The following is a 288,358-nucleotide window of genomic DNA, read 5'->3' on the forward strand; positions in this document are numbered from 1 at the left end:
TTTTAAATTTAATTAATTAATTTATTTTTGGCTGCTTGGGTCTTCGTTTCTGTGCGAGAGCTTTTCTCTAGTTGCGGCAAGCGGGGGCCACTCTTCATCGCGGTGCTCGGGCCTCTCACTGTCGCGGCCTCTCTTGTTGCGGGGCACAAGCTCCAGACGCGGAGGCTCAGTAGTTGTGGCGCATGGGCTTAGTTGCTCCACGGCATGTGGGATCTTCCCAGACCAGGGCTCGAACCCGTGTCCCCTGCATTAGCAGGCGGACTCTCAACCACTGCACCACCAGGGAAGCCCCAGGACTCCCTGTTTTATACTATCTCCAACCCAAACCTCTCCCCTGAATCCAGACCATGTACTCAACCGCCTATTTGACAACCTCCACTTGAATATTTAATATTTATTTATTTATTTATTTTTGCGGTACGCGGGCCTCTCACTGTTGTGGCCTCTCCCGTTGCGGAGCACAGGCTCCAGACGTGCAGGCTCAGCGGCGGCCATGGCTCACGGGCCCAGCCGCTCCGCGGCACGTGGGATCCTCCCGGACCGGGGCACGAACCCGTGTCCTCTGAATTGGCAGGCGGACTCTCAACCACTGCGCCACCAGGGAAGCCCCGAATATTTAATAGGATCTTAGCCTCAACCTTCTGAAACTGAGCTCCTGATACTTATCCCTCCCTCTATGACGTCTCAATTAATCGCAGCTACATTCCTCCAGTTGCTCAGGTCAAAATCTTGAAGTCATTCTTGAGTCTTCTGTTAGTCTCATGCCAGCATATCCTGTCTCATCTAACAGCATCTATCTACCTATCTACCTCTCTATCTGTCTATCTATTCATCTATCTATCTGTCTATTATCATCTCTCCATCTCTCTATGACTACTTGTCATTATTTCTCCTCCTGGATTCTTGTTATAAACATCTAACTAATCTCACTGTTTCTACCCTTGACTCCTTTCAGTTTATTCATTTATTCAGAGCACATACCTGCTCTCCTTAAAATCCTTCAACGGCTTCCTACCTTGCTTAGAGTAAAAGCCAATGTTCTTCTATAACCCAAAGATTTTACATGATTAGTTTTCCCCATTAATGCTCTGACCTCATTTCCTATTACTCTCCTCTATCCTTTTCACTCCAGTCACACAGGGCTCGTTGCTGTTTCTCAAACATGCCGGGCAAACTTGCACCTCAGGACCTTTGCACTTGCTTTTCTGCCTGGATGCATTTTCTTGGGTATCTCCTGGCTAGCCTCTTCACTTGCTCTAGGTCTTTATTCAAATTCACCCCTAGGTAAGCCCTCCTTTGGCTACCCTATCTACAATTGCAGCCTTCCCTCCAAACTCATTCTTCACATTATATTTATTTGTCTTTCTTCAGCATTTATCAGACTAGCATGCTATGTATTTTTCGTCAATTATGTTAATTTTGTCTCCTTTGGTAGGAAGTAAGCTCTATGAGAGCAGGAAGTTTGCCTATTCACAGTGTATCCCAGCATTAGGATGTGCCTGACACATACCAAGTACTTGATATCTGTAGAATGAATGAATCATAACAGTGATGAACATGATGAAAATATACAGCCTGACAAGACATACACAATGTTGCTTACTTTTATACAAATTGTTGATAACTATTGTTAAAAAATAGTTATTTGGGGGCTTCCCTGGTGGCACAGTGGTTGGGAGTCCGCCTGCCGATGCAGGGGACACGGGTTCGTGTGCCGGTCCGGGAGGATCCCACGTGCAGTGGAGTGGCTGGGCCCGTGGGCCATGGCCGCTGAGCCTGCGCGTCCGGAGCCTCTGCTCCGCAACGGGAGAGGCCACAACAGTGAGAGGTCCGCGTACCGCAAAAAAAAAAAAAAAAAAAAATTTTATTCTCAATATTCCCACATCATCAAAGGTAGCGTTCTGTACTCAGACAACAGTTAAAACTCTAGAATTGTGAACTGCTACAAAAATGTGTGATTTTTTTTAACTTTAGGAAACTCCCACTGTGATTTTTTAAAAATTATGGTATAAAGTATTATCACTCATGATATACTGAGTACATGATAATTATCACAAAATAAAGCATAAGATAGGTTTATTGATTTCTAGGTCATTGAATTTCAACTGATGACCAGCAGAGGGAACTGCTGATCCACATTTTTTACCCCTATGTATTAAAAAGTGCTAAACTAAGGGGCAGGTTTCAATGATGTAAATGATATTATCTTACAAATCTACATAACATGGTAATGAATCAGCCACCAAAATAGAATGACTTGAGTTTTAAAAATCTATTATTTTTTCTCTTTTTTATTCATTTATTTAAACTGATGATCTTGTACATGAATACAGTACAAAAAATATAAAGAAATAATTAAATTTCTTCTCTACCCGTTTCTTAGCCCCCCAGATTATCATTTTTCTCTAGTTTTTTCTGTAACTATGTGTACCTATGTTTTGCTTTGGTTTGTACTGTATGTATATTTTAAAATCAGAAACTGAATAAACACTGTTCTTCACATTAGGGTTGATTTATAACTTGAGCACATAATTTTGGGATTCCATATCAGTCCTTAGAGAACCTCTTTCTTTTAAACAGTTGTATTTTATTGTAAGGTGTGAATAAATTCTAATTTATATAACTAGTCCTTATTGAAGGATGCAAAGGTTGTTTTCAATATGTTGTCATTTCAAACAAACTATAATAAATACATTTTAACATTTATCTTTGTAAATATGTGCAAGTATATCTCTAGTATAACCTCCTAGAAAAACCTGGTAGTCGTCTGAAAAATAATGAAGGTGGAGTCCTATCTCCCTATATACCAAGATAAAGTCTAAATGTATTGACTCATGAAAGTACTAGAAAAGAACATGGGAGAATGATTTATGATTTTGGAGTCAGGAAGGACTTTCTAAGTCTAACAAAAACTCAGAAGGGGGCTTCCCTGGTGGCGCAGTGGTTGGGAGTCCGCCTGCCGATGCAGAGAACACGGGTTCGTGCCCCGGTCGGGGAGGATCCCGCATGCCGTGGAGCGGCTGGGCCCGTGAGCCATGGCCGCTGAGCCTGTGCGTCCGGAGCCTGTGCTCCGCAACGGGAGAGGCCACAGCAGTGAGAGGCCCGCGTACCGCAAAAAAAAAAAAACAAAAAGAAAACTCAGAAGCCACACAGAAAAGATAGAAATCTGAGTTTATTTTTTTAAAATATGCGTGGCAAAAATACCATAAAAGTAAAAATGACAAATTGTACAAATGCATTCCTAACACATAAAATACAAAGAACTAAATTTCTTCATATGTAAAGAGCTTTTGTAAATTGGTAAAATCAAGCCCGTATTGAAAAATGACCAAAGAATACGAACAAATAGAACCTAGAAATGGAAACACAAATAGCTTTAAACACATGAAACCATATTCATAAGGAGAGAAATGCAAATTGAAATGAGGAGATGCCATGTTTCACTTATCAGGTTGGCAAAGATCAACACATTGCTTTGATGAGGGTGTGGGGAACCAAACAGGCTCACAGATTGTTGGTGACGTGATAAACTGATACAATTGCTATGGAAACCAGTGTAGCAACAGCTATCCAAATTTTCAAAAGAAAGTTTGTGGAGTGTTTTGTTTTTGTTTTGTTTTTTAAGTCAAATCTCTTTCTTTGAATTAGCTGCATGTACTTAACCAGGGGGAAAGGCTACCAGAGTTTAAAAATAAAAACAAAATATTTTAAGGGAGGTATTACGCCCTTTGTGTAATGTGGATGACAGCCATATTGGGCTATGGAAATTAACATGACAACAAAAAGAATCTCTGAGTGTATATCAGTCAGGGTCTCTTAGGAAACAGATGGCACAGTTTTTTAAAGGGGAGGCTGAAAAGAATTTTGATCATGATGGTGTGGGCAAGGTTAAGGGAAATAATAAGGAGTAGGGAGTGCCACGTGGTGCTGGGTCGTGGCTCTAGGGAGCCATCAGCATCCCAGCAAGGGCCAAGGGAGGGAAGATGTTCAGAACCAAGTGAGGGCTGTCACTTTAGGAGAGGGCTGCCTGACAGGAGCTGTGGAAAAGCATGGACCACTGTCAGACAGACCTGGCAGGGTGGGATCCAGGAGAAAAATGTCCCAAGCTCTTTCTGCTCATGCCCATCTATTTTCTGCTGGTGCCTTGTACTGGCCAAGTTCAACGGGAAATCAGAGGGCAGGGGAGCCAGACTGACGCTGTCCATAGAGGTCAGTCTGCTGGGAAACTGAATGAGGACGAGTAGGTCTTGCTTTATTTCAGGAGCGTGAATCTGGGAGGGCAACAGATGATTGTCATTCAGCTAATACACACCTTGTAATATCTTCAGGGCCTCACTCTATTTTAACCTCCTCCAAAAAGATATTGCCGAGTTTCTTCCAAAGTGTTCTCTTCTGGGCTCCTCCTTTTCGGAATGGAACCCATAAATCCCTAAAATTCCCAGTCCCTTTCTTTCTGGGATAGTATCTTGATGAAAATTGGCTACCTGAAGACACTGCCTTTGCTTATTAAGGTTTAATTAACAGAAAGCAGTTTAAAGACAATGATACCTAGAATCTAAGGGAGCTACTATAAGAAATAGTCATTAGAAAAAAAGGAAATAGTGAATTTTACATAGAGCAGGTTTTTTTTTTGTTTTTTTTGTTTTTTTTTTGCGGTACGCGGGCCTCTCACTGCCGTGGCCTCTCCCGTTGCGGAGCAGAGGCTCCGGACGCGCAGGCTCAGCGGCCATGGCTCACGGGCCCAGCCGCTCCGCGGCGTGTGGGATCTTCCCGGACCGGAGCACGAACCCGTGTCCCCTGCATCGGCAGGCGGACTCTCAACCACTGCACCACCAGGGAAGCCCTATAGAACAGGTTTTGAAAAATAAAATGTATGTATGTTTAGCCATGCCTCTCATGAAGGAGGATTCCGCTATCTGGCCAAGTTCAACAGGAAATCAGAGGGCAGGGGAGCCAGACTGATGCTGTCCATAGAGGTCAGTCTGCTGGGAAACTGAATGAGGACGAGTAGGTCTTGCTTTATTTCAGGAGCGTAAATCTTTCCTGAAATTCTCTTTCCTTCCTTCTCTTCTTCCAATAGTGCTTCTCTTCCCCTCCAATCCACTTTTGGTTAGATAAAATGAGTCCCTTAGATCAACCAGAGATTAATTCCAGAGATCCAGCTACTGGCTAATGTCTAACAACACTAAAGATTGCATTAGAGGGACTTCCCTGGAGGTCCAGTGGTTAAGACTCCATGCTTTCACTGCAGGGGGCATGGGTTTAATCCTTGGTCAGGGAACTAAGATCCCATGTGCTGAGCAGCACGCCAAAAAAAAAAAAGAAAATTCGTTAAATTTTTAAAAAGACTGCATTAGAGAGAAGGGGATGTATGTTATTTGAATAGTTTTTTTTTTTTTTTTACCTATTTACACAACAAGATTTAATTTCCTTGAAATGTAATTTTGAAGAGTTGGGGATGGCATTTCTTAAAGGTTCTCTAATTATAGCAAGACAGAGAGTTGTTTTCAGGTCTGGCAATACCAGGGGCCCTGTCTGGTCAACCTACCTTAAAGGGAAATGACTTGGCAAGGAAACATGTTATCCATCCTACGTGCAGTATATCCAAAAGCCAAAGCCCCATCTTGGCTCTTTTGGGGTAAAGTCTGCATTTTATCTCTTTGTACTCCCTCCCCTGTTAACAAAGCATGTTTTCGGGGCTGGAGAAGCTGTTTAGTTATATGCAAATACTATGTCACTTTACATAAGGAACTTGAGCATCCACAGATTTGGGTATCCAAGCGGGTCCTGGAACCAATCCCCCATGGATACCCAGAGGCGACTGTATTCTGTTAGAATCAGCCCAAGGCAAACAATAAAAAGTGATGAAATAAATAAGTGATAAATAATAAGTGATGAAATAACATGTTTATTCAATTCATTGCAGAGCCATTGGAATTTATTCAGATTATTCCTGAATAAATTCAGGTTACTCGTTTCACTGCTCTGAGAAACATCAGGTATGAAACATTCATTTGGAGGAGGAAGAAAGAGTAGAGTTTGCCAGACAGGTGATACAGTCTAGTGGATTCAGAATTTGAATATTATTTCTGGCTCTGCCACTGGCTTCCTTTATGACTAGGAGGAAAATCTCTCTGGGTGTTGCTAGTTTCGGTATCTGTGGATTGATAAGAAGATCACAAGCGTGGACGTTATAAGAGAGTTCATTTCATGGGAAATTAAACAGGGCAAGTCTAATGAGAGGAGTGGGTTAATTAGTTATTTCTGGCACTATTTTGTGCTTTAAGAGGACATTTAATATCCGAATAAATACACTGAGTTTCAGAAAGTGTATCATACATATGTTATCTCATTTAATCCTTGCAGTAAACTCAGGAGGTCATTCATAATATTGATGCAATTTTGCAGACGAAGAAACTGAGGCACAGAGAATTAAATATCAATACTTTGTCACAATGTATGGACACCAAGGGAGGACAGTGGAGGGGGCGTGGTGGGATGAATTGGGAGATTGGGATTGACATATATACATGAATATGTGTAAAACAGATAACTAATAAGAACCTGCTGTATAAAAAATAAATAAAATAAAATTCAAAAAAAATATAGAATTTTTCTTTATAATGTACTATCAGAGACCACTCTGGGTATTCAATGTTTTCCCTAGTGGGCAGAAGGGCTAGGATTTGGCCCAGGTTATTTGAAACTAGAGCCCCGGTTCTTAAGAACTACACTTCCTCTCCCTCTTGCCTGGTGACAGAAATGATGACGACCCACAAGCATAGGAGCATATATAAAAATCTTGATATTCCAAAAACAGATTTTCAGAGCAGCCTATGCAGAGTGGGGGAAGAGAGAAAAGAGGGGAGAAGTAGGAAATCACCGATGCCAAGGTCTGTGAAGCGTGTGATTAGGGACTGCAGAGGTCGGGCTGGGGAAGCACCACAGGTAGTAAGTAAACCTACCAGTTTGAGAACAAAATGTTCCAGTTATGATGCTTCGGGTTGTACATTTGGAACCCTGATTCTGGTTTGCTTTTCTGTTTGTTTGTTTTGTGGTGAGTTTGTTTTGTTCTGTTTTTAAGATGCTTGTCACAGCTGAATATCATTTCCTTGGATGGGAAATGGCGTTATATGAGGTTTCGTTTATTTCTGAATCTGCCTGTGTCCTCCCTACTTAAACTTGCATTTTTTGCACTATTCCACCCCTTCCCACCTATTTCACGGTTCCATCAGGCTGTTTACCCAGTGCTGCCAAAACAACAAGCTTAATCTCACCACTAGGCTTTACTCAGTCTCGCCCCACCTCACAGGTGTGTCCAAGCCCCTGTTATGCAAAATAATGTATTATTTAAAGCCCAGCTTATGTCCCACCTACAATACTTTATAATGGCTTCTCAACCCACATTGAACTCACCCTATCCTGACGTCCCTTGGAGCTTAATGTACCACTCATCTACTTCTTTGCTCATTTACTGCAGTTTGCATAATTTATATGCTGTGTCTTCCAAACCAGATAGGGTCCCGTAAAAGACGCAATGATTAATAGCATTAATCTTTGAGAAACCATACGGCATTTGGCCCAATAGAAACATATGAAATTTAATTTAAAAAGTGACTTTTCGGGCTTCCCTGGTGGCGCAGTGGTTGAGAGTCCGCCTGCCGATGCAGGGGGACGCAGGTTCATGCTCCGGTCCGGGAGGATCCCACATGCCACGGAGCGGCTGGGCCCGTGAGCCATGGCCGCTGAGCCTGCGCGTCCGGAGCCTGTGCTCCGCAACGCGAGAGGCCACAGCAGTGAGAGGCCCGCGTACCGAAAAAAAAAAAGACTTTTCATCCTGATTAGAGAGTATATTCTAGATGATCTTCATTTTGTGATAACGTTGTGATTACGGGGTGGCGAGCACACCAATACGGCGCCGATCCTCTGCAAGCTGTAGTTAGTCCCCAGCCTCCCCGTGCCTTTCCTCACGCCCATACGCCCGTGAGCCTCGCCGAACCCGAGAGACAGGTGTAGCTGGTGAGCGGCTTCCCTCTTCTCCAGCCTTTGTGCCTCACCTCGCTCCATACCACCTGGCAGACGTTAGCTCCACCCACATCATCTGATCCCGCGGGCCTCTCTCTCCATTTCCAGTTCTCAGAAGACGGTTCTTGGATGCTGGTGAAGGGAAGTGAAAATAAGGTGGTGAGTTTTCCCGGAGCAAATAATGAAACTTTGGCTGATGGTGGCTCTTAGTCATCAAAAGTCAAGAAAATCCTCCCCTAAACAGGGAAAAGCAACCCCAGATGTAGCTACTATGTTGTCTCCAGTTCAATATGTTTGTTGTGAATGAGACAAACCTCCAAACTTGATACACGGAGGTTCAACAGAGCTCACTGAAAATTTGAAACAACTGTAGGAAAAAAACCCAAAACACTGAAAACATTGGGAGAAAAGATGAGTAGCTGAAAGCGATAAAGCTAGCTTCCCCAAAAACGTTTTTTTGGAAACAAATCCCAGAATTGTTTTCAGAGGGTAAAGCACTGAGTTGTTGTCTCTAGCCTTGGTCATTTGGAATGTGTGTTAGTAGAAAGTGGTCATGTGGTTTTGTAGACTGTCAGAATGTGGGAACACCTGAGTTCTTGGAGTTAGAGATATATCATAGGTTTTTCCCTGGTCTCTGAGAAGAAAACCAGACTTCTTATAATAAGGACTGAAACAGAAGAACACAGTTTTCAGAAGCATAATCTGTGACTGTGCTATTTCAGGAATGGTTCCAATATGAGATGTTTATAAGCTTGGTATGACCCAGACAAGGAGCTTAGTATAACAAGGTTAAGTGAGTGGTGGGAGGAGATGCTTCCAGTCTCACCAGCTTGCAATTATTAGAAATGAAAAAGGTTTGTAGATGGCAGACTCACTGAGCATTTACTAAATCTGGGACTTGTGGTTTGCAAATCATTTTGATTAACAGCTGCTACCATCTATCTAGAGAGGGTGGGAAAAAGTGTTATTATTTTATCACATTATATACTAGTCACAAAGAGACTAAAAACAGTGTGATTTGGCAAATATAAAGTTTACTGGTTAAGTAGAAATCCATGCTCTGCTCTCCCACTGGTCTCCCTAAAGATGAGTTTCCTGGGAACATCTCAGTGAACAGATGTTTCTTCTTATGTGTCAATAAAGAGTTTACTGGCATCTAACTATGGAGAACAGTATGGAGGTTCCTTAAAAAACTAAAAATAGAACTACCATATGACCAAGCAATCCCACTACTGGGCATATACCCTGAGAAAACCCTAATTCAAAAAGAGTCATGTACCACAATGTTCACTGCAGCTCTATTTACAATAGCCAAGACATGGAAGCAACCTAAGTGTCCATCAACAGATGAATGGATAAAGAAGATGTGGCACATACATACAATGGAATATTACTCAGCCATAAAAAGAAACAAAATTGAGTTATTTATAGTGAGGTGGATGGACCTAGAGTCTGTCATACAGAGTGAAGTAAGTCAGATAGAGAAAAACAAATACCATATGCTAACACATATATATGGAATCTAAAAAAAAAATAATGGTTATGAAGAACCTAGGGGCAGGACAGGAATAAAGACGCAGACATAGAGAATGGACTTGAGGACACGGGGAGGGAGAAGGGTAAGCCAGGATGAAGTGAGAGAGTGGCATGGACATATATACACCACCAAATGTAAAATAGATAGCTAGTGGGAAGCAGCCACACAGCACAGGGAGATCAGCTCAGTGCTTTGTGACCACCTACAGGGGTGGGATAGGGAGGGTGGGAGGAAGACGCAAGAGGGAGGAGATATGGGGATATGTGTATACATATAGCTGATTCACTTTGTTATAAAGCAGAAACTAACACACCATTGTAAAGCAATTATACTCCAGTAAAGATGTTAAAAAAAAAAAAAAAGTTTACCGGCATCTAATTGTTAGTGAAGGACTCTTTTGGCAAAAGGAACCCCTTGTTTATCTCTCTACATAAACATATGTATTTACATTTTTTACATACATTAATTAAGGGTTTTGCCTTAATTAAACCACCAAGTGGAATTCACTTAGGTGAGTCATGAAAGATTTGCCTGGATTTCATAATTAATTAACAAGTGATTGTTAAAATAAGCCTACTTGATCTTAAGTTTGGAAGTTCAACATTCAAGCAATAACTATTAGTAAAGGGAGAAGAACTTTTTAAATGGTTGTTAAAGAAAAGATAATTACATTGTCAACATAATCTTTTTTGAGTCAGAGTTTGATTCAGAAATCTTTCTGAAAATCTTCTTCAAGGACGTTATTTTTGTATCTCTGTGTAAATCTTGTGTTTCTTTGCAAAGAAATCCAACTGTTTTCTTAGTGACTGAAGAATATGGATATTGAAAACACAAATTATGCTCTAATATTTTTTGTAAATTCCTAAGGCATATGAGATAGTGTCTATGTTATACATACATGGTGAATTTATTCTAATCTATTGAAGACTTCTTTAGGAACTCAGAACAAATGTAGAAAATTTTCTGTAAGTCTCAAAGAGTGCAAATGTCTTAGAGATTAATGTTGAACTCTAGTTACATTACTGGCGAAAATAATCTTCAGATAAGAAATAAATCACATTTGTTTTATAGATGTTGCCATGCATTAGAGGTTTTTAATTACTGCTTTATAGTTCTGGATCAGGGAGATGGTTGAAACGTGTTGATTCAAGAGCTTTACTACATACAACAAGGCAATTCAGGCAATAATAATAACGGGACTCATTCTAGAAATGAGAACAATGGGATATAGGTAAAACAAGAGGAGAAATAAAGAAATAAAATTAGTGAAATAACTTGTTTGGATAATCTCTAATATTATTTTATATTACATTTATCTAATGTGAATCCAAATAGACATTCCTACAGCAGATTTATGATTCCACTTAATTTTCTGTTTATACCCTTGGATTTAGCAAACAATCTGTATAACATTATGCACAGTGCATGACACATAATAGATGCTCCCAATTTCTCCCTGTCCTTACTCCCAAACTAGGATAACCCCTATTATATGCTCTCATAGCCCCTAGCACTTTTCTTTCCTAGTGTGTAATTATTTATTATCTCTAGGCTTTAGGGTTGTTAGATTTAGCTAGTTAGAAATGCAAGATGCCCAGAGAAATTTGAGTTGTAGATAACCAACAAATAATTTTTCAGTATAGATTTTTCCTGTGCAACTTTTTGATGCCTGCGACATACTTATACTAAAAAAATTAGCCATTGTTTATCTGAAATTCAAACTTCATTCAACATCCTGGATTTAATCTGGCAATTTTAGTATCTTACTTGTTTTTTTTTTTTTTTTGCGGTACGGGGGCCTCTCACTGCCGTGGCCTCCCCCGCTGCGGAGCACAGGCTCCGGACGCGCAGGCTCAGCGGCCATGGCTCATGGGCCCAGCCGCTCCGCGGCATGTGGGATCCTCCCGGACCGGGGCAGGAACCGGCGTCCTCCTGCATCGGCAGGCGGACTCCCAACCACTGAGCCACCAGGGAAGCCCAGTATCTTACTTGTTTTTATCTGTAGCTCTCACAGACCAAAAATTTTAGGAGAGCAGATATTCTGTTTTGCTCGTCATTGTGCCACCCATATCTGCACTGGGTTTAGCACATCTTAGGTACTTAATAGATATGGCTTGAATGTCTAAAGGAATGAATGGTATGGAGTACAACTGAGGTTCAGAGAATTTAAAAACAAAAGAAGCCATTGGGATTTCTACAAGTGTACCATCTTTACATAGTAAATATTCAATCACCTAAAACAGATAAATAAGGAGGAAATTCCTTGTAAAAGAGAGACTCCAAGCAACCGATTCTACTAGTACAATTAACCTTCAGTTTTTAATTTTCAGTTAGTACTCTTTCAATGACAGTTATTGCACAAAGCAAGTTAGGTTTGTATTTTTAAGTGTTTTGGCAGATTGCAGTAAATCTTTTCTACCAGGATCTAAAATTTAAAAAAAATGTTTGGACAGGACGGACAGGAGACCGTGGAGCAGGGCTCACTTAGGTGAGTCATGGACGTTTAGAAAACAGATGGTAGGAGGAGAAAAATGCCTCGGAAAAGCAGATAGAAATGTAGTGTCTAATATACTCGGAACATTCATCTGGATCAGTCACAAATGCCCACAGAGGGAGGCTTTTCAATGGGGCTCAAATAGCATCCCACATGGAGGTTCACAGATGTTCTTAGGCAGACAGATCTAGGAGCCTGAAGTTCAAGTTCTAGGGCTTCGGTTAGCCCCAAGCTCAAGCTGTCCCTCAGTTCACTGGCTCTAGAAGGGAAAAACAGTCACATCACATTGAGAACACTGACAGATACTTAGCCAGTCTTTAAGAGGGTCTTTACTTGATACGGGGAAGTCAGATGGCTCCTTCCGTGTCCCCACCCCAGCCAGCCGTAGATTTGGAATGCACTGTATTCTCAGGTGAATTCTCTTCTGTCATTACCACTACTTCACTGCCAACCTCCCACCTGAGCAATGAGAAGCTCCCATTTGGATAGGGGAAATTCTCCAGAAAGACTAGTAGCTACAAGTCGTTGAGAGTCAACACTCACTGCAGCTGGGGGACAAGTCCACAAGCCTTGTAATTATTTGTATTACATACAACTGTGGATTATCAGCGATGCCAACAATAACATATTGAGTATCTAAAAGAGAATCACATCATGGCTTTTGAATACAAGAAATTAAAAGTGTTATTGAGGAGACAATGTACATACACATTTGAAACAGTCCAAGACAAAATCTAATTAAATGACAGCATGTACAGTACAGTTATACATCCTAGGAGGGAACAGAAAGCTTGAGTTCGTTGAGTATACACTGATTCCAGGATTTTAATAGGGCAATGTGTTTCAGGCTTGGCATTGAAAGATAAGCCTTGAATAGACAGAGAGGAGGGTATTGTCAAGTGACAACATAAAGGTTCGAAGATGACCATTACCTTAAATAGAGAAGGATTCTGTTGATGGAAACTTCATTAGCTGTAGCTGGTGGCCAACATCTTGAGGTAAAATGAGCCAGATTGAGAAGATTTTGAGTATCTTCTTCTTCCCAGTCTTTCTAAATGCCCCTTTGTTTATTTTCTTTTAGGGGATTTTTAAAAAGAGCCCTGAACGGAAATTTTTGTTAAGGTTCTAAAAATCATAACTTTCAAACTCTTTGTAATTATTCAACTATTTGTTTATAACTATTCAAGGTATCGTAACTCTTTGCATAGATTAAATTTTACCAGTTTAGGCAAAATTTTGGATTTGTTTCCAAGTTCTTTAATTACTGTCTTATAAGAAGTGAGATCATGCTTTTTTTTTTAAAGGTCATATATGCTGCCATTAAATAAAATGATGCTGCAGTCAGACCATCTTTGGCACAAATCTTAGAGATGTGACCAATAGAAAATTACTTGACCTTTTTGAGACTTAGTTTTATTATCTGTGAAAAGGGGATATTTCTACATATCTGATGGGGTTTGTGTGAAGTTTAGACATAATACATGTAAAATGCTCAATAAAGGGGATATTTATTAAGTTCTCAATAGCTGAGAATCAGAATAGGTACTCAAATGGGAGCTTTCATATCGTCACCATCATCATATTTGACATATACGTGAAAAGCAATGTGGTTAGGGGTCCTCTGGAGCAGGAATGACTGGGTTCAAATCTGGACTCTGGCACTTATCTGAGGTGACTCTGGGTACGTCCCTATTCTCTCTGTGCCTGAAAATGGAGCGAATAGTAATGCTTGCCTCATAGAGTTGTTCTGAGGATGAATGAGTTGATACATATAAAGAACTTAGTACCACACCTGGCTCATGGGAAATACTTTATATATGTTAGTGGTTATTATTTTCTAGAAATTTGAGGGCCAAAGTTAGACATGCGGAAATTTATGTAATGCATTTGTTTAAACAACAAGGACTTACTGTATAGCACAGGGAACTATATTCAATATCTTGTAATAATCTATAATGGAAGAGAATCTGTATAACTGAATCACTCTGCTGTACACCTGAAACTAACACACCATTGTAAATCAACTAAAATATAAAAAAGCAATTGTTTAAAGATAGCTGTTTAAAGACATCTTGATCCCGCCAAAGTCGGTTTGGGAATAAATAGCTATTGCTACATTGTTGTTAGGACAATGCTAACTTTGAAAAACATGTCTACTTTTGCCAGTACTTTAGCCACTTCCTCTGTCTCACTGGAGGAAAGTCAACAATGGCCCCTGTCAAGAAAGCAACTGAGAAGCGGCATAACCCGGTGCAAAGCATCTGTAGAAAACTCCAAGCCATCCAAAAGAGAGAAGAGAGTACAAGTCCCATCCAACAGATTATCAGATACCAGTCTAGCAGGTTTGACAGTCCACAGACTAACCCCAAGAAAGACTTTGAAGAGGTACTGAAGAAAATGATGACTGCTGCCATTCCTCTGCCTGACCCTCGCTCCTCAAGCCCTGAGAAAGTTGGTGCCTTTACTTCACATCCTCAACGAGCGTCTCCAAGAACCCCATCCATCTCTCATCTCAGCTCTCCTGAGTATGCCACATATTCTCTTATCCTCACAAGCTCGGGAAACATCTCAAGGCCTAGATCACAGATCTCCCAGAATTACACATCTTTGATACCGCAGATCAGAAAAAGGGAACTCTTCTCTAACAAGGATTTGAAAAACTGTTGTAGTGAAAATGATTTTAGTGCCTTAACCCTCGACTTTGATTCCACCTCTAATCAGAGCTCTGAATTTTTTACTCCTCAGGATTCAGTGGTGAAAAAATTATCTCTGAATGAAGAGGGTAAATATTCATCTTTTAATATTTGTTCTTCTGATAAAGCCTTGAGCATATCACTATGAGAATACCTGAACTAAAATGAAATACCAGTGTACATTATCGAAACTTGGAGGGAAGCATCCATCTTTCCCTTAAAATTGTGTTTTCCTCTCTTAAAAAACTCTTAGATGTGAAATATAAGTATTTTCTATGCTTTCAATTTTAAACCTGATAGAAATTCTAGATTGTATTTACAGTCATAATCATTGGCATTTCTCTGCTGACCTGAAAACAAACTTTCTCCTGGGCAAATTAGAATGGCATGATGGGAAGACATAGATACAGGGGAGCTAAAGTTCATATAGTTCCAACATGCCTTGCTGAAAACTACCATTTTAGCATTTTTTGTGTTTGTGAGAGTAAAACATGTAAGAAAATGTAGAGCCAATAAAGTAGACCAGGGGAGAATGTAAATTTTGGAGGCCAATTTCAATGAAATTTTGGAATTCTATTTAGAGGATTGCTTACAGAGTCCCATATGTGATAGGCCCTGAAAAACAAAACAATGTAAAATGGCACATTTTCTGTAGAGCTAATCTTTACGTTCCCTCTATTTTTCCTTAAAATATTTCTATTTGTGCTACACTATTTGCTTTTTCACAGAGTGCTTCTAACGTTACAGGGCAGTAAAGCTCATTTCCCTCTTCGTCATCTCTCCTTTTATTCTACCTTTATAAAACTTATAAGGAAAGGAAAATGAATAATCAGAGACCCTTCAAGACCACTTTTTCTGCTTGATCTATTCAAGTTAAGTAACCAGTATTGTGGACTGCTCTTTATTTAAATATGTTTTCTTGTTAAAATTAAAACAAAAAAAATGAGCAATTAAGCATATTAGCACAGAAAAGCATCTGGATATGCAAACTTTTTCTTCTACTAGGGCGGAAACAAGGAACAGATGATGGCAAGGAAGATGTAACCTACAGCAATAACAGGACCTGTGAAGAGGAGTTGCTTACAAGTATTTTTAATGCATGTGACACCAAATGCAGAGGTCAGTCGAAAATTATCTGCTCAAATGTTCGGTGGTACTCATCACGTCATTGTACTTTCTATTGCAAGAGAAAGGGAAATGGCTTATGTGTGATGCTCTGTGCATCTGTGTCTACACACGTGGTGCGTACAACCTAATTTGGGAGGAAGGGTGGCCGTCTAGATGTTGGTTAATTTCTTTGTACCTGTTTTACATATTTTACCAGTGTCTTGAATGATTTTATTGAGCTTATCAACTGATTTACCAGCTGCAATCATTGACTGGAACTACTTACCTCTCATAGTTGTTGCCTCACAAGAAATATATACTTCATACGTATAAAACTGCTACACAAATTTAGCTCAAATTTTGGAGTTAATTTTAGATTTTCAGTTCTGTTTTTCTTAGAGATGTGTTCTTTTTAAAATTTCCGCAAGTAATTTTTAGCATGTAAATGGCTTGTGATCACTGTAATAAAATTAATAATATATAGAAAAGAAGGGAAAAAAACTCATCAGTAATCCTGTTTCCCTGAGTAAGCATTGTTAATGATTTGTTGTATAACCTTCCACAAATTCCTTGGTCAATATGGTTTTGTTTTACTTGGATTAAAACTTCTTTATTATAGAACATTACAAACATATACAGGAGAAAAGAGGTATAACCCTTATAATGTAAATAGTGTCGTAAGTAATGATGTCTCATTTCTAGCCCCACCCACTTTCCTCTCCTCCACTCTGGATTAGTTTGAGACAAATCCATGACATCATATTATTTCACCTGTAAATATTTCAGCACGTTCAAAAGATAAAGACTGACTTCAGACACAACTATACAATGTCATTTTTATGACTAAAAAGGTGACATACTTTCTTAATATCAAATATCTTATCAGGGGCTTCCCTGGTGGCGCAGTGGTTGAGAGTCCGCCTGCCGATGCAGGGGACACGGGTTCGTGCCCCGGTCCGGGAAGATCCCACATGCCGCGGAGCGGCTGGGCCCGTGAGCCATGGCCGCTGAGCCTGCGCGTCCGGAGCCTGTGCTCCGCAACGGGAGAGGCCACAACAGTGAGAGGCCCGCGTACCGCAAAAAAAAAAAAAAAAAAATCTTATCAGCATTTGTTTTCTCATTTGTGTGAGAAATTTATTTTTTGTTAAACGGTTTAATTGTTCCAATCAATATCCAAGAAAAGTTTCTTCATTGTTATTGGTCGTCTAGCTTATCTCTATGTTCCCTTCCTATTCTCTCTTTTTTGTATTTTAAGGTATTTGTTAATGAAACTGGTTCTTTTATCTCATAGTTTCCCCCAGTCTGAATTTTGGTGATTGTGTGGTCTTAGAAACACAACCTGTTTCTTTGTCCCCTGCATTTAGAGGTTTGATCAGATAAAAGTTTTGTATCTCCTTTTGGCAAGATTCCGCATAGACGGTGTATATATTTTTATCAGAAGACAAAACTATTTGAGGATGAAGGCCTAGATTTATTCTTTCATTAGGTGTTGTGAAAGGTGATAGTCTATTATTCCTTCCTATTTTATCAGCTGGAATATCTATAAAAAGAAACTCTACCCTGCCTAGCAACTATTTGGCTGTGGCTGTCTTGTTTCCCAAAGGAAAAGCAGGATAAAAGCTAGATTGTGCTTCTGATTGAGAGTGAATTGCAGGTATTGTGCCTTTTTACCCCTAAGTACATCAGTGTGTATTTCCTACAAAGGACATTTGCTTGCATGACCACAGAATGATTGTCAAAATTAGGATATTTAACCTTGATACAATATTATTATCTAATTTAAAACTCTATATTCAAATTTTGTCAATTTTTCCCAATAATATTCTTTATAGATTTTTTTGTTTCCATGTCCAGGATCGAATTCAGTTGTCACATCTCTTTAGTCTCCTTAAATCTGGAGGAGTTCCTCGATTCCTTGTCTTTTATGACCTTGAAATTTTTGAAGAGTATATGCCAGTTACTTTGTAGAAGATCTGATATGTCCTCTTTTTTTTTTGTTTTTTGGGGTTTTTTTGCAGTACGTGGGTCTCTCACTGCTGCGGCCTCTCCCGTTGCGGAGCACAGGCTCCGGACGCGCAGGCTCAGCGGCCATGGCTCACGGGCCCAGCCGCTCCGCGGCATGTGGGATCTTCCCGGACCGGGGCACGAACCCGCGTCCCCTGCATCGGCAGGCGGACTCTCAACCACTGCGGCACCAGGGAAGTCCATGATATTTCCTCTTGATTATTCAGGTTCTACATTTTTGCAGGCACACTACGGAAGTGATGTTATGTTCTTCTCCGTACAATATTTCAGGATTTTTAACTTTGATCACTTGATTAGTGTGGTGTCTGCCAAATATCCCTATTGTAAAGTTACTATTTTTCCTTTATAATGGCTATAAAAAATCAATCAGTCGATCTAAGAAAGAAATGGAAAATTTTATTCGAGGCAAATTGAGGATTATAACTCAGGAACAGCCTTTCCGAAAGCTCTGAGAACTGTTCTGCCTGTTAAAGATCAAAGCACATTTTGAGACAGAGGGCTGTACGTTCAACGACATATTACTGACAGTCTACACAATCCAGATCTAAGCATGCAAAGCGAGTAGTGGTTCGTGGGTCATCGTGGCTCCTTACAAGATTAAGAAGGAAGGTTATGTCCTACGGATCTGTCTTGCTGATGCTCAGAGAATGTTGCTCTTTATGGTTGAGCAGGTATTTCTGCGGATGGGGATGTTTGGGATGCATAATGTAGATACACAGTGCACAGTAGAGGGGAGAGAGGAGGCCAAAGAGCAGAGGAAATGTTTTATGTTTAAATTTTCCTTGACTTGCCTTAGAATATGAATTTTTATTTCATCAGTAATTAATAAATATGGGAAGATACTTTGAATCTATGTAAACATTCTGTTCGTCATCAAACTTTCACTCACTAGTTTTAGCATCTGTGATATTATGATTTATTATAAGTAGTATATATTTGGTCTTTGTCCCATTTGTGGCACAGAGCTCCTAAAACCATTAGAATTTCCTAAGTGATGAGAGCAATAAAGGTGCCTTTTTTATGTTAATGAAATGACTTTTGGACCCCACCTTAGGATGAGGGCTAGTTGCCAATGGAGCCAATCATGTGAGTAGGTGGTTGGAACTTTCGGTCCCACTCCCCAGACCTCCAGGGAGGGGAGAGGGGATGGAGATTGAGTTTCATCACCAATGGCCAATGATCTAATCAATCATGCTATGTAACGAAGCCACCATAAAAACCCAAAAGGAGAGGTTTGGAAAGCTTCCACGTGGAGATTTGGAAAGTGTGGCATGCTGGGCAGAGCACGGAAGCTCCATGCCCTTTCCGCATACCTTGCCCTGTACATCTCTTCCATCTGGCTGTTCCTGAGTTATATCCTTGTATAATAAACTGGTGATATAGTAAGTAAAAATTTTCTTTGAGTTCTGTGAGTTGCTCTAGCAAATTAATGGAACACAAAGAGGAGTCATAGGAACCTTCAATCTATAGCTGGGCCATCAGAAGCACAGGTGACAACCCGGCCTTGAATTGGTGTCTACAGGGGGTGGGGTCAGTTTTGTAAGACTGAGCCATTAACCCGTGGCTCTGACACTATCACCACATAGGTAGTGTCAGAATTGGGTTGAACTGTAGAACACCCAGTGTCTCGAGAATTGCTTGGATGTGTGTATGTTGTGGGGTGGGGTAGGAGGGAGGGGGAAGAACCCTACACATTGGAATTGGTGATCAGAAACATAGCATCTACTGATATTTCTTGCCTAAATCAATTCTTACCATGGTGTTGCCAAATAGAAAATTTTCAATTTCCAATATTCTTTCTATATTTTTTGCTTGTCAATCTATCATCAGGGTTTTACCATTTCTCTAATTAAATGAATTAATATCACTACGAATTTCTGGATTCTTCTTAATTCAATATATATAATCTGTTACTATCATTATTTATTTATTTTTTATTTTTTTATTTTTTTTGCGGTACGCAGGCCTCTCACTGTTGTGGCCTCTCCCGTTGTGGAGCACAGGCTCCAGACGCGCAGGCTCAGTGGCCATGGCTCACGGGGCCCAGCCGCTCCGCAGCATATGGAATCTTCTCGGACCGGGGCACGAACCCATGTCCCCTGCATTGGCAGGCGGACTGTCAACCACTGCGCCACCAGGGAAGCCCTATCATTATGTATTTTGATGCTCAAACTGTCCCAGAGTTGGCCGGCAAGATATCCTTTAAGCTGGCTCCTATGTCTGTTTGCATTGTCCTCATCTTTCTTTGAGCATCTCATTACTTCCTGGAGCAACCAGGTGTCCCAGGTACTAATAATTTTGAGACATCCCCATCCTTTTTAGTAGCTTCCTTGTTTTCCCTAGTATTATAAAAGTTTTTAGGCTTATCTCATATATTTCCTGTCCCAACCTTGGAATCAGTTATTTCTTCAAGGATCCATGGTTCCTTTTAATGGGAAATAATATATAGAGACCACAATCTGGGGGCAGGGGATGGTGGTTGTTTCTAGGCATTTTCAGTGGGCAGACCTAAGAAGTACTTGAAAATTTTGAAGATATATTGCATTATGAGTTCATAGTCTTCCTTATAAAGCAAATTCAGGACTACAGGGTTTTTACTCATCTCATGTTCTGTATGCCCTTTTTCAACCACAGAAAATCTTGGTTCTCAATGACACCAGTATAAATGTTCCTTTGCTTTCTTCTACAATACATACACAATGGTTTCAGATGAGCAGTACCCAAACTACTTATGTTGTTTCCTGTTGCTGAATTACGACAAACTTGGTGGCTTGAAACCACACACATTTACTACCTCACAATTTCTGTGAATCGGGAATCACTCACAAGGCTGCAATCAAGGTGTTGGCCAGGGCAGCTGTCTCATCTGTGGCTCGACTGGGGAATGACCTGCTTTAGGTGGCAGAATTTAGTTTCTTGCAGTTGTAGTACTGAGGGCTTCAGAGTCTTGTTGCTGTCAGCTGGACAGTTTCTTACTAGTTGGACCTCTAAACATAGGTAGTCCATAATATGGCAGTTTGCCTCTTCAAAGCCAGCAAGGGAATGACTCCAGCAAGATAGGCACTGTGATCTTATGTAACTTAATCATGCAATTAGATACATGTAATCCTGTCTCCTTTGCCATATTCTACTGTTCAGAAGCAAGTCCCAGGTCATGCCCACAATCAAGGGAGGAGACTACACAGGGGTGTAAACATTAGGAGGCAGGGATCATAAAGGGGCACCCTGAAGTCTGTCCACCTCACCACCACAATGGTTTAAGGCTTGTTTTTGGTCATTCTTTCTCCTTAAGCTATATACAACAAGTTCCCTAAGTATGTATGGGAATGTTCCCAGACTTGCTTTATAATCTGCTTTTGCTCACTTAATAATTTTGAGTACTTGTCTGGGTCAACAAATTTGCTTTATATACTGTACTTTTGCGGGATGTAACATAATATATTTAAACAATATGTCTCAATTGGATTTTTTTTCTCTATTATAAACATCACCATAATGATCCATAATGAACATTCTCGTAGCAAAACATTTGCCTATACTCTTAATTATATTGGTAGGATGAATGGGACTTACTTATTGCCCCAAAGCCTCTCTGTTTGGACAGAATTTAAGGAAATATTTCCCTGAAGAAAATAAGGAAGTTCCACTGAAGGGAGATGGGAGATGTGTTAGAAACAGAACCAATGGGTGTGTGTGTGCGTGTGTGTGCGTGTGTAATGTACATAAAGAGATTTATTGTAAAGAATTGACTCACATGATTATGGAAGCAGACAAGTTCTAAGATCCGCAGGGTGAGTGAGCAAGCTGAAATCCTGGAGAGCTGGTGATGGTTTAGTCCCAGTCAGCGTCCAAAGACCCGAGAACCAGAAGGGAACCCGTCCAAAGGTCGACAGGCTGAAAACTGAGAAGGAGCTGATGTTTTTGTTTGAGTCCAAAGTCAGGAAAAAAGACAAGTCCGGGTTCAAAGGCAGTCATGCAGGAAGAACTCTCTCTCACTTGGGGAAGGGTCTGCCTTTTTGTTCTAACCAGGCCCACACACATTAGGGAGGGCAGTCCGTGTTAATTTAGTCTACCAGTTTAAATGTTAATCTCATTCAAAAACACCCTGACAGACACAACCAGAATAATGTTTGATCAAATATCTGGGCACTCCATGGCCCCGTTAAGCTGACACATTGCAAAACCATCACAGAAGACCTTTCGAGTTTTGAGGTATATATGTTACAGGTTCCAGAGTTTTAGTGGAGGAAAATGAGATATAGGTATTTTTTTGACTCTCCAACTGTACTGCAAACAGGAATAAAAATCATCTCTCTAAATAATTATTAATAATTTTACTTCCATTTCTTCCTGTCACAGCCAAATGACATTTTCCATTAAATTAATACTCTCTTTAAAGTTGTTCAGTCTCCTTTACACCTCTCCCCTCCTTCTAATTATATACTGGACTTATTCTGTATATATATCAGGGTCTCTGCTTACCTCCTGGGGGAAGAATCTTCACTTCTGCATCTACCCTATCAACCTTCTACTTCCTTTTCCTTCTCCCCTTCAAGCAGCTAGCCTAAGTCAGGACTTAGTTAAAAGACGTGTCTTATGCTTAAGGAAGATTGGTGTGTTAATAACTAACATAGTCTGTTTGACTTTAATTTTTGAATGTGATAGTAGGACTGACTGTGTCTAAGAATGACTTTTCTACCCCTCCCCCCAAATAAAAGTCAGACCACTTACTGGAGGCTGAAGTTTCATCTAGGGCAGAGGAAACCCTTCCTTCACCGAATGTTTTTTAAGAAAAGAATGGTAGACAAAAATAAAGTGGCATTTTGATCACTTCCCACAAGTGATTATTGAATACATATATCGTTCTTATTTAGATCTCACAGCAACTCTGTGTAGTAGCATCATCTCACAGACGAGTACACTGAGGCTCAAAGAGATTGAGTGATTGTCCCAGAGCCACACAGCTGATACAGTGCAGAGCCAAGATCTGACCCTAGTCTGTTAGACTCCAACCCAAGGCCAGTGCTCTTTTGACTCTGTGATACCAACTCAGCAGTACTGCGAGGGTTATAAGGCACGTTTAGGTTCCCAAGGGACCTAAAAGAGTTAAGTGCCTCATTTAAAAAAGATAATCTTTCCCCACCTTTTAAAACTAACTTGGCTTTCTTCTTCCTAAGGCTCAGTCAGAGTTACCAAAGTAATAGATTACCTGAGACAAACAACTAGTCAAGGTTCTGAAGATGGTAGCCTTGAGGAGCTGTGGAACAGGCTCGATCCTGAAAAGAGAGACATGCATGTGAATCTGGAAACCTTCCAGGCCATCATGAGAGAATGGATAGCTCACTGCGGAAACAAATGGTAATCATCGTCCCAGCAGGACGTGTTTTCAGGTTCTGTTTTAACAATTGCTTACAATGAATGCTAATCACTGTTTCCTGCGCTGATGGAAATACTGTAATCTGGTGCTTTTCACATTTGAGCGTGCACTGGAATCACCTAAATGGTATTCTACCTGATTGTTGGGTATCTCCACCATGATTGAGTAGGTCTGGGGTTAAGCCTGATAATTTGCATTTCTAGCATGTTTCCAGGTGACACTGATACTGATGGGGGGAGTTGGTGGGGGGTGATGGGCACACTTTGAGAACCTATTATGTTAATTATGATAACATTCATTTATTGTGATTAGGGGCAGCACATATTATTACGTTCTTCTGGCATAAGAGTCAAGCAAATTATTGGTACTGACCACCAAGTCACCAAATGAATCTAAATTCAGCATGAACTCCCTTTTAAGGTCAGTGGGGAGATGTAGTCAGTGAGTGTAATTTAGAAGCCTAGAATATAGGGAGGCTAAAAGGAAAAGGAAAGGATGGTGAAGCTGAGAAAAGGAGAAGGAGAATGGTACCCATGAGATGAGGTGCCCTGGGCGGATACTGGAGAAGCATCATCTTCTTTCACAGGAGCCTAACCCTTGGGCTTTTACTCAGCCACCAATCTCCAGCTACCAGCTGATATGTACTAGGGGTTTTCTTAAAGAACGCTTTAAGCCCAAACGGTGGCAAAACTTGCTAGATTTCATGCGGGGTTAGGATGTATATGTTGCAGGAAGGGGGACCCGTTCCGGGGCCTGAGAGTGGACCCTTGTCTAACACTCAGAAATGAATTGTCCAAGGAGACACATGTGCTGACAAAGCAAGAGACTTAATTGGGAAGCGGTGCCCAGGTGGAGAGCAGCAGGGTAAGGGAACCCAGGAGGACTGCTCTGCCACGTGGCTCGCAGTCTCGGGTTTTGCGGTAATGGGGATAGTTTCCGTGTTGTCTCTGACCCATCATTCTGACTGAGGATCCTCCCTGGTGGCGTGCGCATCCCTCTGCCAAGATGGATTCCAGCGTGCGGGTTTCTGGGAGGTTGGCAGGACATAGAGTCTCTTCCTTCCTCTTTTTGGCACCTCCCACATTCTCCTGGTTAGTTTTCTGCGGTAGCACTGTGTGGTGTTGTTGTTTGTTTTATTTTGGCTGTGTTGGGTTTTTCGTTGCTGCACACGGGCTTTCTCTAGTTGCGGCGAGCAGGGGCTACTCTTCGTTGCGGTGCGTGGGCTTCTCGCTGAGGTGGCTTCTCTTGTTGTGGCGCATGGGCTCTAGGCGCACGGGCTTCAGTAGTTGTGCCTCATGGGCTCTAGAGCGCAGGCTCAGTAGCTGTGGTGCACGGGCTTAGTTGCTCTGCGGCACGTGGGATCTTCCTGGATCAGGGCTCGAACCTGTGTCCCCTGAATTGGCAGGGGGATTCTTAACCGCTGCGCCCCCCAGGGAAGCCCAGTACTGTGTTCTTTATCGGGACCTCCTGTTGTGAGACAATTCATGCAAGTGGTTATCATCATGCCTGGCCAAGGCAGGCGGTTTTGGTCAATGGTTTCCTAATATATAATGACTTAAAAAATGTGACTGAGGGGCTTCCCTGGTGGTGCAGTGGTTGGGGGTCCGCCTGCCGGTGCGGGGGGGTGCGGGTTCGTGCCCTGGTCCGGGAGGGTCCCGCGTGCCGCGGAGCGGCTGGGCCCGTGGGCCGTGGCCGCTGGGCCTGCGCGTCTGGAGCCTGTGCTCCGCGACGGGAGAGGCCGCGTCGGTGGGAGGCCGGCGTACCGCAAAAAAAAAAAAAAAATGTGACTGAGATGTTGTTTGTTATACACGAGTTAATTGTGAAGGCAAGATAAATATATATAAAAATATCTAATCTTACTAGTAATCAAAGAAATGCAAATAAAGAGAACATATCATTTTTGCCCATCAGGTTAACAAAGATTTAGAAGAATGACTCTATCCCATGTCATCAGGGCAGGTGGAGAAATAGGCCCTCTCATACTTTGTTGGTAACGGTGTAAGTTGGCACAGTTTTTCACGGGCAATTTAGGAATGTGTATCAAACCCTTAAAAATATGTAATGTGGTCAAATAATGTAACTTCGGGAAAAATAACCAATCATATACTCTATATATGCAGAATGTTGTTTATGATAGTGATAAATATAACAAATATGGAAACATTTAAAAGCAGGTATTTGGACAAATGACTTACAATACTTCCATACACTAGAATCCTAATTAGCCACTCAAAATTATAATTAGATAAATATTTGACAAGAGAAATATTCATATGTATTTATTTCAAACAATCGGCCATAGATCTGTATATGTAGTACGATTCCTTATTTGTCAAGAAATAAAAATATGCACAGAAAAGTTGGGAGGAATATACTCCAAAATGATTATCTCTGCGTGATGACCTTAAGTTTGTGTCCTCTTTTCTTATGAATTTTCTATTCTTACTAAAATATTTAGGTTTGATTGTGTAATAAAAGTATCAATAATTCATTTATAAAGTGGAGTGAGGGCTAAAGAGAAAACTTATTTTTATAACAAATAGAAAGGAAAAGAAAAAACATGGGAGATATAAATACAAAATATCAGAACAGAAACTCAGAAATGGTGATGGATGTAGATCTAGGAATAGTAAGAGTGATGTCTGAGTTACTCTGCTCAGTCATCTTCTGACAGACATCTCACACTGAAATGCAACGGGATGTAAGTACAAATTTAGTGGCTTTTGTAGCTGCTCCAGAGAGGTAATCTAAGGGTTTGGCATTTAGAAAGATTAAGTGATAAAACTAAAATCATAGTATAAAGACTCTTGGAAAAGAAATGGTTGAAATTTTAATATGTTTATTTTGGGGGTTAGAGCTAGCATTGGTGTCCTGGATAGAAGCCTGTGAAGAGGGTTCCCCAAATTTCAGGTGTGAAATGTTCCAAAGTACAGTTAGTCTAGGTTCAACTTGGTTTTTCGTGAGAAAGAACACCATCAGTGTATCCCAAAGTATTAGTTGTTTGTGTCTTTTCCTTCCCAATTCTTTAAGGCCCAAGGTCTTGCTACCTCTACAAGTGTCCACTTATCCCTTTAAACTACATCAACTTCCTGACCCACTGAGACTTCCCATCCCCTAAGCACAACTGCTGTACATCGACACCTACCTACTTCTCTGCGCACATTCTCTTTTCATGTTAGATTAAAAGTTTATGGAAGGTGGAGGTACGCCTTATATTTCTTTTCTATGACCGTATTTAAGCACAGGGTTGGGTTCCAAGTAGTTGCTGAATGAGTAGATGGTTTTAAAATTCAGAAAGAAAGACCTGAATAAGAAAGTACAGAGCACAACTGAAAAGTTAGCTAAGCTTTGGTTTGACAAAGAATCCTAGCTCATTGGTTTTGTTTTTTGGTTACAGGGAAGGAGTGAATAATGGATCAAGCAGCAGAATGGGTAATTCTGCTTTGGAACAGGACAGCATAAAATCAGGTGGAGCAAGTATGAATGTGTGTCTCTGCCACTTTCTTGTGGTTTGGAGAAATGGATTTTTCATAAACCTCTCTTATATGTGTTTCAGTTAAGATGACCACAGATATAACAGAGTCTGTATCACGGAGCTTTGAGGCTTTGGGTGGAGACATGTTTAAAGGAGTCTTGTAAGCATTCTTACTTACAATGCTTTCTTAAGTGCCTCAAATTTTCTTATTTATTTCATAGATTTATGTATTTTATTTACAATAAAGTCACTTAGCTCTTCTTGTGTGTGTGTGTGGTAGGGCTAACATAATTTACTTTTAACTTTTACCTATTCTATCCCAATTGCATTAGAAGTAGTTTCACTAGGAACACAAATTATGGAAGATTAGTATGACATGAATTAACATTTTCTCACTCATGAAACACTTCTCCTTCTTTGACTTCGTGTGTTTTCCATGGAAAACAAATTCCATTTGAAGTAGAATTATGACGTTGACCTTAAGCTCTTTGGAGGGTTACTTTTTTTAAATTTTTTTTGCGTTACGCGGGCCTCTCACTGCTGTGGCCTCTCCCGTTGCGGAGCACAGGCTCTGGACACGCAGGCTCAGCGGCCATGGCTGACGGGCCCAGCCGCTCCACGGCATATGGGATCTTCCCGGACCGGGGCGTGAACCCGTGTCCCCTGCATCGGCAGGCGGACTCTCAACCACTGCGCCACCAGGGAAGCCCTGGGGAATTACTTTTAAAGCACTTCTTTAATAGATACTTTTAGATATGAATGAGAAAAGCTGTTTTCTGCTAAATGTGAGCTTTAGATATTAAGGGGAGGTGACTCTATCCTTCCTTAATATTATTTTTTTGCCACACACCACATGGCATGTGGCATGTGGGATCTTAGTTCCCAGACCAGGGATCGAACCCACGCGCGCTGCACGGGATGCACAGAGTCTTAACCACTGGACCTGTCCTTGCTTATTTTATCTTTGCCACTTCAGGTTTATCCATGCAAAAATGGTGGAGTAGGACCCATGTAGCCAATCTGTGCTAAACTCTAAGAAAATACGGCAAAGAGGAAGAGAAGGCCTGGGACTCCATGAAACACACAGTTCTGACTCTCACAGGGTTTATGATCACATGTCAGGGGCCAGAGTGACACCCACAAACATTAACAAGCTGTAGAAAATTATAGGAAAGATGAGTCCTAAATTGTGAGCTTCAGGCTACAATTATAAGACTCTAGGAATTGTTTCCTAGTTAAAGGCCTATTCAAACCTGCCAAGATTCCTGACTGAAAGAGTACAGTGTCAGTTTATTTCAGGACTTTCCATAACCCAGGCAGAAATAGGAACTCTTCAGTGTAGACGGCGGCAGGTGTTGGGAGCAAAGTGGAAAGGAGGAAATAAAAGCTGTAGAAGTCGACTTCACTAGTGGCAGGTGCTAAATATCTGGGAATTTTGGAAAAATCTTTGATGCTATTGTAATAAGTACTTGAATAAATACTGTGTAAATAAACTACACTTATGAGGATGAATGAAGACAAAGTAGAAAATCTCACAGGAATATTTAAGCCTGTTTGGGCTTAACCATTCGCCTTACTTTGATAGGAGGGGATTAGAGATGTTGAAGATTATTCTCATTCATTCTTTCACCTGCAGAGAGGTGCCTGATTTGATTACCTGTGTAGCAGACCTGCATTTCAACAAGCAGAAATTGGAGGAGGAAAATAATAAGCTTAAGTTGGCATTAGAAAGCTTGGAGGACGCTAACAGCCAGTTATCAGAGGACTGTACTGAATTGCGCCTTCAGATAAAAAGGTAAGCCGTGATGGGGTTACTGTGTGCTGGGAGCTTTTAGTTCTTTTTCCTTTTTTTTAAAAAATAAATCTGTTTCTTATTGAGATATAATTCACATAGCAGAAAATTCACCCTTTTAAGGTATACAATTAATTCAGTGGTTTTTAGTATGTTCACAAGGTTGTACAGCCATCACCATGATTTAACTCCAGAATATTTTCATCACTCTAAAAAAAAATCCCATACTGATTAGCAGTCACTCTCCATTTCCCCCTCGTCTCAGCATCTGGCAGCCACTAATCTACTTTCTATCTCTCTGGATTTGCCTGTTCTGGGCATTTTCCTATAAATGGAATCATACAGTATGTGACCTTTGTGTCTCGCTTCTTTCACTTAGCATCACATTTCCAAAGCTTATCCATGTTGTAGCATATATCACTGCTTCATTCCTTTTTATGGCTGAATAATATTCCATTGTATGGATATACCTCAGTTTGGACACTTGGTTTATTTCCACTTTTTGACTCTTATGAATAGTACTGCTATGAACATTTGTGTACAAGTTTTTATGTGGACATACGTTTTCAGTTCTCTTGGGTGTATACCTAGGAGTGGAATTGCTGGGTAGTAACCTATACTTAGCATTGTGAGGAGCTGCCAAACTGTCTTCCAAAGCAGCAGCACTATTTTACTTTCCCACCAGTAAGGTTTGTTAGTTCTTTTCTAGCGATGATGTTCTCTATGTCATTCAATCTCTGTGTAAGACCAGTATGCCTAAGGATCAAGCGTGAATCCATCCCAACAGCCTGTGGTTCGGTAGAACTCTTACTCTATGCAAAGTCCCATGCTAAGTATTATGAGAGATACATTGATGAGTCATGTTTAAAATGTACCCTCAGGGTACCTGTAGCCTAGAAGGATGATAAGAATTTCATGATCTTAGCTTAAGACAGAAGGGGATAACGGACCTTGGAGACATACCGGATAAAGTGTCAGATACTGGTAAAATAGGTTGCTGGGAGATGCTTGAGCATCAGGAAACAAGCAACATGGTTCTCACAAAGTATGTGTGTACAGATGTTGTAGGTCTAAAATTCTGAACAGAAAAGTTCTAAGTTAACTTGAAAAGACAGTAAAGCATTCTGACCATGAACTCTTACCCTCATAATTTTTGACCAGCATCCAAACCAATCTATAAAATTAAAAAAAATATATGCTAACCTTTGGCTTCCCTGGTGGTGCAGTGGTTGAGAGTCTGCCTGCCGATGCAGGGGACAGGGGTTCGTGCCTCAGTCCGGGAGGATCCCACATGCTGCGGAGCGGCTGGGTCCGTGAGCCATGGCCGCTGAGCCTGCGCGTCTGGAGCCTGTGCTCCGCAACGGGAGAGGCCACAGCAGTGAGAGGCCTGCATACCGCAAAAAAAAAAAAAAAAAAAATATATATATATATATGCTAACCTCAAGCTCTCTCCATTCCATAATTGGCTTATTTATTATTTATTTGAAATATAATAATTCAAAGTTTCTTTAAAAAAGCAAACAAAGTATGCTTTGGGTGAATGTGCCAGACAGGGCTTTTGGTTGCAAGCACTAGAAGCTGACTCTGGTTAAGTTAAGCAGTGAAGACATGTCTTGAAGGGAATTGGGTAACTTGCAGGATGGACAGAAAGGCTAGAGAATCTGGACGGACAGCGAGAATGCCAGTGTCTACAGAATTAAGCCTCCTCTTTTCTACCCCCACCCCCAATTCCCACCCCCACACACAATCCTTCAGGAAGAGCCTGTTTCCTGTCGGCACTTCCAGCCTATTTTTGATATTGGCTGTTGTCCCATCATGGTATAATTTGCCTTCTGTGTTAATGTGTCCTCGTTAATGGGAGGAACCGTGTCTTATTTATCCTGGTTGCCCCAGCGCTTAGTAGAATGTCTGCCATAGAAGAGCAGTCCCTTCCTTCCAGTTGCCTGCAAACCAGAAATCTGTCTCCTTTTACTTCCTCAGACTTCACTTCTACATCAAATAGCAAGTCCTGTTAATTTACCCACTTTATCTCTCGCAGATAGATTTACTTCCTTCCATTCCCATAGCTGCCACTTAGTTCAGGTCAGCATCACCTTTCACCTGGGTCACTGCAGCAGCCTCCTGGTTAAGTTCCCCGCCTTTTCCAAAGCTTGTGCCACCCCAGCAGGCAGGTTCCTCCTAACTGCCAGTCTGACCACATCATGCCCCTGCTTTAACCACTTCAATGCATTCCTTTCGCACTCAGGGTAAAATCCGAAGTCCTTCATCTGGTTTGCAAACCCCTTCACGATGGGGCCTCTGATGCCTTGTCTCTACCTCCCATTTTCCCCTCTATGCTCCGGCAATATCGGACTGCTTGCAGTCCCTCAATGAGCTTCTGTTCTGTCCCCTCTATCCCCCTCTGTCCCCCTCCCCTTCCTCCTCATTAGCTGAGCTATCTTCCTTTTATAGTGTCTACAGAACTTGGGTTCACTCCAGCCTTGGTTCTTATTATACTGTAATAGCAGTTATGATTGTCTGTTTACCTTACTAGACTATAAATTCCAGGAGGGCAGAGTTCTTATGATTGGGTTCATCTTTATCTTATTCAATGCCTATTAGAATGAATGGCATGGAGTCGGAGCTCAATAAATATTGGTTGAATGATCAATGTAATTTCTTAGTATGGAAAAAATTATACCTTCTTCAAGACCCTGCTCAGAAAACAGTCTATAATCTTTTGTGAGTACAAATAGGTAATTCCATGATATAGATTACCATAATACATTTAATAGGTTTTCCCTTGTTGGACATTTCGTTTCTTTCCAATGCTTTGTTATTGTAAACAATGTTGCAGTAAACCTTTTAAATAAAATATATCATATACAGACTATCTGTAACTACTTGTTTGTTTAGTTGTCATCTCCTTCACTAGTATGTAACCTCTCTGAGGTTACACCATGTCTCTTTTGTCCAACATCATGGGTCCTCTTGCAAGGTACAGCCCCTGATCATGATATTATTCAATAACTGTTTGTGGGATTGCATTAACTACTATTACATCTTATTAGTAGAAGGAAAGAACCGTGTGATTCAGCCAGCGATGGATTTCAAAGGGAGCCTCCAAATCTCTATCTTCAGGAATATGTTTGTTTCCTTCTATCCTTTTCCCCCCACCATGCTCCACCCAAATCCCTTCCTTTTCCAAGGACTGTGGAAGATCTTGTGTAAGTTTTTTTTGTTTGTTTTTGTTTTTTTTTTTTTTACTGTTGTTGGCATCTGGTTTGAGTTTTCAGTGGTTTTCAACTTGGGTTTAAAAATAGTCCGTGGCTTTACTTAGTATCTTTGACGGTTATATTTGAGGTTTTGCTCATTGCCTTCTCTCCCCACCCCACAGTGCCCACCAGGCTATTATGAGAACAAATCTGTTAAGAGAAGAACTGGAGGAACTGAAAATTAGTATGAACGCTTCAGAAGAGCAGAAGACCATGATTGTAGCCCAGAGCAAACAATTAGTAAGTCATCCAAGTACTTTGAAATGGAACTATATTAATAGTTTATATAACTAAAATCCAAGAGGGTTTATTTGGAAACAAAAATCAGAAATCAGTAGACTGATGAATGAATTGGTAACACCTTAGAAAAGTAAAGGCAGGTAAGATAAAAAACTGTGCTTTCCTTTTCAACCAGGATTAAAATTCTTTACAAATTAGTCATATTTGCAATGATTTGTGAAGATCTAGAATGCCTTCTGAAGTTAATAGGCCAATTCATAAATATCTGACACTAAAAACCACTTACATTTTCCAAAAAAATTTTCTCTCTCAAACTTTCACCTTTTTCTCAGGTTTTATTTTTGTTTTTTAAATCCATTTTCTCAGCGCGTACAGATTAGTAATTAGTTCCATTAATCAGTCCTTATGCTAAAGAAGCACAGGCTTGTAATTTTTAGAGCAAAACATTATTTAGACTAAACTTTAATTCAACTACCAGAGAAGTAATTCTTTTTATTGGGAATGTTAAACTATTATCTAGAGCTTTAGTAATAATCTTCAAAATCCTTCCATCAGTATTTGCACATTGCTAACCATGGTGGGGGGGGCAGCTGAAAGTCATTCAGACTAATTTATTTTTAGGTCTAAGTCATCAGAAGACTTGGATTCCAGGCCTGTGTCTTTCACTCGTGACTTCCTACAACCAATACAACTTGGCTTAGCTTTTGCCTCAACAGTAAAATTTGGGGACTGGACTCATTGAGTGTCAGGTGACTGCAAGTCTCTGTGAATGCATTACAGCAAAGACTCATTCTGGGACCACTGAGAAGCTTCTATGTGGAAGCCATGTAGAGCAATGATCAAGAGCCCACCCTTGGGTGTCAGGCAGTGGGCATCCAAGTCCCGACCCTGAGGGCTATCTAACTTTAGGCAAACCACATAACGTCTTTAAGCCTCAGAGTTCCCCTGTGCAAAGTGGACATGGCAATACTGCCTACTTTAAGGCTGAGAGGATTAAATGAGTTAATACATGTAAAGCAGTAATGTCCTCTTTCCTCCTGGGGCTAGATGTTAGCTGCTACTAAAGTGCAGAGTCCCAGATATACAGTCCTAATCCTTTGCACTTTTACAATTCAATGTTTTATAATTTCAAAAGAATTTTTAATGTTTCCTCTCATTGGTCCTCACAGAGATTCTGTGAGGTAGAAACAGAAGCTGCTATTCTTTTAATATATATAGTTTTTGCTATTCTTCATTTAAAAAAATTAATAGAGTTATAGCTAAAGTTTAGAAATGTTTTGATTATTCAAAGTCCATTGTCTAATGAATGGTAGAGTGAGAACTGAACTCAGGTCTTCTGATTCCAACTATGTTCCTATGTTCCTTCGTTCTTGTACCAATGACATCCTAGCCTGAGATGGCCTCCCTTTTATTTTTATGTTATAAAGGTAGTACCTGTTCACTCTGTAAAAATAAGAAAATATATATTAGCAAAGAAAAAATAAAATCCCACAAAATCTTTACCCTACCCTATCCACAAGATTTACTGTTAACATTTTGGTGTATATCCTGTCCTGGAATATGTTTTCTTCTGATGGTTCTGAATTTAGGGCTCCTAATTATAAAATGATTTTTGATGTTCCTATGTTCTGGTAATGTTGAATCTGAGAATAGCCACAGCTTCAAATAGAAAGCTAGTACTCTTTGATTTCAAGGTGCCGTTTAAATAGATGAGTTCACACTATGTGTCATAAGCAGATGGCGGTAAAGTAGCAGGGAAAAATACCACGCTGTTTTCTTTTGTTTTTCGTCTTTCCTTTCCTGTCATAGTTAGATTGAGTCAAGAAGAGTGACTTTTCACTGATCCCAAGAAACCGAAGCCAAAGGCTTAACCCCGTATTGAGAATATTTTAGGCTAGGATTATTTGTGATATGTCAATGTCATATTTAAGGTTGATAAAAAGAAAAAATGTTGATAGCCCTGGAAGTAAATATTTGGTATTTTCATAAACTTCTCAAATACTTTTAAATTATTTTTCTCTTAATAAATCAGGAGGCAGAAAACCGGGCTCTGATTCTTAAGATTCGGATTCTCCAAGAAGAGGTATGTTGAAATTGTTAAAAGGGCACAGATAAGCATATGGAAATCATACAATCATGGGTGCTGACCCTGGGTTAAATATAAATCATGTGAATTTCAGGCTCCTGTGGACCAAATACCAGGTTGCTTTGTCAAATGATAAGTGAGGAAGAGTAGACAGGGTTTTCCTGTCTGGGCAGAAGTATGTTATACCTTTGTAATCATCCATGGTAGAAATGGGATGTAAGAAATTCAGAGTTAAGATGAAATGAAATTAACTCATCTAAAAAATATACAAATCAAGAAGGAAAGTATAGACATTATCTAATAATTTTCTATTATTATTCCATGAAACTAGATGGGAAAGGTCTTTGAGTCTAAGACCCGGATCTTAAATTCACTGACAGTCTAACCTTGGAAAAGCCATTTACCTTTTGAGGGATTAATAATACCCATTCCCTACAGTTATTTTAAAGATTAAGATAATGCGTGTGAAACCATTTGGTTAACCGTAATATACCTCATATATATTAGGAAATACTAGTAAAATCGCTAAAAAAAAGAAAAATTCTATGCAATATATATTTTTAAGCAACAGAATTAAAACATTGAAAGAACAGGTAGCAAAGCTACCAGAAACTTACTATTTTGGAGGAAAATTCTCTATAGGTACCTTTTGAAAGTTAATCATTATGTACGGTTTTTTGTTTGGGTTTTATATAAGTTTATTAGATGTATTTATTAAGCTGTGGTGAACAGTCTGATGAGTTTTCCAATTTATGGCCCAAGTGGACATTAAAAAAATTCATAGGAAAGGAACAACTAAAGATTGGAAAGAAACTCTATGTTAGATTCAGACATGTTACAGCTACAAGACCAGGTTTCCATGAAACTAATGCTTTACAGTTAAGCTCCCAATGTAAGATATTTTTGTCCTCATATTTAAGATGATTGACTAGCATCAAAGAATTGTACTATACCAATTTAGAATTGAGATAGAAAGAAGGAGACTTAGAACCCTTCATCATGAGATAGCATTACAATTATTGATTTACATTAGAAAAGGCTTATAGATGTCACTAAGAATCCTTTAGGAAGTAAAAATCTGATGCAATGTGAAGAGTAATGGCACAATGGTTCGGGTAATTATTCACTTACATTTATTCGTTTGTTTATTATACACACATTCATCGGGAGATAGACTCTATTCTAGGTGTTAAGGATACAGACTTAAACAAAATAGCCCATGTGAAACTAGCATGTTAGATGGTGATTAGTGCCACAGAGAAAAGAAGAGCAGAAAACAGAGTTGTGGGGAGTGCAATTTAAACTAGGGTGGTTAGGAAAAGTAGAACTGTGAAGTGAATTATTTGGTTAAAAACTAGAGGTTAAAAACTAGGAGGTTCGGGCTTCCCTGGTGAAGCAGTGGTTGAGAGTCTGCCTGCCGATGCAGGGGACACGGGTTCGTGCCCCGGTCCGGGAAGATCCCACATGCCGCGGAGCGGCTGGGCGCGTGAGCCATGGCCGCTGAGCCTTGGCGTCCGGAGCCTGTGCTCCGCAACGGGAGAGGCCACAACAGCGAGAGGCCCGCGTACCGCAAAAAAAAAAAAAAAAAAAGAAAAAAGAAAATACTAAGAAGTAGGGGAGAGCCAAGGGAATTGGAGGGGTGTGGAAGAGAGAGATTGTAACGATTGACCATGGAAGAATTTAAGCTGAGTCAAGAGGGAATGGAGCTCATGGGAAGGTGGAAGGATAATGAGAACGTAGTAGGATCAATGGATTGTAGGCTCCAGTGGGGATTGAAGGTTTGCTGATGCACGAAGAAGTAACCTGGAAAGACAAGAAATGGTGGCTGAAGAGTGAGATGTTGCAATTAAGATAATGGAGGGATCCCAGTTGCTGGTAATGACAGCTTTGAAGGTGTGACTAGGGAGTGAGTGCTCGAGGTGAAATGGAAAATAAGAAGGGATTGCTGGGAGTATTCCTGGATGATCACGTTAAAAGGATTGTGTTATTTTTGGACAAAGTCTAAAGTTTTGTCCCTTAATTTAAAATGGATTACAATGTCAATGATGAAAATACTACTTCCTAAAAAACACTTTGTGATTTCCTTTTATTTTTTTGGTCTGAATCTAAGAATACTATCTTATTTTACATTAGAATGCTAAGAACATTATGGATATATATAAATTGGAAAAGAAGATTGAGGAATTGTCTAAAACTGAGAAACACCATCAAGTAAGCACTTCTCAAATACTGGTAAAATATTTTCTTTCATCAAACTAGTATTACTTTTTGAAGGTGTATATGACTCATTGACACAATAACCTTTCGTTATCAATTTTGAAATTTGTACTGCTCTAGATATGAGTTATATAAAAGGCAGTTTTTGTTTTCTCAATGTAGCAGCTTTACTGATATATAATACACATGCCATTAAATTCACCCACTTAAAGTATATGAGTCAGTGGTTTTTAGTATATTCAGAATTATGCAACCATCACCAAAACCAATTTTAAAATACTTTTATCATCCAAAAATAAATCCCTTTAGCAGTCATTCGCCATTCCTCCCCAACCCCAGACAACCACTAGTCTGCTTTCTATCTCCATGGATTTACCGATTCTGGACATTTCATATAAATGGAGTCGTATACATTAGATGGTCTTTTGTGATTGGCTTCTTTCACTGAACATAATGTTTTCAAAGTTCACTCATGTAGGAGCGTATATCATTACTTCATTTCCTTTTATGGCTGAATAATATTCCACTGTTTGGAAACAGCACATTTTGTTTATCCATTCATCGGTTGCTGGACATTTGGACTGTTCCTGCTTTTTTACTGTTATGAGTAATGCTGCTATGAATATTTGTGCACAAGTTTTTGTGTGGACATATATTTTAATTTCTCTTGAGTATATACCTAGGAGTGGAATTACTGTATCATATGATAACTCTATGTTTAACGTTTTGAGGAGCTGCCAGACTTTTCCCAAAATGACCGCGCTATTTTACATTTCCACCAGCTGTGTATGAGGGTTCAAATTTCTCCACATCCTTGCCACCCCTTGTTATTATTTATACTTTTTATTAGAGTGACAATCTCTAATTTAACAGTATCTGATTTTGCAAATCCCTAAGTTAGGGAAGATTTCAGCTATTGTACCTTCTTAATGCAGAAAATGAGGAGAGATGGGGGAAAAAATCTATCTTGATTTTTAAATTCAATTCTATTGCCTTAAGGAATGATATCTTACAAAAATGATTTTTATCTATATTACATCTAGAAAGTCTATATTTTGTGCATTTTTGTTTTATCTGCAATACATTATTATCAGGAAACAGAAGACAACTGTCATTAAATTCAAGAATTTGTGTCATGCTTATTCTCATCTCTAATGGCCTATTTGAACAATATTTTTGTTGTAGTATGTGTTTGAAATGATGATGTACTTAAATTTCATATCTATATGAGAAATTCTCAATTTTCTTAGCAGACACCCCAATTCCAGGTGGGTATGTACATATACATATATTATAGCAGTTATAATTTAGACATTAAAATTGATTTTATTCTAGGAATGACTGTTTTGGAAAACACAACTGTCATAAACTAGCGAAAAGAACCAGAAGACACGGATTCAAATCCTGTCTTCTCGACTTAAAAGCTTTGTAACCACAAGCAAGTAGTTAACTTCTCTAAATCTCAGTTTTCTCATCTATTAAATGGATACGATAGTTTCTACCTCATCCACAAGCTTGTTGGAACTCAGATGAGATGATTATGTGAAGATGCCTTTAGAACTATAAAGGGATATCAAATATATATAAGGATGATGATTCTACTTCGGACTATGCTGATTATTTTTCCAGGTTTTCCATTCAATCAATACACATTTTAATCAATTACATCCTATTTAGAAGCCTACGCCAACAAGCTTGCTTTTGGTTTGAATAAACTGATAGATCCTTAATATTCACTTTGCTACAAGAAATCTTGAACATTTTTAAACTATGTTTTTAAAAGAGGAAGAGCTTTCTATATGTCCATATGGACTCTGTTCGTGTCCTATCTAGATTTTTAATTTCATCAAGAAAATGAAGACTCTCTCTGTCCTCTTATTATATGAAGTGTGAAATAGTGGGAAGAGCCCTTGGCTGGAGTTGGTGACTCAGATTCTAGTCTCCATTCTGTCACTTACTGGGTGTGACTCTGGGCAAGTCTCTGGGTAGTGCTGAGGTTCGATTTCCTTCCTGGTAGAGCAAGGGCAATGACCCTGACCTCAAGGGTTGTTGTGAGGCTAACGTGAATGTTCTTTATAAAGTGAAAAACACATGCACGTTAAAGGTGCCAAAGAAACATGTCTCCCTATTGGATGATTTTGTGGCCCTGTCCTTTACCAAAGCAATGTCCCAATGGCCTTTCCTAAATGTGTTTCTTTTCAGATGCAGTTACACACATATGAGAACACTTTGCTTAATAAAGATGCAAGTTTGCAGAAGGTTGGTTCTGTCTCTTCACATGAGGGCCTGTGGGATTCATTAGCTCTCTCCAAGTCATAAAGGAAGGAGATGGTCATTTGTGTAACTTACCCCTGTTAACATATCTGATTCTAATATTCTGTCACAAGACATTTCTTTATTTGTAAGAACAAAAATATTCTTCTGAGTGAAGAATACTGACTTCTCCATCTGGGATGTTTTAACGTATCCTCTGTAAATTCTGGTGATGTTCATCCCTTTATTCAACAAATACTAGTGTGCCAATCTGCCAGTCATTGGCTAGATAGTGGTGATGCAATTTTAATTCATAACAACACAAATGAGTGTGCAGTCAGTCATTTTAGGGAAAAAGAAGAATATATCCTCAGTTATTTTCTACCTAGTTTGATTGATTGATTTGATAGATAGATATTATTCTATTTATCTTTGTGTCCTGTGATTATAGCCTATCTGGTAACTAAGTTTGCCGGCTACCAAGATGCTGGTTATGGTGGCTTTAAGAGACCCAGGAAGGATACACACTGAGTTAATAAACTTCCACATTCCAAGACAGGAGAGTGAAGAAAGAGCAGTATTTCACTTCTTTTCCTTCCCCTGCAGTTTATGGGGTTTCAAAGGAGTCATTCACAGCTTGTGGACATTGACCAGGATACTGAATATTGTACCAACGGTATCACCTCATCGTGGGTGCTCTCACTCCCCATGTAGTGCCGTGGGGTGGTGGTGGTTGCTCACTTCCTCTGTAACTCTGGTCTTTCCACCATTTTGCACTCCTGCCCAGCACTCATAATGCACTTTTCATGCTCCAGGCACCATGCTAGTCATGGGATAGAACTATAGGTCAGACACTGACTGTACCCTCTGGTCTTGCAGTACGAAACTGTGGTTTTAACAGAGATATGGTTTGAACTGGATAAAATTGGATGCCTTAATAATTCATTAGTCATTCTGCAGGTAAAAAACTGTTTTCTTTCTTAAATGTACCATAGTAATATAATTCTGACTTGGACTTAAGAATTACCTTGCAGGGTATGATTCCACTGGACAGGCAAAGACAGAACATAATTAACACCAGTCAGATACAGCTGCCTTGCTGTCCCATTCTCTTCTGCTTAGTTTTAATCACAAACACAGACTAGTTCAGTTTTCCAATCATGAGATTAGTAGACGGTCTCATCATCTTTGGGCATTTACAATTCTTCCGTGGCTCAGATTGACAGTCTAGTAAATACAATTTAGTGGACTCATACATTTATTTGCTATTAATTCTCTCTCCTACTTTTCAGAAGGATTTAAGTATAGAAGAACTTAAGTCAACCATCATAGAATACGAAAGCGTTATAGAGGTATACCATAATGATCTCACAGCTTGCAAGGTGGGGTTATTAAACGTAAATGTGAAGGTCCCACTAGAGTAACACGTGCGGCCTAATGTTGTATGTGATTCCAGAACTTACGAGGGGAGAAAAACAAACTGGCTCATGAGTTACAGCACTTGCAACAGGAACTCATCATGTAAGTACAGAGCACCCCTTCACCAGCCTTCTGTCATGTGCCCCCGCCCTACATTCTTCACCTACCGAGCTATGTGCAGTTCTTTGAATGTGCCACGTTCTTTTCTTCTGTACCTTTGTAAGTGATATTTTCTCTGCTTTTCTCCTAAGAGGACGAATTCCTTCACAAGTTTTGCATTACCCTGCCTTACCCTTCCTTGCTTTTCTGATACCTTGAGATTAAGTAATCCTTCTGAGTTCATGCATGGCACGTTGTTCTTACCTCTTTCCTAGCACCCACTACCTTATATTATAATCGTTTGTTTCTGATTATGTGTCACATGCTAGTCCAGGAGTCCATAGGTAACAAAAATGAGTACAGTCAGTGGGGTAAGTGCACATACTTACATTAGGGAAGTGACGATGAGGAAAGTGCATTATCCAGGTAAAGATGGGGGGTTATTCTGTTTAGCTCCAGATAATTGTTACATCAAGAATATATGGACCCAGTGTGGCCACATGTTCCCATTTTTTAAAGAAAAACCAGAAATCTAGATTTTTAGTGAAAATTTTAACAATTTTAACTATTGGCTCCAATTCTTAAGAAAAAGAAACTATAGCTTACCTGTTCGCAACCACCTGGAGTCACTAGTGTGTGCAGCTCCTGGAGGGCAGGGACTACCTCTTTCTATTTATTTATTTATTCATTCATTCATTCATTTATTTATTTATGGCTGTGTTGGGTCTTCATTGCTGCATGCAGGCTTTCTCTAGCTGCAGTGAGCAGGGGCTACTCTTTGTTGCCGTGCATGGGCTTCTCACTGCGATGGCTTCTCTTGTTGCGGAGCACGGGCTCTAGGTGCGCAGGCTTCAGTAGTTGTGACACGTGGGCTCAGTAGTTGTGGCTTGCAGGCTCTAGAACGCAGACTCAGTAGTTGTGGTGCACGGACTTAGTTGCTCTGCGCATGTGGGATCTTCCCAGACCAGGGCTCGAACCCGTGTCCCCTGCATTGGCAGACGGATTCTTAACCACTGTGCCACCAGGGAAGTCCCAGGGACTACCTCTTATTCCCCTCTGTATTCTTAGGTACCTTATACAATCCTTGGCACACATGGGTGCTTACTGATTGTTTGGTGATAAATAAACCTTATTGTGGTGACTTAAAACATAATATTGGAGGCATACCTAACCAGACGACTACGTTTTTTCTTTTTTTTCCCCAAGGAATGGAATCCAGTTGAATGTCAGTGGAGAGCATAAGACTGTCAACTCTGAAGGAGAAAACTCTCTACATTGTGAACTCTTTCTTGCTCAGTCTGCGGAGGTAGGTGATTGTCATCAAATGGAAGGCTTTAAAAAATAATCACCACATGGGATAGCTTGCTATTAAGTGAAGTTCTGTAGCTTGCTGCAAAGCACTCATGACATTTTGAGGGAATCTGTCGATAGTTTATAGAACCTAAGTCTAAAGTCTCTTAGCCTGGAAGAACAGATCTTTTTCAAGTTATGGCTGAAAACTATAGTGAGACTCCAGCATGGGGTTGTGGAAATGTGTGTTCAGTGAATCTGGACTTTAGAAATCTTTATATTCTTTATATTTTTCAGGACAAACTACCTGCAGTGATCCCCAGCCTGGGGTCTGAAAGATAGCGGTAGAGATCCATGAACTATTTTTAGTATTTCTCCAAACCCCCAAAGTAAATGTATCTACCAAAAATAAAGATGCTCAGAAACAAGATGAAATTTCTTTGCATTAAGATGTAATTGTACCAACCCAAATTAATGACACTGATTATTATGTTCTGAACATAAATTAGCATTTTTATATGTTTTGGGTTAATTTTAAAATGGCAAAATGAATTATTGCTTTAAAATCTCCAGTTTGGGGCTTCCCTGGTGGCGCAGTGGTTGAGAGACTGCCTGCCGATGCAGGGGACACGGGGTCGTGCCCCGGTCCAGGAGGATCCCGCATGCCGCGGAGCGGCTAGGCCCGTGAGCCATGGCCGCTGGGCCTGCGCGTCCGGAGTCTGTGCTCCGCAACGGGAGAGGCCACAGCGGTGAGAGGCCCGCGTAACGCAAAAAAAAAAAAAAGAAGAAAAAAAAAATCTCCAGTTTGTACGTAGACCCATTTCTTTACACTAGGGGAGGAAACAGTCGAAAGCTTTCTTGTGGATGAAATGTTGGGACCCACCTCCCTACTATATTTTTACTCCTTTGTACTTTCCAGTTTTGTGCTTGTTACGTTAGGAAATGTTTTATTAGCAAATTGCTTTGTTTCGCTACTTTGATGGTCTTTCCATGTTGGATAGATGATGGATATGCCCAGAATGTCCTCCTGTTGACAGCTGTGATATGACCTTGAAAGGAGAGAATGTCCTTGGGGCAAATGCTGTTTGAATTTCTCCTGCCAAGGATGCAGGGCCACATATGCTGCCTTCACCTAAGGCCGTCTCAGGCAGCCTCGAACATTCTGCTGAGGGCTGTGCTTTCCTGACATTCTGTTTCAAATACTCATCATTTTTACTGTGTTTTTTGATACCAAGCCAAACTGCCAGACTGAATGAAGTGGTGGCAAATCTGCCACGGCAATGTGTTTTTATCCCCGGTCCTCCGAGATAATAATGATGCCAAGATGCCATCCTGTAAAGCTTTAGAGTTCTGAACAGGGGTTAAACAGCTGGCAGTGTTTTGGCTCTGAAGTTTATCCCACTAATGGATTAGGGAGTCTTTGCCTTCTAATTGGAATCTGGAATAAGAGCCCTATGACCTTCTTCCAACAGATAGCAAGAAGAAAGTTAACTTTGTTGTCATATATCTAAAATATGACAGGACATAGAGGCTTTGAGAGACGTATAAGAAATTTGCTTTGTGAAATATCATCTGAGAATATCTTCTGTGAGTGGAGGACAGACAAAAGAAACCAGTCTGTTTTCAATGGGATTTATTGCGTGCCCCCCAGCAGTTTTTTTTTGTGTGTGTGAATTTCTTTCCCTTCCCCTCTTTTCATAAAATTAGAGCCATAAAATATCACCTACATGTAAATGTTATCTATTGGATACGTGAATTTTCCTTAAGAATGAGTACATGTTAAGTTAAAGCCATCTAAGAGAGAAAATGAAAACAATTTTGGGGGGGATATTAGGAGGATTTCATAAGACTATTTAGAACTATTTGATGGGGATAATTACATTGACCCATGGGCATCATTTTCATAAAATAAAAATAATGTTCTTTATTAAGATGACAGAGTTGTGGACATTTTGGTAGTTGTTTCAGAACGATGAAACCAAGTGGCAGTGCAATTTAATCAGCTTGTCATCTCTGGACACAATGATGGACCAAGAAATGCTGCTGTTACTGAGAGCACTTGAACAAAAGGGAGTGGAGTTCACAGCTATGCTTCAGAAGCTGGTACTGTATAACATCTGCATACTGTGCTGTTTCACTGGCCAGGAACGTCTGCAGATAATTGGCCTACAGTCTGTTTGCTGAGCACAAGCATATCTGTGTGTTGGGACCCAAATTTATCCCACTACGGAATGAGAAGATTTTTCTCAAACCTTCCTGATGTGGATCTTCTAGTTCTGGGTCAATCAGGACTAATGAGTTGACCATTAGATATGGATTGCTTAAGCTTGCTTTTCCTACAGGTTAATCTTTGGTATCAAAGGGCTGAAGATGCAGTATCTGTTGGACAGTTTCCTTCTGGCTAATGGCTAGTACCTCTTTCTCCATTTAGATTTTTGACTGGAAACTCTAGATGGTCAGAAAAGACAGAGAACAACATTTTCATGTTGGTATTTCCAGTCCCTTTCACAGTACCTAGCATATTCTAGGTAGTATTTAGTTTGATGAATGAAAAAAATCCATGAAAATGCTTGTTTCCTTCTATTTGAGAGGGGAATGAAAATGGGTAGGTTTTATTCTGGAAAACAGTTCTATCCAATATATTCAGCATGTATAGGGCACCTGACGAGAGTTAGCATCTACACATGGCAACATCCTGGGATAAAGGAAAGCCACTGGGTGGCCTTAGATGACAAGAAACTCTCTGGTGGCTTCCTAAATTACCTGTATAAAACCTTGTCTAAATTACTTCTTCTTATATAATTGCATATGGCTTTCACTGAATTCCTGGTTGAAGATGTGGAACTCTTTTTCAGCATGAAGATGTTCCTGAAGTTGAAACACTCATTGATAGTTCTCTACAGTGGGTAACTAGGGCAACGAATCCAGAAATTACTGTGAAAGAAAAGTGGGAGAACAAGCTTACTGTAAGTGTTCTATATTTTGTGATTTTCCTGGTTTTTCTTGTACTTTCTTAACCCAGGTAATGCTTATTATACACAGTATCATTTCTAAGACTTTATTGTAGTGTTCTGCCATCTCATTCTGGCGATGTGCGTGGAGTGTGCATATATGGGTGACAGTAAGAGTGTGATGGTTACGATAAGTGTGTGTGAGTGTGAGGGTGACAAAAGAGACAGTGAGTGTGAGGATATGGGATATGCCTTGGAGAGGCAAAAGTGAATAAGCTGATTTAATTAAAAGTGTATTTTATTTGAATCCTTGTGAGGACTGGCTGGTCTAAGCTTGAATTTTTCCCATCAAAATTCTCTAACTTTGATAGAATGACTATTGTGCAAAAGGATCTTATTCCTGAGACTCTGGCAGTTTTATTATACCAGAAGTTAGCAGAATATCAAAAATGGAAACTTCTGAGGTAGCTAGTTCCAGTTTTGTTAGAAAGGAAGCATATAAAAAGAAATCTCTTTAATTTATCCATCACTTATTATCTCTGCTTCTTGACTGCCAGACGACTTCCTAACATCTCTCAGCCCCCTGAGTTAAGCTAAAGCATGACGTAAACTCTGAAAACTCTGGAATATTAATTTCAGCCCTTGCCAAACTTACCTTTCTAAAAAGGTTTTTAATATGTGTTTGAATATGGTAATCAACAAATACTGATTTTATTGCATTTCCTAGTCCCATTATATTCTAAAGCAATTGTGATTATTGATGAAATGGTCACGTATCTTAAGAAAAAGAAAGCAAAGCTCAATTTTAGGCACACTATGGGTACCTAATATGTACTTGTTAAATTGAGATAATCAACCCACAGGGTAATCAATCTGTAGGCAACTGCGAATTGGTATCTGTTCAATTAGAATTTTAGAGTCCAGTAACCGTGAATGCTATTGAGGTGGGAATGGCCACAGCATGTTATATTGCCTCTTATTTCCTTATATTTAACATTGGAACAGTGGAGTTTGTTTTGTGACTCTTCTTATAGGAATTCACATATATCAAGGAAGAGAAGCTAAATCTTTGTATATTAATGCTGAACAGCTTGAGAAACCACAAAGAATCCCTTGAGAAAGAGTTTGCCGAATTGATAGAGATTTTGAAGAGATTCAGGCTGGAATATTTTTATTTCAGAAAAGAATTTCTTCCCAGGTGATGATCCCTTATATATAAGAAACCCATGTTTTATATACATAGCATGTTTGTAATTGTGCCATGGCATTCAGTTTACCTTTTTCAGGTTGTATACCTTGATTTCAGGTGACACTTTTTCAGGGAAGACGTTTTGTCTGGCAATTTTGGATTGTGAAAGAGTATGAAATTGACTTATATATTCAAAATTGCAAGTCGTAAACTTGAAATCTATGGAAATCCAGATATTGAGTTATTTTTCCCTAGAGAAGGAGTTTGGAATCAGACTATAGAATTCTTTTAACCAGAAGGGGCCTTACAGATTATTTAGTAAAACCTCATAATTTTACAGAGGACTGGGGCAAAAGGATGTAAAGTGAATTGATCAAGACCTGAGAGTTATTCATGGAAAATCTATGAATAGCTCTGTTAATGGAAGGACTTGATGCTGGGACTGTTGACTCCTCTCCCATTGGGCTTTATGTTCCATCTCAGGGTACAATGCATTACATTGGGCCCTAGTCAATTAAATTTCAAGTGAAAGAAGTCATAGGGAATAGAAGACTCTAAATATAAAGTGACTTAAAATCTTATCCTTCCTCTCACCTTAATTCTTTTTTTTTTTAAGTACCTGTGTTTTATGTATGTGTGTATGTGTGTATGTATGTATGTATTTATGGCTGCACTGCACGGCTTGTGGGATCTTAGTTCCTTGGGATCTTAGTTCCCTGACCAGGGATTGAACCCTCGCCCTCAGTGAAAGCACGGAGTCCTAACCACTGGACTGCCAGGGAATTCCCCTTAATTATTATGTTTTCTGGGGAAAACTCTCGAAATTTGTACACTGTGTAAACCACATACTAAACAAGGACAGGGGTTAGATCTTTTGTTAACCACTATTTATATAGCTGCTAATGCCTTACTTAGCATTCCCTTAAGAAATGCTTTTTGACTGACTGAATGAATGAATATGGGTGTATTTTTCATTTAAATAAAGTAAAAGAAAAAAATGTACTTAGAGACCAAGATTGCTGAAAGAAAATAGCAAGAAGAAACTATTTTATTCCCCCCAAATAAGGAAACTAGGTATCAGAGAGAGTTTAATAACAGAAGGAACTCTCAAGAAGATGCTCTGCTTTCCCTAAGAAACCGGGAGGGCTTCCCTGGTGACGCAGTGGTTGAGAGTCCGCCTGCCGATGCAGGGGACACGGGTTCGTGACCCCGGCCCGGGAAGATCCCACATGCCTCGGAGTGGCTGGGCCCGTGAGCCGTGGCCACTGAGCCTGCGCGTCCGGAGCCTGTGCTCCACAATGGGAGAGGCCACAACAGTGAGAGGCCCGCGTACCGCAAAAAAAAAAAAAAAAAGAAACCGGGAGCCCAGACTTCCCCATAGTGGTAAAGGAGGAATGGGTTAAGTAGATACGCAGCTTCCTTACACAGATACCATCTCCACAAAAGGGAGCATTGAAATTCTTCTGTTTAGCAACATAGAACTATTTGGAGAGAGGCCTGCCCTAGAGTCATCTAGGAGTAAGTGAATCTTCTGTATTATCCTATTAGACACACAAACGGCCCAGTTAAATAATAATAGGTACGATTCGTTGAGAGCTCATTGTGTTGCATATAGTGCTAAGAATTTGACACACATTTGTCTGCAGAGAGGTTACCCTGGTGGGGTTAAGTGAGAGCTGGGATCAGGCCTAGATATGGTCTACTTCAAAACATATATTCTTTCAACTATTAATCCCCCACCTTCTACTTGTTAAAATAGAATGTAATATTTATTAATAATATTCTAGGAACTTAGCATTGGGCAGAATAACACTCATCAGTGGAAGGATGGCTTAGCCCCTGCCTTCTAAACACAATTTAAAGGACACAAAGCCATATAGAGGCTATACACAAAATGATTTGGCTATAGGTATTAACTGTGAATAAGAACATGAGTGAAGTATTTTGTGATGGTGAGAGGGAATTCTATATTTAGATGAAGTAGGAAATATTTATTAAAATTAAACTTTCAGGAGTTAGCTGTTTGCTGAGGAGAAAGCTTCCGTTTTGGTGCAAGAGAAACAGCCTCCAGTGCTGAGGAATGGAAAGAATTGAGTGAGGCAACGAGAGGCAGTGAAAGAAAAAAAAAAAAAACGCTTTTGGAGGGCTTGGTGAGGAAAACATGTCATCATTTGTACATGCTTTTGTACATCCAAGTGCCACATCTTTGCCAGCCTTGTTTTCCCCCTAAATGCTAGGGAATTATAGCAAATAGGACAGAAATCTCTACCTCCATGACACTAACATCTATCAAGGGACACAGATAATGAATGAACATATAATTATATAATATAATCCCAGGGAGTAGTAAGTGATATGAAGAAAATTAAAGCAGGATAAGAAGACCAAGAATGACCAGGACCTAATTTTAGAAAGAATGGTCAGGAAGGGCCTGTTTGTGGGATGATAAATTGAGTAGATAAATGAAGTGAGAGAGTGAGCTATGTGATGATCTGGGGAGTGTTCTAGGCAGAGGAAATAGCAAGTGCACAGGCCCTGGGGTTGTAACGAGCTTGGTATGTTTGTGGAGCAGCAGGAGGACAGCATGACAGGGATGGAATGAGTGCTGGGCAGTGGTAAGAGATGAGGTCAGAAAGATAGGCAGGGGTCAAGTCCACAGCCTTGCAGTTCATGTTTAGGAATTGAGGTTTTATTCTGAGTAGATGGGAAGCAATTGGAGGATTACAAGCAGGGAAGTAATATAACTTGTGTTTTGAAAAATCATTCTGGCTGCCATGTAGAGAATTGTCTATAGAGGGCAAGAGGGAAAGCAGTGAGACCAGTGAGAAGAGGTATTTTTCAATAACAGATCACCAATTAGAGATCCTGAAATCAATTTACTGGATTATGACCCACTTAAAAAAATAAATATAAAAATACCGGAATACATTGTATATAGTAAGTGTAAGTAATATATCATAAAATTTTTGTTTCAGCTAGGTGTGTGTGTGTGTGTGTGTGTGTGCGCACGCGCGCTTAGTTAAAATATAAAATATTTACTGAGTCATGGTCAAGAAAGCCCCTGAGATAAGTGCTATTGTAATAGTCCAGGTGAGAAGTATAATGTGAGCCAGGGTGATAGTTATGAAGGTGATATGAAATGGTTGGATTCAAACTATATTTTGAGGATAGATCAGATCTGACTTACTAGTGAGTTAGATGTGGGAATGCAAGAAAGAGAATCATCCTTGACTTAGGTGGTTTTGGTCTGAAAACTAGGTAAATGGGGTGCTAGATGGCAAAGTCTGGGGGAGACTCAGACGTGGCAGGAGTAAAAAAATCAAGATTTAGCATTAGGACATGTTAGCAAGGCGAGTTGTTGAATTTAAACACACACGCACACCCAAAGCTAAAGCTACTATGCCTCTCAACATGATAACGAAAATCTCTATAGAAGAAAAATCTTTGAAGTTTCGACATTTGTTGAATATCTTTAATGAATGGTACTATCTAGTTTTTTAAAGCTTTTTCTAAGGCTGCTGTGCTTCATAAAGTAAATAAATGTTATTGTCTTATAGGTACAAATAGATATAAGTGATTAAAAGCCTTAGTATCATTAAATATGGGTTTCTATTGGGCCTTACAGTCCTTTGGCTTCCCCTTGAAAGATAATGGACACTCCTGATAGCTTAGACTATTCCCGGAAAAGATAAAAGTAGATAAAATTGATGTCTTAAAAAACAGAGGAGGTGATGTCAGCAAGAAGGTGGAATAGGAAGCACTGGACCCTCCTTCTCCCAATGGGGGCACTGACTCAACAGTAATACATGAGCAAATTCCTTTTGTGAGAAACCCAGAAACTAATACTTAAGAGGCTCCTTCACCTTGGGTAACCATGATGGGTAACCAACCACATCAAAGATGGTAGGAAAATTCTAGATACCCTTGCACCATAATTCCTTCTCCTGGCACAGTGTTATATGATCAGAAGGAACCCCCCAGCTCCTAGCTTTTTCCTGAATAGGGAAAGAGTTGGACTATTGTGCCCAACATTCCAACTTTGCTGAGGACTGCCCAAAATACCAGCTTCTGTCTCACCTGTCTCAGAATGAAGACAGAACTGGGTGTACTATAGACATCTGGGGGACACTGAGAACAAAGACAGTGGTTTGAATTGGCACACAAGCACTCATCATAGCCCCTCCCCCTAGCTTAGCACAGAGTAAGTGGATAAAAAATTCCAGATCACAGCTTCTCCCTAGGGAAGGAAAGAGTTGGATCACACATCCAACATTCCAGCTATTCTGGGGGGTTCCTAAGAGACTGGCTTCTGTCACACCCATCTTAGAGCGATGATGGGACCCTTATACCCTGGATGGCTAGGTTCCACTAAGAACAAAAATGGTGGGTTGAACCAACATAAAGATTTGAGAGGCTCCTAGAAACTCTGCTCAAAGTGACTGGTAAGGAATTTTTCCTGTATAAGTCCAGTCTGCTAATACTGGGAGAGGTGGATCTTTTTTCTGATGTGAAGATACCAATACAAAGAGTCAAGAAAAATGAAGACACAGGAAAATATGTCTCCAACAAAGGAACAAAATAAATCTCCAAAAACTTACCTAATAAGACAGAGGTAAATGATTTACCCCACAGAGAATTCAAACTAGCTGTCATAAAGTTGTTCAATGAGATTGGGAGAACAATGCATGAACAAAGTGAGACTGTCAACAAAGAGACAAAAAGTACCAAACAGAAATCTTGGAGCAGAAGAATCCTGAAAATTTTACCAGAAGAGTTCAATAGCAGATGCAGAAGAAAAGATCAGTGAACTTGAAGAGAGGTCATTGAAAATTATCCAGTCAGAGGAGTGAAAAAAAAAAAAAAAAGAGATTGAGATAGAGAATGAAAAAGAGTGAAGAAAACTTAAGGGGCTTAAGGGATATTATCAAGTAGACCAATATATGTATTCTGGGAGTCCCAGAAGGAGAAGAGAGAAAGAAAGGGACAGAAAGGTTATTCAAAGAAATAATGGCTGAAAACTTCCAAAATCTGGGGAAGGACACCCAGACCCAGGAGGACTAACAGATCTCAAATAAGATGAACCCAAAGAAATCCACACTGAGACACATTATAATCAAATTGTCAGAAGTCAAAGAGAGAATTTTGAAAGCAGCAAGCGAAGGGTTTTGTCAGGTACGGGGGAGATCTCATGACTATCAGTGGATTTCTCAGCAGAAACCTTGTAGACCAGAAGGGAGTGGGATGATATATTTGAAGTACTGAAAGTAAAGAACTATCAACCAAGAGCACCATAACCAGCAAAACTAACTGTCCCTCAAAAATGAAGGTGATATAAAGACTTTGCCTACAAACAAAAGCTGAGGGAGTTCATTACCACTAGGCCTGCCTCACAAGAAATGCTAAAAGGAGTTCTTCAAGTTGAAACAAAAGGACCTTAAACAGCAATATGAGAGCATATTAAAGTATAAGATTCACTGGTAAAGGTAGATATATAGGCAAACACAGTAAATCACTTTTAATTCTAGGATAAAAGTTTTAAAAAAGTATTATAAACAAAAGTATAAAAATTTGTTAATGGTATACTATATAAAAAGATATAAATTGTGACATCAAACATAAAATGGGGGGCAGAGAGGTAAAAGTGTAGGTTTATGGTATGTGATTGAAGGTGTTATCAGCTTAAAATAGGTTACTATAACTGTAAGATGTTTTATGTATGCCCCATGGTAACCATAAAGAAAATACCTATAAAAGATACACAAAAGAAAAAGAAAGTAATCAAAACATATCAATATTTAAAAAATCAATGAAACATAAAGGAAGACAGGAAAAGAGGAACAAAAGAACTACAAGACAGAAAACAATTAACCAAATGGCAATGGTAAGTCCCTCCCTATCAATAATTACTTTAAATGTAGATAGATCAAACTCCCAAAATAAAAGACAGAGCAGATTGAATGGATTAAAAAACAAGACCCAACTATATTCTGTCTATGAGACTCATTTTTTTAAAAAAAATTTATTTTATATTGGAGTATGGTTGATTTAAAGTGTTGTGTTAGTTTCATGTGTACAGCAAAGTGATTCAGTGATATATGTATAAACATATACATATATCCATTCTTTTTCAGATTCTTTTCCCATTTAGGTTATTACAGAATATTGAGTAGAGTTCCCTGTGCTATACAGTAGGTCTTTGTTGATCATCTATTTTATATATAGTAGTGTATATATGTTAATTCCAAACTCCTAATTTATGCCTTCCCCCCACCTTTCACCTTTGGTAACCATAAGTTTGTTTTCAAAGTCTTTGAGTCTGTTGCTGTTTTGTAAATAAGTTCATTTGTGACATTTTTAAAGATTCCACATATAAGTGATATCATATGATATTTGTCTTTCTCTGTCTGACTTACTTCACTTAGTATGATAATCTCCAGGTCCATCCATGTTGCTGCAAATGGCATTATTTCATTCATTTTAATGGCTGAGTAATATTCCATTGTATATGTATACCACATCTTCTTTATCCATTCATCTGTTGATGGACATTTAGGTTGCTTCCATGTCTTGGCTATTGTAAATAGTGTTGCAATGAACACTGGGGGACCTGTATCTTTTTGAATTATGGTTATCTCCAGATATATGCCCAGGAGTGGGATTGTTGGTTGAAATGGTAGCTCTATTTTAGTTTTTTAAGGCATCTCCCTACTGTTCTAAGAGACTCAGTTTAGATTTAAGAACACATATTGGCTGAAAGTGAAGGCATGGTAAAAGAGATTATGTGCAAATGCTAATCAAAAGAGAACAGGGATGACTATACTTATGCCCAAAAAAATAGACTGTAAGTCAAAATCTGTCATAAGAGACAAAGAATATTATAAAACGATGAGTCAATTCACCAGGAAGATACAATTATAAATATAATTGCACCCAATATCAGAGCACCTAAATATATAAAGCAAACATTGGCAGAATTAAAGGGAGAAATAGATAGCAATATAATGTCATTGTAGGAGACTTCAATACCCCACTTTCAATAATGGAAAGAACATTGAGACAGAAGATCAATAAGGAAACAGCACTCTTGAACAATACTATAGATACAATGGACCTAACAGACATATATAAAGGATTCCACCAAATAGCTACAGAATATATTGGGGCTTCCCTGGTGGCGCAGTGGTTGAGAGCCCGCCTGTCGATGCAGGTGACATGGGTTAGTGCCCCAGTCCGGGAGGATCCCACATGCCGTGGAGCGGCTAGGCCCGTGAGCCATGGCTGCTGGGCCTGCGCGTCCGGAGCCTGTGCTCCACAACGGGAGAGGCCACAACAGTGAGAGGCCCACATACAGCAAAAAAAAAAAAAAAAAAAAAAAGCAGTACTAAGAGGGATGTTAGTAATGATAAATACCTACATTAAAAAGAAGAAAGATCTTGGGAGTTCCCTGGTGACCTAGTGGTTAGGATCCTGGGCTTTCACTGCCATGGCCCAGGTTCAATCCCTGGTTGGGTAACTGAGATCTTGCAAGCTGCACAGCACAGCCAAAAAAAAAGAAAAGAAGAAGAAGAAAGATCTCAAACAACCTAACTTTACACCTCAAGGAACTATAAAAAGAAAAGAAAAAACTAAGTCCAAAGTAAGCACAAGGAAGGAAATAGTAAAGATTAGAGCAGAAATAAACAAAATAGATAATATAAAAACATTTTAAAAAAATCAATGAGACTTGATTTGTTTGTTTTTGAAAAGATAAACATAATTGAAAATCTTTTGCTAGGCTAAGGAAAAGAGAAAACTCAAATGAGAAGTGAAGGAAGAGACATTAAAATTGATGCCACCAGGGGGAAAATGGGACATAAGAGACTGCTGTGAACAATTATACAGCAATAAATTGGAAAACTTTGAAGAAATGGATAAATTCCTAGAAACGTACAACCTATCAAGACCGAACCAGGAAGAAACATAAAATCCGAACAGACTAATAACTAGTAAAGAGGTTGAAGCAGTATTCAAAAAACTCCCAACCAATAAAAAGCCAGGACCAGATGACTTTACTGGTGAATCACCAAACATTAAAAGAAAATTAATGTCAGTCCTTCTGAAAGAGTTTCAAAAAATTGAAGATGAGGGATCATTTCCTGGTTCATTTTATGAGGGCAGCATTATTCTGACACCAGAACCAAAGACATTACAAGAAAACTATTCATCCTTGATGAATATAGATACAAAATCCTCAGCAAAATACTAGTAAACCATTTTAAACAGCCCATTGAAAAGTTGATACTCCATGACCAAGTGAGATTTATCTCTGGGATGCAAGATGGTTCAACATATGAAAATCAATTAATATGATACACCACATTAACAAAATGATGGATAAATAGCACATTATCATCTAAATTGATGCAGAAAAGCTTTTGATAAGATTCAACACCTTTCATGATAAAAATATTCAAAAAACTAGAAATAGAAGGAAACTACCTCAACATAATAAAGGTCGTATGTGAAAAGCCCACAGCTAACATCATACTCAATGATGAAAGACCGAAAGCTTTTGCTCTAAGATCAGAAACAGCTCGAGCATGTTTGCTCTCACCACTTCTATGCAACGTAGTACTGAAAGTACTAACCTGAGCAATTAGGCAAGAAAAAGAAATAAAAGGCATCCACATTGGAAAGGAAGTAGTAAAATCATCTCTGTTTGGAGATGACGTGATCCGTATATAGAAAGACTCCACAAAAAGCAGTTAGAACTAATAAACAAATTCGGCAAAGTGGCAACATACAAAAATCAGTTGCATTTCTATACACTAATAATAAACTTCCTGAAAAGGAAACTGAGAAAACAATCCTATTTAAAATAGTATCCAAAGAATAAAATAAGAATAAACTTTAAGGAGATAATGACTTGCATACTTAAAACTATAAAACAACACTGAAATAAATTAAAGAAGATGCAAACTAATGGAAAGACATCTTGTGTTTATGGATTGGAAGATTTAATGTTGTTAACATGTCTGTACTACCCGAAACAATCTACAGATTCAATGCAATCTCTACCAAAATTCAAATGACATTTTTTTACAGTAATAGAAAAGAACAATCCTAATATTCATGTGGAACTACAAAGGACCAAAACAATCTTGAGAAAGAAGAACAAAGCTGGAGGTATCACACGTTTTGATTTCAAAATATATTACAAAGCTACAGACCAATGGAATAGAATAGAGTGTCCAGAAATAAACCCTCACATGTATGGTCAACTGATCTTCAAGTAGGGTGCCAAGAATACACAATGGAGAGTGGATAGTCTTTTCAACAAATGATACTGGGAAAACTGGATATCCACATGCAAAAGAATAAAGATGAACCCTATCATACACCATATACAAAAATCAACTCAAAATGGATTGAAGACTAAAACATAAGGTTTAAAACTATAAAACTCCTAGAAGAAAACTTAGGGGAAAAGCTTCATGACATTGGTCTTGGCAATATTTTCTTGGATATGAAACCAAAGGCACAAGCAACAGAAGAAAAAATATGCACGTAGTTCTACATCAGACTAAAAAGCACACAGCAAAAGATTTAACAGAGTGAAAAGGTAACCTATCGAATGGGGGAAAATATTTGCAAACCATATATCTGAAAAGAGGTTAATATTCAAAATATAGAAGGAACTTCTACAACTCAATACAAAAAGCCAATTTAAAAATGGGCAAAAGAATAGACATTTTTCCAAAGAAGATATAAAATTGGCCAACAAGTACGTGAAAAGATGTTCCACAGCACTAGTCATCAGGGAAGTGCAATTAAAAACCACAATGAGTCATTCACAATGATGAATGAATCACACCTGTTAGGAAGGCTATTATAAAAAAAAAAAAAAACCCAAAAGATACCAAGTGTTGGCAAGGGTGTAGAAAAATTGAAACCCTTGTATACTGTTGGTAGGAATGTAAAATGGTGCAACTGCTATGGAAAACAGTTTGGAGGTTCTCAAAAAATTAAAAATAGAACTACCATATGATCCAGCAATCCCACTTCTGGGTATATATCCAAAAGAATTCAAAGTAAAATCTCGAAAAGATATTTGCACACTCAGGTTCATTGCAGCATTAGTCATAATAGCCGAGATGTGGAAACAATCTAAATGTTCATTAAGGATGAATAAATAAAGAAAATATGGTATATACATACAATTAAATATTATTCAGCTTTTTTTTAAAAAAAAAAGTTTTTGAAAGCTTTTCGATAAAGAAGGAAATTTTGCCACATGTGATAACATGGATGAATCTTGAGGATATTATGATAAGTGAAATAAACCAGTCAGAGAAGGACAAATACTGCATGATTCCGATTACATGAGGTATTTAAAGGAGTCAAACTTACAGAAGCAGGGAGTGGAATGGTGGTTTCCAGGGGCTTGGGAAGGGCAAATGGATGGTTGTAATTCAACGGGTATAAAGTTTCAGTTACACAAGATGAATAAGCTCTAGAGATCTGCTGTACAACACTGAGCCTATAGTTAACAGTACTGTATGGTGCACTTTAAAGTGCTAAGAGGGTAGATCTCATGTTAAATGTTCTTAACCACAATTAAAAAAAAAGAAAAAACTGACTACATGCTGTTGGACAATGCTCAGTAGAATGTGTGTTTAGGTTGTTAGGTTGTTTTTATTTTTGGTTAGGGTTTTGTTTGTTGGCTTACCATAGTGGTGAAGCATTCTCTGAAACCATCTTTGTCTCTCATATGGTCCTTCTTGTAATCAGGGCTGGATTTATGTCAATGTACAATGGGATTCTGACTATGTATTAACATTTGAGAGGTATGCACAAGGCCTAAACCTGACAATGTCTTCCTCACTGCTTTGAAACTCCCAAAGGTTCTCATTCATTTGAGCTAAGGTCCTTATTCAGGTCACGTTGTTTCCACATAGCCATTGATATACTGATACATAGCATGGTTTAAATAATCTCATCAGCTAACAGATGCATTTTTATATATTTGGGGGATTAGGGTTGGCTCCAAAAGAGAAGTAACATAACAACACTAAGAGATTTGGGGTGAGGAAGAAAGGGAGGGGAAAGGCTTTAGAAAAGAGAGGACTGCAGTGGAAATACTAACAGCTAACTTCTGTCTGTTCTTGGGAGCAGCCCTTCCTGTGCTCATGGCACATAGTCACACCACGACTGACAATTCTTAAGGAGAAAGGCTAAGGTCATGAAACAAAGCACTTATTTCTTTTTTTCTCTCTTTTTTCTTTTCCCTTCTTCGCTTTTCCTTTCCTTTCTTTTTTTTTCTCTTTTTGAAAAAGCTAGCTGTGCTATGTAAATATGGCACCTGTCACAGTGACCTTATTGTAGTGCCAGCGTAGCTAAGTACTATTAATGTAGCTTGTGGGGAACTGAATATTCCAGTGTAGAATAGGAAACTAAATGTTCTTATCTGTAAAGTGAGGTTATCAGACTAAGTGATCAATACGATTGCTTTAATTAAAATTCTGTATTTGTGAAGCATTTATCTATATTGTAAATACTTTTACTTTTTCCTCTCATCTCTGAGGAAGTATATTAAGTTTGAATTTGTCATAACTTCCCAGGGGGTGACTCTTTGTTGAAATGTCACTGACAGCTTGTGGTTTGGACTTTTTTTTAACTAGGCAGAAACAACTAGAAGCCATCACACAACTGCAAGAGGATGCTGTCAACCAGGAAGCCATCCTCAGGAAGAAGGTCCAAGAAGCCAGCCAATGGTTGGAGGGGGCAGCGGAGCAGGTAGGGTGGCCTTTGACTACATTATATGCGCAGGAAGTCTCCTCAGATGTCCTTAAAACCCTGAAGTAAAAATGGAGGAGGAACCAAAAAAACAAAGAGGAACTGTGAAGTTCAGTCCCTCTCGACTAGCAGTGAGCGGAGGAAGTAAAGGGGGAGCTGTAAGAGGCGGTGTCAACAGCCTGCTGATGAAAGAGGCAACTTTGCAGAAAGAGGCGACTTGACATACCAAGACTTTTGCCGCTGTAGAAATAGCTCAGGCATACGAAGCCCATGCAAACACAGAATTGCAGAAGTTCAGTGGAGGCTTATCACTTCCCTGAGAAGAAAAGCACGTTTTCAGTTTCGTGTGCATAAGAGTGAGTGCTCAATTGCTTTCTTTCCCGGCCACCCTGCTAAAATCCAGCATTAACTGTCGGTATCCAGGTGGAGGATGGAGATCAGGCAGCCCACTCTGCCAGGGAAAAAGCTAAGCCTTTGCTGCGTAAATTAGAGGAAGCAATTTCGGATCAACGAAATCTCCAGACTATAAATACTGAGTTAGTGAACACTTGCCAGACACTTGAGCAGAAGACAAGAAAACCGAAAAGTGAGTAGCAAGTATTTGTTATGTCTGAATTCAGTCCACTCTGAGGTGGGGCAGAAGGACTACAGCCATTTTTCTAGATTCCAGCTGCTATCTTATTACTGAATTCATGATGATGAAATGGCTCCAGAAGCAGTGTTATGGGCTTCCAGAGAGATCTGCCTAGTGGCTAGGTGGATGGATTTAACCATTAACTTTCCCTTTTGGTTGTCTATTACAAGCTGGATTTTTCCATGACTGTTATTTCTTTAAAAATTAAACAAAACCTCTCAATATCTATAAAAGTAAACATGGAAAAACAATCTTGTATGCATGAGATAGTTGAACTTGCAAATTGTTTACATATTCTACTCTGACTTTATTAGCTGGTTTGTACCCATCATATGGTAGAAGAGGCCCTGCCTCTCTATTTTCTTTTAAGCAGTAATTTTAGAGTTGAGCAAAATACTTATGAATTCAATGTGTATCAAAATATTATACATGTGTGAAAATTCTTTTAAAATTTTGTGTTCTTCACCTATATATTTTACTTTAAAAACTAGAACATTTGCCATTTTACCTAAAAGTAGATAAGCCTTTACTGAGGACTGAGGTGAGAAGACAATTGTCAAATTACAGAGGTCAGATTATTTTTAAGCTTATTTTATTCTAGAAACATGGTTCAGCAAAAATGAAGCTTATGTATGTGACCATTTCTCAGACAACTGCTTTTGTCCAGCCAGCTTCTCGTTCTAGCAGTATAAAGGTTCTTTTTATAGAAAGTTATTGGTTTGGGTAATAACTAAATAGAAGCTTAAGGTAAGCTAGTGATGGAAAATTTCAGACTTGTGTTTGTTTTGGATTTATTGTACCCTTTCTACTGTTATCTGAGAAAGCTCTTTTAAGAGTTTAAAGGAATTGGCTAGTTCTAAGATAGCAGTGGTTATTCAACACTTTATTATTATTATTATTTCTAAGCCTTGTAGAACTTGATCATTTTCAATAACAGTAAGTGTCATTTTACCCTGCTTAACTCTGTCAGACAATGTAAAGCATGCTTTAAGTTACATAATCTTTATGTTATTTTTTTGTATTGCTCAGAGGGCATTGGAGAATGTCCCCTTGTGATTAGAGTTGTTAATTTTGAGCCATGAACATGCCTTCATTAAGGCATTCCAAATTTGGTTTATGGTGTGTTTGCTTTAGACACTGTGCTTAGAGGTCTAATCTTTTGATCCAGTTATTTTTATCCTTTGCTTAAATCAATATTATACCCCATAGTTTTATAAAACAAAGAATTTATCCCCTCCTCCAACCTACTATGGCTTGTAGTACCTTCTTGGAAAAGTCAGCTTTTGTAACTTATTCCAAAATATACGTTCTCAATATTATGAACTTGCTAGTGTCTTCCCAATCTATCCTCAGGGGATAACTGGTCCAAATATCATTTAAAATAGAATATGAAAGCTGCCCTATGTTGAATGCATGTATTTTTTTCTGGCTGGATAAAGTAGGGTGGATGCTTCCTTTCTGTCTTGAATTGCTCACAGTCTGCCAGGCTTTATTAGCTCCTTTACTTGTTAGTATCTTTTGCTGTCCAAAGAAGGCATACCTATCAACATTTTGCTCTTAAGACCCTTTGCTTACGAAGATCTTTCCAATAATGCCCTTAAAAATCAACCTTTAGGGCTTCCCTGGTGGCACAGTGGTTGAGAGTCCGCCTGCCGATGCAGAAGACGCGGGTTCGTGCCCCGGTCCGGGAAGATCCCACATGCCGCGGAGCGGCTGGGCCCATAAGCCATGGCCACTGAGCCTGCGCGTCCGGAGCCTGTGCTCCGCAACGGTAGAGGCCCATGTACTGCAAAAAAAAAAAGAAAAAAAAAAAAAATCAACCTTTATAAGAAGAGGGAAATTTGGGTAGCACATATTTTCAAAAAGTCTATAGAGCAGATTTTCCAGGTAGACTGTGAACGAACGTCAACAAGGTAGGACAGTTACAACACCAACACATCCTCACACATTCCACCATGACCACTGCCATCACATACTGTTTGAATTCTGAGTCAGACAGCAAAACTGTTTAAATCCATTTAGTTCTTGTGAAGCTTTCCGGTTAGCTTCATAAATTCATTAAGTGTATGGCAATTGCTTTCTGCTGCATCTAAGACAGGGTCATTAGCAAATTGTGTGAGGATGCGATTGCTGTGTCCAAATGTTTAGGTCAGTGACAATGTTCACAAGCTGGAAGTAGGAAGTCGCTTATGACATCTGATGAGATACCTGAATTTAATGTTGAATAAATAATATTGTTCAAGTTTTCAGTTGCCATCAGGACTGAACAGATTTATGAGGTAATTAGTATGCATGCTTGCCCCCCTGAAATGCACCATTAGAACTACTAAATTTCTTGAGTGGTAACATATATTTTCTTTCTTCTACTTCTTCATATGTATCTAAGTATCTTAACAAAGGCAACAGTGCATATGTAAATGAATGTTTGCTTTAAAAAGGAATAAAGCTTCTTAGATCTAGGGTATGCATGCAACATATTAGGGTGAATCCAATGTGCAGGAAACAGAGACTAAATGATCTAATCCAAGCTATCACCCCTTTAGTATTCATCCTTTTTTGCCCTTATCTACATAAAATCTTCATTCACTTGCTCATTCAACAGACAATGAGTGAAACCGTAAGTATTTCCTTTAGAAACCATAAATATTTCTTTGGGGAGAGAGCCTGAGAAGCTCCTGTATATTATAATTCCTTATTTGAACGTAGTATCTGATATGAACTTTATAGTTTAGAGGAGGCTTTCACCTAGATGAACTCACTGGAAACTCTCTTCTAGCTTGCTATTCTTAGCGTGGAGGGCATGATGTATGGGGCAGATAACAGCCTACGGCTTTGAGGATGAATGCAAGATGAGAGCCACATGTCCTGAGCAGTCAGTACACAAGACGGAAATGAGACAGGAAGGGGGATTCAGGTGATGGAGACACTTAAACACAGGTGTTGGGGTGAGCACCAAGGAGAGAACCAAAGTCGAATACAGCTTGCTGGACAGCTCTGATGGGATGGGGGCCTACATTTTCCCAAATGAAAGAGGCAGGTATGGATGAAATAATCTAGGAGAAAGCATTGCACAAAGATAAAGAGCATGGGATTTGAGGTTAAACAAACCTAGATTCTAAGTCTACAAAAGACTTTGATAAAGTTGGGCAAATCTCTTTCCCTCTCTGAGCCTCAGTATCTTCTTCCAGAAAATGCCAGAGTTGTTAATTTACAAATAACGTAACAAATGCAAATGGTGGCTAATGCTTGGCCATACTGGGTACAGTCTATTCTACTAGAGTATGTTTCTATCACGTAAACTGTCTCTTTCACGATTGACAAATGGGTGAAGACGTGTAAGGATAATATGGGCATTTCATTCACAATTTTCCTGGGTATAGGACCTGGATTGGTAGGAATACAACTATTACCTTCAGCAGGAGAAGAAAAAGCCCTCAGCTTGGCTGCTAATAGGCAGCAGGAGACTTTCACCTTTATTTTAAGAAAATTAAAAACAAGGGTCTGCACCTGGGCCTCCCTCCCAGAGACGTGCCATCCCAGCCCAGCAGAGCTCCGTTTTGCGGCAGGTTGTATTCCTGCCTGCGTTGCTGTAGCAGCCCCACTGCCTCAGAGTTCCACTTCCATCTGCATTTTCTCAGCACCCCACCAGCACTGTGCCATTTAAAGTGTCACCAGCATTTCCACTCCATTGTTTTTGTGCATTTCTAGGATCCTGGGAGTCAGCCTTTAGCCATTTTAAGTTGCATGTCTCAGTGATCCATGTTATCTTTTTAAGTACTACTACTAATTGTGCTTGTTAGCGCTCTGGTTACAATGTTGCATATACATTTTTAGTGGTCTCTTCCTAACCCTATTTATTTTATAAGCCCCATTGTTTTCGTTCTTGTTGTAGTTTTTTTTTTTCTTTTTTCGGTACGCGGGCCTCTCACTGTTGTGGCCTCTCCCGTTGCGGAGCACAGGCACCGGACGCGCAGACTCAGCGGCCATGGCTCACGGGCCCAGCCGCTCCGCGGCATGTGGGATCTTCCCGGACCGGGGCACGAACCCGTGTCCCCTGCATCGGCAGGCGGACTCTCAACCACTGCGCCACCAGGGAAGCCCTCTTGTTGTAGTTTTTTAATTCTTTGTTATTGATGAGTAATTAACATATCATACAACGTTCAGATCTTAAGTGTACTGTCGAACCGGTTTGACAAATGCACATCGAAACACGGAACTGCTATAACCCCAGAAAGTTCCCTGGCGCTACTTCCCAGCTCCTCCCCACTTCTACCTTCGCCACCACAAGGAGCAACCACTGATCTGATTTCTTTCACTGGTGGGTTAGTTTAGGCTGTTCTAGAATTGAGTTATACAGTATATACTTTTGTGTGTGTCTGTGTGTGTTTCCTTGAGCGTAGTACTTTATGCTGTATTTATCAATGGGATGCCCTTTTCATGGTTGAGTCACATTTTTTTGTAAGAACATTCCACAATTTGATTATCTTTTCTCCTATTATTGGACATCTAAATTATTGGGTTGGCCAAGATGATTTTCCATAATCTTATGGAAAAACCCGAACAAACTTTTTTGGCCAACCTAATATTTACAGTTTTGGGTTGTTAGGGAGAAAGCTGCTATGAACATCTGTGTATAGGTCTGTGTGTGGACCTGTGTTTTTGTTTAACCTAGGAAAAATATCTAGGAGCAGAGATATTAGATCATAGTAGAGCTGTAATTCTAACTTTTTAAGAAACTGCAAGCAGTTTTCCATAGAGTTTGTAGCATTTCACACTCCTAGCAGCAATGTGTGGGAGTTTCAGGTATCCACAACCCCAGCATTTGGTGATGTCAGTCTTTTTCATTTTCTCTACACGACGGAGTATCTCACTGTGATTTTAATTTGTTGGGCTGATTAGCCATTGTATATCTTCTTTGTGAAGTATCTAAGTCTTTTGCCCTTTTTCAAATTAGGTCACTTGTCCTTTTGTTACTGAGTTGTAGGATTTCTTTTCTTTATATATTTTGGATACAAGAACTTTGACAGATATGTGTGTTGTGAATTATTTTCTTCTAGTCTATGGATTTCAATGAACTTTAATATTTGTAATGCACAATTCTATAGAACATTGAGTAACACATTATATTACAGTGTTATGAAGTCCATAATCCATAAACGTCAACGCTTATTGATACCTAACATTACAGCTCAATATCATGGTTTTGATTTTCAGCAGCCAATTAATCGCAGGGCCTTTGCCTGAAAGCTTTAGTGCATAGTCATTTAGAAAGTTGTTTTATCTCAGCTTCCTTCAAAGAAAATGTATCCAAGACAACTGGTCTCATCTTACGTCACAGATGGCAACAGCAGGGGAAACAGTGGCCATTGTTTTAGTTGCTTCCATGTGAAACCTAAATGCCCTAGAGACGCGGCAGGTCCAACTCCAAACACATAAAGAAGAATGCAAAGGTACATGCAAATTAACGTCATAAGCCAGCTTGTTTCGCCTTATGAAACATATGAAAATAGTTGCTACCCATTGCACAAAACATCTGTTGAAATGAGGTTTACAACTTGGAACTTGTTTTGAGATGGACTATTTCTAAAAATCAAGATTGCCTGGTGGGAAAGCAGATGGGCAATTTAGACAGTCTTATACTAACTCATTATTTCTTCTGAACACAAGCTTAATTTGGAAATTCAAAGACAGTGTTTTGAGATACACAACTTCAGAAGCATAATGTTGGCCACTTCTGAAAACTTTGATTGCTGTTGCTCAGATATAGGTCAGGAGGAGGACAGAGCCTTACTTCTTAATACAGCTAACACAGAGAGTTTTTAAAAACTGAATCTTTACTGGAGTTCTAAGTATTAAGAGTTTAATTTTTCTTAACTTACTTACGTATGTTGGAAATAGTTTAAAAATATATTTTCCTCCTTGTGGGCCTCATAAACACTGTCAAGCTTAATTGGGAAATGTTATCTTTACAAAAAAATATTCTTACAAAATAAATTGTACATGGGTAATTTTCCACATAATTGAAGCTTTTCAAGCTCTTTATCCCTGAAAAATATTTATAATTAGATTCTGTAATTTCCACATGTATTAGCGTTATTTTCATGGCGCAGAATTTCTTCAGGCTACTGAGATATAAAACCGTTGGTCTTGAAAATAAGAAGCACCAGATTTCTGTGTGTTTTGGGCACCAGAGTATCTGCTGTTAGTGGGTTTTTTTTTTTAAGTGACACCTATTAATACACCTCCATCTAACAGAGCTTCGTGCCCTCATTTAATTTTTGTTTTTAATCATCTGTGGGCTGAGAAGACAGTCAAGCTTGTGAGAATTATGTATAAATTCAGAGCCCACCGTCTGAGTGAACTGTGAGGATCTGCCACATGAATAAAGGGCATGGATATCAACATCTATTTTGGTTGTTCCAAAGATTTCAGCCTATTTTCTGGTTCTTGGCTATCTCTCAAAGGGTACAGATTGTCAAATAAGTAATATGTTGCTATTTAACTTAAGAAGTTAAATGGGTATTTTTATCACTTTCATTATTCCAGAGAGGACAATTTGGAAGTTACTGGGAAGCAGATTTCAGTTAAGCAGAGAGACAAATATTTTTAATTTCACAAAAGAGTATAGTGAATGGAGCGTTGTCCTATGAGTCTGATCTCAGCTCCACGAATAACCATTTATCCACTTAAATCTTCTGGACATCAGTGTCTTCATGATCCCAGACCTACTTGTAGGAATCTGGGATTCTATGGCTCCATTTCCAGGGCTTCCATTGCTTGTAGCTCAAGCAGAGGCTTATTGAAGAGACGATTTCCCCATGGGTAGGAGGTTGGACTGAGTGACCTCTGAGGTGTATTCCCTTTTTAGCATGAATAATTCTGTGACTCACTTCTAGAAGATAATTCACTTGCATCTATCAAGGTTAATTTTAAATACTCAAGGGCAATAATGGTTTAGTTGCTCCTACCTGTTTTGTTTCTGCTTTCCCAGTTTCACGAGTTACGAGTTGAGAACGTCATTCTCAGAAGCTGTTGTTTTCTCTTTCCTTTCCTCAGGCCTCAAATTGAAAGCTGTTAAAAGTTTATGAAATGGGACTTCCCTGGCGGTCCAGTGGTTAAGACTTCATCTTCCAGTGCAGGGGGTTCGGGTTCGATCCCTGGTCGGGGAGCTAAGATCCCACGTGTCTCGGGGCCAAAAAACCAAAACAGAAGCAATATTGTAACAAATTCAATAAAGACTTTAAAAATGGTCCACATGAAAAAATCTTTCCACATCAAAAAATCTTTAGGAAAAAAAGTTTACAAAATGAACTAAGGGAAAAGGGGGTTACGAATTGTCATATTAAGCTGGTTATAAATTCTCTTTATAGCAACAATTGAGTCACTAAGAAAGAAGTTAATTAAAGGACAACTCCATGGCTTGCTGTTTCAGGTAAAAAGCAAACAAAAAGACCCAAACCTCTGTGATATGTGTTTACTGTGGGGAAGTTGTCCAGTTGGTGTTAAGATTTTGAAGCTAAGTTATAATATATAATAATTTTAGCCATAAAATTAAATAATCAAGTTAGAAAAGATGCTCTGGTAGACTTTGTTTTCTTAGGCACTGAAAGCATTTAGCAAAACAGGAGGGGAGAATGCACATGAGTGCGTGGCTCCTAATAACATCTTTCAGAGAGGAAGCATTTCAGACCTGTATCTGTTAGCAAAGGGCCAGTTTGCTAGTCTTAGGCACCTCCTTTCTGAGACTCTTGAGTGGGCTTTGATGGTTGCTGTCTCTTTTCTCTCCTATTTGAATTAAACTTTCAACTCCTCTCTGTCTGGATATCTCAAGATATCCATGGTACAGTTAAATGTATTTCTTTCCCTTTTGACACTTGGTGAATTTCTCCTTTCTGTTCATAAATAAAGAACATAAGGAACAGCAAGGTTGGCACTGGAGGGAAGGGGCTGGAGGAGGAAAGAGAGAAGGGTGATATTTGCATGTATCTGTTTCTAGGGCATAATGCAGGCACATCTGTTTAAGGAGAAAAAAAAAATTCATGTAGGAGATTAAGCTAGGCAGAGTGCCTAAAAATCCCCTTCAATAAGTTGAACTGGAAAAATCTCCATAATCATCTCAAGAACACCAATTTTCTATTATAATGTAACTGATAGACATGTATCTACCTCTTGGACAAAAGTCGCAATTTTATTGCTGTAGAAATTTCACAGACAGCATTTTCACTCTCTGAGTTATGTCTCCAACAAGCTTCTTTGGTCTCTGCTTGAAGATTTCAGTGACAAAGCCATTCAGTTTCCTGTTCCTGATCTTTGGATTTCATTCCTAGAACAAGTAATGGGGAAAATGCAGTGAGAGGTTTACCATTACAAACTTGTTCCCTTAATGAAAAATACAAGATAAAGAACTAGTCCATTTTCTCCTTCTCAGGTAGCATCACATCTTAAATCTAATGTATTTTGTATCTGTCACTCTCCCATCATTCTGTCTTTGAATGCACTCCACCATTTTTCTCATGACAGAGCTGTTTAGATGAGGAATTTCCTCACTACGATCCCTTGTCCTGCACAGATAGAATTCATCAACCTCTCCAGGAACAGTTGGTGAGTTTAAGCTTTTTGAAACTATTTAAGTGCCAATTGTGAATCTACTACTATGCCAAAATAGAAAGTTAAGTCCAATGTGTATTAGAAAGTTAGAATTCTAAGCTATACTGATTTTCTTGAGAGGGTATCAGACAAAGCAAAATACCTATTTTTTTCTTTATCATGTGCACACACACAATTTTGATAGGCCCTAGGAAATGGTACTATTTAAAACTTTTTGATTGCGGTATCATGAAGAAGAATTATTTAACTAAACTTGCCCCTCACTCATATTTCTTTCCTCAAAGCCTTTGTTTATATGAAAGTGTTGATTATTGGGAATTGATGTTATCTTTCTGTTAAATTATTGAAGAGTGATTTTTAATAAGAATTACATTTTTACTTATAAGGTGTGTACCTTTTGATCCAAAGCATGAAAACTTTGTTACTTGATGTCATTTATTTTCTTCTCAAACTCTCTTGCGGGAGAACAGTGATATTCTTTCTAATTTTGGAGATGAAGAGAGATTATGAAATATATTACAGCCCTTTGGAAAGCTAATAGTACTTGATTTTCTGTTCAGAAGCAGTGTTGCCATAAACGATATAGTGGTCAAGAAGCAAGAATACATCAGCTACCCCTGACCTTCAAACATACATGCTGGTACACACCTCTGCTGGGTAAGCATGGATAGACCCTTTCCTATACCCTGTCAGACACAGCTGGGGGTGGGGTTCTTCTTGAGAGGGAAAATAATTAATCACAATTATATAGCAAATGTTGAAAACTTAGATGTTTATCCCTGAATTCAGTCAGTCAACTTATATTTGACCACCTACTCTGTGCAAGGCACTATTTTATGTATACTAGAGGGTGAGTCCTAAAGTAGCTCACAGATTATTAAGGAAGTAAGACCTGGGTTCAGAGAAGGCTCTGTAGAAGAAATGAGTGTTGAACCAGGCATGGAAAGACAGGCTGCATTTGGAAAAGCAAAAAGCATGGAAAAAGTATTCCAGCTGGGGAGAATGACATGAGGGGGGAAAAAATGCAAAAGTTTTAAGTGTTTGGAGAAGAGTCCATGCTGGATAAGTCACTGTGGAGATAAGAGGGCTTGGGTCAGGATGGAGTAGAATTTAAGTTTGGAGCATGCTGTAGGTCACCTCATGGACTATTACTTAGTGCCAGTCTAAGAAGAATGAACTTTATCTTAGGAAATGCTGAAAGTGGTGGCATCTCTCATCACAACCTGGATGTGCTTGAAAGCAAAAGTTAATGGTTGGTTCTGAAATGACAAAAGAAATGGGATGATTATCAAAATAAATTTAAGAAGGAATAAGAAGCAAGTAGAGTGACTTGTGGATCATTTCAACTAGAAGAGAGAAAACTGCTACCAGTACTAACAAGTGGCCGGTTTGTGTCAGACAGTAGATAAGTGCTTTATAGAGACGATTTTACCCACACTAACTCAGTGATGGTAACAATACTATGGCAGCACTGAAAGAGTGCCCGCTATGTGCCAGGAACAGTTCTCTGCTCTCAGAACTGTATGTTCACGTACCTGTTAATTCATTTAACCCTCACCATATCCCTGTGAGGTAGATGCTAATGTAATTCACATTTTAAAGATAAGAAAGCAGGAACACTGAGTAATTTGCAGAACTGTGTGTTCATGTACCTGTTAATTCATTTAATCCTCACCATATCCCTGTGAGGTAGATGCTAATGTAATTCACATTTTAAAGATAAGTTAGCAGGAACACTGAATAATTTGCCTAAGGTCATGTGGCACTTAAAAAATTTTATTTATTTATTTTTGGCTGCATTGGGTCTTAGTTGTGGCAAGCAGGATCTTTCGTTGCAGCGCGCGGACACTTCATTTTGGCACGTGGGCTTCCCTTTAGTTGTGGCGCGTGGGCTCAGTAGTTGCAGCGCACGGGCTTAGTTGCCCCGAGGCATGTGGGATCTTTGTTCCCCAAGTAGGGATCAAACCCGAGTCCCCTGCATTGGAAGGTGGATTCTTAACCACTGGACCACCAGGGAAGTCCCCATGTGGCACTTTATATGTAAGTAAACTGAGGCTGAGTTGGTTTAGTTATTTATCCGAGATCACACACCTGGCTTATGTGTCAGGGTCAGGATTTGAACTAAAAATTGTGATTAATTTCAAAGCCTATGTTTTTTCTATTAAATTCTGCTGCTTCCTATACTCAGAAAAACGTGACAAGACAGTTTCCTCAAAAAAAAAAAAATTGTCACCCTATTTCCTGCACTCTTCAGTGGTTTACAATTACAATGTCAAACTGTTTTTCTCTTTAGGAGTTGATAAACTGTTTCTGTAAAGGGCCGGATAGTAAATATTTGAGGTTTTGCAGGCTGTACAGTTTCTGCAGCAACTACTCAGCTTTGCTGTTGTAGCCCACAAGCAACCTTGGATGATACTGAATGAATGGGTGTGTCTGTGTTCCAATAAAACTTTATTTACAAAAACAGGAGGCTGGCTGGATTTTGCCCCCTGGCAGCAGATTATTGACCCCTCTAGTGCTTACTAGGTAAGGGTTTCTGTTTCTCCTCCTTCACCCCTACCACCTGCTTAAAAAAATAACTGACATTTCTACCCCTCATAACTGGGCATCAAAATTTAGGGGGTGGGGGGTTGTAATGTTAAAATGTTAATTGAATAGATAAAGAAGATGTGGTACATATATACAATGGAATATTACTCAGCCATAAAAAGGAACAAAATTGGGTCATTTGTTGAGACGTGGATGGATCTAGAGACTGTCATACAGAGTGAAGTAAGTCAGAAGGAGAAAAACAAATATCATATGTTAACGCATATATGTGGAACCTAGAAAAATGGTATAGATGAACCGGTTTGCAGGGCAGAAATTGAGACACAGATGTAGAGAACAAACGTATTGACAGCAAGGGGGAAAAGCGGCCGGGGGGGGTGGTGGCGTGATGAATTGGGCGATTGGGATTGACATGTGTACACTGATGTGTATAAAATGGATGACTAATAAGAACCTGCTGTATAAAAAAATAAATAAAATAAAATCCAAAAATTAAAAAAAAAATGTTAATTGAATTGAACTGACTTTTGTTTTTTCAGAAATGGTCTAATCTCCCAAGAGGAAAAGAAATAGTATATATATATATATATATATATAATTTGAACCATTAATTTCTATATTTATTCTTCTCTGTTCTACTGCAGACGCCTTGTATCTGGATAGTCTTACAGCAATTTCAAGACTAGAATTGACACCTTTCTCATGTGTAGCCAACCGAATCCATGCTTCATGTGAAAGGCCCAAATATGGAGAAGTAGAGGATGGTGCTTTGGATGTGACTGGAAGGCACAAGTAAGTTAAAAGGGCAAAATACACTTGGCCTACTTTTCGTGGGTGGCCTATTCCTATTGCCTAAACTTTTAATCAGTAAAAGTTTCATATCTTGACATCATGACATCTTTACTGTGGAATTTTTATTATGTGACTTCTCTAACTTTCTGAAAATTGACAACTTTAAAACAAAGATACCTTTATAGTTTTCTCTATAGCTCTTTTGAATTTCATGATATCCATTCTAAAGTGTAAAAGACAAATTAGGCTACTTAAAATGTTTCCCAGTTTTTAGGAGTATACTATGTACTGCTAGGTTAACTCATTCAGCTAGGTTTTGATCATCTTTCTATTCCTTCACACTCCAGGTGAACAAGTCTTTGGGACTCTATCCCTGTGCTTGCACATACCCTCTCCCAAAGCTCATCTGAGCTCACTCACCTTTCTAAGTACACAGACATTTCTTCCTTAGGAAAAGTTCAGAAATGTCAGTGGAGTTTGTGAGCACTGTTCACCCCAATGAAATTTCCTTTCTGTATTGAGGGTCAGGAAGCAAGACTCTGAATTGCAAATACTTCATTTTCATTTGGGACTAGATCCTCTATGGTTATAACCTCTCTCTCTGATGGAGCTTAGAGCTCTCTTTCATCATGTCTCAGTTAAGACATGAACTTAATTAGAAATTCGGTAAAATTGGGGCAGGGAAGGGGAACTATGTGATAGATTGGTATCTGCTGAAATTTGCAGTTTTTCCACCTGTATTAAGGAACTTTACTGTCTATTATTAGGTGTCCAGACCCTACAGGTGGTCCCCACCCAGGAACAGATCTTTCAGGTTGCATCAGGATGAATAATGACCTAAGTATGGAAGTGAGTATTGGACTATATTTCAACTTCATTTTTAGCTCTACCATATCCTGACCCTCTTCTGTGGTGTTGTTTTGTTTTGTTTAAGTATTATAGAGACTCTTATGGCAAGTACAAATCTTATACCACAGAATTCAGATGCATGAGAAATGTCAACATTTGACGGCGTCTGGGGGGATTTCTACCCCTTCTATAGTATAAACTCAAGGATATGTAACCAAATGGAGATTTTGATGAAGTGTGCTGAACTTTTTGTTTGAAAGGCAGGCTGGTTTGGGACTTAAATTCACTATTGGCTATCAGGAGTCTCAGGTCTCATTGACTGTCTAAGAATCGAGGTCAAGGCTAGATAATCTTTGAGGTGCTGGTACTTTGCTGTACAGAGTAGGGCAATGCCCAAGGAGTACCCATTGCTGCAGTTAGGTGCTAAGAGTACTTCTCTACCCAAGAAGAGAATACTGAGTAGCTGAGGGCACTTAGGCAAACACCCCAGGTCGTGGAGATGTGCCTGGAGCACTTTCCTTGGTCAGCAGCCTGAGCCTGAGGGAACGTGATCTTCTCAGTCAAATGGAGCAGACCATTCTGTTCCAGAATCTGGAAATCCATCACTCTTCCTTTTTTGAAAAAAGGTTTATTGGGCTTCCCTGGTGGCGCAGTGGTTGAGAGTCCGCCTAGGGGACACGGGTTCGTGCCCCGGTCCGGGAAGATCCCACATGCCGCGGAGCGGCTGGGCCCGTGAGCCATGGCCGCTGAGCCTGCGCGTCCGGAGCCTGTGCTCCGCAATGGGAGAGGCCACAACAGTGAGAGGCCCGCGTACCGCAAAAATAAAATAAAATAAAATAAAAATAAAAAAGGTTTATTGTGATATAATTCTCCTACCAAACAATTCATCAATTTAAATTGTTCAATTAAATGTTTTTAAAAATATTCAGAGTTGTGCAGCCATCACCACAATCAACTTTAGGACATTTTGATCCCCTTAGAAAGAAACCTCACACCTATTAGCAGTCTACCCCTATCCGCCACCCCACTCCACCCTGGGCAGCCACTAATCTGCCTTCTGCCTCTATAGTCTGGCCTATTCTGGATATCTCATATAAATGGAATAATACAATACGGACCTCTTGTGACTGGCTTCTTTTCTTAATATGTTTTCAAGGTTCATCCGTGTTGTAGCATGTTATCAGTGCTTCATTCCTCTTTATGACTGGATAATACTCCAGTGTATGAATATACCACCTTTTGTTTATCCATTCACCACCGATAAGCACTTGGGTTGTTTCTACTTTTTGGCTACCATGAATAATGCCACTAAGAACATTAGTGTAAAACATTTTGTGTAAACATATGTTTTCAGTTCTTTGGGGTATATATTTAGGAGTAGAATTATTGCATCGTATGGTCACTCTATGTTTAACACTTTGAGGAACTGCAAAACAGATTTTCAAAGCAGCTACACCATTTTACATTCCCACCAGTAATGTATGAGGATTTCATTTTCTCTACATCCTTGTCAACACTTGTCTGTCTTTTTCTTAATTAAATTAAATTTGATTTTTTAATTTCTATTTTATATTGGAGCATAGTTGATTAACAATGTTGTGTTAGTTTCAGGTGTACAGCAAAGTGATTCAGTTATATATATACATGTATCTATTATTTGTTGTCTATCTTTTTGGTTATAGGCATCTTAGTGGATGTAAATTGGTATCTTGTGGTTTTGATATGCATTTCCTTAATGACAAATGATGTTTAGCATTTTTCATGCACTCATTGGCCATATGTATATCTTCTTTAGAGATATGTCTACCCAGATCTTTTGTCCATTTTAAAAAATGAGTTAAAAAAATTGATTTATATGAGTTGTTCTTATTCTTTTAAGTGTATGTATCTCACATTTTTCCATTCCTTAGTACCCCATCCTATTGAATAGCTGAGAAAAGGAAAGAAAAAGGAAATGAATCTATTTTGCTATTCCTTAGCAGTTCTTGTAAAGTTTTAATAAAGGAAGTTGAACTTGGAAGCTTACAGGATGTTTGGTTGTTAGTAATTTCCCTTTTATCTGGTACTGATTTCACCAAGAAAGGGGAAGGAACCAAAATCAGTTGTGTACCAGGTACTTTGTAGGAAAACATTTCCACGTGCCATGTTATTAATTCTCTCTACAACTTTGAATGGTAAGTATTCTCTGCTTCTACAGATGAGGCAACTGAAGTTCAGAGAGGTTAAATAACTCAACCAGGATCACTCAACTAGTAAGTAGCAAACCTGGGATTCAAATTCAAGTTTGTATAGCTTCAAAGATGAATCCCTTCTTACAACTCCTCTGAGAACACTGAATTTAGACGTTTCAATCATAATAACTACTCCTAGTTACCTTGAAAGTAGTTTTTTGGCTACAAAATAAATTTGCTCCCTTTTGTATCTAAAAGGAGCTCCTAATCCACTCTCATTAGGATATGTGACCGAATTATTTTGTCTCGACACCCATGAAGTAGGAGCGAACAGAGATCACAAGACAAACTCCTGTTAAATGCTCCTGCAGAAATGTATAGATTCCCTGAAGGTTTTCCTGCTGCCTCCGTGCCATTTCTTCCATAGGCCCCAGGAACTAATCTGTCAGCTGCACTCTATGGCTCTTCCCACCAATGTCCACCGTTTCGCTTTTCCTCTGCTTCACTGAGGAATCCGGGCAGCCTGTTGACTCCCTCATGCCTGTCCCTTGAGTAAATCCCCACCTTCTACCCCTTCATGCCCCCCACCCATCTCTTAAACAAATAGAACTCTCTCCTTAGATAATGTTTATCTATGCATTCTCATTCATAAGAATTAGGATGAAACATGAAATTAAAATGACAAAGCATATAATCCGTGTTCGTCCCAGTGACCCATAAATCGTTGTGTTTTCCTAACTCTTTGGCTTCAAACTCTTGGAATTTCATCACTCTTGAGGGCCTTCAAAACAAACAACTTGCCCTGGTATTCAAGCTCTTCTCTAATCTGGTTGCAACCTACCTTTCCATCCTTTCCCCATCCATGCCTTATAATTGTCCCTAAATGTCAGCCAAACCAGGTGGTCTGTATCGTTGGAATATGTGACACAAAGCTGTTTATGCTGTTTTCTCTGCCCAGAACACTTCCACTTCTCCACTTGTCAAATTCTATTTGACTATCAAGGCCCATTCCAAAAACCAAGTGTTCCATAAAACCTTTTGTGGTAGCGAGAAATGTTTACCGTCAAGCATCTCTAGTCCTTCTTGAGATGGAAATCGTAATGGATTAGAAAGTCGAGAGGTGAGGGTTTTCCCTGGTTCGACCTCTCTGCTACTATGGAAAAGTCTTGTCATTCAGGCCTCATTTTCCTCATTTCTCAACCGTAGCACTCAGGAAAAGAATAAGTTCACTCTTTTCTTTTAGACCCCAGTAACTCTGTGCTCCTCCCGTCTATAGTTTGGTTACATTGTAGTTCTTTGTTTTCTTAACATGTTCCTGTATCAGATTATAAACTTGGTGTAGAGTGCCTTTGGCCATTAACCAATGTGCATCTAGCAACCTGAATAGATTTGGTATGCAGTAGCTGCTCTATTAATATTTGTTGAATGCCTATTTACTTATTTATTTTTGTACTCCCTACAGGGTCTATTTAAAACATTGAGTGAGCACCCAGTGGACTTGTTGAATTGACAGTCTCACCCTATTGCTTTCTGACTGGTGTTCCTGAGAACCTTAGATTTATTTTTTTTATTCCTCTCGCATTTTCATAGAGGAAGCTATATTCTAACATCTTTTTCAGAAAGCACAATAGGAGATAAGAGTGAACATCAGTATTCATAAGGGGATCTTTGGGTGACCAAAGGACTCTAGCAAGACTAATACCTCAAAAAGAACGTGTCTGGGCTTCCCTGGTGGCGCAGTGGTTGAGAGTCTGCCTGCCGATGCAGGGGACAGGGGTTCGTGCCCCGGTCCGGGAAGATCCCACATGCCACGGAGCAGCTGGGCCCGTGAGCCATGGCCGCTGAGCCTGCGCGTCCGGAGCCTGTGCTCCGCAACGGGAGAGGCCACAACAGTGAGAGGCCCGTGTACCGCAAAAAAAAAAAAAAAAAAAAAAGAACGTGTCTTAGTAAAATAATTTGGGGTCCAGTTTGGGACATTCCTGGGGAGAACAGAGCTACTTTACTGACCCAGTGAAATCTATTTATTTGGGATATTTTAACGTAAAGAGGAAAAAAGGAAATAAATTATTTCAAGTCCTCGTCTTTTGGAGACTCAGACTAAAATATTTATGAAAGAAATGTCTATGGTATCTGGGATATGCTTCAAAACAATGCTAAGGTAGGTTTAGTGGGTGACGGTATAGATGAAAGGAGATGGGCCATAGGTTGATAATTGTTGAATCTGCAGAATGGGTACACAAAGGGTAATTATTCTATCCTGTCTACTTTTGTATTTATTTGAAATATTTCCCAGTCATGACCTAGAATTTTTAGCCACATAGCATAGGCTTTGGAATTAAGCAGTTGTGGGTTTAAGCTGACTCTGTTACTTATTAGCTGTGTGAACTCGGACAAGTGGCCTAACCTCTTTCAGTTTGTGTGTGTTCCCTTGTGAAACAGAGATATTACTTTGCAGAGTTCTTTTCAGGATTCAAATACACACATACACATATACATATATTATGCATATACATATGCCTATATATCTCTGCAACAGCTAAATAATGGCCTAACCAGTCCAGGGAAACAAACCAAGTAGGTCATATTTAGAGGAGAGACAAATCTCAGTGCTCCGTCTCCCCACTTGCTGATAAATAGGAAGGCCTTTTTGATTCATGGGGTCCCTTCTCAGCATTTCCAAGAACCTCTGTAGTGGTGCCTACCAGTATATCCCAATGTCCTTCTGATCTCACCAACTTATGGGTCCCAGGGAAGGACACTTCACCTCCTGAGAGATCGCTGGAGAAGGTAGTTGGTTTCACCACTCACATCTCTGCAGTCCTTTCTGTTTGTTGTCCACACTGTCCACAGTCCCTGCCTGCTCCATGGTCGACCTCCTTGGAACGCTGTGTCTGGACCTTTGGTGATCTCCTCTTCCTGGTCGGTAGGGAGATGACTCTCACTTCTTGTTTCAGCACCTTCAGAGCTGGGTACTACTGTGGTGTTGGGTGGACTCCTTGTGATGCAGTTAAAATTATCCTCTACTTTTCAAGGCAAATAGATAATCCAGCAGGGCTGGCTAGTAGCACAGTCTCCCACTGAATCAGGGATTGCTGCTCCCTTCTATAGCTAGACCCAGCTGTTCATTTGGCCCAACTATCTCCGTTCTTCCTCACTCTTGGCAATTTCTCTCTGGGGCTCAGTTGTCTCTCCTTATAATCTTTCTTTCCTTATTCACTGCTCCCACCATTGAGTCTGAAGAGCAACCAAAGGATTTCTGGGACTTTGCAAAACTGGACTTGTGATTAGGTACCTGTGTTTGTCCCCAAACACTCCAAGAATTAAGAAGCTTCATGAAAATTACATGACAATGAAACTGATTCTCCCCTCTACCCACTCCAACCTCAGATTTGACCCCAACAAGACACTTTATAACATATATAAAGTACCTGGTTCATAGTAAACACTCAGAAAATAGCAACTGTAACTGTCACCCAGAATCAGGATTATCAGCAGTGTGAAGCTCAGAGGATCCAGGTCAGAGGATAGGAAGATGAATTTCTGTTTTCTCTTTGGCTGTTTAAAAAAATCACATACACTAAATATTAAGTGCTTTGCCATCCCTTTGAGGTCTCCTTCGTGTCATTACATGTTTTTGCCTAAGATATACTATCACTAGGAGAAGGTGATTTATGAGGCAAAGGACAGAATCAGTTTTAAAGTATCTCAGATCTTCTGGCCGTTGTATGTCCTGTTCTCTCAAGCTGTGCGTGGGTGCAGCCTTAATAAACTTGGAGAATAAATAACTTTGCCAGTTGCAAAACTGGGACATGTAGAAGTTGGCTTATAACTGTATTACAAATGAACCTCAAAGTGGTGGGAGTGTCCTGTGGATCTGAAGGTGTGGTGTCCTTTTAGTTAGAAATTGCAAAAAAAACAAAAAACAAAACTTGTGAAGGAATTTCGTTTTATTTAGGTTATAACAGTTGTAATCTTTTGATGTTTAATTTTACATTCTTTTTAGAATATTGAAACCAACTTCAAGTCAAGGGCATTTTTGTTTTTTTTAAGTTAGAATAAAATAAGTCTATATAGACTCCTTTTGTTCGGTTTTTCTTCTTTTCTCAGAAAATCATATTAGTTTATTTGAGCAACGTCAATTGTCTAAAATGGTTCTAAAAGTAAAAATTACATCGGTAACATGAATGTTTATTAGTGGAAATGTTTCTGATCATAAAAATCTATGGATGAAATAGCACTTCATCTAGAAGAGTAACCCTGGGAGATTATCTAGGCCTGATAATTGCCCTTACTAATACCTTAGAAGTTATTTCTTGTTGTTCTTCATATTTTCTATCTAAATATTAAAATAATACTGCTGTGTGTGTGTGTGTGTGAGAGAGAGAGAGAGAGAGAGAGAATATGTGTGTGTGCATCCTGCATTTGCTGATCTAGCCCGTGGGAGAATGTCTCGCTTTGTTCCATGAGTACCTTAACTACCCCCACCCTACGTTAGACTTTTACTCTCAAAAGCAAATGGGCTGGACCACGGATTTTCATGTAAATGTTATGCAGGTTGATATTTGAATGGCTCGAACAGGAAGAACATGCTTCCTGCTCTATGCTGTCGGCATATGTTAGACTCATTGACTTGAGCCAATCTTCTACATGTAGGTAAGTCTCTCTTCTGAAATTTCTTTTTCTTGCTTTTAGTCAGTTTCTTGATTTTCCTTGGTTTTAAAATATATCCAGTAAATTATCTTTTTTATCATCTGCCCAGATCCTACAGTTGTTGTGTGTGTTAGGTTCTCCTGTGGGTTTAAATAGGGGTGCCTTTTGAAACTGGAAGAAAAGAGCACAATTGTAGAAAGTTTTTGCTGAGTTATTTTTCACCCCCCCTTCACAGGTACAGACACCCTGAGGGGCTATATCTCCAACTTTCATTAACTATAACCCTAAATTTGGAAGAAAAAAAATCTCCTTCTTTTATCTGCTTCTTCTTGTAAGGAGGAAAAAAATGTTAGACCAAATGTATGAAAATCTAGGATTGAGATATGTTGTATATTATGTTGTTTTCTGATTAGTGAGATTTGTAAAGATTAATGAATTGGGAGTAATATCCAATAATATCCAATATCCTTGCAACAGAACAATGTAGTAATGTACAGCTACAAAATATATGCCATTTCTCGAAAATCACAGAATTGTTACTTATTTAATCAATAAATATTTTATGTTTACCAAAAGGTTTCACATATAAAAAATAGGACAAAAGAAGGGCTTTACACAGACCATATGGCAAATGAGATTTATTTCTAGTATAATGAAAGCAAACTGTATTTTTGCTATATTTATTATTTTGACTTTAAATAATAAACTTTTTTTTAAAAGACAAAGTTTACAGAAATAATGTGTTCCCTTTCCCCTGATACTGGAAATCAGTTTAATTGAATAGAAAATAACTGCATTCTCTTTCATACCTCTTAAATTCAAATACAGGTATTCATGACTCTGATTGGTATAAGAAGAAATATTTTTCTGACAAAATTAGCTTTTTAGTTAGTGCAATATAGTTATTATATATAATATATATTATTAATTATAGCACAGTAATAAGTGTTTTTTCAAGCCACACATAATAACAGATTTGTATGTTATGGAGGGTTAAATGGGCCTGATTTTTTTATTATTAAGGAATCAATCCTTGTTGACTTTTATGGAGGACACTTAATGAGACTGAAGAATGTTTAATATTTTCATATTTTTATAGCTTCATTTCTTACATATATATTGGCAGGTAGTTAAATAAGCATATACTAATTACTAGTACAATCTATTTAAATATCTTAAGGATAGAGCCAATATCATTTAACTACCTGTGAAGTATAAGGTATAATTTCTCTTCAAAATTTAATGCAAATATTACCCTACTCTGTTCTGTGCATGTTACTTTCCTCTGTGGAATGCTGCTTATAATTTACGAAGTATTTGTTTTACATATTTGTCTTTCTGACTGGCCTGTGAGCTCCTCTGGGACAAGGAATGTGTTTTTGGTCTCTCCAACCTTTCTGTTTTGTGCCAGAAACAGCCTTTCACTGTTTCTGGCACAAAATGGGCCTTTGATGAAAGTTGTTGACTTAAATTAAACTGATGTCACAAGAGGCTTCAGTTACATATAATCTGACACAAAGACATTTAAAGCAGGGACAAAAATGAAATAAAAGAGAAGATTGCCCAACATTTATATGTAGGAGGATTAGGTGTACATTCTTGCTGTGCAAGTTTGTGGAGTTTTCTAAACATTTGAGGGGAACATTTTAAAAGTTTATATTCGAATCATCTACCAGTCTAAGACAATCACTGTGAAGTCTTTGCCTCTCCAATAGCCTTAGGGTATTTCAGAGACAGTTCTGTTTACAATGAAGACAGTTCTGTTTACAATCAGACTGTATTTAGTCTGATTGTTTAGACTGTTTAGAGGCTGACACCACCATTCTGAATACTCCTGAGAAATTACTTTATTCATTGGTTTTACTTTCCTTACCTGAAATAAGTAAATCTTTTTTTTTTTTCGTAAAACCCACTACATAAGGTTGTTGGGAGAATTAAATGAGATGATACGTAAAAGGGCTTTTGTAAATTTTAATGTGCTGAACAGATGTAAGCTATTGTTTTTTGTATTGGATAACTATACATTCAGCAAACTCTTGCTAAACCTTTATCTTTCTGTGACTATAGTCAGTATTATCTTGGAGAGATTCTAAATACGGTTTATGATATACGGCATCCCTCCATTGAAACCTGTTGTTGGTTGTGCCAGTTAACAAGAAGCTGTGTGTTTGATCATGGAATATTTAAATGTCTTCAGTTTTGCATTGTCTGTGCATATTTTGGATATGTCCAAGTGATTTCAGTTTTAATTTATTAAATTTTTATTTTTTTTCCTAAATAAACCAAACGATAATGAAAATATACTTATTATTGAATAGAAAAACTTTTTTTTTTTTTTTTTTTTTTAAATTTATTTTTTTGCGGTATGCGGGCCTCTCACTGTCGTGGCCTCTCCCGCTGCGGAGCACAGGCTCCGGACGCGCAGGCTCAGCGGCCATGGCTCACGGGCCCAGCCGCTCCGCGGCATGTGGGATCTTCCCGAACCAGGGCACGAACCCGTGTCCCCTGCATCGGCAGGCGGACTCTCAACCACTGCGCCACCAGGGAAGCCCCAGAAAAACTTTTTATTAAAGAGGAACATGTGTTCCCACTGTATTTTTTGAAAGAGAATAAGTGAACCTAATCTCCTGAAGTTCCCCCCAAATTAGGAACTCTTGATAAACGTTAAGAAGCTCAAATGAGACTTTCACATGCTTGCCCTGGAAGGCTGGGACCACAGTTTTGTTAAGTTCTTTTTGAGCCCCATGTAAGAGGTGCTGACGTGGATGTAATCCCTCAGATCTTTGAGAATTGGATTAACTTTAAAATGTATTATGTGTCTAGCTAGAAAATTGAGAACCATTTTTAAATCAACAGGCCAAAAGTTTTAAGTTGAGTAATATTTCCATAAATAGAAATGTTGTTTTATGCCCACCTAGAATGTTCTGTTTAAAGAAAACTTAAGTTCATGATATAAACTCTATCTGCCCTTTAAGTTTAGAATTTGTTTTGCCCAAGAATTTAAATTTTCTTTAAATATTGGGCTCGTAAGTATACTTAAAATTGGATTTTTTTTTTGCAAGTACAGCTTTGAGGAAGTATGTATATCAGTCTGCGCTGTACCATCCCATTCCCATATCCTCTGCAGAAGAGCAAAGCAAATATGGGTTCATTTAAAACTGTATGAAAATGTTTGCTTAACACAACTTCTCTGGAATGGAAAATGTCAAATTGTTAAACTTGTTTCTCCCTCTCTTTTTTTTTATCTTAAGGAGAATGGTGTTGAACGCTTATATTCTGAGAGCCTGCCACAGTCCAGGTTTGCTTGTTTGTTTCTGTGTATGACTTTTGATGCATATTCAGTTAATTTCTAAGAGAATTCTTTGGACCAGACACTCTAAAATACTTCTACTTTTTTGACAGGGAATATTCCACCCTACCATCTCCTGGACACACTTCATCCACAGAGAGTACTGTAACTTCAAGTGGTGAGTAGATTAGAAAAGATATAAAAATAGAGTGTTAGTATTATAACTATAAGCTTGGATGTTCTGTGACCTGCTAAGGTGTGTGCAAATGAAAAGGCCACAAGCAAATAATCCTTTTGCATAGTATTCATGCTGTTAGTTTCCTCCTGTTGATAGATTCTGGATCAGAAATTTTGCATATGGCTTCTGGTGTCATTGATTGTAAACCACTCTGTGAGAAAGAGGAGGATAAAAGATCAACTTCTGCTGTGAAGAAGATCAAAGGTAAGCTGTTGAAGGGTTCCAGACGAGTTTCCCTTTTAAAACACTACGCAAACTTGGAAGCTAGTGGAGTAACCATCCTCAGTGGCTCAGTAATACTATTTTATAAAAGAAGTTTGAAGACATAGTCTGGAGAAAAGAAGTCCAGAGGTGACCATGGCCTTCCTGTATGACAATGTCACCAACTTTTTTCCAATTCTGTATTTAAAATAAAAATTACAGTATATTTTAATGGGATTTAAATATTTCCTTATGGCCAAAATTGATTGGACACACCTGAGTCTCAACTGTGATGCAGATGTGGAATCACCTCCTTAGGAAATTCTCAGAATCCTAGTTAGAATCTACTGGGTTAAAAGGATGGACCGATTAGTGATGGTCCACTCAGGAGGCAGATATTAACTAGATAACATGTTAGATCCTTTTCTGCCATTTGAGTCTGAAAATAAAGTGCTTATTCTGAACCGTTCCCAGTGAGACATCACTACAGTTGACACTCATGGGATACATAGGCTCTCATTCCAACCAAAAACACCGATCAAGGAAAACTCATCTAATGTTTAAATTGGGACAATTAAATTTGAGATACAGGTGCTAAGTTAAAGGAGCTGTAAAATTGTAGAAATGTAATCCATTCCTTCAGTTGACTGAAGAATATCTTTATATTCTACCTCACACCAAATAAGAAAAATTTTAATTAAAACTGCACCAGGATGCTATTTTTTACCTGTCATGTAGACAAAGATAAAAAATTTGATTGCACACTGTTGGTAAGGTTGTTGGGGGGAAAAGAATTCTCATACACTGCTGCAGGGAATGTAAATTATTGTAATTAGTATGGAGAGGAATTTGACAATATCTACCCAAAATTTAAATGTACATATTCCATGATAAAACAATTTGGTTTCTGGGACTTTATCCTGTAGATCTAAGTACATACATACTATATGATGTATATGGAAGTTTATTTACTGCAACATTGTTTGTAACAACAAAATATTGGAAACAAGTTAACGATCAGTAGAAGACTAATTAACATATTTTGGCATATCCATGTAATGGAATACTAGTATACATCTGTAAAACATATATAAGGAAACCTTTTTCTTGGAAGGATATCAAAGAACTATTTTTTGTGTGGAAAAACGCCAAAGTACAAAACATTATGTACGGCATGTAAAAATTTGTGGAAAAAAAATAGAAAAAAGTTTTTGTGTATATATAAAATATCTGCAAGGCTAGACAAAAATTTGTAACATTGTCTATGAGGAGGTAAAGTAGGTTTCTGGCAGGCGTGATGGGAGGGAAAATTTTCACTGGAAAACAATTTTACGCTTTTTCATTTATGGGCCATATGAATCTACTACCTGTTTTAATTTTTTTTTTAAGAACTAAAATAAAATTTCCATAGGGAAAAAATTTTATATCCCTGAAGAAAGGGGTTACCATTTTGCTCTTATTTCCATGTAAATTAAAAATATCTAATACATCCTTTAACTATTCTGTTTTCTTAAAAAGAAAGAAACGAAATCTGACTATAGCCGCTGACCTTTGTGCCTGCACTGAACTAAAGTCAGGACAATGGATCATGTGAAGAGGAAAATCATCATCAAGTACATTACAATACAAATAAACAAAGGGAAATTACAAAAAGGAATGGCATAAATTAAAAGTGCATCTTTTCTTCTTAGTTTGATTACATTTTATTTAGAAAGATACTGTGTTTTGGAAGGATATACTTTGTTACCAGCCTTGCATATATAATTGTTAAAAACCTGTTTGTCAATCTATAAAAAAAAAAAGCTACTAAGTTACTAATTGTTCATTCTTCTTTCCTTCAGTTTCTGTAATTATACTAGTAACGTGTTTGATTTAAAAAAGCAGCAGTAGCTGCTTTCTATTTTAAAAACCCTCTGTTTGAAAGCCATTTATACAGGTATTCATTTCTGTTAAAACATCTTATATGGTTAGCTTCCTTGGGAACTTTAGCTGACCTAGTCCTGAATCTGAATGAATGGACACATTGAAAGTTTTTTAGTACAAAATTTGTCTCACGTGTTAAGCACTTTGCCACTTACTAGTCCGCCCGCATTGCCACCCTCACTATTCCTTCCTCTTTTACTTGTTACTGCTCCCCCTCCCCCCAACACTGTTGATGTGTTTCCTCCTTCTTATAGGTGGAAGTCCAGCTCCTGAAAATATTGCACTCCAAGGCTCTGTGAATGAAGAAAAAATCATGTCAAATCAGGTAAGGAGGGGCTTCCCTGGTGGCGCAGTGGTTGGGAGTCCGCCTGCCGATGCAGGGGACACGGGTTCGTGCCCCGGTCCGGGAAGATCCCACGTGCCGCGGAGCGGCTGGGCCCTTGAGCCATGGCCGCTGAGCCTGCGCGTCTGGAGCCTGTGCTCCGTGGTGGGAGAGGCCACAACAGTGAGAGGCCCGCGTACCGCAAAAAAAAAAAAAAATCAGGTAAGGAAATATATGCATGTTAACAGTAAAAGTAATGGTATGTTGCAATGATATTTAGAACTGTCCCTTTAAGTTTGCAAAATACTCTTAAAAGCACGATTGCATTTTATCCTTTCAAAATATTATGAGGTTAATAGAATTTAGTTATACTAATATTGTATAGATGAAGAAGTTGAGTCCAAACCATCCAGAGTCACTCAGTAGACTCAGGTAGGACCTCCTGACTCCACACTGATTTTTCTTTCATTCATTCATGCATTCATTCACTCATTTATTCATCAAAGATCTGCTGGAAACAAGCTAAATATCTATCTGTAGAGTACTCTTAAATAAATGAAGGCATTAATAAATAAGGCTAAACAAAACAGTGATATCTATCTTAAAGATGTGTTATAATTAATGGAAGAAACATACAATTACTCAGTAATTAGACTGGTCAGCGATATGAAAGAGAAACGGTTGGTGTGAGAGGACAGAAGAGGTGTCATGGAGGAGGTTCCTAGTGAGTGGTATCGAATGTTATACAGGTACATGGCAAACTGCTATAAAACATTATAAGGATGAATATTTAAATGTTTATAGAAAAAGAATTAAACTCCTTAAAGGGAAGGCATATCGCCACTGGTATGAATTTATAATTATTTGAAGGATAACTTACAGACTATGGGCAATTCTACGTTCCTTTAAGGGTCTTATTTATACATCAGTCCCTCTCTGTATTCTATGTGCGGAGGTGTGTGTCTGTGTGTCTGTGTGTGTGTATTATTATTGTTTTCCCCTCAGTGTATAAACATTCTATTAGTTAGGCCTATTTGATTACAAGAAACAGAGACTCATGCAACTAACTCAGGTTAAGAGAAGGTTGTGGCATGTATACATTGAAGGTAATAAGGTAGATAAAAATTTTGTACTGTTCTTATCTGAAGGGAGTGGAGTAATTGGATATGTGATTTGGGATAATTCTTTGTAGTGTAAAGTATATATAAAGTGTAGTGTTGGCTAGCCCACATGCTGAAAGTGGTTGCCCCTTATAAAAAATGGACAGAGGAAAATTCAAGTCCTCTAGTCTTTCCTAGCTCATCTCAAAAAAAAAAACAAAGAAAACTTAAAAAAATAATGGATTAGGAAATGTAGTAATGGAGGTGGAAAATTGGTTAGAATGCTATAGTAGTAATTCAGGCAAGAAATGAAGATAGTATGAATTTAGTGATGATGGAAAAAATGAGACTCATTTGAGAGATACTTGGGGTATAGCATTCACAGTACATGGTAACTGATAATCAGGAGTCTGGGAAAAGGTCAATACCCAGGTTTATGGCCTAACCTACAGAATGAATAGAATAACATGAGAGTAGGGGGGAGTTAGAAGAATTTGTGGGGTAAATTTAATTTAATTTAATTTGAGGTAAGTCAAGTTTCAGGTTGAAATGAGACATCATTAATACCCTGTAAGGAGATTTTATAGATAACTATATACCCATAGTCATAAGCTCACCTGTGGGACTTTCAGAAGCAGACACATATTTGTGAGTCATCAGCAAAGAACCAAGCAGGTGGATGAGATTCCCCAAGGAAGGAGGGCAGGCAGAGAGAGAGCACAGAGGATAATGGGCTCTTGATGATTCCATTGCCTAATAAGAGAAGGCAGTGGTGGAGGAGACCAAGAAGGAGCTTTGTAGTGATGGGGGGACATCAGGAAAGGGGAACCAAGGGATGAAAAAAACTTCAAGAAGGAGGGGATTATAGATCGATTTGGATGCTACAGTGAGGTCACATAAGATAAAGGCTAGGGCTTCCCTGGTGGCGCAGTGGTTGAGAGTCCGCCTGCCGATGCAGGGGACACGGGTTCGTGCCCCGGTCCGGAAGGATCCCACGTGCCGCGGAGCGGCTGGGCCCGTGAGCCATGGCCGCTGAGCCTGCACGTCCGGAGCCTGTGCTCCGCAATGGGAGAGGCTCGTGTACCGCACACACACACACAAAAAAAGATAAAGGCTGAAAATTATCCATTGGATTTGGCAGTAGGGAGTTCACTGATAACTGGGGAGGGCAGTTTCCTTGGAGCGTTAGGTGCAGGGGCAGAGTAGTTCACTGATCACAAATGAGAGATGAGGAACTAGAGGATGTCACAGGGTTGAGGGGGGATTAAAAAAACTTGAGTATGTAAATATTGATAAGGATGATCCAGTGTTTTACCTGTATTATTTCATTTGTAACAGTTGTCCAGAACTTACATGACATGGTGTCAAGGGCCCTACCAAGGAAATTTGTCTTGGCCTTATTTTTTATGGAAAATTTCTGAGAATGTTGAATAATAATTATCCTAAAATAATTGTATACCTATAGCTTCTCCTTTAGATTTCCCCAGGCAGTATAGTGCAACTCTCCTATTATGGTGATTCTTGTATGGATACCTTTGTAGGACAGTTGGTCAGTGACCTTAAAATATATTCAGATGGAGTAAAAGCCAAACATAGCACAATCTTAGCAGCTATTTTGCCATAATTTCTCCAACAATCCATCTGGAAAGCTGTGTGTGATAGTCCTAGATCACCGCGCCCCCCGCGCCCCCTCTTCATCCATTCAGTCCTATCTCTCCCTCAAGCTCCAGCTTGTTCCTTGTCTGCAGAGACTTTCCATGCTTCTTAACCCATGGTGTTGCTCTCTTCCTTTTGCAAAGCACATATTTATCTATCTCTCATTTACTTGGCAAGTAATCCTAGTTTGCTTTGAAGTAACTTGTATCATGATTGCAGCTTTTCATGTACTTCTGTTTTTTATGCCTCAGCTAGATTAGAAACCCCCTTGGAGTCAGTCCTCTTTCCTTCTGAATGCCTAGCACAGTTCTTTGCATACTATAGAGTGTTTTTTGAACAGGGTAGGCAGGAGAGGACAGGAAGTCGAGAAATGATTGGTTATGAAGGATTTCCACTCTATGTTCAGCAATAAAATCTCTTTATGATTTTAGGAAGCCAAAGGGGAACCAGAAACAATAAATGAGCACAGAAAAGAATGTGTGGCAGGAGGTAAGGAATGTTCTCTTCCAACCCCTATGTGAACTTTTGTTCCCTGCTTGTATGTTTTATGGATGAAATCTTTCTGAGTAAAGATATGGCATCTACAACTCTGCATCTCTAGATAAAATCAGCCAAATAGAACTGATTTTGATTCAATTTGTAGTGTTTTCAAAAGGCCATATTTATGTTGCATTGCCTGTTAAGCCCAGAGGTCTTGTAATCACTAGTGCCCTATTGTGAACTGAGAACCATGCCAATGTTGGTAGCAAATTCTAAGCTCTACTCTGAGATTTTTTTATTGTTCCGTCTAAAAGCAAATAAGCCAGTATTTGAAGAATGAGTGCTAATATGCTTCTCTCCCCATCTCCCTTCTGTTAGGATGGAATAGTGTATAGAGTTCTGGCTTTGGAGTCACTCACTGTATGCTTGGTCACTCTCTTACTTGCTGTGACTTTGGCAAAAGCTATTTAACCTTGAGTCTTAATTTCTTCATCTGCAAAATGGAAATGATGAGTAAAAAAAAAAAAAGAAAGTACCATTTATGAAATATAGACTGTACTGTAAGTACTAGGCTAAATTCTCTATATGCATAGTTTTATTTAGTTCTCCCCAATACCTGTGTGAGCTAGGTAAGCTGCAATTCAGTTTCCTAGCCTATAAACTGTAGATAAGAACGGTACCCACTACAGAAGGTTGGCTGTGAGGATTGAAGAAATTATGTAAAAAGCATTTAGAAAAGTGCCTGATAAAAGTTCTCATAAAGGTTAGCTACTATAGAAAAATCATCCTTATTTTGTAGATGGTTTGATGAAGTTGTGACCTGTTCCAGGTCACTTAGTTTTAAGGATCAAAGTGTCGACTGAAAAAAAATGCACAACCTAAAAGTTGAGGATTATGTTTTATCCGCAGATTTACTGAGGACTTAAGCCTGGGATATAGCCTCTCAGATAGCTCTGAGGGACTGTTCCAAAGAGGTAAGGGAAGAGACAGGACATACAGGAGATTTTGCAAAACAAAACAAAACAAAAAACCACCAGGTAGTCCAATATCAAAAGATAACTGCTAATTATAAAAAAACCCCAGACATCTCAAGTTAATGAATTTAGCCCTTTTCTATGTATGGGAAGATGCAAGAGTCTGGGCTTATTGAAATCATTCCTTTGATATATAGGGACAGTATCCTGCTTTTCTCCATCTTAAATCCCCTCAGGGTGCACCGCAGCTACGCAGCTACGGAGCTACGGTGGCTGATGGCTTGATGAACACAGCATCATTTGTTTACTGAATGGCAGGCCACATTCTTTGTCCACAAAAGCTAGTATTTAAACCAGATCTTTTCAACTCTATACTTAATGCTCTTAATTACTATTATTGTCTTCTTTGTGAAGTAGTCATGAAGAGTATCATTAATATGTATAAAGAGCTTTGTTCTGGGACTGGCATACAGTAAACCTGTGGTAAATGATCGATATTGTTGCTATTATTATTAGCAGTGTTATTATTATTATACTGTTATATTATATTATATTATATTGTTACTAGTACTCCTAGTACTACTACTACTACTACTGCTACTACCCCAATACCTGTGTGAGTTAGGTAAGCTGCAATTCAGTTTCCTAGCCTATAAACTGTAGATAAGAACGGTACCCACCAGAGAAGGCTGGCTGTTGAGGATTGAAGAAAAGTGCCTGATAAAAGATCTCATAAAAGTTGCTGGTTTTAAATCCTTGGTCCACAGGAAAACCAGGGTACCAGATGAAGCTATGCATTTAACCATGGAATCAAGTCAAATAAACATTCAAATGCAGAAAGAACAAATTGGGCTGTTCCTTGACTCTGAGACATCTTCAGGTCTTCAAAGACTATTCACGCGCTGAAGTGTGAGCCCATAATTTCAACATGGTCGTGATCCCCAAAGCGTAGCATAACGTTATCTTATATTTAAGCAAATGCGTTATTAGCTGGCAGTCTTCTCAGACATATTTCAATGAACGCCTTTGTTTAGTGGAGGGAGGCCCTAACAACATTGGATTTAATGTGCCTGTAGCTGTTAAGCCTGTTTAACCAAATACTATCTTATTGTCTTTTTTTTTATCTTATTGTCTTTTAATAGGCGCTGCTGTTTCCTCTCTTCCTGTGAAGTCAGTTAACTTTAGACAAAGTGACAAGTAAGCTCCTCCTCATATAGCACGCTCACATTTTTTGCTTTTCTGTTGAACTATGTTTGAGTAAGTTCTTTCTCTTATCTTACAGCACTTCTGCTAATGAGAAGGAGGTGGAGGTAAGTTTCAAGCAAATGTTTTTTCCTTTAGTAAAAAAAATACGTGTTTCAGACTCACTCACCTGCAGTCCCTGCGAGCTTTTGCACAAGCTATCGTACGTTTGGTGTCTGTCTGGCTTGGCCATGACAAAGTGCAGGGAAAGCCTATGCATGCCAGCATTGTGTCACTGGGAGGAGAAAGAAATGCCTCAGTGTAATTTGGTATTAAACTGGAAATTTGACTACATCCAATGTTCTGTCCTCACCCTCACATTATTTTGACAACAGGCTGAATTTCTCAGGTTATCTTTGGGATTTAAATGCGACTGGTTCACCTTGGAGAAAAGAGTGAAGCTTGAAGAAAGATCCCGTGACTTGGCAGAAGAAAATTTGAAGAAAGAAATTACTAACTGTTTAAAACTGTTAGAGGTGAGATTCATAACATTTGGGGACTACACGTTCGGTTGTATTATTAATAAGGTTTTCAAAATTACATAAGAGTTTACTTGTATGACTAAAACCAACACTAGGTACCAAGCCCTGCCTGACTCAAATGTGAATTAATAGGAGGTAAGAAATCAGGATCAGGCTAAGATAAAAGGCTCACCAATAGAAGGGTATAAGTAATAAAACAAATAAATGTCGTTTAAAGTAGTTATGTGAATCTTCTGCCATCTCTCTGTATCTTCAAATAGATTTCAGGCAGAAGAGTAATTATGCAGAAAACTGAGCAACAGGAGATAATATCAATGTTAAGCTTCAAAGAAGAGAATCAAAAGACGATTTCCATTTAATTAACTGAAAAAAGAGAACGGTGACATTTCAGTCTTGTCAGATAATGGGCAAACCTTCTGTAAGGTACACAGAAGTGTAACAACTATTATTCTTCTATTTTGTGAAGTCACCATAAATATACGGATGGGTTGGAAAATTAAGGGGGCTAATTTTGGAAAAAGAAAATAAAAATATAGAAACCATATTCTGTTTTTTTACTGTGGTTAAAAAAGCACATAATGTAAAATTTACCATATTAACCATTTTAAGTGTACATCAGTAGTGTTGAGTATATTCACGTTGTTGTGAGATAGATCTTCACAACTTTTTCACCTTGCTTACTGAAACTCTATAGCCATTAAACTATTCCCCTTTTGCCCTTCTGTCAGCCCATGGTAATCACCATTCTGCTTTCTGTTTCTATGAATTTGACTACTTTAGATAGCTCATGTAAGTGGAATCATATAGTATTTGTCTTTTTGTAACTGGCTCATTTCACTTAGCATAATGTCTTCAAATTCATCCATGTTGTAACATGTGGCAGGCTTTCCTTCCTTTAAGGCTGAATGAAATATTCCATTGTATGTATATACCACATTTTGTTTATCCATTCATTTATTGATGGACATTTGAGTTACTTCCACCTCTTGGCTATTGTGAACATTGAATATTGTTGCTGTGAACATGGGTGTGCAAATATCTCTTCAAGACCCTGCTTTCAATTCTTTTAGAAATATGGCCAGATGTTGGATTGCCGGATCATATAGAGCTCTATTTTAAGTTTCTGAGGAACCACCGTACTGTTTTGCACAGTGGTGTTACCATTTTAAAATCCTACTAACAGTGCACCAAGGTTCCAATTTCTCTACATCCTGGCCAACATGTTATTTTCTGTTTTCTTTTTTTTTTAATTAATTTATTTATTTTTGGCTGCATTCGGTATTCGTTGCTGCGTGCGGGCTTTCTCTAGTTGCAGTGAGTGGGGGCTACTCTTTGTTGCGGTGCACCAGCTTCTCACTGTGGCGGCTTTTCTTTGTTGCGGAGCATGGGCTCTAGGCGTGCAGGCTTCAGTAGTTGCAGCACATGGGCTCAGTAGTTGTGGCTCGTGGGCTGTAGAGCACAGGCTCAGTCGTTGTGGCGCACGGGCTTAGTTGCTCCACGGCATGTGGGATCTTCCCAGACCAGGGCTCGAACCCATGTCCCCTGCATTGGCAGGTAGATTCTTAACCACTGCGCCACCAGGGCAGTCCCTATTTTCTGTTTTCTGATAGTAGCCATTTAATAGGTGCAATGTGGTAGCTCACTGTGGTTTTGATTTGCATCTCTCTGATGATTAGTATTGTTGAGCGTCTTTTCATATGCTTATTGGCCGTTTGTATATCATCTTTGGAAAATGTCTAAGTCCTTTGCCAATTTTAAAATAGGATATGTGATTTGAAAATATTTTCTCCCATTCCATAAGTTGCCTTTTCATTCTGTTGATTATGTCCTTTGATGCACAAAAGTCTGTAAGTTTGATATAGTGCTATTTGTCTATTTTTGCTTTTGTAACTTATGCTTTTGGTGTCATATTCAAGAAATCATTGCCAAATACAATGTCATGAAGATTTTCCCCTATGTTTTCTTCTAGAGTTATATAGATTGGGGTCCTGCAGTTAGGTCTTTAATCCATTTTGAGCTGATTTTTGTATATGGTGTAAAATAAGAGCCCAACTTTACTCTTTTGCAGTTTTCCAACATCATTTGCTAAAGAGACTATCCTTTCCCCATTTTGTAGTCTTGGCACCCTTGTCAAAGATCATTTGACCATATATGTATAGGTTTATTTCTGGGCATGCTGTTCTGTTCTACTGGTCTGTCTTTATGCCAGAACCATACTGCTTTGGTTACTGTATCTTTGTAATGTGTTTTGAAGCCAAGACATGGGATACCTTTAGCTTTGGACTTCTTTTTCAAAATTGTTTGGCTCTTTGGGGTTCTTTGAGATTCCATATGAATTTTTCAATTTCTGAAAAAAATGCCTGTGGGATTTTGATAGAGATTACATTGAATATGTAGATTGATTTGAATGGTATGGACATCTTAACAAAATTAAGTCTTCCAGTCCATGAACACAGGATGCCTTCCCCTTTGTGTCTTCTTTCATTTTCTCAGCAATGTTTTGTAGTTTTCAGTATACAAGTCTTTCATCTCCTTGGTTAGGTTTATTCTCAACTATTTTATTTTTTTGGATGCTATTGTAAGTGGAATTATTTTCTTAATTTCCTTCTTAGATAGTTCATTGGTAGTGCATAGAAATGCAATTGATTTTTGTGTGTTGATTTTGTACCCTACAACTTTGCTGAATTTGTTTATTAGTTCTAACAGTCTTTTTGTGGAATCTTTAGGGGTCTCTTTATGTAAGATCATGTCATCTGTGAACAAAGATAATTTTACTTCATTCTTTCCAATATGGATTTTTTGAATATATTTTTTTACTTGCCTAACTGCTCTGGATAGGACTTCCAGTACTAAGTTGCATAGAAGTGGTGAGAGTAGGCATCCTTGCCTTGTTTCTGATCTTAGAGGAAGAGCTTTCAGTCTTTCACCATTGAGTATGATTTTAGCTGTGGGTGTTCATATATGGCCTTTATTATGTTGAGGTAGTTTCCTTGTATTTCTGTTTTTTGAATATTTTTATCATGAAAGGTGTTGAATCTTGTCAAATGCTTATCAGTTTAGATGATCATGGGATATTTATCCTTCATTCTGTTAATGTGGTGTATTGCACTTGTTGATTTTCATATGTTGAACCATCCTTGCATTCCAGGAATAAACCTCACTTGGTCATGGTGTATAATCCTTTTAATGTGCTATTGAATTCAATTTGCTAGTATTTTGTTGAGGATTTTTACATCACTATTCATAATGAATATTGGTCTGTAGTTTTCCTGAAATGTTGTTGTCTGGCTTTGGTATCAGGGTAATTCTGGCCTCAGAGAATGAACTTGGAAGTGTTCCCTCCTCTTCAATTTTTTGCAAGAGTTTCAGGAGGATTGGTATTAACTCTTCTTTAGCTGTTTGATAGAATTCTCTAGTGAAGCCATCTGGAACTGGACTTTTCCTCTTTGGGAGATTTTTCTTTTTATAACTGCTTCAATCTCCTTACTAATTATTGGTCTACTCAAATTTTCTATTTCTTCATGATTAAGTTTTGGTAAGCCATATTCTGTTTGACTAACAACTAATATATGCTCTTCTCTTTCTAACTAATGGTGGTTATTTAAACTGCAGTAAGAAACTGTATGTCTGACAATGGTCATTCCAGTTGGTTAGCAACTTTCCAGTTGCAACTCATACATATCTGCCTGTTTCAAAAGTGGCTGCTATTTCATTGAGCACCTACTGTGTGACAAACAACTGGCATCTATTACGTCTCATGTCACAATATTCCTGGAAAGGAGATGCAGTTGTCTCCATCTGACAGATGAAGAAAAAGCAAATCAGAAAGCTTGATATTATAACATTTGTAGAATTAAGATGCAATTTGTAGTCAATGATGCCTTATGGTTTTATTGGCAGCACTTTTCCTTTCTGATGCTATATAAAATTTATGGTATTTTAGACATGCGCAAGTATTAGAAATTTGCTCATGATCACACAGCTAATGAGCAATGGCTTGTTGGCTTCCAAATATGCTGTTCTCTTAATTCTTTCTCCACCCCAGTGAAACAGATGGCCTTCCATCAGGAAAGCCATCATCTTGGTTCAAGGGCAGAGGTTTAAGATAAATATTCATAAGGCAATGAAGGCGTAACGGCCTAACCAGCCCAATCTCACCTTGTCATCAATGGAAGAGCAAATATAGAAATCAGTCATATCTAATTCGAGTATATTTTTATTACTTTTCTTAAAAGTTCAAACTATGCTCTTCATATAGTGCATTCAATTCATTTATAGGCATAATTTCTTTACCATTGCCAATTAATTACATCCCATCCTATTAATTGTAGAAGAAAGATATAAACACACATGAAGGAGTAGCAAATTTGGAAAGTAAAGAAGGAAGGGATCAAAAATATTATAAAAGGCTTTGTGAATACCTGCATAGGTCTACCTCATAACCAACAAAGGTATTAATATTTCAGTATCATTCATTATTGGTCTTTGCTGCTGCTTTTCACCTTCCACAAAGATAATAGATTCATCTGCATTTACAATATAGTCAGTGTTAGAATCACTTGCTGAATACTTGGGTTGGATACTTTTTAATACTTTACTTTCTGTGCAGTCTTTAACACCTCTTTGTGAAGATGACAGCCAAGCCCAGGAAATCATTAAGAAGCTGGAGAAAAGTGTAACATTCCTCAGTCAGTGCACAGCTCGAGTGGCCAGTAGGGCTGAGATGTTGGGAGCCATTAATCAGGTAATTTGTCTCCCTTTCTCCAGTTACAATGAAATTACTAAAAGTGGATTACATTTCTAGGAAAAAACTGTATTTGATCATTTCAGAATGTTCTTGATATTTTCCTGTTTTAAACAATGCTACAATAAATATCCTTGTTTATGCATCTTTGCACACTTCTTCATAGAGAAGTAGATTTTCAAAATTTTCTTTGTGGGAAAATCTGGGGAGACTTTAAATTTTTGAATCTCTACATAAACAAACGTGTTAAAATATATTTTCCTAAGAAGGAGACATTTCACTGTGATGATAGTTTTAGTCTGAACAGTTGTTATACACTTCTAATATTCTAGTTTCTTTTTAACCCCTCGCCAGGTAGTAATATTCTTTGTTTTATTTTTATTAAAGTTACATATGTGCATAGCTTTTTTAAAAAAAGTCAAGTAGTTCTCAAAGCCTTCTTATCCCATTTCCCATGTTCCAGAGCAACAACTTTCAACTCTTTTGGTTTGTTTTTTATTAATATTCATATCTCCAAATAATATGCTTATACTGTCACCAAGTGATTCAGTTTTAGATATTTATTGGTTTCCTACTACAAAGATGAATATTTATTTATCAATCGTTCCCCCTCACACCTTTTCACTGTCTTTCACCTTATTGTTGATCTCTCTTCTTTCCTAACCAAGCTTAAATTCCATGGTCAAACCAACATTAGCTCCCTTGCATGAACCCTCAACACTTTTCCTTCTCTTGTTTTCTTTTAATCATTAGGAAAATCTACAACCTTGTTTTAAATCCATTTCTCCACCTGATTATACCTGTATAGCTGGAAAACCTCACACCTCTGTGCTGACTGAGTTCTTTTGAAATTCATCACAAACCTCAAGTGGTCCTTGGGACTTCCCATCTTTCACACTTTCTCCTTTCTCCTCAAATCACCATCATGTCCTCCCCTCTCTCTCTGTCAAATAATGACTTTGCTTCTTAACCCAGTAAGAAAGTTGAGGCAATCAGAAGGGACCTGCCAAAAGCTCTGAACCTACAAGCACCTAAACCCTTGACATTGCCTTCCTTCCTGGTACAAAAGATGAGTTGTCTCTCATCCTGTCCATGGCTAACCATCCCACGTGTATATAAGATCTCACCCCTTCTAAATTACTCAGAATCTCGGGCCCCAATTCTCCCTGCATTCTTCCATCTCCAGTTTTTCCCCACGCTACTGAATCATTCCCATCAACACACAAATACGTTATTTTTAAGACAGGAAAAATAACACAAAACAAACACAAACAAAAAAATCTTTCACTCTTTCTCCTTTGGCTACCACCCTGTTTCTCTGTTCCCATTTTTAGCAAATCTCCTCAACAGAATTGTGCTGTTTCCAATTTCTCTCCTCCCAGTCTCTCTGAAACATATTCTAGTCAGCCTTAACCTACTCATTTTCCTTAACCTGTCTGCTACATTCAACACGGCTGAGCTCTTCCTCCTCCTGGAAACACTCTCCTTCTTGGTTTCCAGGTACCACAGTCCCCTGGTCCTTCTCTCTACATCATGGAGCAATCCCTTCCAGACTCCTTTACGGGTCCCACCCTTTCTCCCAGCCCTCTTAATCTTGATGGGCCCCAGGGCTTCACCTGTGCACGTCTGATTTCCATCGTCACTCAATCCCCATACTATCCTATGTAGTCAACTAATGACTCCCTAATTCACACACTTATCCCAAACCTCTGCCATGAGTTTCAGACTAGAACCTGCTACTGTTGATGTAGCTTGGAAGTTTGATAAGCAATTTAAGCTTAATACATCCAAAAATAAACTTCTGACAGTCCCTCCAAAAACTGTTCCACACATAGTCTCCTTACCTCAGTAAAGGGCAACTCTGTCCTTCCAGTTGCTGGGGCTGGAAAACCTTGGGGGTAATTCTCAACACATTTCTCTCACACTCCACATCTAATCCTATGGACAATCCTATTTACTTTACCATCAGAACATGTCTGGAATTCAACCACTCATTTCCCTCTCCACAGCTACCACCTTAATCTAAGCCACCATTGTATTTTTTTCCCAGATTACTACAATATCTTCCTACATGGTCTTCTTGTCTCCATCTAAATCCAATCCCCACCCCACCCCCATAGTCGCTTCTCAATAAAACAGCCAGAATAATCCTTTTAAAACTTAAGGCAGGTCATGCTACTCTTTTTTTTTTCATGTTACTTATTGGTTCACAGCTCTCCAGTGGCTCCTCATTTTTTTCAGAATAAAAGCCCAAGTCCTTATGATGGCTTAGAAAGATCTACGTGATTCCCCTGCCTTCTTACCCCTTGGACTTTATTTTCTGTGACTGTCTTCCTGGGTTATTGCACGCCAGCCACACGGGACTCGTTTCTGTTCATCATGCTGCCAACTCAGGCCCCCAGTCCTAGCTGTTCCCTATGCCTAGAATATTTTTCCTCCAGGTGTCCACATGTCTTAGCCCTCACCTTCTCCAAGTCTTGTTCAAATGTCACCTTCAGAGAATAGCCCAGCTGACCACCTGAGCTCCCTTGTAAAATTTCAACCCCTTCCACCCCAGAGCTTCTCATCCTCCCTTTCCCTGTCTTTTTTCATAATGCTGATCACATTTTAGCATACTATTATGTTTTACTGATGTCTTATTTGTTGTCTATCTCCTCCCACTAGAATATAAGCTCCATGAAGGCAGGAATATGTGTCTGTATGGCTCACTGCTTGTCTCCTCAATGCCTAAAATGTGCATAGCAAGTACTCAAAAAGTTTTTGTTAAATGAGGGAGTATATGACACCAAAAGCAATGGCAAAAGAATAGTTAAATTGGACTTCCTCAAAATTAAAAACTTTTGTGTATCAAAGGACATTATCAAGAAAGTGAAAAGATAATCTACAGAACGGAAGAAAATATTTGAAGATCATATATCTGATAAGGGCCTAGTATCCAGAATATATAAAGAACGCTTGCAGCTTGACAGAAAGAGAAACAACCCAATTAAAAAAATGCAAATAAGACTTGAATAGGCATTTCCCTAAAGAAGATATACAAATGGCCAATAAGCACATGAAAAGATGCTTAATTATTAGGGAAATGAAAATCAAAACCATAATGGTATACCTCTTCACACCCACTAGGATAGCTATAATAATAGAAAAAGAAAGGAAGGAAGAAGGAAAATAACCAGTGTTGACAAGGATGTGGGGAAATTGCAATATTATTATCATATTATTAATATATTATTTAACCATTAAAAGGAATGAAGTGTTGATACATGCTACAATGTAGATGAATATGGAAAAATTTATGCAAACTATAGGTGCTAGACACAAATGTCACATATTGTATAATTCTATTTATATATAGTATCTAGAATGGGTAAATCTTTAGAGAAAGGTAGAAGGTTGGTATTGGCTAGGTTTTGGTGGGGAGGGGTGAGTGTGGAGTAATTGTTTAGTGGGTATGGGCATTTACTTTGGGGTGATGAAAGGGTTTTGGAACTAGATAGAAGTGGTGGTTGCACAACATGGTGAATGTACTAAATGTCACTGAATTGTTCACTTTAAAATAGTAAATTTTATATTGTGAATTACACATCAATATAAAAAAAAGAAAAATACAGTGAATGTATTTTGTCAGGTTCCAATTCAAACAAAACTGTAAATAGATGTTTTTGAGACAATTGGGAAAATATGAATATGGATTAGATGATAAGATGTTTCTGTTAATGTTGTTAGACGTGATCATGGCATTGTGGTTATTTAAGACAATACACTCCTTTTTTTTTTTTTTTTTAGATACTTACTGAAATGTTTATGAGTAAAACCACATGATGTCCATCACCTGTACTTAAAAAGAAATAGCATTCAAAACTTGAGATGAAACTCATATAGCAAAATGTTAGTGGTTCTTGAAACTGGTTAATAGATATGTGTGGGCTTATTGTCTATTTTTTGTGTCTGTTGAAATTATCGTAATAAAAAGTTTTAATTAAAAAAAGTGGATGAATAATATTAGATCTATATTATCTGTAAACATTATTACACCCGTGTAAATTCTATTCATAGCAGAGACAGTAGTCTGTTATGATGTCTTTTCCTTCTTTGCACAATGTTCATGTTCTTCGTGGAGTTAATCATTTTCCTTTGCCATGATTGTTATGCTTACTTTTCTATTTACTTATCTCTAATTTATTCTCAGCCTCTCCCAGGGAGTCTAGATCTCACAATACGTTCAAACTCATCAGGTATTCTGTCAATTTCTTCATTGAGATGTTGCTTCCAGAGATTTTTGACCTGTCAGTCTCAACTGACTGTTCTTCAGGCTCAACACAAACGTCTTAGGAACTCTTAAATGAAGATTTCTTTCACTTCTTTCTTGAGTTGAATCCCATTTTCTGAATCCCATACCTCCTTCTTTGCTGGCTTGCTTTTTTATTTTGGTGGAACATCTCACGCGTTTTGCTGAGGGAAAGAATGCCGGGGAGGTAAACTTTTTAAAATGTTATATAACTGAAAATGGCTTTATTCTTTATGTCTTTACGGTAGCCGGGTGAAGGATTCTAGATTAGAAATCATTTCCTTCATGATTTTTCATCTTCTTCTTAGCTTCTGGAGTTGCTATCAAACTTTGATGCCATTCTGACCCCTGAACTTTTGTTTATAATCCCTTTTTACTTTCCAGAAGCTTTTAGGATATCCTCTTACCCCTACTGTCCTTCCTTGGCATGGGTTTATTTTCAACCACTGTTTTAGGTCCTAAGCTGGAAAGTTATTTCTTGAGTTCAGAGATTTTCTTGAACTGTTTCCTTTTCTACATTTGATGGAATTTTTCTACATTTTCTATACTTCTTGAATTCCTTTCTCCTGAACTGGTCCTTTCTTGTCTGTTTTCTACATTTTTGTCATTTTGCTCTAGTTTCAGAGAAATTTCCTTAACCTTATCTTGAAACTCTTAAGTTACATATTTTTTTAATCATATTTTTAATTTCCAGACTTTTAAAATTCTCAGAATGTTGCTTTTTAATATCTTGTTCTTATTTCATAGATGCAATACTTATTCTTACTTTTCTGAAGATATTGATAGTTTCATTGAAATTTTAGTTTTTTTCTTTCTGTTTTGATTTCCTTTTCTCAGGCTAGAGGCTTTCCTCTGACTAGTGATGATCCACTATACAGCTGACTGGGAGCTCTGTATATGTTGGGTGGGGAAGTTTCTTGTTGGCTCTGAGCTTCACACAAGCTAGGTTGTGTCACTGGGATACTCTTAACATTGGTGGTTTTAAGACTGTCATCTTGCAATGTTAGATTCCTCAGAGAAAAGTCTTCCAACTGCCAGTCTTGAGAGTATAAGCTGGGCTACAAGTGTTTGACAGTTGGAAGAATAAGGCTCCATATCTCTAGATTCAATATATATATAGACTTTTGCTTAAATCTATTCTTTTCTGTATGATCCACTCACCATCAACTATTTGTTACTGCTCAATGCACAGACACTCTGGTTAACTCTCTCTAGATAGCCAGCTTTTGTAGTCTTTCACCAAAGTGGTAGAGGGGCTCAGCTGACCTGAGTAAGGGAGGGGATCTGTGGATCTAATCACTTTTTACACAGATTATCAACCATTTCTTCTGTTCTATCTCCAAGCTTAATTCCAAAGGCACCACTAATTCCTGAGCATTTGCAGCTTTCTGTGGTATAACCCACGTGGCTTCTAGGCTTTTCTTACTGCTTTTTTTAGGGTTCAGATTTTCAGGGTTCAGCTTTTCAGGTCTTATTCATTTACCACCGGTCCTTCTACTTGGCAGGTGTTCAAAAATTTGTTATATCCTCTTCCGTTCTATTTACCCTTGTCTATTCATGCCTTAAAAAAAAATCCCTTGTCATTTTTGTAGGATTTAAGGATGGAGTGAAGATAAGTGCATGTGTCTCATTCACTATCTTTTAACTGGGTATCAAGAATAGTATTTTCAATGTAAATTTGTTCTCTTTTTTTTTTGCGGTACGCGGACCTCTCACTGTCGTGGCCTCTCCCATTGCGGAGCACAGGTTCCGGACGCGCAGGCTCAGCGGCCATGGCTCATGGGCCCAGCCGCTCCGTGGCATGTGGGATCTTCCCGGACCGGGGCACGAACCCGTGTTCCCTGCATCGGCAGGCGGACTCTCAACCACTGCGCCAGCAGGGAAGCCCTAAATTTGTTCTTTTTTTTTTTCCTGCTAGGAAAGCCGGGTTAGTAAAGCCGTCGAAGTGATGATTCAGCATGTAGAAAATCTGAAGAGAATGTATGCCAAAGAACACGCTGAATTAGAAGAACTAAAACAGGTTCTTTTGCAAAATGAAAGGACTTTTAACCCTCTTGAAGATGAAGGTAATAAAAGTTTAAGATAATTGTATCAGTTATGTCTTTCTAACTTTCTTCTTTTTCATTCTCTCTTACTAATTCTTATTATATAATGTCTTTAGTATAAGACCCTTATGTTAAGATTATATTAGAAGGATATGATATATAGAATATAAGAAATAACTCATTCCTGTTATTTATATAGCCCAGAGTAAGATGTCAGTTAGAAAACAAATTAGGAGACAAGATGGATTTTATGGCAGACACCAAGATTTCATTAAAATGATGACATGAGAGAATATAACTAATCCAACTCATTGAGTTGACCCCAGTGTTGTCTACTTAGGATATGTTAGAACTGGCTTTTTCTCCACACATAAAGCAAGGCACAATAGCATAAATGAACCACTCTTATCAACAATGGTTTTGTATCCCTCGAACAAGGAAGGACTGTGACAGGGTAAGCTGATCAATAGCTTGGAAAATAGGGAGACATCTGAGACCATGGAGAATATCTTAACAGAAGGCTTATATGAACCTTATAGTTTTATTTTAAGTTGACAGTATGAATGTTTATAGGCAGAATTTTCATTTTAATGATCTGTTCCCTCTTCTTGAAAAGTAATAACATGTGATGATCTTCTGATCTGTAATTTTTGACTCATTGATTCAGCAGACATTCATTTAGTGCCCCCTCTGTGCTAGGCGGGCATGGTGGACATTGGCAGTGACATAGAGGACTGTATTCCATTGGTTCAGATTACTAACGTTGTGAATCACCAAATAAATGATAACCAGATATTTATATTGCTCAGTAGTCTCTAGGGTCTTAAATATTTTCTAACCATTGCTTTTCTTTGTAAAGAAGACCATTGCGTTAAATTGCACATGTAATTCCAAAAATACACAAATGTGTTTTCCCTTTCAGGTGACTGCCAAATTAAAAAACGTTCAGCTTCTCTAAACTCTAAGGTAACAAATGTCTATCAAATGTTATAGCTGAGATGGTTTTAAAATATTACTTGAAGCAACATGGCTTTAAATCATAAAACAACAGTGATTTTAATTCATATATGTGTTATGTATATATACATGTGTTTATATATGTACGCTTTTGTACTTCTTGCAATATTTGTACATCAATTAAGTTTGCCTGGCAGCGAGAGGAAAGCCAGTATAACGATACTTTCTCTCTCATGTGAAACCAAAGTTGGGAATAAGCAGTCCAACAGCTTCACAAAATCCCAGTCCCCGTCTCTCTTGCCGAGTCATCGACCTCTGCGCTTTGCTTCCATCTCATAGTCTAAGATAGCTTTGTCATTTCTGGGTACCAAGTCCTGGTCATTATGTTGAGTCCTGCTCCAAGAAAAAGGAAGAAGCGAGAACAGGTGTTCTCTCTACCTCTGAAGACACTTCCTAGAAGTCCCAGATAACATTTCCCTTTTCATTCTTTGTTGGAAATAAGATGAAAACAGCTTTTATTCTGGAGGCTGTATGCCTAACTAAAAATTAGTGGGGTTTGTTACTAAGTAGAAGGGGAAAACGGGATATTGAAAGTCAACCAGCAGGTTCTGTCAGTTTGAAAATCAAGATTTCACTGAATTTTTGAGCAAGGGACTTTAAAATCATTCCATCCAAATCTTTTTCACAGATGAGGAAATTAACTTTCACAGAAGTTAAGTGATTAGTTATGATCCTGTAGTGACACAATCATGATTAGAACCCAGGATTTTGGACCACAATTTGGTATTTTTGATGTTCAACTAACCTATAAAAATAAATTAGAAATGGTGGCTTAAGAAAAGTATTCACATAAAACTTCTTCAGTTTATTTCCTGAAGTTCTACTTATTTAAATGTGAAGAGCCACAAAATATAACATTCTCCTGTACAAATCTCAAGGCTGAGGTATAAACACATCCATTCATTATAATGTCATACTCATCCTTAAATGTATTAAATGGAAAAAATGAAAAAAAATCCCTAAAATAGGTGCATATTTATCTCCTCTTGAGTTGGGGAAAACCTTTCCAAGCATAAAAGAAATGATAGCAAAAGAGGGGAAGAGATGAGGGACTTCCCTGACGGTCCAGTGTTTAAGATTCCACACTTCCATTGCAGGCGGCACGGGTTCGATCCCTGGTCAGAGAACTAAGATCCTGCATGCCACATGATGTGGCCAAAAACAAAACAAAACCAAACCAAAGATAACAAAAAAAAAAAAAAAAAAAAAGAGCGAGAGAGAAAGAGATGAAAAGATTTGGCTATATTAACAATAAAAAAATTCTGCCAAGAAATATCATTAACAAAATTAATATAGGCAAAAATCATAAACAGGTGGTTCTCAGAGCAGATACATACAGGGTTATTTGGCATAGAAAAACAGTGTTCAGTGTTACTGGAAACCTAAACAGAAAGCCTTATGTTCCTTACTTGATTGGCAAAAATTATCCATTGTTGGAGAAGGTAGAATATAAACTGGCAGAATATTTCTGGAAGGCAATTTGGCCATAACAAAATCCTTGAAAATGTGTCTCCTGTTTAACTCATCAGTGATCAAGTACATGGATGTGTACATTCAAGAATACCCATCAGTGTTTCATACAAGGATAAAACATTGAGAATTTTCTAAGTGTACATTTTCCCCCTTTGGGTAGCCATCTTCTCTTCGAAGAGTGACCATTGCCTCTTTGCCCAGAAATATTGGAAATGCAGGAATGGTAAGCAAATCCCTAAGTGTTCTTAGTCAAAAGCAAATTTATTTCCATATGACAGAAATATAAATTTACTTCACTAAATTCATATTTTATTATTTCCTTAACATCTAAACTTTAAAGGTGGCTGGGATGGAAAATAATGACCGATTCAGTAGGAGGTCAAGCAGTTGGTAAGTGCAATTTTATGGTTGCTCTTTGGGAACCTTACTGTTTTATAACTGGGCTAAAGTTAATGTTTGAAATAAGTGATATAGTAACATTTGATTTGTATGGAGTATATGCAGAATAATTATAAAAATTGGCATATATTCATGAAATTATTTCTTATGAAATAAGCATTGTATGAATATGCCAAGGAAAAAATAAGAATGTATCATTTTTGTATTGATTTAGGTAGTGGGAAATAAATTGGTAATGGCTACAGAAGTATTTGATTTGACAAGTGGCTATAATCTTTATTTAGGCGTATTTTGGGGTCAAAGCAGAGTGAACACCGTCCCTCATTACATCGATTTATTAGCACCTATTCCTGGGCAGATGCTGAAGAAGAAAAATGTGAACTGAAGTAGGTGAAGCTTGATGTGTTTATTAACCTGATGTGCCGGGCATAAATAGTGGGGATCAGTTTTATTCTGTGGAGATGAGGTCAGTGCTGCATCATCAAAAAGATCATTCATTGTTTAAGACTTTTGTGAACTATAAAGTACTATATAAATGTTACTTGCTAATACATTCACTCTCATAGCACTCAGTACTTCAAGGTTTGAGGTCTTAAGTTAGAAAAGAACCTGGAATTTGCCAGATATGTGAAGAGAATTTTTTTCCTGTATAGGTTTCTTGTCATCAGGGGGAAAGGTCAATAAAGAGCCACAGAAATAAAATTTTCATCTACTTAGATGAATTAGTTACAACATATAATGTAATATGTAATATATGTGCATTATATATACATGTCTTCCCTTTAAGTAAATGAAGACTAGGGGAAACATAAAACTCTACGTTGCTATCTCTATATCTAGCAAGTTAAACAAATAAAATATACTCCTATAATGAAAGGTAGAGGGCAAGAGGGAGGGAGAAGAAGAAATGCTGCCCCTAAATCCTTGGGTGACGTTGGACAAACTGCTTAACATTATTTGGTCTCAGTTTCCTCGTCTGTAGAGATCTTAATGAAATGATTTTATGTTGACTTTATAACACGTTCATTGCGTGCCTGTTATGTGAGACACACTACGCTCAAGGTTAAGAGGTATAAAGATGAAAAAGACATAGTTCCTACCCTCAAAGCCTTTACTTTTTCCTTAAATAATCCTGGGAGTCTAATTGCATGTATTGAACTCTTTTTAGATTTAGAGTTAACATAATGGATATTTTCTAATCTGGGTTAAAAAAAAAATCAAGAGTTTCCTTGAAAAGATTATAATCTCTTTTTAAATTTTTGTCAGTATGGTATGATTTCTACTGCAAAGTTTTCGCAAACGAAGACTGAAACCTTGAAAATCCTATAAGAATTCTGGCTTTTGGGCTTTGTTGCCTTTAAAAACCAAACTAAAATCTATCACATGCATTCCCTATAGGTGTTTGACTGAAAAACAAAAACAAAAACTTTGAGACACAATTCCCTTTGGCAGTTGTGAGGGGATTGTAAGTTTGGGATTTCAAAATTCAAATCCAACTAGGGACTCATCAGTGAATATGAAACATGGAACATGAACATGAAACAAGTTTTGTTCAGGTAAACGACCCCTCTTTAGATAATATGATTTCATCTAAATACAGTCAACCCATTTGCTACTTCCCAGCTCACTGACCACTAATAGTTTATTTTAGGTAGTTTTATACAAAACATATCTTCATAAACATGTTTAAAAGTATTAAGATTTTTTAGAGAAAGAAGAAATGACACTTTGACGTTATTCCACTTTAGCACTGCTCAAAAAACCTATGGAAAAAAGAGTAAAATCAATTGTTAATGAGAAAAATTTTATGATACGTTGAATGAAAAATACACGGAGAAATACAGCATCCACATTTGCTTTTTAAAGTGTAGTTACTAATACACACACAGACACACACACACGCACATGCTGAGAAGGAAAATCACAGTAACAACAGTGGTTAATTATGAGTGGTGAGAATTGATTAACTTACACATGTTCTTTGTAAATCTCCCCTTTTTATTTGTTCTTTGGCTAGCATCCCAATTTTCTACAACAAACATTTGCTATTTTTCTAAATACAGAAAGTTACTTTAAAAAATTAAATTCCTGGGCTTCCCTGGTGGCGCAGTGGTTGAGAGTCCGCCTGCCGATGCAGGGGACACGGGTTTGTGCCCCAGTCCGGGAAGATCCCACATGCCGCGGAGCGGCTGGGCCCATGAGCCATGGCCGCTGAGCCTGCGCATCCGGAGCCTGTGCTCTGCAACGGGAGAGGCCACAACAGTGAGAGGCCCGCGTAACGCAAAAAAAAAAAAAAAAAAAAAAGAAAGAAAATTGAATTCCTATAAATGGTTAAAAATATAAAGTTGGTGATTTGACTTTTAGAATTACTATTTATCAAATCTTTCTAAAGCAAAACGAATATCTGCAAGCTTCCTTAGTAATACAGGAAAATTTAGCAGTATCTTATAAATGATAATAGCACATTATCCATAGTTTAATATTTAAAAACAATATTTATTTACAGAACTAAAGATGACTCAGAACCACCTGAAGAAGAAACAGTAGAAAGGACAAGAAAGCCAAGTCTTTCTGAAAAGAAAAATAATCCATCAAAATGGGATGTCTTTTCAACGTAAGTTGTCTACTTGCTAAATGATACCATTTTGGTGGAATGGGGAAAGGTAAGGCAGGGTTAGCAGAATTAATCTTAATCAAATTACTTTACTAAAAGACCTTTCAAAATGTTAAATTTAAGATGAATAACAAACTCCATATGGTGTTTAACAATATTCCCTGAACCTATGAACTACAAGAGGCAGGTGAGTTCACAGTGTTAAGAACTTGGCCTTGGAACCAGATGGCCCAGGCTTGAATTAGCTCTCTGACTCTGTGTGACCTGGGCAAGTTCATCCATTTTTGAGCACTGATTTCTTCACCTATAAAGTAGAGATGATAATAGTACCTATGTCTTTGCTGTCATGAGTAAATGAATTAGCACATGTAAAACACATAGTTAACTATTTTCAAAGACTTATATGATGCTGTAATAAGCTTTTTTGGCGGGTGTTTCTAAAAGGAATTTTAGGGTTTCAGTACAGCAAAAGTCCAGGGTATGGTGAGAAATAAGTGACATGTTTATAAGTACATATATCTTGCTCTACCCAATGAATAACATTATTTCTTCTACCCCAGGAATATAAATTGCCTTACCTGATTGAAAAAATGAACTTAATACTCAAATGTACTTGTTAGGAGTTAAGTAATGCCTAAATCACATAATTTTCAGATTCTTCCCTTAGCACATCATTTCTTTAATTCTAAAAATTATAAGGGGCGTGGGGAGCAGATTGTGGCCAAAGCCAAGAGGCTAGATCATACTATGTGGCTTATCATGAGGGGGTGTTGGTGGAATTATGCAGGGCAGACGCATGACTTGATTATTGTTGACAAAAGGAGTGTTTCTAATAACCACATGCTGTGATTACCACATGCTGATTTTGTGTTTTCCTTGTAGTTATAACACAATAGCTTCCTGGGCAACAAATCTCAAGACTTCCATCAGAGAGGCCAGCAAGGCGCTCTGGCTTTCTGTCGCGTTCATTGTACTATTTGCGGCATTGATGAGCTTCTTCACAGGCCGATTTTTCCAGAAGTCTGTGGATGCTGCTCCCACACAGGACGGGGACTCCTGGATGTCTCTAGAACATATCTTGTGGCCATTTACCAGACTCCAACACAATGGGCCACCGCCAGTGTGACTGCAGCACATCCTAATGTGCTAATGCTAATCTTGATTTTTAAAGTTTCAGTATCTGAACTTTGTAAATTAGTAGCTTTTAGCTGGGAAATTATAGCATGGAACCAGAGGTTCTCAGAATGACTGTAAGATATTTTATATTCCCTCTTTTTGTGATTACCTTCCTAACTAAAATACAATGGGGAGGAAGCCCACCTATATGATTTTTTTAATGAGCTTTTTGAGGAGGAGATATTATTGTTTGTTAAAATTTATTGAAATAAAGAACCATTCAAATTTTCATACAGTGAATGTTGGAAGCCTCAGTAGGTCACATATGCATAAGGAAAAAAACCCTAATTCTTAGAAAGTAAAATTTGAGTGTAAAATGCTGATTAGATCATTTTAACAGCCTATTTGGCATATATCCACTCGTTACACTTCATTGTAGAAATACCGGATTTTTCTCCAAGTTGCTTCATTCTTCATACTGAATAAAATTTATCAGCGGGGATTAAGAATAGCTGAGTAATCTAGTTGAGAGCAGCATGTGGCATACAGAGTCAACAAACTGGCAGTTGGGACACCTAACTTTCTTCATTGCTTCTTTAGAAGCAAAATCCTTAACCATGTGATATAAAGTAGAATGAAACTCAGTTTCTTCTTTAAGGGCTTCAGAGAATGCATCGCTGGATTCATTGATTTTGAGACTTTGTGCCCTGTCACCACTAAACATTAAAAGGGCCCAATTAGGATTTTGAATGGGTTCTTCTTTAGGAAGGTGTTCCCTCACCTAAAGAAAAAGAAAGAAAAATATGTTAATAGTTCCTCTTTTACTGGGTATTTTGACAGTAGAGTATTTTATTTGAAGGGCTCAGTTGAGTTCCCTGAATTGCTAAGATAAAAAGAAACAGTCTTAATGTCCCATTTTTTTTAAAGCATGAAACTGTTTATATCTTGGTGTTTATGGAACTTATCAAAATGTATTAATTCCTTAAAAATATTTATTGAATGGCTTCAAGTGTCAGGTACTGTTCTAGGTGCTGGGGATAAAACAACAACAAAGAAAAAATAACTAAACGTATTAATAAGTAACTAACAACTGCAACAATAAAAACCTTGTCTTCAAGGAGCTTATATTGTAATAGGAGAAACACACAATAAACAAGATAAATAAATATGGTGGCTCATTTATGCTAAAATATTCATCAGTCATCGTGTAGAATTTGATAAGATACATTCTTTTATCAGGCAGTAGGAAATGTGCCAGAAAGTTAAATTGGCGGCCTAACCCTCTCAGAGGAGAAAGTCTGTGAATCATAGATATATTCACGTGAAAGGCTGACATTTGTTCTTCAGTTGATGTAAAGAGAGATAAGGTCTCTAAGCCTGAAATCAAGAGCATTTGATACCATGATGGACAATGAAAAGTATAACCTTTACATGGTTTGGTTTTATTTATTTATTTTTTTTGTACGGTACTTGGGCCTCTCACTGTTGTGGCCTCTCCCGTTGCGGAGCACAGGCTCTGGACGCGCAGGCTCAGCGGCCATGGCTCACGGGCCCAGCCGCTCCGCGGCATGTGGGATCTTCCCGGACCGGGGCACGAACCCGCGTCCCCTGCATCGGCAGGCGGACTCTCAACCACTGCGCCACCAGGGAAGCCCTGGTTTTACATTTTTGACAAAATTAAAGAAAATGAAGTTGTAAAACTCCATTTTGAATGTTAATCTTTTTCACCTTTTTAAAAGGAGAAACCATGGTCTACATTCATTTAGCTTTTGAGTATCTTCTTTTGGAGCACAAAATAGTTTAATGGGGTTTTTGCATACTATACCTGAAATACAACTTTGTTAGAATCACATACTGTATTCCACTTGCTCCAACCAAACGCAAAAGCAGAACTTAACAGGGCCATTTGTCGATAAGCTTTCACTTCTACCAAAGGAAGCTGTCAATATACAAACAAATAGAGTTGATCGTAGAGCCTCTCTAGTCTCCCTTCCATCCTTGGCCTCCTACAGTCTGGTCTGGTCTCAACACAGATCCATTTAAATGTAAGTCAGCTGAAGTTAATCAGACAGAGAAGACAAATATCATATGATATCACTTATAAATGGAATCTAAAAAAATGGTACAAATGAACTTACTTACAAAACAGAAATAGAGTCACAGATGTAGAAAACAAAATTATGGTTAACAAGGGAGGAAAAGTGGGGGGGGGGATAAATTGGGAGATTGGGATTGACATATACATATTACTATATATAAAATAGGTAACTAATAAGGACCTACGGTACAGCACAGGGAACTCTACTCAATACTCTGTAATGGCCTATATGGAAAAAGAATCTAAAAAAGAGTGAATATATGTATATATGTATTACTGACTCACTTTGCTGTAGAGCAGAAACTAACACAACATTGTAAATCAACTATAATTCAATAAAAATTTTAAAAAACTATTAAAAAATAAAAACTCAAATATTTAAAAAATAAAATGTAAGATTACATGACTTCTTTCTCAAAACGGGGCAATGGCTTCCCTTTTCAGAGTAGAATCCAGAGTCCTAACAATGCTCCACAAGGGCCTCTGTGGTCTGACATCCCCCATACACCCCATTATCTCTCTGACCTTATCCCCTGTTCTTCTCCCTTTGCTCTCTCGGCACCCCAGCCTCCTTGCTGTCCCTCCCATCCTCAAACACATCAGGCCACACCCTCTGGGCTCTTTCCCCAGGTCTTCTCTCCACCTGGAAGCTGATATCCTTCCAGAGATATCAACTTGGCTAAATTCCCCACCTTGAAGCGTTGCTCAAATCTTGTCTCCTTATTGAACCCCTCTCCCCCCTACACCCTATTTGGTATTGTAACTTTCCTTTTCCATACTACTTAGCACCTTTTGACATATAAGATAATTTTGTTTATTATGTTTGTTGTTTATTTTTGCCTCCCTCAACTAGAATGTAAGCTCCACAAGGGCAGGGACCTGTGTTTTATTCACTGTTTCCTAAGCATCTAAAACAATGTCTAGAATATAGGTATTCAGAAAAAAAAAAGTCTTGAGTATAATGTTCTGAAAAGATGACTAGTATATGACATTCAGCATTTGTAGAGTAACTGGCAATTTGAGTTACTAAAACTAAGGTTGGTTTTTTTCCCCTACGCATATATGTATGCACTCTTATTGACAGGATTATTTTCAAATGTTGTGTCTACCTATATTGCCATTTTCTGGTATATTATAAACTTGTTCTTGAGTATAGAACTCTTCTGCCCAAAACACCTTTCATGATTAGAAGCCACTCTGCCTTCATTCATGCATCATAAATATTTGCTAAACATCTATTGTATTCTAGGAATAGGCTTGATGCTAGAAGAGTCAAAGCTGATTAAGAAACGGCCACCCCCCTCAAGGAGCTCGCAGTTTAACATGGAAGGATCTCATTTAACTAAACTTATGCGTCATATGAAGCTGTACGCAGACAGGGAGGCTATGTCGAGAAATAGAAGGAAGTGGGTTTGGTGGTCCTTGTATGTCTAATTTTGCCTGACTTATCATATTTGGGAAACTGCTGAGTCATTTACTCTTTTAAGAAATCTTACATGTATCCAGTCTGGAAGGAGAAAGAAAGCATAGGAAATGGGAAGTTGCTCAGACTCTACCTTTGCACTAAACTGACCAGCTGTGGTTACGCTCCATGTGTCATTATGAAGATCATACAATAGATTATTAAATTTGAGAGAACCCTGGATTTCTGGTCATGCTATTTATTCCTTCCTTTCTAACTATAATCTTATATAAGTGAATATAGAAAACCATTGGTGTACCTTAAGATTTATATAAAATTTAACACTTGCTAACATTCTAAATGTCCAGCACATTAAATTTGGAAAGATTCATTCTTACCTTATAGTTTATAACAACATAAAAGTGAGAGTGTCCAGTAGGGAAGATATTCAGTCCAGCTTCTTTCAAAGCAATAATGAAAGAAACAGGAGTCATCCACTTTTCTTCCAAAATAGAGGAATGCTTTTTGTTATTTAGTTTGATTGACGCTAACATGCAGAGGTTTTCCTAGTTTCAATAAGAAAAAAGACGCGTTTATACAAGTTAAAGAAACTATTACCTCATTATCATTCTAGGTCCAGCTGTTAGGTTCTTTACACTATTAAAACAAAATCCTATATTAAAAAGAATGCAGGACAGATATGTTTTAGGCCTGATCCAAAAGTTCCACCGCAAAGTCTCCACGTTACCTTAAGCAGTTTATCAACTCTTCTTGGGCTCATCTGAGCAATCCAGGGACTGAACTGAAGGATCTCTCCGGTCTCCTACTTTATAAATTATGATCTAAGAATACTACATGTGTTCATATTGATATATAATAGCTATTTGACAGCAATCATGTTGCAACTTTTAAGGATCATAATATTTTTATACATATATAATAAAATTTTAACATAATAATGCAAAATTATTATCCAGTTTTAAAGTTTGCAAAGTGGTGGTACTTCCCTGGTGGTCCAGTGGCTAAGACTTCATGCTCCCAATGCAGGGGTCCTGGGTTCAATCCCTGGTCGGGGAACTAAGATCCCACATGCTGCAACTACTGAGGCCTCATGCTCTAGAGCCCACGTGCTGCAACTAGAGAGCCTGTGTGCCACAACTACTGAGACTGCCTCAATGAAGACCCAGCACGGCCACAGTAAATAAATAAATTTATTTAAAAAAATGTCTGCAAAGTGGCAATTTGAAGGTGTACAGAGTTCACATCTCTCATCTGACTTTAAAAGCCAAATTTGATGATATTCTAGCCTTCCTGCCTCAGTCATAAGGAATTTCAGGTTATCTCTTTTTTTCTCTCTCTCTCTTTTTTAAAACAACTTTCATGAGGTATATCTTACATATCATAAAATTCACCCAGGTGCACAGTCCAGTGGTTTTTTGAGTAACTTTACTGAGTGGTGCAACTACCACCATAAATCAGTTTTACAGCATTTTCATCCCTCTGATAAAATCCCTTATGTCCATTTACAGTTAATCCTCATTCCCACCCTCAGCCTCAGGCAACCACTAAATCTACTTTTTGTGTCTCTAAATTTCAGACTGTGTAACTTCTGAGTGATGAGCAATGGAGGCACTCAAAAGGGATTTCAAATGGCTAGGTGATAAGATCAGGAAGCCTCTTTAGAGTGGATCAAAAACTCTGAAAGTCATACTGCAACCAGGCTTATGTCTTCACCAATTGTTCTATTCCTAGTAACTTTAGGGTACAAATTTGTACTTTACTTATTACATGCTATTTCCTATCTATTTAATTTAAATTTCATTTAGAAAATTACAGTTCAAGGTATATTGTAAATAGATTTATAAAAGACACATTTCAATATGTAAATCAGCAGTGATTGATTGCTTTGACACACTTACAGTCATCAAACAGATTTAGCTCTTTGACATGACTTGCTATAACAGCAGTTTACCTTAATTTGTATTTGAATCTCAGTAAATACTGTAGTCACAGTCAGAAGTACTTCATTCACATCAAGTGGTCTTAGCTCCCATGACTGGTATGGCATATTAACATGAGCATCTTGAATCAAGGTAACAGGGCCAAAAGTGTCCAGGCTGAATGTTATAAGTCTGTCTTCCGATTTGTAAGATACATTGCTGATGCCATCAGTTTTCCAGTGTTTACCTTTATAATTCGGAAGAATGTGACATTAGTTCCATTTTTTCCTCTGCAAAAATAAGAATGAAACCACTCCCATAACTGCAATATGTATAAATCGATTTTTCACATTTAGAATAGAATCTCCACAAAAAGCCAGCTTTGCTGGGAGTTTCTTCCTGTCTACAGGATCAAGTCCAAACTCCTCAGCACAGTTGTGAGACCTTTAGAATGAAGCTCTGATTCTGATTTCCGGCTTCCTCCTTTGCCACTTCTAAGACCTCTTTCCAGCCACACTTTTTCTTCTTCTGCAACAACATCATATACCTCTGAGCCTCTGCACATGCCGTTCTTTCTTCCTAGAGGACTCTTCCTTTATCTCTTAGAGAAACTCTCTTCATCTTTCTTTTTAAACAACTTTAAAATTCACCTGTCTTGAGTATGCGAGTATTTTTAGTAAATTTATCGAGCTGTACGACCATCATCACCATCCAGTTTTATTCAGTTTTAGAACATTATTATCCTCCAAATAAGATCTCTTATGTCTGTTTATAGTTAATTCCCATCCCCATCACCAGCCCCAAGCAACTATTAATATACTTCCTGTCTCTAAAGATTTGCCTTTTCTGGACTTTTCATTAAATACAATCATATAATAGGTGGTATTCTGTGTCTCTTACAACTCAATAATAAAACACAACCCAACTTAAAAATGGGCAAAAGATTTGCATAAACATTTCATCAAAGAAGATATACAAAAGTACAGTAAATACATTAAAAAAGATGCTCAACATTACCAGTCATTAGGGAAATACAAATTAAAACCACGAACTACCATTTCACACCCACTAGAGTGGCTATAATCCAAAAAACAGATAATAACAAATGTTGGCAAGGATGTGGAGAAATGGGAAACCTTGTATCTTGCTGGTACAGCTACTTTGAAAAACAATTTGGCAAGTTTCTTAAATAGTTAAGCATCAATTTACCATTCAACCCAGCAATTCCACTCCTAGGGATATACCCAAGAGGAATGAAGACATATGTCCACATGAGACTTACATGTGAAAGTTCTCTTAGTCTCTTAAGGACCTGTTCAATATTCCACCCTAGGAGAAGCCTTCCGTAACTCTCCAGATGGGACCCAGCCATTGTTCTGCTCCTTAGCACTTCCATTATATAGCGCCTTACTACATTGTATTATGATTATTTTCCCTCTCTGCCTCTCCTACAACTTTGAAAACTCCTGGAAGAAGGAACTATGTCTCATTTATCTCCATCTTTCTTATTGTTTAGCATATTTATGGAACAAATGAATGAATCATTATCTTTCTAGAACACCCTCTTCATTCCCACTTGGCTTTCTCTTCTTCTCACATGGAGGGTTTCACTGACTATTTTTGAGTCTTAAATTCAATATAATAAATACGATTATATTGGAAAACTAAGTTCTTTATAATTCCTCTTTTTGTTTTTACATTAACAAAATTATTTTAATTTGTAGACGTAAAAATTAAGTATTGCCTATAAATAAATTCTTCAACTTTCTAGTATTCCCTGGCAAAAAAAGTTTCCCCATGGTTTAAAAATTACTGGAGTTGTAGATTACTGTCGTATAATTACTGTACTTAGAGTCAATTTTTACATATTGTATTTCCCTGAATCATGTGGGATAATTTACCTTGTCTAATACTAATTGAGTATGAATAAATTTTAATGTGATAAATATTTAGGAACATTACCATTAAAGGAAAGGAAAAGTGAAACCTCTAAAAGCAACATAAAAGGAAAAAATTACCTAATGTTCATTTTGATATACTTTATGGTTTAATGTATTGATAAAAATATACTGTTTTTAATATATAAATTATTTCTAGAATAAATAATGTCTTGTGGCTATGTCTATACAAGCAAAAATATGGAGTGTTGTAGCAACCATGAAAAAGTTTAAAGTACAAAATATTCTCTAAATTCTCTGCCCCCATTAACTAAATAAAGTAATAGCTCTGTGCTTTAGTGATCCTATCTGTTCTAAACCTATCATCTAGTATGTAAACCCTTTCACAAATAAACAGATGGATGTAGAATAATTCACCTACACTAAAAACAAAGCTATTCGGCTTTCATCTAAGAGCCCCAAAATGTGCATACATTAATTCACAAGACCGAGACCTTTCAAAGTTTAGCCTGCCAACCCTAAATAAGGTATCTGCTAATGACTGGTGAATTATTAGCTTGTATTTTTGTTAGTACTTCTGATTTTATTGATATTTATTTAACATTTTGAATAAGCAATAATTTCCCATGATTCATCAGAAGTTATAAAGAGGCATACAGTGGCTAGTTTTCCTCTTTCTCAGGTTTCCCATTTGCCCATCCACATCCTCAGTACCTGGCTGTAATAAGCTTTGCAACTTATAAATCATTAGCATTAAAATAATCAAATTTTAATCACCCCAGTGTGAATTATTTGGCCATTTCAAGAGAGAGTAGGCTTTTCATTTGTTTGTTTTTGATTTGTTATGCTATCTTGATATTTCTGTTCATTTCCTTCTTTTTTAAAACGTAATTGTATAAACATAAAGACATTTCTCAGAGAATATGGCAGATATAAACACTTCAGCAACTAATAGTTATAAAAAACTCCAATCCCCATTCTTTTCCATCAAGAGCAAACAAAACAAAGACCCTAGAATTGGCAGAGAAATATGTAAGATTAGAAACTCAGTTTACACGCTGCATTTCCTAATTTGATATAAGAATTTATATTATTGTATCTCTTTTCATTACATAATTATCAAAGCTGGTTAAGACACTGCCGTACCTTCAGCATCCCACCTTGCAACCATAGGATTCTCAAAAAAGATTACGTTCTCATGAACCTCAAGCATGACCTCTATGGGTGGGAAAGTGTTTTCTGTTTCAAAGTCTTCTGCAGTTTCTGGAGGATATGTATATTTCTGTAATCCTTCTTTGAGTATCTTTTAAAAATGACCAAAATAATACCAAGTTAGAAGCTGACTGGTAACAGTTAAAGATGTAAATATTGCTGAATAAGCTATACAGTTATTTTAAATAAGCACTGCAGTTTGGTCACATTTAACTATAGATTGACTAACAAAATGTCACAATAAAATTAAAGATAATAATTTGAGGAAAAAAAAATCACGACATTTGAATGTAATTCAGAACCCTCCTATGGGCCAGGTTCTATGCTGGCTGGGACTTAACTATTCATTTTATCCCTCCAAGTAACTGTACAAGGCATATATTTAACAGAGAGGATAACTGGCACTTACAGAAATCAATTAATGTGCCAAAGATTACAAAATGACTTCAAGAAGGTGCCCGAAGTCAAAAATAGATCTACAGGGCTTCCCTGGTGGCGCAGTGGTTGAGACTCCACCTGCCGATGCAGGGGACACGGGTTCGTGCCCCGGTCCAGGAAGATCCCACATGCCGCGGAGCGGCTGGGCCCGTGAGCCATGGCCGCTGAGCCTGCGCGTCCGGAGCCTGTGCTCCGCAATGGGAGAGGCCACAACAGTGAGAGGCCCGCGTACCGCAAAAAAAAAAAAAAGAAAAAAAAAGAAAAAAAATCTACAGGACTCCAAATCCCATGTTCCAACACCTTGGTTAGGGTGTGTGTGGGAAGACAGAAATAAGTATAAGCAACCTTTTGAGAAGTGTAGAAATGAATGAAATTAATTAAAAATCATCATATTGCATACCTTAAACTTACACAATGTTATATTTCAATTATTTCTCAAAAAAAGCTCTGGGGGAAGGGTGGGGAGAAAGTAAATTAAGCCAAGGGCAGATGTCTGTGGGATAAAGGAGATTTGTCCATTATCAGAATTTAGCAGAGAAGGATCTAGGAAAGGGGGGAAAGATTAAAAATGTTACAAAATAGGGCTTCCCTGGTGGCGCACTGGTTGGGAGTCCTCCTGCCGATGCAGGGGACACGGGTTCGTGCCCCGGTCTGGGAAGATCCCACATGCTGCGGAGTGGCTAGGCCCGTGAGCCATGGCCGCTGAGCCTGCAAGTCCGGAGCCTGTGCTCCGCAACGGGAGAGGCCACAACAGTGAGAGGCCCGTGTACCGCAGAAAAAAAAAAAAAAAAAAAAAAAAGTTACAAAATAGAGGAAAAAATTGGATGGGGAAAATTTCTAGGGTACGTGTGAGATTATTAAAAAGGGACTTGGAAAAAAGGAGGAAGGCGTCTTTGTTGCAGGAGAGAAAAACAGGTGTGAAGGAGGATACTTTGGGCTCAAACTGGGAGCCTGGAGTGGTGGTATCAGGATATCCTGCCAAAATTCAAGAACAACAATTCTTTGGATGAATCCTTGAAATTCCCAGTTCAGGGTGGGACCTTCCTATGGATAAAGAGTTTTGAAGGCCTACCTCCACCAAAGGGTGTCTTTCTTGGCCTCCTCCCTGTCCTTCAATTATCCCTGAGGTAGGGAAAGTTGATTCAAGTAGATTCTTCAAAGTGGCTACAGACCAGATTATCTCCCCACGTTCACCCTAATAACTGCATTCTCATTTGTGGGGAGAAGGGGAAAGGAACAGCAATATCATCCCTAAGAGGGTAAAAATTAGCTTAGGGGGATCATGAAACAATTGTACTCTTTTAGGTATAAAATACAGATACACATATAGCATATAAGCAGATACACAGTATATCTGTGGTATTAATATTTTCGGCTGGGGGGCAGTTGGGAAAAAAATGTCTACAAAGACTCCTTAGAGGGGTGATAATGGAAAAAAAATAAAAATTGAGAAATACGTCTCTAATTCAAGAATGCATGAAGATCCTTAATGGATAGGACTGTGGGCGAGAAGTGCCTGACAATCTATGTACATGATGTGTTAGAGCAGAGAGATGGGGATGGGAGGGGGTTGGGAGGGAGCAGGGAGAAAGAAAAGAAGGGCAGGAGAGAAAGAAAGGAAAGAGGAAGGGGCCATGACAACATAACTGGGTGTATCTGGGATGTAGGCCACCAAAAGTTAAACCAAGCCAATGCTAGTGCAAGTGTTACTGCTTATTGAAACAGAAGTGAGAAACTCCTTGAAAAATGAACAACTGCTACCATCAGTATCCTTACTACTCCTGTGGGCTATCTGTACATCAGCAGCATTGGCATTGCCTGGATCAGTGCTTCTCAAACTTTAATGTGCAAATGAATCACCTTAGGGTCCTGTTAAAATGCAGATGAAGTAGATCTGAGGTGAAACACCAAATTATGCATTTCTAACAAGTTCCCAGGTGATGCTGATGCTTCAGGTTCATAGACCACACTTTGTATATCAAAGATCCAGACCAGTGGTTCTCAAAGTTTGGGATGTGTTTTGCTAAAACACAGACTGCTGAGTCTCACCTCCAGAGTTTTTGATTCAGTAGGACTGAGGTGGGGCCCATGAATTTGCATTTCTAGCAAATTCCCAGATGATGCCAAATGATTCTGCTGCTTCTGGTCAAGGGACCACATGCTGGGAACCACTGATTTAGACCAGAGTCCACCAACTGTGGTCCCCGAGAAATCCAGCCCACCACCAGTTTTTGTAAATAAAGTTTAACTGGGACACAGCGATGCCCGTTCATTTACATATGACTGTTTTAATGTTACAGTGGCAGAGTTGAGGAGTTGCGACAGAGCTGGTATGGCCCACAAAGCTGAAAATATTTACCATCTGGTCCTTTACAGAAAAAGCTTGCCAGCCTCTGAAATAGACTGTCATTATTAAGGCCAAATTGGCACAATATAATCATAGTGCTATAGGTTTACAATTAAGTTAACATGTATGAATTCTAGTTTTAAAATCCATATTATTTCAGATTCCTTTCCTTTAGTATCTGATTCAAATTTATACATTCAAGACAGTTTAAAATTACATTGCTTCCTTTGTGCTTGCTTAATAGGGTTAAATTCATCAGATGTTTAGATCGTTTGAGATGAAGTAAAAGCATGAGAAATTATTTTATTCATAAATTTTGATTCAAGAATTAACCTACTTCCACAATCATCCAGCCCTTCCTCGGTTTACACTGTGGAGGAAGCTCCAAAATATCCAAGTGGTGCACTCCACCCAGAGCTGTGAATTGGCATAAATCAACCTCATTTTCTTCAGAGAAATATGGCTTTTCAGAGGCATTCTCTAACAGCAACAACTGCGCTGAAATTCATCAGATTAGTTCAGTTTCTAAATAGATCATAACATTTCTGTATTTTCTTAGTGGGAAAATGAAAATGTTCTAATACTAGTAAATGAAGTTTTTGTTTAGCTGCTAAACATTTTCAAAATGTGGTTGATTCAAAACTATTCACAAAGCTAAGCTTGAAAGTGGGAATAGGCATGCATAATGTTAGGGTGCAGGGGAGGGCCCCATTTATATTTTATATACTAACGTTTTAGGAATTTGTATACAATAAGGATGTGTTACTATTAACATAAAAACTTTAAAAATATGGTTTATTGTATGGGAGGAAAAATAATTTTCCCGCTACCCTTCTGAGTTCTTGGCCGAGACTCCTGTAATAAAAGACAGATTAACAAGAGAAAAAGGAACAGGAGTTTATTAACATGTACACCTCATGTATACATGGGAGATACCCTGAGAAAAATTAGTAACTCAAAGAGGTGGTTTAGAACTCTGGCTTATATAGCATCTTTTACAGAGAATAATAAATTTGTGGAGAAATAACAGAACAAAGGATAGCAGTTTTAGGCTTCCAAGGGCAGAGATAAAGCCTGTTATGTAAATTCCTCTGGCACCCTCTCCAGGCTGATAGGGTCTAAACTTGTCTCTGGGAATTAACCTTTAACTTTTGTCCCTCCTGGTAGAGAGGGGAGGAAAAACACTTTTGAAAGTTTATGCCCTGCTTTTAGGCAAATAGGAGGAGGGTAAGGACCTTTTCTTGCCTCTTTTTAATTGTTTTCAGCTCAAAATAATTCTTATGCCAAAGTGACAGATTTTGGGGTGGCATATCCTGCTAACCTTCATTATAAAAGATCAAAAGTGGTTTAACACAAAATTTAATAACTGACAAATTAATTTTTTTTAATTGGACATTATGGAGCTAAAAATCTGAAAGAAGTAAAATGTTAAAAAAATAAATTTTGGCCCATATATGAAATGAAAGCTAATTTTTTTTTTTCAGCAAAAATGGGCCCAGCTTATAGAAAAACAGGGATGGAGGTTTGAAAGTGAAGAAACTGGACTGGATAATCTTTGTGTTCAGACATTTTACAGGGAAATTCTATGATCCCATAAATCTCAGTGCACAATCAGGGGACATCTGATGTCACATACCATCATTCCCACCTTTCACCAAAATTCTTTTAATAGAGTGTAATAGATAAGAAGAGGAAATCAGACCCTTACAGGTTCCACCCTTGACTAGCTGTGTGACCTTATACAAGATATGCTAATTAACATCTCTAGTCTCAGTTCCTTCCTCAACAAATGCATATAATAGTAGTATCTATCTTCTACAATTTGGGGGAGCTGTGATTTAATACAAGAAAGGAGTTTAGAACTGGTGCCAAGCCTATAGTAAAAATTCAGGAACTGTTAGTCTTATTATTTATCATTACAATTTTCCTCTCCCATTAAAGGAAGCACACTGAGATGGCACTGAATTTAACCCACAGAGGTTAGGCACTGAAAATAAGTGGAAATATCCAGAGAAAATTCCAGTTAAGCAATTGCCCCCTTTTCCTTGTATACATTCAATAAAAGTATACCTTAAGTAATTTTCAAATGTATCTAGTTAATAGTCCATTTACCTGAAAAGAAAGTCAGAAAGAATACTGTGTCCCAATTTAGACTATTTATGATATATATTATTTGGGGATCACTTGGTATTATTGACACAGTTTCATGAATTGAATATATTATCATATTTCTAACAGGAAAATTATCTCATAAGGATTATAGAAAAATTATAAAGATATAAACCTAGTTGACTGCTGACACAAAAGTGTATTGGAAAAAGTGAAGTAGACAAGAAGCCTGTTATAAAAAATATGCTAAGAAATATATAAAAAGTATATTCCTTAGAAGTTACTGGGAAAGAAGCATAATGATAAAGTTAGTGGAAAACATGTATATAAATCTCAAACTAAAAGATTTTCAAATTAGACATCACTATCATTTTGACATATTAAAACTATATCCAGTTTCTACTTGCCAGGATAAGACTGAATACAGAAGTGTTGAAAAATTTCTGATCATGTACGTGTGCTTGAGAATGTTCAATGCAACACTGCTTGCAATAATAAAAAAAATTAGAAATAACCTTATTGTCTACTAATAAGGATTTAAATAATGTCCCATTATTGGATGACATTATACAGATACTTTAAAAAGTAAGGTTACCAATGTGCTCTGACTTAGAATCTTGTTGAATATTATTCATTTAAGCAAAATATATATTGTGTTCTATATATGTATGTACAATGACAAATATTATTAGGTGAAAAAAAGTAATTTTCAACAAAAACATCTGTATGATATGATCCCATGGTTTTATTTAAAACCAAAAGAGAGAGAAACAGAGACAGAGAGAGAGATTGTACAAATTTTAAAAAGTTGTTAACATTGGTTATATCAGAAGAGGGATGAGGAAGAATTTTCACTTTATACTTCTGCAACATCCGAGTTTTTTTTTTTTTTACAATGTCCCTGCATTTCTTTTGTAAGCAGAAAAATCCCAATAAAATTAAATTCTAAAAATGTAATTTAGAGGAATACCTGCTGAAACTGTTTCACTTAATAATTTCATCTCCAGTTCATATTTTGTGGCTTCAGGTTCTTCCTGGACAGAACTCTACAGGGAACACAAGGACAGATGGGTGTGATCGTCAGTGTCTGCTGCAGCCCAGATTCACTCTCTTCCTGTTCCAGTTCTCACTAGATTTCTGCTACCTTAATTCCAGGGCCTCAGATGGACACCTGCTCTGGCCTAAAACTGGATTCAAAAACAATATTTAAATAATTAATTTAAATGAGAGCCCATCTCCACAGAACCTCACGAGGGCAGGAGCTAGCCTGCTCAGATTCTTTGCTGAAAACCCCTCAGTGTAAAATAGAGAGACTAGGAAGCAATGCAAGCTATAAAAATATTTGTATTTGCATTTTGGTTTTAGCCAAGTTTTAGATTTTGCTTGATTTTGGCAATAAACTCTCTGATAGACTAATTCCAAAGCCTGCTTTTGGGTAAGCCTCTGAGGGGAATTAAAGATGCTATGTACCAAGTAATGTAGAAGATATCATTACATCCTGGTGTAGTAAAAAGAATACTACAAAAAGAGGACATAGGAATTTATATTTAAACCTGCCACTAACTTACCTTTGTGACCTTGAGCAAGTCATTTAACCATTATGGGCCTCAAATGCCTGATCTAACAACCCATTTGGTATGTAACTGTGTGCCAGACATATGATACCTCTTGTAAACAATCCTAAGAGATAGCTATTATTTTCATTTTACAAAAATGGGAACTGAAGCTTAGGGAGATGACTGGTCTAAGGGTCAAATAAAATAATAAAAGTATTTTGTACACTGTAAAGTACTAGATAAATGCAGTATTATGAAAATTTGGTATGTGTGTGCTAATATTTGCAAACTGGATCACATCCAGCAAACTTCATTTGATCTCAAATACCACCTGTACTTTTCTACAGCAATAAAAGAACCTTATACCGGAATTCTAGTCAGAAGCTTAATGCCAGTTCATCCCACCATGCCTCTCACCCTCATCCACCATACAAAGCCAAGTCCCCCTTAGTAAACTATCTTTTCCCTACTGTCATCACGATATTGCCCTGTATCTTCCTCTTGACCAGTTTTAACACTAGCATTCTCTGCCAACTCTTTCCATCAGGCCTCTGACACTTCTCACTTATTAACTCATTCATTCAAAGAATTTTTATTGAGTGCCTAAATTGTACAGGCATCCATAGATGCTAGAAGCAAAAGGAAAGAAAAGACAAGGTCCCTGACTTAAGGAGCTGCCAGTCTATTAGGAAAGCAGGTAAACAAATAGGCATAATACCATTTGTGGGTGCTGTAGTGTAGTAAGGGGTCCACAATAGAATAGAAAGGAAGAACAGTTAATTCTGTGGGAAGAATAGTCTGTGGGTGGTGAAAAAAGGAAACGCTACCCAAAGGTGGTAAACTTTGAACTAAATCTTGAAAGATAATTAGGTCTTCCCCAAAATGGTGGGAGGGAATTTTAAGTATGAGTGAAGGCAGAAAGGTATGAAGCAAAACAGGGTTACAAGCACCCCTGAGTAGTCAGGCATGGTTGGAATGAGACAGGCTAGGAGGGTGTAAAGATTTGAAGCTGGAGAGAGGCAGGCCAGCCTGTGGAGAGCTTTGGATGCCACTCTAAAGACCAGAATTTCCTCTGTGGGTAAAAGAGAGCCCCAAAAAGATTTTTACTAGGAAAGTAACATGAAGAAATTTGCATTTGGAAAGAGTACTGATGAATGTATTGCTTTGTAAAGAGTAAGAAGTCCAAGGTAAGAGGATCAGGGCCTAACTCAAGATAGAAGCAATCAGGACCATTAGAAGGAGCATATGTGAGAGACGATAAGGAAGTAAATCAACATAACTTGGATGGCAACTGGATATAGAAGGCAACGGACAGGCAAAGACTGATTTACAGATGCTTGGCTTAGGTAATAAGATGGATGGTGGTAACAATTACCAAGAGAAGAAAAGGAAGAATACGTTTGGGGAAAAAAAGTAGTGAACTTGATTGTGGATATGTTCGATTTGAGGTGCCCATGGAACATCTAGGCAGCCTTTGATATTATCTACCATTAAAAAGCCAGTTGCATTTCTTTCTTACAGGAAGGATTTTCTCCAGCAATAATATCAAAGATATCAAACCAACAAGTGAGTCAGCCTTTCCAATTCACATCTTCAAAGAGTTGAGAATTCTTCAGTATGTAGATCAAACTGGTTTTCTACCTTGCAGGGAGTCCAAGAATTTAGACTTTCTCAGCAGAACGTTCCCCTTAATAACCACAGTACTTCAGTATGCAACAACAGGAATTTATCAGTGTCCGTATTATCACATAAGAGAATAATCTTGTATTTAAGTCAACACACTGCCTTTATATAATTCATAATTTTTATAATTCTATGTTACTCTTTAGTTCAATTGACTCTTTTTGAAGTTAGACTTCTGGAGGAAGGAAGCAATGGGTCAATTTACATTCTGATGCAAGTTCCTTAATCTTAATAACTATTCTAGAATGTTTTCCTGTCATTGCAGCTAGAACATACTCCTGCACAATAATTAAACTCCAAACCACATTTATTGATACTATAAGCCTTCATAGTTTTATACATTCTAAAACTCCTTGTGTTTGTTGGCAATGAAACTGAAAAAAAAAACTTCTTTCTTCATATTGATATCATGTTTATATCTGCTAATGAAAAGTCCTCTTTCATCATAATTGTTTTAGAAATTTTTCCATGTATTTTTTTTCTTCTAGCTAAACTTTAATAGTGTTTTGTCAAGTCTCAACAGTTACCAACTGGAATTTTTATTTGAATTGCACTAAATTTATAGATTTTTAAAAAATCTATCTAAAAAATAACATTTCTTAAAACTGTTTGCCTGGAAATGTTGACAGAGTATGAAGCAGAGAAGGCAGTTAAAGTATAACTTTTCAATGACACCTTGGTTCAACAGGTATAGGAGCTGGCTTATAACAGGGAAGAACTTCACAGAGCACAAGCAATTTTTCATTGTAACTTGATTAATGTGCAGTTATTGTAGTGTGGAAATTCTTTTAATATATGTGTAATTTGAATTTGATATAAAAACGTAACCTGGGTCATGAATAAGATCATGGAAACAGACTAGAAATTCCAGAAACAGATCTCAGGATTCACTTGGGAATTTAGCATATGGCATTTCAGATCAATAGAAAAAGCCTAGGTTTATATGGTAAGTATTTTGAGACAGCTGGCTAAGATTTGAAATAAAATAAATTTAGATTCTCCCCATTTTACACTAAAATAAATTCCAGATGGATAAAAGATTTAAATGTGAAGGCATAACTAAACCAATCAAAAGCCACAAAAATCATGAAAATATTAGAAGAGAACACGGGAGACCTGATATCAATAATTATCAGTGGGGCTTCCCTGGTGGCGCAGTGGTTGGGAGTCTGCCTGCCAATGCAGGGGACACGGGTTCGCGCCCTGGTCTGGGAAGATCCCACATGCCGCGGAGCAACTGGGCCCGTGAGCCACAATTACTGAGCCTGCGCGTCTGGAGCCTGTGCTCTGCAACAAGAGAGGCCGCGATAGTGAGAGGCCTGTGCACCGCGATGAAGAGTGGCCCCCGCTTGCCACAACTAGAGAAAGCCCTCGCACAGAAACGAAGACCCAACACAGCCATAAATAAATAAATTAATTAATTAAAAAAATTATCAATGAAATAGGTGATCTTGATATTGGACATCTGCAAAATGTCAGTACTGAATACTGTACACATTTGATAGAATGTCTTGAATTTTACTGTCCGTCAAGAGAACATCTACACAAAGGAAGTTCATTGATCTGAAATCCAATTCTTCCATCATCAAAAGATAATTTAACTACAGCTTCAGAATAAAGTGTTGGAATTGGCTCTTGATAAGGAATTGAAGATGACTTTTGAAAATTCAGCACCATATGCTTCATTTTGTACAAGAGATAAGAATGATTACCCTGAGTGGGCCGAAGCCTCATTCATTCCTGTGGCTTTAATACCATCTATAGGCCGGTGGTTCCCAAATCCATGCTAGTGATGATCTTCAGGCCACATACACTGTGCTGCTCAACCCTGGAAAGACACAGTCTACACACACACGGTGGCTGGATCTGATTTTCCTCAGACCTCCAGATTCACGTCTGCCTACTTGACATTTCCATTTGTGTGTTCCACACTTACCATGTCCCCACCAAAATCCTCCGGTTTCTGTCACTCTCAACCAATTCAGCCCATGCCTGTCCATCTCAGTAAATTGCGCTACCATCTTCTTAGTTCCCCAAATCAAAACTCAGCAGGATTTGTTTATTTTACCTCCCAAACATATCCAGCTTTCCACGTCTCTTACTACCACCTTTGTCCAAGCCACCATGACTTCTCATGCCTTTCTAGTACTACTGAACTCAATACCATGCTTCTACTCTGGCCCCTCCCAATTTTTTTATCTACGTAATGGCCAGAATAACCTTTCAAGGTGATAAGTCATGCCATTCTCATACTTAGAGCCCTCTAATGCCTTCCTACTGCATTTACAATAAAATCTTAACCTCTTCTTCTGGCCTACAAAGCCCTGCTTCACCTCGCTTCTGCTTTTCTCTCTGACGTCATCACATATCATTCTCCTCTTTGCCCACTGTACATCAGTCCACTGGCCTTCTTCCTGGGCTTCACTCCTGTCTTATGACCTTTGCAGTAATTTTACCCTCAGATCAGAATATTTCTACCCTAATAATTACATAGCTGATTCCTTCTGGTCATTTGGGTTTCAGCTTAAATAATAACTCATCATACAAGCCCTCCCTAAACACCCAATCTAGTTACCACCCTGATTAATTCTGTGCATGCCATTTATTAGTATCTGCTATTTTCCAGTTTTTTTCTTATTTATTGTTGGTTTCTCCTGACTTGCAAGTAAATTGCGAGAGCAGGAATCTCATTTGTCCTTTACCACTGCCCTCTGAGGGCCAGAATAGTGCCTAGCATATAGAGGTAGGCATTCAATAAATATTTGCTGAATGAGTAAAGAAATAAGAACAAGGTTCAGGGTATGACCGGGGAAACAGGCTGAAGTAAGTCTGTAGGAAGTTAAAGGTTGATGAATGCTAAAGCTAGGTTTTGCACGTGGGTTATCCTCATAGATTTTTAATTTATCCATGATGATGCCAAGAAGTCCTTGAATCTCTAAGGCTATTTATTTCATGCCTCCACACTTTTCCCTCTGAGCAGAACAATTTCCTTTCCTTCCCATCTCAACTCCTCCATGCCTATCAAAAGATTTAGCTCAAAGGTTACCTCATCAGATAAGACTTCCGGTCTGTTCATTCTGGGTTTGTTTTTTTTTTTAAATTCATTTTGATCTCTTAACTCCCATGCCTAGTATCTCTCATTGCACACATCAGAACGTACGGTAACTTACACTTATCCACAATCATGTCAAATTCCTCATAAAAGGCACTTAGTAAATTTTATATTTCATATATGTGTTTTATATATTATATATACTCATATTTATATTAAATATATAATACATATGTACTCATATTTATGTTAAATCTGGTATCTGCTTATTTATTTATTTTTGGCTGCACTGGGTCTGTGTTGCTGTGCGGGGCTTTCTCTAGTTGCAGCGAATTGGGGCTACTTTCCTTGTGGTGCGCAGGCTCCTCGTTGCAGTGGCTTCTCTTGTTGAGGAGCACGGGCTCTAGGCACGCGGGCTCAGTAGTTGGGGCTCATGGGCTTAGTTACTCCGCAGCATGTACAATCTTCCCGGACCAGGCCTTGAACCCACGTCCCCTGCATTGGCAGGTGGATTCTTAACCACTGCGCCACCAGGGAAGCCCGACAAAGACTAGTTTTAACTTGAACTTTAAAAAGTTCAAAGGCCCATTATATCATGCATGCCCCTTAGATCACCGAACTATTTCTGAAGATAATTATTATTTTTAAAAAGTAACATTTCTCATATTTTGCTACACTTAAATTAGACTTTTTGAAAAATTTTCTAAGATATATTAATTGGAAAGACAGTATTAGCCAATACTGACATTATTGTAAATATTATTATTATTACACATTTAAATGAACTAAAATATGGTATTAAGAGCCCTCTAGTGGCAAAATTCTTAATAGACCCATGAAAAAGGAAGACAATTTGGACCATCTTCTAAACCTAAGAGATTTAATTTTTAAACTAACAAAGTACTAAATACTTGGTATTTGTAATCACATCACATATCAAGCATAAGTAAAGTATTTTGGGCCATAGATTCCTGCATTATTATACTAATATTTGCCTTGCAATCAGCCTCCAAATTTATTAAAAAGATACAAGAAATGTAATATTATATTACAATATGCCAACATAAAATTATAAAAATAAGCAGCTTATCCTAAAGAAAAAATTTTAAAAATAGAGAAATCTCTTCCTCTAAAGCCAAAACACAGTAAATTTGCCTACTGGTCCTACAGGTAGTCCCTAATTTACATACACTCACACAAACACATGTACACATACACATACAAGTTAAATTTCATCAATTTATATATGCCAGTTTAAAAAATGTACACCATATTTTACCATACCAAGAAAACAGTGTTATGAGTAACATTTAGGGTTAAGATAGTTTCTATATTGCCGTGATCATAAAGGAATACAAACCTCACCACTGCCCATAAATATTGCTTCACATTCTGAGTTCCAACTGGACTGCAAGAAGCACACTTCTCCTGAGGCCGCTGTGGGGTTGGAAGTGAAGCCTTCCTATCACCACCTGTACTACGCCAGATCACCCCAGGGGTCACAACTGCTGAGGAGAGGGTCCCAAGAATCCCTAGTGACAAGCTTGTAGATTCCCTAAAGTGACAGAAATGGTTCCCAGCACACCCGACTGTAACTGAGAGTTACGGGAGGAAGGGAATTTCACAAGGACAGAATATTTATTGAAAATTCAAACAATATAGAACTGTAAAGAGAATAAAATATCACTGATAGTATATCATCATCCCATCCTTCTCACACTCCCTCCCTGCCGCTCCAAGATAGCCACTGTTTGGTATAAGCAGGCTGCCAGATTGTTTTCTACGATTTCACAAATAAGTATTTTTTTTCCCTTACAAAAACAGAACCCTATTGCAAATATAGTTTTGTATCTTGAAAAAACTATCTTAACAATGCATCTTAGGTATTTTCCCATATAAAAGTATATACGTTCTAGTCCAAGATGGCGATGTAGGAGTATCCCGAAGCCACCTCCTCCCACAAACACACTCAATCTACAGCTGCATACGGAACAATTTTCTCTGAAAACCCCCCGAAAACTAGCTGAGTGACTCCTACACATTGGGTGAATGGGAAAAAGCCCATACAGAAGCAGGTAGGAGAGGCTGAGACACAATCTCGCCATAAACCCACCCCTGTACAGCAAATCACAATCAGGAGGGAACTTACAAACATGAGCTTCTCCCCGAGGAACAAAGAGTTTGAACTGCACGTCAGGCCTCAACTTTTAAGACTTGCACCTGAGAAACTAGCCCCCAAAACATCTAGCTCTGAAAGTCAAGAGGGCTTGCTTCCCCCAGACCCAGAAGGCTATGCAAACTGAGAAGCAGTTTTTAAAAGGCCCCTGTGTGCAGACCCACCTGCCCCAGGGCCCAGGGCAGAGGTGGCCGACTGAAAAGCAACCCGACTTTCTGTGAAAGAGGCTTATTTGATTATCCTAAAGCGTAGGCCTGAGGGGCAGGCATCTACTATTTAACACACAGCTAGGGGGCCTACTGAATTACTCTCCAAAAACAAGAGGCCAGCAGGTACCCTATCTTTGTGCTCTCCTTCTATTTTGGTCCAGATCACCAGGATCTCCCAAAAAGGAGCTTGTATCACCCAGCGGACACCTCTTGCTCACCTGTCTCTGGTGGCCGGTAGGGCTCACATTCACAGGTCCCAGGGACTGAAACAAATGAAGAAAGAGCTCTTAACTGGCTACCACCCCCAGGGCACAGCAGAGAGGCGACACACCCAGGAGCTCAGTCTTTCTGTGAAAGAGGCCTATTAGTTTATCTTCATAGCTGTGGCTTGAGGGGTAGGCTTCTAACTGAACACACATCTAAGGGCCCACTGTAATCCTCCCTAGAGACCTCAGAAGGAAGGCACTATCTCTCTTGAGCACCAGTGTTTCCCAGGGGAAGCTTGTACATGTGTCTGGTGCCCTGGTTTCTACATTTGGTACCCTGGTTTTGCTGGCTGCTGCCCAGGGCCTGGCCCTTGATTGCCTGGTTCTGGTGGCCAGCAGAGCTTGTATTCATGAGTTCGACAGGATGGCAGCAAAGAAAGAAACAGTTCTTAACTGGCTATCACCTCAAGGCTCAGCTCAGAGGGAGCAGAAGATCCCAGAAGACTACCTCCCAGTCCTCCCCTGAAAGATGCATACTTGTACACTTTAAAATTTGTTGCTTGAAGGTCTGGTTTCCAATGAGCCTGGACCTAGGTGCTGACTGAGCTCCTTCCTTTTGGGACACTGACAGGTCTTGGCACAGACTCAACTATCAGGAGCCACTAAAAATAAAGTAAGTGCTTGGACAATCACAAAGAATTGAGAGACAACCAAGGTAGTGTTGAAGGATATATTACATCTCCTACACTAGACTACTCCTTCAATACTGGGAGAGGTGGCTGTTCTATCTAACCAATACAGAGAGTCAAGAAAAGTGAAGAAACAGACGAATATATTCCAAACAAAAGAACAAGATAAAACCTCAGAAAAAGACCTTAGTGAAACAGATGAGTGATTTACCTGATAAAGATCTCAGAACAATGGTTGTAGAGATGCTAACTGAGCCTAGGAGAAGAATAAAGGAACATACTGAGAATTTCAACGAAGATAAAATATAAGAAAGTACCAAATAGAAGTCACAGAGCCAAAGGATACAATAACTGAACTGAAAAGTACAATAGAGAAATTCAGTAGCAGATTAGATAAAGCTGGACAGAACGATCTGAGAACTCACAGACAAGGCAGTAGAACTCACCCAAGCAAAAAGAAAAATGAAAGATAGCTTAAGAGACTTATGGAACAACATCAAGCAGACCAACATTTGCATTATGGGGGTCCCAGAAGGAGAGGAGAGAGACAAGGGGGCAGAAAACTTATTTGAAGAAATAATGGATGAAAACTTCCCAACCTGGGGAAGGAAACAGACATTCAGATCCAGGAAGCTCAGAGAGTACCAAAAAAGATAAATTCAAAGAAGCCCACACCAAGACATTTTATAATTAAAGTGTCAAAAGTTAAAGACAAGGAAGAATCTTAAAAACATCAGGAGAAAAGCAACTTGTTACATACAAGGGAACCCCCATAAGATTACCAGTATATTTTTCAGCAGAAAATTTGCAGGCCAGAAGGGAGTGGCATAATGTATTCAATGAGCTAAAAGAAAAAAAACAACAACAACACAAAAACCGAAGCAAGAATACTCTACCTGTCACTGTTTTCATACAGAATTGAAGAACAGAAAAAGAGTTTTCCAGACAAGCAAAAGCTAAAGGAGTTCATCATCACTAGACCAGCCTTACAAGAAATGTTAAAGGGACTTCTTTAAACTGAAATGAAAGGGTGCTAATTAGTAACAGGAAAACATATGAAAGTATAAAGAAAAATATATGTAAAATTCAGAAGAATGTTGTAAAAATGGTGGGTTAATCACTTATAAAGCTAGTATGAATGTTAAAAGACAAAGTAGTAAAAATAAATATAACTACAATATTTTGTTGAGAATAACACAAGATAAAAATATGTAAATTATGACATCAAAAACATAAAACGTGGTGGGGGGTAAAAGTGTAGAGCTTTAGAATACATTCAAACTTAAATTGCTATCAATTTAAAATAGATTGTTATAAATATAAGTTGTTTTATGTAAGTCTCGTGGTAACCACAAAGCAAAAACCTATTGTAAATACACAAAAGACAAAGATAAAAGAATCTAAGCATACCAGTACAGAAAATCATCAAATTGCAAAGAAAGAGAACAAGAAAAGAAGAAAGGAACAGAGGAATTACAAAACATCCAGAAAACAATGACCACAATGGCAGTAGGTATATACCTATCAATAAATACCTTAAATGTACATGGGGTAAATTCTCCAATCAAAAGACACAGACTGGCTGAATGGATAAAAACACAAGACCCAGCAATGTGCTGCCTGTAAGAGACTCACTCTAAATATAAACACACACACAGACTGAAAGTGAAAGGATAAAAAGGGATATTCTATGCAAATAGAAACCAAAAGAAAGCTGGGGCATCTATACTTTTATCACCAAAAATAGACTTTAAGAAAAAGAGTGTAATAAAAGACAAAGAAGGTCATCACATAATGATAAAGGAGTTAATCTAATAAAAGAATATAACATTTGTAAATATTCACACACCCAACATAGGAGCACCTAATATATATAGCAAACAGACATAAAGGGAGAAACAGAAAGCAATACAATAGTAGTAGGAGACTTTAACACCCTACTTTCATCAATGGATAGATCATCCAGACAGAAACCAACAAGAAAACATTGGCCTTTAACAACACATTAGACAAGATAGACTTACAGACATGTACAGAATATTTCATCCAAAAGCAACAGAATACCTTTCCTTCTCAAGTGCACATGGAACATTCTCCAGGGTAGATCATATGTTAGGCCACAGAACAAATCTTAATAAATTTAAGAAAACTGGAATCATATCAAGCATCTTTTCGGATGATTCATACCAACAATGGTATGAAACTAGAATACAGTTACAAGAAAAACACTAGAAAATTCACAAACATGTGGGGCTTAAACAACATGCTACTGGACAACCAATAGGTCAAAGAAGAAATCAAAAAAATATCTCGAGACAAATGAAAATGGAAATAAAATATACCAAAACGTATGGGATAAGGCAAAAGAGGCTGTAAGACAGAATTTCACAGCGATAAATGCCTACATCAAGAAACAAAAAAGATCTATAAACTACCTAACTTTACACCTCAAGAAACTAGAAAAAGAACAAATGAGGGCTTCCCTGGGGGCGCAGTGGTTGAGAGTCCGCCTGCTGATGCGGGGGATGCGGGTCCGTGCCCCGGTCCGGGAAGATCCCACATGCCACGGAGCGGCTGGTCCCGTGAGCCATGGCTGCTGAACCTGCGCGTCTGGAGCCTGTGCTCCGCGACGGGAGAGGCCACAGCAGTGAGAGGCCTGCGTACCGCAAAAAAAAAAAGAACAAGGGAAGCCCAAAATTAGTAGAAGGAAGGAAATAACAAAGATCAGCGCAGAAATAAATGAAATAGAGACTAAAAAGACAATAAAGAGATCAATAAAACTAAGAGCTTTTTTTTTTGCAAAGATAAACAAAATTGACAAAGCTTTAGGTAGATTTACAAAGAAAAGCCCTAACCCTAACTCGTAACCCAGGCCTTCCACCCAAACCCAAACCCCAAACCTAACCCCTGGCTCATACCTATAACCTTACCTGTACTATAAACCCTAACTTAACCTTAACCAAAAAGCCATAAAATCATATATCATATAACCATATAGCTATAGTCATAAACCATAACCATAAACCTAACCATAACCAGAAATTGAAACCAGAACCATAATCCATAAATTATAACCAGAAACCGAAATCAGAACCACAAACCATAATTTATAACCAGAAACAATACACATAACCAGAAACCACATCCATAAGCCATCAACCATAACCATTAACTATAACCATAACTAAAATATAAACCATAAATTATAAACCATATACTATAACCATAAACTCTAACCTTAACCCAGCCCCAGGTCAGCTCCCATACCAGCCCCAGCCCTAGCCTTAGTCCGCTAAACCAGCTGTCCCCAACCTTTCTGGCACCAGGAACCGGTTTCGTGGAAGACAATTTTTCCACGGACGGGAAGGGGGAGGGGGGCGGGGGGGGATGGTTCAGGCGGTAATGCAAGCACTGGGGAGCAATGGCAAGAGGCAGATGAAGCCTGGCTTGCTTACCCGCCGCTCACCTCCTGCTGTGCAGCCGGTTCCTGACAGGCAGCAGACCAGTAGCAGTCCGTGGCCCGCGGGTTGGAGACCCCTGCTCTGAACCACTAACACCAACCCCAATCTAATCAAATCATACAAAGACATCATAAAAAGAAAACTACAGATCAACACTCCTTCTAAATATAGATGTAAGAATCCTTCACAAAATAATAGAAATATGAAACCAACAGCATATTGAAAAGATTATGCACCAAAAGCAAGTGTCTCTACACCAGAAATTCCAGGTTGTTAATATAGTGAACCAAGCAATGTTATAGATTATTAAATTAAAACCATGTAATGTAATACATGACAATTATTGCATGATCATGTAACTTGATGCAGAAAAAGCTTTAAACAAATGCCAGTGCAATTTCATCATATAAACACAAAAGTAGGAGGAAAGGGACATTCGTTCGATATGATACAAAGCATTAGACAAAACACACAGGAAGTATCATGCTCAATGTTGAGGACTGAAAGGTTTATCCCTGAATTCAGGAACAAGGCCACATTGCTGGCTTTCACCATTGTTACAATATGGTACTGGAAATTCTACCCAGAGCAATGAGGAAAAACATAAAAGGCATCCACATATGAAAGGAGAAAGTAAAACCATGTCTATTCACAGACACAGATGACAGCATCTTACATATATGTTTCCAAAGAATCAACAGAAAAATTATTTGAGCTAGTCAACTAATATCAGCAAAGTTAGAGGACAAAATATCAATACGCAAAAATCTGTTTATTTGTATGTACTAGCAATGAATATTCTCAAAAGGAATTTAAGAAGACAGTTACATTTTAAATAATGTCAACACCAATAAAATACTTAGGAATAGATTTAATCAAGGTGCAAGACTGTACACTGAAAATCATAAAACATAGCTGAAAGGAATGAAAGAAAACCTAAATAATGTGAAGACATCCCCTGGTGATGGAAAGACTTAATATCGTTAAGGTGGTAATAGTACATAATGCGATCTACAGATTCAATGTGATTCCTATGAAAATTCCTGAAGGCTTTTGGGAAGAAATACACAAGCTTATCCTAACATTCCTATGAAATTTCAAGGGACCCCAAAGAGCCAAAACAATCTCAAAAATCAAAGTTGGAGGCTCACGCTTCCCAACTTCACATGTTAGTACACAGCAACAGTAAATAAAACATTGTGATACTGGCATAGAGATATACATATAGATCAGTGGAATTGAATGGAAAACTGAGAAATAAACACATCCATCTATAGTCAATTGACTTTCGACAAGGGCGGAAAACATTAAACTGGGGAAAGAATGATCTTGTCAACAGATGGTGCTAGGCAACTGGCTATCTATGTACCGAGGGATGAAACTGGACTCTTACCTCATACCACATACAAAAATTAACTCAAAATAGACAAAAGGCTTAGTCAGCCCTCCATATATGTGGGTTCTGCATCCACAAATTCAACCAATTGTGGATCAAAAATATTCCAAAAAATAATTCTAGAAGGTTACAAAATGAAAAACTTGAATTTGCCTTGCTGGTAACTATTTACGTAGCATTTACGACATATTTACAACTATTTATATAACATTTACATTGTATTAGGTATTATAAGTAATCTTGAGATGATTTAAAGTATATGGGAATATGTGTGTAGGATACATGCAAATATTATGCTATTTTATATAAGGGACTTGACCATCTGTGAATTTTGGTATCCACAGGGCAGTCCAGGAACCATTCCTTCATGGATACCGAGGAATGACTGTATAAACTCTAGAAGAAAACATGGGGATAAATCTTCATGACCTTGGATTTAGCAATGGTTTCTTAGATCTGACACCAAGGCACAGGCAATGAAAGAAAAAAATAGATAAATTGGATTTTCTCAAAATTAAAAACTTTTGTGCATCAAAAGACACTATCCAGAAAGTGGAAGAAAGCCCACAGAATGGAAGAAAATATTTGCACATTTTAATAGATCTGGTAAAAGTCTGTTATCCAGAATATATCAAGAACTTTTACAACTCATCAACAAAAAGACCAAGAAGCCAATTTTTTAAATGGACAAAGGACTTGAATAGACCCTTCTCCAGATGAGACATACACATGGTCCACAAGCACATGAAAAGATGTCAGATAGTAAAAATAGTGTGAGGCCATGGGCAATTATTAGGGTGGTAGCCTCTACAAAACTTCAAGGTGTTTGGATGAGGATAGCTACAATGACAAGTGCCACGTGGTTAACAGAGGAGTATCTGATGAGTGATTTTAAGTCTGTTTGGTGCAAACAGATTAAGCTGGTTATAATTATTCCTCATAAGGATAATATAAGGGATGATCCACTATGTAGTTTAAGGGGTTTAGGATTATTGTGATTTGTAGTATACCATAGCCACCAAGCTTGAGTAGTACAGCTGCAAGAACTACAGATCTGGAAGTGGGAATTCTACATGCCCCTTTGGCCATCAGAGGTGTAATCTCTAGAGGGGCATTTTTTACTGTAAAAGCTATCATGCATGCTAATCAGAGGAAAATATTGCATCAAGAGTTAGATATTGTTTGGGCTCAGTACTGGATTATTAAAAAGTTTAATGAACCTATAATATTTTGGATATATACTAGAGCAACTAGAAGTGGAAGAGATCACACTAGTGCGTAAAATAAAAAGTAAATTCCTGCGGTGAGTAGTTCTTTTTGGTTTCCTCAGCGAGAGATAGTAATTAATGCTGGGACTAGTGTTTTTTCGAATAAGAATAGAATCAAATCAATCCTGTGGCAGTGAAAGTTATAATTAGGAATATCTGTAGCATAAATAGTACAGTGATATATAGGGGCAGTGATTTGAGCTAGTGATTCTTTAGATAGGAGGAATTGGCTGGCTATGAGTATTAGTGATGAGTCACGTCAAAGTAAAAGTGCTGATAGAGAATCAGAGAAGATTAATGAGAAGTTAAGGCTGTTGTCATTAAATTGGTTAAGAAGGAATAAGCTAATAAGACTAGTAAACTGAAAGTGGTGGTATTAATTCAAATTATATATTTTTAATAATCATATTAGTGGTATTAATATAATAGGTGGCATAATAATTTTTAAAATTGGAGAAGGTTGAGATCTTGTACATAATCAATATCATAGCTGTTTGATACTATTACTAGCAGGGATAATCCTAGTGCGGCTTTGCAGGCTGTGAAAACTGGTAAGATGATGGGTATTATGCTAGCTAGAGGGAAGTGAATGTTTAGGATTATTAGGGTTGCCATAATGAATAATGATATTATTTCTTCCAGAAATAGTAGGGAGGATATTAAGTGGAATTGGTATATTAATACTCCCTAAGGGAAACTGTAAATGCTAGAATAATATTTACGTAGACAAAAGGAACTTGATAATTATGAATTTAATCATAATTTAATGAGCCAAAATACTTTGCTTTAATTTAAACTATCATATTTGGTCCACTCTAACCCCTTTTGAGTCCACTTGTAGGCTAAACGTATTGCTAGCAGTGAAATTAGGAGTAGCGCTATAATGAGTATTGTTATTAGATTGTTTGTTTGGGACGCTGAAGGTCGGGGCAGAAGGATCATTTCTAGGTCAAAGAGGAGAACCATAATGGACACTGTGAAAAATTTTATGAAAAAGCGTAGGCATGCTGATCCTATAGTGTCAAATCCACATTTGTAAGGACTTGATTTTTCTGTGCGTTTAGTTGGGGAAGTTAGAATGTGATAAATACAAGTAATGAAGCTTTTTTGGATGATGTCATCATTGATACATTGTTAGGATGTTGGTTAATAAGCCCAAGGGTAATAAAAATGTTGAGTTTAAATGGAATCATATGACTAGACCAGATGCTCTGTGAGGGGCTGACAGGGCTCCTGTAAGAGGTCAGGGGCTGGGATTTACTATATGGAATGCATGGGTTTGGTGGGTCATTATGTGTCATTGTGTAAGTAGAGGCTCACTAGCAGGGTGCATATGTAAGCTTGAATAAGGGCTGCTGCAAATTCAAGGATCTTGAGTAGAATGAGAATAACAAATGTAATGAAGGCTGTGGTAGGGATAATGCTTATTAGGGCCAGGGTTGCCCCTTCAATTAAATAAATTAATAGATGGCCAGCTGTGATATTAGTCATACAGCTAGGGCCATTGGTTGGACAAATAAGCCAACAGTTTCAATAATTACTAGCACAGGGATAAGAGAAATTGGTGTTCCTTGTGGTAGAAAGTGGGCTAGAGATGCTTTTGTTTTATGGTGGAAGCATAATTACAGTTCCTGCTCATAAAGGGATTGCTATTGCCAAATCTATTGCAAGTTGTGTGGTGGGTGTAATGAATGTGGTTGAGACCACTATTTATACTATAAACGAAAATTACCTCAAAATGGATTAAACATTTGAACATAGATCTGAAACCACAAAACTCCTAAAAGAAGACATAGGTGGGATAAATTCCTTGACATCAGTCTTGGCGATGATTTTTTGGATTTGACACCAAAAGCAAATATAACAAAAGCAAAAATAAACAAGTGGGACAACATCGAACTAGAAAGCTTCTACACAGCAGAAGAAACAACTGACAAAATGAAAAGGCAACCTACCAAATGTGAGAAAATATTTGCAAATCAAATATCTGATAAGAAGTTAATATTCAAAATGCATAAAGAACTCATACAACTCAATAGCAAAAATGGGGCTTCCCTGGTGGTGCAGTGGTTAAGAATCTGCCTGCCAATGCAGGGGACACAGGTTTGATCTCTGGTCCGGGAGGGTCCCACATGCCGTGGAGCAAATAAGCCCGTGCTCCACAACTACTGAGCCTGAGCTCTGAAGCCTATAAGCCACAACTACTCAGCCCGTACGCCTGGAGCCTGTGCTCTGCAACAAGAGAAGCCACCACACTGAGAATCCCGTGCACCACAATGAGGAGTGGCCCCCACTCGCTGCAACTAGAGAAAGCCCGCGCACAGCAATGAAGACCCAATGCAGCCAGACAAACAAACAAACAAAAAGCAAAATGCCCAACATTCCAAACAAAAAATGGGCAGAGGATATGAATAGACATTTTTCAAAGGAAGACATACAGATGGCCAAAAGGCACATGAAAAGGTGCTCAACATCACTAGTCATCAGGGAAATGCAAATCAAAACTACAATGAAATATCACCTGTTAGAATAGCTATTATCAAAAAGACAAGAAATAAATGCTGGTGAGAATGTGGAGAAAAGGGAATCCTTGTGCACTGTTGGTGGGAATGTAAAATGGTGCAGCGACTATGGAAAACATTATGGAGTTTCTTCAAAAAAATTAAAAATAAAACTACCATATGATCCAGCAATTCCACTTTTGGGTATTTATCTGAAGGAAACAAAAATACTAACTCGAAAAGATGTATGTACTTCCATGTTCACTGCAGCACTATTCACAATAGCCAAGACATGGAAGCAATGTAAGAGTTCATCAATGGATGAATGGATAAAGAAAATGTGATATATAGAGATAATGGAATAATATTCAGCCATAAAAAATACGGAAATCTTGCCATTTGAGACAACATGGTGGACCCTGAGGGCATTATGCTACGTGAAATGTCAGACAGAGAAAGACAAATACCGTATGATCTCACTTTTTTGTGGAATCTAAAAAAAAAAAAAGTGAACTCAGATACAGGGAACAGATTGGTGGTTGCCAGTCTCAGGGGTGGAGGTGGACAAAATGGGTGAAGGTGGCCAAAAGGTACAAACCTCCGGTTATAAATAAATAAATTCTTGGGTTGAAATGTACAACATGGTGACTATAGTCAATAATACTGTATTTTATATTTGAAAGTTGGTAAGAGAGATCTTAAAAGTTCTTATAACAAAAAAAGAATTGCAACTATATGTGATGATGAATGTTAACTTATGGAGATTATTTCACAGTATATAGAAATATCAAATCATTGTGTTGTACACCTGAAACTAATATAATGCCGTATGTCAAGTATTTCCCAATAAAAGTTTTTTTAATTAAAAAAAGGATATAAAGTCTATATCATCATTTTGAAAGCTACTACTTGACTGGATATTTTATAATTAAACTGTGGACTATATTTGCTAATACAAAAAAACTTCAATGAACATTGTAGCATTCATTTTTATTTACTTGTTCTATTATTTCATAATAATAAATCACTAAAATTAAAATCACTAATAGGTACATTTACATAGTACCAAATTTCCCTTAAGACTGTACAAATTTTTAACAACAGTATGTGAAAATGCCTGCAACCTCTCATGCTCAATCTGATAAGAAGTGATACAATGTCAGTTCAAATTTGATTATTTATTTGGTTATTTTTTCATATTTTTATTGACTAGTTGCATTTCTCTTCTCATCTGTCTACTCAAGTCCTTTGCCTAATTTTATATTAGGAAATTGTCTTATCAATTTGTATGAGTTCTCTTTTTTTTTTATACGGCAGGTTCTTATTAGTCATCAATTTTATACACATCAGTGTATACACATACACTGATGTGTATACATGTCAATCCCAATCGCCCAATTCATCACACCACCACCACCACACCCGTTTTTCCCCCTTGGTGTCCATACGTTTGCTCTCTACATCTGTGTCTCAATTTCTGCCCTGCAAACCAGTTCATCTGTACCATTTTTCTAGGTTCCACATATATGCGTTAATATACAATATTTGTTTTTCTTTCTGACTTACTTCACTCTGTATAACAGTCTTTAGATCCATCCATGTCTCAACAAATGACCCAATTTCGTTCCTTTTTATGGCCGAGTAATATTCCATTGTATATATGTAACACATCTTCTTTATCCATTCGTCTGTCAATGGGCATTTAGGTTGCTTCCATGACCTGGCTATTGTAAATAGTGCTGCAATAAACATTGAGGTGCATGTGTCTTTTTGAATTATCGTTTCCTCTGGGTATATGCCCAGTGGTGGAATGGCTGGATGATACAGTAATTCTATTTTTAGTTTTTTAAGGAACCTCCATACTGTTCTTCATAGTGGCTGTATCAATTTACATTCCCACCAACAGTGCAAGAGGGTATCCTTTTCTCCACACCCTCTCCAGCATTTGTTGTTTGTAGATTTTCTGATGATGCCCATTCTATCTGGTGTGAGGTGATACCTCATTGTAGTTTTGATTTGCATTTCTCTAATAATTAGTGATGTTGAGCAGCTTTTCATGTGCTTCTTGGACATCTGTATGTCTTCTTTGGAGAAATGTCTATTTAGGTCTTCTACCCATTTTTGGATTGGGTTGTTTGTTTTCTTAATATTCAGCTGCATGAGCTATTTATATATTTTGGAGATTAATCCTTTCTCTGTTGATTTGTTTGCAAATATTTTCTCCCATTCTGAGGGTTGTCTTTTTGTCTTGTTTATGGTTTCCTTTGCTGTACAAAAGCTTTGAAGTTTCATTAGGTCCCATTTGTTTAGTTTTGTTTTTATTTACATTACTCTAGGAGGTGAATCAAAAAAGATCTTGCTGTGATTTATGGCAAAGAGTGTTCTTCCTATGTTTTCCTCTAAGAGTTTTATAGTGTCCGGTCTTACATTTCAGTCTCGAATCCATTTTGAGTTTATATTTGTGTATGGTGTTAGGGAGTGTTCTAATTTCATTCTTTTACATGTAGCTGTCCAGTTTTCCCAGCACCACTTATTGAAGAGACTGTCTTTTCTCCACTGTATATCCTTGCCTCCTTTGTCATAGATTAGTTGACCATAGGTGTGTGAGTTTATCTCTGGGCTTTCTATCTTGTTCCATTGATCTATGTTTCTGCTTTTGTGCCAGTACCATATTGTCTTGATTACTGTAGCTTTGTAGTATAGTCTGAAGTCAGGGAGCCTGATTCCTCCAGCTCCGTTTTTTTCCCTCAAGACTACTTTGGCTATTTGGGGTCTTTTGTGTCTCCATACAAATTTTAAGATTTTTTTGTTCTAGTTCTGTAAAAAATGCCATTGGTAATTTGATAAGGATTGCATTGAATCCGTAGATTGCTTTGGGTAGTATAGTCATTTTCACAATATTGATTCTTCCAATCCAAGAACATGGTATATCTCTCCATCTGTTGGTATCATCTTTAATTTCTTTCATCAGTATCTTACAGTTTTCTGCATACAGGTCTTTTGTCTCCCTAGGTAGGTTGATTCCTAGGTATTTTATTCTTTTTGTTGCAGTGGTAAATGGGAGTGTTTCCTTAATTTCTCTTTCAGAGTTTTCATCATTTGTGTATAGGAATGCAAGAGATTTCTGTGCATTAATTTTGTATCCTGCAACTTTACCAAATTCATCAATTAGCTCTCGTAGTTTTCTGGTGGCATCTTTACGATTCTCTATGTATAGTATCATGTCATCTGCCGTGATGACATGTTTTACTTCTTCTTTTCCAATTTGTATTCCTTTATTTTTCTTTTCCTCCTCTGACTGCCATGGCTAGGACTTCCAAAACTATGTTGAATAATAGTGGTGAGAGTGGACATCCTTGTCTTGTTCCTAATCTTAGAGGAAATGCTTTCAGTTTTTCACCATTGAGAATGATGTTTACTGTCGGTTTGCCGTATATGGCCTTTATTATGTTGAGGTAGGTTCCCTCTATGCCCACTTTCTGGAGGTTTTTATCATAAATCGGTGTTGAATTTTGTCAAAAGCTTCTTCCGCATCTATTGAGATGATCATATGGTTTTTCTTCAATTTGTCAGTATGGTGAGTCACATTGATTGATTTGCATATATTGAAGAATCCTTGCATTCCTGGGATAAATCCCACTTGATTATGGTGTATGATCCTTTTAATGTGTTGTTGGATTCTGTTTGATAGTATTTTGTTAAGGAGTTTTGCATCTATATTCATCAGTGATATTGGTCTGTAATTTTCTTTTTTTGTAGTATCTTTGTCTGGTTTTGGTATCAGGGTGATGGTGGCCTCATAGAATGAGTTTAGGAGTGTTCCTTCCTCTGCAATTTTTTGGAAGAGTTTGAGAAGGATGGGTGTTAGCTCTTCTCTAAATGTTTGATAGAATTCACCTGTGAAGCCATCTGGTCCTGGACTTTTGTTTGTTGGAAGATTTTTAATCACAGTTTCAATTTCATTACTTGTGATTGGTCTGTTCATATTTTCTATTTCTTCCTGGTTCAGTCTTGGAAGGTTATACCTTTCTAAGAATTTGTCTATTTCTTCCAGGTTGTCCATTTTATTGGCATAGAATTGCTTGTAGTCATTTCTTGGATGCTTTGTATTTCTGCAGTGTCTGTTGTAACTTTTCCTTTTTCATTTCTAATTTTATTGATTTGAGTCCTCTCCCTCTTCTTCTTGATGAGTCTGGCTAATGGTTTATGAATTTTGTTTATCTTCTCAAAGAAACAGCTTTTAATTTTATTGATCTTTGCTATTGTTTTCTTTGTTTCTATTTCATTTATTTCTGCTCTGATCTTTATGATTTCTTTCCTTCTGCTAACTTTGGGTTTTGTTTGTTCTTCTTTCTCTAGTTCCTTTAGGTGTAAGGTTAGATTGTTTATTAGAGATATTTTTTTTGTTTCTTGAGGTAGGCTTGTATAGCTATAAACTTCCCTCTTAGAACTGCTTTTGCTGCATACCATAAGTTTTGGATTGTCATGTTTTCATTGTCATTGATATCTACGTATTTTCTGATTTCTTCTTTGATTTCTTCAGTGATCTCTTGGTTATTTAGTAACGCATTGTTTAGCCTTCATGTGTTTGTATTATTTACGTTTTCTTCCCTGTAATTCATTTCTAACCTCATAGTGTTGTGGTCAGAAAAGATGCCTGATATGATTTCAATTTTCTTAAATTTACTGAGGCTTGATTTGTGACCCAAGATGTGATCTATCCTGGAGAACGTTCCGTGCGCACTTGAGAAGAAAGTGTAATCTGCTGTTTTTGGATGGAATGTCCTATAAATATCAATTCAATCTGTCTGGTCTATTGTGTCATTTAAAGCCTCTGTTTCCTTATTTATTTTCATTTTGGATGATCTTTCCATTGGTGTAAGTGAGGTGTTAAAGTCCCCCACTATTATTGTGTTACTGTTGATTTCCCCTTTTAGAGCTGTTAGCAGTTGCCTTATGTATTGAGGTGTTCCTATGTTGGGTGCATATATATTTATAATTGTTATATCTTCTTCTTGGATTGATCCCTTGATCATTATGTAGTGTCCTTCCTTGTCTCTTGTAGCATTCTTTATTTTGAAGTCTATTTTATCTGATGTGAGTATTGCTACTCCAGCTTTCTTTTGATTTCCATTTGCATGGAATATCTTTTTCCATCCCCTCACTTTCAGCCTGTATGTGTCCCTAGGTCTGAAGTGGGTCTCTTGTAGACAGCATATATATGGGTCTTGTTTTTGTATCCATTCAGCGAGCCTGTGTCTTTTGGTTGGAGCATTTAATCCATTCATATTTAAGGTAATTATCAATATGTATGTTCCTATGACCATTTTCTTAATTGTTGTGGGTTTGTTTTTGTAGGTCCTTTTCTTCTCTTGTGTTTCCCACTTAGAGAAGTTCCTTTAACATTTGTTGTAGAGCTGGTTTGGTGGTCCTGAATTCTCTTAGCTTTTGCTTGTCTGTAAAGCTTTTGATTTCTCCATCAAATCTGAATGAGATCCTTGCTGGGTAGAGTAATCTTGGTTGTAGGTCCTTCCCTTTCATCACTTTAAGTATATTGTGCCACTCCCTTCTGGCTTGTAGAGTTTCTGCTGAGAAATCAGCTGTTAACCTTATGTGAGTTCCCTTGTATGTTATTTGTCGTTTTTCCCTTGCTGCTTTCAATAATTTTTCTTTGTCTTTAATTTTTGCCAATTTGATTACTATGTGTCTCGGTGTGTTTCTCCTTGGGTTTATCCTGTATGGGACTCTCTGCACTTCCTGGACTTGGGTGGCTATTTCCTTTCCCACGTTAGGGAAGTTTTCGACTATAATCTCTTCAAATATTTTCTCTGGTCCTTTCTCTCTCTCTTCTCCTTCTGGGACCCCTATAATGTGAATGTTGTTGCGTTTAATGCTATCCCAGAGGTCTCTTATGCTGCCTTCATTTCTTTTCATTCTTTTTTCTCTATTCTGTTCCGCAGCAGTGAATTCCATCATTCTGTCTTCCAGGTTACTTATCTGTTTTTCTGCCTCAGTTATTCTGCTATTGATTCCTTCTAGTGTAGTTTTCATTTCAGTTATTGTATTGTTCATCTGTTTGTTTGTTCTTTAATTCTTCTAGGTCTTTGTTAAACATTTCTTGCATCTTCTTGATCTTTGCCTCCATGCTTTTTCCGAGGTCCTGGATCATCTTCACTATCATTATTCTGAATTCTTTTCCTGGAAGGTTGCCTATCTCCACTTCATTAGTTTTTCTGGGGTTTTATCTTGTTCCTTCATTTGGTACATAGCCCTCTGCCTTTTCATCTTGTCTATCTTTCTGTGAATGTGGTTTTTGTTCCACAGGCTGAAGGACTGTAGTTCTTCTTGCTTCTCAAGGGCAACCTTTTTATAATAAAGGACCAGGACTTCCCTGGCAGTCCAGTGGTTTGGAATTCACGCTTCCACTGCAGGGTGTGTGGGTTCAATCCCTGGTCAGGGAACTAGGGTCCCCCATGCTGTGCGGTGCAGCCTTTTCCCTTAGTGACATCACGTCCCGGCAGATCCTGAGGAGACCAGGCTCCTGTTAGAGAGAAATGGACCCCATGATGTCCCAAAGCTGAAGCCCCAGCGGGTCCTGAGGAGACCTGGCTTCCGTTAGTGTGGACTCGACCCCAAGTTGTCCCGAAGCCCAGCCATCAGCATGGACGTAGTCCTACGTGTTCCAGAAGCCAAAGCCCCAGCGGGTCCTGAGGAGACGGGGCTTCCGTCAGCTGCGCCCGGAGACAATTCCGCAGCTATGAGTTCTTTATATTAGGATACTAACCATTTGTTTTATATGTTTAAATATTTTTCCCAGTCCATTGTCTTTCAAGTTTGTTTACAGTGAGGTTTATTTTGCTATACAAATGTTTGAATTCATAACCTCCTTTTCTTGTATGGTTTTGATGCACTAAGAAGTAAGAAGGACCTTCTTAGTATATATGATAAAATAACTTCCCTACATTCTCTTCAAATACTTTTATTATTTTATGAGTCTTTGATTAGTTTTTTTTTTATTAAAAAAAATAAAATCTGTTACTTTTTTTTAGTCTGTAGAGGGAAGTATGAATGGAAATTTATTTCATATCTTAGCTAGCGGTCACAGTGCCAATCATTATATTAAACTTATCCTTTCCTTTGTGTTCTGGAACTTCTTTTACATAGATACTAGATCTACTTCTTTCCCCATCTGTTTTAATTTTTTCCTCCATAAATTCCACCAAATTATCTTTATCCCCTTCTTTTGAGCTGCTGACTCTCTTTATAAATCCAATGATTTTTTTTTTTTTTTTGCTACTCCACTTGTGGGATCTCAGTTCCCTGACCAGGGATGGAACCCATGGCCCCTGCAGTAGGAGTGCAGAGTCCTAACCACTGGGATGCCAGGGAAGTCCCTCCACTGATTTTTGCTCCCTGAAGCCTACTCACATTTACAAAATGTGCTCTACAAATGTGCTCTGTTCAAAATTAGTGACAAGTGGAGGCCCAGCTGACAACTGTTTCTATCAGCTCTCTTTCCTTTCCTCCCCAGCTTAGCAGGGCAAGTGGTTCTGAGGTGGCAGATTGATTCTTCACTCTCTGCAGTTTACTGCCACTGTCTCCCCCCTGCCCCAACGATCCTCTTTCAGCACAGGAGATGGCTTTTCCCACCTGCCTCGGTACACTTAGGCACTACTATGGGATTCTTCTGCTTCTGTGGAAATCATCCCTGCTTCAGCATTACTCATGTTAACTTTTCAGAATGCCGTGGAGGTTTTGGAAGGATGGGAGAACACACATCCATAAGCATAAGCAACTACACACACGCCTGTTTGGTGTGATGAGAGGACTGGCTCCTGGAAACAGGGGTGCTAACTAAATTAAGTTTAGTCTCATCTGCTAGGCAATTTTCTCTTTTTCAATCCCCTGATAACAAAGTTCTGCCAGCCAGGTTCCTCCATGTACCATTCACACAATTCTCAGTCAAGCTTCCCAGGCTGTGGTGAAGTTTCATAGGGTAAAACTATTTCTGCTATATTACTAATTGTCTGATCTTTAGGCTACTTATTTGAGAAAAGCTTCAGTATTCCATAAAATATGCATTACCATCCAGTAGAATGCTTTTCCTTGACGTACTTTTGTGGCATTATCAACATTAGCATTGGTATACCTGTAGTCATCATTATAAATTGAAATGGTTCAATAAAACATTAAAGAATAATAGAAAAAAAATAGATATAGTTAAACACGTTGGAAAGGGTCATTTAACTGAGGAAAGCTTAGCTTGGTAACTTTGAGCTCACCAGCTGAGAGTAAAGGAAATGACTTCTTACTCTAATAGATGACGGACCTGGAGAAAAATATATAACTGCACTGTTTGGTATTATAGTGAATTCATATGATGATATATTTAATATAAAACTATTTTTGGTAGTTTTATACACAGAACTATAATGAGTCATTACTGCATAAGGCTGCTTTAACTGAGACATACATGTATAAGGAAGAATTGCTTTAGCCATCTAAATTCAAGTAATATTTCAAATTATATGTTTTCTAATTATTGTTTCATAACTTTTAAGTTAGTAATGTCAAATTCTTAGGTAAACTGTTGATGGATTTTTCATAAAATATGATCAAGGAACTTGAGGAGCAGAAGTTATTCAATATTTTTATCAGATCAAGACCAAACATTTTTAGATACTCTTTTCATACGACAATTTTGATAGTTTTTAATTTGTTCTTTGTTTTCATGAATTTTCAGTCACAAATCCCGCCAAATTTTATTGTAAGTTTATGGGTCTTCATTTTATTTTCTACTGAACATTTAAATAATGTAACATCCAGCACCCATTTACTCATTCTTTGTTTCCCCCCTCTTAGAAATCAGTGTGTCACTTCCACTCACATCTTACTAGCTAAAGCAAGTCACATGGTCACCCCTAATTTCAAGGGGGCAAGCAGTGTAATTCTTCCCTTCCTGTCCAGGAAAGGGAAGAAAACTGGAAATATTGTTGAACTCTAGTAATGCTACCATGTTACCTGAGAGGGAAAATGACTTTTTTCTTTATAAAAGCTACCAGATTGCTCAAAAAACATTCCTTTAAAAGTGACAAATTTTTAAAGAAGAACCAATCACTTATTTCCCACCTCTGTGAAATATCAGCTATATACAGGTTTCTGGGTTCTCCTCTCCTTATGCTTTTTTAATTTTTTCATCATTGTAATCATACTCTAAATACTGTTCTTTGTACTGACCATCATGTCTTATCCATTTTTTATATTGCTGTAGCATCATTGTAAGTTTTGATTCTGGTGGAATCAAATGAAATTTTTCAATTAAATATGTTCTAAGAATATCTAATAATCCTTATTCTGATTTCAAATTTGTATTCAATTTAATTCTTAACCCTCACCTGTGTTTAAAGAAAACAAACCAATAAACCAGTACACTTCATATCTTAAGTACTTGTAGGAAAACCTGGTCCTTCCTAAAATGCAGATTGTCCATGGCCAAACAAAAAGCTGCTCAGTTCTGAGAAAGTATTACTAAATTCTAAAGGGACAATTTATTCTACCTTAATAAGTAAGTAGCTTGAAAATCCTTGAAATAGAAAGAAAAAAAGAACAGAAACCAACTAATAGAATATGATTATTAAATTGCTCAACTAACATATTATATCTAAAGATGTCCAATTTTTTTAAAAGATGTCAAATTTTAAGAGAGTATAACAGTTTAAAAAATATCAGTTTTTACTTCATATAATTCTTTCTTACAAAACCAAAAGCTGAGGAAGTAAGAGTAATGTAAGATAATCCTTCAGTCTGTGAAAGTATTTATCACAAGTTCCCTAAGTGAGTTTGAAATATAATAAATACGCACAAATTAAATTGCTTCAAAGCTTTTCAGGAGTGAACCTAAAATAAAAAATAGCAATTCCTGTCCTGAACTTTAGGATGTGGAAGCAACAGGCTCAACTATGAATAGTGACTATGAATCGAAGGCAAGAAAAACACACACACACACACACACACACACACAAAACTGAGCCATTGGCAAGAAAGTAGCTTTCAGTTTCTAGTTGTTTAGGAAAAAATCTTGAGAATGCATCAAGGGAATCTATAACACCTGTTACATGAAGAAAAAATGTACATTTAAAGTGTCTTAGGGAATTCCCTGGCGGTCCAGTGGTTAGGACTCCACACTTCCACTGCAGGGGGCACAGGTTCGATCTCCGGTTGGGGAACTAAGATCCCACATGCTGCACGGCACAGCCAAAAAAATTAAAATAAATGCAATTAAATTCTTATTTAAAAAAAATAAGTGTCCTACCGTTTGTCCTTCAATACCACCTTGTTCGTCAACTTTTGTTTCTTCCTCATGAACTGAGTTAGGCTCATTTTCTTGTTCTTTATACTCTTCTTGGAGATCTTTGCTGACTGCTGCTTCTACACTCTTAACTTCGTCTTTGCCAAAGTAAGTTACCGTGGAAGTGTGTTCTTGTGATGCTGTTGGAACAGGGCCTAACGGCGTAACATGATCATAGCGAGTATGTAGGAGTCGTAGAGCAATGTCAGATGTTGCTAATATCCTTGGAATTTCAAATCCAATTTGTGTCTCAGAGAATCTGATACTTCTGTACCTGTTAATTAATTTAACAAAAAGGATGAGGCTCTAGAAAATTCTATGTCTGTTGTAAGCTTATACCTAAGCAGTATTTCTCTCCACTTTAATTTCACCACAGTTTTGAGTCCTGACCCATACTTGCTTTCTTTGCAGCATTTGGATCCAGTTGCTCATGTTACCTTCTCAAAACTCTCTCTTGGGATCCATGACTCTATACTCTTCTCCTCCATCTCTGGCAGCTCCTTCTCTGTTTCCTTTGTATGGTCTCCTTCCTAATCATCCCTTAAACGTTGATGTTACTTGACTCTCCATCCCGAGCCCTTTTTTCTTCTCCCTCTACATACTCTCTCTGGATATTATTATTTCTATGACTTCAATTATTATTTATATTATCAGGAGTGTTTAACATGAGTTCTATGTTTCCTAGGGGAAGAAGCATCCTTGAATGAACTTTAAAAGGTCCAAAAATGCCCTTACATATGTGTGAGCATATGTAATAAAGTTCATAAGAGTCTATGACTCCCCAAAAGTTAAGAACTATCAATCTGTATGACTCTGCAAAATATGTCTCCAACTCAGATTTCTCTCAATGCTTTCAGACAGTTGCACTTTGATGTGTCATAGGTACTTCAAACTCAACAAGTCCGACATTGAGCTCATCATACTGACCACCCCCTGCTCTCTCAACATCACCATCAAAGTAAAACAAAACTTGTTCTGCTTCCACTATTCCTTATCTTAGTAAAAGATACCATCTAATTCTCTTCTTAAGCCTGGGTAGTTAATACAGGGATATTCATTTTACTTTTCTTCTTTTAAAATTATACAGATTAATTTTCTTCATCCTTCTGGATCTAACGTATTTTACAATGAAAAAGGTTATATTAATATATTGACTCTGATTTAAACCACAGAGTATTTTGTAGCAAATGTAACTTGGAAAATACTTTGTTCCTTACTTTTACTAAATATCAGAAATAAAACCCAATACTTTCCACTGTCACAGGACTAGTCTTTTCAGAGTTGGGACCAGAACCTAGGCCTCCTAACTTTTATTCAGATCATTTTTTTCCTAAAACTTGCTGCCATACTAACTCAATTATTTTGAAATGTTTGAGATAAAGCAGCAACCAAGTGATCGTGAATTTATCATTATCTCTATCATTCCTCAGAATGATATTACTTTGTTGAAAATAATCAGGGAAACATCACTTAAATTATCTAAAAAATAATAAATATGAAAAGTATTCTTTTTTGAAAGCATTAACAGTTCACAAAAGATAAATTTTTTAAAAGTTTCAGATTGCCATGTAGAGAGCACCTACCACTTCTACTTTTTGGTGGGGAGGGAGGTTAAGTGGGTGAAAAGAAGAGGAAGACCCTGATATTTAGTCAGTGTATATTTGTGCTAGACACCACACTATGTATGACCTTTACACGTGTTAACATTTAATCCTCAGCCCAATCCTATTAAGTGATATAATCATTTTACTGTTGATATACTGAGGCATAACAAGGCTAACTAACTTGCCTAAGATAAATGGCAGGTCTCTGAGTCAAACCCCAGGTGGCTGACTTTCTAACATGGGTTTTTATAAGTACGCCATGCTGTAATGCAACAGGCATCTGCTTGGTCATGTGACTATATAATGTCTTCAGACCTATAGTATCACCCATGGGAATACCTTGGATTCTTCTTGAGGTTTGCCCATACATATAAAGTAACATTTTCATCTCGAATCACTTTTTCCATGTTTCCACTGTCCAGATCTGCTAAAGTACTAGCTTGCTGTAAGAGAAAAAGAAAACTTTATTAAGATTAGAGGCCTCATAAATTACGCAATTTAGATAAGTTACTTCATCACTTAGGTGTTGGATTCCCTTCAATATTAAAAGAGTAATTTGGGGACTTCCCTGGTGGCGCAGTGGTTAAGAATCCGCCTGCCAATGCAGGGGACACAGGTTGGATCCCTGTTCTGGGAAGATCCCACATGCCGAAGAGCAACTAAGCCTGTGCGCCACAACTACTGAGCCTGCATTCTACAGCTCGCGAGCCACACCTACTGAAGCCCGCGCGCCTAGAGCCGGTGCTCCTCAACAAGGGAAGCCACCGCAATGAGAAGCCTGGCGCACTGCAACAAAGAGTAGCCCCCACTCGCCGCAACTAGAGAAAGTCCACGCACAGCAACAAAGACCCAACGCAGCCAAAAAGTAAATAATAATTAAAAAAGAAACCTTGAAAAAAATAAAAAGAAAAGAGAAATTTGGGTAAAAATAAGGTTCAATCAAAATAACAAAGAATTGTTTTTAAAAATTCTCTAAACAACAAAAACATATTTACTCAATTAAATGTGCTCCCCATTTACTACTCAGTTTCTCTTACGGTGTCTAAGGATTGAAGTTGCTCCTGTATTCCCAGGTAGCACTTGTGGATTACTCTTAGGTTATCCTTTTCAATTTTAACATTATTTGTGACTTTTCATTTTAACTATATACATGCTTCTTTATCCTTACCTTATTAAAATGTAGATTATGCTACTGCAAAAGTTAGCCTATTTCTGAACATACCAAGTTTAGAAAACAAAATATCCAGATGAGTTTTGTGTTTTACTAGTCCAATACTTGATAATCAACATTAAACACACAATTTAAGGATGTTCTTAAGAATTCTTTTATAAAGACTAACATAGCTTGATGCCTATTGCTTAAGATATTAGCTCTTTCAAAGGGCTTAAATAAGTCAATATGTATTTGGTTCCTATAATGTAAAAATTTAAATGTACTGGGAGGTGAATTTATTGCTTTTTTTTTTTAAGTGATTGTTCTGGGAATTCCCTGGTGGTCCAGTGGTTAGGACTCTATACTTCCATTTCACGAGGCACAGGTTCGATCCCTGGTGGGGGAACTAAGATCCTGCAAGCTGTGCCAGTGTGGCCAAAAAAGAAAAGAAAAGAAAAAAAAGAAATAAAAGTGATTGTTCTCCCACACTTTTTTTTTTCTGTGACATTAACTTTTTGAAATGCCCAGGATAATTGCCTTGAAGAACTGTTCCACATTGTGAATTTATCTAGCTGTTTCCTCATGGTTTAACTTGCTCCTCTATTCCCTTTATTTTTTGTACACTGGAAGTTAGGTCTAGGTAGGTTTAATCAGATTAGATGACAATTTTCGGCAAGAAGGCACAATAGGTAATGTTGTGTTCCTCACATTGCATACTATCAGGAGGCATATGATGTCCTACTGTTAACAATGTGGACTTGATCACTTAGTTAACGTGGTGACTACCCCTATCTCCCCTTGCGAAGTACATTTATCCTAGTCAGTAAGTAATCTGTGGTCTAATACTTTGGCACTATGAGAATAATGTGTTCCTAAACTTTTCGCCTACTTATTGAGGTAGCCATTGATGATCCTTATCAATTATTACATTGGGGATTGAAAAATGGTTATTATCTTACTGATCATTCCTTCCACATTCATCAGGTGGTATTCTTCGGTAAAGAACTGTTCTCTCTACCCGCCACTCCACTTTCCCCTTTCCATTTTGGAATATCACTATAGACTCATTAATTTTTATTTTATTCAAGGTTCTATAATCCAGAGGTCCCCAACCTTGTTAGCACCAGGGACCCGTTTTGTGGAAGACAATTTCTCCACGGACTGGGGTGGTGCAGGGGAATGGTTCAGGCAGTAGTGTGAGCGATGGGAAGCAATGGGGAGTGGCAGACAAAGCTTCACTCGCTCACGCACCACTTACCTCCTGCTGTGCAGCCCCATTCCTAACAGGCCACAGACCAGTACCAGTCCTCCACCCGGGGGTTGGGGATGCCTGCTATAATCAATTATAGTCATTATTCTTTCTGATATTCAAATTATCCCCAACTTGATCAGTGGGAGCTTCTTTAAGCTAGTCCTGTCTCTTTGGCTACAACTCCATTAGTCTTTGAGTATTTACTTGTTTTCTAGCACAAGATAACTGAAACTCATCTTTCAATAACAACCTTATCTTTCACTTTCCCTGCCCCAAACTCGAATCAGCCATTTACCACAATTAGACCTGGTTCCTTTTTATGGAATAAAAAGAAATCTGTTTCATACTGATACTTCCACTACAAATTTAACATTACGGTATTTTTTTCTAATCTTTTTTTCTTCTATATATATTTTTTCTCTTAGAATAAAAATCTTGATTACTAATAATTATAATACATTTCCTTATTGGCTTTTTCTTACAATATAGATAAAATAGCTGCAAAATTATAATATGAATATTACTTCCAAGAATAAACTTAACAATAAGCCTTCTTTACAGTTCTTTTTATAATTAGAACATATTCTACCAAGCCTATAAAGGTGATTGGGTTCTAGACCAAAAGAAACCAAGAGAGAAAATAGCCAAAAGCAAGGTGTGACCTTACATTGTTTTCTCATTTAGAAAACAAAACAAAACAAAAACAGCTATAGAAGATATTCATGGAATATTAGGGAAAATATAAATATGGACTGGATATTGGAATACATTATGGAATTATTATTAATTTTCTTAGGTATAACAATGGCTCTATGATTATTTGAATATTATCATTAGTGCTAAGATATTTGGGAAAAATAGAGTGACTACCAGTAATTGTAATCTTGTGTCAACTGATTTATCTAGAGTGTACAGAAAATAAAATATTCACAGTTGCTAAATCTGGATAAATACATGTGCCTTAAATTGTTCTACTGACTTTTCCATAACCTTTTAAGTCTTCAAAAAAATAAAGGACACTGGACTTTAAAAATTATATAATATAAAATCTTAACTCTTAAAAAAGTCAATAATAACATATAAAGCAAAATATCACACTTACTCTGAGAAGTATTTCTGTGGCTATGTTAAACTTAAGATGAAGGAGCTCTTGCAGTTCTAGAATTGATCCTTGGTACTGTATTATATTTTTCTCTTGCAAATCATATGATGGAGTTTCCAATAAAATTAACTTCAATTTCTCAATTAACTATAAGTAAAAGTATAAGTAAAAATATAAAGTAAAAATTTACGATGAAAGTAATCTGACACACAAAGAAAAAGTGAAATGGGGGATGTTTTATCACTTTTGAATTGAGGAACACATCACCAGTAAAACATATAAAAATACTTTCCTATATTTATTCTATTATTTAAGATCCTGGAAAAATAAAATATTTCCTCCTAAAACTCCACTATAAGAATTCTAGGGCTTCCCTGGTGGCGCAGTGGTTGAGAGTCCCCCTGCCCATGCAGGGGACACGGGTTCGTGCCCCGGTCCGGGAAGATCCCACATGCCGCAGAGCGGCTGGGCCTGTGAGCCATGGCCACTGAGCCTGCGTGTCCGGAGCCTGTGCTCCACAACGGAAGAGGCCACAACAGTGAGAGGCCTGCGTACCACAAAAAAAAAAAAAAAAAAAAGAATTCTATACTATGTGCAACAGAGCTGTCATTAGCGATCTGATAGAGGAGGCACAGCTTGTTACTACTTAAGACTGTGGAACAATAGAAACAATATGATGAGGAGGAGGAGAGTGAGGAGAAAGAGGAAGAGGAGGAGAATTACTAACATTTACTGAATGCTTACTATTTGCCAGGAACTGTTCTAAATGCTTTAAATGTTTTAATCCATTTCATCCTCATCATAACTCTGTAAGGTAGGTACTGTTTATTGTGCCTATATTATAGACGAGGAAACTGAGGCAACCTGGTTCCACCAGTAAGGAGCTTGGAAGACGCCACTCAATCCTAACAAGTGAAGAGCTGAACAGGCTGAAAGACCAACCACTATTCTTTGATCCATAAAAGAGGGGAGGACACAGAGCAAACCCCTGTCCCCAAGATTGGAGAGACCTACAGGTGAATACAGGGAGTCGGTTTATCAGAGCAGAGTGTCAGGAGCAAAGACCACTACAGGAACCAGTGCCAGGTCTGTAAACCCGAACTGTAAATGATGAATTGCTGGGAACTCAGGGTGGACAACTCTGAGAGTTAAAAACTCCCGGGGTGGGGGTCTTCCCTGGTGGTGCAGTGGTCAAGAATCTGCCTGCCAATGCAAAGGACAGATTCGAGCCCTGGTCCGGGAAGATCCCACATGCCACAGAGCAACTAAGTCCGTGTGCCACAACTACTGAGCCTGTGTGCCACAACTAGTTAGCCTGCATTCCACAACTGCTGAAGCCCATATGCCTAGAGCTCTGCAACAAGAGAAGCCAACGCAATGAGAAGCCCGCGCACCACAATGAAGAGTAGGCCCTGCTTGGTGCAACTAGAGAAATCCCATGCACAGCAACAAAGACCCAACACAGCCAAAAAAAAAAAAAAAAAAAAAAATCCTCCCGGAGGATGAAGTCATGGGAGGGTGAGAGCCCATAGTATTGTGAGACTTACCTGCAGGAGCTCAACCAGGTCCCCACAATAAATATGGGGGAAAGAAATTCCCTCCTGCTGCTGGCAGAAGGAGGGAGAAAGGAAGCATTTTGAAATACGACAGAGCACTCTGTTCTTAACAAGGCTTGATCTCAGGGGAAATTAATTAACTAGAGCCTAACCTGCTGGAATTTTATCAGAGCCTAACTCACCTGGGGGAAAGGAAATACCCAACTCCAGCTGGCTCTAGCCATTCCCTCTCACCTAAGAGGGGATAAGAAAAATTAAAAACGCTTGTGAAGTTCACCATCCAGAGGCATAGGCTTACTTAAAGGCTGAGACCTAATCACAGGACTACAGAACTCTTCCCCTCTCCCAACCTGCCTCACCACCACATTACTAAAGGCTTATTTACAGCAGTTCTTTTTACCCAGTACATCATGTCTGGCTATCAAGAAAAAATTACAAGGCATACCAAAAGGTAAAAACCACAATTTGAAGAGACAGAGCAAACATCAGAACCAGACATGGCAGGATATTATAATGATCAAACCAGGAATTTAAAACACCTGTTTTTAATATGCTAAGGGCTCTAATGGATAAAGTATTCAGCATGCAAGAATAGATGGGTGATGTAAAGCAGAGAGATGGAAATCCTAAGAAAGAACCAAAAAGAAATGCTAGAGATTGTAAACACTGCAACAGAAATGAAGAATGCCTTTGAAAGACTTACTCCTTAACTGGACACAGCTGAGGAAGGAATCTCTGAGCAAGAGGATTTATCAACAGAATCCTCAAAAGACCAAAAAGCAAAGAGAACAAGGACTTAAAAAAACAGAACAGAATATCCAAGGACCTTGGGACAACTACAAAAAAAAGGAAGCACACACATAATGGAAATACCAGAAGGAAAAGAAAGAGAAAGGAACAGAAGAAATATTTGAAATAATAATGACTGAGAATTTCCCCCAAACTAATGTCAGACACCAAACCACAGATCCAGGAAGCTCAGAGAACACCAAGCAAGATAAATGCCAAAAAACCCCTATTTAAGCATACCATTTTCAAAATACAGAAAATCAAAGATAAAGAAAAACTGACAGCAGCTAAAGGGAAAAAAACACCTTACCTTTAGAGGAACAAAGTTAAGAATTATACCCAACTTCTCAGAAATCACACAAACAAGGAGAAAGTGGAGAGACATTTAGAGTGTTGGGAGAAATTAATGTACAGCATGATCAAGGAACAACTAATAGCAAAATTTAATTTTGAACACTGACATAGATAACATACAGAAAATTTCTAAATTAAGAGAGATAGCTGAGTAGTATGGGCTCAAGCCAGAAAGCTGGGCTTCCATCCTTGCCACCTCTTACCAGTGGTGTGATTTGGGGCAAGTTATTTAACATCTCTGTGCCTCGCCTTCTTTGTTTGTAAAATGGGGATAACGGTGCATACCTCACAGGGTTATTGGGGGGAATTCAGCAACAACATGAATAAACTGAACCAGGCTGAGAAAGCCTGGCATAGTAAATATTATATAAGAGTTTGTCAAATAAATAAATTTGATAATTTGGAACTTGGTGTTTACCATGCGATCACTGCTATCCAATTCTTTCTGTTCGTCTTGTGGCTTCCTGCTTTAGTTTCCTATTATTATTGATTACTCTACTCATCTATCTCCTGTTTTGTTTCACTTATCCTTTTCTCATCTTCCCTACTATTCATTACTTCTGCTTCTGTATCCCACATTCATAACAGGAAGATGTCACATCCAGCTCATCACTGGTGAACTTTAGTACTACTTCCTGCTGCCTTCCTGCTATTCAAAGCGCAGCAGATTCCTGGACCAGCATCACGCTATGGCAGCCTCCCTGGGAGAGAGAATATGCAATGGCAAGAATACTGTATGATGAATCCATTAGCATCCAAATACTTCATGGGAGGTTCTTTGGAGTCTTTGGAAAGTCACAGTAATGCCCATCTAAGGTCTCATAGGGGACCGTAAGCAAGTCACAACCCGTTTCTTCATATGTAAAATGAATCTCATAAGCTTGTTTTCCAGATTAAATTAGGCGAGCAAGTTATGACCTTAACAGTCTGGAGTTATTCCATTTTATAGCAACATGGAGAAGAAGTAAACCACAGTGACAAGAAGCACAACACGGCAGAAATAGAAACAAAAAGCATTAAAGGATAAAAGGACCAAGAGGAGTGAATTCCTTCTAGTTTCTAATATTACGTAGGTGTGTCTAAGTGTGGATTCCTTTCTTTGTATCCTAACTTGGGATTTGTTGGGTTTCTGAGGATTCTGGAAAATCGTCAGCCACTATCTCTTTGAATATTGTCTCTCCCTCCTTCTTCTATATCTCCCTGTCTCCTTCTGGTACTCCTTGTCAATATACATTTAGTCCTTTTTGCTCCATCATACATGTCTGTTAATTACTCTTTGATATTTTTCATCTCTGTATCTCTCTGTGCTGTATTCTGATAAATTCTTCAATCTAACTCCTGACTCACTCACTATTAAGAATTCTCAGTAGAGACATTTTTGTTTTCCCTTCATTAAGCTAAACGTGAGCCAATCAAGCTCTTATCATCTCCCTTTGCAAAGCAGGTTTTCCCCTATTTATCCACATTACCTTTTTGAGGCTCCCAGCCATAAAAGCATCTCTGATCCAACTTGCTACCTTCCTTGTACCCTAGGCTTTGCCTCCTGATTTCCCTTTAAACCAGTGCTAAGCCACCAGGGGTTAACAAATAGACACTCTCTGGGAGGCCACTGACTTTTAGACTTGCCCACTTTTCTGAATTGTTTTATGGCCTCCAAGATTCTCCTTTGCCTTCTTTTGAGCTAGGCAATGGATTTAAATGTCGTTAAATTGTTTTCCCTAGCATTTTCAAGTGCATTTGTAATGTGGTAGCTCCTCAGGTTAGCCTATCCATTCTATTTGCAGAAACAGAAGGTAGGATATTCTTATTCATCTTTGTATTTCCAGTGCTTAAAAGAGGTGCCTGGGGCTTCCCTGGTGGCGCAGTGGTTGAGAGTCCGCCTGCTGATGCAGGGGACACGGGTTCGTGCCCTGGTCCGGGAAGATCCCACATAACGTGGAGCGGCTGGGCCCGTGAGCCATGGCCGCTGAGCCTGCGCGTCTGGAGCCTATGCTCCGCAACGGGAGAGGCCACAACAGTGAGAGGCCCGTGTACCACAAAAAAAAAAACAAAAAAAAAAGAGGTGCCTGGCTCATAGTTAACATTAAAAAAAATATGTGTAGTGAATCACTGAATAGTGCACAATTCTGGCTGAGGATAAAATTATACATTTTTGCACTTGAGTTATCTACATAAATGGATGCAACTTGGTATTTTCTTGAATTAGATATACATACAGTTACTATTTCAAATTTATGTTAGGCTGATCTTACCTAAGGTGGCAAGAGGTTTTTAGGAGTGGCAAAAATAAAAAAGAAAACAAAAAGATGAGCAAATATGTTTCTCCACAGCCAAGGAAGTAGTAGTGTTATTAACTGAAAAATACTTTATTTCTAGTTTTAGAGTCAATATCAGACAATTGTAAGTTACATAATTTAAAATTACAGAATAATACTTAAATACTTACATTTAGCACTAGTTTACTCTTCGCAGTCACTGCCTCAAAAGTCTCATTGGTTTCCTCTTTCCACAAGCTAATAAAAGTATTAATTTCTTGGGATATTGAAGGATCAGGACTCCCATTACATTGAATGTAGTGTTTCCACTGTGGAATAAAAATGGTTGAAAGTTCACACTGATGAAAATTCAACCAAAGATGAAATTACTTCTTTTTTGAAGCTTATAACCTTGTTTTCCATATTAGGCAAAAAACATATTATGACTTTAGTTACTTGAGATATCTCTAAAATAACCAAATTCCTCTTCATCAAAATAATTTAAAAGCCTCAATATTTCAAATAAATAGAAATTCTATTTATTGTCATATTTTTATTTTTAAAAAAGTATTTATGAGTTGATTTAGTTTTGCTTTCCTCTCTAATCATATAGCTCCTGTAGGTACAAAAGCCAACACTTGAGCTAATTTCTACTTCTCAAATGACTACTAATTCTTAACTGCCACTGTCATTTTAGTATTAGTCCTTCCATTCATTTTGTAGTCTATGCAAATTCTACATTTGTAATCATATTGTACTTACAATTTTTTTGCTTTAAATTATACTATAATCTTTTGCCATATTATTACAGTTTTTCCTTTTTATCCTGATAATCATCTACATTGTTTCCGAAGTTACACTGTTTTGAGCAACACTAGATTGCCTTAGGCTCAAACTTTTTATATTTTAATTTAGGATAATTTCCTCAGTATAGATTCCCCCAAATTAAATCAGAGTAAAAGGATATAAAAATTTCAAGGATCTTATTACTGACAAATAGATTTCTACAGAGCTATATGAATTTACTTTGCTACAAGCAATATGAGAGAGATTTGTCAGATTAGAGATTTTTTTATAGACAAATTTAAAGTTTCTTGTTATTTAAACAGATATTGGATTATAACTCCCTCTTGTGGTACAAAAGTATTAGCTAAATAAATAAAATCAGTCTTACCTGAGAAAGCAATCTACTGTCTCGTTTCAATTTCTCTGCTTCAGGAAAACATGCCTCTAACAAATAAAGTTCTTCAAGCTCTTCATTTCTTCTTTCTAGATCCTGTTTCATAGGGATAGATACATTGACATCTTCTTTAATTTCAGCTTTGTGTTTCATAAGTAGCACCTAAAATTTACTTGACAAGTATTTAATTTCAAGATGAATACTACAATCAGTTTAAATGTAACTGATATTTCCAAAAGTTTTCACATGGAACAGTGGTATGCAAAGTGTGATCTGCAGACTCCTGGTGGGTCCCCCAAACTTTTTCAGGATCTGTGAGGTCAAATCTATTTTAATAATAATACTAAGACTTTATTTGCTTTTTTTGCAGTGTACACATTTGCAAGATGGTATAAAACTGCTGGCGCCTTAGCGCAAATCAAGGCATAAGCTATACTAGCGGTCATATTCTTCGGGGGAGAGGGCTGATAGCAGTCAGTTTCACATAAGAATGATCTGATGAAGAAGTGAAATGTATTAATTTTATTAGATGTCAAACCTTAAGTATATGTCTTTTTAATATTCTGTGTGACAAAATGGGAAGTATGCATAGAGCACTTCTGCTACATAACAAAGGACAATGCTATCTTCAGAAATAAACATTTATGCAACTATTTGAGTATTCTGGCAGACATTCTGTCAAAAATAAATGAATTGAGCATGTCACTTTCAGGAAACAACCCAAAGTATTTGTTGCCAGTGATAAAATTCAAACTTTCAAATAAAAATTTGAATTTTAGAAAACCTATATCCACCACTAGGGAGCCTGACAGTTTCCCAATCCTTAAAAACTTTTCTGATTTGACTGTAGATGATACTAATGTATGTGATTTTTTTTTTGGGGGGGGGGATAATGAATGATAAACATGTGTCAACATTTGGAAGCAAATAATTCAGTGAACCAATTTTTTCCAAGCAATCAATGTATGATGTTGCAAAATCATGCGTGGAGAAGAATATCCACAATTATCTGAAAGGCTGTTACAACATTCCTCCTTTTTCCAACTACCTATCTGTGTGAGGCCAGATTTTCTTCACATATTTCAGTCAAAACAACACATTGTAACAGATGGAATGATGAAGTAGGTATGAGATCCAGTTGTCTTCTGTTAAGTCAGAGATTAAAGAGATTTATAAAATATAAACAATGCCACTTATTTCCCTAATTAAAAAAATATATATATAAGTGTGGTGATGGATGTTAACTAGACTTATTGTGGGATCATTTCACAATATATACAACTATCGAATCATTATTTTGTATACCTAAAACCAATATAATTTTAAATGTCAATTATACTTCAATAAATATATATATATACTGTAATTGTTTTTTAAATATGTTAATGTATTTACTTTTTATTCATGTTTATGTTTAACAATGTTTAATCTCTATTAATATAATAGATGTTTTTAAGTTTCTGTTTTAATTTCTAATATAGTAAATATTGATAAACATAAACAAAAACTCCTTGGGGATCTTCACTTTTTAATAGTAATGAGGTTTTGTCCTGAGATTAAAATATCACAGAACTACTGATCCAATAATGAAAAATTCTGGTGAAAAAGAGAAGTGAAATTTTAAAAGGAGAGGTAGAATTTGAACATTTTTTGGTCCCTGTTTAATTACCTATACGACAGATTGAGAATAATAACTTAATGGTTACAAGCACGGGCTCTGAAGCAAGACTACTTCTGTCTAAGTCCTGGCTCTGAAATTTATTAGCTGCTTAATCTCTCTATTCACCAATGTCCTGATCTGTGAAATGTGGGTAATAATTTACCCACCATAACTTTATGGTAGGATAAAATGAATTAAACCAGTTCATACAGGCCTAAATATTACTGGTAGCTATGGGGGAGAATGACGTTAAATGGCCAAACAGATCTGATAGCCACATAGTTTGTCTTCAGTAATAATAGCATTAATGTTTATTTACTTTTGCTTCAAGTTTTCGCAATTTTTCTTTCTCAGTTCGTTGTATTTCAAGTCTTTCCATTTCTTCTTTTTCGTATTTCACACGGGCTTCCTCTAAAGAACAACAACAAAAGAAATTTTCAGTCTGTTTTTTTTTTTTTTTTAGTCTGTTTTTAAGCACTTAAAATTATTTCAAATATTTAAGATGTAGTAATGGTGGAATATTTGATAGAAGTCACAACCTTTACTGTGTGGTAGAAATAAAACTGCTACATTTCTTTCAAAAAAGTAACATGACTCTTGGACTTCCCTGGTGGCGCAGTGGTTAAGAATCCGCCTGCCAATACAGGGGACACGGGTTCAAGCCCTGGTCCATGAAGATTCCACATGACCCGGAGTAACTAAGCCCATGCACCACAACTACTGAGCCTGTGCTCTAGAGCCCGCAAGGCACAACTACTGAGCCTGAGTGCCACAACTGCTGAGCCCGCGTGCCACAACTACTGAAGCCTGTGTGCCTAGAGCCTGTGCTCTGCAACAAGAGAAGCCACTGCAATGAAAAGCCTGCGCACTGCCACAAAGAGTAGCCCCCGCTCTCTGCAACTAGAGGAAGCCTGTGCACAGCAACGAAGACCTAACTCAGCCAAAAATAAATAAAAATAAATTAAAAAAAAAAAAAGTAACATGACTCAAAATTTCTGGCTCACAATGATATTTCTCTTTTCCAAAAAGTTTATAGCAATCCAATAATGATTTTAATCAATGAAAAATGACAAATCTATCATGGGTAATTAAGAGGTAAAATCTTCAGAAGATTTCCATAATCTTGTGACATCTACATTATCAGAAGTAACATTTTTTTTTTTTTTTTTTTTTTTTGCGGTATGTGGGCCTCTCACTGTTGTGGCCTCTCCCGTTGTGGAGCGCAGGCTCCGGACGCGCAGGCTCAACGGCCATGGCTCACGGGCCCAGTCACTCCGTGGCATGTGGGATCTTCCCGGACCGGGGCACGAACCCGTGTCCCCTGCATTGGCAGGCGGACTCTCAACCACTGCACCACCAGGGAAGTCCAGAAGTAACTATCTTAATCTTCCCTTGCTTTCACTATTAAAAAAGAAAATATATGTTGAAGAATATGAGTTTAACCCAATATAATAAAACATTCACCAAGATGTAGATCCTGATACTGTATTATTATCATGAGTCACCTAAAAAAGATTTATATGATTATACATTAAAAAATCAACATGGAAACTAAGAACAGACATTTAAAACCTGAATCTGAATCAACAGATGTTCTTCACGCTAAAAGCTACAACCATCTGAAATATTCAGATTTTTTTTTAACATCTTTATTGGAGTATAATTGCTTTACAGTATTGTTAGTTTCTGCTTTATAACAAAGTGAATCACTTATACACACACATATATCCCTATATCCCCTCCCTCCTGCGTCTCCCTCCTACCCTCCCTATTCCACGCCTCTAGGTCATGACAAAGCACTGAGCTGATCTCTCTGCTATGCAGCTGCTTCCCACTAGCTATCTATTTTACATTTGGTAGTGTATATATGTCAATATTACTCTCTCACTTCGTCCCAGCTTACCATTCCCCCTTCCCTGTGTCCTCAAGTCCATTCTCTACATCTGTGTCTTTATTCCTGTCCTGCCCCTTGGTTCATCAGAACCATTTTTTTTTTTTTAGATTCCATATATATATGTTAGCATATGGTATTTGTTTTCTCTTTCTGACTTACTTCACTCTGTATGACAGACTCTAGGTCCATCCACCTCACTACAAATAACTCAATTTCGTTTCTTTTTATGGCTGAGTAACATCCCATTGTATATATGTGCCACATCTTTATCCATTCATCTTATAGATGAACACTTAGGTTGCTTCCATGTCCTGGCTACTGTAAATACTGCTGCAATGAACACTGTGGTACATGACTCTTTTTGAATTATGGTTTTCTCAGGGTATACGCCCAGTAGTGGGATTGCTGGGTCATATGGTAGTTCTATTTTTATAAACTATTCAGATTTTTAAAGTGATTTTTTATTATTTTAAATGACCAAATTTTCATTAATTTCTTGCTAGTGTATATTCCCCATATTTAATTTCAGTTTCAGAATTCTTACTGCACAATCAGTACCAATGCCCTTAATTTAATCAATAAGTATAAACATCTTATACTTAATTTAATTAAGATAGGGTTGCCATATTTAGCATATAAAAATATAGGATGCTCAGATGAATTTGAATTTCAGATAACAGTGGACTCTTTTTTTTGGTTCAAGTATATCCTAAACATTGCATGAGGCAAATTATCCCAAATTATCCACTGTTTGTCTGAAATTCAAATTTAACTAGGCATCCTGTATTTTAACTGGCAACTCTCCTTCAAGATATATCTGAAAATGATTGGCGTGTACTAACAGAAATTTCTGGGTACCCTTTAAATAGTAAATAGCTATTATAAAACAGATTAAATTCAAAAAATTAAAAATTTTGAAAATTGTTTTTAAAAAGTACTGACTGGATGACAGAAATACAAACCTATTGTTAGTATTACCTGCATGTGACAATAGTTACCACTGTGTGTTTTATACCTTCCTCCTTTTGTCGTTTCTCCTCCTCCTCTTGTAGCTGCTTCGACTGGTCGGCTTTGGTGATTCTCTTTTTCTTACTGCCAGACTTAATAAAGGCCACAATTTTTAAAAAGGTTATTCACATGTACTCAAATTACTTAAAAACACATATCCCTCAACTAGCAATTATGAAAAACACTTTTACTTTCATGAATCCAGTCTTCTACTCATTCAGATAGGACTGCCTATTAAGTGCAAAGCCTTGAGGACAAAGTATGGAAACAAGTAGGAAAATTAACATATAAATTATTCAAAGGCAAGAGTGACAGTGACAAGTATATACAAGTTAATTCTCTCATTTTCAGTTTTCACATCTTTAAAGTGGTGCTAAATAAAACCTCATTTCATTTTTGTAAGGATTAAAATAAAACATGTAAAAATATCTTTAACACTGCTACATGTCTATAAAAATTAAAGATATTTTTATGACTAACAGATATAGAGTTATTTTGCAAGTTTGGAGTAAGGCCAAATTGTTTTCAACAGCTGGGATCAAGTAAAATTTTTATAGGGTATCTAGTATTAAAGTTTGTGCCCAAAAGATTTTAACATTCAGATATGAGAGGAAGATACTCCAAGGGGGAAAGGCAGGCATAAGATATGGAGTTGGGAGAGCACTGGATAGGCCCTAGGAAAACCCCAAGAAGAGGTAATGATGGACATGAGAATGGAAAAGAAGGTTGGAGCCTATGCTGTAGAGATTGGACATTGTGTTAAAAGAATTGGAAACCCCCTAAAAGTTTTCCAGGCCTGTGGCTATTATCTGGAAAACAAACCTGGTGTTAGGGGAAAAAATGATTGTAAAGATGATACATTTTGGCTACTATTAACAATAATTAATAAAGTCATGACAATGGAAATGCAGATGGGGGATGGATCCAATAAATATTTTATAAGCTAACTTATTTGATAATGATTAAAACTGGAGACATGGAGAGGAAGGAGTCAGAGAAGAATCAAAAAAGAAGAATAGTAGTCCAGAAGATTCAAATTTGAAAGAGAAACGGTTTAGAGAAATTTAATTAGTATGAAGTGCTGGTGGAGAATCCAGGCAATGCTTGCAGGCTTTGAAACTGAAGAACTGAGATGTAGCCAAGAGATCAGGGCTACAGAATACAGATTTGAGAACTATCTTGGTGATGACTGCCTCCCTTCCATTTTCCCTAAGGGAGAGTATGGAAAGAGAAGTGCACCATCTAAATTTAGGAATCAATTGAGTGGTTAATCCGAGGGATACACAGACTCTTGGATGACCACCTGCTCTTTTTGGCTCACCTACTGCAGGATGCTCCACTGGAGTCTCCAATACATTAGCCCTATCACTTTTTCACCATTCATCAACCCCCACATACTGTCACTTCTTCCTTACCCTGGTTAGATTTCACAGTTCATCACATAATCACTAACTTATATATCTCTGCCTCCTCTATTTTCCTCTCCCTCTGAGAAGCTCAGCGGGCAAATTCCTAGTTCTAGTTAAACCCAACTCCCCACTTATTCTGAGCTAGCAATAGGAGCAGCTGGACCTTGCCAGAGAAAACTACATGAGCTCAAAGTTGTGAGCACACATTTTAAACAGGCTCTAAGCACCATACAGCATTCCTATTGCTATTTCATTCTCTTCACTCTTCCAAAATCCTCTCCTCTTTCTTACTCTCAGCTGTTGACTTTACATCACTAGAAACTTTTAAGAATACGCTACTTTACACACCAGATCTTTTAATCTACCTCTACCTTTGTCTCCCTTCCTGTTACACTGGATGAACTAACTGGATGTACCTTCTGCTATTTAAGTCTGAATCCACCACTTTTACACTAGATCCTATCCCTTATTGCCTATATAAGACTTGGGTCCTGTAATTAACACCTCTTGTTATTCATAGATCTCTCCCTCCCTGGATTTCACATCCCTCTTCCTCTTTTGCTCCAATGCTGTTACCCTTTATATTAGACTGCCTAAAAGGAGTTGCCCACTGCTTTCACATCCCCATTTTCTGCATGCCCCATTCTAATCAGGCTTTCATTTTTATTGTTCCATTGAAACCTCTCTTGTCATGGAACCTTAAGATGGCCATGTTTCCAATGACAATGGCCAAGTTTCGGCCCTCATTTTACTCATCTGTTATCATCATTTGACGAAGTTTTCTTCTTCCATCTTGAAATATTTTCTTCATTAGGCCTTCAGGTTGGTACTATCTGATTTTGCTTCTTCCCTCCTTCTTAGACTTCTTTTCTGGTTTCTCCTCCTCAGATGTAGTTGATTAGTAACTTTAAAAACTATTTGTTCATATAGTCCCTAAAAGGATTTTGAAAAGCTATGTACCCCCTTCACACATTTTTAAGTTGACATTGAAAACTTTTTACCACAAGTTTAAATAACTTCAAATGTTGTACTTTCTAGAAAACTTTTACATCACTCCTTTAAATATATCCATCACTATTTAAAATATATCCAATGGATCTATCGATACATACTATAGTGATTTGACGGCCAATATCAAATAAAAAAATATGAACAAGCTTTTCTTTAATAAAAATTTTAATTCTTTTCTCTTTGAATTCATATTTCCATTCCACTTCCCCCACAGAATCTTATCTTAGTGTAATACACTTGAACAACTTTTGTTGATCTTCCTATCATATTTATGTTATAAAAATATGTATGAAATTTTTAATTTCCTTGACTCTAAGTTTCTAAGCAGTACAAATTTTGTTCTGGATTGAGTTAATTTTATAATTATTTTCGGTAGACAATTGAACAAAGCAACATTTTATATTACAAATTTTGATAGGTAAATATTAAAACATAAAAAGTAAAATTTTACTAGATATGCGCCTTTTGATGAGATTGTTGGGTTTTTTCGTTTTCCTGGTCAGTTCATGATCCAAGGATAAATGTTAGCTATTGCTGAATGAAACAAGGATTCAGACAGATTCTATTTTAATTTTTATAGCTATAAGAAATGAAAAATTTGGTTTATATTACAAAGCCGATGGGAATAGGTTTGTTACAGCTGTATCGTGCAGTTATTTGAATTCTTTCCACAACATATGCCAAAAATTATATTGACTTAACAAAAAAATTACTCCTAGAGATCATCACTGATATTTGTAATGTCCTTCTTGTTTTTCTTTAAAGTTTTATTACATATGTATATATTCCTAAACAATAGTTTTCTTACCTTTGAATTTTTTCATAAATCCAATTATACTTTATGGATACAACTGTAATTTACTTATTGCCATAAAATACACATAACATAAAATTTACCATTTTAAGCGTTTTTTAGTGTGCAGGTCAGTGGCATTAAGTACATTCACATTGTTGTACAACCATAACCTCCACCCATCTCCAGAACTTCTTCATCATCCCAAACCTAAACTCTGTATCCATGACACATTAATTCCCCTTCTGCCCCCAAGCCAGCCCCTATCAATCACCATCCTACTTTTTGTCTTTATGAGTTTGACTATTCTAGATAGTTCCTATAAGCAGGATAATACATTTGTCCTTTTGTGTGATTTACTTCTTTAGATACAAATTATGGTTTGTAAGATTCACCCAAGGGGGGATATAGCAGTAGCTGTATATTTTCACTGCTGAATAGTAACTCATTAGTTTATTTATCCATTCTTCTACTGATTGACATTGGATGGTTTCTAGTTTACTATCATGAATAATGCTGCTATAAACCTTTGAGTGTATGTATCCTGGTGTCCATACAAGAATTTCTCTACAATGTATACCTAGAAGTAAAACTGGTGGGTATGTGCATTTTCAATGTTGTTGAAGCTGAGTTTTCTGAAGTAATTATTCCAATTTACACTCTTATAATCATTATCCTAGTCAATATTTGTTAATTTCAGTATTTTCCTTCTCTGGCAGTTTTTTGTTTATTTAAAATATAGATACTTCTATCAGGCTAAAGAGGTGCCCTTTAAGCTAGTAAATGGTAAGGCATAGCAACTGAATTTTTAACTCCATCTAATTGTATTCATTTAATTTCTTACATTAAACCAATTCTGCCTCCCTGGAATAAGCTGAATTGGGTCATGATTTATTATTATTCTATATACTTCCAAGTGAGCTTGCTAACACTTTGTTTAGACATTTTGTATTTATGTTCATGAATGGGCTTCAATTTTCCTTTCTCATGCTATTCTCAGGCTACCCAGGTAACTCAAAATTAATGAGAAATGTTTCCTCCTTTTTCATGCTCTAGAAGGATTTGTATAAAAGTGAAATAATTTATCTTTGAATGAAGGACTAGCTAACAAAGACTTACAGACCTAGAATTTTCTTTCTGGGAAAAATTTTAACCACTGATATAATTTCTTAAATGATTATAGGACTATTCAGGTTTTCTACTTCTTCAAGAAACAGTGTGAGAAGGTTTTTTTTTCTATTTGTCTAATTCATCTAAAATTTCTAATTTATTGGCATATAAAGCTGTTCAAATTATGTCATTTATTGTTAAAGTCATGTCTCTCTTTTCATTCCTAATACAGGCATACCTTGGAGATACTGTGGGTTTGATTCCAGACCACCACAGTAAAGTGGTGGAATATTGCAAGTCATAAATTTTTTGGTTTCCCAGTGCATATAAAAGTTATGTTTACACTATACTGTAGTCTATTAAGTGTACAATAGCACTGTGTCTAAAAAAATTTTTAAATACTTTATTGCTAAAAATTGCTAAATATCATCTGAGCCTTTAGCAAGTCATAGGGTTTGAAATATTACAAGAATTACCAAAATGTGACAGAGACACGAAGTGAGCAAATGCTATTGGAAAAATGGCACAGATAGACTTGCTCAGCACAAACCTTCAATTTGCAAACAATGCCATATCTGTGAAGTGCAATAAAGGCACGATAAAATAAGAAATGCCTGTATTGATTATTTATGCCATTTGTTCTTTTTGATAAAATTTACCAGAAAATTGTCAATTTTATTAGTATTTTCAGAGAAATAAATTGTGGCCTATTTGTTCACTTAACTATTTTAAGAAATACTGAGAGTCTAATATATGATAGGTATTTGAGATACATCAGTAAACAGAAATCCTTGTCTTAATGAACTTATATTCAAATGGGAAGAGAAAGACAAAAACAATAAACAAACAATTTAAAAATAATGTTTAAAATTGAGGACTAGTTGATTTACAGTATTAAGCTTCAGGTATACAACATAGTGATTCACAATTTTTAATGATTGTACTCCATTTATAGTTATTATAAAATATTGGCTATATTCCCTGTGCTATACAATATAGCTCTGTGGTACAATAAACAAAATTGTAAAATAATTTATACAATAGTTTAGAAGATGAAAAGTGCTGTGGGAGAAATCAAAGGGACTCCAGGCTGCAGGGGTCATTGGGGAAGGGATGAATTACAATTTTAAATACAGTGTTTAGCGTGGGCCTCATGGAGAAGGTAACATTTGGGTGAAGACTTGAAAGATATGAGGTTATAAATCCTCTCTATTGTATGTTTTCTATTTTATTAATTTTTATATTTGTCTTTATTATTTCCTTCCTCCTTCTTACTTCGAGTTTCTTTTTCTTACTTCTTGAAAATGATGCTTAGTTTCATTAATTTTTCATCTTCTAAAGTATTCAGGGCTACATATTTCCCTCTAAGTACTTCTTTAGACACATTCACAAATTTTGAAGTATTTTTCTTGTTACTGAGTTAAAATTATCTTTTTACTTCCATCTTGACCCACTTGAGAATTTTTTTTAAATTCCCAGCATATTGTATCTTCCTGTTCATAATTTATTTCTTTGACTTTTAAGCTTAACTTCATTAAGGTTATAATACATGCTCTGAATTGTTTCAATTCTTTGAGAATAGTTTTATGTCACAGTACATTGTCAGTTTTGGAATAAAAATATATGTGCTTAAAATTCTCTAGTTGTTGAGTGCAATGTTCTAAATATGTCTAATTCTTATTCTAACAAATCTAATGATTTGTTCATGTTGTTCCAATCTTTACGTCCTTACTGTTTTATTTTTTTAATGCTTTTCTATCAGTTACTGAAAGAAGAAATCTTCCACTATGATTGTGAACTTGTCTGTTTCTCCTGACAGTTCTCTGAATCTGTGCAATGTATATTTCAAGGCATTATAATTAGGTATATACAGATTTAAAATTATATTTTCTTGGTTAATCAAAACTTTATCATCATAAAATGACCCTCTTTATTTCTAGAAGTGCTTTTTGTCTTAAAGTCTACCATGTCTATTATTAATATAGTTATACCAACTTTCATCTTTGTATTATTTGCATAGCATGACTTTTTCCATCATCTTACTTTAACTCTTCTGTATTTTTATTCTTTAGATGGTGTTTGTAAAAAGATTATTGTTAGATTTTATTTTTTATCCAATCTGACAATCTTTCTCTTTTGATTTTGGGTTTGTCTTGCCTTCTTTTCATATTTCTTGGTATCTTCAATTGATTATTTTTTTGTTAGTGCACTATTTTCCCTCTACTGGTTTGGAAGTTATATACTCTATTTATATCATTTTAGTGGCTATCCTAGAAAGTCAACCTATGTACCTAATATATAAATACGTTTATCATACTACCAAACAGTACAGGGACTTTAGAACATCTTAACTCAATTAATCCTTGCCCTACCCAAATTATACATTATATAATATATCTTTTTAAAACATATATATATGTTATATATATATGTTTTATGTATATATGTTATATATACATATATATATGTCGTATATCTTTTTAAAACAGTTTTACTGAGATAAAACTTATATACCATATAGTTCACCCATTTACAGTGTAGAATTCAATGGCTTTTAGTGTATTCAGAGTTGTGCAACTACCACCATAATCAATTTCAGAACATTTTCATCACCCCCCAAAAGAAATCCCATACCCATTAGCAGCGCTCCCTTCCATTTCCTCACAACCTCCCAGCTCTGTGAAACCACTAATCTACTTTATCTATAGATTTGCCTATTCTGGACATTTCATATAACTGGAATCATACAATGTGTGATCTTTTGTGATTCGCTTTATTCATTCAGAACAATGTTTTCAAGGTTCTTCCATGCTATAGCATGTATCAATACTTCCATTTTATGGCTGAAAAATATTTCATTGTATGGATATACCACATCTTGTTTATCTACTTATCAACTGATGAATATTATGTGTTGTTGTCATGTATCTATTTTTTAAACCCACATGTTATTATGTGGATTACTGTTTTATACCTTATGCATATAATCTCTTTTGCAGCAGGTGAAAAACACAGTTTTTACCTGAGAAAATATTTTTCTTTCACCTTTATTTTTGAAAACTATTTGAGCTGATACGGAATTCTAAGTTGGCAGTTATTTACTCTCAGCACATTGAAGACATCACTCCACTGTCTTTGGCTCCCACTGTTGCTGTTAAAACCACAAGTTCAAGTTTTGCCCTGTACTGCAAATGCCCTCATGAAAAAGAGTTTTAGTGCGTCCATTACTTCTTTGGTTCCTTCCTTAATTTAGGTTTTCTCCTGATAATTTCTTATTATCTTATCAGCTCTTAAGTTCCTTTAAGATGGAAGTTTTGATCTATACATATATATTTTAGTCAGCATTATTTATTGTTTTCAGCAGAAAGTTGTTTTTTTTTTCCTTTTTTACGGTACGCGGGCCTCTCACTGTTGTGGCCTCTCCCGCTGTGGAGCACAGGCTCCGGATGAGCAGGCTCACGCGGCCATGGCTCACGGGCCCAGCCGCTCCGCGGCATGTGGGATCTTCCCGGACTGGGGCACGAACCCGTGTCCCCTGCATCGGCAGGCGGACTCTCAACCACTGCGCCACCAGGGAAGCCCTCAGCATAAAGTTTGATCCAAAAAATCTTAAGCCCAATATTACTGGAAATGGGAAAATCAAAATAATATTTTGAAAAAATTATTTTATTTTACCACTTGCTTTGATTTTAAATTGATCAAAACTTTAAAGCTATAGATTTTGCTCATTCGAAGTATTAAAAAAAAGTCAATTTACCTAATTAGCAAAGCCCAGCCTTCAAAGTTAAACCAACTGGACATATCATACTTATTTTCTATCACAGACAGTTTGACTTCATGTTTCTATACTAATAAATGTGTTAATATGCATCCTCATGATAAGCTATCTCTTTTTTTATTATAAGCCAGGTATAAACTGATTCCATTTCCTCACACATTGTTTTAAAAGATGCAATTATTTAATGTCCTGAACTTAACACCATTTATATTTTAGGGTAAACACTGAATGTTCCATGGAAACCAGGACTCAAATTTTAGGCAACCAAAGCTTTTTGTGAATACGGTATTCCTAAATTAAAATAGGATATAAGTATAGATATGAGCTATAGGGCCCCCTTTTTGCCCATTCTTTACAGTTCCATGCCTGGAGGTACTTGGGCACCAGTCTCAATCTATTCAAATAAAATCAATTCAAAGTATTCCAAGTTCATCTATGCATTAATCAGTCTGTAAGGCATTTTTCCCTACAATATAATCAATGTCTTCTGCTATTTCATGCATTCTACGAAGTACAGTGGTTTCTGAAGAAAACATACTGATGTAAATGCAGCGATGGGTGTTTTAACAGGGTACCAGGTGTTATAACCTTTTCTATAGTCTTGTACAATTTCCTAGTTTTTGCAATGAATAATACTAATTTAAATTATATGAAGTTTCAAAGGCAACTTTAAGGTCTATGTAAAAATATTAAGCTCATTTACACTTTTACTGATACCCTTAATCTTTCTTCATTAAAAAAATTAATGTCATTTTTGGAGTCTGAATGTTTTATCAATAAATTACACTGTGAGAGCATTTTTTTTGCATCATCATTTGACAATCTTACAAGCAATGTCACTAAATAAAGATTATTACCAGTCCCACCACTCCACGCTACAAAATATAGGACATTCAGAATATCTCAATATTTCAAATGCCACATTTCACCACTTACTTGTAAGACAGACAGAAACAAGAAGTCATTAGTGCCTTGATTAAAGAAAGCCTTGCCAACATGAGTGTTTTGAAAGGTCCTTTAGTTTCATAGCCCAGGTTCTAGGGCAATGAAGTACAGTAAGATTTAGAATGGATGAGAGATAGACTTTTGTTTTGTAAAGCAGAAGCGTACTTGCAAAAGGGGAAGATGCAATAACAAAAGTGCGGGGCTTCAAGACAGTAGATTTTTTCCAGGGAAGAGTATGTTTTACTTTTAGAAGTAGGTTCACCTTGGTGTAAAGACTTCTGACCTACACTGATCCAACAGTTTCCTAACTGGTCCTCCTACTTCTACTTTTGCTTCCCTACAGCGAATTCTCCACTGACCATTTAAAGATATAAATCAGATCATGTCACTCCTCTGCTTACAACTCTCCCACACTCAGAATAAAACCCAGACGTTTCACCGTGGCCCAGTTGGCTAAGAATTGGCTCCTACTTATCTCCCTCAACCCTTCTGCCCACCCCTCAACCCTCACCATCCCTCCATCTCACATTTTATCTTTCACTTCAACTTTGCTCACTCTATTTTAACCAGCAAATTCATTCCCAACTATGGGTCTTTGCAATAACTGTTTCTTCTGCCTAGAATGCTCATTTCATCCAGGTCTCTTCTCAAACTTTAGCTCTTTAAATCACCATTATAACATTATACCCTACCCCACATTTCCCACTGACCCCTTTCTTGGTTTTCTGCACATTCAAAGCAATCTGAAATTATATTTTTTCTTCACCTCCCCTCCGCAGAAAGAATGTAAGCTTCATGAAATGAAATCACTCTCTTGAAGAGATATCTGCACCCTCATGTGCACTGCAACATTATTCACAACAGCCAACACATGAAAACAACCTAAGTGGTGTCTATCCACAGATGAATGAGTAAAGAAAATGTGATATACATATATATAATATATAATATTATTGGACAAATTGGAATAATATTATAATATATTATAATATAATATTATATATTGAATATATTACATACTAATACAATATTATATATTATAAATATTATATTATATATATATAAAGGAATATTATTCAGTCACAAAAAAAGAAGAGGATCTTATTTGCAACAACACAGATGAACCTGGAGGGCATTATGCTAAGTTAAATAAGTCAGAGAACGAAAAATACTGCATGATCTCACTTATACGTGGAGTCTAAAAAAGCCAAACTCATAGAAACAGAGAGTAAATTGGTAATTGCCAGGGGCTGGGAATGGGGGAAATGGGGTACAAACTTCCAGTTATTAAAATAAATAAGCTCTGAGGATCTAATGTACAGCATGGTGACTACAGTTAACAATACTGTATTGTATACTTGAAAGTAGCTAAGACAGTTGATCTTAAATGTCCTCAGCACACACGGGTACACACACAAAATGGTAATTACGTGAGGTGATGGATGTATTAACCAACCTTGTTTTGGTAATCATTTCATAAAACGTACATATGTCAAATCATCACATTGTATACTTTGAAACTTATAATACAACGTTATACGTCAATTATATCTTAATAAAGCTGGGAAAAAAAGAATGTAAGTTTCATGAGGACAGGGACTCTGTCTTGCTGCTGTACTCTTATTGCCTAGAATACTGCTACATCAATGAAACGACTATTTTTCCATATGTTTGCAAGGCCTTATATACAAGGATCTTCATTTCTACCTTGTTTGTAGTACTGAAAAATAGGGACAATATAAAAATCATAGATATACTTTCAATGGAATGTGATACAGATATGAAAAGAAGTGATATAATCTCAATGTGCTGAAACAAAAAGAGGTCCCCAAGACATATTTACTCCATAGAATCTATGATGCCATCAGATGTAAGATTCACATGTAAATTATTGATATTATACCAAAAAAGGAACTGCCCAAGATGTGAATGTAAAAGGAAATGCCTGTATATAGCTGAATAATAGGTAAACACAAATGAACCTACAATACAGAAAGATACAACAAGGAAACTTGCATAGCTCAATCCTGAAAAATGAATAGAACGAAGAAAAAAAAATCCCTGAAAATTTAAACCACAAGTCAGTTAATGTGGATTTGCAGTCTGACTCATACTATTAGTGTGGTCCAAAAACTCTCAGGAAGAGAATTTAAAGTAGTATTAGGTTGGTAGTAAGCCCAAGTGACCGACAGAAGCAAACATCTCTGGAGGAAATAGACGTCAATTCAGGACTACAATGATTGTAAGTTATTATCAACCATAAAACATATCTCAATTTCAGTCATGTTAAAATGTGAGTATAATAGAATTAATAAAATGCAACATCATCAAGTGAAAACTAGAAGGTGCAGAATGCTCCCATTATGTGGGGAGAAAATGTGTGTGTGTGTGTGTGTGTGTGTGTTTGTGTGTGTGTGTGTGTACTTTTTAATGATTACAAAATGAATGAAAAGATTTGCAGTGGTTCTTTTAGTCTTGGCTAGGAGGAACTTTTACATTTTTATGCTACTTTAATTTTGTACCATACGTGTTTATTACTTTTTTCCCTTAAAATAAAACTTTAAGAAATCAGAAATAAAATGTACCTTTCCATGATTTTTTAACCATACTGTAATTCCCTTTACAGGCTCACCTCATCCCCAAACCTTAATCTTTAAGAATGGAAATAATTAAAAAGTGAGTAAGTTTTTCCTTATGTTTGGTTTCAAATTTCACAGGATGAATCTCACCATTCTTTAAGGGAAACAACAATATGAAGAAAATAATCCAAATGTATTTATTTAGCACCCATACATCCATGGTTAAGTACCAAAGTCATTAGAACAATGAGTTTTCAGATTTAAAACAATGCCTCTAAGATTTCACAATCTAAAGCTGAAAATGAATGCCCACACAAACTAATATTGTAGACAAACATATATATGATTGTAGTCCTCCAGAATACTTCCCCCATAAGAATGTGCCCAGAGTCTTCATAAATTTTGTTCAGTTATTTATATCCACAGTCCCTAAAACAGTATCAGGTTGGTAGTGGGTTCAAGTGACTGAGAAAAGCAAACATAGAGGGCACTCAATAGCATTTTTGAAGAAATGCTGAATTGTATAAATATTGAATGTACATTTATATAAGCATTTCTTCTTTTTTTTCCGGACGCGCAGGCTCAGCGGCCATAGCTCACGGGCCCAGCCACTCTGCGGCATGTGGGATCTTCCCGGACTGGGGCACGAACCTGCGTCCCTTGCATCGGCAGGCGGACTCTCAACCACTGTGCCACCAGGGAAGCCCAAGCATTTCTTCTTAAATAATCAAGGGCCCAAGTGTTTTAAAGTAGTGGTAGGGTAAATGGGGTTTCACATATTCATTCAACAAATATTGATTGAATTTCTACTACGTGCCAGACTAAATGCTATGGACACAAAAATTAATACGACATGCTCTTGACCTTGAACAGCACATAATGATAAATCATTACAATAAATGATAGGCATTATAATTGCGGTACGGACAAATTCATGTGCTATGAGAACACAGAGAGTATAATTGATTCCATAACAGAAAATGGCGGGGAAATTAACAGAGTAGTGACTAATCAGATATGCCTTAATGCTGGCATTCCAAACCTAAATCCCTATTGGACCAGGTAGGTAAATAATGTAAGGGATTTGGTCATAGTCTGGATGACAGCAAACTGAAGAATTTATGCATTTCTCAAAGGGGTAGCTGCTACTTAGTCTAGCCAACTGTTCCCTTATAGGACTGTAGGTCCAATGTTATCAGGTTTCCAATTTTTCAAGAATAGGTGGAAATCACATTTTTGCATGAAACTACTTTGGCAACTGATTAAAAAAGACCTTTTAGATCAAATGAACTATGTCTATGTTTGCCAGTCAAGAGATAATAATCTCTGCTTTCAGGTATAAATCTACTAAGAAGAGAGAAAAAGTTATTTGAGACACCCCTTAATGAACTCAAATTTTTACAAAGCACAGAAAAATTCAGAACGTGTTACCATGAAACCCATTTAAAGACTTATTATCCTAGGGTTCGCTTTTAAGTCACAGAAGGTTTTAGAACTAAATTTTTATGCGTTTATCTGAAATGAAGAAAAGCGTTCCTAATCCAAAATTTTCTAGAGCGCAAGTAATAAAAACACCTCAAATCTAGACACAAGTAAAAATGAAAAGGTATTTTAAAAACTCTTTGTGAAATTAGAACTATCTTTTTATGTCAAATTTGAAATACGTCCTGTTATTGTAAGGGATTATTCCATGATTTAAATAGCATTAATGTCTAAAGGCTAAGCTTAGTAAACTCTATAAACTATAATAAAACTACTGGAAAACGTTTAAAAATTGTTTGTACAATGTCAGTGCTTTAAAGTTATTTTGAGAAATAATTTCCACCTACCTTTTTTGCTTTGGGACCCTAAAAGTTGGAAAAACAAAAGAATTGATAAATTTAAAAAATAATTCAGACATTTAAACAAAACTGTCCTGATTACCTAGCATATTAAAATTAGGAGAAGCTAGGTAAAGACTATAAGGGAACTCTCTGTACCCTCTATGCAACTTTTCTGTAAATCTAAAATCATCTCAAAATAAAAAAGTTTTTTTAGAAAAGAATTCAGACAAAACTACAAGCAAGTCTAGGAAAGACTAAGATAGTTCACCCACTGAAGCATCTCTTGTAAGTAGATTTTACACTCATTCTTACGACGATCAATGATCCATGTTTAATGAAATGCCCAATCACAAAACAGAGCACCAGTCGAGAAGGCACTAGTTTAAAGGATTCTAAAGAAGAAGAAATCACTGACATTAGTGTTGGTACTAATGTCAAGCTTGAAAGTGTGGGAGTGATCTCATATTATAAAGAAACAATCTTTCTGTAAAGTTAGATTGCTGATTTTATAGAAAGAGAACCCGCCATTTAAAACAGGCAAAATTATGACAAAATGATTCTATTCAGCAATGTGTCCTAAAGCAGATCTATGCTTTTTTGGATTTTGGAAAGTACAGTATTTCAATCAATATTTACAAGTACTTTTTAGTAACAGTACTTGTAATCTCCTGATTTGGCCCATGTGTTCATTAGATTTCTGGTAAGGAATTTGTAGGGGACCACGTGACTATAAGATCACACACTTTCCACATTTGATGACTTGTACAGGAGAAGTTAGTGGTTCAAGTCATAAGGTTATCACTGTATAAAATATAAATGTTAAAACTGACACAAAGCAGTAGCTTATATCTTCCTGAAAAGTGCATGTATTTCACTAATTTGTTCAGCAGGTATTTATTAATGATTTACACACAAAGCACTCTGAGATGCTGGAGATGATATGAATAATAATGGAGACCTGGCTCTCATAACTTTTATAAATGTGTTTTATTTTTATCATATTTGCTATCAATTAATAGTTAACATGCTTCCATCTTGAAATAACTACCATACAGCAGAATAGCTAAACAGCATTGGCCCTGTTCCCAAGTAGCCACATTTTAAAGGTGGGGGAATTGTCATCTCTCACCAGTGCTTTTAATGTGACGCAGGTTGAGTTTACGTACATATCCTCACCCATCCTGCAAATCATAGGAGCATCATGTAGTAGAGAAGTTCTCAAAGTTACGAGGGCATAAGAATCACCTAGGATGCTTGTTAAAATGCATATTCCTGGGCTAAAAGTGTACACACTCACTTCTCTCTCCCCATTGTAATTCAGTTCATGTTATTGGTTGAATTGTGCCCCCTCAAAATTCATACATTAAAGTCCTATCTCCCAGTATCTCTGAATTTTACCTTATTTGGAAAGAGGGTCCTTGCTGATGTAGTTAAATTGAGATGAGGTCATACTGGAATAGGGTGGATCTCTGATCCAACATGACTGGCGTCCTTGTTAAAAAAGGGGAAATTTGGACACAGACACACACACAGGGAGAACGCCAGTGAAGAATGAGGTAATGCTGCCACAAGCCAAGAAGTACCAGAAGCTGGCACTTGCAGGGGGAGCATAACCCTGACAACACCTTGAACTTGGACTTCCAGCCTCTAGAACTGTGAAACCGTTAAGTCTCTATTTTTTAAGCCAGTTAGCTTGTGGTATGTTGTTATTTGGCAGCCTTAGGAAACTAATAATGTAGATCTGGAGTCCAGTCTGTTCCTGGAATTTGCATTTTAACTGGTATTCCAGGTTTATTAGAGGCAAATTTTCCAGAAACCACATTCTGAGAAAGATTCCTAGAGGGATCTAAGAACAAGAAACTTATGTACCGATTGGAAGATAATAAATAGGTGCTTATTGTTCCCTTAAGTTATCAGCAGTTTTCAGTCCACTTAAAATCCATTTACTTTCTATTCTCCCTGACATGAATGCTCTCCATGCCCTATTTCTTCTCATCACTTCTGGTAAATTCATAATCATACTTTAAAACACAGCTTGAAAAGCACTGCTCTTCCCTTCCTGTTCCCGTCCCCTCTCCTGCCCCAATTTCAACATTTCCAACTTTGCGTAACTCCATTGTAGTCACTTCAATTATTACAGTTATAAACCTGTATTGTAATTAATTTGCTAAGTCCGTCTTCCATACCAGGGAGAGATGGTAATTTTCACCTTTGTGTCCTTGGCTTCAGCCTAGTGCCAAGCACAAAGAACATGCTCCATATTTTCCCTTAATGAACGAATTAAATAATTAACTAATTACATTTTCCACTTCCTCTGGTTTTAATCATAGAAGAAGATGGAAATCACGTTTAAGAAAATGGGAAATGAGAACATCTTACAGCTACATGTTGGCCTGTGTTCTTGGAGAAGACATGACAGCTGAGGAGTGCAGAAAAGCAAAACAAGAAGCTTTATCATACTTAATAAACACAGGACAGGTTGCATACCCTGAATTACGAAACAATCCAAATTTCCACAAAAGACCACACAAAATAACTTGTGAAAGCAGAGTAAATTGATAAAGCTTTTCATTAATTTATAAGGAGGCAAAAAAACACATTTCCGCCAAGCTGCAATAAAAAAGCAATTTCATGGGAATGTCTATCACTATTGGAAGTTACTAAATTGAGACCGATATTTATATTTAGCAAGAGGTCGAGATTTTAAGACATCATCTGACCGCACTGATCATTCCCCGTTTGCAGAAACTGGTTTTTACTCCCACCTGTCCGCCGGAGCCTGGACAGAAGGCCACAGATCTGGGGAAGGTCCTTCCCCCCCCCCCACCCCAAGGGTATGGGCTCTTTCCTAAACCGACTCGCTCCCCTCTGATAAAATATGACAGGTTCTTGTTACATCATTTAACACGGTGCAGAATCAATGCTCGCCCCTTACCCAGCTCCCCCACTTTCCCTGCTCACCATTTTGAGACAGACACTACCTCCGTAGTCGGCCAAGTCGGAGCTCAGGGTTGCGAGCACAAACGCTCCCGGGTTGTGAGGACAAACGCTCGCGGGTTGTCAGGACGACAAGCCCCTCCCACTGGCGCCAAGGTGGGAGCGGAGATCCGAGCGTCTCGGTCCGCGCAGTCGCACTGGGGTTCTTCCGGACGACGCCCCGCCCCCTTCCCAGGCAGGTTGCCCCACCCACCTCCGCCGCCCCGCCTCGGTCGACTGCCGCAGGAGTCGGAGAGTGAGGAGGCTTTTACGGCTGCCGCGTGCCGGAAAGTGCGTGAGTGCCGGGCCCGAGCGTTTTTTTCTGTTTTCCGAATCGTGAGGTCTGGAGGCGGTGAAGTATGCCCTGGGCGAGGACCAGCGGGTGTGGGAAAGGGTTTCTGCGCGTTTTCCGACGTTGACAGTCCCTCTCCCTATTTCCCTAGGGTAGCTGGGACGAATCTTTCTGTGCGGTTTCGAGAAGGAAGGGGCCGCCGGCTACGCGACTGGGTCGAGTGACTGATACCGGCTCGGCTGCCTGGGCCGCCACCGCTTAGACCAGCGTGGGGCGGGGCTCGATTGGCAGTTTAGAGAAAGAGGTAAATAAATTGGCTCCCAGAGGGTTGTTTATTTCGAAATTAATAACCTTCGGATTCTTCTCCCTGCACCTGGTTCTGTTTACTTCCTGGGCACGCAAGGTATATGCCGTTTTTCCTTAGAGGCGCTCTAAACAAGAACTGGAAATGATTTGAAGCAGTTCCTGGGTAAAGTATTCCTTACAGGTGGCGGTCTCTGAGACCCAGCAAGACTCGCTAAACTATGTGCCCAGGGTCAAGGTCACAGATTAACTGTACCAACCGGTAGCACAACCCTTCGATGTCAGCCTCCCCGCATGAAACTCTGGCAATTTAGACCAACAGGAAAACTAGAAGAAATTAAGAGATTGAGAAATTAAGGTCCTTCCAAAGCCTGTCTGAATTCTCTGTGATTTTACATCTAAACCCTGTTTTAGCCTGACAAGACATGAAATGCTTGCAAATTATTGCCACCATTTCTCATCTGAATTCTCATTTTATAATGCGCTGTCCCTTGCACTTTCACTGACTAAAGGTATTATTAGTAAATCAGTATTACTGACTGAGCTGGTCTTTGTGGGTTAAAGTGTTATTCTCCCCACAGAAATCCAGACTGTGTCATAGCTATGACACCTTGCCTCCACATCCCTGGTAGCAAGATTAAAACGTCTTAACGTCGACTTCATATAGAGTTCTGAAGCTGTGTGGTGTGGAACTAAGCTTTTGTTTTAGTTTTTCAACCAAGCTACTAATATTTATGATACAAAAGCTCAGTCAGCTCTGATGCGGGTAAGGAGGTGTGATGGTAATCACAAATAACTTTAAAATGGTGGGCTTCTAGAGGAGAGACTTGCTCAAGTTCTCATTCCACCAGCTTCCCTCCTAGGGAGAAGGATTTGCTATGGATGTGTTAAAACAGGCTGGACTGTGTTCTAGGGGGGCCACTGTGCTGTGAGATTATACCAGTGAGCTTGTTTAGTTCTTCTCTACTACTTCTCTTACAAGCTGCGGAAGAAGGCCCATTTCCCGTTCTCTTTGTTACCTTCAGACAGGTGTAGTACCTCCCCCGTATGAACATACACAGCCATCTCCTTTCAACTCACTTTTATAATCTGGCTTCTAGGTAGGCCTAGACCAAGCAGTATACAAGCTTTTGGGGGCAAGCTCTCTTGCCACCTACCTCTTGGATTATGTATCCTTTGGTGCTGCAAGTGTATTGGGATAAATTTTTGTGTGAAGCTTTTTAGGCTTAACTACTTTGGGGAAATGTGCTTCATCTGTTTGAGTCAAGTCAGAACTTCATGGAGAACAGTGACTAATAACAGCTCTAGACACCATAACCCCTAGTTAAATGACTTAACCCAGAACTGGAGTTAGTTACGTCTTACCTCCTTGGCCCACAAGTCATTGGGAAAGAGCTATCAGTGTGGATTGTATGCCCATCCCCATCCAGATTCTCAGGATGATGGGGGACTTCTCTCAGTCCCTAACTCGTTTGGCTCTCTGCAAAGAACAGTAACCTCCATGACTTCATGCAGGGTTAAGGAACAGCCCCATGTCCCTGCTGCATTTAAATTGTTCACCAATTCTGAACCCAAGGAAACCTATTTCTCCCAAAGGCTAAAATAAACTGAAATGCCTGAAGGTCAGCATGCAATAATAACAAACTTCCTTAACTCATAAAGTAACATATCAAAGAATGGGACAAGCTTACCTTAGTCACAGCAGCTACTTTTTTGCTGGGCAGGTCTTTTATTATATATAATTTGTAAAGAGGGCAACAGCTAAAGAGGATGATTTAAGCCACATTTCTAAACAGTTTTACAAATTACAAATTGTGAATTAAATAGAGCTATGCTCTTAGCCAGGAATTACACAGCTTATAATTTGCAATTTTAAATTACATCTAATGTAGATTTAATTCACAATTATTTTAAAAGCACAAGGTTCTTAAGAGTCATCATTCTTCAGTAAGATTAAAACACATGAAAAATGGCTCTCAGCAAAAAAAAAAAAAAAAAAAAAGTTTTAAAAACGAAATTCGGTGTTGATGTACCCGGTTAAATACACTCATCTAATTTCACTCCCTTCCAAAACCATTAAATCTTCAGTAAACCAATTTAAAAATAAAAGAAAAATAGAAGAGGAGATGACAACAGTAAAACTTTAGAAGCTGCAAAACAGATGAATGCGACCTAGCACACTAGAAAAGCCCAGTTTATACTGCATATTGCTCAAAAGGCACTGGAACAGGGCCACTGTAATTGGAAATGAAGAATGAAGTAAATCAGAGAGGATGAAGTGAAAGCTATTTGAAAACCACCACTAAGTGTCTGCACCCCTCACTCCCACAGAAGACTGGAGGTTTATTTCTGGACAAAATAATACTAGTCTCTGGAGTGGGATGTCCTCAGGCATACTAAGTACACCAAAACCACACTGGAAGCAGATTAGGTGATTTGGGTATACATAATGCTGAAAGCAAGGCCCTGGTTCCTCTTCTGCTTCTTAATGTTACATTAGCAAATGCTCAGAAGATTGGAAGACTTTTCTCTGGGGAATCTGACCAGCCGAGGAGAACCATCTAAGATACTAACATCAGAGGTTCCCCGATAAAGGGCCCACTCAGATCACCCTAAGTAAAGCCCAAAGTCCCTAAGCTGCAACCATGTATGCAGAGCTTCTGAAGTTTTTTTTGTCCTTTCATTTGTAGGAGCAGATTGAAAAGGACTACCTTTTCTGGAGGAAAGCTCAGAAGTGATAACAGACAAAAGCAGAAAAATAGCAGTTTGGAGGAAAACAAGAAAGCTAATATTAATGAACTCAGAAAAATTGCTCTGCTACGTTGTATGCTTGTAATGTGCGCTAACTCATAAATTGTTAGTAAACAGGAGAAGTATACAAGTATTAACATGGAAATAATGTTGGCTCCTATGTGATTTTTTTTCCCTAAGAAAGAGGAGCCAGAGAAGCAGATTTATAAACTTCAACAAGAAAAGGTCTTCACTTAGTTGCTGTACTGGCAGCAGGAGCCTTTCAAGTATGTTTGTAAAACAATTTAAAAAGTGCTCACCCCCAGGGCTCCCTCCTCAGAGAGGTATACCGTTTTTTGCAACTGTCGACCTGGTTACAGTTGAATCACCTATCCTGACCACTGATTGGCAGCCTTGTGGTATGGGTAACTCTCTCCTTCCACATGTACCTGAATATCTCCCAGCCCTACTCTTAGCATTTTGCTAACATATATATCTGCACTATTTTTTAAACAGTTTTACTAAGGTATAATTGACATACACTAAGCTACAATTATTAAGCATAAATACAATTTGATAAATTTGACACATGCCTACACCTCACCCCAAGCAGGATAAACATATCCATTATCCCCAAGGATTTCCTCCTGCCTCTTTTGATACCTTCCGGCTCTCCAGCCTCCCACTCCCATTCACAGACTATTATTTTTGAGCATTTTAAACATCTCTGTGGTGTCCTCCAGCTATGCTGAGAGCAATCTGTCCCAAATTAGCTCTCCAGGCACCAATTTCTGTTGTTTTATTAGTGCTCCGTTTACAGTTGTATACGATTTGAGTGGTATGCCCCGAGCCTAGCCCCCCTCCCAATAAACAGTTATTTTTAATGTTTTTGTAAGAGGAAATGTTTTTCTGGACTACATATACTTATGTCTCAAAGTACCTCCCACAAAATACTAATTTCAAAGGGAAAAAAGTAACTGAGGAGAGTCCCGACAAACACCACCTTTATCAAGTGATCAAAATTGACATCAACCATAATGGAACAAATGGGAATTGTGTCCACCTAATAGGATGCGGTGAAATGAACAAAGCACCATGTCTAATATTTTTGCCCAAACTACATAAGCTGAATCTAGCCATGACTTAACATCAAAATGAGACACATTTCTACAAAATAAATGGCCCATGTTCTTCACAAATGTCAGGTTCATGAAAATCAAGGAAATTCAAAGGAAGTTTTTCAGATTGAAGAAGGCTAGAGACTTGAAAATTAAATGCAGTGTGTAATCATGGACTGGATACTTTTGCTATAAAGGGCATCTTTGGGACAACTGCCAAAACTTGGGGTTGTGGATTCGATGGTAGCAATGTAACAGTGTTTGTTAATTTCCTGATTCTGATTGTTGTATTGTGCTGCAGGAAAACACCCTTCTTCGTAGGAAATACATTCTAAAGCTGTGCTGTCCAGTATGGTAGCAACGAAGCCATTGGTACCTATACGCGCTTCTGGCATGACACATTGAAATAATATTTTGGATAAAAACAATATAAGAGTAATTTCACCTGCTTTATTTTTTAATATGGGCTACCAAAAAACATAAAATTACATGGGTGGGCTGTACTGTGTTTCTGTCGGATGGCACTGCAAAGTGTTCAGGCAGATTTGATACCGGGTTAGCAACTTATTCTCAAATAATTCAGGAAAGAAAATGTTCTTAGTAGTACTAACCTGCAACTTTTCTCCAAGATGGAATGAAATTATTTCAAAATAAAAATTACGTTAATGAGGGGCATAAAAAGGTATAAAAGTCTTTTTAGGTCAATAGGAAAATGGGCATCACGGAACTTTAAAGGCGGCTTTAAATGACGTTAACATATATTTGGGGCCTATCATGAGCTGAACGCTTATGACGTTAGGATTTTAAGATTGAGCCACCACAGCCGTCCCAAGTATTGGGAATTATTTTCTGGTGAGGCTGTCATGGTGCCTTTACAGACAGAGCTGCCTCTTCCCTAGCAGCACGAACCAAGTACACATAAAGAAGCTTATCTGTCCCACTGGATGTCGCCGGCTCCTCGTGTAGCCCCTTATGGGTTGTTCACTTGGCCTCTTCACCACCAATCTTACTGCCCATCTCCTCCTGTTAGTTGTGAACCTGCTTGACCCTCACACCCAGTTTTGCCTCTTTAGCCTTTCTTAGGAGGGCACTCTTGATTTGATCAGGCCTCTTCCCAGTGTCCTGTTTTAGCCTTGCCTTGAAAGCAGGGTAAAGGCAATTCTCTTTCTGACAAGAAAACTGAGGCTCAGAAAGGTTAAGTAACCTGTACAACACTATGCAGCTGGGATTCAAATCTAGTTCCGTCTAGTTCATTCCACTCTGGTATACAAGGAGGTACACCTACATATCCAGCTTTGCCAATCCATTTTCTCTAGTTGTCCTGTTTCCTTCATAGAACTTATCACAATTCATGATATTGTTTGTAGTATACCCCTCTGGAGATGTTAGTTCTGTGAGAGCAGCTATCTTATCTGACGCATTCATAGCTACATCTCAGTGCCTGGAACATAAAAGTGCTTAATAAATATTTATTGAATGAAAAGAAAGGGTACCATTTTACCAATGTGTAAAATCCTTTTTCTTTGATTCTTTTTTAAGACTACAATGCAGTTATTTGTAAAAATTTTTCTTTTTCTTTAGGTACATTAAATGTAAAAGTGAATACTTTACATGATACGTGCAAATGGCCAGTTCTTTAAGAGGAGAAGTACTGAATCTTTATAAAAATGTAAGTAATTATGTTGCCAATTTTATAAATGTTATATGACATAGATTGTTTAGAAATATACAGTTTTTCTTTTTTAAGCTGCTGTATCTTGGACGAGACTATCCAAAAGGAGCAGACTATTTTAAAAGGCGTCTGAAGAGTGTTTTCCTTAAAAACAAAGATGTGAAGGACCCAGAGAAGATCAAAGAACTTATTGAACAGGGCCAATTTGTAATGAAAGAACTAGAAGCATTATACTTCCTTAAGAAATATAGAGCTATGAAACAACGCTATTACTCAGATACCAACAAAACTAACTGATCACTATTACTATAATTTGAAAATCAGTGCCAGCTGTTTATGTATACCAGCTACTACAAAAATAATTCTAAAATGTCAAGATAATACATTTTGTTAAAAATACTTTACTGAACTAAAATAGGTTTCCAATTCTGTTCAAACTGAGAGCTTTACCAGCAACCTTTATGCTCAGTTTTTATACTAAAATAGCAATTTAACTATATGATGCTGCCAACTACCAATTAAAAATTGATGAGCACCCAATTTTGAATGAAAATATAATGTACTTAATTTTTAATAAATTTTTGCCAATTCTTAGCCCATCTCTGCATTTTACTGGAAAAAGAATGCCGTTTAATGCACATTTAAGTAAGCAAAATAATTTCTTGCAAGTTTATTGCCCTTAACTTTTGAAGGAGTTCCTTATTTTTGACCCCATTTGGTACATTAACAGCACAGAGTCAAGGTTCACTGCCAAAGAATGATTTAAGTGCAGTTAGTAGAAATAATAAGTATAGAGTAAGATTACTTCTGAACTCGAAACAGCCTGCCAGCAACTGGCATCACATATATATACCTATCTAATTATTTCCATTATTAATTTTTGCCACTGGCTGCCTTTGGGCCTTAAAACAAATCACCCGTTGTGTATCAGTTACCTTCTTCAATAAAAAGTAATAAATAATGTTATTCTATTCTTTTGTCATAAAGGCAGATTTGTTTTGCATCCACTTCTAAACGAGTTAACATGGCACAGGACCTAAACCTAACGTGGTTTCAAGCAAACACTTAAACCTTTACATAATGTTCACAGCACCTTTCATAAAGAATATATCCAACTTACAAGCTGCAAAAAAAGATTTACTAATATACTATAGTGTCTGTGGCTTATAAACTACCCCATATCAATTATGGGGCTAATGTTTCAAATTTCCATCAAGAAGTACACACTACTGGGAATTCCCCGGCGGCCCAGTGGTTAGGACTTGGCACTTTCACTGCTGTGGGCCCAGGTTTGATCCCTGTCGGGGAACTCAGATCCGCAAGCTATGCGGCACGGCCAAAAAATAAATAAATAATTAATTAAAAATTTAAAAAAAGAGTACATACTATGATAGTCACTGTAACTATTTTTATTACATTACAATAATTAGGAGCAGTACAGTTCATGACAAAAATATTACAAATTTCAGATCACTTCACAGCACATACTCCTATAAACATTTAAAAGTTAATTTTAATTAAAAGAGTGGTCATTTTTAAATTTAATGTTTGATATGACCAACATTCCTAGGTCAGCGCAACCAAACGATGGAAAACAACTGGATCACACTGCATATGTCCCACAAAAAAAAAAAGCACAATGTACAAAATGTGCATGTTTCAGTTTACACTATACAAAAATAGTTAAAATACATTCCAGGTAAACATGTTACATTAAGAAATAGTACTAGTAAGAAATTGGCACTCAAAGGAAAAATGCAAAAGTATTTTCAACATGAAAACACAAGACAGTGGAATTGGAAATTTTTGGATAAAACATTACATAACCCATTTAGCTCTCTATAGGGAAGGGGACCTTCTGTAATTGACACTTCTGTAGGTAATAACTTTGTTTTTCCTAAATTCATCTAAAAATTGCCTATTATCATCCCAAACAGGTACTTAAAACTATTAAACTAAAACAAGTGTTGCTAGTTACAACTCTTTTTAAAGAACTGACGTGAATATATCTTTAGAAAGAAAGAAATTTCATTTTCTGAAGGAATTTACAGCTGTTCGACTTATGCTGTTCAATTTCTCAATGCAGATTTCATGCTACCCAATATCAACACCAAAGTTATTAAATGTAAGTTCAGCTTTAAAATAACTAATGGGTTGTTAAAAATCATTAATACATAATCATCAAGAAATCATTACTTTTTGGCAAATGGAAATGGCAGATAGTTCTTACTGCCTATTAAAAAACCTAAATGTGTATATATTGTTCAGAAAAAATGGATAGAAGAAAAAAAAATCACTGGAATACAAATGAGATGAACTTGTGCAAACTGCAACTTAACATGCCTCACAAAGTTTCTACATATTTTAGGACAAAATTGTGCAATGGTGGCTAAGATTTTGATAACCTATAAAAGTTAGGTTCTAATTCCTATGCAGTGTGACTCAGTTAAAATAGAGCCTAGAATTCCTAATTGGAGATATTCACTCAAATTTTACTACATACTTCTGCAACATTCTTCCATAAACATGTTAATGTCTAAACCTATGTAATTTAGCAGTTTTTTTCAACTTCAAGGATTTTTATCTTTAAGGCTATAATAATTAGATAACATTTGTTATTTCTAGGATTATCTCTCCCCTTTTAAAATATCTACATAAACAAACATTTTATTAAACCATTCAAAATTCACATAATAAAGGATAATTACCACTGCCATAAAAAAATTGCCCAGCTACATCAAAAATTCAAGAGTCCTAAAAATCCCCTCAGTTATACACTGCAATTCCTGAAGTATGGCCATTTCTTTCTCGTGTGTGGAAACAAGAGGAGGTACTATGTAAGTGTAAACACCCTAACTAGATAATGTTCCATAAACCTGTAGTTTAGTATAGCATCTCAGAAATCATATTGATTTTTACATAGAAGTTTCCTTTTCTGTGAGTTAGGTCCGGCATCTGTTTATTTTTACCCAGATAAACAACTATTTTAGAATTCAATGTTTAATTTTTAAAGTCTATTTTAATTACTTATACAAAGAGACCATACTACACACAAGGGAATTTTAACATTATCTGACATACAACTTAATTGGTACTATAATTGTCCCAATAGAATCACATCATTCTGTCAAATAAAAAACAATATTCAAATTTTACTCCTTTAAAACAATGAAGTAAACTAATTTAATTTTAAAAAGTAGCTTGATTAAACAGTTACATTGGAATCAGAGCAAAACAATTATTTCAGAACTGGAAGAAACTAAGCTTAGAGACCAAATCACTTCTTTGCAAAACTACAATATGCATTATATCTGGGTCATGTGCCAGATACCTCACTAAAATACAGACTGCTCTAGAATATAAGCACTACCTAAGGACAGGGATTATGTCCCTTGTCTGAGGATACTCTAATATCCCCAGTGCCTTGTGTAGTGCCTGGCATCTAGAAGGCACTCAAATATTTGTTGAATAAATGAATTCTGCTAAAGAGTAAGATTTATGAATAAATTTTAAAGTTTCTTTCATTGCAAAATTTTAGCTTTTAAAACAATGGAATGTATCATTAGCAGGGCTAGTCGTCGTCGTAGATTACGTAAGGAATTCTTTCAGCACTACCTTTGTTAAATTCTCATTCCACTGGATAGGGATCTGACTCCTCATAGCAGGTATGAAAATTCCTACTTTGTCCCTGATGGACCAGGCAGCAAAGAGATGATGTTCAAAGGATCAAGATTAAATTGCTACAGCCACCACCTGAAAATTAACTCTTAGGTCAAATTCCATTATAGTGTCTGTCGGATTATGCTGAGCCTGAGGAAGTAAGATGTAGGGCATTTTGATGTGACTTGATGGGAAGCCTTCATGGAGATATCCAAAGCAGCAATAAATCTTTGAGGTTAGGGGAATGAGAAGTATTAAAAGAAAAAACATCAAGTCATGGGGCATGTAGAAGGGTAGGCAGGCAAGATGACACTAATATGGGAGAAGTCCTGAAAGCGGAGAATGGATATTCAGAAATAAACTTCACCTCTTGCACAATTTTGCCTAAGACTGGCACTGAAGATGATAACACAGGTAAAAAGTTACAGATTGTGCTGAGACTGACAAATAGGTATATCCTTATGTAAACTGAATGTAAATCACATAGTTATAATGCTAGATACAGCCTTTGAGATGACTTCTTTTAACATGAAGAAATGGATAGTAAGTGATTTGCCTAAAATTGGAGTTATGAAAGACACATAACTAGAAACTAAGCCACCTTCCTCCTTGTCCAGTGATATTTTCACCTCAACACACCATCTCAGTTCAAATATTTTAAAATAAGTTAACATTTTAAATGCATTGAAAGAATCATTTTAACATTAATTTATCTATTTTATAAGCATTAGATATTCTTAATTATGGACCAGACTTGTAAAGTGTTACTTTAGCCAGTGTTAAGAGAACTAGCCAATACTCAAGATTTTGAAACTTTTTCATTTTGTTTAAAAAAAATTAAAATCTTGCCACCCCACCCTAAAACCTCATTTAAAAATAATGTTTTTTTGAAGTTTCGTTTCGTTTTAACAAAAGTGACGTTCTTGAGTAGGACTACCACATAGTGAGAATGTACCCTGCTGAGCTATCCAAACTCTCTCCCAGTCCCCATTTTTGACCAGCCAAGGCATGACAACATTGGAAGACCATAGGGATGCAGTCCATACTGTGAAACTCTCAGTGAAGCTCAAAGCTCACACAAGGCCTGGCCTTTCCACCTTGGTCTCTGTAACACCTACTAAGCTAACTGGACCAAATAATTTTTAACATCATTACCAGTAGAATTAAAACTACTTTCAAAGACTGAAGTTCAAGAAAAGATTTATGCTAAGAAAGAGCAATCTGACACGGGGAGACTATATTTAATTCCTATGAGAATTTTTGTAATTCAATACATGTTAAATTTTTTTCAATTATTACAAAAGTTTAGTAGCATGTAAATATAGCCCCAAAATGGTTGTTATAATCCTCATTACATTCTGGGTTTGCCTTAACAGGAAAAGCTATTCAGAGTATTATAGCAATTCACCTAATGTAGAAAGTAAATGGCCTTTTAATATTCCATTGCCTTGTATTTTTTTCAATTTTTTCCCTTTTAATAGAAAAAATATAATATTTGGGGGAACGTGACCATTGACAAATAGCAGTGGAAAGAAGGAGAAAAAACCTTTGTGAACAGTGTACCTTTACATTCATTAAGGGTAACTGAAACTACAGGACATGAAACCTACAAGATGAATCTACAGGAAGCTCATAAATTTGTGTTCCCTCAATGCTTCAGTAAAACCAATCGTGAAATCTCAACTGAAGTTATAATTAGTAATTAATCCATGTATATGATTGATAAAACACAGAACAGGGATGATTTGAAAGGCTCATTAATTTGTTTCACACTCAAGTTCACAATTGGTAAGAAAAATAGGAAGTAATCAACTGCATGCACCAAAAACCCCAGGACAGAAATCTCAGGTGTTCAGTTTCTTTTTCACAGGCATTGCTAGTTCAAAAACCAAAACTCAGGGAATACTGGCACTTAGAGGAAAAAAGTTTCCACTGTCATTTTAAAATAAGCATTCAAGATAAAAGCTAACAGTATGGATGGAGCAGAAAGACAATTAGGTAATGCTAAAACAAATGCTAATAATTTAGTGTAATGTACAAAAATTACCACTTTTACTTAAGTACGCCTTAAGAAAAAAGTACAAATTGTATTTACATAATTATACACTTTGTCTTTGACTTCTTTTTCTTCTTTTTACCTTCTTTGCTCATCTTTTCTTTATGTTTTCGAATTTCTCGAACTAATGTATAGAAGGCATCGTCAACGCCCTGAAACACATAAGTATTAAAACGTGAATATATATGATGGTTTGAGGTATACAGATAACAGAAAAGATATATTACTAACGGAAACATTAATATTGAGAAGGAATAAGGATACGTAACATTTCTCTTTAGACAACTGAATATATATCAGACTTCTAGGATTCTTAAATGTCTTCAACGATATTTTGTTAACATTATAGGAACACTGATTTTCACAAAAGGCAATGAAAATCAACGGCACAGAATCTTACGTATGCTTAGTTAACACATTACTTTCCCCCAGAACTTAATTTGCTACTAATTTTTCCATATTGGCACACCTCAGTCACTGAAATCCAAATGTATTTGTGTATATATGTAAGTATTTATACTTAATTATCCCTGAGTTTCTAGATATTTGATATAAGCCATGCAAGTAAATACTAATTTCATAAATATTCGCTGCATTTGACCTCTGGTTCAATACTTATTTAAATCCATTAGATTTAAAGAACTACCATGAAGTATACAGTATTAGATTATACTTTCAGTTTTCTAAAGGCATTAGTTTCAGTTCATATATTTATGATATGAGAAGGAAATTTAAAGTGACCACAACAGGGGACTTCCCTGGCGGTCCAGTGGTTAAGACTGCGCTTCCACTGCAGGGGACGGGGTTCAATCCCTGGTAGGGGAACTAAGATTCCACATGCCGTGCGGAGCGGCCAAAAAAAAAAAAATTTTAAAAACAAGTAAAGAATGTGACCACAACACAAGACACAATACTTTGAAAAATGTAATGCCTCTATTCGTGGAGAAATGAGCTAAATCATTTAAATGGCGGTAGAGTCTGATGATTTGGAGATTTTTTTTTAATTCATTATTTTTTTAGTTTATGTTTAGTATATTAAGTATTCAAAATACTTAATATAAAGTCATATTAATATTTGACATATAAAGTCAAATGCTGTGTATCTTCAGAGAAATTTCCATTTGATCATTTTGGCCTACATCTAGCTGTGATCAAAAGCAAGGTATCCAAATCAGTAATGGTTGAAAGTGATTTCAAGTCAGAATAATTTTCAACCTAATCATTCATACAGAACATGAAAAATGGCACTTTGAAACTGGTGGCAGGACAGTAGATTTTAACCCTGCAATCCTGAATTATACAAGATCTATACATAAGTCAATTCTTGTCCTACCCCTATTAAAAAGCAAATTAAATATAAAAGCAAAATAAAGAATTAAAGAAAAAATATGATCCTCTGTGTATTTTAGTATCTGTTTAACTGATTAGTAAACTGTCAACAAAATCCTGATGTTTTCAAACCTAGACACTAGAGGGAGTCTTAGGAACAAATACACAACAAATAAAGTATAAATCAAGCCACTTTAACAATGAAAACTGGCTTTTTACTCAATTTAACCACCTCTGCTGAATATTAATATAAACACATTCATTAAGTTATATTATTTTAAAAATAATTGAAAATTTAACAGCGATATGATTTCTCCTTTATGCATTACTAAGATCTTCTACAATTACTATTTCAAAATAATAACTAAATTAATTCGGGCATTTTCAATCTAGTTACATTTAACTAACTTTCACAACAGATCTAAAGTTTAGAAAAGTATTACCAATATTGTTAAAGAATTAAACACAGAGTGGGAATGAGAGGCTTGCTCACATTTCAACAACAGTAGTGGGATAAAAACCAGCATTATTGATTTGAATACTAGTGAAGAAAAGTCCCCAGTAAAGCCCCCAAACTGCACTCACTGATGTTCCCCACTTTCTGATATCATTACTGATGTAACATACACTTCTGTTTCACACAGAGGATAGAGAAAAAGTGATAAGACAGTTTATCAGCAATACAATCAAGGCTTAATATATATAAGCCTTCATGCTAACCTTCTAAACACATAAAGAGCAAAACACTTCCAATGATATAATAAAGAATAATTATTTTATTATTATAAATAATACCAACCTTGACTAATTTCTAACCATAAACTCTTAGAATGGGATGGATGGAATCTTAAGAGAGGATCTACTCCAACTTCCCTACCCTTCACAAATTCCCTTTGATCACACATCCTTATGTAGTCTACTCCATTTCCACTGTTTTTATAATGAAGAAAAATGTCAATGATACAAAAATGCTGAAGCAGATAAAATGAAAAAACATGAGATGGATATAGAGAAGACACATCCTAAGGTGAAAACAATATATAAGTATTTAGGAGACAATGAAGGCAGAATCTGATAAGATTACCTTCTTCTAAGATTCTGACAAATACTTTTAGTTCATACTGCACTGAACTCTCCTTTATATATAATCTTATTAATAATTTCAATGATTAGTAAAATGTTAAAACTGATCAAAACAGGGCAGTGAATACACCCTTTTTACATTCTTATATACACATTTAAAAGACAAAATAGGGTACCAGTAATTATTTTGTTTAAACCCATCATTTTAGGACTAAGAAAAACTAATTTGCATATATTTATCATTGTCAAATTAATTTTGTAAAAATATTTAAAATTTTAAATAGTACCAAGTACACTTTTTTCTTATATAAATGCTATTCATGATCACTGAAAAAATAAGGATTTAATTCATCATGCCCAACAATTTCACATTCAGACTACACAGCCACTGAAATATAGTTTGCACAATATGAAAATTTTAAAAAGTATATGCTTTCACCTTTGTTTTAAATAAAAATTAAAGCATAAAACTTATTTTATTCTAAATAGTTCTACTGTAAAAATCATCTAATAGTAAGACAGTGGGAGAAAAGAAAACTATCACTTAACTCTGGTCATGGCTACTGTTATTTTAGAAGTTTTACTTTTAAAATTGCATTGCAATGTTAAGTTTTATCACAACTTCTAAATTAAATACTGCTTTATACAATGATACTCAAAAAATATTAAGAGTTTATAAATCTCGGGCTTCCCTGGTGGCGCGGTGGTTGAGAGTCCGCCTGCCGATGCAGGGGACACGGGTTCGTGCCCCGCTCCGGGAGGATCCCACATGCCGCGGAGCGGCTGGGCCCGTGAGCCATGGCCACTGAGCCTGTGCTCCGCAATGGGAGAGGCCACAACAGTGAGAGGCCCGTGTACCGCAAAAAAAAAAAAAAGAGTTTATAAATCTCAATAAAAATTAATGCCAATCATTAATTTTGCTTTGTTTCTTCTTCTGAGTTTAGTTCATTAGTATACCACATAATATCTTTTGGAACTTAGTCTACTATTCAGAAGTATATTTTATATTTTGGGGAGATACATTATTTCATACCTTCAACTCATATAGTAAAGAATATCAACCCTTTAGTTTAATCAGCCCCCAAAATGATATCCTACAATTTTATTTCATGTTCTCACAGAACATTATATGTTACAAATAATATGCATCAAAATCTTAAGCTCTGGCATGAACTTTCTGGTACCTATTGAGTGAAATATTTTCTAAACAAGACCAAATTTAATATTGGTTGGTTTAGAAAGGAAGTTGAGAAATTCCACTCAGTAAATCCAACTGGGCAGCTACTGTGTGCCAGGAGCCTCGTTAGGTCATGGACATGCAAAGATTAAAAATATACGATTCTGGCTCTCCAAGATTCTCACCATACAGGACAAACACAGAAGCGGTTATTTCAATTTAACATGGTTAAGTGTGTAACAGTTAAGAGCAGTTAACTGGGAATACACAAGAAGTGCATTATGCCCAGTCTAATAGTTTTTAAAGAAAGATTCTTAGAGAACAAGAGATAAGACAGTCATGAAAGTGTGTTAACTAGTAAGACTAGGGGATAAGAACACTGGCATTCCCAACAAGAGCAACAGCCAAGACACAAAGGAAGGTAAGAAATAACATGGTGTTGATTTACATATGGACAAAAGAAGTTTTTAAGAGATAAAGCCAAAGGCTAGGGGGGAAGGAAGGTGTTAAGAGCCTTATATATGCTACGAAACTTGAGATTTTATTCTGTAGGTAACAGGAAGTCAGTAACTAGATTTAAAGATAAGAAAATGACATTTCTTTTAAATCTCTCTCTCTTTGCGCTGTGAATGAAGGCAGCAACAAGTAAACCAAGTAAGAGGTTACAATAGTCCCAGCAAGAAATGATAGGGGCCTGAACTAATGATGTGATAAAAGTTAGAATGTACCATAATAGGAATTTGTGGTTGCCTCCAAATGGGTGTGAAAAAGAGGGATTTAGGAGTCATCCCAACACTCCAGGTTTCTCAGCTGGGTAAAAAAGTGATGTTGATGCCACTAAGTTAAGAGAGCACAGACAGAACAAGTATTTGCTTGTGGAATGTCCAAAAGAAAACACACACTGTAAGAGTGACCCTTTCCCACCTTCTGGGCCATTCAATTTACTCCTCCTTTATATAGTTCCTCATATTTTTTCTCTCTAGACTCTATGACAAATGCAGAGTAGTCTATAGGCATCAAAACCATCTCAATTATAATGAACACCCATTAGATGAAAAATAAATGTAATTTAAAAAATAAAATGAGAAATATAAATAAATAAATGTATTAATTGTGGAAACAAACTACAAGTTTCTTGTTTTTTAATACTTCAAATTAGAATCCCACACCTAGGTAGTTCTAAAGCGGTTGCTACTTTGTTACCTGTGAAAGACATCTGCTTTCTGCAGAAATTAATATGCTGAACTTACCAGATTACATTACAATGCATTTTTTAATTTTCACACAGCCAGGAGTCTTTTCTTCTTTGCTGATTTTTTTCAATCTGTATTGTCGGATCTCTCTCACCAATGTATAAAAAGCATCCTCCACTCTCTGCATTGTAAAACACAACTTCTTTAAAGTCTGTTTCATTGGTAATAGTAATTTATTGGGACAGCCATGTGCAAGAAATTTGGAATTATGAGCTTTACTTGAGAATGTTTTGTTTTAAAAAGACATCAGATTGTTTGAATAAAATGGGGGATTCAATTTTAAAATATGGGCTTAAATCATGGTTTGTTCTTTGAAGTCAGTTTTGTTTTGTAATGGGATTAGAATATTTTTTTTAAATTTAAATTAGGAGTTAGGAGAGATTATGAAAAACCTAAGTACATGTATTATTAGTATTAATAATGCAGTCATTTTAGTTTGCTAGTCATGGAATTAATCAAAGCCTAAACTGAAGTTAGACTGAAATTATTTCTTTGACTTAGGGAAAACAAGTGATTTCTGTACTCCAGCTCTGAGTGGGGAGCGAGGAGAAAAATGGTACAAAAGGGACATTTAAACTTTGTTTAAAAAAAAGACTGTTAACATCAGTCTTTCTACGAACCAAATGTGACAAAATGGACTCAGTTCCTACAAAGTTAATAGGTATCAAAAGTATGATATGTAGTTTTAAATTTAATCAGGCACAGAGAATCAGCCATTTAAGTATTAAGTAAACCAACAGCTAAGGCTTAATTTTAGCATGTACACATCCATTGCTTATAATAGTTAAGAAAAAAAAAGGCACTTCAATTCTTGAGGGTATATTAATTTTTATAAATCTCAAGAATATGTTAAGAACTGCTTCAGCTGAACTCAGTAATTTACCTTTAAAGTAAAACTTTAATTTAAAATTCATAAAAAATTGTTTCAGTTAAGCAGTAGGGATTTAAATAATATGTTGATTATATATTAAAATGTACGTCTCAAGTTACTTATACCAACTTGTGATGTATTTCTACTCAACTAATACAAAAGTCATTATAGCCCAAGAAAATCTGAGTATCTTATATTTTTAATGAAATCAATTTAATCGACTAGCTAGCTAAACCAACTACAAAATAAAAATTCCAACTATTTTTTAAAATCATTAAATGTTGGTACTTTAAATGAGATAGCCACTTTGTACCCATATATAAAATTTTTAATATTTTATATTTATCAGTAATTCTTGAGATGGTTTGCTTTTACTCATAAGTCCTTAAAAATTACATATTAGAAATTCTCATTATTAAGTTAGATAAATAATTTAAGGCACTAAAATAACTCTAGTAAAGCATGTAAAATATAAAGCATGAGCTGGCATTTAAGATATTTTCACAAATGATTCTCTTTCAATTTGAAAATCAATGCAAGAAATTTAAAACATATGTATATATAAATAAAACAAACCAGGTAAAGCTCATATTTTTTAAGAATAAAAACTTTTATTCCTGTTTAAAAAAAGGTTATAAGGTCAATGTAGAAGTACTGAAATATACTATGATGGAGGAAAAAACAGGGTTTTGTCCTCTACTAATTTAGCAGAAGCAAATTTTGATTGTAACTTATTTCTAAAATTAGTTTGAACGTGTCTACTTTTTAAGTGTGCACATCCCCATCACCAATATCAGAATATATGATTTTTGTTTCCAGCAATGCAGAGAGAGAATTGGAAGCCAGTAATTAAAAAGAAGAGATTACTACCCACCACCAAGAATTCAGTATCAGGACCTCGGAGGCTAAGATAATTAACAACACTGAAAGATAGTTATTCCAGAGTGACTTTTATCATTTCTCATTTTTACTAATAGGAAATTTAAATTAGATTTTAAAGAATCAGTTATTTACCATATTTTCTCAGACTTAATTACTTATTTCTTGATAATATGCTTTAAAGTCATATGGACATGAAGAGAACATTATCGATCCTTGTATATACCTTAAACCACTGGCACAGAACACTGGTTTCATATTCCAAAATTTGTAGGTAATTTTAAAAGATTAAGTACAGCCGAAACAGATGTTTAATACCTACTGTGGCTAGCTGCTAAGGTCTTAACTGGCACGCAATGATTTATTCTTGGGCATACAGCTTGTTGCCACATATACTCATTTTCAGATGTCACTTATTAAACTTTTAAGAACTGAAACAAAAGTGCATGTAAAAACAGTGCATGTGTTTATATATGTAAATTTTAAAGTAAGTTTGTAAAGATACATTTGTAACTTTTTTTAAATCAGGAGCTCAGCCATTATCTGAAAATGTACTGTGAGGCTATGGAAATAGAGCACTTCAATACAGGAGAAAGAACTGTTAACAGCATCATTCTGTATCCCGGTGCCTATAATGCTTTCACTACGCGATTTAATTTTAAACAAGTACTTGTTCTAGTTGAATAGTTTATTATGTGCAAAAGCTCTTTCAAGGAAATAAATAACACCTCAAATACCCTAACTATAGGCAGATGCAAGAATACTAAATACTAGCCCTTCTTGGGGGAGAGGAATGGGACAAACAAGATGTATTCTAAAAAGCAACTTTGCATCACTGAATTGGAAAGAAACCTTGCCAAACAACAGCCCACCTCAGGAACTACTGAAATGCATCAATACTACTACTTGGGAGGCTATACTATGCATTGGTGCACAGCAGGTGCTCAGTACTTGCTTTGTCTAGTTTTAACTCATAAAAAGCAAAGTTCAAATTACTGATCTTATGTACAGAAACCCAACTATTATTAAACAGAGAAATATGGCACAAAGTTTTTTGTTTGGTTTGCTTTGTTAAAATAATTCGATGATAAGCTTTCTTTAATGGAGGTCTTCTAACAACTAAATTTAAGTATCTAGAAATTAACAACAAAACCCGGAAAATTAATTACTCAACATTTTTAAGTTCATAAAACAAATTTTCACATTATGCTCAAATTGAGACCTCCAGAAAGCAAAAAAGCTGAATCAGGAGTAGCAGATACTCAGAGAATTCTGCTTTTGTCATCTGCTTTACTGAATGATCCCCACTTTTGATTTTAGCAGACTGGAAAACACACAGCTGATTACCACGGTGTCAACGTTTTGGTTTCAACAGCCTTTGCAAACACAGCCATACACTGCCCAAAGAGGCCAGAAAAATATGTTAATTACTAACTGCCCAGATAGATGTGACCTAGGTAGCAGCCTTTATACACTAGGAACACAGGGACCACATACAGCATACTTGCAGAAAATAAAAACTACTTTGGCCTTTCAGATGTGGACTAAAATGATAGTTAAAAATATAATTCAGGGCTTCCCTGGTGGCGTAGTGGTTGAGAGTCTGCCTGCCGATGCAGGGGACGCGGGTTCGTGTCCCGGTCCAGGAAGATCCCACATGCCGTGGAGCGGCTGGGCCCGTGAGCCATGGCCGCTGAGCCTGCGCGTCCGCAACGGGAGAGGCCACGACAGTGAGAGGCCCGCATACCGCCAAAAAAAAAAAAAATATATATATATATATATATATAAAATTCACTGTATTCTAGCCATAAAATGGGCTTTTTAAAATAAGAAAGTAATTAAGTTGGTAAAATATATAGCCTACAACCCTTACCTGTAAAAAGACGAGTAAAATTCCTTTCTCTTTCACAGAATAAATTTTACTTTAAAATTCCTAATGTTAGCTTGTAAAATTTAAGTTGAAAGTCTGACCTAACTTCTTATGTCTAGCCAAAGAATACAGTTTCCCCAGAGAATCAATGGTCAGCACACTACAAGTTGGTCAGCACACTACAACCCACAAACCCAATGCAGCCACAGCCTATATTTTTGTACTGCCCACAAGCTGAGTGATTTTCACTTTTTAAAGGGTTGTAAGAAAAAAAAAAATGCAACTGATACCACCTGTGGCCCACAAAGCCTAAAATATTTATCATCTGGCCCTTTGCAGAAAAAGTTTGCCAGCCCCTGACTTATATCTATGAAAGTTCTAAATGAATGTCTGAATATAATTTTTGTTGTTTGTGTTTTAGGTTCGTGCTCAAGACCAAAACTTAGGGCATGAAGCGAGTAGCTGCTGACAAAATACAACAAGGATATGCATATTCATTTTGTTCAAATAATAAATAAGTAATAGCAGATGAGTAACAAAACACTCTGCAGAAAATAGGGCTTCACATTTTCACAAAAACTGGAGGTAAATTAAAATTTATGAAAATTTACATATTTCATTTTCTCAGTTACTTGGAATAATTCTTTAAAGTCTTCTAAAAGCATGCAAATGTCAAATTAATTTCAACAGAGAAAGATGAATAAACTTTTGAAAGGCAAATCAACAAGTCCATGTAATAAAGAGAAATCAAGTATCTAGGAAACTAAATAAGTTATAGTTTAGCAACATAAATTACATAACGATATCAATAAAACAGGACATAAATATAAGAAAAGCTGAGTGCTAGAAGGTTAAGAAATAAAGTACAAGTATTCCTTTATATTGTATCACTGTATATTTTTTCTGGATGATCCATAAAAATGTCTACAAAGCAAATTTAGGTTAATCCATTTGGTATCACACACACTACATCCCCTTCCCTATCCAACACCCCCCAACCGCCCCCCCCAAACCAGTATAAAACCTAAAAATCTATTTAAAAGGAAACTAGGTAGTCTTCTAGATTAGTTATGAATGCTGTGGTATATTAAAGCATTAATGTCAAACACTTAAGAATCAACAGTACTTCTGAGATAGTAACCATACAACAAGGAAAGAAGACAGAGCTATTATTTTAGGCTCTTATCAAATGAGAGTGGAGGGCAACACTGCAGAAATAACAAGACTTCCTCTTACTGTCCTTTATTACCTTTCTACTCCAAATGTGGTCCATGTACCAAAGTCAGCATCACCCGAGAGCTTGTAAAAATGCAGAATCACAGGTTCCAACCTAGACCCTAATTCTAATTCAGAATTAGAATCTGGATTTGAGTAAGAAGCCCAGTTGATTCTTGTGCATATTAAAGTATGAGAAGCACTGCTTTATTTGCAACCCTTTACAACATCAGGCAAAGTCTTAGAGTTTTTCTTTTCTTTGTACAGTGTAAACTAATGTGTCCACTAGTCTAAAATGTATACTTTAAAAGTTACAACTAATACAAGTTAATAAACTGTTAATAGTATAATCTAGGTAGTAGGTTTGCAAATGTTTTCAATAAAATTCCTTCAATTTTATATCTGAAAATGTTTCATACAAAAATGGGAAAAAAAGTTATAATATTATAATCATGTTTTCTGAGTACCTCCCAAGGGAAATCAAGGAGTACGGTCAGAGAAGACCAACAAAGAAGACAAAAACCAAACCTCTTCCCAGTCTTTGGGACCTGGGAATGATATGAATGGAATCTTAATTCCTCCAAAGTGAAGTGAAGTAATGTATACACCAAGTATTTCTTTAACTTATAAATCAGGTTTTAGAATGAGATCATCTGTGTTATGGTCAAAAACTATTCTAATTCAGCTTTTAATCCCAAAGCAAAGACTTAAAACAGAATTCATTGTTTTTTTTCACTGTGCACCAAATTTGTACAACCAGAAAGTGGTAATGTATGATCTTCCACTAGGGAAATAGACATATATACTAGCTGAATGATGGTTTACTTTTAAATTTTTACCCCTTTACAAAATTCAGTGAAAGGTCTAGAAGGTGTTTTTATAAGTTTAACCATGTAATAAGTTGTTCATCACTCTTCTTAACTTCTAGCATTATAAAGTTAAATTCCATGAAATTGGTTTTCTGGGCTCACAGGTACAAATAACCAGACAAGGCCCCAAACAAATGTTCATCTTGTACGGAACATATTAATATTCCATCATAACCTTATATTTTCCTTTTTAGGAATTCATTTTTTCTATATGTTAAACTCTTATTTCATACAAATAAGGCTAAACAATATCAATTATTTTATTTTACCTAGAGAAAAAGTTACTTTTAAAATAGTTTCTGAAACAAAATTCAGGATCAATCTGGTGTTATTTTTTTCTCAGAACACAGTAAATGAATAACTGAGAATTTCTATTTACTTTCTAAATATTCTCTTGCTTTAATAAAAGCTTTCCTGAAAAATATATCCTTTTAAAAAAAATTCTACCTAAGTAAAATTCTTCAAATACAACAAAATTTAATCTAGAAACATATGACATAATACTCTTAAAAGCACTTCAAAAATAGGAAACTCAAAATTTGTTTCCCTGTTCTTTGACTTTATAAATAAAACAGTAAAAAATAAAATTCCCACGTTTCTCGAATCCTGACTATAACATGTGCTGAACTGTTCAACGTAGAAAAAAGCCAAAGCCAAAGATAATACCATGGACACTGGAATAAGAAGTGCTGCCCTCTCATATCCTTAAGAGAACATTTACCAAGTAAATAGTGTTATATTTCCTATTTTACTATAATGGAAGAAAATTGATAAATTACATCAACTGATATAAAAGTTATGCTATCAGGTATGTACATTTATTAATATTCATGCCCTCCTGCTCCCAAAATGACATTATTAGAATATATATTAGTAAAGTGATTAATGATTAAAATCACTTGATATAGTTTGAGAGAACAGATTTGTATTTATTACAATTTTACTTACCTGTCTTGTCTTTGCAGATGTTTCAATAAAAGGAATTCCATAACTTCTTGCTAAGTCCTGAGCCTGTTTTGTGTCTACTGTTCTAGAAGGCAAATCACATTTATTTCCTACTAGAACCATAGGTACATCTTCAGAGTCTTTAACTCTTTTTATTTGTTCTCTGGGGAGGAAAAAAAAAGTTACATCAGAGGAATTAGTAACAAAAATCTTTCAAAAACTATTTATAACTTTGTCTCATAAAATATGGTTAAAAGACTTTTAATGTAATTCCTAGTTCCCATCACACCAAATTTTCCTTTCTCCTCCTCCTAGTTATTTTTCTCTATCCTAAACAGAGAACTTCTATGTCTCTTAAAAGATCAAATACCTAGAAATATAGTAAAACTACAATCTAGTAGGTTCATATGCAGGTAGGTTACAATAAAACAGAAATACTGAAAAATTCTAGGCCAAAAAAGTGCGAGGACTAATTTTTAAAATTATAATCTTAGAAACATATACTATATACGTTGTTAAATGTACACATATAATGTTTTTATAAAAATATGAATTACAACATTAACATAATGCTTTACCTTCATTCTTAAAAAAGAGAGCACCAAGTGGAAAGATTTTGATTTCTATAGGAACATTTTAATAAAAGTAGTCACTTTTATGCAAATTTGTCGAGATTCTTTAAAAACTGTATTGCTCTAATACTTCAATCTTATAACTTCAGAGTTGTGTTTTTTCCTTAATTATCTAAGGCCAACATTTACCTGATTCCAAGAAATTCTACACTATACAGATTTATTTTTAAGGCTATTTGAGTGGTGCCATCTCAATTACCTTTTCACATTTTCGTTCATGGTTTTCATTTTTATGATGGATCTAGCTTAAAGCCTTGTTTCTCAAACAGGCCTACCTTTCAATTCTAGCACTACTACTAGGTGATCTGGAACAAGTTGCTCAACTGCTCTAATCCTTAAGAATTTCACTTGTAAATCAGGGATATTACCTAACAAAAATTATTTTAAAATTTAATTTGTGCATGGCAGTTAGCAAAGACTCAATAAATGGAAGATACAATTACTCCTCAATGTCAACTTATTTTATTCAACTTAAACCCACCTATAATGGTGAATATCTTCAAATGATTTAGTATTATTTATGGCAAATACACAAAGAAAGCCCTCCCCAGTCCTCATGTACTGGTCCCTCATTGCACTGTACTCCTCTTGACCTGCTGTGTCGAGAATATCCAAGAGACAGGTTTCTCCATCAATTACTACTTGTTTTCTGTAGGAATCCTGAGAAGGGAGAAACACAGTCTGGGTTATTACGGTGCACCTTTTACTTCTAAAAAGGTGTTAGACACAACTTAAGAACCAAAAAACAACCCAATTCAAAATTGGACAAAGTACAAGAATAGACAGGCCTCCAAAGAAAATACACAAATGGCCAATAAGCACATGAAAAGATGCTCAACATCATTCAGGAATTGCAAATCAAAACCACAATGAGCTACCACTTCACACCCATTAGGTTGACTTTTTTTTTTTTTAAAAGGAAAATAACAAGTGCCAGTGAGGGTGCAGAGGAAACTGGATCCAGCAATTCCATTCCTAGGTATATAAACCGAAAGCAGAAACTCAGACACTTGTATGCCAATGGTCAGAGAACCATTATTTATAGTAGCTAAAATGTAGAAGCAACCCAAGTGTTCATTAAACAGATGAATGGATAAACAAAATGGGGGGGCACGCACACACGCAGAATATTGTTCAGCCATAAAAAGGAATGAAATTATGATACAGTCCACAACATGGATGAACCTTGAGAACATTAGGCTAAGTGAAATAAGTCTGACACAACAAGACAAACATTCTGTGATTCCACTTATACTGCGATACCTAGAATAGGTAAAGTCACCGAGACAAAAAATAAAATAGCGGTTACCTGGGGCTGAGGAGAGGGGAGTTGGAGAATTGTTGTTTAATGGACACAGAGTTTCAGTTTGGGATGATGAAAAAGTTCTGGAAACAGACAGAGCTAATGGTTGTCCAATATTGTGAACTTACTTAATGCCACTAAACCGTACACTTAAAAATGGCAATGATAGGGCTTCCCTGGTGGCGCAGTGGTTGGGAGTCCGCCTGCCGATGCAGGGGACACGGGTTCGTGCCCCAGTCCGGGAAGATCCCACTTGCCGCGGAGCGGCTGGGCCCGTGAGCCATGGCCACTGAGCCTGCGTGTCCAGAGCCTGTGCTCCGCAACGGGAGAGGCCACAACAGTGAGAGGCCCACGTACCGCAAAAAAAAAAAAAAAAAAAAAAAAAAAACCAATGATAAATTTTATGTGTATCTTACCACAGTTTAAAAAAAGGTTTTTTTTAAAAAAAGGTGTTACACAGAGATTCAACAATGCAAGTGCATAGATTAATAACAAAAAGACCCAAATTCTCTGTAAAGGAAAATAATTTTTACAAAATGGGACAGCTCTAACAAATCCTATTATTCTGGATGATTTAGGTGGCAAGAAAAATCAAGCAACTTACGAAAGTGTCATGCACCTATTTTATTTATAGTCAAAGGAATACATAAGAGAATGGTCAATACGTAGAATTTTAGTGCCCTTATTTAATCCATTTCTGCAGTCCTGGGAACAATATTTAACAGCCAGATAGATACTATGATAATGCTAAAGAGAATGATTGTTCTGTCTGCAAATTCTGTGAGACCTCTAGTAAAAAGAGAGGGAGTGGTTGAAGGAGAGAGAAAGAGATGGATATCTTAGAGACCATGCAACTCCAAGATGGTGTAAAGGAAAGAAGGTAGGTGACATAACTGAATCTTGAAATGAAAATCTTATTTTCCTCTGACTTTTGATTAATACTCAGGCCTAAAAGATTTCACATACTGTCTGCCAAAATAGGCTTCAAAAAATAAGGAAAAGGGCTGGTGCAAGGTGAAGTCATGGAGTCAGAGGCAGGGCTAATAATGGGTATAAAGTATAAGCCCAAGGACACTGTTTCTTATTGTTCCACCCTTAGTTCATGAATTACTTCACAGACCAATCTATCATTAAAAAAATGGTCATTGAAAATCATGTTTTTGGAAAAGTGTTTGAAAACTGTTCACAGCATAAGGAGAATACAAAGATACACATGTAGCATGATCCCAATAAAATATCTCTGCACATCTGTATAAATGTATCTTGTATGTACATATATTAAAAAACTCGTGGTGGTATGTACATCAAAATGTTAACAAAGGGTATGTCTCTGATGGAGATAATTAATCTAAGAAATAATTGAGCTCTTGCTTACCGTTTTTTGTGGTAATAGATATTATTTTAAATGTATTTCTTTCTTTGCCTTTTATTTTAAAAAGTGTGAAAGATTACCATATTAGAATGATCTCACGCTTATCGTTTAAAGTAAACTGTATTTTCCAAATTTTCTATAATAAAAACCAATTATCTCAACAGTCAGAACAAAAAGGATGGATATTTAATTTTCTAAACAAGAAGCTCTTGACTAAAGATTTGAACATTTGGTTGACATTTTATTTTAGCCTATTCCTTTAATTAACTATTGATCCTTGAAAGAACTCCTGTATATTATAAATTGAAAACCATTGTTTTTGGAGTAGAATGAAAGAGCAGGAATTGAGAGCAAAGTACAGTTTCTTGGAGTCAATCCATTCATTACCCAGGTGTGGCTACGGCACATGTGAAACAGACGAAAGACTTTTCCTCACCTACTGCTGTCACCTCGCATTCTTCACTTACCAGTACTAGCTGAAGTTAACCTTATGGTTAATGGTTTCTTTAATCTTTAAAATTTTCTATCAACAATGAAATTAAAGATTATAGCTTCTGGAGCCACACAAATCTATACGTAAGGTGTGGCTGGAGGACTACGCACATGTGCCCACAGGTATCGCCTCTAAGATGTATACCTCAGTGAACTCCCATTTAAAAAATTTTCAAACACTTTGCGTTTCAAAAGTATACACTGTGAAATATTAGTAGTTTCTGCATGCATTTCACAGCATGTTCCCATGATGAACACTCCATCAAAGGGACTGAAAACTGGGAAAGAAGTCCCTATTCATTCCTATTAACTTTTCCCTTCTAAACCCCAAAGATATTGAAAGCAAAATTCTGAGTCACATTCTGTTATTGAAAAAACGTAATCTACAACCTGCCTATAAACAATGAGGAAGAATATGCTGATTACAAATAACAGGTTTAGGTTAAAAATTCAGTATTTCCCAAGTTAATTTTATTTATTTATTTGCATTTCTTTTTTTTTAAATAAATTTACTTATTTTATTTATTTATTTTTGGCTGTACTGGGTCTCTGTTGCTGTGCACAGGCTTTCTCTAGTTATGGAGAGCAGGGGCTGCTCTTCGTTGTGGTGCACGCACTTCTCATCGCAGTGGCTTCTCTTGTTGTGGAGCATGGACTCTAGGCGCACGGGCTTCAGTAGCTGCGGCTCACGGGCTCTAGAGCGCAGGCTCAGTAGTTGTGGCGCACGGGCTTAGTTGCTCCATAGCATGTGGGATCTTCCTGGACCAGGGCTCGAACCCATGTCCCCCGCATTGGCAGGCAGATTCTTAACGATTGCGCCACCAGGGAAGCCCCCAATTTTAACTACAGTCATCCTTAGAAGCATAATTAGTCACTGAACTATATAAAAAGGCAGTGCAACTTGATAAAAACTTAAGAACAAAAGTGTTAAATGGTGAGATCTGATCTGAAAAGAAATGACAGGTTTTAAGACAAAGCAGACAGCAAGCACAACAAAAATGATATGTAAGTACTAAAGATTTTGTTTAGCCAGAAGAAAAAAAGTATATGGAAGTAGAAAAAAATGTATGCATCAATGTAGAATCTTTCCCAACATGAGAGCCTAAATAAGGGTACAGCAAACTGTGGCCCACAGGCCAAATCCTGCCCACCTGTTTTTGTATGGTCTATGAGCCAAGAACAGTTTTTAAATGGTTGTTTAAAAAACAGCAACAACAAAGATTATGTGACGAAGACCCAATTGACCCTTTACATTTTGCCAACCCCTGCTCTAAGCTAATACCTTACCACAAATCTAAAGTACTCTCAACACATATTATTCCTTTTATATTTAAAAAAAAATCATCACTGAGAAAGTACAGGTTATCAAAGCCTAACCAGTTTAAAACCACATAAATTCCACAATGAAACTAGTTAAAGACAGCAAGAAAAGAATCAAGACTTTACATTTTTAATTAGTATTATTTCCAGCCTTTCAAACAGAATAAACTTTTAGATCAGATACATAGGTTACTAACATCCTTTGGAAACTAGGATAAAAGAAAGCCACTTAAAAACTAACTCAACATAATAAAATATTAAATGAAAGTTATTCCATAGATTTCCCCTTACTCCCAACTAAAGTACTATTTTAATTTACTGAAGTAGTAGGAAAAAAAAAAAACCAAACAAACTTTTCTAGGGCTTCCCTGGTGGCGCAGTGGTTGAGAGTCCGCCTGCCGATGCAGGGAACACGGGTTTGTGCCCCGGTCCGGGAAGATCCCACATGCCGCGGAGCCACGGCCGCTGAGCCTGTGCATCCGGAGCCTGTGCTCCGCAACGGGAGAGGCCACAGCAGTGAGAGGCCCACGTACCGCAAAAAAAAAAAAACTTTTCTAAATGAAATACACTATGCTGGCAAAAGTTAAACATAGAAGTCAAGCATTTCTGGTGATACAGTAACAGGTACAATCCTTTTGGAAAGCAGGTACATTACTTATCAAGAGCCATACCAACGTTCATAGCCTTTGACACAGTAATGCCACTTCTGGTAAGAGATGCTAAGAAACTATGGTTTTTTTTTTTAAAACGATAGCTAAAATGGAGATATACTTAACATGGCATCCTAAATCATCATACCATAAAAAAAAATTACATAGGCGCTTAATACCCACAATCTTATGCCGTTTATCTATTTTCAAAACATACTCCAAATCCAAGCACTCACCACCATCACCCTAGTCCAATGTGACTGTCTCATGCAATCTCCTGCAACTGCTTCCTAGTCTGTTCTCCACATAGCAGCTGGTGATCCTATTATAATTTGTAACTACGTATTTATGTGTAATTGTTCAAGTCTAGACCCCCTACTTGGCTTTAAACTCCATGATGGTAGGGCTCACATCTGTTTTGCTCACCACTATGCACCCTGTGTGTCAGTCTTAAACACAGCAGGTAATCAGTACTGTCTGTTGAAGAAATGAATAAACCCATTCAACGTAAATATATGCAGACACTGTAAAAATAAACACAAGTGTAAGACATTATAAATTATATTAAAACAATGAAGCTGTAAATTTTAAATTATACATTAAGAGTATTTTAATAAATGTATCCAAGCAAGTTTTATATAATATTAAAAATTTTAATTACTATTAATGTCAAAATATAAACAAAATATATAGAGATTTTTAAACATTTTGGGGAGGGACGAGAATAAGCTTACAGAGAACATGGAGGCCTTTAACTGTATTAAGTTTTATATCTTGAAAAAGAAAAAAGGATCTAAAGCAAATGTGGCAGAATGTTAAGATAGGGAAAACCTGGTTTGGGGCGCACATGACGCTTATGGTATTTTCCATACAGCATTAAGAGTGTACCCGTTCCATCACCACTCACTCAACAATAGGTTTCATATTTTTATTTTTGTCAGCTTGTTAGACCAAAAATCCTATTGTTTTAATATCTATTTCTTTGAGGACTAGTAATGTTACACAGTTTTTCTTTTTCATATTTATTCCCATTACCTGTGTCCTTTGCCCATTTGGAATTTTTGTCTTTTTTGTACTGGCTTAATTTTTTAAAAGTGTTTTCCAATTTATTAACATGCCTTCAAGTGTTGTTTTATGTACAGAAACTCATCTGCAGACCCAATGGAGGACTTCGAAAGTTAAGACTATATCTTTCAAGAATGAGATACACTCACCGACCAGGACATCATTTTGTCATTTTTCTATTATAATTAACAGTAACCAAGTTACTCAGTATGTTCATATGTCAACATATTCAATTTAGTTTTCCAACTCAGGCAGTTAAAGTTAATCCTGTCATGGGAAGACATAGTATAGTAAAACAAACAAACAAACAAACAAACAACTAAAGAAATTAGGACCTTTTACTAAAAGTAACCATATTACTATTAATAGTAATTATGACAGCCAACATTTACTGAGCCCTTATTTATATGCTGGATATTGTGATAAGCATATTACAAGCCTTATCCCATTTAATATCCATCTTCATGCTGCTGATTCCATCAGATGCTCTTGTAAATATGAACAGGACTGCTGGAAATGTCAGCTGAAGTATTATTTGAGGATTTACTTTTGAAATGTTTGTAAGATTTCCTTAATGTGTTATTGTAAGTATTTTTCATGTACTGCTAAATAACACCTATAGGAAAAAACTTACTTTTACCCTCTTAATGCTCAAATATTTTGTTACTCTTCTAAAAGATTATTTGAATCTATCACAGAATGATGTGTTACACTATTGGTTACAAACCATCAAAAGTTGTTGTACACAGCTAGTTCTCAAAGACAGCTAAAAACATGTACAATAGCCTGGTATGTTAGAAATATAATAGGAAAGAAACAAGGAATTGGGGATATATAAGCACAGGCTTATTTGTTAGTTCATTCCCACCTACCTACTCCATCCTCCCTTGCATCACAGGAACACTTAGTAAAAATCTTCTGGATGTCATATACTGTGCCAGGCATTATAGTTTCTAACCTCAAAGAGCTAGGTCTGGTGGAAGAGATACGAATGTAAACAAGTAATTTAAACACAATGAAATAAATGCAACACCTTATGGAGAACAAAGTACAATGGTGACAAACAGGAGAAGACATCAACTTTGTATGAATTAAGAAAGACAGGAGGGCCACTCCAGGCAGGAAGGAGCAAAGAGAATGCACAAAACCAGGAAACAGCATGTTGAATACATGGAACCAAGAAGTTCAACACAATTTTAGCTTAGAGGGATTATAGGTAAGTAGAACTGAAACTGCACCATCAAGCAGAGGCCAGCTTATGGAGGGTCCAATATGCCATCTTAAGAAGTTCTGAACTTCATCTTATACTAAATCACTAAAAGATTTTTAAGTAGGAGGGACGATCAGATCAACAATGTCCACTGTTAGCATTATTATGACAAATGAGACCAGACTGGAGGCTGGGAGATGAGTTTAGGAAACTTTTACAAGAAATTACAGAACCTGGCCCTGGTGGCACAGTGGTTAAGAACCTGCCTGCCAATGCAGGGGACATGGATTCGAGCCCTGGTCCGGGAAGATCCCACACGCCTCGGAGCCACTAAGCTCGTGCGCCACAACTACTGAGCCTGCGCTCTAAAGTCCACGAGCCACAACTACTGAAGCCCGCGCACCTAGAGCCCGTGCTCCGCAACAAGAGAAGCCACCACAATGAGAAGCCCGCGCACTGCAACAAAGAGCAGCGCCCGCTCGCCGCAAGTAGAGAAAGCCCACGCGCAGCAATGAAGATCCCACGCAGCCAAAAATAAAATAAATAAAAGAAATGACAGAACCTGAACTAAGGCAGCAAAAGCAGTAAGATGGAGAAGATTAAACAGTTTTGAGAAATACTTAACGGGTAAAATTGACAGAACAACCCTCATACATCACTTACAGCACTGTTTACAGCCAGCATCATTCAAAATGGCCAAAAAGAGGAAACAATCCAAATGCCCATCAACTGATGAATACATAAACAAATATCCATACAAGAGAGTACTATTCAGCCATAAAAAGGAATGAAGTATTGAAACATGTGACAACATAGATGAACCTTGAAAATATTATCCTACGTGAAAGAAGCCAGACACAAAAGGCCACATATTGTATGATTTCAATTACATGAAATATTCAGAACAGGCAAATCCACAGAGACAGAAAGTAGATTAATGGTTGCCAGGGGCTGGCAGAAGGGATTGGGGAGTGACTGCTAATTGGTATGGGGTGATAAAAATGTGACAGAATTAGATGGGGTGATGGTTGCATAACTTTGTGAATATACTAAAACCCACCTAACTGTACACTTTAGAGGATGAATTTTATGTTATGTGAATTATATCTCAATTTTTTTTAAATGGCAGAGCTTATTGTTTAGAGATGGGAACATAATGGGAAGGGAACAGGAAAATGAGTTCAATTTGGGGCATGTTGAATTCCGTATGTTCGTGGGTTGCTCTGGTGCTATGACCTGTAGGCAGCTCTGATATATAGGGCTGATGCTCAGGGCCGAAATCTAGGCTAAAGATACACTCCTGAATCTTCAATCTATGTCACCTGCAGAACCCCACTTACTTGCGGTGTGAGTATGGGCAAACTACTTAATCTCTAGTCTACTCTAAGCTATTGTTTCTTTTGCTGTAAAAGTGGGTAAATAATAATGAAGAGGACTTTGTATACAGGTTAGGATTAAAGACCAGGGAAAAGTGCTCTAAAAAGTTAACTGTGTTATTTCATATTTTACATTGTACATGCTATTACAGGCCCAAAGGGTAGGGGGCAGGCCACTGGCTACTAGGAACTGTATAGCAACAGCAGTATCTTGCCCTTATAAGAATCACTGGACATCTACATTTGGACTACTTTTTCCAAAACCACTCACTGTATTTCAAAATAAATATAATGGAGCTGCACAAGCTCCAGGGAAAAAGAGTAAAACTCTGAGGTTTATGAAGGATTTCTGTACTGATTAGGGAGTAAGGGTGTTAAAAGAGCTTAACACCTTCTGTCTCATGGCAGAATTTTTGGTTAAGACATTCATTAGAAGTAAGGATAAAGAAAACAAAGACTTCTTTACTAAATAATGGACATTTGAAATTATAAGAATGTTGAATCTTAGCTTAGGACTAGAGAGAATAAAATGTGTACTATGTCCAAGAGATAAAATCTGAATAAACTCAAGGAAAATTTGCATAACAGATTTTGAAAATAAGGATATTATAAGCCTACATCTGTAACCTGTTGAAGTCATGTGGCATTCTCCTGTAAATTATCACTTGATGCCAAGGTCAGAATGTGAGGCTGGATCAGTCATGAATCCAATCTTAATAATTACAGATGTCAATATAATTTTCATATTTTGAATTATTATATCTCTCAGCTGTTCTTTAATTGGCCTAATACCAATTCCTTTAACTGTACCTCTTTATCTGTAATACATCTGTATTATCCAATTTGTTGAGGCTTTAAAAAGGGGGGAAGAAAGTAAATATGAAGTAATCTGATGGTATCTAATACTCTAGTGACTTCTCTCCCTCAAAAATTAGGATTTATTTTTCCCTCTCAAACAGTATATGCTCATTTTTTAAAAAACAAAAACACTGCAGGGCTTCTCTGGTGGCACAGTGGTTGAGAGTCCGCCTGCCGATGCAGGGGACGCGGGTTCGTGCCCCGGTCCAGGAAGATTCCACATGCCGCGGAGCGGCTGGGCCCGTGAGCCATGGCCGCTGAGCCTGCGCGTCCAGAGCCTGTGCTCCGCAACGGGAGAGGCCACAACAGTGAGAGGCCCGTGTACCGAAAAACAAAAACAAAAACAAACAAACAAAAAAACACTACAGAGTTTGGCATACGTCCTACCATATTTTAGTACATATTCACATTGTTTTTAAATAAACAGACTCATACTCTACACAAAGTGCTACGATACAGCTTCTCTTACGTAATGGACAGTTTTTCAATGTCAGTACATATAGATCTACCTAATCCTTTCGGAAAACTGTATAATATAATTTGTACAAAGATACCATAACTTACCTCACCTATTCCCTACTGGTAGATGTGTAGATTATTTCCACTTTTAAAAATTATAAACAACACTGCAATAACACTCCTGGGTATACATCTTAAACACTTATCCAAATGAATCTTTCAGAGAAATTTCTGTAAGTGGAATCAATTCGTCAAAGGACATGCAGTTTCCATTTTGATAAATACTGCCAAACTGATGACCTCCAGAAAGTTTATAAGAAGGTATACTCTCACTACAGCATAAAGAGTACACATTTTCCATACCTTTCCAGGCCTGTTATCATTTTAATCTTAGCCAACATGAAAATAAAAGATGTTATTGTTTGAACTTGCATTTCTACATTAATGAAGTATCTTTTAATATGTTTCGACAGCACTTTTTGTGTGAGTGTGGATAGGTTGGCTATTTATATGCCTTTTTTTTCCTATTTGGATGTTTGCTTTTTTCTAATTCAAATACAGGAGAGCTTCCTGATTGACAGATGATGCAAGTAGTTTTCCCAGGTTTCCATTTGTCTTGGATTTTTGTTAAAGGTGTTTTCGTCTTTATGTAGCTAAATAGCTCAATCTTTTCCCAAATGGTTTAAGAATACTTTGAGGGCTTCCCTGGTGGCGCAGTGGTTGAGAGTCCCCCTGCCGATGCAGGGAACACGGGTTCGTGCCCCGGTCTGGGAAGATCCCACATGCCGCGGAGCAGCTGGGCCCATGAGCCACGGCCGCTGAGCCTGCGCGTCCAGAGCCTGTGCTCCGCAACGGGAGAGGCCACAACAGTGAGAGGCCCGCGTACCGCAAAAAAAAAAAAAAAAAGAATACTTTGAAAACGAAAAGGATCCCTACTTTTCTCTCAATGGAGAAAAATATTTAATCCCGATTCCACAAATAAAAAAGCTAACCTAATGTTAAATTATTCAATCTGTGTTGATTGACATTATCATTTTTATTTCAATAGCTGTCTAATGTTTAACATTAAAACTTACACAAGGTAGAACCAGTGTACTCACCATGGGAGAAAGAAGACATGGAGGAAGAATGAACTCATGATTTTTAAATAAAATCTACTGCTTAGCTCTGTCTGTTGAAAAGGGTCTAGAAGCAGTGACACTCCAGTAGCAACACCACCTAACATCCAGGACTTAATTTCTAAATATCATTCCCTAGTAAAAGGAATTAGGGCTCTCTGGACAAATGGCTGAATCCAGGGTAGGGACAGGGAAAGAACAAAGGGAACCTGGAATACACTGTGCCAGAAAGTAAGAAAGAGCTCAAAAACTGATGGGGATGTGTCAAAAGATACAGAGGCCAGCTTGAAAGGGATTCCACTGGCCAAATCAAAAATATATTTGAGCACCAAAATCAATAATGACAAGAATAGACTTTAACACATCAGATGAAAAAAGAATCCATGAGTCTGTACGGATACAAATAAGACAAACCAAATAAATAAGGAGAGGGAAGAGAAAAGAGAGAAACCTTACTTATGGTAGATGTCAAATAATAAATGTAGAAATAATAACAGAGTTAGATTACCTACCACTTTGCAGTCACTACGGTGGTAGTTTGTTCTGGTTAGAATTATCAGTGGCTACTACATCCCACTGGGTGCAAATATGTTGGAGAACAGGATATTTATAGTCTCAAAGTATCTCCCCACAGAGTACACATTAATTATAAAAGAACTAAAGATACCTTTACAGAGAGACAACTGATAGATATGACCTTAACCAAATAACCAATGTTAACATAACATCATCAATAATGGGACAAGCCAACATCTTGTGCCTCCTGATGTGATACACCAAGGAGGGTATAACATCACTTACATAGTATTTCTACCAAAAATGTTTAATCCAAATCTGACCAGGAGGAAACAATCAGACAAAACTAAAGGAGAGGACATTTTACAAAACAACTGGCCTGAATTCTTCAAAAAGTGCCACTGTCACGAATGACTAAGAAAAGCTGAGGAACTGTTCTAGATTGTGAGACATGACACATGATTTTTGATCCTGGAATCAGGAAAAAAAAAAAAAAAAAAAAGAATTGCTGAGAGCACATTCTGGGAACTGATAAAATTTGAACATGGACTATATGTTAGATAAAACATTGTATCAATGTTGAATTTCCTAAATTTTGTCACTGCGTTGTAGTTATACAATGAATTATTCTTATTGTTAGAAGAGGGTCAGCAAACTTGTTCCGTAAAGGACAGACAGTACTTGGTCTCTGTTGCAGCCACTCAGCTCTGCCACTGTAGTGCAAAAGCAGCCATAGACAACATGTAAACACTCAAGCACAGCTGTGCCCCAATAAAACTTAACAGAAACAGACACAGGCCGTATTTGGCCAGACCCCTGTGTTTAGAGGTAAAGGGTCCTAACATGCGCAACTTATTCTAAAAAAGTGCAGCAAAAATAAATAATATGTATTCAAGTATGTGTGTGTACATACACAGGCACACACACATAAAGTAACTATGTCTAGTTTAAAGGTTAAGAGGTATTCACTGTACTATTTTTCACTACTTTTCCATAGGCTTGAAATTTTCAAAATAGAAAGTTCAAAAATTACCTAAGGTAAGTAATATAGCCCTACTTAATCCTCTCAAATATTTTGTTTTTACTACCCATTTCTAATTTTATTACATTAAGATCACAATAATGTAACTGTTCCATAAACCTAGGCACTATGAGACACATAGTTAAGAGATGTAAGAAGTCTATCGCCCTCCTAAAGCATAAAGCCTCTAAATTAAGTTATATATAATTAGGATCACTGTCTAGAAACACTGCTCTCCAAATACATCTAAGACTAATAACCTCCATGAAGGCAGTGATGCAGTTCCTTCTGCTCCTCAGTGTATCTCTAGACCGTAGGAAGGCTGCATGGTACAAAGTAGGCACTAATAACATTTATGGAATTAAGAAATTAGTTGCATTGCTTAAACCAGACTCTTAACAGACGCCAAACGATAAAGGATAAAGTTTTCTTTTCCTTTCATTTATTTCCTTTGCCAACTTTCATTTGCATGTTTTTAAAGCTTTGTATTTATAAAAACCCAAGTTAGAATAAAATGTGTCCAATAATTTTCAACATTCAGGGCTCAACAGTTATTATTAAGTAAATACTTATTCTTAAATTGACCTAAATACAGTGCCTGAATTTTGTGTTAGTTTATTCTAAAAATCAGGCGTTCTCAACTATTCTACAATCCTATAAAAATTTACAAAATGTGAACTTTCACAATTTGCCACTTTCGAATAGGCCCTTCCTAACACCCCATGTAAAACATCACTAAGCTCTGAACTCTGTAAGGTACCTCCTGTGTACATGAAAAGAAATTCACAGAGCCACAGTGCCCCTTCTCATTCCCTCAGACAAAGTGACCTCAAGCAGTGCTAACAAGGGCACCACCCTATTTTCTCCTACATTGCCACATTTCCTTTCTTAGTCAAAAATATTCACCCATATATTTAATTAGTTAGGCCTAAATGGTCCACACAGTAATCTTAATAACATTGGCAAAGTAAAACTGTTACTTTAGATTTTTTTTGACACTTTAGATTGTTAAAACATTAGTTATACAAAATAAGTCTTTTAAATAAAATTTATACAGTTATAAATTGATTATACCCACAGTTTAAAAAGAAAAAATATCCAAACTTAGGGTTTCATTTTTTATTATAAAAGCGAATAAGTTGACCAGTAGAGGGCACTCACTTGAAAGGGGGGAGAAGAGTGGCCACAGTCTTGAAGAGAAATGGATGTACAAAATTGCTGTGTTGTACCTTGTTTTAAAAACAGAATGTTTTAACAGAACACTAGTGTAAGCTAATATAACATATTGTTAGTTTAGAAAATGTAAGGTTTAAATCTATACTATGTTAAAAAATCTAACATAAACGATATTCAGGGACTTGAGCCTCACAATTTATAGGACGTTTAAAGCTACATGTAACGCATAGTATTGGGGTCTCAACCTCAGCACTGCTGACATTCTGGACCACGTGATTATTTGCTGGGGGGCCCTCCTGTGCACTGCAGGAGGAGTAACAGAACCCCGGCCTCTGCCCACTACAGAGGCCAGTAGCAGTCCCCTCTTCAAGCTGTGACAGCCAAAAACATCTCCAGATTTAGCCAAATGTCCCGAGGGGCAAAGTCACCACCTATTCCTTGTTAATAACTACTGATACATATGTTAAAAAACAAAACCAAAAAAAAACAGAAAAATAACAGCTTACAATATTAAACAGAGCTTTTCTTACACCACTCTTCAATACTGGTTTCGTATTACAAATTTTCTCTCTATAATTTAAATACCTTAATCAGCAATTCCATAATTAACACGGAAAAAATTTTTAAAAGAGAAACTGATATATCTTGGTGAATAAACACTCCACGGCTCAGAGCACTAAAGATGGAACAAATCAATCCAATTATGACTCCATTCTTTCTTACTGACTAGAAAACTGTTTCATCAAAGAAGGGCATAATACTTGGACTGAATTAGAAATGTCACATTAACAGAAGCATAGAGATGTCAATGGATTGGAGACTGGGAAAAAATACTTCTTTCTATGTCTATTTTTATATTGTATCCAGTAGATACTTGTTAGATATTTGCTAACTGACCAACTGACAGTTCTGATCTCTACTTCCATTTTTCTGCTTCCACCAAATTTTACCTTAGAAAACACATTTCAGAGAACATGTTTTTATAATAACATGATCTCCAAACTATAAAAACATATACTATTTCTAGCCTGGTATTGTGTTTGGGGACTGAGTTTTTAATAATCCTGCAGCACTAACAAGGTATTTCGTTCTCTCTTCGAACTCTTCAGTGGGCTTCATAAAAGATAAAGGTAAAACAGAAGTAAAGGTGATTATCATGTGTAAATATAAACATGCTCCATCTACATGTCATACCTAATTCTATATCATATCTCTGCTATTAAGATGCCATTAGATAGTAGGCTAAGTTCAAATTTTGATATATTAATAATCTGAATCAGCCTCCAACACTAAATATTTTTAGCTTGAAGGCTAATTTTTCATTTTTAAAAAGCTATACAAGGGTGCAGTGGAAATTCCACTTAACTTGGTCTCAGAAAAGTCAAAATTCCACCACTTGCTAGCTTAAGTATCCTTATGCAAGTTACAACCTCTCAGAGACCATTTTTATTGATAAAATGAAAGAAACAATGACCACCTTCCTTACCTGGCTCACAGTTTTGGGTTGGCCAAAAAGTTCACTCGGGTTTTTCCATAACATGAAAAACTCGAACGAACTTTTTGGCCGACCCAATATAAATCTCTGAAAATTCTAAACCACTAGAAAATATGGTATTAGTTAATTAAAATTTTTTCCTAAACTTCTGTCCATTTGTTTAATGCAGAAAAACTGATGAGAACTCCAAATGTGCAAAGTCTATGACCTCTTATTTTCTCTGACCTACACTGTTCACCTACCAGAAACTTAACAGCAGTAGTGATACCCACTACCCTTCAACTTTTTACAAAAACGCCATGTCAGTGTTTTTGTTTAACCACTTATGAAAATAAACTACTAAATTCTCTTGCTTTTCTTCTAGTTGAACTACACCAAGAATTCAATGTGACAGTTCCCTCAGAGACTCACTGTAACTTGGGAGATAAGAGACAATCTCTGATAACCATTTCCCAGGTGGCTACACTAGTGACGGAATGTCAGTTTCAAAGTTCACAGGTAATCAATGCTTCCCTGGGTCAAGTTTCTGGTTTGGCAGAAATCATAATCAGAGTTAATGGGTCTGAGTTTATAAACTTTTTTTTACCTTCCCCCAAAATAAAGGATTGACTTTTACCTTTATTTCTTTAAGGTTTATATTGCACTTTAACAATTTTGACCAAAAGGTTTCCTAACCTTTTTTTTTTTTAATCACATTCTTATACATCATTCTTGACCTCTGATAGGAAACAGAGTGTAATGGAATTCTTCAGATTTTCAGAAAAGATGGAGGGCACTTCTGCTAAAATCAAAATCATATTCCAGAATCCCAGGAAAACTGCCATGCTTAACTTAAATTCTGTTAAAATGTCCTTTTACTTCCAATTTAAATGGTGGAGTATGACGAGTAACCTTGGCTTCAGAAATAGGTGAACTATTTAATCCTCCTCAAAGTAAAAAATAAACAAAACCATTAGCACTGAATTGACTTGCCAAGAGGAAATACAGAGAGACTATTACATAGGTGGTCCACTTCAGTTAGATTCTTCCCTTTTACTAATGCCAATTATTAAACTTGGAAGCCAAATGAAAGCTGCTTCTATGTTTAAATCAGATCTTTGTAAATAAGGGTTATTTCTTCATTTTTTTTCCCTCTCCAGTACCAGAAATATTTGACATTTCCTTATGAACATTTCCTTGTCAATCCTCAAAGTTCTACACTGCATAAACATCTTCCCAAGGCCAACAATGCCCTCAGAACCTACCTAAGTGCAGTCAAGGTGTGTTTTTTTAAGACATGACACAGCACAATACCTTAACAGGGCATTTCTGACCTATTCTAGACCCTACAGCTTGGGACTCAGAGAAAGTTATGGGAAATTTTTCAGAGCTGATTAAAAAAACTGGTATATCAGATCTAGAAAAAAAGCTAAGGGATTAGGATCGCTTACCCTGGGGTAAAGAAGTCTAAGAAATAATCTAATAACATAAATTTATATCAAAGATGAGCTGATATTATGTTAAACTTCACAGGAAGGCTCAGATTATGCATGAAATATGCTAATAATTACATTCTGGAAATTAGTTAACAAGGACAGTTGTGTGCCATTCCCTCCTGCAGGTCTTTGGGATTAAATAAATCCTTATCTGCTTGAGATCATCTGAGTATAGTGCTGCCAGAAGGCACTGGGAAACATACTACGTGACCGCTCAAGGTCTCTGCTAGGCCTTTATTCTATCATTTTGCTGTTGGCCATTCCTTTGGTACATTTTTATGAAACTGAAAAAGTCTGAAAATTATTCATTAATCAATTTGTAATAAAAAAACAATTCTAACATTGTCTTGAATAAATTGAAAAAGGGCTGTAAAGCAAAGGTAAGGACTGGTGATGGTATTCTTACATATCACCTGATATACATATACATAAACGCAAAGAATGAGCTTTCTAAAATGCATCAGGTAGTTGTAGGTTCTCCACTACTCCAATGTGAAGAGAAAACATGAAAATACTACTAATTCAGTGTTTTTAATTCAATCATCAAATGATTACACTTCACCAGTATAAATCAACTCTATATGTGACATCAAAATACCAAAAAAAATACCAAAACCCCATAAAAATAGGCACATTAAAAAAAAAAAAGACTGTTAGATATGTCTCATCTTACAGATAAGATGTAAATTCACATTTTCACCCTGTGAGAAAACTCTGAAATACACTTCCAATCAAAATGCACATACACTAACACGGAGTGAACGTCACAGATAGCATTATTGTCCTGAGAGAAAACAGGCTGGTGTCTCATATATCAGAGTAATGCCTTGAAATCCAAGTACATTTTAGATAACTTAATAAAAGTATTATCAGTATAACTACCTTGTGATGAGTAGTCACAGAAAGTGATCAGAGAAACCTTTTTTTGTACCCAAAGGATGGGCCTGCACAAATCAATATGCATATGAAAACAAGATTTACCTCTATCGTAGGATCATATTCATCCACAAAGTGATTCTGAATTAGCTGTATCGTCAAGGCACTCTTGCCTACGCCACCAGCTCCAACTACCACAAGTTTATATTCAGTCATTTTCAGCAGGCCTTATGACAAAAATGGAAATGTGACTCAATTAGAACGTGTGCCACACGTGAGGTTAATATAACCCAAACACTCCATCAATACCTCTTAACACAAGTTCACCTTTATATGGAACATTATTTCAAAATACCTCACAAAATTCAATGACAAAACTCCGGATGACTACAGATGTCTATTGGTAATGAATTGTACTTCGTTGACAAACTCCTCCATCAGCATTTGAGAAAAACTCATTCGGAGTACAGAGTTCTTTTACCTTGGATTCAGGTGGCTCTATCTCAAGAGCCTGTCTGCTCTTCGGCAGCAGGTAATGGCTCTCGAAGGAGCAGGCCATGACTTCACTCAGTACAAGTGTCAAGCACACTGCTCTATACCCTGAGGACACACCCACACAAAACTTGCTGACAGCTATCGCCACAGTATTCCTCATCGACTCGGGCCCCTAAGAGTTACAGTGGATACGCCGAGTGCCTCTGTTGGGGCCAACAGCTACAGAAAACTTTTAAAAAGCATCATCATAGTAGTTCTCCTGGACAGTTAGCAAGAATCAGATGGGGGTGGGGGGAGGACTGTCAAATAAAGCTGGACAGTACACTGGGAAAATAAAAACTGAGATGCCAAAGCAGATAAGGACAATACCTGGTAACATTTTAATCTGTACATTATCTGCTGGGGAAAATAACGGTGTAAAAACTATGAGAACTTCGAGAATTTTTAACTAACTATTCAGTACAGATGATGTGATCATCAATCACAATCCATAATGCTATATCAGTGCTGAAAAATAGCACTTTGCGCAAGAAAAATATAATTATATAATATTTAAAGACAAGCACACTTTTAATGAGAGAATTTTTAAAAGATGTATTTCTCAGTAATCCACATGACTTTTATTCTCTGCTTCTCATACATCATCTCCCAACAGTAGCAATAAATATCGAAAACTTGTAAGGTTAACGGCGCCAAGACAGAAAATATTTTTTTAGTCAGCTGCTTCAAACTTTTTGAAATGAAAATGAACTTATTTACTTTAATCTCCTTTCCCTCAATAACTACATGATATTACTACAAATAAGTAGTGAACTGCAGAAAGAATGGCAGTCAATGAACAATAATTTATTACAGAGTAAGTAGCTCAAAATTAATGAATGTACAGATATTGTATATAAACACTATATACATGCAGCATCCTATTTACCGAAGACCAAGAATTATCCCAATAGGCACCTCACCACCCTACCCCCCAAAAAGTAATATGTTTTTCCAAGTGATAACATACTAACTACCTCTTCACGCTATTCCTGAACCTACTCACAGAGAGCAGACAGGCCAGACAAACTGTCGTATCACAGTTCCTCCCTGGCCTGCTCTGCAGCACCTAGCCTCGTCTAGGGCCACCACAAACATGTATCACATCCTGTTTGCTCCCCCTTTTCATTCCTAATATTGACCACAGCAAACGGGATAGGTGAGGATAATCTCACCAAAATGTATCCTCTAGTTCCCTGCCCAGCCTACCCCTCCAATAAAATTTGGATAGCCCAGAACAGTAGCTCTCAAAATGTGTTCCAGGAACCCATTAGGGTTCCTAAGACTTTGGGAGAGGGCCCAAGAGGTCAAAAACTGGTTTCACGATAATGCTATGATGTGATTTACCCTTTCCACTCTTATTCGCTCACAAGTGTACAGTAGAATTTTCCAGATGTGTGATAACAGATTGAATACAGAAGCAGATGTGAGGATCCAGCTGTCTACTAAACCATATAATTAGAGATTTGCAAAAGTGCAAAACAATGCCACTCTTCTCACAATTTTTGTGTTTGTTTTGGAAAAGTTACTTTTCATTAAAAATTCTACTTCCGTTACCAAGTAATGGGCTTATTATTTCTTTTTTCAATGAATTAATATTTTTTTAATTCTCAATTTTAATTTCTATTGTGCTAAATATTGACACACTCCAAATTGGGATCTTCAATAACTTTTAAGAGTGTAAAGGGGTCCAGATCCTTATGACCAGTAAGTTTGCTAGTCTAAGAGAGACTGTGGACAAATACTGGATTAGAGCTTAGTTGTACATACATGTGTGAATTCTGAAAGACACACACCTTCTGGTCTACTTCTTTACAATGGTTATTTCTGAAAAAAATCTTTGACTTGGATTTCAAAAATCAAGTAACATTTAAACCCACTAGAGAGAACTGGGTTCCCAAAGATGATCAATAGGCCAGAAGGAGACCCCTCACCCAAAGCTACAAAAGCTAGCAAGCGGTGTAACTGGGAACAGAACAGTCTGTTCAGGAAAAGAATTTTCACTTTGTCATAAAACAAAATGAATTATCATTTCATCTACTATCTCTTAAAACCAAGAATGCCTGTGGATGGATACAGTCTAAAGTAAACAGTATTGTTATCAACCATATTTGTCATCTCTAGTCTATTACATGCCCGAGTCAGCATTTTGGACCTTAGTCACCTAAGAATGACATCACTCATAAGGTTGATTCTGAGATGATTATGAACAGACTTTTTTCCCTTTGTGATTTCTTTTCGAATGATTTTTTCCATTACAAATGTAACATGTATATTGTGTAAAAAATTAGAAAATACCTTTCTGTTCTTAACCCCTTATTTTGGTGGATATCAAGATTTAAGAGGGCTACTTGAGGACTTCAACTACAACATGCACATGCCTAAGAGTATTTCAGGCAGTTGGCTGGCAGATTGCTACAATTAACCCCTCTGGTAGGTCAGTTAAAAAAAAAAATTGTGTGACAGCCGTTTAGAAGTACGGTAATAACTCCTGGGATGGGGGTCAAATATGTACGCATAAGGGTAATACAGAAGAGATAGTGGAAAGGACAACAACAGGCAAATTAAACTTCAAATACAATTCTAGCTATTGCTGTCTACACTCAACTAGCAAGGAAAAAGCCCTGCTTCTGTTCTGCGGGTTTGCTGCGTGTGTTTTAACTTGACAAAGCAAAACAGACCTTCTGGGATTAACTTTTTCTTTTTCACTAAGTACAGGCTTTATGTTGTAGGGTGTTGGCCACCTGTTCTTCCACCACCATCTCTACCTCCACCTCCTTTGTGGCCACAGCAATGTCACAGCCCATACATGGGGGAGGGGAGCAGTCAGGAACTCGGCTGCAGATGCATTTTTTTCCAAACACAATAACCTCAAACAGTGGTCTCTAAGCACTTTCCTCTGCGCTTCCAAAACGCGACCTCCTCTCTTACTCATATATCCCCCTACACACTGAAAAAAGGACCACAAGCCGTCCAGTCTGCGCTCGAGGGAGAAGTTTATACCCTCGTCCTAGAGATGCGAGATGCAGCACAGAAGGCAGGAACCGAGGCAGCCGAGTGCTGGGAAGGGAGGAAGAGGTGCGGGAGCAAAGGGAGAGAGAGGGAGAGGGAAGGACGGCGAGGGGGAGGGGAGGCTGGAGCGCAGCGGGAGTAACCTCCACCGCACCCGACCGCCCCGAGGGGCGGCCCGCCCGGCCCGCAAGTTTCAGCCCGGCCGCCTCCAGCCGCGGCTCTCGGGGAGGAGGAAGGAAGGGGTTCCCCGTCCAGGAAGCAGCACCAGCGGCGGCCGCCTCCAGCCTCACCCTCCTCAGCCCCGCACCGCCCATTCCTCATTCCCCGCGTCGCCGCGTCCCCGCGTCTACCCCGGCAGACCCCCCCCCACCCCGTCCGCCCGCCCGGGCCCCGCGCCCGCGCCCCCTCCCCGCCCCTCCGGGGACCCCCAATTCATTCACTCGTCGCCGGCCCCGCCCGGCGCCGGAGAGGAGGGTCGGGACCCCGGTAGGGGGCAGGAGGGGTGGTCCGCTCCGTACCTCTCTCCCGCACCTGGGAGCCGCCGAGCCTCTGGCCCCCGCCGCCGCCTTCAGTGCCTGCGCCGCGCTCTTTCCCCGTCCGAAATGGCGGGGGCCGGGAGTACTGGCCGAGCCGCCGCCGCCACCGCCGCCGCCGCCGCCGCCGCCGCCACCGCCGCCGCTGTGCCTCCGCCGCCGCGGCCGCCGCCTAGGGAAATCGAGCTCCGAGAGCACCGATGAGTTCGGGGCCGGGCGGCCGCAGAGGGCAGTGCTATCGATGCGCTCGGTGCTCGATTCCTCTCCAGACGAGAGTGCGGGGAGGGAGCGGCTGAGGGCGGTGTGGGAAGAGGGAAGAGCGAGCCTGCGAGCGCTGCCGGGGAGAGGGAGGGGGCCGGGCCTGGCCGTGGAGGGGGGGGGGGGGCGGACCAGGTCGGCGGAGGAGGGGCGGGGGCCGGGCCGGCGGAGGAAGCAGTCGGCCGGGGCGGTGGAGGGCTGGCGGCGCACGGCCGGCGAAGGCGGGGCGGTTCTGGGCGGTGCCTCGGCGCGCGCGGGTGGGCGGGAGGGGGCAGCGGCGGACCCACGCGGGACCCGCCCCCAGGCTTCAGCTGCAGCGCCTAGCTCGCAGTCGCAGGTTCGGACCCGGGCCGCCGCGCGCTACGCTCCGCGCACCCAGGAGACGCCACAGGCACCCCACCGCGCCCCTCTCGGGTCCACACGGTGGAGCTGCGAAGATCCCGCCACCCCTGGGGTCGGCCTACACTTGGGCACATTCATTTACTATCATTTACTGCAAGTAAATAAACATGCAGTCACCCAAAGTGGGAGGCGACTTGGGTGATTTTCGGAGAGACCTGGCCGCCAGTTCCCCGACCCGGGGCTTTCTGAGCACGCCTTGGAGAATACCATTCTCCACACTCTGGGGCTGGGAACCTAGCCCCAGGCCCAGACAAACGCGACAAAGCCTTTCATCACTAATTAAGGGGGAGGGGGTCTGTTGTTTTTCGTTGTTGTTTTTATGGATATTTCGAAGCCATCAAGGGTCACTCAAAACGGCCACCTCAAATGTACCTATTGCCCCTGACAGCACAAGCAGGCGACAGACTATTTTTAAATAGAAGTGCCCTTAATAGTCTAGACCTGAGGAGAATCATTCAAACATTAATTAGAAGACAGATTAATCACTTAACGTTCAGGGAGTTAACACATTAAACAATGGAACCATTAAAACTGCTAGCATGCCCAGAGCCTGCGTTGATAAACTACCTAGAAAGGTTTGGGGGAGTTTTCTTCTAAAGATTGAGGCCTGGCAAACCAGCGCCTATACCTAATAGGACCACCCATCTGAGTCTCTACTTGCAGTTCTGTCCCTCTACTCCGCCTCATAGAACAGGAAGAATAACACAGTTATGTTAAATCCCAACTAGTAAGTCTGTTAACCTAGGCCTGACACTAACTGTCCCCTTTTCTTCCTACCCCTTATGTGGGCTGTACTCTGCAAGGCTGGGTCCTGCCTCCCCCTCCTGGCCCTTGGTACCAGGTGGAAGAGGCAGAAGAGAGGAGGTGGAAAACAGGGAAGGGAAAAGAATATACCTGCTCTAGTTCAGGTAGATGCTAAACGTTTTGCACATATCATCTTATTTAATCATCACAACAGCCTCATGAAATCCGATGCTTTTCTCTAGTTTACACAAGAGGAAACAAATTTAGAGAGGTTAGAAATGGGGCCCAAGTTCACACAGCTGAAAGGAAGTATCCTTCATGTCAGATCACGTTTGCTCCTCTGCTTCCCACTCAGAGGGGCTCCCATCCTGCTGAATATAAAAGCATGCATCTTCTCCAGGTTCTCCATGGGCTTAAATTATTTGACACCCCTGCCTCCTTTCCTCTCTGAGCTCTTACCCAATAGTCCACCTTCCTCACTTCCAGACTTACATGCTGGTTCCTGGCTGTTCCTTGAAAATGCAGGCAGGCTTCTGCAGGGAATTTGCACGTGCTGCTTCTGTATCTGGAACACACTGTATATCCACAAAGCTTCCTTTGACACTTACTTATAAATCGTTGTTCAAATGTCTTCTAATGAGTTTCCCAAAAGATCATCTGATATTGCATCTCTCCTTCCTCCGAAATCCTCTCTCTTCCCGGTTTTTTTTTTTTTTTTTTTTTTTTTTTGCGGTATGCGGGCCTCTCACTGTTGTGGCCTCTGCCCATTGCAGAGTACAGGCTCCGGACGCACAGGCTCAGTGGCCATGGCTCATGGGCCCAGCTGCTCCGCGGCATGTGGGATCTTCCCAGACCGGGGCACGAACATGTGTCCCCTGCAACGGCAGGCGGACTCTCAACCACTGCGCCACCAGGGAATCCCCCTCTCTTCCTATTTTTCTCCAGAGCACTTATCACCTTCTAATATACCATATAACTTACTTATTTTGTTTTCTTGTCTCTTTCCCATCAGAATATAAGCTCCATAAGGGCAGGGATTTTTGTCTGTTTTACTTACTGCTACAAACACAATAGGCACTCAGTAAATGTATGGAATGTTGAATGAGTGAAGTTATGTACCCTGCTTCGGAACTGTGTGAACCTAAATCCTTCCTTAGACACAATGCCTTAAATTCTCTGTAATCTCTCTGTTCACCTTCTTACAAAATCTGCCTTTAAACTCACCCACATCACTTTCTGATAAACCACACCCTAGGGAGTCTAGGAAAGTCTGCACGTAATGGACACAGTTTTTGTTAAGTGAATGAATTTGCACTTATTTGTACGTTGCTTTGTAGTCACTCTTCAACGTAAATCACAGATTTATTTTGTCCAACTTCAAGTGCATGATAAGCTCTTGTTTTCTCTGACAGCTGCTAATACAATGTTCTCCCTGTAGTTGGTGCTCCATAAATCTTAAAAGGACTGTAATATAGAAGAGGGAAAAGCTTTATGTAGCACTTTTATGCTGAGTGTGAAAATTCTGGCACTAGCAGAAACCTAATCCATCCACGTGTCTCAGTTATCATCTGGTTCAGGACTGCCAAAACAGACCTGTAGCCCACTCTCCGCTCTGTGCACTCTACACCCCTGCCTCACCTCACACACTTTCTCTCTTCTTCCTTTTCTCACCTACGGTAATGGATACACACGCATGACAAGCCTTCCCACCATTTGGTCCTGAGCGCTCTCTCAGAGCAAGCATCCTTCTCCCCCACACTCTTTCCTTGACCCAGGGCTTAGAGCAGTGGGTCTCAAGAGAAAGCACTTCATGAATCACCAGGCATACTTACAAAAATGCAAGTTCCTAGGCCCCCGATCCAGATATTCCATTCAGTTGGTCTAAGGTGAACCGGAAATCTTCATTTTTAACCAACCAGGTGATCCTAAGGTGGTGGTTGGCAGTCTGGACATTGAGAAACTCTGATCTAGTTACTCAAATTCCTCTCTCCTTGGCAGCTGCACCTTCTGCTAGCTTTGGGGATTTCTATTCCTCAAGCCCAGTGGCTGCATTGAATAGCCTTTCTGGCTCTCCCTTTCTTTGCCCTCCTCAAGGACAAGTGCACAGGCCCGCACGGTGATCACAATGGGAAAAGAAAGAGGGAATAACAAAAAATATAAACTTGGGGCTTCCAGACTTGCTCTAAGATGTAACTGAAGTTTCTACCCTCTACTGTTATACTCTTCTGGGAAGGCAGCCACGTATACACATGCACACACACACATCCTTTTGATCTTGCTTAATGAAGATCATACTACCCTTTTCTTCATGGGATACCCTGTGATATAATCAAAGCCAAAACAACAGGAATACCATTGTGTTAATTGGGCTCTTATGAGATATAAAATGCCAGGACATGTTCAGAACACTGCAAATGCTGAGGGTTTATTTAAAGGAAATTAGGAAACTTTAGAAAACCGTATCCTATCATCAGCCAGAACTCCTGTCCATTCCGGGAATCCACTGCAGTTCCTGTGATCCAACAACAGGCTCCGGTGCCTTGGTCAGCCCCTCATTAACAAGCATCCATTGCCTATACTCTAGTAATTTTGCCATTCTCCCGAGAATCAGCAGCCCCCTGCTTCTTTCTCGTACAGTCTCCGCTTCTACTGCTACCTCTGCTTCTAGTGACCACTCGCTGTGAGTTGCCTTTAAAACATCCCAAGAGAGAGGATCTGAATGCATGTCATCCATTATTCAATAGGGAGGGCCTTTATGGGACACAGTTTTCCTGATGGGCCCACCTGATTGGTGGCTGGCCTTCTTTATGTCTGCTTAGAGACTCTTGCCTTTGTTTGGGTGCCAATCCTGGATCCAGACAATGGTGGCCAAGCAGCAGGACACAGAGCAGGGAAAGTTAAACAGGAGGAACCACCTATGGATGCTCTCATGGACCCTCCATCAGTTTTCTCAGGTGGGAAATTTGTACCGCTGAAGAGGTGCTATTGAATTCACTTACCCAGCACATAGTCTCCTCCGGACACTTATTTCATTAGACTTTTGTGTTCCTCTTTGACATATCTTTTTTCTCCACTAGGTTGTTAATTTCTCAAAGTCCCTGCCCCATTTAACTCTACATCCTCTAGCACATAGTAGGGCCTCTATTTCTTGTAGTGAATGAAATTATAGCAAAACTTCAGCCCTGTCTCTACACAGTTACTTCATCTTCTCTAGCTAATTTCCCATATCATTTCTAAATGAATATCCAGTCATCATCTCAAATGCCTGTCCAAACCCAAATTCCCCATCTTATTCCCCAAATGAATTCCCTCTCCCAATTTTTTCCATCTCACTTATCACTCTCATGATCCTTCAGAACATTTAGATTTGAAAACTTAATGTTTAACCCATTCTGCATGCAAGTTCCTTGTAGTGATACTTCCTAGTGTTTTCTCATATCTGCCTCTTCTACATTCCTTCCTTCACACCTGTGTTTCTAGAACGGCTTCCTTAGGACTCCCCTACCTCCTGTCTTTCTTCTTTTCAGTTCAGGTGCTGTTGCCAAGTGAGTCTTCCTTACACATGTCTTTCATCATCATCAAGCATTTACTCTGCACCTACTGCATAGAGGCTGCACTCATACAGATTACATATTTTAGACGTGCAAAGAGTTACTAGCCAAGTTCCTAATGAATACCTAAAGACTGATAATTACCTTAGAAAATTAGAGAGGGAAATGATCACTGGCCCCAGCTAAGCCTTCACTAAGACTGAATCTTGCTGATACATCTTTTTTTGTTTGTTTGTTTTTGCGGTACACAGACCTCTCACTGTTGTCGCCTCTCCCGTTGTGGAGCACAGGCTCCGGACGCGCAGGCTCAGCTGCCATGGCTCATGGGCCCAGTCACTCCGCAGCATGTGGGATCTTTCCAGACCGGGGCACGAACCCACGTCCCCTGCATCGGCAGGCGGACTCTCAACCACTGCGCCACCAGGGAAGCCCGCTAATACATCTTTAATAACTGCATCAAGTCCAAATCTTTGGCTCCCAGTTTTATATAGCACACGTGGTCCAGCACCATCCTGCCCTGCGATTTCGTCCCCCACCTTTTCCCAAAGCAGATGCCTTCCACTCCTCAGGCAAATCTCCACTCTGTGCCACAAAGCTAGGATATTATGTCTTTGCTCCTTTTTTTCACCAGGTACCTTTTTGCCCTTCTCTTTGCTAAAATTCTCTCTCTTTCAAGATCTAGAACAAGTCCTTCCTCCTTTTTGAAAGCTTTCTTAATTATGCCATCTCTTTTTCTTCTCTCTCTCTGTCTCTATTACTTCATATGGGTTAATCGTCTCCCCAAGTAAATTCTAAAATCCCAGAGGCTGGGGACGTGTGTATGCATATGACTGATTCGCTTTGGTGTACAACAGAAACTAACACAGTATTGTGAAGCAATTATACTCCAATAAAAAGCTATTAAAAAAAAATAAAAAATAAAATAAAATCCCAGAGGCAAGAACCATAACTTAGGTGTGTGAGCCCACCCACTCATACAAGCCTAGTTCCCCGCAATTACTCAATAACTACATGAATACATATAACACTGTTATCAGCAAGGTAAACATGATGAAAGCAATGTTTGAGGAAGATTACAATGGCAGCTAAAGACAGAAAAGATTAGAAGGAAAAAAGACCTCAGGTAAGGTGTTTTGTGGATGGTATAACAGTGCCCAGTGAGAGTGGGAATGGTGCACTGGCTGAATTTACTAGTCCTGTGAACTAAAACAAATTGGTGAATCTCTTCAAACTTTGTGTTTAAGAATGGGGCGGTGACATAAGAGCTACCATTTGTTAAACTCCTCCTACAAGCCAGACAAGTTTTATATAACAAAGAGCACATCTGTCCCATATCTGTCCACTTCTGTTCCTCACTGCGACCCCTGTAGTCCAAGTCCCCCATCCAGGGGGACAAGTCATCTGCTAAGGGGTCTCCCAGCTGCTACTCTTTCTCCTCTGGAATCTTGTCCCATAGTTGAGCAGCCAGACTGATTCTTTTCAAAACGCAAATTGAATCATGTGACCAGCTCAAGTTCTCCAAAGATTTTTTATTGTACTCAGAATAAAGTTCAAAATCCTTCAAATGTTTCATGAGGTTGTTTCTACCTATTTTGGGTCACACCACGCACGACCCTTCTCCTCAGTAGGCTCCAACTACACTAGCCATCTCTTCCTTCCCCACAGGTATCAAGCTCATTTCCTCCCCAGGGCCTGGTTCCTGCCTTCTCCTGCCAGAGAGCCTCCGCCTGTCTTTCAGGTGTCAGCTTAACACCACCACTTCAGTGAGAGATTCTCCCACACCCGGTCCAAATCAGCACTCCCCACCCTGTTCCCTTACTTCTGCCCTCCAACTAATCCCTCTTTATCACAGTGGCCTGTTTTATTCCTTTACTTAGCACTTACATCTGAAATTATCTTGGTCATTTTTTTGCTTGTCTGTTCCTCCCCTGAAATATAAATTTCATGAGCCAGAGACCACTGAATCCTCAACGCCCAGAGAGAGCTTAGCGCATAGTTGGCACTTAATAAAGATTTGCTGATAAGTTGCTCTAAAGAAAATATAAGAACTAATAACCCACTCTAAGTGAGGTCTTTGCAAGTTAAAGTCTCTTGCTTTTATTTCTGTCTACCTAATGCAATAAGACTTTATTGAATGCTTGTTTTGTTTTTAAGAAAATTAGAAATCAGAGGTATATTTTAAGATTGCTTCCTTTTAATTCCCCAAGGAGGTGCTCATTGGATGACCTATTGATTATAAGCTTGATTTTCCTACTTCCCGTCTCTCCTCCTTAATCAGTTATTAGATAAGTTGTAAGTTTCTTCTGTTCCATTTGTGGTAATGTGCATTCAACAGAGCTTTACTTGTATATATCAATTTAACATTCTGGAGTCTAGGGGTATTAACCCTTTGGGACCAGGTGTTTAATTCAGTATCCCTATGTCCTCAGTTGAAAGAAGCAAGTCACTTTTTTTTTTTTGCTAAATTCTTCTAGTCTCCGTGGAAGATTATTTGCCTTGTCAAATATCCAGTGAAAATAACTATGTTTCTAAAAGTAGTGAGAAGAGTAGCATTGTTTTAACTTGTTTGCAAATCTCTTAAATGTCTGGCTTAACAGAAGAAGCTAGATTCTCATATCGGCTCATGCATTCTCTGTTTAGACATCACAGGTAGCATCTAGCAAACTCCACTATACACTCATAAGAGAAATGAAAGTGAGAAAAGAAAACAACATCTAGGTATTGTTACGAATATAGGTTTGACCTTGCAGAACACCCAAAAAGGTCCTGGAACCTCCAGGGGTACCTGGGCCACACTTTGAGAACTACTGTTCAAAAGAACTCTTTCTTAAATTTTTGCTAGTAAAACAGGGTCAAATTTAATAAAGGCCAATGCAATGGTTAGCTTTTATAAAGTTATTGTTTTACTTCTCAGAACAGGCTCTCTAATACAGTCCATATTAGATGGCATCTACTGATAATGGTATGTGGGAGAAATTATCGCTAAGATAATATACAAAGATAAAACAGAGGCCTCAAATAATGTACTTCTTGCAATAATTGAAAACTTGTTTTTAGGCCAGTTTTGTGTTCTTCAGGATCTTGAAGCCCTTTACAGATGTTAATTAATTTAACTTCCCAGGTCACCAAGGAAATGTTTCCAAATATAATTTGTGTGCATTTTGCTGACAGTTTAACTGACAAACAGGGTAGCAGGGCTTGTCCTGGCTTGAAGGAAAGCTGTAAACAAAAACAAAGACTTTATCATCTACCTATTGTGACTATAAATGCACTATATGTTCCCCAGGTTGTTTTAATTTACCAGGTTTGTCAGGAGTATGGATAATGTCGTTATAATGGGAGTGTCTATGTCTCAACAATACTTGACTTTTTTTACTTCCTTCTTTCTTTCCTTTCTTATTTTTTGAAAAAATACCAAAACTATGAAACTTCTCAGACACTAAATCTTAGCCCAGCTCCATAAAGTACCTTGGCCTTCTAGAAGTCATCAATTAAGTGACTTCAGACTCTTACTGTATCCCATCCACTGATGTTTGTCAGTCACAATAAAATCTTGTCACTGCTCCGTTTAACACCTCCAATAGCTTACCGTCTCATTCAAAAGCAGAACCCTCAAAATGACCCATGAGAGACCGCCTTACCTTCCTAATGGTGTGTCTTCCTCCTCTTTTGTTGCTACACTGGCCTCCTCTTGTTCCCTGGACAGATCAGCAGATGCTCACCTCAGAACTTTTGCACTTGCTGTTCCTGCTACCTGGGAGGCTCCTTCCCTCAGATCACCCCATGATTCACTCCCTCATTTCCTTCAGGTCTTTGCTGAAATACCACTTTCTCAGTGAGGTCCCTGACCACCCAATTTAAAAATGCAACTTCCACTTCAGAACTGTCTCTTTTCTTTATTTGCATTTCTTTTCTCCATAGAACTTATCACCATCTGTCATACAGTATGTCTCACTTACGTATTTGTTCATGATCTGTCTTCCCCCAACTAGAGACTAAGCTATACATGAGCTAGGATTTGTGTCTGTTCTATTCACTGTTGAATTCCCACCACTAGAACACAGAGTAGACACTCAAAAAATATCTGTTGAGTAAAAAAACAAATGAACTTTGACGTGTGTCAGAATGGTAAGAATGGGACCAACCGCAAAAATACACTAAAATATAATAAATATGTATTTCCGGAAAACCATCCTGAAACAAGCGATTACATCAACAAATGAGGACTAATGGACACTCCACTCCATTGTTTCTCCTGGCTTCAGAATGCTGTACAGCTTGTATCATTTTTTAAAGTTAATGGTAGGACTACCCAAATGAGTTCTTTAATAGATAAAATTGTAAGTGGTGTGCAAATTCTCCTCATGATTTTAGATGAGGGACGGTACTCTGCCTTTGAACATATGTTGAATATTTCTTGTTTTTCTCTTTATGGTTTAGAATACTTATTAGCCTGATACAAGTTTCATGAAAACAAATCAAAATGAACTAATAACCTATCTAGTTCTCTAAGTGAAAATTCGTTGTGATTAAATATACTTATATATATAATCAAAGAGCAAGTTCCATACAAGTGTATGTAATTGTTGATAGAGTTTGAAAAAATTGAAGTTCAGAAAACAGAGGTAAAAATGAAAGAAAATATAAGAGTCTACGTCTAGTTAAGACTGAGAAGGTGCACACGTCCGGATGGTGTGGGAGTACGCTTTGTGTGTGCTTTAATCACACTGAGTAATGCTTACTGGTGACGGCGTCATCAAGGCCTGCAGCTGTCGACTAAGCAAGGTGTTGAGATGATTTAGTTGTGAGAATATCGCAAGTCATTTGTAACTAATATTAAGATATTTCATTCTTGAGTTGGCTTTAAAAAATTTAATTCACGTTCAGAGTTATCCCTAGCACATGCTTCTCAAGCTGACTTGAATTCTCATGTGCTTCCTTGCGTAGGAGTTGCAGCTAGTTCCCGTGGGAGTATATGATGAATGCGATGATCTTCAATCGTTTCTGTCTCAGAGAGAAAACATAGAGAATCAACGGTCTGGTTCTTTTTCTAAGGAAAAGCAGAAATCCTGCAAAATAAAGAAAAAGGAGAAAGAAAAGAAAAGCTTTGATGCCATTATCAATACACTGTTGGGCCGTCTTTTTCAAATATTTCTTGAATAGAACACTTGAAAACCATTCATCACGAGCTTGCTTTCAGATGGTTAGAGGCAGGCTGCTGTGATTCATGTAAGTTCACAGGGTGAAACGTGAGTCTGTAAAATCCTAAACGGTGTCATGTTATGCACTGAGACATTAACATATGAAACTCAACGTCCAAAGGTTGAGATTGCTTTTGGTTTTCTTTCAAACCTAAGAATTCTCAGAGCATCTGAGAAAAAAAGCATTACTTTGTAAAAGGATTTGGGACTGGTTAGGTTCAGAAACATCTCTACCCGAAATAGTAAACAGTGTGTGGAGTGGTTTTTATTTTTCCTTATGTGCTGTTGAAGAAACAAGCTGTTATGGAATTTTGCATCTTATCTTATTTCTATAAATTAAAGAAAGATGTGTAGTATTGCTGTGGTACTGACTTACCATAAAGAGCTGTAATAAATAAATAATGAGGATGCCTATAAATGCAAGACATTTACACAAATAGTAAATAGTAACACTGGAAAGTATATAGTTTTGCACTGATGATAATCCACATTACCTTTCACCAGGGCTTTTGTGCTGGGTTCTTAACTTGCCCCACCCCCGCCCCATACACCATGATTTTTTTCCCTATTTAAATCCACTTCCTATGCTATTCGCAGATTAATCCATTTGAAGCACGATGCTGACATCCCTCCCTCGTTTAGAAATCATAATTGAGGCACGAATACCTACAGAATAAAGTTCAAATCTGAATCTACTTTTCCAACCCCATTTCCCACTAGTATCCTCCTTCAGGTGCTTTATTAGAAGCTAAACTTCCTTACTTCCCTACTTTTCCTGCCACTAAGAATTTGTCTGCTGACTGGAATTCGTATTTTCATGTCTGAATTCTCTCTAATCCTCAAACAGGAGCGAAAACCGGTTCTAATGGGGGAGGAGTAGAGACCCAGGTGTAAGAACTCTTCCTTGGGTTTATGGGGCAGTGAATAAAGTAGGCCCTCCATGTCCATGGGTTCTGCATCTGCAGATTCAACTAAGCTCGGATTGAAAATATTTGAGAAAAGAATTTTGGAAAGTTCTCAGAAGCAAAACTTGAATTTGCCTCACATGCAGCAAGTATTTGCACAGCATTTACATTGTATTAGGTAGTATAAGTAATCGAGGGGTGATTTAAAGTATATGGGAGGATATGTGTAGGTTATATGCAAATCCTATGCCCTTTTACACAAGGGACTTGAGCATCCTCGCATTTTGGTATCTGCAGGGGTCCTGGAACCAATCCCCATAGATGCTGAGGGACCACTGTACCTTCAAACGGTGCAACCCTTTAACTGCTGTTTTCCTAATGTCCTCTCCAATGTATTTTCATCTTGCCCTTAAAAACTTTCATGACAACATAATAAGTTTAAAACCATTTAAAAGTCCCATTTTTAGAGAATATGTTTGGAGCAGCAGTCCCTCCCTCATTCCCAATGAGGCATCCTCTGACTTCAAAGCTCTGTTCAGATGACACTGTCTCCATAAAAGCTTGTCTCTGATTCTCTTAGGAAGGAGTAATTTCCACTCTTCTCAACTCTCATTATACTGTATCCACTTCTTTTATTCAATATCTCTGGGGACTTGAAGGTGGCTGGTGCCCAAACTACAAGGTAAGAATGATCCTGCTGCTAAGTATTTCATTTAACCCTTTGACCCTCCCGTGTTTTTGTGGTGTTAGGAGGGTCTTTTCAGTGTGCCAGGAATAGCCACGCCCAGGTTATCCCCTAATTGACAGAAATACATTGTGAGGGACTTCCCTGGTGGCGCAGTGGTTAAGAATCTGCCTGCCGATGCAGGGGACACGGGTTAGATCCTTGGTCGGGGAAGATCCCACATGCCACGGAGCAACTAAGCCCATGAGCCACAACTACTGAGGCTGCATTCTAGAGCTCGTGAGCCACAATTACTGAGCCCGCAAGCCACAACTACTGAGCCCGTGCTCCACAACAAGAGAAGCCACTGCAATGAGAAGCTTGCGCACTGCAACGAAGACCCAAGGCAGCCAAAAATAAATAAATTAATTACATTAATTAATTTAAAAAAAAAGAATACATTGTAAAACTCTGTAGGGAAGTAAGAAAAAGAACCACAGTCCTACACTCAAATCAATGGAGAGTCTGAACCCAGGGCATAGCAATGCTCTGGACCCTCCAGGCTCAGAAGAAGGTCTAGCGATCGGCTCAGCCAGCTGTCCCCATTCTAACTCAAGTAGCACATCATCGCTTGCTCCTTATTCTAGTTTTCCGCTGTCACAATGACAGTGACCATTTATCTCTACTTCTTCAACTTCAGCCACATTAACTTCTGGAAGATGAACTTAATCAAGCTGGCTGGTGAGGGACTCACCAATTTTGGACTCCTGTCTTGGGCAGAGCTTGTGCCCCAGACCGCTTCTGGAATTGGGTGTTGGTCTCAAATACAATTTTCAGCTCTTTTTCTTTGAAGTTAGCTATGAATATATCAGACAACAGAAGCTTCACACCAGACATACCTTTATTATAGCTGGTTGTAATGTTTCATATCTCCTAGTTAGATTGCAACCCTCTTGAAGACATAATTGTGTTCCAGTCATTTGTGCATCCTCCATAGAGACTGGTTTTAGTACCTGGCACAGAGTAGACGCGCAATAAATATACGTTGCTATGTGCCAAGATTATACCCCGAATATAAATCCTACACCTTTCAACAAAATGCTGTAAAGTCCAATCTGGCATTGGTTATTCTCTAAGGTGGTTGTGCATCACCCCTGTTTTCAGCAGCCGTCACACTAAAATAGAGTTTCACTGCTTTTATGTATAGTTCTAGCCAGAAGGGTGCAAAGCCAAAGGTGGCGGGGGGAGGTGCAGGTTGTTTGTCAGTTTGCTTTTTTCTCTACTGTGATATGTTATAAACAGTTTTATAAGATTTCACTAGAGCCTAGGGCCTCTACATACATACGAAATGCTGAACTAATGACCAGTTGATTATTTAAATGTAGTAGAAAAGAACTTCAGTGGTGGAGCAAGAATGTGAAACAAAGTTTAGATCCCATAACCGCATTTCTAGTCCAGCTCTGGTTTGGCAGCCCTCCAGAGGGACCACATTAAGATATAGGTGACGGGCTTCCCTGGTGGCGCAGTGGTTGAGAGTCCGCCTGCCGATGCAGGAGACACGGGTTCGTGCCCCGGTCCAGGAAGATCCCACATGCCGTGGAGCGGCTGGGCCCGTGAGCCATGGCCACTGAGCCTGCGCGTCCGGAGCCTGTGCTCCGCAACCGGAGAGGCCACAACAGTGAGAGGCCCGCGTACCGCAAAAACAAAAAGATATAGGTGACATCCTGAAAACAGAGACTTACTAGTACATTTTGTTATATATATTTTTCTCTCTGAGTAATTTGTTGTTTCCCCTTCTTCTTTATATCTTCTGGATTGTATTTCTAGGTAGTGGTCCAATGCTCACGTAAAAGAAAACTTTTTTATTTTTTTGTCTTTAACACTACTCTCCTAGAAATTTTATCACTAGGTTCTGTCTCACGTTCACTTTGCAAGATTGTTTTGTTTCTCTAACACAAATTATCTATAACTGTACTTTGTCATACATATTTCTGATAAGTGCATATTTCTTTTAGTAATGATCTTTCCTAGAAAGAATACCAATAAAAATAAGTCCATAAAAAATGTAAGATGTTTATGTAAAATCTCATTTGACTTTCAAATCACTTATCAAATATGAATGCTTTCACCCCAAAAGAGAATGATTTATTTGCTCTTCCTGTGTGATTCACTTAGTTTGTGAAAAGAGAAACACAAAATCATTTTGTTAGACATTTAGTTGGAAATTTTTTCATTAGAAACATTGCTACTTGAACTGAAAGAATGAGAGGAATGAATGTTACATGCATAGTAAGAAAAATTTTATGAATTTATGGAACAGCACCACCCCTGTTTAGAGAATAATTCTGGCCTAAAGCATTAACGAATTAAACAAATGAATATTTAGCCTTTCCACTGGAAAAAAAGAACAGGATGAATTCTTTAGACAGTTCTATTTCAGTATATGATCCATCAGTTTTAACCTCTTGAGTTGCCTTGGGAAATTATATAAGTAGTTTCCATATTAAATGTTTTGTTACCCAGGAAATGCAGGCTTTTGTGGCACAGCTCTTCAATATTATACATAATGTATGACCACCATCAGCCTCAATTTACATTCAGCAGGTCTTCGTTGCAAAGCATCCATACCATTAACAGAGATAAGCATATTTACCCAAAACTTTACAAACCACTCTGCATTTGCCATAATGAAAACTTTAATAGCCCAAATGGCATTCTATTATTTGCAAATTAAGCGATGTCACTCACGTACATAAACTGGTATCATCAACACACGGAGTGCCCTTCAAGAATCTCAATATAATACGCCATCTGTGCATTGCTTCTGCAGGAATCTGTGAGCACTCACAATATGTTCAGAGTCAGAGGTACTCTCGTAGTTGAAAATTTCTGCTAGAGAATCCTTTCTGTGCTTACTTGGGAACAAGGAGCTGTAACGTAATGTTCAACAGCATAATTTGCTTTCCTTTAGAAGATAATTTCCTTTCCTAAAAGAATATATTTTCTTTTTTAGGCCTAAGCCAAGGGATTTTCAAGATAGAATACAAATTATTTTATAACAGAATAAAGTGGAAGCACAGCTAGCAACTGGGCTTGAGCGTCAACTTTCTCCCTCACTTATTTAGAGTAGAATGATATGGTGAAAGCCTTTGACGGCTTTACTTTAAACTTCTAGTTTGTTCTCTGATGAAAAAAGTTCCCTTTAATATTTAGAGCACTTTTGAGACGTTAGGGCCCCCTAGTAACTCAGTAACCCACAGGACCCCCTGCCCCCATCTGGTTTTATTGTTCTAAGGGCCTATACTGCTATTTTTCCTCTTCTCCTCCTCTGCTTCACTTTCATACTTGATCAGAAACCACAATGCTTATAGCAGTGATAAAAAAAAAATTTAATTTTATATTAAAAATTATTTACAGAAATTTATATTTGGACTCTAGTGATAGACAATAAAACGGAAATAGGTATGTTCAAGGTATACCCAACCATGAAGAAAAACTAAAGTTATAGCTACACCTAGTAGGAAACTGACTGAGAATAAAAACTTTGCTTCAGTTCAACACATTTTGTCTCTTGAGCAGAACCCTTTGGCTAGGAGATACAAATATTTGTTTTCGCACCATCCCAGCCTTACTACAGCCTGTGGCAAACCGGGAAGACCAAATTCTTTAGTCCCCAGCCTTCTTAAGCCACCTCCAGACTGGGTTTGGTAACTTTGCTCCCACTGTGTTCATCCCTATAGGAGCTATGGTCTTTGTTTCTTGTTCACTAGAATGTAAGCTTCTTGAGGTCAAGAGTCATGTCTTGTTCATTCATACATCCAACAAATATTCACCAAATGTCTACCATGTACCAGTCACTATTTCGGGCACTGGAGATACAGCAGTATAAAAACAAAACAAAGCAGAACAAAAAAACTCCCTGCCCTGGTGTAGCTTGGAGTCTTAAGAGGTTCAGTGTTGTGTTGTACTGCCTTTCTCAGCACTGCTTGCCTGTGTGTTTTCCATGCTTTGATGTCTCTTATCCCCTCAATGTCTTCATTCAGTGCCTCTGTTCCAACTTAGCGTCTGGTATTCAATAAATATGTGTTGAATGGTTCAATGGAGACACGGCCTGTGGCATTTCTAAAGTTAGAAACAACACGAATACCTTGCTGTGGGGCCCACCCAAAGGTAATGTGGGACCTGAAAAGAGAGAAAGATTTGTGGAGATGACTCAGGTTTGCAGAACAGAAGAAGTGGTCCAGGGTCACTGTTGCAGGGCCTGTGCCAGTCCAAGATCGGCTCAGGATCTTGGCTGAGCAGAGATGAAAGTGGCTAGAAACATAAAAAAGTAATTTGAGAGGTACCAGGAAACTCCCTTTCACCACCTAAGAGCGTAAGCCTTAAAGAGCTGGGCAGAAGCCAAAGAGCTGGTTGAAACAGGGAGGTCACCCTAAGAGATACACATTTTCTTCTTGAATCTTACCCTGCTAGGATTACATTTTCTGGCTGGGAATGGGGGTAAAGGGAGAATGGACGTGAAGATGGACCATGGGTAATGAAGCTTTCCTAAAAAATAAGGGGCAGAGCCTATTCTAAAGATACATCAGAAGATGGATGGGGATGAGGAAACTACAGCGGGGCAGCTGACTATGATTAAGGTTAAAGACAGCCTATAGACCCTTGGGGGGCCCTGTGGACTCTGAGAGTTACCAACTGTACTATCCAGGTTTAGGCCTTCAGTATTTTTCTCTCTGGTTAACCTCAGCCTTCAGTAAAAACTTGTTCAATGTTTGAAAAGAAATAAGATTCATATTTAGCATAGCTGTAGTAGCAAAAAATGGACTAAGAGATTGTTAATATAGAATATGGTATAGTCACTTAAGAATGTCATGTTGCCACTAAGAATGGCAATACAGAAGTACATTTATTTATTTATTTATTTTATTTTTGGCTGCGTTGGGTCTTCATTGCTGTGCACAGGCTTTCTCTAGTTGCGGCGAGCGGGGGCTACTCTTTGTTGCAGAGCATGGGCTCTAGGTGCATGAACTTCAGTAGTTGTGGAGCATGGGCTTTGCAGTTGTGGTGCGTGGGTTCTAGGGCATGTGGGCTTCAGTAGTTGTGGTGCACAGGCTCAGTAGTTGTGGCACATGGGCTTAGTTGCTCCACGGCATGTGGGATCTTCCCTGACCAGGGATTGAACCCGTGTCCCCTGCATTGGCAGGCAGATTCTTAACCGCTGTGCCACCAGGGAAGTCCCAGAAGTATATTTATTATAATTTATTCCCAATATATTGCTAAATGAAAATAATAGATCATAAAATTGTATCATCCTGTTTCTGTAATAAGAAATAAATATTTACATATGTGTTCAGAAGGCTATCCAGTAAATTATTCATGGTGAAAAATAGTGGGTGGTGAAATTTAAAGTTTTAAATTATTTAACAATATTAGCAATAAGTTTGCTACTTGTAAAATAAAACAATACATAACTTTTAAAAATAGAAATAAAGAAGTAAAGGGAATCAAGGATAAGAATCACTCTTGTAAAAGCTGTACAATCATTACAGTTGCCAATTTGTATCCACAGGCACTGTATCATTGCTCAGGGCACTCCAGTGAGCAGGTCAGACGTGACTCCCATTCTCTCAGAGTGGAGAACCTAAGAGCAGAGCCATGCTAACAGTTTGCCACTGTCCAATCACAATGGAGTAGAACGAGGCCTAGCTTTGCCATCAGGCAGAGGTGGGTTCTGCCATTTTACCTGTGAAGTCCCTGAGTGAAGAACTCAGTTACTGTTGCCCAGGTCTCAGGTCATCCATGGTACACAATCTTCACCTTACTGTCTAGAATCATACTCCTTAGTCTTCCTTGCCTGAACTCCAGAAGGCTCTCTTGAGCTGTCACATGCCCTTTAACAGAGTTCTTCTTCCCTTCCTAAGGCTGACTATGCAGTAAGACTTTCCCTTTATTACTTTGTTTAAATGAGCATTTATTCACTTAAGGAGCAATTTTTTAAGTGGTGCAAGTTAGACAGTATGGCTAGCGGATGGAGAGAATGTTAAAGCGTGTGAGTGTGTGTGTGTAAGAGAGACTGGGGGTGCATCCTCAGAGCCCCTTAGAGTGTCTCCCATCCTAAGGGACTTAATAAAGCAGTAAGTCCCTGCACTGTTTGTTGGTTGAAGACCTTAATGAAAACAATGCCTGACAATAAGTTTGATAAATTAGTGGTATCTACTCATTGCATTTCTTACAGGCCACCAAGGAGAAGGGAGCGTGTATTCATTCAATACATGTTTAATGTGTATTATTTTGAAAGGCAAAGATAGAACAGTGAATAAGACAGACAACACTCCTGTTCTCAAGAAGAATACAGGGACTTCCCTGATGGCACAGTGGTTAAGAATCTTCCTGAGAATGCAGGGGACACGGGTTTGAGCCCTGGCCCGGGAAGATCCCACATGTCGTGGAGTAACTAAGCCCGTGAGCCACAATTACTGAGCCTGTGCTCTAGGGCCCGCGAGCCACAACTACTGAAGCCTGAGTGCCTAGAGCCCATGCTCTACCACAAGAGAAGCCACTGCAATGAGAAGTCCACACACCGTAAGGAAGAGTAACCCCCGCTCACCGCAACTAGAGAAAGCCCCCGTGCAGCAACGAAGACCCAACGCAGCCAAAAACAAATAAATAAATAAACTTATATAAAAAAAGAAGAGTACAACCCAGCAGCAAAACAAAGACCCCTCCCACATAATGGTTTCATCTTATTATAAATCCCATATGCAAGCACTAGGAAGGCAGCAAACTATAGGCTCTTTGCACTGAAATCAAGACAGATCTCGGTTTATTCTCAGGTCTAGTGATTTTTCTTTTTCAGATTCTATGTTTTAGAAATTTATTTTTTTATTCAACTTTTTTTCTGAGGTTTTCCATTTACAAAGGAAATGTTTTAATTTTATTTTAAAAATAAACTTTATATTTCAGAACAGTTTTAGATTTATATAAAAATTGCAAAGATGGCCTAGTACAGTGATTTTAAATCTATGAGCCTTTGAGCAAGTGACAGTCTATTTGAGTTTCGGTTTCCTTATCTGTAAAGTGGGAAATATAGGGTGGTTTTCATAGGGTTGTTGTAAAAATTAGAAATAATATTTATAAAATATCTCACAGTTAGTAGGTGTTCGATAAATTCTAGCTCTTATTATGGCCCTCCAGCCTTGTGACTGGGTTCAGTTAAAGGCTAATGTCATTCCTGGACTTACAGGCAAGTCATTTATGGCCTTTCAATTTCTGTGTCATCTGTCCAAGGGACACTTGGGCGGTGGCCACATCTCCAGGGTGACCTGAATACATTCTGTTCAAGGCCAGAGTCGTGCCAGTGCTGGAAAAAGAAAAATCTTACTCTAGGAATTCTTGACTATGTAACCATTAAATCATGGCCACTCTTTTAGACAACTGACATACTTATTAGGCTGGAAGAATCTAGAGTTACAACGCTTCATACTTTTTGGCATGCCTGCTCCACAGCCAACTGAATTCATCCAGAAATGAGTAAGACTGAATGACTCACTAATGGTGAGAATGGCCAGCCAGCCAATTGGAAGAAAAAAAAGAGATTTACAAGAGAGCGTCACCAGTGATGCTTCAGGCTGTGCTGATAAAATGTGCATGACTACATCACAATGCGTGTTTAAAAAAAAAAAATCTATCTTCATTTGGCCTTTGTAAAAACTGTCTTTTCTTTTTAGTAAAGAAAAATGCTGAGATTCATTGCTATGGGGAAATACTAATGATTACTTTTACAGAGAACATTTTTTTGAACACTACCAATATGCCAAGCACCTTGCTCAGGACTCTATGTGTATTTTTCATCTAATCCTCCCTACAACTCAGTGAGGCAGGCACCGTTGCTCTATCCACTCTGCAGAGGTGGAAAATGACACTGAATTTGATTCCAGTGCTTTTAACCCCTAGACAGTACTGTGTTATAAGGTTTTATTGAACAAATAATTTGAACATCTACTCTGCTAGGTATTATGCTGGTTCTAGGGATAATGGAGAACAAAGCAGACATGGACCCTACCCTCACACAGTTCACAGTGCAGAGGAAATATGGTCCATTATGAAGGGATTTCAATAAAGTTTGATGATTATTATAATGGGAGCAAAGTAGGGTATCAAGGGAGTAGAGTCAAAATATAATTTCACACTGGCTGAGCTCTCCACTTAGTTCTGAGACTGCATGCATTCCACAGAGAAATTTGGATTGTTGATTACATGTCATTTAGTTTACAAACCTATAATCCTTTATCATCTCACTAGTTCTTTTTTCTTCTTTCTCTCTCTTTGTTCTTCTTCCCTTCTATCCTTTCTTTTCTTTCTTTCTTTTTTTTTAACACCCAGATTAAGAGTATATTTGGTTTCTTCCTGTTGCCATTAATTTTCGGGAATTCAAATTACTGTATTTTTGTTCATAACTGGAAGAAGGGAGCTTTTTCAGAGATTACTTTTTTCTATTATACAAAGGAAGGGAAAATATTTGGTAAGGTTTGAAGGCCAAGCTCTAAGACCCTTTTGAAAAAACATCTAATTCAACTCTTTTCTGAAAAGGCACTATCAACTGTCCAGAAACACCTCTTAGTTAAAAAACTCATTGAATTTTTAAACATCAATCAATTCCTATTAAACAATACTGAGTTATGTAAAATGAGTTAGAAATATGTACATTACATTTCCCGTGAGGACATTTGAATGCTGAAAAGAGAAATTCCTTTAAAGAATCATTTTGTTTTTGCCAAGCCAATAATATTTGAAAAATAATTTGAAATATTTTGTGAAACCTCATATCCCAAGAGATTCATCCATCTCTCCCAAATTGTTCGAACATGTGTTTTATTTCCACACCTAAACTTATCCAATTTAGTCACTCTCCTCGAATTAATAAAACCTTTAAAGGAGGAGGGGAAATAAAAGCTACCAAGCTACAAATCCAAACTAACTGTGACTCAGATTTGAGGATTAGTCTTCAGTTTTTGCTTTTGCTTGAAGAATCTCTTTGCAAATAAGAATAGCCACGATACACGGAGCTCCCCTTATATTCCAGGCACTGTGCAAGCTTTCAGTATTGTGTTAATTATATTCTTCGCGGGTGCCAAAACAGAGAAATGGTCGCTTGGCTCAATTACTGTCGGTTTCTTTAAAAGGATACGATATGGGGAAGTAGAAGAGATAGATAAAAGTCTCATGGAAGCCTCATGGAAAACTAGATTTTTGTTCTAGCCACTCAGCAACAACTGAGTAAAAGCTCTGGTCTAGTCGTATAAGCTACCCTCTGGTGACCTCACAGGAACTCTTGGCTTGTTGCCAGGCACGTGACTCAGCTCCTCTGTCGTTTCTCTCTACCTGCTTATTTTTCCAACTATTGCTACTGACTCCACGCCACTCACTTTCTCTCTGCCTCATGGCTTTGCTTACTCATGGCTTCTGTTTCCTGTCATCCTTCTCCTCACTTCTGCATTTACCCAATGCTGACCCTCCCTGGATGTTTCATACTCAAACCCTGCAAGAGAGAAGAAAGTGCGCGCCTTTCGTGCCAGGCTTCACCACAGGCCACCAGACTCCATCACAGGCCACCAGACTCCAGGCCTTGTCAATCCCTGTCGAATTGGCAGGGTTACATGGCAAAAACACAAGGTTAATATGCCTATACGGAACCTCTCACAAAGAACTACTCTGACGCTTTTCAGGAGAGAAGAGTGAAACTGGCTGGGTGCCTGAAAAGGCCTGCACATGTGTTATTATTTCAGTTTGAAACTAAACGAATGCCACTTATATAGAGAGTAAATTCTATCATCGTCATCATCATCATATCTACCTTGTATAATAATATCTAAAGCTTGACAAATACTACCTTGAATTAGTGTGTTGCTCTGGTTTGTCAAATATTCTTGTTAGTAGAAGACGGTTTGGCACTCTGAAGGAGGATTGTTGACGTTAGAAAAACTAGAGTGAGAAGGCATAATGGCATAACCCAGTAGTTTTCAAACTGGGGATGTTCCAGGGCCGTGGAGGGACAAGGTAGGAAGAGAAGTAAAGCAGCAAAAACAGCTGTTCAACCGAAGCATCCAGGAATTTACCTGTTTTCTATTTTTCACATGCACGGAAGCTTTTGCCTTAAGAAAAGATTCCATAGCTTAACACAAAGTTTGAAAGCTATCCTAAGAGATATATGTCAAATCCCAGCTCCTCCTCTTTTTTGTTGTATCAAAATGCATAAATTAATTACTTTCTTTCGCCTTTCTTTCTTCGTTTTGAAAACAGGGAGAATGGTACCTCATTCACAGGTTTGATGTGTGGATCTAATAAGATACAGCGTACAATGCACCAGGGTCATTGTAACTAAGTGAATGTTAGCTCCTGTCCACATCAAATACTGAACAGTATAATTCTACTAGTCATGACAACCTTTCATTATTGGTTTAGAGAAGGATTTTTCAGGAGTGTCATAAATAAAATGCTGACTAACTGAGTTACATTCAGTCTTGCTATAGAAACGTTTATATTGTATAATAGATATTGAACCATACAATTATTGTGAAAATTCAGCCTTCCAGAAACTTTTCATTGTACAATCAAGTAATTAGGAAGAACATAGGAAGGGGCATTACCCCATTGCGTTATTCACACAGATTATTTAATAAACAATTCAGTTGTCATTTAAATCATAATTTCTTGAAAATATTAAGTGGTTTTCAAATATAAGGTATTATCATTTTTATAATTATGACTCATCCCTGGCTTCTAGGTACTTTTTCTTAACAACATTTTAAAACATTCATTTTACCTTGTTGATAATGTTTCTTTTTCAAAAATCTTTCCAACAGTGAGATCATTGTACAAAATGCAGTTCCAGGTATCAAGAACACGAGTGTGACTAAAATCTATTGCCTTACGCATAAAAATGATGATTTTTCTGAAGTGCCAGTTTACAAGGTGGATAAATAAAGATTCAATATTCAGTGACTTTCCCAATTTTATAGAATTTTAGGATTTTACATGTTCAGGGCACTTAATTGATAAATGAGAGAAATAAGTACAGAGAAGGTATGTGAAGTCACACCATGGTTAATGCTGGGACCACAAACAAACATGGGTCTTTTGGCTTTCAAGCCTCTGCCTCACATTGAGATCAATGGAACAACCACCTACAACCATTTGCTGAGTTATCATTTGAGGCTGAAGCTGAACTGAATTCCATGAAAAAAAAAACAACACATGTAATAATTATCAAAACTAGAGAACATGGAAAATAAAAGCAGGGGAAAAAAGAGTAAATATTTAATGCTATTTAACAAGCTTACAAACACCACATGAAAAAATAAAACTTTGTATTGTATTTGTGTATTATACTGTAATACATCAAGGTAAAAATCCAATATTCTAATAGAGAAGCCAATTAGAAAATCCAGTGATTAGAGTCCTCCTTAGATGATAATAAGAGAAGTCTTCAATTACTCATTTGTCTGACAGAAAGTCTTACCTTTATTATATTGACTAGTGGGAAAAATGTGTTTAAACGTCTACAAGAAGTTAATATTTATTTTTCTATGAGTAACAGCAACTGAGATTTAATATGTTTGAGTCAATATAGAATCTTATTTAAACCAACAGATTATTCTTTGTCATGAAATGGAATTCAAATGAGTTGATTCGCTATTTTTCTTCTATATTGAGATAATAGTTTCTGTGAGGGTTGGTGCTAATGTGTATACCAAGTTAAGTGTGCAAAGCAGATAGGATAGGAATACTGGGTATCAGCGGCTGCCAACTTAGTCTCTGACTATCTCTCTGGGAAAGAACTATATTATTGTAGTAAGCTTCTCACTTTTCTTTCCAATATTCTTTCAAAGCTGTGTGAGTTATCTGTTGTGATATAGATGATACATTTGTTTGGGCTAACAAATTATCCCCAAACCAGTGACTTAAAATAACAATAAACATTCATTATCTCTTACAGTTTCTATGGGTTTAGGATTTGGGTGTGGCGTGGCAGGGGGTTTTAAATCAGGTGTCTCATAAGTTGCAGTCATCAGAAGGCTTTTCTGGGGCTAGAGGATCTGCTTCCAAAGTGGCTCACTCACATGGTAACAAGTTGGTGTTGGCTGTTGGCAAGTGGCCTTACTTCTTCTCAATGTGGGTCTCTTCTTGAGACTAGTTGAGCATCCTTACAACATGGCAGCTGGCTCCCTTCTCTGCAAGCAATGGGAGAGACCAAGATAGAAGCCTTAATACTTTCTATGATCTAGCTACAGAGTCATGGACCATCACATCTATTGTACTTTATAGATCACATTCCTATTCAATCTATGAGGATATTACACAAGGGAGTGACCACCAGAGTTGAGGATCTTTGGCAGCCATCTGTAGGCTGACTACAAAAAGGATAATGTATTAGTCAGGACACTTTTTGTTCTCAAGTGACAGAAACACAACTCAAATTCACTTAGGCAAAGGGAAATTTATTGGCTCACATAACTGAATTATCATTAAGTATAAGCTGTATCTGTGCCTGAAACATTAATAAAACCCTAGGATACACAGACACCCTGAGAACTCTGTCTCTCCCACGAATCTGTTTCTCTTTGCATGTCAGTGATATGCTTTCAAACCTATCACATGGTCAGGCACACCCCTGCTCCTTTGCTTTCTTTGGCGAAGAACAACTCTCTTTCCTAAATCCTGGGGAAAAACCCTCATTGGTCCAATTTGCATCATATCATCATTTTTATGGCCATTGGTTTGGGTACTACAGTCAGCCATTACCACCAGAACCATCATGTTGGAGTTCAAGGCAGACAAACTTCCCAAAATAAGTGGTGCTGGTCCTAGAAGAAGAGAAGAACCAGATAATAGTGGTCTACAAAAATTAAATATCTTAAGTTACCTAAAAAACAGCCAAGTTGGGCTTCCCTGGTGGCGCAGTGGTTGAGAGTCCGCCTGCCGATGCAGGGGACACGGGTTCGTGCCCCGGTGCGGGAAGATCCCACATGCCGCGGAGCGGCTGGGCCCGTGAGCCGTGGCCGCTGAGCCTGTGTGTCCGGAGCCTGTGCTCCACAACGGGAGAGGCCACAAAAGTGAGAGGCCCGCGTACAGCAAAAACAAAACAAAACAAAACAAAACAAAACAAAAAACCCAGCCAAGTTGGCAGTTTGTTTTTTTTTAAATTAATGCACCTTGAATAAGCAACAGCTGCCTCTCCCCACTGCCACCATTTCCTTTCGCTCACCTTTCATCATTAATACACTTTAAAATTTTTTGCCATCAAGGGCAGTATTTGTTAAACAAGAAAGCCTTTTAAGTCCTTTATCAAAGGTTTATTTTGAAACCTATTGGTGCATTATTTTACTTTGGTATAAATGTCATTTGCAAATAGTTCAAATGAACAATGCAGGTGCTGGATAATGTGAAGCTAATAAAAGATAGTTACAATGGTAGAATGGACAAATAGAATATCTGAAATCTGGAATGAGACGAAATTTGATGAAAATGCTAAGGACATAAAAACTGATTCTCTATTTGTCTACCTACGTGTATGTAATATTCAGAAAAAGAAGATATTATATTTATATACATATGTATATATTAACTTAAATGCCTGTACATATATATAAGCATATTCAGAATAGAAGAATAAGGAAGAGATATACTCACTGCTGACAATATATGATAAAATACTAATGGACCAAAAAATGCAGAATTCCTCCAATCCTCCTTCCTTTTTCTATGTAGAGAACACTGAACTTTCAACTGGAAAGTGTAGATCAATCACCACTAAAGGGCATCCGAAGCTAGAGATAGGTAAGAGGATAACAAGAGAGCACCTAATTGCTTTAATGAATTTAATACTTCTGAGCCAGCCAAAGACTTATTAAGTTACTACACAACTTGTAAATGTGCTTGAGGACTTGATTTCAGCCATCTTCGAGAAATCATGAGGTTCTTCAAGTAGACTGTGCTGACCAGCTGTTATCACTGAATTGAACCCAGAAGTATTTCCCCTTGTGGATGTGAATAAACCACATAGAGGTACTTTCAAAAAGTAACCTCCACAAATCACCTTATCTGTCTAGTAATAACAAGGGCCATATGCTTCAGAAGTGTCATTTGGAGAGGCTCAGTTCAATCCCAGTGTTAGAGTCAATCCGCACAAGTTACCCAGAGATCAGCCAGTGTCATTGACATTTCGTAGAAGCTGAGCAAGCGATCCCAGAAAGAACCTGAGGTCATTTATTTGAGCCAGTTTGCCACATCCTTCCTTTTGAAACCCTCAGAGATGACTTTCTCACAGATCCTATGAGCATTTTAAAAAACTGTTTCAATGATAGGACAGCTGTAGGACACATTGAAATTGAAATATAACACATCAACAAATGTGGGTCCTGTATGTAATTTTAAATACAGTAGCTACATTAAAAAAGTAAAAAGAAACATGTGAAATTAATTTAACGATGTATTTTATTTAACCCAGTATATAAAAAATGTTATACTCTCAACATGTAATCAATACTAAAAATTACTGTGATGCATTTCATGTTTTTGGTACTAAGTCTGAAATACAATGTATGTTTTAAACCTACAGTTCATCTCAATCTGAACCAGTCACCAAACGCTCAATAGCCACATATCCATATCGCAGGAGGCTGCTGTATTACCTGACAGCACAGGTCTAGTTTAGGATTATGGACAGTGGTCCTCAAAGTATTGTTCTTCCTTTCCAGGAGGACCTGAAGACTTACCAAGATTACTCTTTGCCAATGTAAAGGGAGCTTCAAAACCCGTTTTACACTTCTTCAGCTTCTTGGCATCCCCTGTCACATACGTGCTCCTTTTTTCAGTTAACTTGATAACGCTAAAAATGGGGCCAATTCAACGCATTTCCTATACTTTTCTCCATGGACCCAGCTGTTTTAGAAAGACTTTGAGGGCAGGACATATGTGAGTTCAAATCCCGTCTGTGCCGTTATGACTACCGCAGAGGCTTCTGGTTGTCCCTGATATCTGTCTTCCCTTCTGGAGATGTAGAAAACTTGGCTGGGTACAGAGACACTTAGAAAAGGAACAACTACATTTCCAGCATAATTTGCAGCAAGATATGGCTACCTGCCTAAGTTCTGACCAACAGGGTGTAAATGCAAGGGTCACGGGGAAGCTTCTGGAAATCTTCCTAAAAAGCAGCATGGTGCCCTTTTTGACCTCTCCTTCCTTCCTCTTGCTTAGAGTACATAGGCAGCCATCTTGGACCATAAGGTCAAGGCCATGCATAGCTTGAAACATCATATCAGCTCACGGTCTTTCATACAAGAGAGAAATAAACTTCTATACCTGCCACTGCGGTTTTGGATTTTCTGTCACTTGCAGCAAAATCCTAATACAATGATCCTGGGTAAAGATTTAACCTCTAAACTTATAAGGAAGGTGACGAACATGTCTGTTCTAATGCCTAGTACAAAGTAGTTACTTTACACTGTTAGATTTTTCTTAAGTATATTAAAATGGCAAATCTACTCAACTCTGTAGGTTTCTAAATAAACTCATTTGTTCCTCTCCCAGCTCAGTTCCCTGGCTTCTTTCTGAACTTACAGATGATGCAAAGATCTTCATTGCATTTGCATTTCTCTCCAGAAAATTGCCTGACTTCCAGTTTACTCATGTTCACGAATGCCGGATGGCTCAGATAAGACTCTGCAAGAACCTCTCAAATAAATATTTAGAAAGGCATTATGAGAGCACTTAGCAGTGCTATTCTAGAATTTCTAAAGCAGCAAGATACCAAGATCATGAGGCCCTTCTTTAAGTCACATCTCTCAACCAAGCAGATCTATTTACTGTGCTATTATTTTTAATAGGAAAACAAAATCATTAAAGCATTCTTTTAACAGATTGCTCACTTTCCAGGAGAGTGAGAAGCATAGGGAATACTCAATGTTCTATCAGTTGTTTTTCAAGTTCCTTTTTTGATAGTGGAACAACCTGTGAAAAATTTCAAGGAACCCAACTTTTTAAAAACAAAACTTCAAACGAAAACAGTGATATCAAGAAGTATTTATTGAGACTGCCATAATTAAAGGTACCTGCCAACATAGATTAAGTTTCCAGAGGATGCCAATGTGTTTAAATCGTATATGACACACTCTTGTGTGCATTGTCACTTATTATGCTTTCGAAGAATGGTTAAAAACCAAAAAGGATGGGAGTATGTCAAAAAGACACAGGAGTTAACCCCAAAGAACTCCCAAGGACCAAACCTAGAAAATTTGAGCAACAAAGTAGAGTATTGGTTTATAATTCAAGAAATAAAATAAATATCCATAAGTCCACACTGCTTTAAATAAATGATGGAATAAATAAAGAAATTGGGGATAAGGGAGAAATCTTTCTTATAAGAAATTGCAAATAATATACTTAGACACTCTTGCTCCAGGAGGTGGAGCTTCATTCCCTGCCCCTTGGGTATGGGCTGGACATAATAACTTGCTTTCAAAGTGTGGAAAGGAAAAAAAAAAAAACCAGTAACCTTCCAGCAGAGAAACCTGGCACACAGTACCTTAACAGCGAGATTAAGGTTAATATCATCAGTGATAAGTCATGTGGGTGTCGTGATGCAAGGACAATGACAATTCACCTCTGTAGAATTCTTCCCCAAATCCATAGTCCTAGTCTAATCATGAAAAAAAAAGTCAGGCAAACCTACAAAATGCCCAACCAGAGCACTTCAAGATTTTCAAGATCATGAAAAATGAGGAAAGACCAGGGCACTGTTGAGATAGGAGGAGACTAAGAAGACATGACACCTAAATGTCATGTGTATCCTGGACTAGATCGTGGAACAGGGAAAGGACATTAGTGGGAAAAAACTGGCAAAATCAGATAAAGTCTGTAGTTTAGTTAATAGTTTTGATGAATGTACCATAGTTACATAAGATGTTATCACTAGGAGAATGTTAAATGAGCATTTGTAGAAAGTTTATTGGGTGCCCAACACTGTACAAAATTATTATTATATAAATATATAATATATTTATATAACATTCATATTATATAATATTATATGTAATTTATTATAATATTTATTATAATATTATATATATATTTTATTATATAAATATATAATATATTTATATAATATTCATATTACGCATAGTTCCCTCAAGAGTTACTAAATAAAAGAAATATGATTGCCCTCAGGGAGTTAAGCTATAAAAATGAATCAGAGAAAAAATAATGAAAATCACCTTTAAACGATGGCTAACATTTAAATAATGCTTAATATATACCAGGCACTATTCTAAGGACTCTGCATATACACATCAAATTATTTAATCTTTCTGAAACCCCATGAAGTAGGTACTATTACTATTCACATTTTTTCTAACTTTTTTTATTTTGAAATAATTATAAATTCATGGAAAATTTCGAAGAAATGTATAGAGAAGTCCCATGCACACTTCCCCCAACTTCCTCCATATTAACATCCTACACAACTATATAGTACACTATCAAAACCAAGAAATTGATATAATCCACAGAGCTTATCCAGATTTCACTACATATATGTGCACCTGTTTGTGTGTATCTCGCTCTATGTATTATTTCCATTCTACAGATGAGGAAACTGAGGCCTAGAAAAACTAAGTAATGTTCCCAAGGCCACTCAATTTGTATGTGATGAAGCTGTTATTCAAATCTGGGTTATTTGGCTGCAGAATCCATACTCTTAACCATTAACTTCTACTGTATCGCAATTTAGTCAAATATTGCAGTAACTTGAATGATTACATCAGCATATCTAAAGAAAGAATGTAATCACAAGTTACCTGTAAGGTTCAGGGGAGGGGTCAGATAAAGCTTAGAGCAACTGGCTCTACTCAAAAGAACAGAGTAACTGTGCCCACCCTGTATCTATATGAGGATGAAGATTTGGGACCAACTGACCTCAAGCTTTATGACACAGTCATCATAAAAAGCAATTCTTATAATTAAAGGAGTATCTCAAGCTATCTTTTTGTGTGTGGTTTTTTTTTTTTTTTTTGCGGTACGCGGGCCTCTCACTGTTGTGGCCTCTCCCGTTGCGGAGCACAGGCTCCGGACGCGCAGGCTCAGCGGCCATGGCTCACGGGCCCAGCCGCTCCGTGGCATAGTGGGATCTTCCCGGACCGGGGCACGAACCCGTGTCCCCTGCATCGGCGGGCGGACTCTCAACCACTGCGCCACCAGGGAAGGGAAGACCCTCAAGCTAGCCTCTCAAGCTATCTTAACTGAAGAATACATCTGAGGAACAACAAATAGCCCTTGTTCTTATTCATGACCACAGAACATTATAGCCGTACATTTACTTGTAACGTCTCATAAAAAACGGAGTCCTCATAACTACTATGTAAACTCAAACAGAAGCTCCTTGAGGACAGGAATGGTGTCTGTCCTGTTCATAGTACCTCTTTTTGAATGAGTGAGAGAATGAACGAATGAATGACTGAACTGATCACTGGTATTGTCGGCAGGACTTCCCGCCAAACAAACACACACATTCATCCATAGTGCTGGAAACATTTGAGTGCTTGTCAGTCCTCTTCCATTCCTAACATCCAATCAGTCCTCAAGTCCTAGGGAGTCTCTTACCACTTTTTCACTCCGTCATTTATTTTATTTTGTTTTTCCATAACCCAAACTACCATCCTACCTACACTAGTTCCCACATACTCTGCTCCCCTTCCTCTTATGATGGAATAAATATTTCTTCTCCTGTCCAAGGCCAAGTTCTCCTTTTGTGCTCTTGATTTCATTTCTTCATTTCAACGAGGTTTATTGTCTGTTTATATGTTCATAAATCAAGTAGCAAAGTCATTTTTTCATATTGGTCTATTTAATAAACAGTTTAAATAGTAAAATAAAAGTGAGTTACAATCAATTTTTTAGAACACTCTGCCCCTCAGTTTTCCAGGGTCATGTATGAGGATGGACTTTCTCAATTAATGCATTTCAGCGAATGCCAACATTTCATGGCATTTCAGTCATTGCCAACAGGGAAATACTGATAGAAAATGGAGATGGATGATAGATTTACTAATTAGAGATTGTATATTTTACAATGTCACTAATACTACGTTGATCTTTATAATTATGCTTCAGACTGAGGAGTTGGAAAATAGCAGGAAAAATCAGCAAATTTTGTTCAGGGGATACTATTTGATGTGCTTCCTCCCTTCCTTTTTTTCCTTATGTAAGTCAAGTATCTTTCAGTTTCTGCTTTGTTTTAATAAAACACTTTTTTTGAAAAAATAAGGAGCCGTTATTAGATTTTGTAAATTCTTTCAGCTCTATTGAGGTGTAGTTGACAAATAAAATTGTAAGATATTTAAAGCATACATTGTAGTGATTTGATATATGTATATATTGCAAAAGGATGCCTGCCGGGGCTTCCCTGGTGGCGCAGTTGTTGAGAGTCCGCCTGCCGATGCAGGGGACATGGGTTCATGCCCCGGTCTGGGAAGATCCCACATGCCACGGAGCGGCTGGGCCCGTGAGCCATGGCCACTGAGCCTGCGTGTCCGGAGCCTGTGCTCCGCAACCGGAGAGGCCACAACAGTGAGAGGCCCGCGTACCGCAAAAAAAACAAAAACAAAAAAACAAAAAAAAAGGATTCCTGCCACCTCAGGTATTTATCTTTTTTGGAAAATTTTAAAAAATTTTGGTGAGAAGTTAACAAGGATCTAGTTTCCCAAATTATCTTCTTTTTCTTTCACTTTCTCCCTCATGGCTGGGTTATTTCCATGTACAAGCAAACATGTCTTAATATCATCTATGCTAAAAAATAAATGATTAAAACAAATCCTTTGACTTCCTCTTCAGCTACTATAGATTTCTTTGATCACCTTCAGGACAGAATTTTGAAGTTGTCCATGTTACCTGTCTCCTTCCTTCCCTTGAAATCACTCTTTAATCCACTATGATCAGGCTTTGTGAATACCACTTGACTGACATGGATTTTACTAAGGTGGCCAAATAATTTCATTTTGCAAAGTTCCTACATGCCAGCTTTCAACCCCTCATTTGACTTGACTTCTTACTTATATCCATTGTTGGAACATTTACTTCTCTGGGGTTTGTTGACATCACAGGCTTCTGATTTTTATCCTATCACAGTAGTTCCTCATTCCCAATCTCCATTGTTCCTCAGTCCTCTTTTTTTTCTCTCTAGTGATCTCCTCCAGGCACATGGCCTTGGATAGCTGCCATATGCTTATGTCTCCCAAGTACATCCAGTTCTGACCTTTCCTCTGAGTTCCAGACTCATACATCCAATCATTTACTCGACATCTCTTCCTGGATATCTAACGGGCATCTCAAACTTAACATTTCCACAATGGAACTCCTGATTCCTGGCCTCTCCCTCTTTCTACTCTCTCTGTTCAAATGTGCACCTTCTCATCTCAGTAAGTGGCCCCATGACACACCCAGGCCCGAACAAGTGGCACCCATTCGCAATCCTGTCCTCCTCATGTCTCATAGTCAATCACAGATAAGCACTGTTTGTGACATCTCCAATATAACCTGAAGATGACCACTTCCCATTCATTCCACTGAGAAACTCCAGTACAAATCTCCCTTATCTCCCACCCAGTCCCTGCATCAGTCTCCCAGCTGTCTCAGGGCTTCACTCTTCCCATCACCCACCCATGTCTATCTGCTACTTAGGACCCACAGTGGTCTTCATGAAGTGTATGCGCTATAGACCTCTGACCTTAATAACTTTCTTTTGCAAACAGAATAAAATCAAGTTCCTTCCTAAGGTCCACAGACCTGCATTGCTTGGCTTCTGCCAACCTCTATAACCTCATCTCCTACAACTCTCCCCTTTGACTATGTGTTTCTCCCTGCCTTATAGAGTTCCCTCTGCCTAGAATATTTTCCCTGTGACTTCTCTGACAGGGTAACACTCATTTTCTCAAGCCTCAGCCCTGTGAAGCTTTCCCAGACACCCTCCTCTGCTAGACACACTTAATTGCCCAATAATTGTCCCTTCCTTGGTCTAAGCTTGATTTCACCTCAGGACTTTTGCATTTCCTGTTCCTTTTGCCTGAAAGGCTCTTCCCCCCGGAAGTCGTTATGGATGTTCCATTTTTATCAATTATTTCTCAGCTCAAATATCACTTCCTCAGAGTCCTTCTCTGACCACCTGATGAAAAGTGGTTGCATCACATTCTCCAGTCTCTTCTATCCCTTCCCTTGGTTTTATTGTTTTTATATCATTTAGCATTATCTGTAATTATTTTATTCATTTATCTGTGTAGACGTTTCTTTTCTGTATTCCTCAGCCAAGATGTAGCCTCTGGTATATAGTTGACACGACACACAATAAAGAGTTTAATGGATAAAAATTTAAGGATAGTTTACTATGTGCCAGTTAGAATATGAGGTGATGGGGAATAACACTGATTAAAATACTGGTCCCTGCTCATGACTTTTCAGGCTAGGAAAGAAAGATAGGTAACCAAAAGCAATCCTAAGACTATATAATAAGTTATATTGAAGTATGCATAACTGGTTGCGGAGCACAAAAGAAGGAATAAGCAATTAATTCTATCGCACAGAGGGCTGGCTGGGAAGATTTAACAGAAGTGCAGTTTGAACTGAGCCCTAAAAAATGAATAGGAGTTGCCTTTTAGTGAAGACAGAAAAAGTATGTTTCAGGGAGGGGGACTAGCGTATAAAAAAGCATGGAGAAAAAGAAAATTCTTTAAAAGGACAAGACCCAAAATTGTCTGTAGCTCAATGCCATCCAAATTATAATCCCAGAAGGATATTTTGTAGAACTCAACAAGCTGATTCCAAAACTTATACGGAAACACAAAGGACCTGGAATACAAGACAAACAACAACAAAAAGTTTGAAGCATTTATACTACATGATTTCAAGACTTACTACAAAGTTACAATAATAAATAAATTATGGTAACTGGTGTATCAACAAAGATCAATAGAACATAATTGAGAGCTCCCAAATAAATGCACACTTATCTAACCATCTGATTTTTGACAAAATACCAAAGCAATCCTATGGGAAAAAGAAAAATTTTTTGACAAATGGTTCTTAAATAACTATATATCAATATGGAAAAAAAATGACTCTCAACCTTTACTTCACACTGTATACAAAAAATAAATCAAGTTAGATTATGGATCTAAACATGAAAGGTAAAACCATAAAAGTTTTCAAGGGAAAAAAAAACATAGGGAATAGGCAAATGTTTCTTAGACAAGATACAGAAAACAATAGCCATGGAAAAAATAGCCAAGGAAAAATTTGATAAACTAGACTTCATGAAATTAAAAACTTCTGATTATTAAAAGATACCATTAAGGAAATAAATAGGTAAGCCACGGACTAGAGAAACATTCAGAAAACTTTCATCTGAGACTTCCCTGGTGGCGCAGTGGTTAAGAACCTGCCTGCCAATGCAAGGGACACGGGATCGATCTCTGGTCCGGGAAGATCCCACATGCCACAGAACAACTAAGCCTGTGTGCCACAACTACTGAAGTCCGTGCCTAGAGCCCGTGCTCCCGACAAGAGAAGCCACCGCAATGAGAAGTCCACGCACCACAACGAAGAGCTCGCCACAACTAGAGAAAGCCTGTGCTCAGTACTAAATGTTGATGGGTGTGTATGTGGAACAGCCAGAACTCTCATACATTGGCAGAGAAGTGTAACCTATTACAACTCCTTTGGAAAGATATTTGACCATTACTTATAAAATTAAGTATATAGCTACCCTATGACCCCGCTATTCCACTAATTTTTATCCAAGAGAAATGGAAACATATGTTCAAAGAAAGAGTTGTACGAGAACGTTCATAGTAGCTTTATTTGTAATAGACAAAACCAGAAACAGCCCAATGTCTGTCAACAGGAGAATGGATAATCAAACTGTGATATACCCATACTAAGGAAAACTACTCAGCAATAAAAAAGGAATGAACTGCTGATATACTCAAAAACAGTACACTGGGTAAGAGAAGAGGTATACGGCATAATTCCATTTACATGAAATTCTCTGACAGGAAGAACTAATCTCATCTCTGGTGGAAAAAATTTGAGCAGTGGAAGCCTGGGGCTGGAATCAACTGGGAACTAGGGCATGAAGGAAATTCCTGGAATGATTGTAAAGCGCTATATCTCAATAGGGATTTATATTACACAGCATTGGTCAAAATTCAGTGAATGGTACATTTATGATTTGCATATTTTACTACATGTAAATTTTACCTTAGCAGGAAAATAAAAGGCCATAAACAAGTATAATCTCTGGTCAATGAATATGCATGAAGTGTTTAGGGTGAAGGCTACAGATGACTGCAATTTACTTTGATGGATAGAGGGATGGAGAGATGGGTAGATATATAAGTACAATAAAACATTAAAAGCAAAATCTAGGTAGTGAACATATGGGTGCTCACTGTAAAATTCTTTAAATCTTTAAGCTTGTAGATATTAAAAATGAAATGTTGGGGGAAAGGCAGGGAGATGTGAAGGATGTGGGGAATCCTAGCTAGTGTTCAATGGCTGGAACTTGGGGTAGTTTGGCAAAAGATGAAGCAGGAAAGGCAATCAGAAGCATGATTGTGATGCCCTTTCATGCCACGCTAAGGAGTTTGTATTTTGTCCTGTGTAGCAATATTGCTCAATTGTCTTTGTATTCTAACTGCTAGTGTTTTTAGTTATGCCCTCATTAAGCTTCATCTAGGATTTTGCAGTGTATTTATTTAGTCGAATTGGATATAATTGAATTAGATATGAAGGATACACTTATATTCCCTGTGAGTTTACATAACTTTTCCAGCTTTAATGTCAGTCAACTTGAGATGTTTGCGTATAAACAGACATTGCTGTTTGAATGCGTTGCCGGTTGACAGTAGTTTCAAAACTGTATTTGTGTCTCTAAACCTTAGCACTGTACTTTGAATTTTTCCTCAAATGAGCAAGTTTTACAAATGGACAATAGAAATGAATTTTTTTTCTCAGTATAAAATACTCAAGCAAATGTTGAATATAAAATATCCTAGTAAACACTAGGGGGTTGCATAAACTATCTAATTATAAAAAATAGCCTCTGCTTCCAAGGTGTTGACAGTCAAAATTCCTACATTTTATGAAACACAAATATAATTTTTAAAATGTATGCTTCTTTAGCCGGACAGGCATACATTTGTCAGATTCTGTGAGTCTTTCCCCCTTTCATTATTCTATTCACATTTGATAATGAGGTAACTATTTGCAAAGGTGTAATGGTCAATGATATCATCAGTTTGAACACATTAAGTGTTTACCATCTATGGAGATAAGGCAACAGGGACTGAGAGCCTTATATTTCCCAATAGCTTCTTCCAAAATGCAAATTCACCTCCACAAGAAGCTTTTAAGAAAATAATACTTTTTTATTTGGCTGTTTCTTGGAATCCTAACTCCCCGACCAGAGATTGAACCCAGGACCATGGCAGTGAAAGTGCAGAGTCCTAACAATTGGACTGCCAGGAAAGTCCCGACAATAATTCTTAAAACACCATATTACTTATGTACCAGACCATTTCTCCCTTTGAATAAAATTTGGCTATTTAAAATTTTCTTTCTTACTTCTTGCAGTCTGTTTACATTTGATTGATTTTAAAAATATGGGTATCCCTCAAGAGATTAAATCTTCTAAACCTACATCCTTGTTGGTTATCCATTTTAAATATAGCAGTGTGTACAACAAGGACCTACTCTATAGCACAGGGAGCTCTGCTCAATATTATATAGCAACATAAATGGGAAAAGAATTTGAAAAAGAATAGATATGCATATATGTATAACTGAATCACTTTGCTGTACACCTGAAATTAACACAAAATTGTTAATCAACTATACTCCAATATAAAATAAAAAGTAAAAAAAAACCTTCTAAACCTACTATGTGAAACATCTATTTGTTCATGAGAATTCTTTCAGTTTTTGCCAAACTTTGTATTCTTAGTTTTGCTTAGTGCCTGGTATAAAATATATAGATAATAAATACTATTTGAATAAATAAATGAATGAATAAATAACAGCCATGATACCAGAATACTAGAAAACACAACTAATGATGATGCATCTAAATATTAAATTAAACAACATATAATCTCCTCTTAGCACTAAATCACAAAATATTAGGTACCCATGCATGTATCAAGTTACCTTTTCATTAAATTATAGGGCACATGTAGTATTTTGTCTGTGAAACCATTATCGCAAAAATTACTTGTTTTATACTAGCTTCGGTTGGGAAAAGGAGGTATCATGTCCTAGTTAGTATATTCAATAATTCTATTACTAGACTGTTTCTATTAACAGGTACTTGGCAAATAGAAAATCTCTATTGACAAGTGTTTCTGTGACTGGTGTACAATTATAATGGATATTACTTAAAAATAAATTTAAAACCAGAGTTGAGCTCTAGGCAAAAGTTTGAAGCTTATGAATTTTGTATTTGGAGCCCTCCCCCTCTTGTGTCTTCCCCTCTCTTTCACTTCGTAGAATTGTGTATCCTTTACCAAGCAGACACTGGTTGCATAATCAATAACCAATTTCCTTGACTGTTCTGCCTAACAGACCCCCGCTTTCTTAGGTATCCATCCTCCTCCATGGGGCTAGGTTCTTCAAGGGATATTGGCTCTACTTCCAGCTTCAGGGGCTACATTCTGATTGATCTAAGGCATTCATGGCGTTCTCACTCCCCTGGCCAGAGATTGATTTAGGCACCCATTTGTGACATAATTCCAACCAAAACAGCATAATGGGGAAGTTTGGGGGCTTCGGGAGAAGGTTTGGCCCTCCTGCAGTGCCATCTTCCTTTGGATATTGTTGTGTTGTGTCTGGAATTGGCATCTGGAGTTGTTACAGCCTTCTTTACTAGGCTGCAGGTGAAGCCAACACGCAGAGAAAGGCAGAGGCAAGAGATTACAGAGAAGTAGAGCTGAACTCTGTGTTCGTAGTCTACTGGAATTCAAAGCCAACCTTGCTGTTAAAAGTAGCCTAACTAATAACCTTTCCTCTGAGTACTGGATATTCTCATATTTTCCTTTGGTATCACAAAGCCCTTCACTAGAAACGATCCAGTCTACCCTCTACAGTGTTCCTCCCTCTACTTCGCCACTAATTCTAGCTCATTATTCATTAAAACTTTCATTATCTGACTGCCTCTATTTTCAACTGGATTCTAGGGGAAAATCCATCTGATGCTAATTTTCACTAGAATGTTTCCAGGAGACAACCAATCGGATACTGAATGGTACTAAGCTGAGAATGACTGGGCCCCTTGGAGTGTCCATATTCTCAATGTAGAACGTGTTAATTGAAATAAAACTTGGATTTGTTCAAGTTTAGAAATGTGACAAAATGAAGAGAATTTCAGGCAATGTGGGGTGATATCTAAAGTTAGCTATTAACTCATTCTTCCTGAGGCTAGGTTAAACTATATCAATGTATTTATAATGTTATGTAGATTTTATCAACTCAATCTTGGAACCCTGACCATCTATGAATGACATACATAGGGAGATAATTAACCTGAATGTTTGCCTTTCATTCTCAACCTGGTCTGGAAGATGAGAATTTAATATGTGTGTGTTTAATAATTAACATAAAGCCTTTCCTTAAAGTCTTTTTGTTAGGGCAAAAAAAATATGTGAAATCGATTACATTAGAAGGGAAGGAAATTATTTTCTTAAACACAAGGAATGCCTTAGCATCGTGTCTTGAATAGCTCACCCTAAGAGCTGATTGCGAAGAGTAGAGCTTACTTGATGGTCTGTGATTTTTTACTTTCTAGATGGCCTGCAAATCTAAAGGATTTCATTCAAATGGGGCTAGATAGCCCCATGGTCACATGATGGACTCTCAAACATAATTGGCGCCACTTAATAGGATCGTGGTTAGTATTGCTGTCTGAGAAAGGAGAACATGTGACTGAGGATCAATTTCACATCATCACAACTGAAGATTCTTTTTTCAAATCAGATTCTTCTGGGGATACTTTGAAAACCTCAGGTCAAGTGACAGAGAAGCTGAGAAATGCTTGTATGAGCCTTTATGATGAAAGGAACTATTTTAAAGGCTAAGATAGAAAAAGAAAAGCCGATCCTTTCTGCATAGGATATTCCAGGCCTCTCCTATGAGTGAAGGCAAATAGGAAATATTTTGCTCAGACCCAATGGTGGTAGGTCCATTATTCCACCAGGTATAAAGAGCTATGAAAATGGGATTATGATTCATTGTGTCCCAGCACCTGGCACAGTAACTGGTACAGAGGAAATGTCTAATTGTCCATGGAGTTGAAAGTCTTAAATGAAAGGGTCAATTCTCTAGCAGTGGCCATTGCCAGGTCCCTCAAAGGAGTTTCCTTATTCATTTGCTACCATTGTTTTTATCGTTCATAAAAATTAGACAAATAAGAAGAGTTACATTTTATTGGGCACTGATAAATAAATATACATAGTACTATTCAGGTACTGGGTATTATTCAGATACAAAGATCAATAAAATGGGGCTGCTGTTTTTTTTTTTTTTTTCGGTACGCGGACCTCTCACTGTTGTGGCCTCTCCCGTTGCGGAGCACAGGCTCTGGATGCGCAGGCTCAGCGGCCATGGCTCACGGGCCCAGCCGCTCCGTGGCATGTGGGATCCTCCCGGACCGGGGCACAAGCCCGTGTCCCCTGCATCGGCAGGCGGACTCTCAACCACTGCGCCGCCAGGGAAGCCCGGGGCTGCTATTCTTGAAGAAAGACTGCAGACTTACAAAACAATAATCAGGACGGGAACCAAGTCACTTTGGGAGCCCAAAGCAGAAAGCAATTAAATGCCTGGGGGAGCCAGAAGCCTCTCCCTAAGGGTCTAACAGCCTTACAGCCAATGTGCACTTATTGAATGCCTACTGTGTGCCAGTGGAAAGAAATGGGAAGCTTACACAGGCACAGGAAGGCTGGGTTGGGACAATGCCCAAAGGTTCAGTGTAATTGTAGCATAAGTTATCTCTGGAGTCCAGGGGACGTGGGGGGAGGGATTGGTGGCAGGAGATAAAACTAGAGGCTGAAATGAGCCACCAGGATTTCAGGGAGAGGGACTGACACAATCGAACCTTGTTGTGGAAAGTGTTTCACATGAAGAATGAATTAGAGGAGAGAGAGATTAAAAGCAGAAGAGCCAGTTAGGATGTCTTTTTAATAACTCCTAGGAGGAAACTAAAATCATTGCCAGTGAGAAAGAAGAAAATACAGAATCCAGAGCTTTTAAATAAAAAGACAAAAGTACAATCAGGAGGACCAGGTGACTGATTATATTATTTTTTTAAAATTAATTTATTTATTTTGGGCTGCATTGGATCTTCGTTGCTGCGCGCAGGTTTTCTCTCGTTGTGGCGAGCAGGGGCTACTCTTCGTTGCAGTGCACGGGCTTCTCATTGCGGTGGCTTCTCTTGTTGCAGAGCATGGGCTTTAGGCATGTGGGCTTCAGGAGTTGTGGCGCCGGGCTTAGTTGCTCCACAGCATGTGGGATATTCCAGGATCAGGGATCGAACCCATGTCCCCTGCACTGGCAGGCGGATTCTTAACCACCCCAGGTGACTGATTATTTGTGGAGTGAGAAAGGCAGAAGTTGAGGATTATTCCTAGGAGATATACAAAATCCCAAGGAGATATATAAATGATTTCTCCCATAAAAACTCCTGTCTTTATAGATGACACTAAATCACTGAAGAGAGAATAGTATAATGAAAGTAGTAATTTATTAATAATAATAGGTAACAGATTGCAGACATGGTAGGGTACTGATAAGTGAAGAAAAGATCCTCATTAAGTTCACAAAAAGAATGATATGAAATAAAACATCCCCTGAAATTCAGCACTGTTTATTATTATTAATTTTATCATAGATGTTATCAATAGTAATAAATTGTAATTGTTTAAAATAAACCTCAACTATACACAAGAAATTGGAAGAAACATAATTTAAATTATGCTTCTAGATCTTCAATTAGAATTTTTCTCCTTGATTTTCAAGTCTTACCTTGAGTTTTCTAACTTAATTTTCACATATTTAGCCCCAAAGTCATATCAATGAGCATTACTAGTCATATTTAAAAAGAAAAGGAAATAGCTAAGTCATCTGTTTTCAGTTTTGATGCTGAGTTGGTCTAGACAGGATGAATTTATTTTAACAGAGTTTTCAGCTGGTAGCCATTCTGCCCTTAGAAATGTGATTTTTCAATTGAGGATACGTTATTCTAGTATTGGCATTGTTAAGAATGGCTCTTTGGTTCTTTATAGTTATTCGCCTATTGTTATTGATAGAAACAACAATAGTATAAATATATGGTAGATTATAGTTTTAAAATGCCTTTAATTTGGTATTTAACTTAGACATTTGATATAGATAAGGCTGATAGAATTAGGTCCTTTAAAATAAAGTTTAACTCCTTTATTATGAAATATAACACACATACAATAAAGCATGCAAAACATGTAGCTCAAGGAATTAACATAATCACATGTGTAACCATCTCCAGATCAAGAACCATTGTCAGATCCCCAAATCCCCTCATACCTTCCTCAACTCTCACCCTAACCTCTACTGCCCAGGTGACCACTTTTATGGCCTGACTTTATGGCCATCATTTTCTTTCTTCTCTTTATAGTTTTACTACCCATCTATGCATCCCCAAATACTATGATTTTTGCTTGTTTGTTTAACTTGATTTATATAGAACATATAAATAACAGAGTAAAGAAAACTCTGTTTTCCTTTGTGCATGGCTTCTTTCACTCAAGATGTTTTTGAGTTTTACCAATGTTGTTTCCAGCTGTAGCTCATTCATTTTCATAGCAATGAAGTATTTTCATTGAATGAGTACCTTACAACTTATTTATCCATTTACTGTTGATGGAAATTTGGATTGCTTTCAGGTTAGCTAATGCAAATAATGTTTTTATGAACTTTCTTGTACATGTGTCCTGGAGTGCACATGTGCATAAGTTAGGGTAAGTATACCTGGTACTGAAATTGTTTAGTCACAAAATATGTACTTACTAGATAATGCCAAATTGTTTTCATTTGGTTATACCAATTTATACCCTTGTCAACGGCATACAAATGTTCTTGTTTTTCTTGCTATTCACTATCATATTGCGATTGTTGGTCTTTAATTTTATCCTTTCTGGTGGGTGTGTAGGACTATCTCCCTTTAATTTGCATTTTTTTGATTACTAGCAATGGGATTGAGCACTTTTTCATGTGTTTATTGCTATTTGGATATCTTTTCTTGTGAAGTATCTGTTGAAATCCCTTGTCCATTTTTTTCTGTTGGATTAGGTGTCTTTCTTATTGACTGGTAGGTGTTCTTCATGTATTTTGTATATGAGTTCTTTGTCATTTATTTATATTACAGCTTGTTTTTTTCTGGTTTATGGCTTGCTTTTTCACTTTCTTCTTGATGTGTTCTGATAAAAAATTCTTAATTTTAATGTAGTCTAATTTATCAGTCTTTCCCTTTATGGTTATTGATTTTGTTTGTTTTGTTTGTTTATAAGAACTCTTTCCCTACCTCCAAAAACTTGAAGCTTTGTAGATTAAGAAATGGAGATGTATCAGTAGAAATATGGGGTGGTTTCTCAAACTTGAATTCAGGTATTTTGATACCAAATTCTGATTAATCTCCATTACAGCATGCTAATATCAATTTTTAATGCAAAATTATTTGTATTTAGTTTAGTCACAAATCTTTCCTCATTGCTTGAAGTAGTACAGAGTTTTACAATTATGGAGGAGCAGGTGATGGTACTTAGGGATAAAAATCCATAAAGCTCCCACTTGTCCCTTTATGCCCTCAGCCAGGAGTGGAAGGATATTTTGCAAGTATTTCCAACTTTGATGCTTGTATAGCATTTCCTCAGCTGATTAATATTCCCATACCTCCTCTGGCCCCATTTCTGTTCTGCACACACAAGACCAGGCAAAATACAGTGCAATAGGGGATTTAAGTTTGTAGAGTATATATATACTCAGCCAATAAATCACCTCAAAATTTTTTTGGAATAGCAAAGGATATGGAAAGTTATAGAGAAGGATATGTAAATAAATCAATAACCCAGCATGTTCCCTGTTGAACACGGGCCTCACTAAGTTTCCATAGGCATGTACGGCTACATATGATAACACCTGTGCTGAATAAAGATTCCACCAGATTTGAGAAGCATCCAGAGTTCCTTGTAAACACTCTGGCGACTTCCCCTAAACTTCTAAAAACTCTAGCTGCATTCTTGCTTGCTCACTAGGAGCAAATGACTGTTAACAAATCAACTCCAGCACATCCCTAACATACAGTAGTGTTAATTATATTTGTCATGTTGTACATGTCAAGTACTTATTTATCTTAATTGGAAGTTTGTACCTTCTGATGGCCTTCACCTAATTCCACCTTCCCTCACCCCCCACTTTTGGTAGATACAAATTTGATCTCTTTTTCTGTGACTTTGTTTACTTGTTTGTTTTTGAAGTATAATTGACCTATAACGCTGTTAGTTCCTGGTACACACACAGTGATTCAATATTTCTATACATTTCAAAATGATCACCATAAGTCTAATTGTCATCTGCTACCATACAAAGGTATTACATAATTATTGACTATATTCCCACACTATACATTTTCTACCTGTGACCCATTTATTTTGTAACTGAAAGTTTGTACCTCTTAACTTCCCTCACCTATTTCTCTCCTCCCTTCACCTTCTTCCCCTCTGGCAACAACCTATTTATTCTCTGTATCTATGACTTTGTTTCTGTATAGTTATGTTTGTGCAATTATTTTGTTTTTTAGATTTCACACATAAGTGAAATCATACAGTATTTATCTTTCTCTTTCTGACTTATTTCACTTAGCATAATACACTCTAGGTCCATCTATATTGTCACAAATGGCAAGATTTCATTCTTTTTTATGGCTGAGTAATATTTCATGATATATATATATATATATATATCATATCTTCATCATGCATTTATCTATTGATGGGTGCTTATGTTGCTTTCATATCTTGGCTCTTGTAAAATGCTGCAATGAACATAGGGGTGCATGTATCTTTTCGAATTAGTGTTTTTGTTTTCCACCCAGAAGTGGAATTGTTGGGTAGTTCCATCTTAATTTTTTTGAGGAATCTCCGTACTATTTTCCATAGTGTTTGCACCAATTCACATGTCCACCAACAGTGCACAGGGTTCCCTTTTCTCCACATCCTCACCAATACTGTTATTTGTTGTCTTTTTGATAATAGCCATTCTGACAGGCATGAGGTAATATCTCATTGTGATTCTGACTTGAATTTCCCTGATAAGTAGTGATGCTGAGCATCTTTTCATGTACCTGTTGGCCATCTTTATGCCTTCTTTGGAAAACTGTCTATTCAGGTCCTCTGCCCATTTAAAATTTTGTTTTTGATTAAGTTGTTTGTGTTCTTTATATATTTTGGATATCGACCCCTTGTTGCATATAGCATTTGAAAATATCTTCTCTCATTCGATAAGCAGCCTTTCCTTTTTGTTGATAGTTTTCCTCACTGTACAAAAGCTTTTTAGTTTGATCTAGTCCCATTTGTTCATTTTTGCTTTTGTTTCCTTTGCCTAACGAGATGTATTCAAAAAAATATTGTTAAGACTGCTGCCAAAGAACATACTACCTATGTTTTCTTCTAGAAGTTTTATGGCTTCAGGTCTTACATTTAAGTCTTAATCCATTTTGAATTTATTTTTGTATATTGTGTTAGAAAGTAGTCCAGTTTGATTCTTTTGCATGTAGTTGTCCAGTTTGCCCAATACCATCTCTTGAAGAGGCTGTCTTTTCTGAATTGTATACTTTTGTCTCTTTTGTTGTGGATTAATTGCCCATATAAGTGTGGATTTATTTCTGGCCTCTCTATTCTGTTCCATTGATCTATGTGTCTGTTTGTGCCAGTACCATACTGTTTTGATCACTGTGGTTTTGTAACATAGTTTGAAATCAGAGAGCATGGTATCTCTTATTTTGTTCCTCTTTCTTAAGATTATTTTTGCTATTCAGGGTCTTTTGTGTTTCCATACAAATTTTAGAATTACTTGTTCTAGTTCTGTGAATAATGCCATTGGTATTTTGATAGGGATTGCATTGAATCTGTAGATTGCCTTGGGTAGTGTAGCTATTTTAACAGTATTAATTCTTCCAATCCATGATCACAGTATATCTGTCCATCTGTTTGTGTCATCTTCAGTTTCTTTCACCAGTGTCTTATCAGAGTATAGTTTTTACCTCTTAGTTAGATTTATTCCTGGGTATTTTATTCTTTTTGATGCAATTGTAAATGGGATTGTTTTTCTTAATTTCTCTTTCTGATAGTTCATTCTTAGTGTATAGAAACACAATGGATTTCTGTATATTAATTTGGTACCCTGCAATTTTACATATGAGTAAATTCATTGATGAGTTCTAGAAATGTTTTTGTGGTGTCTTTAGGATTTTTCTATGTAAGATTTTCTATTGTGTCATCTGCAAACAGTGACAATTTTACGTCTTCCTTTCCAATTTGATTTCCTTTTATTTCTTGTTATCATCTGATTGCTGTGGCCAGGGCTTCAATCATGAAAGTGGGCGTCCTTGTCTTGTTCCTGATCTTAGAGGAAATGCTCTCAGGTTTTCACCACTGAGTATGAGATTAGCAGTGGGCTCATCATATGTAGCCTTTATTATGTTGAGGTGTGTTCCCTCTATACCCAGTTTGTGGAGAGTGTTTATCATAAAAGGAAGTTGAATTTTCTCAAACTTTTTCTGCATCTATTGAGATGATCATATGATTTTTATTCTTCAATTTATTAATGTGGTGTATCACATTTATTGATTTGTGTATATTGAACTATCCTTGCACCCATGGGATAAATCCTACTTGATCATGGTGTACGATTCTTTTAATGTGTTGTCAAATTCAGTTTGCTAATATTTTGTTGAGGATTTTTGCACCTATGTTCATGAGTGATATTGGCCTATAATTTTCTTTTTTTGTGATATCTTTTACCAATTTTGATATGAGGGTGATTACTGGCCTTGTAGAATGAGTTTGGAAGCATTCCTTCCTCTGCAATTTTTTGGAATAGTTTGAGAAGGATAGGTGTTAACTCTTCTCTAAATGTTTGGTAGAATTCACCTGTGAAGTCTTCTAGTCCTGGACTTTTGTTGGTTGGGAGTTTTTTTAAATTACTGATTCAAATTCATTACTGTATTTGGGCTGTTCATATTTTCTATTTCTTCCTGAATCAGTCTTGGGAGATTATACATTTCTAGGAAATTTTCCATTTCTTCTAAGTTGTCCATTTTATTGGTATATAATTGTTCATAGTAATCTCTTCTGATCCTTGGTATTTCTGTGGTGTCGGTTGTAACTTCTCTTTTTTCATTTCCAATTTTATAGATTTGGACCGTCTCTCTTTTTTTCTTGACGACTCTGGCTAAAGGTTTACAATTTTGTCTATTTTTTGAAGAACCTGCTCTTAGTTTCATTGATCTTTTCTATTTTATTTTTTGTCTCTATTTCATTTATTTCTGCTCTGATCTTTATAATTTCTTTCCTTCTACTAACTTTGCATTTTGTTTTGTCTTCTTTCTTATAGTCCCTTTAGGTGTAAGGTTAGGTTGTTTACTTGAGACTTTACTTGTTTCCTGAGGTAGGCTTGCCTCACTATAAACTTCCCTCTTAGAACTGCTCTTGCTGCATCCCATAGATTTTTGGTCATTGCATTTTTGTTTCAAAACAAAAAATACATGTGTTTGTCTCCAGGTATTTTTTAAATTTCTTCTTTGATTTCTTCAGTGACCCATTGGTGGTTTAGTAGAATATTGCTTAGCCTCCATATCTGTGTGTTTTTGCAGTTTCTTTTTCTTGTATTTGATTTCTAGTCTCATAACATTGTATTTGCAAAAGATGCTTGATATAATTTCAATCTTCTTAAATTTAATTTACTGGGACTTTTGTGTGTGTGTATGTGTGGCCTAACATGTGATCTATACTGGAGAATGCTCCATGTGCACTTGAAAAGAATGTGCATTCTGCAGGTTTGTATGCAATATTCTGTATATATCTATTAAGTTCATTTGGTTTTATGTGTCATTTAAGGCCAGTGTTTCCCTATCGATTTTATGTCTGGATGATCTGTCCACTGATGTATGTGGAGTGTTAAAGTTCCCCACTATTATTGTGTAACTGTCAATTTCTTCCATTATGTCTCTTAATATTTGCTTTATGTATTTAGGTTCTCCTATGTTGCATACATATATATTTACAATTGTTATATCTTCCTGGGTTGATCCCTTTATCATTATGTAATGTCCTTCTTTGTGTCTTGTTACAGTCCTTGTTTTAAAGTCTATTTTGTCTGATGTAAGTATTTCTTTCCTGGCTTTCTTTTCAGTTTTATTTGCATGGAATACCTTTTTCTATCCCCTCACTTTGTGTGTGTATGTCTTTAGATCTGAAAAGAGCCTCTTGTAGGTAGCATATATATGGGTTCTGTTTTTGTATCCATTCAGCCCTTTACATATTTTAATTGGAGAATTTAGTTCATTTACATTTAAAGTAATTATTGAGAAGTATGTACTTGTTTCTATTTTGTTAATTGTTTTGGGGTTGTTTTTGTGGTTCTTTTTCTCGTTTCTTCTTTTAATCTCTTCTCTTGTGATTTGATGTCTATATTTAGTGTTATGTTTGGATTTCTTTCTCTTTTTTGGGTGTGTCTATTATAAATTTTTGCTTTGTGGTTACCATGAGTTACATATATAATATATATATTTTAATTTTCTAATCTCTTAAGTTCAAATGCATTTTAACAACCCTGCATTTTCACTCCTCTCTCCACCTTTACTGTTTTTAACATTATATTTTACACCCTTTTGTTTTGTGTATCACTTAACTATTTATTGTGGATATAGATGATTTTACTACTTTTATCTTTTAAATTTCCTACTTGACCATTACTGTATATTTGACTTTACCAATGAGCTTCTTCCTTTCATACTTCTAGTTGTGGCCTTTTCTTTTCTGTTTAGAGAAGTCTCTTTGATATTTCTTGTAGAGCTGGTTTGGTGGTGCTGGACTGTTTTAGCTTTTGCTTGTTTGTAAAAGTTTTGATCTCTCTATCATATCTGAATGATAGCCTTGCCAGGTAGAATATTATTGGTTTGAGGCTTTTCCCTTTTATTGCTTTAAATATATCATCCACTTCTATCTGGCCTGCAAAGTTTCTGCTGAAAAGTCCACTAACAGCCTTATGAGAGTCCTTTTGTATGTAACTTTTTGTTTTTCCCTTGCTGCTTTTAATATTCTTTCTTTATCTTTAATTTTTGCCATTTTAATTACCATGTGTCCTGCTCTGGTCCTCTTTGAGTTGTTTCTTTTTGGGACTCTGTGCTTCCTAGACCTGGATGTTTGTTTCCTTTCCCAGGTTAGGGAAGTTTTCAGCTATTATGCCTTCAAATATGTCCTCTGCCCTTTTCTCTCTCTCTCTCTCTCTCTCTCTCCTCCCTCTGGGGCTCCTATAATATGAATGTTAGTACTTTGATGTTGTCTCAGAGATCTCTCAAACTCTCCATTTTTTAAAATTATTTTTTCTGTGAGCTTGAGTGATTTCAACCACTGTGTCTTCTAGTTTGCTGATATATTGTTCTGTATTATCTAATCTACTGTTGGGCTATATCATTTAAGGGTACCCTTCTGTGTGGGCTGACTACTGTGGGTGTGCTGGTAGCCGTGGCTGACCCCCAGTGTAGTTGGTTTCCAGGCCCTGCTTTGTACATAGGCTGCCAGCTACTGGTGGCTGGGGTCAGATTCTGGCTCTGCTGGCTGTACAGTGAGAGGAGTCCTGGTTGTAGTTCTGGTTCACAGCTGGGCATGAGGTGACTGGCTACAGAGTCCCAGGAGGTTCCAGGGCTAGTGCTAGCCTAGTGGTAGCCAGAGTTGGATCCCACAGTAGCTGGCTATGGGACTAGGGGTCCTGGAGCTAGTGTTAGCCTGATGATGGGCAGGTCCATGACCCAGGGAGAGCATGGGGCTGGTGTTTGCCTGCTGGTTGGCAGCGTCAATTCTTGACATGACTGGCTAGAGGGTCTGGGGTGACTTGGAGCTGGTGATTGCCCCTTGGTGGATAGAGCTGGATCCTGACAAGGCTAGCTGAGGTGCTCAAGGTGTCCTGGAGCTAGTCTAAGCCTGCCAGGGCACAGGGTGTCCCCGTGCTTGTGCCCACACACTAGTGGGTGAGGCTAGATCTTGAAGCTAGTATTGGCCTACTGATGGGTAGATCCAGGTCCCAGTGTTTCTGATTGCAGGGCCCTAAGGGCTCAGGAGTTGGTGTTGGCCTGCAGGTGGGCAGGGTCACGGCCATGGGGTCCTGGAGCTTGTGTTGGCCTGCTGGTGAGCGTACCATGTCCTGACCCAGCTGGATCCGAGGCCTCAGTAGTCCCAAGGCTGGTGTCTGCTTGCTGGTGGGTGGAGTCACGTCCTGGGGTCTTTGGCTGCAGGGCCTGTAGGTTCTGGAGCTGGTGTCACCATGTTAATGGGTGGGGCTAGGCCCCAGGGGATCCTGGGGCTGGTGCCCACCCCTGGTGGGTGGCACCAGGTCCTGGATTGGCTGGGGGACCAGGGGGTCCTAGGGCAGCTGGACTGCTGGTGGGTTGGGCTGTGTTCCAGCTAACTGCCTGGCCTGGGACATCCCAGGACTGGTGCCGATGGATTGTAAGCAAAGCCAGGTCCCGGGACTAATAACCTAGAGGGATGATTCCCAAATGGCATTTATGAGCACAAGTGTCCTTGTTGTGGGATGTACTCCCCAAAATGGCTGCTGCCAGTGTCTATGTCTCCAGGGTAAGTTTCAATTGCATTCTGGTTCCGCAGGAGTTTCTCCAAGATCAGCAAGTGTGTTTGACCCAGACTCCTTTCAAACTACTGCTTCTGCCCTGAGTTTTCAAGCATCTCTTTTGTGTGTGCCCTTTAAGAGTGGAATCTCTGTTTCCCACAGCCCTCTGGGTCTCCCAAAAGCAAACTCTTTCGGCCTTCAGAGCCAAACATTCTTGGGGCTCATCTTTTCGACAAGCAGTGCTCCCAGGCAGGGGAGCCCGATGAGGATCCTGGGCCTCATGCTTCTTGGGGAGAACTTCTGTAATTGTAATTATCCTCCCATTTGTGGGTTGCATACCCAGAGGTAGGGGTCCTACATACACTGCGTCTCCGCCCCTCTACCCATCTTGTTGTGGTTCCTTCTTTATATCTTTAGCGGTAGAGGATGTTTTTTGCTAGTCTCCAGGTTGTTTTCATGGATAGTTACTCTGTAAATAGTCGCAATTTTGCTGTGCCCGTGGGAGGAGATGAGCTCTGGGTCTTCCTACTCTGCCATCTTGGCCCTGTGTCTAACACATACATGCTTTTAAAAAACAAAATTAGGGCTTCCCTGGTGGCGCAGTGGTTGAGAATCCGCCTGCCAATGCAGGGGACATGGGTTCGAGCCCTGGTCTGGGAAGATCCCACATGCTGCGGAGCAACTAAGCCTGTGAGCCACAACTACTGAGCCTGTGTGTCTGGAGCCTGTGCTTCGCAACAAGAGAGGCCGCGATAGTGAAAGCCCACGCACCGCGATGAAGAGTGGCCCCCACTTGCCACAACTAGAGAAAGCCCTCACACAGAAATGAAGACCCAACACAGCCATAAATAAATAAATAAATAAATAAATAAAAAGCCAAGCATTTGAAGTCCTTTAAAAAAAAACAAAAAAATACAAAATTAGAATTATATTGCATGTACTGTTTGTAGCCTACTTTTTATTTCCCTCTCAACACTGTGTAACTCCTATTGCTCTATAATATAATCAATGAATTACTTTGTCTATAGTCTAAGTAAATTATTGGCTAGCAAATGTGAAAAGTAAATGAGGAATCCTGTAACATGATGCTACTTTCCCTAATAATAAATGTAAATTTTTTTTTTTTTTTTTGGGCCACGCTGTGTGGCTTGTGGGATCTTAATTCCCTAACCAAGGATTGAACCCAGGGCCCAGTAGTGAAAGTGCCAAGTCCTAACCTCTGGACCACCAGGGAATTCCCAAGAGTAAATCTAGAATTTACATTTTGATGCTAGAAGGACACTTGTCACTAACTTTTTCTCATCATTTGCTTTTCCTCTTAGGATATCCGACAGATTATTACTTAGTGTCTCATTTCTCAATTTCTCTTATCTCCTGCTGGGATAACCTTTGGTTGGGGATAGCACTGGCAGAATAATTTGGTCTATAGTTCAATCTTCAACGTCTTTTTCCCCTTGCCTCCAGTGTACCTCTCACTGTTTGTCACCATCCCCAAGAGAAAAGGGCTCAGAAAGATTCTGCTCTTCTGGGAAACTTTCCTAAACTAGTGTCTTTTATTGAGATCTCAGAGTCAGCCTTACTACCATGACCATCAGTCCTATTTCCTGGGATCCACTGGACTTCTCAGGATGCAATCATTATCTATCCTACCCTCTATTTATCAAAGCATGCTACATGCTTCTGCTGGGGTAAATTTTGTCAGGAAATTTCTTCTACAGAGTGTTCTATTTAGCTGGTTAGGTTTCCCAGAGCAAGACATGTAACCCAATTTGCTGTTTGGTTTACCTCACTTGCATGGAAATATGACATTTAGAAGTTTTAGTTAATCAAGTAAGAGAATGACTTCTTAGTGTTAAGATTTTTAAAGTCCCCTTTCCCTGGGTCCCCATTTCTCTGCTTCCCTCTGACTTGAAGTTATTCGTGGACTTCTGTGCTCTTCTTTTCCCCAGAAACCAAAAAGATTATTTGGAGAAGATCACCATTAATACCTAGCTCTCAGGCCCCCCTCCCCTATACGATCTCTGGCTCTGCTTGTGAAAAACCAGTTGAGCCCCTTCTTGTCTTGAATGGCCATTTTCCTCTCCCTTTTGAAGAGGAAGATTTGTGAGAAGCAAGTTTCTCTATTAACCTATTACTCCTGCATGTTGGTAGGTAATTCCTTCCACTCTTTTTTTAAAAAAAATTATTTATTTTATTTATTTATTTTTGGCTGTGTTGGGTCTTTGTTGCTGCGCGTGGGCTTTCTCTAGTTGTGGCGAGCAGGGGCTACTCTTCCTTGCGGTGCGCGGGCTTCTCATTGCGGTGGCTTCTCTTGTTGCGGAGCACAGGCTCTAGGCGCGCGCGGGCTTCAGCAGTTGTGGCACACGGGCTCAGTAGTTGTGGCTCATGGGCTCTAGAGCACAGGCTCAGTAGCTGTGGCGCACGGGCCTAGTTGCTTCGTGGCATGTGGGATCCTCCCAGACCAGGGCTCGAACCCGTGTCCCCCGCATTATCAGGCGGACCCCCAACCACTGCGCCATCAGGGAAGCCCCCCTTCCACTGTTGAATAGATTCCCAAAAGCTTCTCTCAACTTCGACCCTGATTCCACTTGGTCCTCTCCAGTTGAGTTTCTATTATCCACACTAGGCATTTTCTTCCCTCCTTTGTTGGAAGATTCGATGAGGACAAGCTAATCCACCATCTTATCTCTCAACTAGGGTCCAACCAAAAGCCCCTGATATCAAAAGATGTGCTGAGAATGAGCTGGGATTTTGGTAAGATATAAGTCTCTCTCCTCTGTTTAACATTCCTCTTAGATTTCTTTTTTTTCTATAAATTTATTTATTTATTTTATTTCTGGCTGCGTTGCGTCTTTGTTGCTGCGCACAGACTTTCTCTAGTTACGGCGAGCAGGGACTACTCTTCCTTGCGGTGCGCGGGCTTCTCATTGCGGTGGCTTCTCTTGTTGCGAAGCACAGGCTCTAGGCGCGCGCGGGCTTCAGCAGTTGTGGCTCGCGGGCTCTAGAGCGCAAGCTCAGTAGTTGCGGCGCTTGCACTTAGTTGCTCCGTGGCATGTGGGATCTTCCCCGACCAGGGCTTGAACCTATTTCCCCTGCATTGGCAGGTGGATTCTTAACCACTGAACCACCAGGGAAGTCCCCTCTTAGATTTCTTAGAGCCATACCACTGTACCTTCATAATCTATCACTGTGTAACAATTCATCCCTAAATCTAGCAGCTTAAAACAGCAAACAGCATTATCTCTGAGGGTCAGGAATCTGGATTGATTTAGTTGGGCGGTTCTGGCTCAAGGTTTTGTATGAGGTTGCAGTTAGATAACAGTCAGGGCTGCAGTCTCTGAAGTCTTGACTGGGGCTAAAGGATTTGCTTTCAAGCTCATCCATATGACTATTGGCAAGTAGCTTTAGTTCCTTACCACGTGGTCCTTTCCGTTGGGTTGCTTATGATATGACTTCTCCCAGAGAAAGTGATCCACGAATAAAGATAGATAGAAAGGTAGATATATGAATAGATAGAGAGATAATCTCCCAAGATGGAGGATGGAGCTGAAATCTTTTTTTTAAACAGGCTCTAATCAGAGTCCCCCTTGCTGTGAAGAGTAATCCTCACAATGTAACATTTCTCCGCACAACACCTGTCATTCAAAGCACATATTTTAACTGTGTGAAAATTCTCTGTACCTGGGATGGTAAGAGGATTTCCTATCAGGTGCCTGGAGGAATGGTAAAGTTACATTCATGACGAGTAGCAAAGAGTCTATGACTGATCACAGATTTCTGCATCTGGGTATGAATGGTCTTATTGTAGCCCATCTGCCGTGAATAGGCTGTGCCCATCCTAAAAACTCTGTCTGTTTAGTGGTTCTGGGATCCCCCTAGGTTCTTTGACCATCGGCCCATTTGGACAAATGTGTAAGATGCCCAGCCCCAAGGATCTTGAGGAAGAAATGTCTCCATGCATTCTCTGCCCCAGACCTTGGAAGGTGAACTCAAATAGTTCTTTTTGGTTGACAAGGTCAACCAAAAAGAACATGTAAAATAAAATTTCTCTTGTGCACCCTTTTTTAAAAAAATTGCATTTTAAATGGAAAAGGTTTAAATCAGAAGAATTTGAAAGAATTTGTGAAGTTGCTACAAATATCCAATAACACACACTAGCATGAAGCAAATTGTATTTGAAAAGAAGCTCAAGAGGACAATAGTTTCTTTTAAAGCGAAGGGGGGAGAAACCTCCTGACACGATTTTATAAAACAAATATTTTAGGCATTCATGAGAACTAGTTCTGGAAGCTTGTGTAAAGAAAAGACATATTCTTTTCCAGCACCCACGTAGCTGTGACTACCCTGTCAACAGTCTCCAGACTTCAGATAATTGGCCCCAAGATTTTCAAATACTTTAGCCAGATCCCTGGGGTAAAATATTTGCCATTTAAATGTCCTTTGCTTCTTTCAGTCATTTCTCTTTTTTTAATATCTTACTTGCTTCTTTGTCTAATAATTAATCTTACGGATCTATGTAACCACGAATTTTTTTTTTCTCTTTTAGGATGAACATACAGTTTTAGGACAAAGACGAGTTTCTGTGATTTAGGATATGCTATATTACTCAACATTAAGTATCTTTATGATGGTATATGTAGGGGAGACAAAGAAAAACATTTTTCTATACACTTGAAAATGAGAAGGAGTTAAGGAGTTACTAGTAATTAATGGTTCATCAAATCTCCCTTTAGGTTACTAGCTAACATTTAAAGTAGTATAAATAATTCAGTCAAAAAAAAAAAATAATTCAGTCAAGCAATTTTTGAACCCCATAAATATTTTCTAAATACTTACTCTGCACATTGTGTCAACAGTGGTGGCTATAAAGATTAATAAGGCAGAATCCTTGCCCTGAAAAACATACAATCTTATGAAGAAGGTAGGTACACAAGAATAATTTCCAATTTTTCTGTGATAATTGAGTAATATTGGATTATGGGTAAATGGGCATGCTCCCATTCCAAAAGAAATATGGTTTTAGATCTTTTAAAAAAATAAGATAAAGAATAATCTCTTCTATAAAGCTAAAGTAGAAATGGAAAGGATTGGGGTGTTTATACTTGGTACACCAACAGTCATGTTTTACATAGTTCACAGTGTATGAAACATCACTCTGGTGGGATATAATGATCCCACATAAAGAAATTGAATCTCATAAAGATTATTATATTCCTTGAAAGCCACATAGCTAGTAAGAGTTAGAACCAGGACTCAACCTCAAATATTTGTACTCCAAATTCAAATATGCAGTATATGCAAGTAGTTTTTCTCTATATCTATGTAAGCTGATGTCCAGGACAGCTCCACATGCAGGAGTACACAATTCAGTAACTCTATTTCCTAAGTTTTTCAATGTTTCTTCTTAAGAAAGTGAAATGACTCTAAAGTAATTACACAAACTTACTTAGTGGTTGTCAAGCTTCACTGAAGAGAGGAAGAGAAAGAAATGTCAGAGAGAAGATTAGATTAGCAGCATGACTCCAGCTTTTAAACACTACAGGAGGTTACTGGCTGTAGTTGTATAATCTGCTCTAAAGGTATCTCAGAGCAAGACCAATTCTCAGCTTCTCAGGGAGGTTTTTAAACATAGTTCTGCCTGAAGGTCAGAGAGTAGAGCCAGTAACTTCAAAATCCCTATAATTACATGATTTCAGGGAAAGGGCAATAAAAACTTCTTTTTTATCCCAAGTAGAAGCAAAACATTGACTGTCTAGGTTGCTGGTCAATAATGAATAGAATGAACTTTACTTTGTGTAACCTTGTAAAACGGAGGCAATAATCTCAAACTTTTTTTCTGCCATTATTAAATTCTAGAGTTGGAGACTTGTGACAAATAACCCAGTCTTTTCTATGTTGTAACAGCCAACTTTCCCTGAGGAAAACAAGTTTAAATTTCAAAGACAAAAAGAGAAAGTGTTCCAAACGTATGGACACAAGAGGGGAAAGTGGCTGGGGGTGGTGGTGTGATGAATTGGGAGATCGGGATTGACATGTATACACTAATATGTATAAAATGGATAACTAATAAGAACCTGCTGTATAAAAAATTAAATAAAATTCAGGGCTTCCCTGGTGGCTCAGTGGTTGAGAATCCGCCTGCCGATGAGGGGACACGGGTTCGTGCCCTGGTCCGGGAAGATCCCACATGCCGTGGAGCGGCTGGGCCTGTGGGCCATGGCCGCTGAGCCTGCGCGTCCAGAGCCTGTGCTCCACAACAGGAGAGGCCATAACAGTGAGAGGCCCGCGTACCGCAAAAAAAAAAACAACAAAAAAAACCCAAAAAAAACTATGGCAGGAAATGGTGAAAGAGGAGGGCATGGATTACTCTCTCTTCTCATGCCCTTTAGGTGCCCCTCAAGCCATTTAACTTCAGCAGATCATTATTTGCATCTACTTTTTTGAAGAAGCAGAGATCAGGTAACACGGGCTTCCTTCACATGCTGCCCATCACCATGAGTTTCTCTGGATCTCTGAAGAGAAAGGGGCTTACTTCCTGTCCAAGGAAGACTCCCCATCTACACGTGATCTCATCCTCTCCATTCTTCTCTAGAGCCTTGTTCTCCATCGGTGAAGTTCCAATCACCCTTGCTGACTTAACTTCTCCTCAACCTATAAACATGTTCTATTTTCCCCACCCCTGTCCTAATGTCCCATCTGCTTTTCTTCATTACCAACCCTTCACTTGAAAATCTAGGTCTACACCTTCCACTCTCCTAAAATGGTTCTCCCAAAGGTCCCAGTGTCTTCCAAATCCACTGGCCTTTTTCTGTGTTCTTACCCTCTCTGATCTCAACAGCATCTGACACTTGACCACCTACTTCCTGCTGAAATTCTCTTCCTTGAAATCTTGGACTCCCCTCCCTGGCCTTTGACCTCACTATGATTCACAAACTTTTCTCTCTCTTCTACCCATTAAATGAAGTGCTACTGAGGACCTTTCTTGACTCTCTTTTATCTTACTCTTTTTGTGCTCTCTTTTGCAGAGCTTATCTCAACTCTTTTTCCTTTTTGCAAATGATTTCTAAAGTTATGTTTCCAATCCTGACTTCTCTCCTCTTTCAATGCCTGAACTTCCAATTGCCTACCACATGCCTCCACACTCCAAAACAATTTAAAATTTAAAATCAAAGCAAAAGGAGTCATACCATCTCTGAAACTTGCTCACCTGGATTAATGCATTTCTAGCCCCCAAGAGCATTTAGGAGCACATTCAGCTCCTTGCTTTCTCTTGTTTCCTCCATGAACATAATCAGTGGAAAAAAAAAACAAAAACAGACCTTGGAACAAGATTGACTCGGGTTGAATCCTTCTTCTGCTGCTTTGAACTGTGACCTCAGACTAATTGCTTAATCTCCCTGAGTTTCTTCATCTGAATTAATCAAGCATCCATATTTACCAAACCTACATGTTGCACCAGTTAAATGGGATGTTTTACAAACCGCATGGTACATGCCTGACCTATAAAAATACGCAAATAATTTTTCTTTTTTTAGTTTTGCTTACAAATATTCTTTCCTGTCTCAGCATTTTCTCTCTCTATGTCACTGACATTGTCACCACCTTAGTTTCGTGTCTCATCATCACTCGCCTAGATTATTGCAAATTTTTGAAAAATATTTTCTTGCCTGCACAATCTCCCATCCTCCTGTCCATCCTCCTTACTACTACTAGGGTTCTTTCTAGAGCACTGACATAATTTTGTGATGCCACATGGCTTACAGAATAGATCACAAGCTCCCCATGTTGGTATTTGAGTTACTCCAAAACCTGGTCTTTTTCAACCTTCTAAAGTCAATACTACATGTACGGCCCCCTGAGCCCACTGCCTTAGCCATACTGGGCTCTTAATTAGACATTCTTCACTTTCCCGCCTCCTTACCTTTGCTCACTCAATGCTCTATGTGCCAGGAACATTTCTAAGTGCTTTGGAAGTATTAACTCATTTTGTTCTTATAAGGGCCATGTGAGTTAGGTACTATTATACTCCTAATTCAAAAGATTAAGAAACCAAGGCATCAAAAAAAAAAAAAAAGGGTATGTCATGTGCCCAAGGTCATAGTAAAGAACTAATGTATTAGTAAAGAACTAATGTATTAGTAAAGAACTAATAAATAGCAGAGTCAAGCTTCCAATACAGATAGTTAAGAGTCTGTGCTCTTAACTAGTCGCCATGCTGTCTATCCTAAACGTTTGCTGGGGCAGTGCCAAGGTCAGCAATTCCAGCTAAGATTTCCAGTCCAAGTGAAGCTATACACCAACAGGCAGGACCAAGATAGAATGCCAGACAGGTCAGGAATGAGATGCATTGATGTGTGAAGAGGTTCAAGGCTGACAGTTGCAAGATGAGCAGACAGGAATGATGTTGAGCAAAGTTCAGGGGCTCATGACCTCTTTTAATGCAGTGTCCGCCATGACCTCTGTTGTGGTCAAGTTGAGATCGGTTCAGGGATCCAACACAGGCAAGTCTATCTTGTTAACTGTTATTTATGTGTCCCTGTCCCCCATGAGAGATGAGCCTCCAGAGAGGAGGAATCATGTGTTCCTCATCTTTGTAGCCTCCACAGTATCTGATATAGCACATTTATTTAATCAACAAATATTTATCAAGTGCCTATATGTGTTACGAACACTGTAGAGTTTAGGACCATTCCATGGTTCCTTCCCTCAGAGTTGCTTTGGTGTTTTTCTCTAATTTAATCTCTAAATTGTACAAGACATCTGACTGCTACGAGCTTTCTCCACAGTCTTAGCAGAAGCTGTACAAATCACCTCAAAACTGCAAGGCTGTCTGGAAATGAATTAGGGCTGAGACTTAAAGAAACGACTCTGGGACTTTTAATTAGAAGTGCAAATGCATCACACAGATTCCTTGCCATTTGGCGAAGCAAACCTGATCCCAATAAAATTGCTACACTTGGCTCAATTACAAGTGTTGTGCCTTATCCCTCTCTGTATTCCCCCTGGTGTCTTGCACCGATTCTAAATATAGTAGGTTTGCTATATATTCCAGTTGCTAAGAAATGTAAGTGAAAATTTCATACCTGAACACTTTCTCTTTTTTTTTTTGAATTTAACTATTTAATTCTATGAGAAAAGTGAAAATTCCAAAAGAGGATACAATTATAGCAAACCAGTAAATAAATAAACAAAATAAGATATAATGGCAACTGTTGCTATAAAAATACTGAAATAACCACCAAAGAGATTTTTTGGTGAATTCCTAAAAGTGATAGTTAAACCACTTAACTAAACTTTGTCTTAGATGACCAGCTACATTTTCTAAAGCCTCATGCTAGAAAAATGAGAGGCATGTTTTTACTTTTAATGATTGTTCCTCACACTGCATTTGCCCTATTTCAAGACAATAAGAAACATCTTTGCACAGTGTAAGTAACAACATGGCTGTTGATGATAACAATAATAGAAACATTTCCAGTTCTCCCAAACTGCAGGTCAGCCAACCTCCTACGAAGTGTTCTCCACTTCTCCATTTTTCTAGCGATACGACTGGTGTAACAAGTGGTCTCAGGATTTTCCCGGTTGTAGAGAAAGAGTTCACATGTGGCTGCTCTGGTTCAGTTCTCACAGCTCTCCGAGGAACACAGAAAAGAGCTGGATCCAGCAGGCTTCTCAGCCAAAACCTCAGGAGAAAACGTGAGAGGAGGGTGGTGCAATTAAAGCCTTCCTGTATGGTGCAGTTGCAATGTGGTTGAAAGAACTGGTCAGAACATCTCTTTTCTTTGTTACAACATTTTTCATTTAAGGAGCTCAGACATCTTTGGCCTCCAGAAATTCCCATTACGTGCATGGACACAGTAACAAGTACAGGGCAGAAAAATCACCCAGGTATTCATTTAGTTTGCTTAGTAAAGGCAGAGTTTGGATCACATCTTACGTTTGACCTCTTCAAAATGTTTTCCCCTAAGAAATCATTTCCCCATGCATTATGGACTGTTTACTAAGTGGTAGGCTCTATGTTTCATATTTCCATAAGTTAACTTGTTTAATATTATCAACAACCCTGAAAGGTAGCTTTTATTGTCTCAGTTTTTTTTTTTTTTTTTTTTTTTTTTTGGCTGTGTTGGGTCTCCGTTTCTGTGCGAGGGCTTTCTCTAGTTGTGGCAAGTGGGGGCCACTCTTCATCGCGGTGTGCGGGCCTTTCACTGTCGCGGCCTCTCTTGTTGCGGGGCACAGGCTCCAGACACGCAGGCTCAGTAGTTGTGGCTCACGGGCCTAGTTGCTCTGCGGCATGTGGGATCTTCCCAGACCAGGGTTCGAACCCGTGTCTCCTGCATTGGCAGGCAGATTCTCAACCACTGCGCCACCAGGGAAGCCCTATTGTCTCAGTTTTATAAATGAAGACACCAACTGTCTGAAAATAAGTAACTTCCCCAAGATCATTCAGCTAGAAAAATGTGGAAGTGAATTTTGAATGTAGACTGTATGGATGCAAAGCCCATGGTCTTTACACTATAGGAAGCTACTTATCCATGGACACCCTACTCCCACCCACACATATACTATCACCTTCCCCCTCAGGCATAGTCTTATTCTTTGCCTTGGTTTTTAAAAATCTTGCTTTTCAGTAAATTTATTATTAAGAACTGAAGGGGACTTCCCTGGTGGCTCAGTGATTAAGAATCCACCTGCCAATGCAGGGGACACAGGTTCGAGCCCTGGCCCAGGAAGATCCCACATGTGGAGCAACTAAGCCTGTGAGCCACAACTACTGCCTGCACTCTAGAGCCCACGAACCACAACTACTGAAGCCTGCGTGCCTAGAGCCCGTGCTCTGCAACAAGAGAAGCCACCGCAATGAGAAACCCACGCACCACAATGAAGAGTAGTCCCTGCTCGCCGCAACTAGAGAAAGCCTGAGTGCAACAACGAAGACCCAACGCAGCCAAAAAATAAATAAATTAATTAATTAATTAAAAAAAGAAAAGTACTGAAGAAGAGAGCTCCATAATTTGATTTCTGAAAAGTAATCACCAGTGTTACAAATGCTCTTTCTGTATTAAATTTTATGGGTCCAAACTACTTCAAGATATATATGTAATAATGTACTTTGAGAAAAATTAGAAAATACACAAACATTTATAATTTAGGATCCACTGAAGTCTGGTTTCAAACTCAGTATTCAGCCAAAGTTTACTGTGGCTTCAGTTTCAGACTTAACTTTCGTTTCTGAAAGTCAGAATAGCTGATTCTATAACGTGGCATCAGTAACATAAACAAGGTATGTTATTCAGATTAATATTAGTATCTGAATATTCAGTTTCAAATATAAGTGATTATAATATTTATGCATTATATATCTATAATATAATCAGTCTAGAAATAAAATATTATAATGAAATTTATAATATATGTATTTATAAAAATATTATAACGCTTTTAATATGAACATTCTAGAAAGTACTTAGAGTAAAAG

General features: G+C 37.9%; 5 protein-coding genes across 21 annotated transcripts; 3 read left to right on the top strand and 2 right to left on the bottom strand.

The window, feature by feature from the left end:
* The first annotated feature begins 14,264 nt into the window (after nt 1-14,264).
* LOC114885066 (lymphoid-restricted membrane protein) lies at nt 14,265-57,721 on the top strand. The gene is made up of 17 exons (XM_029204383.1): nt 14,265-14,838; nt 15,755-15,868; nt 23,059-23,239; nt 26,656-26,735; nt 26,815-26,893; nt 28,370-28,528; nt 31,902-32,019; nt 34,052-34,102; nt 36,239-36,316; nt 38,525-38,581; nt 39,868-39,927; nt 40,032-40,096; nt 41,300-41,399; nt 43,352-43,486; nt 44,239-44,349; nt 45,369-45,532; nt 57,184-57,721. The coding sequence occupies exons 1-17, from the start codon at nt 14,265-14,267 to the stop codon at nt 57,365-57,367; spliced, it is 2,310 nt and encodes a 769-aa protein (XP_029060216.1). The 3' UTR covers nt 57,368-57,721.
* LRMP (lymphoid restricted membrane protein) lies at nt 57,253-107,613 on the top strand. 5 transcript variants are annotated; one of them, XM_029204386.1, is made up of 23 exons: nt 57,253-57,298; nt 57,722-57,884; nt 66,453-66,533; nt 67,100-67,196; nt 69,007-69,065; nt 69,734-69,881; nt 70,649-70,730; nt 80,803-80,849; nt 80,954-81,018; nt 81,175-81,282; nt 83,457-83,527; nt 86,712-86,769; nt 88,877-88,931; nt 89,017-89,044; nt 89,312-89,452; nt 94,068-94,202; nt 100,409-100,556; nt 101,458-101,501; nt 103,186-103,248; nt 103,366-103,415; nt 103,709-103,810; nt 105,931-106,038; nt 106,921-107,613. In XM_029204386.1, the coding sequence occupies exons 7-23, from the start codon at nt 70,707-70,709 to the stop codon at nt 107,162-107,164; spliced, it is 1,491 nt and encodes a 496-aa protein (XP_029060219.1). In that variant the 5' UTR covers nt 57,253-57,298; nt 57,722-57,884; nt 66,453-66,533; nt 67,100-67,196; nt 69,007-69,065; nt 69,734-69,881; nt 70,649-70,706; the 3' UTR covers nt 107,165-107,613. The 5 variants fall into 5 exon arrangements, with proteins under 5 accessions (XP_029060219.1, XP_029060220.1, XP_029060217.1 ...); XM_029204384.1 differs by lacking the exon at nt 69,007-69,065 and adding an exon at nt 65,303-65,364 and having other exon boundaries at nt 57,265-57,298; XM_029204385.1 differs by lacking the exon at nt 69,007-69,065 and adding an exon at nt 65,303-65,364 and having other exon boundaries at nt 57,265-57,298; nt 67,103-67,196.
* Nucleotides 105,000-181,453, bottom strand: CASC1 (cancer susceptibility 1). 7 transcript variants are annotated; one of them, XM_029204380.1, is made up of 17 exons: nt 181,360-181,440; nt 178,405-178,422; nt 164,958-165,042; nt 162,368-162,459; nt 160,383-160,484; nt 159,400-159,537; nt 154,255-154,401; nt 153,159-153,233; nt 151,087-151,190; nt 149,108-149,417; nt 121,569-121,644; nt 118,827-118,987; nt 115,639-115,795; nt 112,627-112,841; nt 111,053-111,220; nt 108,980-109,093; nt 105,000-105,656 (listed from the first exon to the last, which is right to left on the bottom strand). In XM_029204380.1, exons 1-17 carry the CDS (start codon nt 181,360-181,362, stop codon nt 105,492-105,494), a joined length of 2,130 nt encoding a protein of 709 aa, XP_029060213.1. In that variant the 5' UTR covers nt 181,363-181,440; the 3' UTR covers nt 105,000-105,491. The 7 variants fall into 7 exon arrangements, with proteins under 7 accessions (XP_029060213.1, XP_029060210.1, XP_029060211.1 ...); XM_029204375.1 differs by lacking the exon at nt 105,000-105,656 and adding an exon at nt 107,617-107,935; XM_029204377.1 differs by lacking the exons at nt 105,000-105,656; nt 153,159-153,233 and adding an exon at nt 107,398-107,935.
* Nucleotides 181,454-181,612: 159 nt separating this feature from the next.
* ETFRF1 (electron transfer flavoprotein regulatory factor 1) lies at nt 181,613-204,016 on the top strand. 5 transcript variants are annotated; one of them, XR_003791099.1, is made up of 4 exons: nt 181,613-181,669; nt 181,818-181,970; nt 187,399-187,486; nt 202,089-204,016. XR_003791099.1 is itself a non-coding variant. In XM_029205333.1 (2 exons), exons 1-2 carry the CDS (start codon nt 187,442-187,444, stop codon nt 187,784-187,786), a joined length of 267 nt encoding a protein of 88 aa, XP_029061166.1. In that variant the 3' UTR covers nt 187,787-189,123. The 5 variants fall into 5 exon arrangements, 1 of the variants encoding a protein (XP_029061166.1); XR_003791101.1 differs by having other exon boundaries at nt 181,616-181,665; XR_003791098.1 differs by having other exon boundaries at nt 181,642-181,731.
* On the bottom strand, nt 192,053-227,372 carry KRAS (KRAS proto-oncogene, GTPase). Of its 3 annotated transcripts, none has more exons than XM_029205329.1 (6): nt 227,175-227,372; nt 223,216-223,337; nt 205,810-205,988; nt 204,700-204,859; nt 198,045-198,168; nt 193,217-193,357 (listed from the first exon to the last, which is right to left on the bottom strand). In XM_029205329.1, the coding sequence occupies exons 2-5, from the start codon at nt 223,324-223,326 to the stop codon at nt 198,049-198,051; spliced, it is 570 nt and encodes a 189-aa protein (XP_029061162.1). In that variant the 5' UTR covers nt 223,327-223,337; nt 227,175-227,372; the 3' UTR covers nt 193,217-193,357; nt 198,045-198,048. The 3 variants fall into 3 exon arrangements, with proteins under 3 accessions (XP_029061164.1, XP_029061162.1, XP_029061163.1); XM_029205330.1 differs by having other exon boundaries at nt 227,188-227,275; XM_029205331.1 differs by lacking the exon at nt 198,045-198,168 and having other exon boundaries at nt 192,053-193,357.
* Nucleotides 227,373-288,358: the final 60,986 nt, after the last annotated feature.

The sequence above is a fragment of the Monodon monoceros genome, unplaced genomic scaffold (assembly GCF_005190385.1).
Source record: "Monodon monoceros isolate NGI ecotype Baffin Bay Population unplaced genomic scaffold, NGI_Narwhal_1 Super_Scaffold_6, whole genome shotgun sequence".
Lineage (NCBI taxonomy): Eukaryota > Metazoa > Chordata > Mammalia > Artiodactyla > Monodontidae > Monodon > Monodon monoceros.

Excerpts from the sequence above, each read along its gene's own strand:
- LOC114885066 (XM_029204383.1), top strand. The coding sequence starts at position 14,265 with ATGGCCCCTGTCAAGAAAGCAACTGAGAAGCGGCATAACCCGGTGCAA. Across the intron at positions 36,317-38,524 it reads AAACTGAGAAACACCATCAA|ATGCAGTTACACACATATGA; the intron begins GTAAGCACTTCT and ends GTTTCTTTTCAG. Across the intron at positions 44,350-45,368 it reads AGTGGGAGAACAAGCTTACT|GAATTCACATATATCAAGGA; the intron begins GTAAGTGTTCTA and ends CTCTTCTTATAG.
- LRMP (XM_029204386.1), top strand. The coding sequence starts at position 70,707 with ATGAATAATGACCTAAGTATGGAA. Across the intron at positions 100,557-101,457 it reads TAACCCTCTTGAAGATGAAG|GTGACTGCCAAATTAAAAAA; the intron begins GTAATAAAAGTT and ends TTTCCCTTTCAG. Across the intron at positions 101,502-103,185 it reads CAGCTTCTCTAAACTCTAAG|CCATCTTCTCTTCGAAGAGT; the intron begins GTAACAAATGTC and ends CCCTTTGGGTAG.
- CASC1 (XM_029204375.1), bottom strand. Across the intron at positions 112,842-115,638 it reads TGCAAGGTGGGATGCTGAAG|GTAAACACTGGAAAACTGAT; the intron begins GTACGGCAGTGT and ends CGAATTATAAAG. Across the intron at positions 107,936-108,979 it reads CTAACAAAGTTGTATTTCAG|GTGAGGGAACACCTTCCTAA; the intron begins GTATAGTATGCA and ends CTTTTTCTTTAG.
- ETFRF1 (XM_029205333.1), top strand. The coding sequence starts at position 187,442 with ATGGCCAGTTCTTTAAGAGGAGAAGTACTGAATCTTTATAAAAAT. Across the intron at positions 187,487-187,564 it reads TACTGAATCTTTATAAAAAT|CTGCTGTATCTTGGACGAGA; the intron begins GTAAGTAATTAT and ends TTCTTTTTTAAG.
- KRAS (XM_029205329.1), bottom strand. The coding sequence starts at position 223,326 with ATGACTGAATATAAACTTGTGGTAGTTGGAGCTGGTGGCGTAGGCAAG. Across the intron at positions 205,989-223,215 it reads AATATGATCCTACGATAGAG|GATTCCTACAGAAAACAAGT; the intron begins GTAAATCTTGTT and ends CTCCCTTCTCAG. Across the intron at positions 204,860-205,809 it reads GAAGATATTCACCATTATAG|AGAACAAATAAAAAGAGTTA; the intron begins GTGGGTTTAAGT and ends TTTCCTCCCCAG.